This window comes from Bos indicus, chromosome 12 (assembly GCF_029378745.1).
Source record: "Bos indicus isolate NIAB-ARS_2022 breed Sahiwal x Tharparkar chromosome 12, NIAB-ARS_B.indTharparkar_mat_pri_1.0, whole genome shotgun sequence".
NCBI lineage: Eukaryota > Metazoa > Chordata > Mammalia > Artiodactyla > Bovidae > Bos > Bos indicus.
This window is the reverse complement of record NC_091771.1, coordinates 16135808-16392795: the sequence shown is the minus strand read 5'-3', so window position 1 is coordinate 16392795 and position 256988 is coordinate 16135808. Positions and strand designations below refer to the sequence as shown.

At 43.1% G+C, this 256988-nt stretch overlaps 3 protein-coding genes, 3 non-coding genes and 1 pseudogene across 17 annotated transcripts; 4 read left to right on the top strand and 3 right to left on the bottom strand.

Annotated features, from left to right (window-relative positions):
• Positions 1-51342: 51342 nt before the first annotated feature.
• RUBCNL (rubicon like autophagy enhancer) lies at positions 51343-94691 on the top strand. Of its 5 annotated transcripts, none has more exons than XM_070800074.1 (14): positions 51343-51512; positions 69525-70151; positions 73687-73769; positions 74231-74441; positions 76543-76641; positions 77389-77449; positions 78221-78353; positions 79964-80109; positions 81835-81899; positions 85612-85850; positions 87144-87205; positions 89889-90042; positions 91238-91328; positions 92738-94691. In XM_070800074.1, the coding sequence occupies exons 2-14, from the start codon at positions 69617-69619 to the stop codon at positions 92848-92850; spliced, it is 1992 nt and encodes a 663-aa protein (XP_070656175.1). In that variant the 5' UTR covers positions 51343-51512; positions 69525-69616; the 3' UTR covers positions 92851-94691. The 5 variants fall into 5 exon arrangements, with proteins under 5 accessions (XP_070656175.1, XP_070656173.1, XP_070656174.1 ...); XM_070800072.1 differs by lacking the exon at positions 51343-51512 and adding an exon at positions 53945-54129; XM_070800073.1 differs by lacking the exon at positions 51343-51512 and adding an exon at positions 54468-54741.
• A 22535-nt stretch (positions 94692-117226) lies between these two features.
• LRRC63 (leucine rich repeat containing 63) lies at positions 117227-151715 on the bottom strand. Of its 7 annotated transcripts, none has more exons than XM_070800067.1 (11): positions 151413-151715; positions 150542-150779; positions 145755-145970; positions 138680-139351; positions 137676-137744; positions 133670-133830; positions 128915-129013; positions 126292-126428; positions 121643-121726; positions 120450-120689; positions 117227-117883 (listed from the first exon to the last, which is right to left on the bottom strand). In XM_070800067.1, exons 2-11 carry the CDS (start codon positions 150624-150626, stop codon positions 117640-117642), a joined length of 2007 nt encoding a protein of 668 aa, XP_070656168.1. In that variant the 5' UTR covers positions 150627-150779; positions 151413-151715; the 3' UTR covers positions 117227-117639. The 7 variants fall into 7 exon arrangements, with proteins under 7 accessions (XP_070656168.1, XP_070656165.1, XP_070656166.1 ...); XM_070800064.1 differs by having other exon boundaries at positions 117622-119641; XM_070800069.1 differs by lacking the exon at positions 117227-117883 and adding an exon at positions 119511-119900.
• On the bottom strand, positions 129357-129496 carry LOC139186321 (small nucleolar RNA SNORA48). Its single transcript, XR_011569912.1, has one exon. It is a non-coding gene; the product is annotated as a small nucleolar RNA SNORA48 (small nucleolar RNA).
• A 76-nt stretch (positions 151716-151791) lies between the features above and the next one.
• LCP1 (lymphocyte cytosolic protein 1) lies at positions 151792-256649 on the top strand. 2 transcript variants are annotated; one of them, XM_019971245.2, is made up of 16 exons: positions 151792-151898; positions 214977-215064; positions 216179-216342; positions 216517-216646; positions 219080-219212; positions 221838-221919; positions 224118-224283; positions 225879-226021; positions 228876-228971; positions 234504-234699; positions 236773-236851; positions 238318-238432; positions 239472-239605; positions 247197-247320; positions 252329-252453; positions 254509-256649. In XM_019971245.2, exons 2-16 carry the CDS (start codon positions 215001-215003, stop codon positions 254639-254641), a joined length of 1884 nt encoding a protein of 627 aa, XP_019826804.1. In that variant the 5' UTR covers positions 151792-151898; positions 214977-215000; the 3' UTR covers positions 254642-256649. The 2 variants fall into 2 exon arrangements, with proteins under 2 accessions (XP_019826804.1, XP_019826803.1); XM_019971244.2 differs by lacking the exon at positions 151792-151898 and adding an exon at positions 190223-190353.
• TRNAG-CCC (transfer RNA glycine (anticodon CCC)) lies at positions 172626-172697 on the top strand. Its single transcript has one exon. It is a non-coding gene; the product is annotated as a tRNA-Gly (tRNA).
• TRNAR-CCU (transfer RNA arginine (anticodon CCU)) lies at positions 216931-217003 on the top strand. Its single transcript has one exon. It is a non-coding gene; the product is annotated as a tRNA-Arg (tRNA).
• LOC109566698 (heterogeneous nuclear ribonucleoprotein D-like pseudogene) lies at positions 231227-232488 on the bottom strand (annotated as a pseudogene).
• Positions 256650-256988: the final 339 nt, after the last annotated feature.

Genomic DNA, 256988 nt, shown 5'->3' with positions numbered 1-256988 from the left:
ACTGATCCACATGCTTATTTCCAAAGGACTACAAGCAGAAAGGACATAGTTACTTTGAGACCAAGGGTGTAAAGAGCTAATGCAGAGCCTACATTCACTGGGAAGCAAAGACCTTCAAGACGTCAGAGATGCTATCTGGAAGCAGCCCAGAGCCTTGATTACCTTTGAAGGAAAGCCACCTGCCCACCCCTCAGACTGTAAAAGAAGTAAAGATTTTCAGGTAGAGCCACTCAAATATTGGGGTTCATTTGTTACTGCAGCAGAACCTATAATATCCTGACTAATCTTCTTATCTAAGTCTTGGGAATTCCCTGGTTGTCCAGTGGTTAGAACTCTGAGCTTTCCACTGCCAAGGGCCCAGATTCGATCCCTGGTGGGGGAACTAAGATCCCACAAGACACACTGTGGCCAAAAAAATTTTTTAATTGAATTCAAAAAAAGAAAACTGTAATTTTAGCCTTAGAACCAACCTAAGAAATAGTAATATTAATCCTCATTTTGTAGCAAAGACCTTAAGTAACTTGCAACAGCGACAGAAGCAGTAGAGCTGGTGCTCAGATTTTTCTGACTGCAAAGCCTAGGTCTTAGAGGACATAGTACAGTTTTACCCTAATCCATACTCCTTTATGTCGGATGGGGGAATGACTGAAGAGACTCCGCACGTAGGAAGATGTACTTCCTATCAGTGAATCTTCAAACGGTATGAGCCCAGGACTGGCCTGCTTGTCAGGCACCCAGTATGTTCAGAAAATATTGGAGGAACCTTGCCTAAAGCTGAGAGGTGAGTGGAGATCCCCTTAATACCCTAGCTCACCTTCCCTACCACGAAAAGAATGATACGGGATTTTTTCCCCCTTGCTCTAGGCCTGTAAATTATTCATATGAAAGTATCACACTTTTCCATCCTTTTCTAGAATAAAAACCGTAGCTCTTTTTTGGTTGCCTTTATTGAGTATATTTCTTCAGAGAGACTTAGGGACCTATTTATATTTATTTTAAAAACATGATTCTTAATGTGCATAATGCCACTGAATTGTACACTTTAAAATGGTTTAAATGGTCAATATGTTACGTATGTTTTACTGGAATAGAAAAAAAATTGTTTTAGATTCTTCAAATTTTGATTGAAAAGGGTCCAGGACTGCACCCTTGCATGGGATGATTTGCTTCTGAAAATGCAGGCCTTTCCAGGGTTTCATTATCAGCTGGAGGAAACAGGCTTTGTCACTTGCAGGAAGAAATCATTGACTCCAGGTCAGATCAGTTCCTTGCATTCAACAATAATGGCTGTTTTTTCTGTTACCAAAGGAAATTCAGCAACACAGTGACTTCTGAAATTTTGCGCATAGGAAGGAAAAGCCAAAGGAGGGCTTGGTGGCCCAAGCCGGAAATGTGACCTATTGAGCTTTTCTGAGGCAATGAGGTCAGAGAAATCCTTTTTCCTTTTAAGCTGGATGGTCCAAGCCTCAGCAGTTTGCATTCTATGGCTTTGTGGAGGATGAACTCCAAGGCTTAACATTCTGATCCAAACGTCCTCTGTGTTTTCCCATAATTAGTTTGCCCTGGTTTCTTCGTTGAGTTTACAACACATATGGAGTAGGTCTTAGTGTGTGGAAATCATTCACTCCTATTTATATTTTCTTAGATATGAAAGTGGTCCTTGGAAAAGAAAGCAGGAATTTACTTGGAAAAACCAGCACTGTTCCTAATATTTAGAATAGTGTCTGAACCATGTATACTTGCCCAGGATCCTTTAAAAGACTTGTCAGGTGAAGTGGGAGTTGGAGGTCAGATTCTCTGGGTGGTGTCTGCAGCCAAAGCGGGCAGGGAGGGAACTATCCTGAGATGGCCACCACACCTACTGTTTGCTTCCTGGAGGTCAGGGTGTCCAAGAGGCCAGTCAAGAGTGGCCTTATCCCTACTCTGTCCTTATGGATGATCTGTTTTAAAACAGTCACACATCTCTACAAAGAGGATGAGAACTCACAATCCAGTTTGAAGCTTTTATTCTAAGAACTGATGAGCTGCTTAAGTTTTCCACTAACCAGCCCCTATCCATTTCCCGCCCTTTTCTGACCTGCTCTGACACTGTATAACCTGGCTCTTGCAGAGCCTAGAGCTAGTTTTATGCTTCAATCACGACAGAGTTCTGGTTTGTGGTCATGAAATTTTACTCCGAAAGAGATTATCTAAGCTTTTGCCACCCAGCGGCCTCGGCATCACCAGGAACTTGTTGGGAAGCTCAGGCTGCACTCAAACCTCTTGAATTAGAGTCTGCATTTCAATGAGATTCCAGGCAATTGCCCTTCTGGACAAGCACTCTTGTAACCCAGAGACTGGGCTTCCCAGGAAGCTCAGTGATCAAGAATTCTCCTCCCAACGCAGGAGACCTGGGTTCGATCCCTGGGTCAGGAAGAGTCCCCTGGAGAAGGAAATGGCACCCCACTCCAGTATTCTTACCTGGGGAATCCCATGGACAGAGGAGCCTGGCGGGCTGCAGTTCCTGGGGCCGCAAAAAGTTGGACACGATTGAGCGACCAAACAACCACCCACAGATTATTGGGATCACTGGATACTACTGCAAGGCTGAGCCTAGCTGCCAAAGCCTTGTCAGAACACAGGGGCTCTCTAGCCCATGGCTCTCCCATCTCTCCACGTGGCCTTTTATGCTTGCCCACCGCCCGGGGCGACCTCGGCACGCGCAGGCGCACCTGCTCTTTGCCTGCCTTGGCAAGGCCCTGCGCATGCCCAGTGACGCCGCCACGGCCCTCGTGAAGGATCCCAGGTTCATCCCCTGGTGTCCTGTGTGCCGCAGAGACTTCGCCCAGAGCTTCCAGGAAGCTCCTGGTGGGCGGCCCAGACGGTGAGCCCTTGCGCAGGTACAGCCGCCGCTTTCTGACCCTGGACACCGATACAGAAGCCCCGCTTCCCTAGGGCCCCGCTGTGCCCAGGGCACCCCTCCTAGCTCTGCTGCCTAGCAGTCACAGGGCTGCTCCCTGGGGAGTTTATCTGTGAGGGTGTTTTCCTCCTCTAAACGTGCATGGAGGACCGCCTGATGTCCAGGGAAATCTGCCGAGAATGGGAGCTAGTCCTGTCCATCCCATCCCCCCGCCTTTCTCAGACCTCGGTTCCTCACCAATAAAGTACTGAGTGTCAGGAAAAAATAAAAAAAGACAGGACAGAGGAGCAACTTTGAAGTATTTCAATGAGAGGCTGAGGAGAGCAGAGGAAATTTGGGTTATATCCCCTTTGATCATGCCTTCCTCTCAGGCATCTCCTGAAATCCTGTTCTATTTTCCCTCTTCAGCTCAACTCTAGAAGAGTCTGATCGTCATTTACCCCATAGTAAACAGACAGGAAGATCCTTTTTCATTCAGGCAATAATAAGGGTTGATAAGGGTGTCTTAAGACTGCTTTACAGGAAGAAATGCTGAACTAGCAATGGAAAAGGAGAGAAGGCTGGTGGGAGGAACTGAGAATGAGTTAGGAGATAAATTAGCCAGAATTTAGTAAGTGGTGCTGGGGTGGAGGGTGGGATTGAAGGAGAGTGTGGGGATGAGATGGTCTCTCAATTTTTAGCCTGTGTGGCTAGGTGGTACCAATACCAGAAAGAAGACAGAGGAGATAGTCAGAAAAGGTGCACGTTTAGGGAAGAGGAGGAGGAGTTTAGCATTGCCCAGGCTGAGCCAGGCATCTTATGGGCATTTAGTTATATGAATCTGAAGTTTAGGAAATGAATTGCAAAATGAACCAACAAGGAAACATATGATTGACCTGGAGCTACAGTGTGGGAGTAAGTGATTGTTCCTCTAAATTTGTGAATAAACTACAGGACATAGCCCTCCTGAAATCTGTAAGTTTAAGCGCATGCGTGCTCCGTCACTTCAGCCGTGTCCGACTCTTTGCGACGCTGTGGATCATAGCCCGCCAGGCTCCTCTGTCCATGGGATTCTCCAGGCATGAATACTGGAGTGGGTTGCCATGCCCTCCTCCAGGGGATCTTCCTGACCCAGGGATCCAACCCGCCTCTCTTATGTCTCCTGCATTGGCAGGCAGCTTCTTTACCACTAGCGCCACCTGGGCAGCCCAGGTTTGAGTGGGGTCAGGGCACTCCTTGTCATCCTCTCTTCACACTTCCTCCCAGCCCGCAGCACGATTCTCCCTCCACACCAGGATGGGGAATAGGATGTGACTGCCCTGGTCTCCATTCTCGGTAGTTCCTGGACGTGGCACGCAAGCCTTCGGTTTGGGGCTTTTCATGCCGATCCCTATAGGAAATAAGAGAAGGAGGAAAATGAAAGCAAGAACAAAAATGGTCTCCTGTGTAGTATTTCTACTCGGAGTCAATAGATTTTCTGAACCATTTAATTTGGCGTTTTTCCTGGACACCCCAAAAATGTGCCTTGGGAATTAAATGGGAAAGAAAACATGTTGGCTGCCTCCATTGAGGGTGAAAAACAAGGGAGTTCTAATCATGAAAATGATGGTATGTGTTTTCTTCCTCGATTAATAGGTTGCTGTTTTTTTTTTTTTTTTTTTTCTTCTCTTCCTTTTAGCTTTGTTGTGTGTGTGTGTTTTATTTGTCCTCCTCTTGAGACCAAATCTTGACTCTTGTATTAAATCTAATGCATGCAGATCGCTGTCTGTGAGGTCCCCTCATTGCTCTGGAGAATGAAATCAGAGCCCCCAGCTATAGGTATTATGAACCCAAGGCTAGGAAACTCAGATAAATGAATTCCAAATGCTGCCCTGTGCGTGATGAATAGCAATTCCTTGCACTGAACAGGATATAGGATTCATGTGACATTTTGTGCTGAGAAATAAAGTGTCGCTAACCAGGCAAATCGCTTGTGGTTCCTCCTGTTTTCTCTCAAATTATAATGATATTCATTTTTCTCCTCTTTTTGACAAAGGGAAAAAAAAAAACTTGACCATCAGCCCTTTAGCCTTCCTGCAGAGATTTTGTGCAGCAGGAAGTAATGCTGGCTTTTTTTTTTTTTTTTTTTTTGTGAAATTCAGTAATAAAAAGACTAATCTGAATAGTTTCTCTCAGTTGACCATCCTTCACCCTCGGTTACTTGAGTAGCTCAGGTGAAAGTCATTTCTCCTGAATTAACAGAGTATTTGTTGTAGGGTGATGATAGTTTTTTGAAAAGGTTTCTGGGAAAATCCTTTGGGTTTTTCATAATGGAGGTAAACATACCCTTTGTATTTGATTGCTGGAGATAACTGGTGGACTTCCACCTAACAGAAAAATGATCAGTGCATTTTATTTACACACATTCAATCAATAACATTCCTTGACATGTATGATGAACACAGATTATGCTTGGTGTGGAGAGAGTCTTGCTCTTGGGAAATACATGTTCTTGGCAGGAAACAGATATATAGTGATGAAAATAGTGTGAGAGTGATGCAATAGAATGATGTAGAAAGGGCCAAGTGGGCGTGAAATTGTTGTTAGTCGCTCAGTTGTGTCCGACTCTTTTGTAACCCCATACACTATAGACCACCAGGCTCCTCTGTGCATGGGATTCTCCAGGCAAGAGTACTGGAGTGGATTGCCATTTCCTTCTCCAGGGGATCTTTCCTGCACAGAGAGCCAACCCACGTCTCTAGCATTAGCAGGCAGATTCTCTACCAATGAGCCATCTGGGAAACCTGGGGAGGGGAATAGAGACATGCTAGTTTTGTGGGAAGGAGAAGAGATGGATTGGGAAGCTTCATAGTAGAGGTGTCATTAAAGCAGGGTTTTGAAGGACAAGTAAGAGGAAGACAGGTAGCCTGGGCAAAGAAAGAAGAGTGAGAAGGCCATGGGTTTAAGGTATGTATGAGTTTAGGCTATGGATGTAGGGGAGGGAAGAGGGCAGGGTGACTGTTGGGTGGGCTAGGTCAGTGCAGTTCAGTACAGCAGCTCAGTTGTGTCTGACTCTTTGTGATCCCATGGACCGCAGCACACCAAGCCTCCCTGTCCATCACCAACTCCCGGAGTTTACCCAAGCTCATGTGCATTGAGTCAGTGATGCCATCCAACCGTCTCATCCTCTGTCGTCCCCATCTCCTCCTGCCCTCAATCTTTCCCAGCACCAGGGTCTTTTCAAATGAGTCAGCTCTTCGCATCAGGTGGCCAAACTACTGCAGTTTCAGCTTCAACATCAGTCCTTCCAATGAACACTCAGGACTGATCTCCTTTAGGATGGATTGGTTGGATCTCCTTGCCATCCAGGGGACTCTCAAGAGTCTTCTCCAACACCACAGTTCAAAAGCATCAATTCTTCGGCACTCAGCTTTCTTTATAATCCAACTCTCACATCAATACATGACTACTGGAAAAACCATAGCCTTGACTAGATGGACCTTTGTTGGCAAACTAATGTTTCTGCTTTTTAATATGCTGTCTAGGTTGGTCAGGAAGTTTAAATGTTATCCTGCAAATAGTGATGATCTGCTGAGAGGGTTTTAATCAGGTAAACTGCTGCTTTCTTTTATTTTCAGGGAAACATCCAGCACTTCTATTATTGCACTCTGGTACTATAAATTAAATACAAGTAGGATTATGCAATTTATATAGGATTATACAGTTTATGAAATGTTGCTTGCTGTTGGGATGTGAAAGTCTGGTTCCATCTAGCTCCAGGTCTCCCTTTTTACTTGTGTATGCAAAGCACACCCACATGCGTGCATGTGGATATACCTATGTGAGTGAGGGTGGGGATGGGGCTGGAGATACTACTCCTGGACACCCACCAGACAACAGTGCCTGCTTAGACATCTAACTTCCTTAAAGTCTACCAGCTCTTTTAAGCTAGGGTTCCCCCATAACATTAATCCTTAATGCCTTAAGGCATCTGATGTATTTTTAATAAATCAACTTCTCTCTTATGTATCTAGAATGGAACTAGATATGGACTTGGAGTATTCTTGGGCTTCCCTGGTGGCTCAGCTGGTAAAGAATCTTCCTGCAATGTGGGAGACCTAGGTGGGGAAGGTCCCCTGGAGAAGGGAATGGCTACCCACTCCAGTATCCTGGCCCAGAGAAATCCATGGACTGTATAGTCAATGAGGTTGTAAGAGTCGGACACGACTTAGTGACTTTCACTTCATGGACTTGGAAGAACTGAGAAATGTCACTCACATCACTTTCTGTGGGGCTTAGTTCTTCATTCTCTTCCAGTTAATGAAGACTGGAGACAGGGAGACAAGTTAAGATGGCACTTGAGCGGCCCAGGTGTTGGATGTGTCGTCTTTGTGTGGTTCACAACAGAAAAGTGGGCCCCCAGGAACAATGTCTGTTCTGTGCAACTGTGTCCTCAGTTATAATGGACTTTAAGGGAAGACATCTCGCAAAGACTGGGGAATCCTCTGAGCTGATTCAGTATGGCAGAACTTGGAAGCAATGCTGTTGAATTCTTGGTGTTGTCTTGCTTTCTGCCTTCTGGAAGCTGGGTCAGTAATTTCTTTTAAAATTTCAATGTTAACATATGTATTTCATCACGAATAATAAAATGAAAAAATAAATTACAAGGTAAATCCTCCCCCCATACATACACTCTGTCCATTATTTATAAAATGTGACTATGTAAAAGTCTATAGAAGTATGTACATATACAGGGGCCGTTTACTGTTTTATAATATGGGTCAGAGTTTTTTTGGTTTGGTTTTGATTTGATTTTGGTCAAAAAATGTATTGTGGTTATCTTTCCATATCAATTGGTACAGAACTTTTAACACTTTTTAATGGTTTCATAACATTCCATTACATAGGTAGAATATAATTTATTGATTGTTAATTTCTTCTTGGGCTTCAATTAGAAGCATTCCTAAAAACCTAATGAAGTTTTACTGAGTAAATAGTAGAAGGGCTATGTAGATCTGTGAAGCATAAAGACGAAGAGTCCAGAAATAACCCTCATCTTTATGATCAATTGATTTTCAACAATGATGCCAAGACAGTTCAGTGGGGAGAAGATCAGTCTTTTCAACAAATGGTTCTGTGATAAATGATTATCTATATGCAAAAGAATGAAATTGCATGCCTCCCTCCAACCATATAGAAAAATCAACTCCTATTGATCAAAGACCTATATATAAGCATTAAAACTATAGAACTCTTATAAGTAAACTTGGGTGTAAATATTCATACATAGTTTTGAATGAGTTTCTTAAACATAATATCAAAAGCACAGGCAAGAAAAGAAAAAACTAGACATCATTAAAATTAAAAACGTTTGTGCTTCAAAAGGCACCACCAAAAAAGTGAAAAGACAACCTACAGAATGAAATTTTTTGGTAAATCATATCAAAAAAGGTACTTGCATCTAGAATATATGAAAAACTCTTACAACCCAGTAATAAAAATATGACTCAATTAAAAATGGGCAAAAAATTTGAGTAGACATTCCCCATTTGTATAGGCAGATGCACAAATAGCCAAGAAGCATATAAAAAGATGCTCAACGTCATTAATTCTCAGGGAAATACAAATCAAATCAACAATGATATTCACTTGTACCCACCGGGATGATATAATCAAGAAGACAACTAATAACAATTGTTGGCTAGGAGGTAGAAAGGTTGGAACTCTCCTACATTGTTCACAGTAAGAACATACTATGATGTAGCCGCTTTGGAAAACGACCTGACAGTTCTGCAAAACTTAGAGCTACCTACCTCAGGACCCTGAAATTCTCCTTTTAGACATATACCCAAGAGAAATGAAAAAGTATGTCCATACGGAAAATTGTGCTTGAATAGTCATAGCAGAATAATTCATAATAGCCAAAAATCAACAGTGCAAATAGCCATCAACCGAAAAATAGACAAATAAAATGTAGTATATCTATACTATGCAGAATTACTTGAAAATAAAAAGTTTCAATACTGATACATGCTGCTGCTGCTGCTGCTGCTGCTAAGTCACTTCAGTCGTGTCTGACTCTGTGTGACCCCATAGACGGCAGCCCACCAGGCTCCGCCGTCCCCGGGATTCTGCAGGCTAGAACACTGGAGTGGGTTGCCATAACATGGATAAACTTTGAAAACATTATGCTGAGTAAAAGAAACCAGTCACAGAAGACCTCATATTCTGAGGTTCCATTTATATTGAAAGTTCAGATCAGGCAAATCTAATAGAGACAGCAAGTAGCTCAGTGGTCGCCCTGGGCTGGAGGGAAGGAGGGAAGGGTTGTTGAGGAAAGCTGGGAGGTGACTGCCAATGAATTTCTTTCTGGAATGATGAAACTGTTTCAAAATTGACTGTGGTGATGGTTGCATATGTCTGTGAATATCTTAAAAATCATTTGGTTTACATGGGTGAATTTGATGAAATGTGAATTCTCTCTCATAAAGGTGGTATTTAAAAGTCTATGGAGAAGTGGGTAGCAAGATGATTTTGTGAACTCCTCAGCAAGCTTGGGGTTCGGCAGAGACTCTCCTGGGACTCAAGGCTCAGGCTCACAGGTGTAAGGACCTAAGGTGTGGTAGCGGGCACGACGCTGTCCCAGTGACCCCTCTGGGATTGCTCTAGCAGCGTATGTGGGTCCAGCTGTGCTTGTCCTCTGATCCCAGGGCCCCTGATCTGCAGGGAACAGATCAAACCTGAGCCCCAGGTGTTAGGAGAATTCCTGGATTCAGCATCTGGTGACGTTTCATTTGGCCTTTGACCTCAGCAGCTGGAGCCTAACATTCTTTGTGCAGAAAATGAATCAGTGCCTCTAGGTTTGCTGTCATGATCAGGGCAGGATACCGTTGCCATCTGAGGCCAGCCCTGTCTGCCATTAATCAGAATAACTCAGAATACCCAAGATAGAGCTCTGTGAGGCCTACCCTGTCAGACTAATGAATGGGAGGAATGAAAACCATGTTTCCAGACCTGGCGTGAGTAGTTTGAAAACTCAGTCATGCCATTCAGACCATGTAATTCACCATTAATATTCCGAAGGAGAGATCTCCAAAATGGAAGGTGTCCCCCTCAAAGTGAGGCAGGAAGATCTACTGGGATACAACAGCATCATATGAGAATTTCTATGCCTTTTAAAAAATTTTTTTATTGATTTATTTATCTGGATATCCTGGGTGTTTTTGTGCAGGCTTTTCTTGTGACAAGTGGGGGCTACTCTCTAGTTGCGGTGCACGGGCTTCTCATTTCTGTGACTTCTCTTGCTGCAGAGCTCAGGCTTCAGCAGTTATGACACGAGGGCTCAGTAGTCGGTTCCCGGGCTCTAGAGCACAGGCTCAGTTGTGGTGCATGGGCTTAGTTGCTCTGCCGTATGTGGCACCTTCCCAGATCAGGGATGGAACCCACCTCTTCTGCTTTGGTGGGCAGATACTTTACACTGAGCCCCCAGAGAAGCCCTGTGCATTCTTTATTTCGTCTTTTTTAAGTTTCTATTTTTGTTTTTTAATATACATAATATTTCAGGAAAGTGTACACATATATTACTTATACATGGATAAATTAATGTAAATGAAGGTGCTCAAAAGCTTTTTACTGATGGTTGTACACAATTTTTCAAAAAAATGTTTAGAGACTGCTGCCCTAAAGGATGTTTTGGCTTTCAGCTAGATGGAGGAATAAAGATAGACTTAAACGATATGTTGATTCACATTTGAGACCTAGCCCCCAGAGAAAAATGAGGTTTGCAAAGATTTCTTTTTCAGTATAAATCCATCATACCAGAATTCAGATCTCTAGAGTTGAAACTGTCCTCCCACAGTGAATGAGAGTAAACCTCCTGTGGCTGGCCCTGCTTGGGATCCTAAGCCTTTTGTCCCTCTTTTTCACTAATCAGGCAATTAGGCCTACAATGATAGATTCGCCATTGCCCTAACCTGAAAGATCTACCCTGAATTTTTTTTTAATATTTATTTTTTGGGGTGCACCAGGTCTTAGTAGCAGCATGTGGCATCTAGTTCCCTGACCAGGGATTGAACCTCAACCCCCTGCATTGGGAGCTCAGAGTCTTAGCCACTGGACCACCAGGAAAGTTCCAGCATGTACTCTGACTTTGAACTTACGGATTTAAAATGCTCGAGAACTATGTTCTTAGCCAAAGTTATCAGCTTGCCCTCATCTCTAGTCTAACTTCAGGCCGCTTTTCCCATTCTGAGACCTGAGCTTGTGTTTTGATCCTGAGACTCATTGCAGTCAACACACTGGTTCTGGTCGTTGAATCGAATCTTGTACCCTGTGTTTAAGTCTAAATCCGAAAACCCACCTACTACTCTGTCCTACAAAGGTTGGAACCGCAAAGGCCTCACCAGTCTCCAGGCAAATGATTAGGGCCTGGGTACTTGCTGACTTAGGTTTCAATGTTTTGGATTTTTGGAATGTTTTACATGTAAGTGACAAAATAAAGCTGTGTGTAACCATCTCCAAGTATTCTCGTAACTGGTTTTTAGTACCGGTAATCAGAAGGACTGTTCTTGATCAGCATTTGAAGGTTCTCTTTAAACGAAGCTCAGCTTTCGAAGAATATAAAGCTGCTGGCCAGCACCAGTTCCTTTCTAATTTAAAGCAAAATCAAAGAGTATACAGTCTCCAAGTGTATACAATCTGGAGACCATAGATAGCAATTTGCTAAGCCCCCTTGGAGAACTGGGTGCTGCTTACAATGGTGAGGAATTTACCATGGTCAGCCCACTCCCTGAAGCTTATTTGCACACTTGCAGATAAGCTCTCTGCTTCTCCATCTCCAATCCTTCTTAGGTTGATGCTTATAAAATGCATCTATGAATTTAATTAGCTCCGATTTCCATTAGTAATGTCTTTTTCTGCTTTCCAACTATGTTCACTTTTCATATGCTCTCCAGATTGAAAAAAGAAAAATTAACTGTAGGAAATAGGCCCATGAGTTACCATAAAGTGTTCTGAGGAGAATTTAGATCTGTCTCACTTGTATGTCAGTGTTCTTTTTTAACTTCTTCGTCGACCTGAGCACATGCCCATTCATTAGATTTCATGGCTGACTAAGAGAACTGGATTTTATTCCGGTTCAGGCGGGGTCTTGTTGGTTTAGATCCATTATACCTTAACTAATTACACCTATCAGAGAGGCAGGTTTGATCACTGATGACCTAATAGCCAAACAACTCCTGGAGGTGTACCTAGGAGTTACTACACCTTGCAGAGTTACTTCATTTTTCAGTTACTTCATATCTTAACATTGTTACAGTAATCTACCTCACAGGATGACTGGGAGTAAAGACTGTTAAAATTATTACAAACCATTCTTATTTCCCAGATGTCATAATAGCTAAAACACAACACATCAAGTTCTCCAGATTTTTTGTAAGAATTTTTCATATGAATATTTGTGCATCTGACTATACAGGGTGAGAGTCCTTTTTAACGTCTAACTTAAATTTTTCTTCAATAGTCCATCAGCCTTGCTGTCTCAAACTAAGATCATGGCATCAGGTCCCATCACTTCATGGCAGATAGATGGGGAAACAGTGGAAACAGTGGCTGACTTCATTTTTCTGGGCTCCAAAATCACTGCAGATGGTGATTGCAGCCATGAAATTAAAAGACACTTACTCCTTGGAAGGAAAGTTATGACCAACCTGGACAGCATATTAAAAAGCAGAGACATTACTTTGTCCACAAAGGTCCATCTAGTCAAGGCTATGTTTTTTCCAGTGGTCATGTATGGATGTGAGAGTTGGACTGTGAAGAAGGCTGAGTGCTGAAGAATTGATGCTTTTGAACTGTGGTGTTGGAGAAGGCTCTTGAGAGTCCCTTGGACTGCAAGGAGATCCAACCAGTCCATCCTAAAGGAGATCAGTCCTGGGTGTTCATTGGAAGGACTGATGCTGAAGCTGAAACTCCAATACTTTGGCCACCTGATGCAAAGAGCTGACTCATTGGAAAAGACCCTGATGCTGGGAAAGATTGAGGGCGGGAGGAGAAGGGGACAACAGAAGATGAGATGGTTGGATGGCATCACCAACTTGATGGACATGGGTTTGGGTGGACTCCAGGAGTTGGTGATGGACGGGGAGGCCTGGCGTGTTGCGGTTCATGGGGCCGCAAAGAGTTGGACTTGACTGAGCGACTGAACTGAACTAAACTTGCTGTCTCTAGGGGCTCTCACCATCACTAAGACTAGACCTTTCAGCAGATGGAAGCTAACTGTGACTCTCTCCAAATTTTACCCAATAATAAGTAGCATTCAGATAAGAAAGAGGTCCTTTAAAAGAAACAATGTTTGATATTTTATTTATTAATAGCACCTCACCTTTCAGAGTGTAAACCATATACTGACTCTGAGTTTTTATGAATTGCCTTCAGTGAGCAGTAAAACTCCTAAGGAAGCAAATGGAAAGATTTGAAGTTCTGAGATGAAAAAGCAGAGCAAAACCAATTCAGGAGGGAAAAACATTCTCTGATACCTGGAGTTGAATTACCTGGCAGCTTGCATTCTAGCTGTGGAAACCAGGGGAAGGTATATGAGTCCTCCGATCTTCATTCCCTTGTCTGTAAGATGGATGTATGTGTTAGGTTAATCTGCTGTAGCAAAGAGACTTAAAAATGCATCCCCCTAAAGAATCTAGAAGCTCATTTCTAGCACATGTAATAATTTCTGAGTGAATAATCAGGTTGGCTGGGCAGTTCTGCTGCTGAACAATCACTTAAGGATCCAATATCACCTTGAAATCCCACATGTAACCCCATAAAAGTGTCTGCAAAAATCCATTCTTCATTCTTCTGGGGCATGTGGCTGCCCACTTATGCTTTGCCCCCTACTTTGTGACATGAAGTGGCGAGGGATTTCAGAATGCATCTTGAAAACATAAACCGTGAGGCAAAATGTGATGAATTTGATTTGTTGAATCACTCAGTTGTGTCCAACTCTTTTGTGGCCCCATGGACTGTAGCCTGCCCAGGTTTCTCTGTGGGATTTCTTGGGCACCAATACTGGAGTGGGTAGCCATTCCCTTCTCCAGGGGATCTTCCCCACCCAGGGATCAAACCTGGGTCTCCTGCATTGGCAGGAGGATTCTATACCACTGAGCCACCTAAAAATTAAACATTATTGTACTCATGCTATAAGAAACCCAGGTCCTATGGAGGGACCATGGTAGATGCTCTGATTGACAGACTCAGCTGGGCTCTGACTTAAGACTCAGCAGAAACTGCCATCGTCCCATCCCAGATGGAGAAATGGAAGTGAAGAGGCCATCGTGAAGTGGCTCCTCCAGCCCTAGTGACTCAGCTAATGCTACAGAGATACATACTAACCACTCAGCTGAGCCCTTCCTGAATTCCTGACCTGCAAAATGCAAGAAAGACAAAAAGGTGATTAAGCCAAAGTACTGGAAGAGAATTGAAGACAAAACCTGAGTCAAAAACATAGATCTGAGACTTACAAGCATACACATGGTGATCGAAAGCCCTGGAAATAGAAAATATCCCTAAAAATGGAGAGTAATAACAAGTAGGAGTCAGTGCTAACCCTTGTGTGTGGTCTGAGGAGGAGGAATCGACAGAGGAGACTGGAGAGAAAAGAATAAGGAAGAGGACATAGAAAACAATTTTGCTTTGTCAGCTTGTTCAGTAGCTCCATCGTTGTCGGAGTCTTTGCGACCCCACGGACTGCAGCACGTCAGCCTTCCCTGTCCCTCACCATCTCCCAGAGTTCGCCCAAACTCATGTCCGTTTTTACTATTTAACTCTCAAAGGGTTACCTGAAACTCTGTAAGTGAACTCAGAGCAACACATTCATTCAGATAATACACCTGTAGAACCCATATGAGGCAGGGGAGAGAGAATAACTGCTTCCCTATTGAATAACTAACCGGAAGGAAGAAGTTGCCTATGGATGAAGATACACAACTCTTTCAGAGGAGGAGAAAGAGGTCAGAGGAGTTCACACCCCTTTCTGTTAGTTCATAGAGAGCCACAGGGAGCCTTGGTGAAGTGCTTGCAGAGCAGTGTTACTCAAAGTGTGGTTCTCCCAGTGGCAGAACTGCTACCAGCCCACCCAAGATAGCTCTAGAAATGGACAAGAAGCATTTAGAAACTTGTCGGGCTTTAGTATTGCTGTGAAATGCAAATGTTTGGTCACCAGACTCTTCTTACTGAGCAGGGCGTGGCCCAGTTGGGATGTTGTCAAACTCCTTTTGCGAGTGGGATTCCAGCGTGAGCTGGCGGCTGGTTTGTGGGGTAGGTCCCCATTTGTTGTCGTCGTTTAGTTGCTCAGTTGTGTCCAACTCTTTTGTGACACCACAGACTGTAGCCCACCAGGCTCCCCTGTCCGTGGGATTCTCCAGGCAAGAATACTGCAGTGGGTTGCCATTTCCTCCTCCAGGGGGTCTTCCTGACCCAGGGCTCAAACCCCCGTCTCCTGCATTGGCAGGCGGATTCTTTACCACTGAGCCACCTGGGAAGCCCGGTCAACTTAATTAACAGAAAAGAAACAAATACATTTGTCATGTTAAACATGGATACAATGGTATTCATTGAAAGTATGCATTTAATAACTGATATTTAGGGACAAAATTAAGTAATGGAAGGAATTCTTGGGGAGACAGAATTGAGAACCTCCCCTAGTTCAACCTCTCCTTAAAGTGGTATCATTACCTTGAAGTGATACTATTCATTGAAAGGTTAATTTGTGTCCTATTTTCCTTGGATTCTAACCTTCTCTTTTGATTCTAGAAGATGGCTGGGGCCTTATATTCTTGTATTCCGAGACCCAAAGCACAGGTGTCTTAGACACAACTCCTCTAAAACCACTACCTTCCTGGCATTTGCTCTTAAAAGCCTAAAGTATCTTCCTGGAGAGGGAGGAGAGGAGCGAATGCCTTTGTGGAAGTAAGTAGTAGAAGCTGTGCTAATAGGGTGGGGAGAAGGCTTCTCCTGAGCCCGGAAAGTGGATGGGGTGCAGTAATGATGACCTGAACCTCCATCCTTTGCAGCATCACGAGGGGGTGACCAGGCTTTCAAAGGGTGGGAACAGCAACGTTGGGTGGGCACCCTACATGGCGGCTCCCATACCCAGCCAGCACCCTCTGCTGGTTTGGCTGAGAAGGAGCAGAGTGACCCGTCTTCAAAAGGCTTGGACAAAGGACAGACCACCAATGCAACTCTTGGACTAAAGACAGAAGGCCCTTTCTCCGGTGTTGGTTGGGGAGAGAGGAGCCTATTAACAAGACTGAGACTAAATTTCCTCCCTCCCAGATAGGGTCAAGCTAAGAGTAAACTTGGCTTTAGAAAAACAGAAGATTAGTATCTAGTGCACCCCAGGTTATGGAGTCAATTGGTATCTGCTTCTTCATCATTATACAGATGATCGCACTAAGCTTTGAGATTAGTGATTTAACGATTTCTCCAAGGTCAGGTAATGGCAAGGCTGTTGGATTTTTCTATCGCATGCTACCTTATTGTATCTGCTTAAGAATAAGAGAAAACAGATCCAATCACAAAGCCATTTAGTAGTAATAGTGATACCAAAAATACCACTGTGCTGGGAGTTGACATTTATCATTTAATGTAATTCTCATAACCCTAGGATATCATTATGATTCCACCTTATAAAAAATGGAAGCTTGGGGACTTTAGCTTATAGGCTATACATCTTGGAAAGGTTGGACCAGGGTTTAAACCAGGCAGTCTGATTCCAGGGCCTGCCCACCTAACCCCCACAATATTCCTGCAGCCGACCCACAAAACCAGGCTTCCAGGAATGAGGGCAAAAGACTTGCCATCTGTTTTCTATTCAACCAACCTGATTTATCTTAGGCTCAAGGCATTGAGAATGCACTAATATGAAATCCTATGTTAGTCGTCTGTTTCAATTAGGGGGAAAGGGGAGCTTTGTACCAGTGATGCCCTTTATTTTTAATGTGGAATTCTTTTAGCCTCGCAGTGAACTGTGCCCAGACCCCAGTTCTGCCATTTCACTCTTTGCCTCCAGAAAGTTTTCCGGCCGAGTGGGGATTTAAGCAACTGCAAACCTCCAAGAGAGTCACACAGCTGAGGCACTCTGCAAATAGAACCATATTATTTTACTGTAGGTTTGGCAAATGCTCTCAGAGTCAATATATTCCTTGTCTGGTTTCCAGCAGCAATGCTTTTTGCCAGTGGGTCACCTACGTGCCTCCAGTCTACCTTTGAGTAAGAAATAAAATTCTTCGAACAAACTGGCTTTGATTTTTCTCCTTCTCTCAGAAATCTAATTCCTCACGACCACATCACTGAGCAATTCCACATGGTTGTAATTAAGACCACATTTCCCATGCTTGGCTTTCTGGTCTCTGATAAAATGGCATGAATGGAGTATTCAGGTTCGAAACTCCCTGGACACACGGCCCATTTTTCTGCTGGCCTCTCGTGTTGCCGCTCTTTCGGGTTAGGAGATGCTGTGAGCTGAATGTTTGTGTCCCTGCCAATTCCTCTGTTGAGATCCTAGTCCCCCAGTGTGAGGGTGTTAGGAGGTGGGCCTTTGGGAGGTGATGGGGTCATGAGGGCGCCACCCTGACAAATGGAATTAGTGCCCTTATAAGAAAAGACCCCAGAGAGTTATCTCCTTCTCTTTCTGCCAAGCAAGGACCCTGGAGAAAGCAGTCATCTGCAACTCGCAAGCAAGTCTTCACTGGAACCCAACCATGCTTGGCACCCTGACCCCAAAACTGTAAGAAATAAAACCACTCAGCCCAGACTCACACTTATGCAAAACGCTATGAATATTTTATATTTCTAATTTTATGAGACAATAAAAATACATGTTAAGTAAGAGGAGCTAATTCCCTTCCACTGTGACCTGCATTTGTACCTTGCATTGCCCACGTGGTTTCTTCATCTAGAAAAGTGAAGTCTGGTGCCCTCTTGTGGCCTTTCATTTTGTTGTGCTAGGAAATTTTTATTCCACTAAATCGGCAATGGCACCCCACTCCAGTACTCTTGCCTGGAAAATCCCATGGACGGAGGAGCCTGGTAGGCTGCAGTCCATGGGGTCGCTAAGAGTCGGACACGACTGATCGACTTCACTTTCAGTTTTCACTTTCATGCATTGGAGAAGGAAACGGCAACCCACTCCAGTGTTCTTGCCTGGAGAATCCCAGGGACGGGGGAGCCTGGTGGGCTGCCGTCTATGGGGTCGCACAGAGTCGGACACGACTGAAGCAACTTAGCAATAGCAACAGCAAATCACATCTGGCGTCTCTCTGGAGGAAGATGGCTTCCTTGAGCAAAAATCATTGCTTCTACTGCTAGCCATGTCTCTCAACAACTTCAGATTGGAATATGCCACCCACCAAAGATGTAGTAATACTGGTTGGGACTTTTCTGTTAGTAGCCAAGGGCTCCAAAATCACTGCAGATGGTGACTGCAGCCATGAAATTCAAAGACGCTTGCTCCTTGGAAGAAAAGCTGTAACCAACCTAGACAGCATATTAAAAAGCAGAGATATTACTTTGCCAACAAAGGTCTGTCTAGTCAAGGTTTTTGACTAGATGATTTTTCCAGCAGTCATGTATGGATGTGAGAGTTGGACTATGAAGAAATCTGAGCACTGAAGAATTGATGCTTTTTAACTGTGGTGTTGGAGAAGACTCTTGAGAGTCCCTTGGACTGCAAGGAGATCCAACCAGTCCATCCTAAAGGAGAACAGTCCTGGGTGTTCATTGGAAGGACTGATGCTGAAGCTGAAGCTCCAATATTTTGGCCACCTGATGCAAAGAGCTGACTCATTTGAAAAGGCCCTGATGCTGGGAAAGATTGAGGGCAGGAGGAGAAGGGGACAACAGAGGATGAGATGGTTGGATGGCATCATTGGCTCAATGGACATGAGTTTGAGTAAACTCTGGGAGATGCTGAAGGACAGGGAAGCATGGTGTGCTGCAGTCTATGGGGTTGCAAAGAGTTAGACATGACTGAGTGACTGAACAGACAACAACAGCTAGAGCAGATACTTTGAGGTCCTAGGGAGTTTCTTTTCTTTTTTTTTTTTTAGTTCTACCAGTTTATTGCTACCAACCCTCATCCTCCACCCTCATGCACACATGCTCAGTCATATAACCCCATGGACTGTAGCCTGCCAGGTTCCTCTGTCCATGGATTTTTCCAGGCAAGAATACTGGAGTGGGTTGCCATTTCCTTCTCCAAGGGAGTTTCTTTAAAAAAAGAGAATGTACTAGTAGGGAGAGACCAGTTGGCTAGGTGGCGGTGGTCAGGCACTCTCACCCCACTCCACTCACGTCCTACAGCTGGGGTCATTTGGGGCACTGTGCACACGCATCCTGGTGTGGTCCCCTGTAAGCACCACCAGAAAATCTCCTGTAGGAGGTCAAGTCTTGTAGTTGTTGTTAACCATTAGAGAGTAAAGCATCTCTGTCTTGCTATGGTAAATAAAGAATGTCTGCAGTTCCTACAGCTCCTCGCATCTTCTTCCAACTTCCCCTGCTCTCGCCTTGCCTGCCCTGGGTTCAGCGAACAGCAGAGATACAGTGAGACACAGTGAGACAGTACTTAAATGAGATGATTCCAAAATTCTGACAGGTCAAGCCCAGGTATCATACGAGGACCGTCATGATCCAACCCACGTCTTGCTTCCAGTCTGTCCCCATCCTCGTGCCTCTCGACCCTCAGAAAACCAGCGGCTCATCTTGCAAGACCACTAAAGTGCCATTTCCTTGTTAAAACATTTTCTAGGTGAAAAACAAGTGTCTATTTTTTCCTTGGTGCTCCACCCCCTCCGACCTTCAGTGATGGCCAGCAACTACTGTGCTGCTTTGTGCTATGTTTATCTGAGTCCTTTTTTTTTTTTTTTAATGTTTATTTTTATTTTATTTTTTTTTCCAACTACAATTTTATTTTATTTTTAAACTTTACAAAATTGTATTAGTTTTGCCAAATATCAAAATGAATCCACCACAGGTATACGTGTGTTCCCCATCCTGAACCCTCCTCCCTCCTCCCTCCCCATACCATCCCTCTGGGTCGTCCCAGTGCACTAGCCCCAAGCATCCAGTATCCTGCATTGAACCTGGACTGGCAACTCGTTTCATACATGATATTTTACATGTTTCAATGCCATTCTCCCAAATCTTCCCACCTTCTCCCTCTCCCACAGAGTCCATAAGACTGTTCTATACATCAGTGTCTCTTTTGCTGTCTTGTACACAGGGTTACTGTTACCATCTTTCTAAATTCCATATATATGCGTTAGTATACTGTGTTGGTGTTTTTCTTTCTGGCTTACTTCACTCTGTATAATAGGCTCCAGTTTCATCCACCTCATTAGAACTGATTCAAATGTATTCTTTTTAATGGCTGAGTAATACTCCATTGTGTATATGTACCACAGCTTTCTTATCCATTCATCTGCTGATGGATATCTAGGTTGCTTCCATGTCCTAGCTATTATAAACAGTGCTGCGATGAACATTGGGGTACATGTATCTGTTTCCCTTCTGGTTTCCTCAGTGTGTATGCCCAGCAGTGGGATTGCTGGATCATAAGGCAGTTTTTTAAGGAATCTCCACACTGTTCTCCATAGTGGCTGTACTAGTTTGCATTCCCACCAACAGTGTAAGAGGGTTCCCTTTTCTCCACATCCTCTCCAGCATTTATTACTTGTAGACTTTTGGATCGCAGCCATTCTGACTGGTGTGAAACGGTACCTCATCTGAGTCCTTCTTTAAGGGTTGTTGTCCTTCAGTGCAGACTTTATGTCTTGAGATGAGGCATCTGCTCATGCCCATTTACCCAGTGTTTAGCACAGAGATGCAATTAATGTTGATTAAATTACTGTAAATTGAAGATCAAGGCAGTAAGTTGCAAAAAACAGGCAAAAACTAATAGTTGTCCTGGTGTGGTGTGTGCAATTCAATTGTGTCCAACTCTTTGCAACCCTATAGACTGGCGCTGACCAAGCTCCTCTGTCCATGGGAGTCCCCAGGCAAGAATCCTGGAGGGAGTTGCCATTCCCTTCTCCAGGGGATCTTTCTGACCCAGAGATCAAACCCATGTCTCGGGTCTTCAACATCGGCAGGCTGATTCTTTACCACTCTGCCACCTGGGCTTCTCTGTATTTGTCTCCAAGGGCTCTCCAGTTCCCCTTCCTTTTGATCTCACTAACCCAGCTGTTGGTACAGAGACTCTAAAGGCAGCATCACTTGCCGGCAGATCCCCTTGGCCTCACAAGCGAGGAAAATGTCCATTTTCCATCGCCTCTCTCTGCACTTTGGAAAGCATTGAGTCAAGCCAAACTCTTGAGGCAAATAAAGGTTAAAGAGAGCTAGTAAGCACTGCATTTTTCCTGTAATACTAATATGTGAGGAGGGCAGGGCTTGAAGCACTGGTAAAGAAGACAGGCTCAGAGGTTATGCTTGACCTAGGTTGTGTGGCTTTTGAGTGATGGAGCCAGGACTGGAATGTGGGCCCTCCGATGCCCAATTCCCCACTCAATTCGCTGTGTTGTGCAGGGCCTCCTCCTGGCAGGGGGCTCTACTACTGATCTGGACGTTTCGACTGTCTGTGTACCACAGACACACAATAGCTCAGTAAACATTAAGAGACTGTTAGATACCACAGGCAACTCTCACTGCCCAGGCAGCCCCACCCCCAACTAAAGTAAACGAAACAGCCCCACCAAGGAAAAGCACATTCCCAGAGGATCAGCAGAATACCAGGAATATGATGGAGGAATCTAGGCTCCCTGGGCCTGCATTTGGATCTGTGCTTTGCCATTTACCTGTTTGTGGGCCTTGGCAATTGATTCTTCTCTGCCTTCACTTCTTCATACATAAAATAAATTAAAAACTGTGTGTGTGGAGAGAGTTGGGTGAGTTCTGGTATGTAGTCAAATATTTGATCAATTTTAGCTATTACTGCTATTATTTAAAGAATTGTTTCAGTTTTCCAGACCTTCGACATTGCTGAAACTCACTGCGCAATTTAAAATGTTTCTTTGTATTGGCTATAGTCTTTGATGGGTGATTTCTTTAAAGAAAGCATATTTGAGCACACAGGCATGCACACACACACACAGTTATTTTACCTCCTGTGCTATATACAGCAGAGGACCATCTGGTCCCTCTCTGTCTCTGTCTCTCTCTTTTGATTTCAAAGTTGAGAAACAGTTTCAATACCATCATTTCATGTAGGGTAAGCCCTTCTGTACTCTTCCGTCCGTCCTGTTTCCAAGGTTCAGGAGCTTAAGGTAAGACACTCTTTAAAGAACTGGCTAAGACTCTTGTCAATACAGAAAAAGGAAGCCCTGCCTATTTGCCTCCCAGAGGCAGCTGTTCTCTATTCAGACTCACCCCCAAAGGGAAGTTGGGTCTTGGGGCGTTATTTGATTATTTTTATTTCCCTGCAAATGGCTCCATCGCTGTGACCTGTCGTCTCCTTTAATACTGATTCGTGATACAAATGGCCCTTGATGAATCAGAGAACTAATACTGCCTTCCAGCCAGCTGACTTCTGCATCCAAAAACGCCCGCTAGCAATCACAGCTCCCTGACCTCCCGGAGCCTCCCTTTCACTGTTGGATGGAGCAGACCTCCTTCATCTTAACACACGCAATCTCCCATCAGACATTGGTTCCATTAGGCAGTGTGCGTTTTCGCCCCAGAAAGTGAAAAGAATGTCTCTCTCCCAGAGCACGGGATTAAATCTTTTATCTGGAAGAAGTCAACAAATGGATTTGTGGTGAGATCTTTGAACTAAGTCTTAAGAACATCTACCCTTAAGACACCACTTGAAAGTGGAATGCCACCGAAAGTTTCCTAGAAAAAAATGAAAAATGAAGTGTGGGACTAAACAGACTTGACTGTTACCCATGACAACCTTGAATTTAATAAAACAGAGGAATCTCAAAACAGGCGCCTGTCAGTACCTAAGCACGTAACTCCTATAAGGAGCCCTAGAGCTGCGACCCGAGTGTGTAGACAGAAACTTGGGCTGATATTTCCTGACTTTGCACTCCAGTATCCTGGTTAAACTGCAGCCCCACAATCTGGTAGACTTCTTCTCTTAAATTCAAACCACATGTAGTGACTTATTAAATAAGCATTTGTCATAACATATCCGGGTAACTATTGGGCAAACGAGAAGGTTGGCAGCAGATCTCCTGAAAGTTACTCCATCGTCTGGTAATGTAGGGTGGCTTTTGAAAGCACGGCCATTTGCCATTTCTTGAAATCCTCGATGTGAGCAGCTGCAGGGTGGATGAAGACTGAAAAAGTTGCTTTTCTCTTCCTGGGTGGGTGAAGAGGAAGGTGTGGAGGTCCAGGCAGGGCTGTGTCTGTGCTGTCTCTAAGAAAGATGGAGCCCAGCCAGGCCCCACGCTCTGCACCAGATTTACTGGAGCGATGGGTGAAAACCCAGAAAGCTCATCCAGGCAAGTGTGCTGAAACTCCTGCCCTCTGCAGCTCTGAGAAGTATGTTGGAAGGCTGTTAGATTAGTTGGGAGCCTGTTCTTGACTCTTAGTAACTTGTTTTGTTGTTGTTCAGTCGCTACATCATGTCCGACTCTGGGACTCCATGAACTGCAGCACGCCAGGCTCCTCTGTCCTTCACTGTCTCCCAGAGCTTGCTCAGATTCATGTCCATTGAGTTGGTGATGCTATCTAACCATCTCATCCTCTGCCACCCTCTTCTCCTTTTGCCTTCAATCTTTCCCAGCATCAGGGTCTTGTCTTCACATCAGGTGGCCAGAGTATTGGAGTTTCAGCTTCAGCATCAGTCCTTACAATGAATATTCAGGGTTGATTTCCTTTAGGATTGACTGGTTTGATCTCCTTGCAGTCCACAGAACTCTCAAAGAATCTTCCCCAGCACGACAGTTTAAAAGCATCAGTTCTTTGGCACTCAACCTTCTTCATAGACCAATTTCATATCCGTACATGACTATGGGAAAAACTATAGCTTTAACTATATGGACCTTTGCTGACAAAATGATACCTCTGCTTTTTAATACCCTGTCTAGTTTGTCATAGCTTTCCTTCCAAGGAACAAGCGTCTTTTAATTTCATTGTCCACAGTGATTATGGAGCCCAAGAAAAGAAAATCTGTCACTGCTTCCACTTTTTACCCTTCTGTTTGCCATGAAGTGATGGAACCAGATGCCATGATCTTAGCATTTTTTTAAATTTAATGTAGTCATTTACACATGATGAAAAATACCAAGTATCCCCTAAACACACTCACCCACATCCTCCTTGCTGATGTACAGCAGCCAGAAAATACAAAAGTGTTTATTGAGTCATTTGGATTTGCAGGTTTGTTGGAAGTTCCACTGCTTCTCTGTGATTATTGTGGCTGCTCAAGATGATGGCAGAAAAATAGGCCTATATGTTGAAAGTCAGCAGGCCAGACCCTAGTCTCATCTCTACAGCTACTGTGGTAGCCTCTTCCTGCATGTGTGGGATGGCAGGAAGTGATCAGGGGAGCCTGGAAAGGGAAGCATTTGGAAAAGAATAGCATTGTCAGATTCCCCAGATACTCTGGATAAGTCAGTATAGGACCAACTTATCTAGATAAGTCGGTATAGGACTGATAAGTACATGGGGCTTTTAGAAACAACTTTATTGAAGTACTGACCTGGAGTAAGACATACATATTTAAAGCACATAGTTTAAAAGTTTTCCTGTATTTATCAAAATTCTGGTGGTACAGGACTATCAGTCCTAATTTCATTTATTATTCAACTTTTACATTATGTACATCTGTCATCTTCTAGGCCAGTGATTTTCAAATGGGGTTTTATAAAAATATCGATATCTAAACTTGATCCCTTTCTTACTGAATCTCTTTTCTTGATATTCTTGGTATAATTCCTGATACATTAGGTCTCAGGATTATTATGTTATATCTCAAGACTTTTTTCATCTAGAAAGAATTATTCATATTTATAAAACAGATGAAGGAATCGCTCTTCTCTTTGAGAACAGACTTAATCATCCTCTGTAGAACTATTCTTGTTTAGAAACTGTTTTGGAATACAGGCATAGCTCACTTTATTGTGTATCACAGATATTGTGGTTTTTATAAATTAATGACTTTGGTAATTGATGATTTGTGTTGTCAGATAATAGTTAGCATTTTTAGTAATGAAATATTTTTAATTAAGAAAAAAATAAAGCATATAGATGGTTCTCACATATGTATAAACCCTAAAACCCTCACCTCAATGAAGCTAATGAGCACATCCATCACCCCCCAGATTTCCCTCTGCTTCTTTGTAACCCCTCCTCCCCACCCTCTCCTATCTGCCCTCCATAGAGAGCCACTGTGAACTAGTTTAGATTTTCTAGAGTTTTATATAAATGAAATCACACAGTTTTATATAAATAAAATCGTAACTCTTTTTAAAATCTGGTTCCTTATTTTGAGAGTTGGCCTAATTCTTTTGAGACTGAGACTCACCCTTGTCGAAGCATCTATCAGATAGCTCTCTATCTTTCTCCAGCACTTGCTCTCTCCCCCGCCTTCTGGCCCTGTCTCTCTTTCTTTTTGCTGACTGGTCTTCCATTATAGATACACCATGGATACATGGATAAATCTTTGGTGCTTTTTAAATGTTTTTTTAAATGTTTATATCCCAGTTTGTTTTTATTTATTTTTGTTTTGCCACGCTGCACCACGTGCAGAATCTTAGCTCCCTAACCAGGGATTGAACCTGGGCCTCTGGAGCGGAAGCTTGGCATCCTAACCACTGGATTGCCAGGAAAGTCCCTATCTCTGCTGAGCCATCCTCCTGTTAGTGGACACTTGAGTTGTTTCCAGTTTGCAGTTAATACAAATAAAGCTGTTTTGAATATTCACATTCATGTTTTTGTGTGAACACATGCTTTCTTTTCTCTTGGATAAATACTTAGGCTGGCTTATATGGGTGTGTGTATATTTAACTTTTTCAGAAACTGCTAAACTGTTTTACCAACCGATTGTACCATTTTTCCTTCCCACCAGCAGTGTCTGAGAATTCCGGTTCCTTCACATCCTTGCCAGCACTTCGTAAAACAGGCTTTTTAACTTCCAGCCATTATTATATGTGTTCTTCATGAACTCTGACGATCAAATGTTCTGATAACCTTTAGAAAACATCTGTGTTTTAACTGTGGACGCATAAACGAGACAACAGAGGGAGGAGACAAGGAATAGAGGCTGTTTTCAGAGACTTTTGGTTATAAGGGCATGCTCCAAATCTATGCAAAAGTCCTGGATATACTCAAAATAGGTCCCATCTCCATCTGCATTACAACAGTTTAAAGTTTATTATTTGCCCAGTTCACAGTATGGTAGTTAGGTAGGGACTTAGAGGGTAAAATACCTCTTTTTTAATTTTACCAAATCATAAGGCCACATTGCTTCTTGAATAGTATCTAAGTATGAAGGTTGGATAAAAAAAATCAGCTGAAGTTCCTCACAGTCCTTTCAGCAAGCTATAAATACATCCCGTGTGTCCTCATCCTTTTCAACAGGGCACACCCACACCGATGACAAACACGGAGGCTGGACAGGAGAGATGAGACAGAGCGAGAAACAGAGAGGGTGACCGACCATCTGTCCCAGTTTGTGGGGACTGACCCAGTTTTAGCACAGAACGTCTTGAGTCTGCGAGTTCGTGTGCCACTTTGGTCAGAGCGGAAGCAAGAATCAGATCAGTAAAGCCTGAGGGCTTGGGTGGAGGAAAGGCGATGTCAGACAACCTCAGACTGGCTTAGGGAATGCTTCTCATTGCTCCCTAGAAAGGGGAAGTGTCGCTTTCATAGATCACCAGTGAGCTATGTGTGGAAGAGCTGACTAATGAACTCCAGCTCTGCTTGTTCCTCAAGTCAGATGAATGATTTTCCTGACTATTTAAACTGTGTGCCCTCCCTTTGGGCCAACCACATATAACTCACATTTCTTAAATGTGTATGTCACTCTATTTCCTTGTACCTACAAGCAGCTTTGTGAGGAGAAAAAAAAATCGTATAGAACTGAGAGATAAGGGGGTAATGTTTGAGTGGAGACAGGAGTAGAACTACCCTTACGGGTTAAATGGAATCAGAATGGGCACGATTCCACAGCTGCTACTTCGTTGGGCATCAGCTGTTTTCTTTTCGGCTTCTCCATACCTTAGGGTGAATGGTTACATAGTTAGGAGACACAATTATAGCTCCACCTATAAACTATAGAGACGGAGAAGGCAATGGCACCCCACTCCAGTACTCTTGCCTGGAAAATCCCATGGACGGAGGAGCGTGATAGGCTGCAGTCCATGGGGTCACTAAGAGTTGGACACGACTGAGTGACTTCACTTTCCCTTTTCACTTTCATGCATTGGAGAAGGAAATGGCAATCCACTCCAGTATTCCTGCCTGGAGAATCCCATGGACAGAGGAAGCTGGCAGGCTATAGTCCATGGGGCAACAAAGAGTCGAATACGACTGAGTGACTAAGCGCACACACACATGTAAATATACAAGCTCTTATTCTATAGACAAGAAAGAGAATTCTTCAGGCCATTTTCCTGGTAGGAAAAGTATATTGATGAGTTGGCTGATCTTGGATTAATAACCACCAACCTGAAGCAACTAAATCTCTTATGAAGAGAAGCTTTTCTCTAGGGCTTTAAAAGGGTACACACTAACACATTTTGAAGTACCCCAATTCTAGAGTATATTCGTATCACTTAAAGGATATTGAGATCATATAATTCTAGATTATAACAACTTTTTGAAAGTAGTGATGTGAGCGAGTGTTTGGTTCAAGCTGAAACTTTTGGGAAACCTGCATGTGCAGCTATATTTGTGTCACACAATTATATCAATAGGACCCAAGTGTGTTCTCTGTTGCCATGAGTCATGAAAGTCTCGCCTCTTGTCGTTGTTCCAGACATAGCTTCCTGTATCAGTGGTGTCACCCAGAACTGACTTACACTGAGTGTGGTCATTTTGAGGCAGAGAATGAAAAAAATAAAATGAAAAATTAAAAACCTTTTATATTGGCAATCAAGTCAGATACTTCCATTGTGGTTTGGAGAAATTGTTGCATAAATGCACCCAATGCTCCGAGCTCATTCATGCTCTGCACTGGGGCAGCGTGGGCCAGAGTGTGGTGGTTACAAAGGCCTGCATCAGCAGGTTCTATTTCTTACCCAAGCTCCCAGCTGCTGAGGTCTGAAGAGGGGTCTGACTGTGCAATCTTAGCAAAACACTCTTTTTTTTCTACTTCTTCTTCTAAATTTATTTGGCTGCACCAGGTCTCAGTTGCAGCACTGGGAATCTTCAGTTACAGTTTGCAAACCCTGAGTTGCAGCATATGGGATCTAGTTCCCTGCCCAGGGATCGAACCCCAGCCCCCGGCATTGGGAGCATGGAGTCTTAGCCACTGGACTGCCAGAGAAGCCCCCAAATACTCTTGACTTTCAGGAATAAGAACCTGTAGCACCACATTCCCAGGCATACCCTCACGACCCGGATTCCTTGCACAGCTGAAAATTCTTTTACCAATAAGATAAGGAACGGGTGAGATTAACTTTCACATACCCTTTTGTGGGCTATCAAATACAGGAAAAAAGAGGAAACAAAACATGAAGTTTATGATGACTTCTTGTTCTCAGACAGACTTCAAGTCAGGACCTCTCCTTCCTGAAGCAAAGACATCTGGTGGCTCCATGCAGAGGGACATTGGGTGACTGCAAAAAGCAACTGAAGTTGTCTGCGTTAGCCACGAAAGTGGGATCCTGTGACTTCTGGAAACTTCATACAGCAGAATTTAATGTAAAAATACCCTTCAAAGGGCTTCCCTGGTGGCTCAGTGGTAAAGAATCCGCCTGCCAACGCGGGAGACTTGAGTTCCATCCCTGGTCCAGGAAGATCCCTTGGAGAAGGAAATGGCAAGCCACTCAAGTACTCTTACTGAAAAATCTCGTGGACAGAGGAGCCTGGAGGGCTACAGACCATGGCAAAGAGTTGAATGCGACTGAACAAGAGCAACCCTTCAAAGAGTCAATGCTGGGACTTCCCTGGTGGTCCAGTGGTTAAGAAAAGTGAAAGTGAAGTTGCTCAGTCGTGTCCGACTCTTCGCGACCCCATGGACTGCAGCCTACTATGCTTCTCCGTCCATGGGATTTTCCAGGCAAGAATACTGGAGTGGGCTGCCATTTCCTTCTTCAGGGGATCTTCTCATCCGAGGGATCGAACCCAGGTCTCCTGCATTGCAGAAAGGCACTTTACTATCTGAGCCACCAGGGAAGCCTCCTTCCAATGTAGGGAGTTTGAGTTCAATTCCTGACTGAGGAGCTAAGACCCCACATGCCTCGAGGCCAAAAGACCAAACCATAAAACAGAAGCAATATTGTAACAAATTCAATAAAGACTTTAAAAATGATCCATGTCAAAAAAAAAAAAAAATCAGCGCTGAGAGTTTAATTTCAGAGCTGACTTTACCTGTGCAAGCTGGTAACACACCCAAGCGGGGCTGGGAGTTGTGTTCTCCCTGTCCTCTCCTTGGCTGCCATCAGATTAAGAAAAGAAAAATCCCAGCACAAAGTGATTAGATGTCCTTCCCCTCCTGCTGCCTCCTTCTCATCCCTCTCCCAAAGTTCCTCTTCATTTCCACTTGCCCTGGATAAAATCTAGTCCATGCACATCCCACTCCACCAGAATGTAGGACAACTTTTTTTGTTGTTATTACTGAATGAAAGATTATTTGAATTCTATAGCGCTGTATAAGTTTCAAAAATAGTGTAGCTGGGTATATGGCTTCCTTTGAGTGTTTTAGATAAGGATAAAGAGATGTTTGCAGTGATAGGGTTTTATAGTCAATTACTCTCACCCTCAGCTGCTCTATCAATAAGAGACTATGATTAAAATGAGCAGAAGCAGTGAGCAGAAGGTTTCTCATAAGCCCATCCCTAGAGGGCCAGGGAGAGCTCACAGCTGGGGGTGGTGGGTATGAGGGGCTGGCATGAGGCAGAGAGTGGGGCTGGGGCTCACGGCAAAGCTAGGCGATGCCAGAAAAAGAGTTTTAATGAAAGAAAATCAATTGACACCTCACCTTTGAAAATAAAAGGAAGAGCTAGGTATGTTTAGGATTTATAGGAAGAGTTTACATTTGTTAGGTTGTTTTTAAAGCTTTGTATTGCTTTTTAAAAAGATTTTAAATTTTTTATACAAAGGTTGTTTTCCATTTGCAGCTATTCCAAAATATTGGCTGTATTCCCCATGTTGTATAATGTATCATTGAGCCTCTCTTACACCCAAGAGTTTGCAACTCCCACTCCCATTATAACCCCTGAATTGCCGCTCCCCACTTTCCCATTGGTAACCATTAAAGAAGATGTGGTATATAGACACAATGGAATAGTCGGTCATAAAAAACAATGAAATTTTGCTATTTGCAGCAACATGGATGAATTTGGAGGGAATTATGCTAAGTGAAATAAATCAGACAAAGACAAATCCTGAATGATATCACTTATAAGCAGAATTTAAAATGTACATTTAACTTAGTTTGAGTATTCCTTTTCATTCAATGGTAAATACCAATCTCCTCTTACATTAGAATTCATTCATCTGTAACTCAGCACAGGCAAGAGGAACAGCAACAATTGGTAGGAGTTAGTTTATCAAGTGAACTAATAATTAATTGACAAATGGGGCTTTATTATTTAGGATCCTCTGGGAGCGACTTCACTTTCACTTTTCACTTTCATGCATTGGAGAAGGAAATGGCAACCCACTCCAGTGTTCTTGCCTGGAGAATCCCAGGGATGGAAGAGCCTGGTGGGCTGCCATCTATGGGGTCGCACAGAGTCAGACACAACTGAAGCGACTTAGCAGCAGCAGCAGCAGGGAATACATGAGGGAAAAACTAAGAATGGGAATCAGGTAAAAACTTACAAGGTGTTTCCCTTCAAGGCAAAGTTTAGGGATTGTGAAAAATGGAGATCTAGTCAAAGTACTTCTTTGCTGTCATTTCTTATATATCTTCCACTTCAGGTATTTAAACTATTACAGTATCCTTTGGTCTTTAACTACAGAAATAGAGCTTGACTCACCCTTTGCATTAAAAGACCAAATTATATCCCCAGAAAGAGAATATATATTAAGCAATACATGAGATGCATTTCTTTCTTCCCATTAATACAAGATTCCCTGTGGTGGAACAATAATTTTATCATCTGAAGAAGTGAGTGTTGTGGAGAAGGAAATGGTAACCCACTCCAGTATTCTTGCCTGGAAAAATCTCATGGACAGATGAGCCTTGTGGGCTAGTCTATGGCATCGCAGAGCCGTACACAACTTAGCAAATGAACAACACAACACACAGTCAGGCAGATTGTGATTTAGGGAAATAGTTTTTGATGGAAATGTGACATAAAATGAAGAGTGAAGAGACCTAGCGATATGGAATACAGAGCTTTGTAAGAAATTAATGTTTGTGTATAGAATAATAATTGCAAATAGTCAAACAATAAAGTCCATGGCTAAAGAAAAAAAAGAGGTGACTGTTGGTTAAATAAACTGTGTGTCAGTTGTATGATGGGCTGCCACACAGTCACTCAAAATCAAGTCTTTTTCAAAGATATTTCATGAATTGCAGAAATGTGTATGCTATAGTACTTTTTAAATGAATAATACTGTACATACATTTCTTATTTGTAATATGTGTGTATACATATACATAAACATACGTACATATGTATGCAAAAAAGATAGAAGTAATATAACACAATATTAAGCATGGTGGTTTGTAAGTTGTAAGATTATGTATGGTTTAGAAATTTAGGATATTTTTCCATTCCAACTATCCTTTAATGGATTCATTTTATTTAAAATCAGGGGGGGGTACTCTTTCTGCCCCCTTCTGATGCCTATGTCAGAAGCTTTCTCTATCTCCTTTATACTTTAATAAAACTTTACTACACAAAAGCTCTGAGCGATCAAGCCTCGTCTCTGGCCCGGGATTGAATTCTTCTCCTCCGGGGGCCAAGAATCCCGGTGTATTCGCGTGATTCAACAACAACCTTTCATCTTCCTTATAAATAAATTCAGAAATTACATGAAATTCTTAGAATCTGAGATGTTCTAATATAATGTCATATCATAATTCCATCTTAAAATTTAAACTTTATCTTGAAATATTCTTATATCACACACACACAAAATAAATAAATAAATAAATAAAATCAGGGGGGGAAAATCTACATTTTGAATATTTTAAAGAATTGTAACTCCCAGATTAAATAATATATTTTCTGGAACCACTAGCAAAGGTGATTAAAGTAGATGTCATTAAGGCCAAGAAGATAAATTTCATTGTCTTGTGAACTGTTCACTTTGGTTTCTGGGCCACATGCTACAGAGTTGTCTGTAAAAGAAAAGCCACTGAAAACTGCTGAAGAAGCAGTTCAAAGTCCTTTTCCTTTAGAGGGTCAATGGCATGATCACTGCCAGGAGATAAGTGATGCCCAGGAATAACCTGAAGGTGCTTATTTGCTTACAACTCCATTGAATACCCTGCATAACTGGTGTGCTGGCATTGAGGGGGTTCCTCCCAGGAAGCCTAGAGATTGGTTTGGACTTGCACTCACGGTGTAGGCTCTGACAGGAACTGCAGGAACCTGGGGCCCTGCGCTCTACTTCCGCTCTACCTGGGTCTACACAGAGCACTGCAGGACACTGGAAATGGTGACCACAAAGATAAATGTGTAGTGACTCTATGGGAAATAGGAAAACTTTCTTTCCTATAAGTTAGATGCCTTTAACAGATAATTCGTTGTCTAAAATAAGAATAGGACTGTACTAAATATTCATACTATCAAATTTTCATTTTTAAACCAAGACTAAGAGAAATTAACCATCTTGTCCAAGATAAAAAAAAATGCACATCATTTATCAGTTCAGTCGCTCAGTTTTGTCTGACTGTTTATGATCCCATGGACTGTATGTAGCACACCAGGTTTCCCTGTCCATCACCAACTCCGGGAGCTCACTCAAACTCATATCCATAAAGTTGGTGATGCCATCCAACCATCTCATCCTCTGTCATCCCCTTCTCCTCCCATCTTCAATCTTTCCCAGCATCAGGGTCTTTTCAAATGAGTCAGCTCTTCGCATCAGGTGGCCAAAGTATTGGAGTTTCAGCTTCAACATCAGTCCTTCCAATGAATATTCTGGGTTGATTTCCTTTAGGATGGACTGGTTGGATCTCCTTGCAGTCCAAGGGACTCTCAAAAGTCTTCTCCAGCACCACAGTTCAAAAGCATCAATTCTTTGGCGCTGAGCTTTCTTTATAGTCCAACTCTCATATCCATACATGACTACTGGAAAAACCATAGCCTTGACTAGATGGACCTTTGTTGACAAAGTAATGTCTCTGCTTTTTAACATGCTGTCTAGGTTGGTCATAACTTTTCTTTCAAGGAGTAAGTGTCTTTTTATTTCATGGCTGCAATCACCATCTGCAGTGATTTTGGAGCTGCCCAAAATAGTCTGCCACTGTTTCCACTGTTTCTCCATCTATTTGCTGTGAAGTGATGGGACTGGATGCCATGATCTTAGTTTTCTGAATGTTGAGTTGTAAGCCAGCTTTTTCACTCTCCTCTTTCACTTTCATCAAGAGGCTCTTTAGTTCTTCTTCACTTTTTGCCATAAGGGTGGTGTCATCTGCATATATGAGGCTATTGATATTTCTCCTGGCAATCTTGATTCCAGCTTGTGCTTCTTCCAGCCTGGCATTTCACATGATGTACTCTGCATAGAAGTTAAATAAGCAGGGTGACAATATACAGTCTTGACGTACTCCTTTTCCTATTTGGAACCAGTCCATTGTTCCATGTCCAGTTCTAACTGTTGCTTCCTGACCTGCATACAGATTTCTCAAGAGGCAGGTCAAGTGGTCTGGTATTCCCATCTCTTTCAGAATTTTCCACAGTTTATTGTGATCCACACAAGCAAAGGCTTTGGCATAGTCAATAAAGCAGAAGTAGATGTTTTTCTGGAACTCTCTTGCTTTTTCTGTGATCCAGTGGATGTTGGCCATTTGATCTCTGGTTCCTCTGCCTTTTCTAAAACCAGCTTGAATATCTGGAAGTTCACGGTCCACATATTGTTGAAGCCTGGCTTGGAGAATTTTGAGCATTACTTTGCTAGTGTGTGAGATGAGTACAATTGTGTGGTAGTTTGAGCATTCTTTGGCATTGCCTTTCTTAGGGATTGAAATGAAAACTGACCTTTTCCAGTCCTGTGGCCACTACTGAGTTTTCCAAATTTGCTGGCATTTTGAGTGCAGCACTTTCACAGCATCATCTTTCAGGATTTGAAATAGCTCAACTGGAATTCCATCACCTCCACTAGCTTTGTTTGTAGTGGTGCTTCCTAAGGATCATGTGACTTCACATTCCAGGATGTCCAGCTCTAGGTGAGTGTGAGTGATCACACCATAATGATTATCTGGGTCGTGAAGATCTTTTTTGTATAATTCTTCTGTGTATTCTTGCCACCTCTTCTCAACATCTTCTGCTTCTGTTAGGTCCATACAATTTCTGTCCTTTTTTGTGCCCATCTTTGCATGAAATATTCCCTTGGTATCTCTAATTTTCTTGAAAAGATCTCTAGTCTTTCCCATTCTGTTATTTTCCTCTATTTCTTTCCACTGATCACTGAGGAAGGCTTTCTTATCTCTCCTTGCTATTCTTTGGAACTCTGCATTCAGATGCTTATATCTTTCCTTTTCTCCTTTGCTTTTAGCTTCTCTTCTTTTCACAGCTATTTGTAAGGCCTCCCCAGACAGCCATTTTGCTTTTTTGCATTTCTTTTCCATGGGGATGGTCTTGATCCCTGTCTCCTGTACAACGTCATGAACCTCCATCCATAGTTCATCAGGCACTCTATCAGATCTAGTCCCTTAAATCTATTTCTCACTTCCACTGTATAATCATAAGGGATTTGATTTAGGTCATACCTGAATGGTCTAGTGGTTTTTCCTACTTTCTTCAATTTAAGTCTGAATTTGGCAATAAGGAGTTCATGATCTGAGCCACAGTCAGTTCCCGGTCTTGTTTTTGCTGACTGTATAGAGCTTTTCCATCTTTGGCTGTGAAGAATATAATCAATCTGATTTCGGAGTTGACCATCTGGTGATGTCCATGTATAGAGTCTTCTCTTGTGTTGTTGAAAGAGAGTGTTTGCTATGACCAGTGCATTCTCTTGGCAAAACTCTATTAACATTTGCCCTGTTTTATTCTGTACTCCAAGGCCAAATTTGCCTGTTACTCCAGGTGTTTCTTGACTTCCTACTTTTCCATTCCAGTCCCCTATAATGAAAAGGACATCTTTTTTGGGTGTTAATTCTAGAAGGTCTTGTAGGTCTTCATAGAACCCTTGAGGTTCTATGATCGTCGAGGGACTCTCAAGAGTCTTCTCCAACACCACAGTTCAAAAGCATCAATTCTTTGGCACTCAGCTTTCTTTATGGTCCAACTCTCACATCCATACATGGCTACTGAAAAAACCATAGCTTTGACTAGACAGACCTTTGTCAGCAAAGTAATGTCTCTGCTTTTCACATCATTTATACTCAATTGCTTTGTTTCATTGCCACAGAACAACAGAACACAGTTCCTTTCCTAAAAATATGTGGAGGAGGAAAAAATGTATTGAGTAATTACTATATTTAGCCACTTAAACAAATGCTCCTTTGTTAAAAAAAAAAAAAAAAGACATTTACTGGGACCCATTACCACATTACCAAGTTACTCATACGTCTCAACATAAAAGTCTGTGAAAAAAGATGATGTGGATTCACTGAGAGCGAAATGACCTGAGGGCTGATGGACAAAGACCACACCAGTTGGGCTTTATGAGCTGCCAGATGGGAAGTGACTGGCTTCTTATGACAATGACTTGGGGAGAGAGAACAAGCCCACAGGGAAATCTGTGTTTCAAACAGATTATGTGGTTTATGATTTCCATTTGGATTGGAGGGGGTGGAAATCAATGGACATAGGATAAATAGAAATGGCCCTTTTATCCCTCAAAGTACAATCTTTTTGATGCTTCCAGGAATTTTATTTTATTTATTTTTACTAAGTATAGTTGATTTATAATGCTGTGTTAGTTTTAGGTACACAGCAAAGTGATTCAGTTATATATAATATGTATCTATTCTTTTCAGATTATTTCCCTTTTTAGGTTATTATAAAACCCCCAAGTATAGTTTTATTCAGGGAAAAGAATACATTAAAATGGACACCCCTTTTGTCCCTTTTCAACAATATCAATGGTGACAAGGGAAAATGCGCATACAGGTGTGTGTGTGTGTGTGTGTGTGTGTGTGTGTCTACGTGGCTAGTGAAATAAACAGCTAACAAAAGTTTGTTTTAAAAAGCTAGCATTTAGTAATTTCTTACACTGATCAGAAACGGTACCACACATATCTTAAAACATTATCTCATCTAATATTCATAAAGACCTATACAACAGGTATTTTATCCTCTTTTACAGATGGAGAAATTAAGTCATAATGAAATCATCAGCATTAAAAATCAACAACGTTTTGAGTGTTTACTATACAAGAGACTATACTAAATATTCATATATGTATTTTAATCTTCATAATCACTATTTGAATTAGATACTCTTCTCACTGAACATGCTTTATGAATAAGCAAATGGAAGCTTAGAGACCTTAAATGTCAGGTCTAATGTCAAACATACATCATTTATACTATTATTTTTTTTATCCAATTAATAATAGGAACTTTGTTATAAGATTCTTCCCACAAACTGAACTATTCCCAAGTGCAATTATAAGATTTTTATCTTATAAAATCTCATAATTATATCTCACAATTATAAAGATTTTATCATCTTATTTGCACTTTATGTTCATAACTGCAATTCATTAAAAATTCAAAAGCTGATGGCTGTGAATTCGACTTCACAGCTGCATCAAGTATAATTTAGTGTTGCTCAGTCGCTCAGTCCTGTCTGACTCTGCGACCCCATGGACGTCAGCACGCCAGGCTTCCCTGTCCTTCACCATCTCCCAGAGTTTGCTCAGCCTCATGTCCATTGAGTTGATGATGTCATATAGTGTAGTATATACTATTGATTGCTCTGCGTCCTTGATTAAAAAAAAAAAAAATTAGTCCCCTTTAGTCCTTGGCCTATCTCTGTGAAATACATTCCAAAACCAATAGACAAATTTGGGCAAGTTACTTTTCCATTGATGATCATCAGTGAATGGCTGGGATAAGGAGGATCCCCATATCCTCAAACTGGCATCTCAGTCTCTTAAAGGTGTCCATTTTTCTGTAGTTTCCACAATAATGTGATGTACACTAGTGTTTGGGACACGGAGAAGCTCAGATTCTAGGAGTTAAGGAAAGTCTGACTGCACAGGAAGCCTTTGGGGGTTGAATCTTATGGAGTCTCAGTGTAGGGTGAAAAGAGAGTGCAACTCTGGAGCATCAAAGAGGTCTGATCATCCCATGAATAGTTAGCTTCCCCGCTCCAGACCTTGTGCTAAGATCCGGATGTCTAATGCTATGTGCTAAATGGTTTTAGTATTAGGTCTGTTTTGCAAATAAGGGAAGTAAGGCTCAGAGAGAAGTATTTTGCTCAAGGCACATAGCTCATAAGTGACAAAGAGGATGGGAACCTACAGATATTTGCCTCTGAGCCCCAGCACTAAACACCCTGCTCAGCATTTCCCCAAACAAACAGGAAGACTTCTGGCCGAGGAAGAGAGACTGGGCTTAGATACCAACCCTGTTTCAGCTTGTTCTTTTTGTTAACTTTGAAATAATTTAAGGAGGGAACCAAAAACCATAAGGGGAAGACGAGGATTTATGGAAGAAACTAAAATGAATAAGGTGGTGTATGAAGTCAGTGAATCAAATGTGTGACGTAAATTTTAGCTTGGAAAAAAGCAGTTAAAGTGATAAAGGATCAGACTTTCCTGATTAAGACTCTGTGCTTCCACTACAAAGGGGACTGGTTCAATCCCTGGTGGGGGAAGTTCTGCATGTTACATGGTGCAGCCAAAAAAAAAAAAAAGGTAATAAAGAATCATGATGTTACAGGGCTTCCAGAAATTATCTACTTTATTGTCCTATTTTTCCGATAGAGAAATCCAATGTACCATTCATTGCACAAATCATGGTCTTGCATTTTATTTAAAGACTTCCCCAGAACTACCCACCTTTTAATATTAGTAAGTTCATCCTTAGGTCTGATGGTGAATCACCTCCTGAAAAAAGTTTGAACAAAGCAAGATCATCACTCCAGCAGCTGGGAGGGTCCCGTGACTCAAGTCCTGCTGACACCCCACCAGCAGCTCTGTGCACTGAGAGGTGGTTTTCTTTCCATCCTATGGCCTTTTTAGGGGGATTCTAAGAGCGCAACTGATTCCTCTTTTTTGTTCTTTCTCTCGTAAATCATGAGTTGGGAAAGGTCTGGTATTTTGCAATTGTCATGCAGCCATGAAATCAATGTGAAATGTAATGCTGTGTGTGTGTGTGTGTGTGTGAGAGAGAGAGAGAGAGAGAGAGAGAGAGAGAGAGAGAGAGCGAGCGAGCATCTGGATCCATCTGAGTAGTCATTCACAATACCTTGTGAATCTCTAACAAATGAAAACCACAGCTGATACAAAAGACAGCTAAATTGTAGGTATTATTAAATGTATTATTTCAAATACCATCATATCTTTTATGATTAGTGCTTCTTATGTCCTGATTAGGTAAATCTTTGTTCACTTTCAAATCATAAAGCTATTTATTCTTCCATGTGAGAGGTCTTTCCATGTGGCTTAGTGGTAAAGAGTCCGCCTACCAATGCAGCAGACACCAGAGAGGCAGATTTGATGCCTGGGTTGGGAAGATCCCAGGGAGTAGGACATGGCAACCCACTCCAGTATTCTTGCCTGGATAATCCCATGGACACAGGAAGCCTGGTGGGCTACTGTCCATGGGGTCACAAGAGTTGGACACAACTGAGCAACTGAGCACACAGGAATGCAAATAGGATTGAGCTGTTACCAAATCATATTTGAGCCCATCAATGACTACTTTAGATAGGAAATAGAAAAGAGAAGAAGGCTTAACGTGTGTTAAAGTAAATCTGTAGCCATTTAAATTTGAGAAGAAAGAAAAAATAGAATCCCAAGCATACAAGCTGATGTGGAGAATTTGAGCTGCTTTTAGAATTAGGCCCATTAGCACTTGAACCAAACCCATATGGGCAAGGTAGCCTTCTTTCATGGATTTTCCAGGTAAGTGTGATTAACTTCCATTGTTCTCTTTCCAACAAAAGCAAATTAGTAAATGTTTAAGTAAGTTTAGTGTAATTTTTTATAACTTTATAAATTCTATGATTACAAATCAGAAAAAGTCATTTATCAGACATTCTCTTAATACCATATTTAAAGGTATTGCAGACCTCTCTTGAACTCCCGACTATGCTTTTTTCCTTCCTTTTTCCCCAGAAGTGTTATCTAATAGCCTATTATAATTGCATTAGGGTCAGCTGCCTCCGAGGGCTCTGCTGCTGTGATGTGATCCAAGGGATCCAAGACAGGCGCCTTCACTCATCAGAATAGTGAGAGCGGATACACATGTGTATCTGGGTTGATAGGGGTGATGAGGAGAGATTAATTTGCAGAACAGGATTCAATTCCCCTTGGTATGAGTTAAAAAATAATTGTGGTTACCTGGATACCCCTGAAAAAGTAGGCTGTGAACTTTTGGAGAGCATCTCCTTACATCCTAAGGAGTTAAGAGCATTCTAGAGCTGGAGAGAAGCACCCAGCACCCTGACTTTGAACTTAGGTCACTCCCTGGTCACCATCCTATTGAATTAACCTAATAGGCTGGGGAAGGGCTGATGTGTCATTATGTCAAGGAGATGCCCACAACCTGTTCCTAGGGCTCATTTCTGTCTTGTGTGCTTGAGAAGTGACTGAGGTTGAAAGTTTTACTTTTATTTTTTGATAAGAATTAGCCATTTAGAGACTTGCCTGGTGGTCCAGTGGCTAAGACTCTGAGCTCCCAATGCAGGGGGCCCAGGTTTGATCCCTGGCTAGAGAACTAGATCCCACATGCCTCAAGTAAGACACAGCACAGCCAAATAAATAATTTTTATTTGAAAGACTTGTGACTCAGCTGGTAAAGAATATGCCTGCAATGCAGGAGACCTGGGTTCAATCCCTGGGTTGGGAAGATCCCCTGGAGAAGGGAAAGGCTACCCACTCCAGTATTCTGGCCTGGAGAATTTCATGGACTGTATAGTTCATGGGGTCACAAAGAGTGGGACACAACTGAGTGACTTTCACTCACTTCATTTTAAAGATATAGCCATTTACTCTAGTACTCTTAGAGTAAGAATGCTGTATTCTGATAAAACTACATTCAGTTCCACAAATGTTAGCTAAGCCCTCACGATGTTGTGGGCTCTGTGCCAAATACTGTGGAAGCCATGGTCAGTTGAGTAACTTGAAGTGGTGGTAAAAAGTGGTATTTGGAGAAGGGGGATGCTTGGGTGTAGATTCTGGGTATAATGAGTTAGAGGGGAGGGGGAAAGGAATTCAATGAAGTGGGGGTGGGGTAGAGTTATGAGAGGGATCACCTTTGACCACACTCAAGAAATGCCAAGAAAGGGTTTGACTTACGTTGTAATTGTTGGTTGTCAAAATGAGCTTAAGCATGTTACCTGACCTCCTTCAGTGCAAGCATAGTTGCTCAGTGGTGTCCGACTCTTTGCGAACCCATGGGCTGTACCCTGGCCAGGCTCCTCTGTCCATGGAGTTCTCCAGGCAAGAACACTAGAGTGGGTGGCCATTCCCTTCTCCAGGGAATCTTCCCAACCCATGGATGGAACCCAGGTGTCCTGCATTGCAGCAGATTACCTCCTTAATCCTCCTGAAGTCTCATCATAGGAAGACAATTCTATTGAGAGAAAAGGGAATGGAAGCTCATCATCGTTATACCCTCTTCCTCATTATCATCATCACATGATTATAACCAAGCAGGACCCTATGGTTGGATGGCATCACCGACTCAGTGGACGTGAATCTGAACAAAAACTCCGGTAGGAAGTGAAGGACAGGGAAGCACGGCGTGCTGCAGTTCATGGGGTTGCAAAAAGTTGGACAGGGCTTAGAGACTGAACAACAAGAACCCTATGGGGCCTTCCCAGGACAGACCACCACGGCCCCCGCCACCATACCCTCTGCTTTAGCCCCTATCTGGAGTACCTAGATAATAGTATCTGATGGACATTTCCTGAGCTGTTTTGCAGATGGGAACCACCTGCCCCCTCAGATGGAGGAAGTACTTGCTGACCATGAGCACACAGCCTCAGGCCTCCTGGAGCCCAAGGACTGATAACCTCTGTGATACCACCTGACTGTCTCAACATCAGCCAATCAGAGAATTGGCCGTGCACAAGCTGATCACTACCTTTCGACCTCCTCTTCACCTGCCCTTTAAAAATGCTCTGCCAAAACCTTTCAGGGAGCTCAGGGCTTTTCAGGGCATGAGCCACCTCGTCTCCTTGTGTGACCTTGCAATAAACCTTTCTCTGCCCCAGACTCTGACATTTCAGTTTATCTGCTCTCACTGCGCACAGGGGCACACGAACTTGCATATACATGATTGCTGTAGTGTGATTGACATCTGCCGTGTGCGATTCTAAGTGCTTTTCACATGTTAGTTCACTCTCACAGCTTGACAAGTACATATTTTGATAATAATAGCTGCTGTATATCGGATGCTTCCTGTGTGCTAGATAGACACTGTGCTAAATACATTTACCATTTCATTTATACTATACAATGGTGTATACGTGTCCTATATTGACAAAACGAAGGCTGGAAGAGTCCTGTGTTTGTCTCTGCACTATCAATTTAAATGAACCTGTTTGTTTATTTGCAGCCTTCCTTCACATCCCTAAATTAACCAAACCACAACACGGTGATCATTTTTGAAGAATGTGAAGTTGTTGGTTTGGTGTCACCCTCAAGAGTTCTGGAGAAATCTATCCTGCTCAAGACAGCAGGAAAAAAGAATTTCAACGCCTATTTGGTTACTAAGTACACAGAGAGCAAGACGAGACAGAGAGTTCTGAGCTCAAAGTGCAGAGAGTCCGAGTAATTGTCCAGAACAAATGAAGCGCTCAGAATGAATGACTAAGGACATTGCCACAATGTTCTCTGCTCAGGCTATTAGATCACCCCAGAAAAACACACAGCTATTTTTGAGGATGGAAAGGAGCTTTGTGTTTGCGCTCCAGCTGCTCCCTTGCCTTCTGGTAGGCTCTGAAAAAAATCCATGATGCATGCAGACAAGCGATTCTGTTCCAGCCTTTGCTACTGAAAGCATAGTCTAAGGCTCAGCAGCCCTGGCTTCACCCAGGAACTTGTTGCAGCCTGTGGGGCCCCACCTGAGAACTACTGGATTGGAATCTGCATTTTATGTAGACTCAAGGTAATTCCTACACACCTGGAAGTTGTTGTTCTGTCACTCAGTCATGTCCGACTCTTTGCAACCCCATGAACTGCAGCACTCCAGGCTTCCCTATCCTTCGCTATCTCCCTATCCTTTGCTATCTCCCAGAGTTTGCTCAAACTCATGTCCATTGAGTTGATGATGACACCAGCCGTCTCTTCCTCTGTCGCCCCCTTTTCCTCCTGCCTTCAATCTTCTCCAGCAGCAGGGTCTTTTCCAATGACTCAGCTCTTCGCATCAGGTGGCCAAAGAATGGGAGCTTCAGCTTCAGCATCAGTCCTTCCCATGAATATTCAGGACTGGTTTCCTTTAGGTTTGATCTTCTTGCTGCCCAAGAGACTCTCAAGAGTCTTCTCCAACACTGCAGTTCAAAAATGTCAATTCTTCAGTGCTCAGACTTCTTTATGGTCCCACTCTCACATCTGTACATGACTACTAGAAAAACCATAGCTTTGACTATATGGACTTTTGTCAGCAAAGTACCAGTTAGGAATGATGAATATACAAAAGAGGTTTCCTAGCTCATAGAAGCCTGGTAAGTGTGGATGTGGTCAGGTTCAGGGCATTAGCTCTGCACACAACTCAGTTTGAGAAGCACATCTCTTCCCAGGAGGGCTCTTGAGTCAGCAACTTGCAACTGATGACATTTTCCAAGGGACCTTTTTATTTACGGACTTCCCTTGTGATTTGGGTGGTAAAGAATCTGCCTGCAATGTGGGAGACCTGGGTTCGATCCCTGGACTGGGAAGATCCCCTGGACTCCAGAATTCTGGCCTGGAGAATTCCATGGACTGTTTAGTCCAGGGGGTTACAAAGAGTAACACGACTGAGTGACTTTCACTTTTTTATTGACACTTGGTTTGACTCTCTGACAGCAGCTTCAGCTCCAGAGAATGACTACAGGACTCTTGGGAGCCCTTCTTAGCTGACCAAGTGTTGTGATGATTCACTGATACGCTCTACTTGCCTTTCCTCCTTAAAAAAGGCCTAGCGTTTAGTGTTGGAGGTGATATGGGTGTCAGCTGTGTTGACAAGAATGTCACAAGCTCTTCCACCAGCCTGAAGAGGTTCCACATGCCTCAGAATAGAAATGAAGCTTCCTCTTGCAGCAGCGAAATTACTACTGGAGACGAAGACTAGGCGTTGATTTTTTTTAAATTTTATTTTATTTTTAAACTTTACATAATTGTATTAGTTTTGCCAAATATCAAAATGAATCCGCCACAGGTATACATGATTTTTTAAACTGAATCCACATTTTCCCTGTAACTGGAAAAGATAGCCAGTCATTCTCATCACAAACTCTGTGTTACTTCAATTCCATATAATTTAACTATACATTTTTTGATAGAGGAGGCATTCATACATAACTGGAGAGAAAGAGGGTTAAGCCTTAAATGTTTTAGACTATCAAAAACACACAAGTTATGGCTCACAGTCTCTATATTTTGCCAAAAACTCATTGATTCACCACATATTTTTAACAGCCTGTATTATGTTTAGAGGAATTTGATGATCAGAGAAGGGGGAAAAACATTGAGCTATCTTCAGGGGAGTCCAGGAACCAATTTGGCAGGGATACCATACTGTAACTCCAGGAATAGTATTCATCAGTGTGAGCAAAATCACTCAGTCCCTTGGGGTCTGTACTGGTTTCCGCCTGCTCGATGTGATAGTAATAGTTCCCTATCATAGAGCTGTAGCAGTCTCCTATTGCCGATTCACACCGTTAAGAATTTAGTGTCTTAAGGGACTTCCCTGGTGGTCCACTGGGGGAGATTCAGCACTCCCAGTGCAGGGGGCCCAGGTCCCATCCCTGCTTGGGTATATGATACTGCACACTGCAACAGGGGGCCCAAGTCCCATCCCTGCTTGGGTATATGATACTGCACACTGCAACAAACACTGAAGATCCCACATGCCACCACTAAGACGTGCTGTGGCCAAAACAAACAAGTAAATACATAAACATTAGGGAGAAAACAGAATTTAAAAGGATACAAATTTGCTGTTGGACAGTTCTGGAAGTCAGAAGTCTAAAATGAATCTCATGGAGCCAAAATCAAGATGACAGCTCGGCGACGCTGCAGCACTCAGGCTCAGTAGCTGTGGTGCACTGGCTTAGTTGCTCCAAGGCATGTGGGATCTTCCCGGACCAGGGATTGAACTCGTGCTGCCTGTATTGGCAGGTGGATTCTTCACCACTAGACCACTAGGGAAGTCCTCTCACTGGATGAGTCCAACCCACTCTATCTGCAACCTAAACTCCCCCTTGCTGTGCAACATAACTACATCCTAATCCCTAACCTGGGGACTAGGATGTGGACATTTTTGGGGGACCATCATTCTTCTGGGGCTTCCCTGATAGTTCAGTTGGTAAAGAATCCACCTGCAATGTGGGAGACCTGGGTTTGATCATCTGGATTGGGAGATCCCCTGGAGAAGAGAAAAGCTACCCACTCCAATATTCTGGCCTGGAGAATTCTATGGACTGAGTTGGACACAACTGAGAGACTTCTTTTCATTCTCCCTATCAGAGGATGTGATTTAATCTGAAGAAATTCTCTGGAGATTCATGTGTAAGCAAGAATGATAATTTATTACTATTTACTGTGACACATAACACCCAAAAAAGATGTCCTCTTCATTACAGGGGACTGGAATGCAAAAGTAGGAAGTCAAGAAACACCTGGAGTAACAGGCAAATTTGGCCTTGGAATACAGAATGAAGCAGGGCAAAGACTAATAGAGTTTTGCCAAGAAAATGTACTGGTCATAGCAAACACCCTCTTCCAACAACACAAGAGAAGACTCTACACATGGACATCACCAGATGGTCAACACCAAAATCAAACTGATTATATTCTTTGCAGCCAAAGATGGAGAAGCTCTATACAGTCAACAAAAACAAGACCAGGAACTGACTGTGGCTCAGATCATGAACTCCTTATTGCCAAATTCAGACTTAAATTGAAGAAAGTAGGAAAAACCACTAGACCATTCAGGTATGACCTAAATCAAATCCCTTATGATTATACAGTGGAAGTGAGAAATAGATTTAAGGGACTAGATCTGATAGAGTGCCTGATGAACTATGGACTGAGGTTCGTGACATTGTACAGGAGACAGGGATCAAGACCATCCCCATGGAAAAGATATGCAAAAAAGCAAAATGGCTGTCTGGGGAGGCCTTACAAATAGCTGTGAAAAGAAGAGAAGCTAAAAGCAAAGGAGAAAAGGAAAGATATAAGCATCTGAATGCAGAGTTCCAAAGAATAGCAAGAAGGGATAAGAAAGCCTTCCTCAGTTATCAATGCAAAGAAATAGAGGAAAACAACAGAATGGGAAAGACTAGAGATCTCTTCAAGAAAATTAGAGATATCAAGGGAATATTTCATGCAAAGATGGGCTCGATAAAGGACAGAAATTGTATGGACCTAACAGATGCAGAAGATATTAAGAAGAGGTGGCAAGAATACACAGAAGAACTGTACAAAAAAGATCTTCACAACCCAGATAATCACAATGGTGTGATCACTCATCTAGAGCCAGATATCCAGGAATGTGAAGTCAAGTGGGCCTTAGAAAGCATCACTGCGAACAAACCTAGTGGAGGTGATGGAATTCCAGTTGAGCTATTTCAAATCCTAAAAGATGATGCTGTGAAAGTGCTACACTCAATATCCCAGCAAATTTGGAAAACTCAGTAGTGGCCACAGGACTGGAAAAGGTCAGTTTTCATTCCAATCCCAAAGAAAGGCAATGCCAAAGAATGCTCAAACTACCGCACAATTGCACTCATCTCATACGCTAGTAAAGTAATGCTCAAAATTCTCCAAGCCAGGCTTCAGCAATATGTGAACCGTGAACTTCCAGATGTTCAAGCTGGTTTTAGAAAAGGCAGAGGAACCAGAGATCAAGTTGCCAACATCTGCTGGATCATGGAAAAAGCAAGAGAGTTCCAGAAAAACCTCTATTTCTGCCTTATTGACTATGTCAAAGCCTTTGACTGTGTGGACCACAATAAACTGTGGAAAATTCTGAAAGAGATGGGAATACCAGACCACCTGACCTGCCTCTTGAGAAATCTGTATGCAGGTCAGGAAGCAACAGTTAGAACTGGACATAGAACAACAGACTGTTTCCAAATAGGAAAAGGAGTACATCAAGGCTGTATATTGTCACCCTGCTTATTTAACTTCTATGCAGAGTAATCATGTGAAATGCCAGGCTGGAAGAAGCACAAGTTGGAATCAAGATTTCCAGGAGAAATATCAATAACCTCAGATATGCAGATGACACCACCCTTATGGCAGAAAGTGAAGAGGAACTAAAAAGGCTCTTGATGAAAGTGAAAGTGGAGAGTGAAAAAGTTGGCTTAAAGCTCAACATTCAGAAAACTAAGATCATGGCATCCAATCCCATCACTTCATGGGAAATAGATGGGGAAACAGTGGAAACAGTGTCAGACTTTATTTTTTGGGGCTCCAAAATCACTGCAGATGGTGACTGCAGCCATGAAATTAAAAGACGCTTACTCCTTGGAAGGAAAGTTATGACCAACCTAGATAGCATATTCAAAAGCAGAGACATTACTTTGCCAACAAAGATCCATCTAGTCAAGGCTATGGTTTTTCCAGTGGTCATGTATGGATGTGAGAGTTGGACTATAAAGAAAGCTGAGCGCCGAAGAATTGATGCTTTTGAACTGTGGTGTTGGAGAAGACTCTCGAGAGTCCCTTGGACTGCAAGGAGGTCCAACCAGTCCATTGTGAAGGAGATCAGCCCTGGGATTTCTTTGGAAGGAATGATGCTAAAGCTGAAACTCCAGTACTTTGGCCACCTCATGTGAAGAGTTGACTCATTGGAAAAGACTCTGATGCTGGGAGGGATTGGGGTCAGGAGAAGGGGACGACAGAGGATGAGATGGCTGGATGGCATCACTGACTCGATGGATGTGAGTCTGAGTGAACTCTGGGAGTTGGTGATGGACAGGGAGGCCTGGCGTGCTGTGATTCATGGGGTCGCAAAGAGTCGGACATGACTGAGCGACTGAACTGAACTGAACTGTGACACATATAACTTTGGGGGCATGGAGGAGGTGGGAATGCCCATGTTGGCTAATCAGCATCTCCTTTCCCTGTGGGCAAATGGACACAGAGAATCAATTTTTAAATAAAGATAGCTTGAGGAGCATGAAATCAGAACATCAAATCAAGCTGAATGATTTTAAAGACTACTGAAATGAATTGGTGAGAAAGAAGATGTTGGTTGGATCCACCTATGTTATAAAGATATAACCTCCATTCATCCATTGGTATTCATTGTACTGGTACAATGCATGTGTTTTAATTTTTAAATTTTATGTGGCAAAATATTGAGAAATTCAGTTGTTGTGTTCTTACTGCTTTGCAGAAAAACTTGAATGAATGAGATCACTTTTTTCTTACCTCCTTGAAAAGGATGGGCAGGGATTTGAGTCCCCCAGGGCAGAATTAAGATATTTTTATATTTGGTATAATTGTGGTTTTGTCATATAATAAGAAGAAAGGCAGGAGTCACCTGAGTGGGAAGTAGCTTCCTCAAGAAGGAGCTAAGGAAGAGAGATTTTGTTTTGTTTTCTTTTTTTTTTGAATGGAAAAGACATAGAGAGCCTGTGAGAGAGAGGCAGATTCTCTGAAGGGGCATTTGGTTGCTAAGTAAATGCATCCCAAAGAGTTTGGTTAAGGAGCCTTGTGCCCATGTTTGGCAGAGAGTGATGGAAATTTCCAAATTAATAGACTTCAGAACATGCAATGAGAGGCCTTCCCTGGTGGTCTAGTGGTTAAGAATCTGCCTGCCAATGCAGGGGCCAAGAGTTCAATCCCTGGTCCGGGAAGATCCCACATGTCTCGGAGCAACTAAGCTCATGTACCACAGCTGCTGGGCCCGAGTGCTGCAAATACTGAAGCCCTTGGACCTAGCGTCCATGGTCTTCAACAAGAGAAGCCACTGCAGTGAGAAGCCCGAGCACTGCAACTAAAGAGCAGCCCCTGCTCTCTGCAACTAGAGAAAGCCCTCGCAAAGTAGCAAAGACCCAGGGCAACCAACAATTAAAGGGGAAAAAAAAACAAAAAAACATGCAATGACCATGATGGAACAAAGACCAGAAATCTTCACTCGGATGTTACATAAGCATCTGGGCTCTTGAGAAACTCTGGGAGGAAACAAGTCTCTCTACCACATGACAGATTTTTCTTCCCACTTATTCCAGTGGGAATACCAAGTCCAACTTACTTTACTTTAGAGAAAATTTTAGAAAAATTGGGTAACTTTGTTCTGGTAACAGAATTATGGAGAAAATTCAATACAAGCCATACAGGATTTTTTTTCTAGGTGTTTTAGCCTTCTTTTTAATAAAATAGTCCATGGGGAAATGACTTGAGGTATTGTCTGCCCTGGGCTAGGAGGCTCCCGCAGAAACGAATGCAGTGTTAGGCATGAGACTGGGAAGCAGGTGTGCAAAGTATAAGATGTGGCTAATGGCTTGAGATACAAAGGTAGGAAAATATGGAGAATTCTCCCAGAGCAATTGGTAAGCCTTTGTGGATCTTAGGGTAACTGAAGCAGGGGTGGAAATGAAGTGAAATTGTTAATTGTTCATTCTTGTTTGACTCTTTGCACCCCCGTGGACTGTAGCCCACCAGGCTCCTCTGTCCATAGATTTCCCAGGCAAGAATACTGAAGTGGGTTAGCATTCTCTTCTCCAGGGGATCTTCCCGATCCAGGGATCAAACCAGGGTCTCCTGCATTGCAGGCAGATTCTTTACCATCTAAGCCACCAGGGAAGCCCTGAGGCAGGGGTAGAAGAGACTGAAAATTTGGGTTGAGATTATAGTGAAGAACACTTTCAATGTTGACACTGAACTTTGAGCATGCTAACTGTCCCCGAACATGGGATCATCTTAGCTGAACGCCTTCCTCTTTTGTAAGATGGCATTTAAACCACACCCCATAAGCCATGTGAATAGTTACAATTTTTATGAAGCACCTAAAACATATGAAGCACAGGACTAGGTTCTGGGGAGGAAGCGACATGAGGGAAGGAATTCAGAAATGAATAAGGTCCCCTGGAGCCACCATCCAGTGGGCAAAAACAGAATACTAACAACTCAATATTTTTAGTCCTAATGCAAATAACTGTTTACCACTGCACTCATGCGAGACGTCAGATTTTTATGTATACCACATTTTTTGTCATAAAAATAGACCACAGGACAGGGGAAGCTTCCGGTTCTACTCGTCCAGCTAAGGGCATCTTCAAAGAGGAAAAGCAGGACCTGTGTAATGAAGACAGAGGAGGAGGACTCGAGGACAAGAATTTCTCATTATCTGTCAGACAAGGGCACAGTCCCTCATCCTAACATCTCAGTAGAACACGCTGACCCTGCGGATCAGGGTTTGCTTGAAGCTGTGGGACTGCCGTGTCTCTTTCTTTTGTCTTAACTGCTTCGGTCCCTTAAAGGTAAAGAGGCTCTTTCGGGGTGTGGCATCTCTGTGAGCCTCGCAAAGCTCTGATTTGAACATGGCAGGGCTCTTCTTCCTTCTGAATGGGGGATGTGCAATAAACAACCTGAAAGCTGGGCTGTGGCACCTCTCAATGAAAGCAAAAGAGAGCAAGGTTTATTAAAATTTAAGAAACTAATACCCAGGGGTCAGAGCCCCTCTCTTATTAGTGTATTGCTCTTACCTGGTCTTTCACTCTGGGGAAGTATCACATTATGATAGTAGATTTTCTTTTTTCTTTTTAAAATATTGTATTTATTTTTTGGCTGAGCCACTAGGCATGTGGGATCTTAGTTCCCCAACCAGGGATTGAACTCACATCCCCTGCATTAGAAATGCAGAGTCTTAACCACGGACCATCAGGAAGGCCTCGTGATAGTAGATTTTCAATACACATGTATGTATTTATTATAAAATACAATAAAATAATTATAAAATACAATAAAATATTAAAATATTTTATTATGGTAAGATATTAATGTGTGAGTGCTCAGTCATGTCTGACTCTTTGTGATCCCATGGACTGTAACTTGCCAGGCTCCTCTGTCCATGGAATTCTCCAGGCAAGAAGACTGGAGTGGGTTGCCATTCCCTTCTCCAGGGGATCTTCCTGACCAAGGGATTGAACCCATGTCTCCTGAACTGGCAGGTGAATTATTTACCACTGCGCCACCTGGGAAGCTAAAATAACCTTTACTATTGAAACTATTTTCCCTTTTTCAGTATGTTTTGACTGAATATTCAAAAATCTTGGAGTCCAGTCTCACCGAGTCACTTGGCATGAAGTGAAATAAAAGAAGATGGCAAGTTGGACAATTTGTTAAACATTTTTTAAGACTATAATTCAGTGGCATTTAGCACACTTGTAATAATGTGCAACCGGTTATCAGCACCATCCATTTCCAGAACTTTCTCAGCATCCTAAACGGATGCTCTGTACACATGAAACAACTCGCCCCTCCCCCTCTCCCAGGACCTGGTACCCTCTGTTCTACTTTCTGTCTCCATGAATTTGCCTATTCTAGCTTCCACATGTAAATGAAATCATACAAATTTGGGGTTTTGTGGATTAAAAAAAAAAAGTGGGTATCTTTCAGGCAGACAGACGGGAGGAAAGGAAAGGGAGACAAGCCAAATGCCACTTTCCTTGGCTCTTTCACTCCCTGGCGCGTGTCCTGGCTTCGCTCCCACACAGGATGGTCCCTCCTTCCCTGCACATCTGCGTGGCGACGCTGCCCATGAGGATCCTCCTTGCAGCCCCTTCTGCTGTTCATCTCAGCTTGTTTGGTTTCCTTCCTGTTCTGCAAGAGGCTGATTTCTCCTTGGCCGGCTCTATCAGATGAGCTCAAAAGCAGGGCTGCCTCTCTCCTGCTGGCACAAATCCCTTCTTGTGCAGCCTGGCAGGGTTGGGGCGGGCGGCTGCCAGGCTTCTAGTCTCCTCCAAGGGCGCCCTGGCCACAAAGGAACTTTGTGTGTGTGACCATCGGGCACTGGCGGAAGCCCGGCTGGCTAAAGCGGTGAGTCGTTCCTGGTACTCGCTCTCACTGCCCTTGAGACCTGGGGCCTGGGGGGCACTGCGACCAGGAAGACGACCTTCTCCAGGAAAAATAAAATCTGCCTCTGCTTCTCCTGCATGGTTCTTGGTTTGTAATTACCTGTGACTTTCATAGGACTGACCAGTCGATGAGGCAGTCTTGGAAAGGCTATTCCTCAGCACTTAGTGCCTGGGAAATTCTGCTTCCAGATTCCTGGGGGCTGGGGGTTGGTGGGGAGAGGGGAAGGGTGAATAGAGCAGATTTCCATGAGTATTCCTAATTTGGAAAATCTGGGAACTTCTCTGGTGGTCCAGTGGTTAAGAATCTGCCTTCCAGTGCAGGGGATTCATGCTCGATTCCTGGTCTGGGATCTAAGATCCCACATGCTGTGCCAGGCAACTAAGCCCGAAGCATGCTACAACAAAGACTCAGCACAGCCAAAAAAAAAAAAGAAAGAAAAAGAAAATCTGTCCTCTAACTTTCTTAGTTCTAGAGATACTCTTCCAGAATGTGGGCCTCCTCTGTCAGTGACTAGACATGGAATGTGGATATTCAAATTTTAGGATGCCCCTCACAGCAGTGCAAGGCCAGTATATTTACCTCTCTGTGAAAGTTAGTTGTTCAGTCCTGTCCGACTCTTTCAACCACAACTGTAGCCCACCAGGCTCCTCTGTCCATGGAATTCTCCAGGCAAGAATCCTGGAGTGGGTTGGCATTCCCTTTTCCAGGGGATCTTCCCAACCCAGGGACTGAACCTAGGTCTCCTTCATTGCAGCCAGATTCTTTACCATCTGAGCCAGCAGGGAAGCCCATATACCTCTCTGCTGCTGCTGCTGCTGCTAAGTCGCTTCAGTCGTGTCCGACTCTGTTCGACCCCATAGATGGCAGCCCACCAGGCTCTGCCATCCCTGGGATTCTCCAGGCAAGAACACTGGAGTGGGTTGCCATTTCCTTCTCCAATGCATGAAAGTGAAAAGTGAAAGTGAAGTCGCTCAGTCGTGTCCGACTCTTAGTGACCCCATGGACTGCAGCCTTCCAGGCTCCTCCGTCCATGGGATTTTCCAGGCAAGAGTACTGGAGTCGGGTGTCATAGCCTTCTCTGATATACCTCTCTACCTGTTAGTAAAGATGATTTCAAAGTGGCTTCAGAGGGAACTGACCAAACCATACCATCTTGGTCTAAAATCTCCTAGTCTCCCTCCAAGAACACTATCCTAATCTGGGACTCTGTGCAGTCTACCACCGACTCAGTTTGTTTACTTGTTTTTTGCTTTGTTTTTTTGACTAGTAGACTCTCTGATTTACTTTGCATGACGTTGGCCTCCTTCATTTCATTCTTCTGTGTCTTGCTAGTGACTGGCTGGCAACTGGATACACAGTTTAACGTTAGATACCTGCCTTCAAAGCCTGACTCTGCTACTTCCTAGCTGTGTGACCCTGGGCAAGTAACTTAACCTAGCTTAGCCACAGATCCCTCCTCTGTGAAAAGGGAACAAATGATTTTTCTCAGGGATGTTGCTAGGATTGCTGAAAATAATTAGGAAAAGTGCCTGCTGCATACCAGAGACTCAGATGTTAGTACGCACCCCATACGCTTTTCCTTCTTGATTTAATTTAATGCAAACTGTTCCCAGCCGGCCTTCAGTGGACTTGAGTTCCTGGGACAGAACACCAAGCCTCCAGAGTTCTTTCAGGTCAGGCCAATCTAGGCTCAGCAAGAATGCAGTGTGTGCTAAGAAGCTTCGGTCGTATAGGAGTCTTCCTAACCCTATGAACTGTAGCCCGCCAGCCTCCTCTGTCCATGGGATTCGCCAGGCAGGAATACTGGAGTGGGTTGGCATCGCCTCCTCCAGGGGATCTTCCCAACGCAAGGATCCAACCGGGTCTCTTATATCTCCTACATTGGCAGGCGGTTTCTCTACCACTCAGGCCACCTCCTCAAAGGAAGCGGGTAATTGATAGCACGCACTCATTTGGCTCGTGATCCTGATTCTCACTTAGGGCTTCATCCAAGAAGCCACGTCTACGCGGCGCTGCCCCTTAACTACTCCATGCCAGGCTGCACCTAGGAGGGGGGGTGTTCCGAAGAGACACCCGGCAATATAGCCCCAAACACCTGCGACGTGGTTACACAACCTGGAACTGACACAGGGCAAAGCCAAAGAACCTAAAAGGAGTGCGGTGCGGGTTTGGTTTTACCGAGCAGAAGGGCCTCTTCTAAGCCAGCCAGGACTGGCTCACCTGTGTGTTGTTACCCGGCAGGTAACTGGGAGATTCTTTCCCCAACAGACGATGGGGGCGCTGCTGGAGCGCGCTGAAACTCCCTGGGGGGTGGTGTGGGACGTGATGCATTCGGCCGTAGAAACTGTCAGGGCTTGGGCTTCTATTTGTGAAAACTTTCTGTATTGGTTGGTTGCTTCTCCCCAGCCTCCCCCGCGATGCGCGTGCTCCCCGCGGCACAGCTGTGATGGGATTCTAAACCCTGGCTGCCAGCGGACAAGGACGTTTAGGTTGGACGGATGCTGACCCTGGCGTCCTCCGGGTGGGGTTCCGCGGGGTGCAGCCCGCTGAGGTCAGTGAGACGTGGCTCACGCTCCGGGTAAGTTGCAGGTCCCCGCCAGGCCCAGAGCTTGCAGCGCACACTTGAATCCAAATGGCTAAGATAATCATTTCAGGCAATTGTACTGGTGCTAGAGACCACCCGTCTGGGACTCTGGGGTTGGGCGTGGACGTCCGCCAGGTCTGTGATGATCTCGTTTCCACCCCGGAAAGCAAGGTTCCATCCGAGTCCCCCGGCTAGGGTTAGGGAGGGGTTTCCGGAGGCAACCGGGCGGAGAGCTGGGGGCGGGGGGGGGCGGGGTGCACAGCTGCTCCGGCGGACCCCAGCCCGCGCCACCAGGGCCCGGGGTCGGGAGGAGGGCAGGGGGCCCGCGTTCCTTCCAGCTCGCCTCCCCGTCGCCTCCCAGCGAGCAGCAGGCGGGGAAGTGGCGCTTCGCTCCGCTGGGGGCGTTTCTCGGATTTGCTGCTGGAGCCCGGGATATTTTTGGCTGGCGCGGGGAGATGTGGGCGGGGGACGGTGTCAGGGCGCCGCTACCCCCTCGTCGCCCCCTCTCTCCGTCGCTGGGGGGCGCAGTGACCTCGCGACGCCGCTCGGAGCCGGGCCCGTAGAGGAGCCGACGCGCGGCGCCCAGCTGGCTTTTCCGCCGCTGAGGTGAGCGGAACCCGGCCCGGGAGGCGGGGGAGGGCGAGGAGGGTGGTGGAAGGGATGCCAGAGAGGCGTGCGCACAGCGGAGAGTGCGGGGGAGGGGGACCCCAAGATAGGTCAGGGCAATGCTGAGTCCCCCCGACCCGGGGAGATCTTTGCGGAGTTGACCTGCAAAGGGATGAAGTGCGGGGTGGTGGGCGACCCTGTGCTCGGCTTGGGTCCGGAGGGGCGCAGGAGCCGGACCGCCAGGCATGCAGGGCGCAGAGCGACTCTCCCGTGAGCGCAGACCCTGAAGCGGTCCCGGATGCAGAGTGGCTTTTCTCGGTTCCACAAAAGCGCTTACCCAGATGGCGAGGGCCCCCCAGAGGACCACGTCCCCAACACGCCCCAATAAACTGCTGGCACAGCCACTTTCTGCGGCTTAACCGAAGTAGGTGAGAGCCCGAAAGCGGCGCACGGGGCTTCTCTTCGGCCGAGCGCCAGGTGTGGGATCCACCTGCTGAGATTGCGGCGGGGACGCGCCGGTTGCGTTTCACCCTCACCCCACCTGGCCGGTGACCGCACGGGAGGTTTGCTACCGATCTCCCGCGGAGTTGATGCTGTCAGCTTGGGGACTGTAGAGAACCTTCCGAAGAGGGGTCATCTAGCCTCAATGGGAATGAAGACCCAAAGGAAAGGGGATGATCAAGCGCTGCCCTATGTTACTACAGTGCAATTTGAAAGGATCTTTAAATAGGTTTGCAGGCAAGAGTGCAAAGGACTGGGGTTCGGCCGACTTGGGTGTCTTGGACCCTGTCCTGAAGTCGAATAATAGGTCTCGGCAAATCAGGAAACCTCGTTGAACTTCAGTTTGCTCGCGTGAGACGTGGGAGGATCGGAGGTGCTCCACCTCCCTGGGTGGTTTGGAAGATAACGGAGGGAGGGTGGGGTTTTGAAAAGCATCACCTGTGGTTTCTACAAATTTAGCATCGCAGACCACACCTCCTTCCTGGCCCCTAACCGAACCTTGCTTGTAGCGGAGATAAGGACCTTCTCAGCAGCGCTGGAGTTTTCCTGGTTACCTGCCGGGTGAGATGTGCCGATTTCTCAATTTCTTGTTGCAATTCCTCTTCACGGCACAGGCGCCAGTTACTCTGCCCAACAGAGTGTGACATCAGGGCATGAGAACTTTGCTTGGTTCATCAACTTTAGGACGTGTACAAAGTGGGGGCGGTGCTCTGAGAGTTGAGCAAAGTTGAAAGTCGTCGTTGTGGCGGCTAGGTGGGGGGGACTTAGAGGTTTTTTAAAATTTTTATTTATTTATGGCTTTGCAGGGGTTTTCCTGTGTGCAAGCTTTCTTTAGTTGCAGCGAGTCGGGGCTACTCTTTGCTTATTTTAGCTGCATTTGGGGGCTTCTCATTGCAGTGACTTGTCTTGTTGCAGAACACGGGGCTCTAGAGCACAGACTCAGTAGCTGTGGCTCGCTGGACTTAGTTGCCACGTGGCATGTGGGATCTTTCCCCATCAGGGATCCAACCGGGCCTCCCTCATTGCCAGGGAGATTCTTTCCCACTGAGCCACCGGAGAAGCCCCTGAGGGGTTAGATTTGATTGGGCATATTCTCTGGGAGATCAGTTAGCTCCAAAAACATTTTCTGAAGTTGGAGTTCTTGTTTTCTGACGGGAAAATTCTGTCAGAGCCAAGGGTCGACATCCAAGAATAAGCATTTTAATTCGAACATCTTCAGAGGAAGATGGGAGCTCTGGATATGTTTCCTACACAAGTCACACACAGCACATGATAATAGCAGGGAGGAATCTGAATAGTTTCTCTTATTACTAATTTTAGATTCATATTTCTAATACTGAAAGGAGAGATTTGCATGGTTGGTTGGTTGCCTTACTGTTAAAATTTAAGCAGTCCTTTTTAGATAAGCATGTTCAGCCTTCCAGAGATTATAAACGTGAGCAATACTAGAGCGCTTGTGTCATATTTTATCTTTTTATGATACCAAATAGGACCTCTGATTGGCTTTTCCATTTTAACTAAAAGGAGTTGAAAGATGACTCATTTAAGAGTTTGGGAAATACAACTGAGACTGTCTTGCACAGAACTGTAAATCTTATAAAATAACCCTGATGGTGATAATAAAGCCAACTTTTAGACTGTTGTGTGCCAGACTCAGATATGCATATTACAGTCCATTTAGTTCTCACAACAATCTGTTAAGAAACTGAAGCACAGAGAGTTTGAGTGCCTTGCCCAAGGTCACACAGTGAGCAATGAGGAATTTCTCTTCGATTGGCATAATGATTGTAATTGATTGGTACTCTTTTTTTTTTTTCTTCTTCTTCTTCTTAACATCTGCACTGGGTTTTCTCCCAGCCGGGGTGAGAGAGACTGAAGGCTTTGGAGCAGGGATCCTGGATGCTGAACTAGTTGCCAAATTGCTGTGTGGTCTTTATTTTTTTTTTAATTTTATTTTTGGCCGTGCTGGGTCTTCATTGCTGCTCCCTAGGATGGCTCTTCAATGCGGTGCGTAGGTTCTTGTTGTGGTGGCTTCTTTTGCTGCTGGAGCATGGGCTCTAGGGCTCACGGGCTTTCGTAGTTATGGCTCTTGGGCTCAATAGTTGCGGCACATGGGCCTACCTAGTTGCTTTGGGGCTTGTGGCATCTTCTCAGATCAGGGGTCGAACCTGTGTCTGCAGCATTGGCAGGCGGATTCTATACCACTGAGCCACCAGGGAAGCCCTGCTGTGTGGTCTTTACTTCCTTTTTCTGATCCTCACTTCTCTCGTGGACAAAACAGTGCTAATAATCCTATTTTGCTGCTGCTGCTAAGTCGCTTCAGTCGTGTCCGACTCTGTGCGACCCCATAGACGGCAGCCCACCAGGCTCCCCCGTCCCTGGGATTCTCCAGGCAAGAACACTGGCTTGGGTTGCCATTTCCTTCTCCAATGCATGAAAGTGAAAAGTGAAAGTGAAGTCGCTCAGTCGTGTCCAACTCTTCATGACCCCATGGACTGCAGCCCACCAGGCTCCTCCGTCCATGGGATTTTCCAGGCAAGAGTACTGGAGTGGGGTGCCATCACCTTCTCCGATCCTATGTTGAGTGAATGCTTTATTTCTCACTGGAACGTGGAGTGTGAACTGGAAAGAAATGCTTCTCAGAGTGTAAAGGGAAGTTGCAGAGTCCTGTTTTTGTCAGCTGTAACAAATGACTGGCAGATGGCAAATAAATAAAACCTGGAGGGAACTACACATGGGGTGATTTGCCCAGCAATTATGTCTGAAAATTGTTTTTAAAAAAGTCTTTAGTTTCTTCTCTTAGATCCTTAGCATTACCGTCATTAAAAGAGATAAACGCAAATTAGACCTCAATCGTTTTCTGGCAGGGAACATTGAATGGCACCCAGGGCCAACTCATGCTTTTCTGTGGTTGATTTCAGGCGATGAAAATTGGAGGGTGGAGGGTTTTATTTTTTTTATCCTTATATTCTTATACGTTCTTTTATTCCAACAAGCTATAGTGAGTCAGAGAACAACTAAGTCCTGAAAATGTATGTAAGTTATTCCTGTGTTCTCTCTTTGTTTGGAAATTGAGGACGGCCACTTTAAATCTGGTAGGTGAGGAAACTTGAACTTCTGAATATACTTACTTTTAAGGGCATTTTTTTTAAGTTTGCTTTTTTTTTTTTTTTTAATGTGGACCATTTTTAAAGTCTTTATGGAATTTGTTACAATATTGTTTCTGTTTTATGTTTTGTTTTTTTGGCCTGGAGGCATGTGAGATTTTAGCTCCCCAACCTGGTATGAATGCACATCTCCTGCATTAGAAGGTGAAGTCTTAACCACTGGGCAACCAGGGAAGTCCCAAGGGTACTTTAAACAATATGGTTCAATTGTCAGATCATTTGAACTGTCTATGACCTACATACAATCTTTTTCTGGGGCTGGGGTTCTCACTGTTAGTTTAGACTCTGGTCTGTAGGGAGATTTGGGCTGGGGGAGGTCACTGTGTCAGTGTTACCAATGTTACCCGGCTCCCAGCAGCTACTCTCTGCTTGGTGACTGATAATCTTCTGGAGAGATGGTTAAGTCCATGAGATGTAAGTCTTCCCTTCACCCCTGTGGTGTTGTGGGTAAGAGCGTGGACTGGGAGCAAGACTAGCCTGGGTTGGAAACTGGCTCCATTGACTAACTGTGCCTCAGTTTCTCTTCTGTGAAATAAAGATGGTGTGGTCTTATCTACCTCTTAGGTTGTTAGGAGGATTGAGTGTGTGTGTATGTGTTTAGAAAGCTTAGAACCGTGTCAGGCATGTAGTAAACGCCCTCCAGGAGTTAGTAATGAATGACTGCTGATGGGTAAGCAATCAGAGGCTAAGTGCTATGGAGCACAGTAGGTCAGTAAATGGGGAGAGTGTACACTTGTAGGGATGCACCTTTTAAAAGGGTGATGGGGAATGTCTCAATCCAAAGGTAGACTTGAATAAGATCAGGACAGGGGTGGGAAGAGGAGGGTAGAAGGGTGTAGGGTGCAGAGGGGTATAGAGGCGTAGGTTGTAGAGGTGACAGGTGAGGAGGACAGACAGGTAACTCGGGGACACAGAAAGACATAGCACATGTTGAAGGTTGTTCGTTTGTTTTTAACCTGGGAATTGTCTTATCGAAAATTTCAAACAGTAAGTAGAGAGAACAGTCCATGTGCCCTCCTCCCATCTTTAACAATGATCAGCGTGGCCCATCGTGTTTCAACCATATCCCTCCCTGGACCTTCCCGCTGTATTATTTTAAACACATCCAAGAAATTCTATCAATTCTAAATCCTTCTGTATATGTTTCTGAAAGATAGGCACTTAACTGAACATGACCATGATACCTAACCGCTCTGACTTTGTCGTCCCATCTATAAATTGGGACCAGTAGAAGCTCCCCTGCAGTGCTGGTGTAAAGAGAAGGGTGGACGCCTGGAACCCTCAGCGCAAACAAGCAGTGCCCGGAACTCAGCCATCTCACCGATGGTGGTGGTGTCGTTACCGGCCCTTGGGGGTTTTCCTGCAAGGTTCAGTCGTGGCATTCTTACTTCTTGCTCTCTCCCTCTCCATACTTACTTTCGGCATATTTATTCCTGCTCCCTTTGTCTAGTCTCTATTTCCCCTTTCACCTTTCAGTTCCACCGTTCTCAGCCTGACTCTCAGCTCATGCTCCTTGGATGCCCATGGTCCACAGACTAACAGCATCTCTAGTCTTTCTAGACCTTTTGGAAGGGAGATGGCCTTGGCCCATTTCATTTTTTCAACAGCATTATTGAGATGCAGATAGAATTGACATCGCATAAATTCACCCATTGGAAGTGTACAATCCAGTGGTTTTCCTATCTTCACAGATATGTGACAGCATTACCATAGTTGATTTGAAAACATTTAGAACCTCAGAAAGATATTTTTACCTGTCGCCCCTATCTTCCCATCCCCCAAAGGAACTGCTAATGTACTTTCTGTCTCTATGGGTTTGCCTATTCTGGACAATTTCATTCATTCATAAAGAAATAACTATTTTTTGTCAATGAGTTCTTTCACTTAGTAGGATGTTTTCAGGGCTCAGTCATATTGTAGCATGTATTAGTACTTCCCTTCTTACTATGGCTGAACGATATTACACTGTATGGCTGTCTGTCTGTCCAGTTGCTGTGCTGTGTTCAACTCTTTGCGACCCCATGAACTACAGCATGCCAGGCTTCCTTTTCCTTCACCATCTCCTGGTGTTTGGTCAAACTCACATTCATTGAGTTGGTGATGCCATCCAACCATCTCATCCTCTGTCGTCCCCCTTCTCCTCCTGCCCTCAATCTTTCCTAGCATCAGGGTCTCTTCCAGTGAATTGGCTCTTCACATCAGGTGGCCAGAGTAGCATCCTTTATTTATTGATAGATGGACATTTGGGTTGTTTCTACTTTTTAACTGTTCTGAACAACGCTGCCGCTAACACTCATGTGTGTATAGAAATAACAAATCACTGTGTTGTGTAACAGGAACTATTACAGTGTAGGAGGTCAACTATACTCCAAAAACAAATTTTAAAAGAGGAGATCAGACATTTGGTTGCCAGTGATGACAGTGGAGGGAGCGGGGAGGGACACCTGGATAAAAGCCGTCGAAGGTACAGACTTCCAGCTCTAAGATAAATAAGTACTAGAGTTGGAATGTACAACAGGATGAATATACGTAACACTGCTGTGTGTTATGTGTGAATGTCGTCAAGAGGGTGAACCCTGAGCGTTCTCTTCACGAGGAAAAATATTTCTTTCTCTTTCTTTACTTTTATGACTTTATGAGAGGATGGATGTTCACTAAACTTACTGTGATAATGGCTTCATGATGTATGTAAATGAAATCATTATGCTGTACCCTTAAACTGAAATATATCTCAATTTAAGAATATTTACATGGGAGTTTTTATGTTAACATATACTTTTGTTTCTCTGGGACATGTAGCCAGGAATGGGATTGCTTGCTCATGTAACTGTGTGTTGAACCTTTTGAAGAACTCTCAAACTGTTGTCTAATATGGCTCCCCACTTTATTGAACCGGCCAAAAAGTTCATCTGGATTTTTCCAACCCAATATTTGGCCCAAACATGGGAATCTAGCCATTTTTCAAGTACAGGTACCTAGCCTTACTTTGGGTAAACTTTTATATTAATATTTTTCTAAGTCTTATTTAGTTATCTAATTATATTCATGTATAAGTCTTTTTTGTTATTGACTTTTGTATGTAAGATTTTGAGTAAAGCATTACTTGAGCAGTGGCCCCTAAAGGGGAAGTTATGTACCTTTAGGGTACAAGATGAGTCATTGGAAAGCAAGAACAAAATGCTATGCTCTTGGATCTGTTTCAACAATGCCTTATAGTTACACAATGTATCAGAATATCTATGCATATGTAAGATTTATAAGTAAATAGTCATATCAAATAGGAAGTCATATAAAATTCTGGGGACAACTGTTCTAAAGGCATGGGATCAAATATATGCAGCGGTGTGGTTCTTAATCCCATGCTTGTGACACATCTGATGGGGAAATTCTTAAAATTACTTTGCTAAGGAAATTGAAAATATCCTGCTACTTTCAGCCCACATGGAACACGTAACTACCAGGGGAAGGAGCTTTGCATCAGGTGTCGGACTTTTATTTTTGTTCTGCTGATTGCTAATAGACTTTGGGTGAGTCCCTTGATGGGCTGCACTTCAGTTCCCAGACTGGCCTAAGAACACCTGAAACGTCATAACTTTTCACTGTGCAGAATGAGAGTGTTAAGTGTGACATATGCAGTGACCACAGCGGAAGTCAGTCATTTGTGCATCTTGGGCAACCCTGAAGTCTTCTTAGGCAAATATCTGGGGTTCCTTGACCTCTGCCCTGGCTGGGTCTTCCCCTTCCCACCCCACCCTGCTTTCTGTCCTTCCTCTGTGTTCTTCTGACAAATGACCTTCACGAGTAAGGGTCACTGCCAAGGTTAAGCTGCCCAGAGAGGAGTCAGGTGGTGCCACCAGCCACCTCTGCAGGCTGGTACTGCTTGCTCCCTGCGCTGTTCTCTTGAGAGCACAGTGTGCAGCACATGCGCAGGGAAGGTACAGCTGTCTGCAAACTGCAGTTGACTCCGATTCCCAGCCCCTGACATGGAAGCCGCGAAGTCTCCTTAGTGGGCATCTTGATGATTTCTGGGTGAGCTGTGATTGCTGGAGTCTGCAGATGTCCTGGAGGGATATGAGCCTTTGTTTAAAGTCAAAACACAAAGGGAAGTGGATACAGAGAGATGGGAAGAGGTTCTGGGGAACTGTCTTAACCAAAGGGCTCACGTGGCATGGCTCAAGATCGTTTCAGTCTCTGGTTGCTTCTGTCTCTTACTGGGCATGCTCACTAAGACACCACAAAGCTGCAAAGAATGAATGTGACCTTTCACGCTCAACTCTTGTGTGCGATTTCTCTTCTCTAACATCCTCTGTTCTAAGGAAATTGTTGGCAGCCGTTTTAGGTCGTGATCTCCAGTTTCTTCTACAGGGTGATGCCTGTTCTTGGATTCCTTTCTTAGGCAACAGAAATAGCCAATATAACCATGCTTAGGTACTATTGGTGAGTTTGTTCATTCTTTTATTCATACACTCAATGTATTTGTTGGGCACCTATCTATTATGTGCCCCTGTTCTAGATACCAGGGGCAGAGCAGTGATCAAAATAAAAATTACATCACTGATTCACTTCATTGTACAGCAGAAACTAACACAGCATTGTAAAGCAATGCTTCTCCAATTAAAACAAAAAAACCCCAAAACCTGGGGACTTCCCTAGTGGCTAAGACTGCATTCCCAATGCAAGGGGCCCGGGTTTAATCCCTGGTCAGGGAACTAGGTCCTACACTCCCCAACAAAGGTCAAAGATCCTACATGCTGCAACTAAAACCCAGTGCAGCCAAATAAATAAATAAAAAGAGCCCTCAAAGATTTTACATTCGAGTGGGTGTTAGTCATTGAGGTTAAACAAAATGATGATTAGTGGTGAGGAGTAAGGAGGAAAAAAATAGAGTTGCCAAGGGGGAGAGGAGCTATTAGGGATGGGCAGTTGCCATTATTTATAGGGTAACCAGGGAGGCCGATCTGAGAAGATAACATTTAAGCTGAGCCTTTACTCTGATGCTCCCAGCGATGTGTTCAGGCACTAGTTAATGCTGAGGCAGAGAAAACCCCAGATCCTAAACCTGACGTACTTTACCTATTCATCGAGTATCTTTAAGATTGTTAGGGGTATTGGCTGCTAAAGGTGTTTATCTACCATTAAAACGCTGGCTGCTTGGGCCTCCCTGGTGACTCAGATGGTAAAGAATCTGCTTGCAATGCAGAAGACCTGGGTTCGATACTGGGTTGGGAAGATCCCCTCTTGAAGGGAATGGCAACGCACTTCACATTCTTGCCTGGAGAATCCCATGGACAGAGGAACCTGGTGGGCTACAGTCCGTGGGATCAGAGAGAGTCGGACACAACTGAGCGACTAATACTGTGATCTACTGGGCTTTGGGGGGCCACTCTAGAGGTCATGGTGGCTCACAATGAGTCATCTTCCCCTTTTGCAAAGGTTGCATCTTTGGAGTGGATGTTGTACCCCAGTCATTCTCTGTGGGACCACTGAGTCCAGTGCACAGGGACCTTCCAGAATGACTTAGGGTGGGTGGGGGAAGTCCTGGAGTCTCTCCTTTGTCTAGGGCCTTTGCTGCTGCCCATGTGTTGGGAAGTCCTGGAATCTCTCCTGTGTCTAGGGCCTTTGCTGCTGCCCATGTGTTAACTAGTAATCTGGCCTGTGTTTACTCTCAAAAGGAAAATCCCAGTAGCAATGACAGTAAGCTTTGCAGCTAAATTTCTCTTCCTTTAATATGTGGTTGGAGATTGATTTTTATCTTTGCACATAAGCATCTCTGATCCAAAGGAGCTCATTTATGACAGTGGGAAGGACTTTGAGAAGATGCCAATCATTCCTTAGATTCAGATGATCTACTGCCAGTCAGTACCTGTGATGTATCAACGTATGTGCTTAGTCCCTGTCCCCTCTCTGGCAGAATGTAGGCTACTGGAAGGCAGGAAGCTTATCTTAGTCACCACTGTTACCCCCCCGTGCTACCAAAACAAAAACAATGCCAGTCATGTAGTATATGCTCAATAAATATCTGTTTAGTTGAATTACAGTTTGTAACCAGTGTGGCAATAAGCAACATAACCAGCAACAATTTCTTGATAGCTCATGAATCATCTGTTGCCCCAAAGATCAAGAGATAGAGACGATATCTTCTCACCAGGAACTGGACTTTGTTTCCAATCATTGCTGTACCCTCTGTGTTCAAGTGCCTCTCAGGGAAACTCTTGCTTCTTAATGAGTGTTCAGCCTGGCTTGCCATCCTTTCTCTGCCACTACCCAGCTGTGACCTTAGATATAGCTTGAATTTCTGTGGTTCTATTCCCGCTCTAAAAAGTTCTTATTTTATAACCTGGCACAGCCAAGATCTGTGGGCTCTTTGTGTGAAACAAGAACATTTTTCTAGAAGGAAGTAGAACAAGCACCTGCTTCTGAAAATTACTTTTTATAAGAAAGTCTGTTTTTGCTCAGTGCAGTTGTTTCCATATCTGAGAGGCTCATAATTAACATCATTCTCTTTGAATTATTAACTTTAATCTGTTTATAAAAACACAGGGATCACACTATTACTTACCATATGATTTCTCAGCTGTAATCATCTATCACAGAAAACTAAATATGATATGTAGAAATATGAGAATAAAACATGACTTACATAGCTCCATTCTTTTGGAAGTAGTAAGATTATCACAGGCCATGGGCTGAGAACTAAAATTAGAAGTAGTAAAAGAAAAGATATAATAAAAGAAAATCAACAAAAGCTATGTGAAGATGTTCATTGCTGTATATTTTATTATAGTAAAAAACTGAAGATAAATTTTCATTAATAGGAATATGACTAAGAAATTATGATACATTTATACCCTAAAAGTGGTAAGATAGTTTAAAAAAAAAAGAGTATGTGCCCTCAAGACATATTATTGAGAGAAAAAGAAAGTATATTCAGCATATGTCCCATGTGATCACGTGTGTATAAAAAAGAAAACATGACAAATCTTCTGATCTGACATATGTATGTTAATTCATAGAAGATCTGGAAGGAATAAAATGGTTAACAGTGTTATTTCTGGGAAAGAATTGGGGTTGGTGGGGCTTGGTGTGATGAGAAGGCCTCACTTTTTACTCTAGACTTCTATGTTTGGGGCATTTTATAAAACCATAGTCATGGGTTGGCTTTTTTTTTTTTGTAATTATAACTTGAAATTACTGGAGAGGAAAAGATGTGTGACAGAAATTGGGGCACAGGTGGGATTTGAGCTCAGGAGAAGGAAGATGAAACACTTCAGATAGTGACAGCTGGCAGTTTATCGCCAAATCCTGTGATATTTTGTGACTGATGATCTGGAGATTGTGTTCTCAGGATGGCATATATATACACATTCAGTTCAGTCCAGTCGCTCAGCTGTGTCTGACTCTTTGTGAATCCATGGACTGCAGGACGCCAGGCCTCCCTGTCCATCACCAACTCCCGGAGTTTATGCAAACTCATGTCCATTGAGTTGGTGTACACACACACACACACACACACATATATGTCTGTCTGTCTGTCTCCTGCATCAGTCTTCCCTGGTAGCTCAGTGGTAAAGAATCTGTCTCCCAATGCAGGAGACATAGGTTTGATTCCTGGTCTGGAAAGATCTCCTGGAGAAGGAAATGGCGAGCCGTTCCAGTATTCTTGCCTGGGAAATGCTATGGACAGAGGAGCCTGGTGGATTACAGTCCATGGGGTCACAAAGAGTCGGACACGACTTAGTGACTGAACAACATTGTCTCCTGCATCACTCCAAAAGCTGTGACCTAGAATGGAAGACCCCCAAATCAAGAAAACCCAAAGATTTTTAGAACGATTTTCACATTGCCTTTTTGGGTCTATTTGTAAGCATTGGGTGAGAAAAATTTCATATCTTTAGGAAACAGGGACTCACTCTCATCTCTGATGAGAAGGTCTGCCATGATACTACAGCAGTTGTATCAATCACAGAAGTCTTTTCTCTAGCCTGTAACTCTGTTTTCATTTTGGTGGATTTGTTCACTCAGTCTGTAGCTCTTACTGAGCCCCCATTGGCCACTCTGAGACAAGGCCCCTGCTTTCCTGGAGCTTCTAGTCGGGGGTGGAGAGCTAGACGAGGATGACAGTAAGCAGCAGGAAGTGACAGCTGCTGTGCTGAAGATTAAGCAAAGTGGTGTGATAAGGTGTAACCAGGGAACTGTGTGGTGGTTAGGAAAGACTTCTTTGAGGAAGTCATTCATAAACCCAGGAGTGTATAAGACAGGAAGGTGTCAGATGTGTGGTCATTTGAGGGGAGAGCCGTCCACGCAGAGGGACTAGAACAGAAGCTGAACAAGAGCTTGTGGGAGTCAAGAGCTTGCTTCGTAGCTGGGACTGACAGAGGGTGGACAGGCCAGAGAAGTCTGCAGGACAGGGTTGTGTCGTGCGTGGAGAACAAGGTAAGGATTTTGGATTTTATTCAGGATTTAATGGGAAGCTATGATGGAGGTGGGAGTTGTCAACTTTAAAAAATATACGTGAGAGTTACAAGTTAAGTTTTATTTTATATAATTTTATTTATATTAATATAATTTATAATTATTAATATAATTATTGATGTGATTTATAATTATATAATTTTCATTTATATATTTTTTAGCTGTGCTGGGTCTTTGTTGCTGCACAGGCTTTTCTCTAGTTGCAGCTCATGGGCTCAGTAGTTGAGTTCCTGGGCTGTAGAGCACTGGCTCAGTGGTTGTGGTGCACAGGCTTAGTTGCTCGTCAGCAGGTGGGATCTTCCCAGTCCAGGGATCGAACTTGTGTCTCCTGCATTGGCAGGCGGATTCTTTACTACTGAGCCACCAGGGAAGCCTGTGAGTTAAGTTTTATTTGAGGCAAAATGAGGGGTCTCGCCTGGGAGACAGCACCTCTGATAGCTCTGAGAAACTGCTCCAAGGAGGCGGGGGAAGGTCAGTATATATGTGATTTTAGTATTGCGAGAGTATATGCAATCAAGCACATATTTTCCCAAAAGTTTTCTGCTAGTCTTCGTGATGCTTTCTGCTAGTCATGAGTAGTCATCACCATGAAGGATTTTAGGGCTTTTCTAGATATGAGGAGATATACGAGTTGGATCATAAAATCAGCTCCTGAAAACATCTAACTATCTGGAGACCTATCCTGCCGGTCCTGCTCGCCCCCGGAGCACAGGGTGCCTCCTTTCTGCTCTCCACCCTGAACCCCTTCAGGGAGTGTTGAAAATCAGTAGCTTCAGCGTCTCGTTTAATCCTTGTAGAGGTAGACGGCAAGTGCCAATGTGTAGTTGACAGGGTCAGATAGGGGATTGATTTAGATTTATAAAAGATATCTCTGAATAACTTGATTATAAGCAGGTGAGAGAAGAATCAGGGAGACCACTGGAAAAATGGTGCCTTAGACTAGGTGGCAGCTATAGATGTAAGCTCGTTGTTGTTGTGCTCAGTCACGTCTGACTCTCTGTGACTCCATGGACTGTAACCTGCCAGGATCCTTTGTCCTTGGGATTTCCTAGACAAGAATACCAGATTGGGTTGCCATTTCCTCCTCCAGGGATCTTCCCCACCCAGAGATCGGACCTAAGTCTCCTGCCTCTCCTGCATCAGCAGGCAGATTCTTTACCTCTGAGCTACCGGGGAAGTTCAGGAATAAGCTTGCTGGTGGGTTAAAGATGGAGAGCTCTGGAAGATAGGGTCATGATGACTCCTAGATTTGAGACTTCAGCAACTGGGGCGGGGGTATGTTTCCTGAGATGGGGAAAACCAGGAAGGAGCAGATTTGGCTGGAGGGGCGGGGTGGGGGGGCAGTGCAGAAATCGGTGTTTCTTTGGATATATCAGGTGTGATGCCCCTAGACAAATGTCAAATAAGCAGTAGGATACACTCGTCTGGAGTTCAGGGGAGGTCAGGGGAGGTCAGGAATACAGATCTATGTGGGAGTCACCTGTATACATAAAGATGACGTTTAAAGCCCTGGAACTTTATGAGGACCAGAGCCTCGGCTCATTGAACTGTACCCATGGACTTCACCCTTCATTTAGGCTCAGTGTCCAAGCAGACACCTTCATTGCTAAACCTTCCCCTTGCCAATCTCACAGTGACTGTTGAAGGCTCAGCTTTACAATGTGAGGGACAGTGGGAGAGTGTTAGGAAGACACACGTGCTGGGCTGTAATTAGTGACGAGTGCTTCTCATCTGTGTCGCTCTCAACATTGTAATCATTGCCTAATTTACTAATGCTAAAAATGGAGCTAAAAAGCGAGTGGACCGTTTTAAAAAGACAGCATCTAGATCACAGTGTGTTCTTTAGATATTGTAAGCAAATCATGAATTTTTATTGCTTTTATAATCTAAGTAAGTTTCATAAGCTCGTGTAAAGTTACACAAAACCAAGTTTTTAGTGCTGTTGGTTGTTCTCGGTTTCACATGCCATGGGTCCACTTTGTTGAAATACGACCACAAACTAAATAAAAAGAAGAAACATAAATATACTACCATATGTAAAATAGCTAGCTAGTGGGAACCTACTGTTAAGCAGGCAGCTCAGCTCAGTGCTCTGTGATGACCCAGAAGGGTGGGGTGGGGGTTGGGAGGAATATCCAAGAGGGAGGGGATATAGGTATACTTAGAGCTGATTCACTTCTTTTGTACAGCAGATGCTAACACAACATTGTAAAGCAATTATACCCCAACAATAATAATTTAAAAACCTACAAAAACATGTCTTTACTCCTAGGCAGCATTCCCATTTTGGGTTTGACATTTAATTTTGAAATAATGCATGGGATGTTTTACATTTTGCTGTTGTTTTAGTTTTTTATCAGCAGTATCCTTATACGGCTTTATCCTTGCATGAAAAGAATTATTTTTATGCTTTGAAACCCCTTTCCTATCTCAGTGTCATATCCCTTACATTTGCTGCTAGTTTTATGGCAAACTTATTTATTAATATTTTACTTGTAAATCTAAGTGGAATTTACTGTGTTGTATAGGGAAAAATCCAGACTCTGTTGAAACATGAAGTTTCTTTGCTTCCTCATAAGAATGTGGAGTTAAAAAAATATGACTGAGCCCTTGTTTATGGTAAATGTTTCTCACTCATTGCAGATAAGCTCTCCAGCCCTCCAACTCACCATGTGGTGAGTTCAAGGTCCAGTCCAACAGCACAGGGGAATTCACACTAGCCCTGAGCCCTGAAGATGGTGTCACAGTCTTCGGGCCGGCAGGACTCACCTGTGGACCCCTGGGAAGGGGTCAGCGATGACCCAGGCAACACTGATGGCTTGCCCAGCCTCCTGGACACTGAGCACCCCTTCTGCCCCTCAGACATCAGGTTCACAAGGCACAGAGCTGCCTGGATTAACCCTCCGTGTGCGCAGCAACAGCTGCAGGATGCATCCCCCCAGGTGCTCGCAGTGGGGAACAGAGAGAGCCACACTGCGTCCAACACCAAATCTCCCTTGGGCACTTCACCCTTGTCTCTTGGTGACTCCGTGGTGGAGACATCACTGCCGAAGGGCACCACAGACTCTCTGGGCAGCTCCTCTGCCTGGGGCACAGCTGGCAATGGCAGTGACTCCTCTGTTACCTTGAAGGAAGAGCGGGCAGGGCTTCCAAGACGCTGTCCTCACACATCTCTGATCACGAGCTCCAAGACTGTGTCTGGTCCCCCATGTCCTGAGGATGGCAGGGCTTTTTTCAAGCCTTCCCAGCTGACAGCTTCTGCTGATGCAGGTAACTCTAGTTTGGACTTCCACCCTTCCTGTCTGATCTCACACCTGCTCTTGCTTGGGGCTGAGGCTGAGTGTTCCTCGTGAGGAAAAGGCTACCGGTTTTCCAGGATGCTCACCAGCCAGGGCACCAGCTCAGTTCATATCTTCTTTAGCCCAGCCACTGGGAGGGTCACAACTGATGGAGTCAAGAATTCCCTTTCTCCTGAGACTGTAGGAGAACTTACTCAATAATCAGTGTCAGCTGTCATCTTGGAGCATGGGTATGGGCCCTGCAGGAGAGCACCAGAAGTGCTCTGCATTTAGCATGATGGTGGAAGGTGATCCCCACAGAGTGAGCCCCGGTTCACACCAGTGCTCATGTGGGAGAGGAACACGCCTCACCTGTTAGATTTACCTGGACAGGGTGTGACTAGAAAAATAGTAAGGTTTAAAAACAGGAACCACAATTCCTCCAAACTGGACAAAACTTTTTTCCAATTAAAACCAGGTCTCCCGTTGCTCTAAGGTCAGGCACATATTCCTAAAATGCCAAAATTCTGAAACCCAAGTAATCCATGCCAGATGCCACTTGAGTCAATAAATTAAGCTGTTCTTGTTATGATTTCTGGCATGGTTAGGTAATTTTAAATATTAATTATACTATATTCACACTTTGCATTAATTTGTGTTTTTGTTGGAATCCTAGTTCAAATAGTCAAGGAAGTTTATTTCAAAGCAATTTAAAAGCTGCCTGTGTGTGTGTGTGTGTGTGTGTGTGTGTGTGTGTGTGTACACGCACGTATATTTATTTCTCATTAGCAGAAACCAGTCCTCTCCCTTTTCTAAGATATGAGGTTTATTTGTTCTACTGAAACTTTTGAAAACTCAAAGATGGTGACAATCTTTAACATACAATTTAAGAATAAGCAGATTCTGGACAATCTTTTCAATGAGCTAACTTTGAGATAAGAACCAAATTTGAGCAGTATGGCACAGTCAGATGGCGTGCGTGCTCAGTAGCTCAGTCTGATTGCAGGCCTTTTTTCTCCTTTTGCTCACCTGCCTGGATAGTTCTCAGGAAAAAAGTGACTTGCAAATTTAGTGGTTGAAAACTTAGAAATTAGTCTCCTACTTGATTGTCTCACGGGAGGGTGAGGAGAAAAGAGAGAAAATTGGAAGTCTTCTTTCCCACAGACCACCACCACGACAAGTTATGAAGAGCAGATGATCTTTAGGACCTAGGGTACCCCTGCCCCAAATAACTTTTTGGCTCCTGTGCAAGAAGTTGTTCTGCAGTTTAAAATTATCCTTTCTGGGACTTCCCTGGTGGTTCAGTGGTTACAACTTCGCTTTCCAGTACAGAGGGAGCAGGTTAAATCTCTGCTCAGGAAGCTAAGATCCCACATGCCTCTCAGCTTAAAAACAAAACAAAACATAAAACAGAAGCAGTATTGTAACAAATTCAATAAAGGCTTTAAAAAAAATGGTCCAAATCAAAGGATATCTGTAAAGAAAAGTAAATAAAATTATCCTTTGCCCCAGAAAGAAAACAAACACACCAGCCCCTTTTGTCCAAAGACAGTGACCCTAGCAATCTCTCTAAGGACCTTTAACAAACCACTCAATTTTTGTGGCCACCTGTCTTAAACCTGGCGAGGGGATTCATTCCCCGGGCTTAAGGAAAAGAAGTCCCGAGTGACCTGGTCCTTTCTTTCTTTGGTGTAGGGGCAGCAATGGGCAGAACAGGCATTTGCCATTATGAGGCATTTTCCTGTATCGGCTGCATCTCAAATGGCAGTAGCGGGAATTTCCTTTCTTAGATTATATGGGAAGGAAACACAGCTGAGCCTGTCTGCATTTCCTGAGGCTGTAAGAAACAGTTCCTTTTGTTGGCAAAGCATCTACACGTTTACAGTGCTTCTACATTCCTTAGCTCCTTCGGTTTCCTAATAAAATGATTATCCTAATTCCTAGGATGAGGAAATTTTACTGTAGAGGCACGGCTGGTGTGTAGAGAGCTGGAACTGGAAGCCACTGCTTGACTTTTCTCTGCATTTCCCCCTCTATCCTCAGAGTCCCCAAACCAGGACCTGTAACCAAATGCCACCAGACTTCTGATTTTATAGATAAAGCTGTGTTTGTTTTGTTTATAGCTGCTTTCTCAGGGCAATGGCAGAACCAAGTAATAATTGCAGCAGGTGCTGTGTGGCCCTCAGGTCCTACATTTATTATAATTAGTCCTTTTCAGAAAAAGTTTGCCCACCCCAGATGGCTTCTGAAGCTAAGAGGACCAAAGTCTTCAATGGAACACTGGAGTTCTTGAACACGAGGCAAGGAAGGGGTTATGTTACTGAGTCCAAACCCACTCTGCTCATCACACGACAGGTCAATTAACTGAGAGATGAGGTATTGCGGCAAGGACTATGACTTTATTCAGAAAGCTGGCTGACCCAGAAAATGGTAGACTAATGTCTCAAAATAACCATCTTATGAGGGTCTGGATGCCAGGTTCTTTTATAGAACAGAGATGGGGGAAGTGAGGATGTAAAGTAAAAAAAGACCATTAATCTTACAAATACCTCCTGGAATGGCCAGCCTCCAGGAAGGAATGTGTTAATTTCTTCCTTCCTATAGCCATCCACTGGAGGACAGGGTCCTAAACAGAAGGCATTTTGGTTTAACATTCAGGCAGAGCAGCAGGGTTCCCTGAGGCAGACCATTAGGTATGGACAGGATAGTGAACCAAAGCAATGGGGAAGCACAGGTTAAAGTAAAAGCAGCAGACCCGTCATGGAGTCAGTTTTCCCTGCAATAGTTGGAGGAATCCTGCTTGCCTGTCTGCTTGCCACCCCGAGAGCTTTAAAACCATCAAGACATCTGTAGCACTTGGTTCTGATTCATCAGGTTGATACAGCAGCGCTCATGGATGTCACAGAAATGTTTTGCCTTATGTGCTGCAATCAGATATCACATGACAGACCTCATTTTTGTCTTGGTGGCGTTCATTGCCAGTAATGCAGTGGCTTAATAAGGATGCAGAATGGATGAGTCAGCCGAATATAACCTCTGCAGTTTCTTCTTGTTTCTGACTAGAGGAAGATCATTTTAGAGAAGCGGTGCTGACCTTTTTCAGATAGATTTTGTTACTGTAAACAGGAAGTTTTAGGTCATTTGCAGTGAGCTGGAGGAAGGATCCCGTAATTCTTATGGTCTTGCTTCCAGACAATTCCTTCTCACCCTCCATCTCCTGTAGGTAGTTTCCATGACTCTCTTCTCTTTCCCCTCTTTCCTCATTGCTCTCCTCCATTCCCATGGTTCTCCCGTGCCTTCTCTAAGGGTTCCTCTCAAGTTATTCAATAGCTTCTTGCAGAAATAATGACCCTCTGCCACCTACAAGGCCTACCATCAGAGGAGTCTTTCTTCTTGTGTCATCCTATTTTATTCTAGAATTGTGCTAATATTTTAAACAACATTTGAAAGTCACTCCCTAAAATTGTTTTCGTAGATAAACTTTGAATTTCTTTTTCTCCATTTTTAATAACTTGCTGTATTGGCAGATGCTGTTCAAGTTGGCGGAAGAACTGTTTCCTCAAATTCCTTCTCACCGGAGGCATTCGTTCTTCCTGTTGATGCAGAAAAGGTGAACATGGCTTCCTTCTTCTTTTTAAAACCACCAAGAGGGTTAACACTTTGGAGTATGCCTGTTCTGATTTCAGTCTGTAAACCGCACTGGAGGAGGCATGGCAAATGTTTCATTTCAACATTTGACTGGTAGGGTCTGACCTCAGCTGGGAAATTTTCCATGATTGATGAGTAATGTCTCCCATTGCAACACCACCAATCTAGGATTTAATACCACAGGAAATTCAACTTGCATCATCTTTTGGTTGCAGTGGGCTAAATCTTCCACCTCTGGAAGATATGGGCTATTCTTGATGTAATGACCTATGATAACACAGTGAAATAAATACATGTCTATGCATTAACTTCACGTAAATATAACTTCTTGATGTTTCAATCTAATACACCCTCACTGGGGGGAAAAAAAACCAAGTTGATTATGCTTGTGAGAACTTTAACTGATCATCTTTGCCTCTGCAGGAAAATGCCCACTTTTACGTTGCAGATATGATTATATCAGTCATGGAGAAAATGAAGTGTAATATTCTAAGTCAGCAGCACACAGAGACCTGGAGTACAGAAGAGGCCGGCAGGTCACTTGGGAACAGTCGGGCAGACTTGGAAGGGACCTTTTATACCCACGTAAAGCAGGAATCTGGGTCTTCCACTTCGTCTGACAGTGGCTATGAAGGTGAGTGGGGGAAATATGAGGAAGCTTTCTGCTGTATTCTCCCCACACATCTGTCAAACCCTGTCCTTCTGGAGTAACCTGATGATCCCTGCCATTTCTGCTACTTGGCTTGGAATTGGTCACCATGTACCACTCAGTTGTGAAATCCACGAGCTTTTTCTTAGGCTCCATCCTGCTCTTCCCCTTCCTCTGTCTTGTCACCCAGCATTCCTCTTCTTTACACTGGCTTCCTTCCCCACGTTGTCCTCTTTCATTCATCCTGGTAACAAGGAGTCCGTGATGCACTGGGGTATCCACAGATGTTGGGAATCCACAGGTAGGGCTTTGCCTGAAATACTTTATAAGTATGTGTTGAATGGTTGACTGGAAGCTCATGTCTAGCTGAAATTTTTTTAATATTAATATATTCAATAAAAATTTAAAATATTTCTACCACCCAGATAAAAAAATTGATCTTATATCAAGTATCACCCTTGTGACATTTGTGTTCATAGAGGTTACTTCATGAGGTAGAGCAGAGTTCAACAAATTGCAGCTTGATCCAGACAGTATTAAAAAGGCAAGCAAACAACTGCACAGTATCAGCACATGCCTCACATGGGGTGAGCGATGCTTCCTGGAACTTTATCAGTTATATATATTTTATGCCTGTGCCAGGTTGCAAAGTAAATTGTATGTTACTGCTGATCATGATCAAAAGAGTGTAAGAAACACAGAAGTGGGTGAAACTGCCCCCATTAACCCAGGAGGAAACCAAAGCTGAGAAGCTGATATCCCCCAGCTAGAATGGTTTATCTGTGATCACAGTTTTTCAGTGAGGGTGTTTCTTGAAGTAACAGCATGATTTGCAAAGTCTTTCCCCAGTTATTTGGCATTTAGGTGGCTTTCAATATTTTAACACTTTAAATGGATTTAAAAACTCCTTTGTGATCACAACCTTCCTTTTTCACTTTTCTGTCTCTCTGTGTAAAGACATTCTTAGGCTAATTCTCCAAACTGGTATTAGGGATAGGAAAGCATGAACATATCTGTATTAGTGTCTTGAAGGTCCTGTAGCAAAATACTCAAATTGGGTGGCGTAAGACGACACAAATGGATCCTTTCACAATCATGGAGGTCACAGGTCGGCCATGGAATTGTCTGGAAGGTTGGTTTCTTCTAGAGGCTTTGAGGGAGAATTTGGTCCCTGCCTGTTTCCAGACTCTGGGCCGTTGCTGCTGCTCCTGGCTTGTAGAGCATCCCTCCATGTTCACAGGATGTTTGGTCTCTGAGTATCCGTGTCTGTGTACAAACTTCTGTCTTTTTTACAACATCACTCACATTGGCTCTAGGACCCACCCTGATCCAGCATGACCACAGCTTAACTTGATTACAATGACCTTATTTCCGTATGAAGTCATGTTCACAGGTGCTGGTAGGGGACATTTAGGGGAACATATTCAACCTAGTGGGCTCCCCAGGTGGCTCAGTGGTAAAGCATCTGCCTGCCAATGCAGGAGACACAGGAGACATGGGTTTGATACCTACTCCAGTTATTCTTGCCTGGGAAATCCCATGGAGGGCTGCAGTCCACGGGGTCACGAAGAGTTGGACACGACCGAGGGAGCGAGCACGCACACTCAACCTAGTGCAATGTTCATGTCACCTGTACTCCTTTCCTTACTGTGAACGACAACAACAAAAGATTGTTTCTCCCGTCTCTTCCATTTGTTAAACTTTGTATTGTAGAAATTTTCAAACTTCCAAATAAGTAGAATACTCCTATGGACCCCAATAGACTCATCAGTCTGTTTCACTTAATCTTGTGAACATAAGGACAACACAAAAATAGCTCCCTGCCCTTTCTAATTGGAGGATAAGTACTTTACAATATTGAGATGGTTTTTGCCATGCATCAACATGAATCGGTCCTAGGCATACATGTGTCCCCGCCATGCTGAACTCCCCTCCCACCTCCCTCCTCACCCCCTGACCTTCCTGATTATTGCAGCTGAATTTTAAAATTCTTTTCAAGTCAACGCAGCCCTTTCATTCCTCCGTTTCAATTTAGCCGGGTGTTGCAGGTTGGACAGTCTTTTTCTCTTCTTCCTTTCTTCTCTAGGTTGCGTGTTACAGGTCAGCCCGGTGGTTGAAACACCTACTTTCTCTGAGGTGACGGAAGAGGACTGCAAATGTGACTTTGATGACTTCGTTATCGTAGGTGAGATTTGGAAACTCGTGGGCCGTGACGGAGGCACCCTCCCCCACACGCCTGATGACACGCATCACGCACGATACATGACGGTGTCATTCAGGGAAAGCCCTCCCCAAATCAGACCGTGTCCCTGGTATTAAAAAAAATACGATGTCTTGATATTAATCCCTCATCTCACGTAGATTTGAATGCAAAAGCAGATACCATTAGGGTCTGATATCTGTTTGGCCCCCTCCTTTATATTTTGGTGAAATTTCAGATAAGCATATATAAAATCCCATCTGTGGCCTCATAATAGCTGTTGTCTCACAACAGAAACGCAAAAGAACCTGAAGGATGGAGATCTTGAATAACTGGTCCTTTCTGAGATGTAGGCAGCTAGTTTTGTGTTAGGAGAAGGCAGTGGCACCCTACTCCAGTACTCTTGCCTGGAAAATCCCATGGATGGAGGAGCCTGGTAGGCTGCAGTCCATGGGGTCGCTGGGAGTCAGACAGGACTGAGCGATTTCACTTTCGCTTTTCACTTTCATGCATTGGAGAAGGAAATGGCAACCTGCTTCAGTGTTCTTGCCTGGAGAATCCCAGGGACCCAGGGACGGGGGAGCCTGGTGGGCTGCCGTCTACAGGGTCACACAGAGTCGGACACGACTGAAGCGACTTAGCAGCAGCAGTTTTGTGTTCGTATCAAATTGACTGTGGTTAAGAGAAACAGACTAAAAGCCCTCCATTACCTTTTCTTTGATTTTCCCACAGAACTTGGAGATTTCAGCAATACCACAGAGCCCTGTGGATGTTCCTCCGACACCTCTAAGAGGTATCTCTCCCTCCCACTTTCATTAGCACACAGACCCCTGGGCCATCACACCAGGCCTCTGACATCTTGGGCCAAATTCAGTCAGTTCCAATGACAGGGATCACTGTTTAGAAATGAAACAATCACCACGAAAGTTCCTACAGTGTTTTTAGAGTGTTTGAAAGACTTTTGTACACATTCTCATTTAATCCTCATGGGTGGGATGGGCAGGGGTTTTTAAACCCAATTTTATGGGTGTAGAAACTGAGGTTCAGATGAGATGTACATCCAGACACCATGCTGTTAAATAGCAGCGGGGGAACTTGAACTTGCTTCCCAGTTCGTTCAGTGGAGAAGAATCCACTTGCCAATGCAGGAGACATGGGTTCGATCCCTGGGTGGGGAAGATCCCCTGGAGAAGGAATGACAACCCACTCCAGTATTCTTGCCTAGGAAATCCCATGGACTGAGGAGCCTGCTGGGCTGCAGTCCATGGGGGCACAAAAGAGAGGGCTTGAACCCAGGTCTTCTGACTTTAAACCTGGTCCTCTTCTCACCACCCCTCCCCACCTTGGTACCCTCAATAAACACAAGCTGCTCTGTGGAACGTGGAAGGATTGAGTTAAGTAAGATAACCACTGGGGTGTGGTTGACACACACATGGTCTGCTCTGTGTCATCTCCTCTGCTTTTTTCAAGGGGGGAGGGGAAATAGTTAAAAACCCGCAGCAAAAGACCCTTAACACACTTCTTATGAAAATAATTTTCCATGTTTGCATCTCTTACATTGCAGTGTCATTCATGAGCCAAACTTCAATTCTGCTGAGCTAATAGCCAAAGAGTTATACCGCGTATTCAGGAAATGCTGGATGCTGGCAGAAGTTCATTATCAGCTGACAGGCTCTCTCGATGCAGCTGGCTCCATAGTAAGTCTCAACAGAATTTGATCTTCAGTTCTTAAATTCTCATTTTGCCTGCTCTCCACATCAGAGGTTTCTGTGTTTCCTTGTATGGCTGCTGGGCGTTAGGGGAGACTCGAAAGGAAGGACGAATCTGATGTTTATTGGGCATTTGTAATGCACCAGGGCCTGTGCTCAGCAATTCATGTCTTAATCCTCACATATCTCCTGTGAGGTAGATGCTATTGTTAATTTAATTTAATTTATTTACTCATTCATTTATGGCTGTGCTGGGTCTTCGTTGCTAGGCACAGGTTTTTCTCTAGTTGTGGTGAGCCGGGGCTAGTGCAAGGGCCTCTCATTGCAGTGGCTTCCCTTGTTGCAGCGCATGGGCTCAGTAGTTACAGCTCACAGGCTTAGTTGCCCTGCGGCATGTGGAATCTTCCCGGACCAGGGATCAAACGCATGTGCCATGCATTGCCAGGTGGATTCTTAACCACTAGACCACCATGGAAGCCCGTTATTTTAAGTTTAAGGTGTTAGTTGCAGACCCTCAGTGGGGCTGGTCAGTGGTAAAGCAGGAGTTGAGCTCCCAGGCTGCCTCATTTGAAAGTCCAGGCTGGTCCCCTTGTGGAGTGCTCTGCCCTCCAAACAGGCAGCTCAGTGCGGGCAGAGGATGGGGTGGCAGAGGCTGTCATCGGGTAGGAGAGAAAGCACACTGGAAGTGCAAGGGAGGCGGTATTCCACGTCATCAGGGGAACCTGGAAAGGCTGAATGGAGATCTCAGGACTTGAGCCAGGTATCAGGCCAGGCAGAACTGTAGCAGGTCAGGTAGGGGTGTATGAAGGGCACTCTTGGCAAAGGAGCAGCTGGAGTAGAAGTGACTGGGAGGTGCCCGGTGCTTCTGGGTTTTGGTTCTTTTGGCTGCGTCATCTTAGTTCCCTGACCAGGGATCGAACCCACGCCCCCTGCGGTAGAAGCACAGAGTCTTCACCACTGGACCACCGGGGAAGTCCCCGTGGTGTTTGTTGAGCAGAGTCATTTAATGTAGTTGGAGAACATGTTTGTGGGTAGTGGGGTATGTTTGGGGGATCGTTCATCTTAATCTTCCTGGGAAATAAGGCTCAAAAGCGGCCAAACTGTGGAGGATGTGGATGGTAATCAGAGAAGTCTTGATTTTAGATGCTAAGAGATAAGTTTCATGGTCAGAGGTGGGGTCTGCACGTGTACAAGCTGGGCAGTGTCTGCAGAGAACAATTCCTGGAGAAGGAGATTCAGATCCACAGTGTCTGTCAGCTCTTGACTAGGCAGGGTGAGGCTTCGGCTTCTGCAAGGCAGGAAGGCATTCCAGTTCACACTGACCTACTTACAGTAATTCGCAGTCTGGAAACAAAAGAACTAACTAAAAATACCGAGCAGAGTGATCTCAGCTGGGTGGCGTCTGAAGCAGTTCTCCTGCAGAGGGTTTTAGACACAGAGACGGCTCTGGCCAGGTTCTGTTATTCACTTAAAGGCAGTTTTTATTTTTGAAGGTAAAGGTTAATGTTGGGAATACATCTGAACATTCTTTTTATTTCAGTTCCTGAAATGTGCTTGTTTAAGTTGCTCCTGAATCCTTTTCTGGGTTATTTATGCAGGTTATAAATGAAGAGCGGGTTCAGAAAGACTTTGAATCCAGCACAGATGTTGTCCAGGAAATTAAACTGAAGTCGAGGATCAGAGGGACTGGAGACTGGGCGCCCCCTAGGTTTCAAATCGTATTTGATATTCATCCACCACTCAAGTAAGTCTAGGTTGCTGCTTGGACCACCAGTCCAGTTAAAACAAAAGTTGTGATGGGTTCCTTCTGTCTCTTCATAGAGATGGGTGAAGGCAAAAAATAAAACACCAAGGGACAAAGGAAAATTTGTTTTAGGAAAAAGAAACTTGGGCACATTTTTCTGAGTTAGCTTTCTTGGCACCCCATATATAGTGGGCTTTTGGTCTCTGTAAGTTTTGACACGTTGAGAACTTAACTATGTTTCCTTAACTATGAACATTACATAACAATTGAAAAGTAAACAGGCTCATATTAAGTGGCTAATGGTGAACCTTAAAAATATCATACAGTAATTTTAAGACTAGACCACTCTATTTTCCAGGGCAATGTGAAATAAAGTCAGTGAATTCATTTTTTTAAAGGAAAATTTCATCTTGAGGAGAGCTCTTACAGTTAAAAAACGTGACAGAATGCAAATGAAAACATCTCTGTTCTCTAAGAAGTAACAAAATTCTAAAAGACAAAGAAATAAGATGGTGCAAAAAGGATATAGATATAGATATATATATATAAATATATACAATAATTTAAAGTAGTGCTGTGCTGAGTTGCTCAGTCATGTCTGACTCTTTGTGACCCCATGGACTGTAGCCTGCCAGGCTCCTCTGTCCATGGAATTTTCCAGGCAAGAATACTGGAGTGGGTTGCCATTTCCTCCTCCAGGGGATCTTCCTGACCCAGGGATGGAACCTGCATCTCCTGCATTGGCAGGTGGGTTCTTTACCACTGAGTCACCTGGGAATCCCATAATTTAAAGTAGTAGTTTAATTTGTTTATTCTGAGAGTATATGACATTGTAGACAAAAGGATATTTTAACCAAATGCATTCTTTTTCATTCCTCTTGGTTGGTATTTAATACAGTGTACAAACTGCAGAGTTATGAAGGGGCTGGCAGTGGTCATTGCCTGTGCCCCACAGAGGTGCCTTATATCCTTTTTTCCTCTTGGGAGAGTATGAGGAAGTTCTCTGGGGCTGCTTAGGGAGAAGAGTTCCCTCTCCAAGCCTTGGGCAGGGTCACTTCCCTTGACGTGGATTGTCTTTCCTCTGGGATTTTTCTGGGTTCTCTCTAAAGCACACATTTTTTACCACGCACACATATTTTTACCATGCATTTTTACCTTGGCCATTTTTCCTGACCTTAAACTGTATTAAAGTGTTACAACTTTCTCCATATTGCCAAATCCCATATGGAATTGTAACACTAACAGTTGAATAGCAAACACTTCAATATTCTATCTTTCACCAAAAATCTTTGACAGCATTGTCTTACAATACCTCATATTCATCTAAATGTCCCTGGATCCATTTGTAAACTTCCCAAGTAAGTTTGGGGATGGTGTCTTATCCCCCTGAACCTCCTCCCATGTATTATATGCTTCTAGTTCTCTCAGGAGAGAGAACTCTGTGATGCCCCATGAGAAGTCTCTAAAGACTCTTTGGTGGAATGGTTATTTGTGATACTGACATCTGCTTTGGTGGTAGCAAGAGCTTTTAAAAGACCCAGAGATTTCAACTGGAAAGCTCTGTTCTTGGGAACGAAAAATTTTATTTCTTTCCCAAATGAAAAAATGATAAAATTAAGCCCTGAAGCTAAGAAGAACATCCTCATGTCAATTTCTTTTCCAATCAGTGAAAAATGCTCTGTTGGCCTTTTTTGAAATATAACTGTTATCATTTTCTGTCCTCAGGAGGGATCTCGTGGTAATAGCCCAAAATTTTTTCTGTGCTGGCTGTGGAACTCCAATAGAACCTAGTAAGTATGGATATTGGGTTGCTTACTTATTAGGCAATGATATTTTTACCTTAAAGCATAAATATTGGTATATTCATTTCTCTCAAGTGCATGCAAGACAATATATAGCAACAAATCTTTTGTTCAACAGTGATTTGATTAATAAGCATATGAATGAAATGTACAAAATTTCATAGCCATACTCTTACATTTTTAAATATCATAAGTAAAAAAGGCCCCCAAATAACCAATTTTAGATTTCCTATTTATCTCTCTATACATCCAAAGAAAGTTGAGCAGTTTGCATCATTATTTTTTTAATGTTTTTTAATTGTCTTGAAAGTCACATAATATAAAACATACTCTTGTTGTTGTTCAGTCACTAAGTCCTGTCCAGCTCTTAGCGACTCCATGGACTGCATTAATGCAATCTTCCCTGTCCTTCACTATCATCCTGAGTTTGCTCAGATTCATGTCCATTGAGTCAGTGATGCTTTCTAACCATCTCATCTGCCACCCTTTTCTCCTTTTACCTTCAATGTTTCCCAGCATCAGGGTCTTTTCCAATGAGTCAGCTCTTCACATCAGGTAGCCAAAGTATTGGAGCTTCAGCATCAGTCCTTCCAGTGAATAGTCAGGGTTGATCTCCTTGCTGTCCAAGGGACTCTCAAGAGTCTTCTACAACACCACAATTCGAAGGCATCAATTCTTCAGCTCTCAGCCTTCTTTATGGTCCAACTCTCACATCCATACATCACTAGTCCATCCACATTAGTCATGTATGGATAAAACATACTATTTTAACCATATTCAACTGTATAGTTCAGTGGCACTAAGTATATTCACACTGTTGTGCAACTCTCACCATCATTCATCTCTCAAACTTTTTACCTTCCTAAACTGAAACTCTGTCCCCATTACACACTGTCCCCATTCCCTCTGCCCACCTCCTATCCCCCAGCCCCTGGCATCTACCAATGTACTTTCTGACTCTATGAATTTGACTTTTCTTGGTACCTCACGTAAGTGCAATCAAATAGTATTTGTCTGCACCTAATGTATATTGTAAGCTGAAGCTGAAACTCCAATACTTTGGCCATCTGATGCAAAGAACTGACTCACTGGAAAAGACCCCGATGCTGGGAAAGATTGAAGGCAGGAGGAGAAAGGGACAACAGAGGATGAGATGGTTGGATGGCGTCACCAACTCAATGGACATGAGTTTGAGCCAGCTCTAGGAGTTGGGAGTTGGTGAAGCACAGGGAAGCCTGGCATGCTGCAGTCCATGGGGTCACAAAGAGTTGGACACAACTGAACTGAATGTATACTGGAATATGTATTTAAGGTTCACTTAATGTATGTCCTACAAATAGACTGTACCTTCTTTTTTGGGGGTTGGAGATTGGGATTGATGTATGTATACAACTATGAATGAAGTACATGACTAGTGAGAACCTAGTGTATAGCACAGAAAGGGGGGACATGCGTTGTTTTTATGAGAGGTGTCCACGATGAGAAGTTGTTATAGTCATTTCATAACACTGCCCTCTCTTTGCTGAAGAGGCCACTGTGACCTTCACTGTGACTGCCCATTACTTTCCAACTCTCATCTCCCAGCTCTTGCCCCATCGGGCGTTGAGCTCAAGCCACATGGCCTCCCTGCTGGTTCTTGAAGGTGACAGGCTCACTCCTGTGAGCATCTGTGCTTTTCTCTCCCTGGAATGCCCTCCCCTGGTCACGCACCCCCCCACCTCCCCCAACCAGGCCCAGTTCCCTTCCTTCCTTCCCATCTGCACTCTCAGGTCTTCCTTGGCTGCCCTATTGAAACTCCACCTCATCACCCTCTTGGCCACAAACACACACATACACTTGATATTCGCCTTCCTTTTTGTTTTTATTCAAGTCCTTATCTCCCTAAAATACTCTTATTGATTTTTCTTACTATTATCTGTCTCTCACTAGATTCTAAGTTCCATGAGGACAGATACATGGTTTGTTTTATTTTAATTGACTGTTATTAAAGTATACTTGCTTTACAATCTTGTGTTACTTTCTGCTGTACAGCACAGTGAATCCGTTATATGTTTACATATATCCCCTCTTTTTTGAATTTCCTTCCCATTTAGGTCACCACAGAGCACTGAATAGAGTTCTCTGGGCTATACAATAGGTTCTCATTAGTTACCTATTATATACGTATTATCAATATGTGGTCTGTGTTATCCATTGCTTTATCTCCTGCTCCTACAAGTATGCCTGGCACACAGTTGGGACTTGAAAGATATTTGTTAAATGATTGGATGGCTTACCTAGGACCTAACCAGACTCCTCTGAGAAAGTTTGAGGGAGTGGCCTGAGGGCCTAGAAAATCAGATTTCACCCAATCAGAAAGGCGAGTTGCCCACTTGAGAGTGGGAATCACTTATTTTGCTGTGAGAGCATCCATAGGTCTGACCTGTGAAAGCCTAGGAAGAGATTTGCTGGAAAGGGTTCCCTTGGCCTTTGATAGGCGTTCTGGGATGGAGTAAGACTTTGAGCATCTCCACCTCAAGAAATAAAAACAAGAAGCATAAGTCCATCTGAACTTCCTTCTACCATGCCTGCCATGGTAGAATGATAGTGCCTGCCATGCATCAGAGTTGGAAGTGATTTTCTTTCAATGACTCATCTTCCCAGCTGAAGTCTAATGGGGACCATATCTCTCTGGTTAACCACTGTATCCTGGTGCCTCAGTAAATACTGAATGTATGAGTTTGAAACTGTGAAGATGTGTGACTATGATTCCACCAACTTTTAAAGTACCTCCCAGAGTTTGTTCAGATGTGAAGATGTAGGTGTGCAATGTTGATTGGAATGTGGTCCTTCCCTCTTGGAGCTTGCTGACAGGATGTCATCAGCCAAGTAAACAACTGGGTGATACTTTCAATGAAAGAGAAAGTCAAGAATGCTATGGTTTTTATAGCCAGGGAACTTAATCCAGGCTTATTGGCTTGGGAGTGAAAAGTTGCCTAAGGAAGTGATTGTCCCCAAAGGAGTGTGTGTGTGTGTGTGTGGAAGTGATTGTCCCCAAAGGAGTGTGTGTGTGTGTGTGTGTGTGTGTGTGTGTGTGTGTGTTTAGGGGATGGGGGTCACCATATATGTTTTTCAGATCTTTACTGGTTATGTTTTCTCTTCCCATGTATTTCCATCCTTTGTGCATTTTTCTGTTTGTTTTTTTTTCCTCATGGATTTATCCAGGAACTCTTTTAGGGTACTACTTTTCAATAGCATACATAGAATGCGTTATCATTTACAAAGCATTTTTCATACCTGTGGTATCACAGAATCCAATTCTGGGCTGTTTTGGTGGCTTCAGGACAATTAGCCTGAAGAGATTCGGGCTTGTCAGAGTCTTCCTGCCAAGTAGGAGGTTGGGTCTGCACGCCCACCAAATCCCCAGACCTTGAATCTCATGTTCTGTTGGCCCCGTGTCAGTTTAAAGGCCCATATTCCAAATCCAGGAGTGCTGGGGGGAGGGTTCTGTTTTCCAACACCCATTCCACAAAAGTGAAGCTCATGACCCTCCGTGACTCAGGGCCTCCAGTGTCTGCTGTTCTCCCCAGCATGGCTTCAGCAGCATGAGGACAGCCATCTTGAGTCTTGACCTTGCGCCGGCGTTGGAGGCGAGGGCGGGGCGCGGGTGGGTTTCCGGCCTCAGGTGACCTGGTGCTCATCGTCCTTTGCACCCCGGCAGAGTTCGTGAAGCGGCTCCGGTACTGCGAATACCTGGGGAAGTACTTCTGCGACTGCTGCCACTCCTACTCGGAGTCCTGCATTCCCGCCCGGATCCTCAGGATGTGGGACTTCCGGAAGTACTACGTCAGCAACTTCTCCAAACGCCTGCTGGACCACATATGGCACGAGCCCATCTTCAACCTGCTGCACGTCAGCCACGGCCTGTACACCAAGGCCAAGGAACTGGACAGAGTGAGGGTGAGCAGCCACCTTTCCTGGGGGAGGGAGTCCAGCGGCCGAAAGGGCCCTGCGGCAGTAAGTGGACGTCTCCCCTGGCTCCGGCGATCCAGACAGACCCTTGAAGGGGTGGACTTACCATACAGCAGCTGGAGCTTATGCTTCAGAGACCTTCTCCTGCTTTGGCTCTTTTCAAAGCCCCTACCCAAATCTTACCTTTATGCCTAGTTTTGTTTGTAACCTAGCTTTTGAATTTTATTATCTTTTAAATGGGGCTTCCCTGCTAGCTCAGTCAGTAATGAATCTGCCTGCATTCCTGGAGACCAGGTTAGATCCCTGGGTCGAGAAGATCCCTTGGAGAAGGAAATGTCAACCCCACTCCAGGATTCTTTCCTGGAAAATCCCAGGGACAGAGGAGCCTAGTGGGCTACAGTCCATGGGGATGCAAGAATTAAACACAACTCAGCGACTCAACCACCACCATCTTTTAAAGAAAAATTGTATGTGTTTAAGGGGTACTACCTGATGACTTGATGTATATATATACACAGTGAAATGATTGATAGTCAAGCTAATTAAGACATCCATCCCCTCACAGGGTTACCTGTGTATGTGATGAGAACACCTGAAACTTACTCTCCTAACAAATTTCCAGTTTTTAATACAGTCTCGTGAATTATAGTCATCATGCTGTACATGAGATCTCTAGACTTATCCTTGTTGTTTAGTTGCTAAGTCGTGTCCAACTCCTTCGCGACCCCATGGTCTTATCCTAGGTAACTGTAACTCTGTGTCCTGGACCAATTATCTCCCCATTTCCCCACCTTCTCAGTCCAGGATCCACCCTTATAGTCTGTGCTTTTATGTACTTGACATTTTTAGATTCCCTGTATAAATGAGATCAGGCAGTTTTTGTCTTTTTGTATCTGACTTCACTCACTTGGCATTATGTCCTCCAGGTACATCCATGGTGTCTCCAATCACAGAATCTCCTTCTTTTGTACATAGTTTGGTGTTTTTTAAAAAGAAGGCCCCCAACATTGTGTAAGCTTTAGAGTCCCCAAGACCTGGGTCCTTCTTGGACCCTCTGTAGATCTCTGGACTCAGTCATGGGCCCCTTTATAGACTGTGCATTATATGCTTTATATATATGCACAGTCAATATGCTTTATAGACTGTGCATTTCAAAGGCTTATTGTCTAGAGTTGTAGCATTTCAAGGTTAGAACTAACATTTAATTTTGACTTATGCATGTCCAGTGTTACTAATCATATTACACTTCCCCCCCTCCCCCCGTTTGGTTTCTCACATTAGGAAATCCAGGAGCAGCTGTTTCATATCAAGAAGCTGTTGAAGACCTGCAGGTTTGCTGAAAGGTACTGCTGCGGGCTGGGCTGGGCTGGGCTATGAATGGGAGGTCTGATAACCTCCACACTCTGTGGTCCGTCTCCACCAGTGCAGAGTGACCGTCTCATGCCTCTCCTTGGCGATGTAGACACTCTTGAACGTTGCTAAACGTTCTTACTCACTACCAGGGAATTTAACACATTAAGAAGAATGGACCAGTATAAGCATAAAACAACCCTAGCCAGTGGACTTTTATTATTATTTTGGGGAAAAAAAAAATGAAAGTGAAAGTCGTTCAGTTGTATCCAACTTTCGTGACCCCATGGACTGTAGCCCACTAGGCTCCTTTGTCCATGGAATTCTCCAGGCCAGCATACTGGAGTGGTAGCCTTTCCCTTCTGCAGGGGATTTAAGTTGTGATAAAATACACATAACATAAATTTTTAAGTGTACAGTTAAGCGGTTAGGTACATTCATGTTGGTAGGCAACCACCATCACCATCCATCCACAGAGCTCTTTTCATTTTGTAAAACTGAAACTCTTTACCCACAGTAGTTCTCCACCCTCTGTTCCAGCCTGTGGGAACCACCATTCTCTGTTCTGTCTCTATGATTTTGACTATTCTAAGTACCTCATATGAGTGGAATCACAGTGTTTATTGTTTTGTGCCTGGGGTTTCATGTAGCATCATGTCTTCAAGCTTCACTCACACTGTGGCCCATGTCAGGATTTCCTTTGAAAGGCGGAGTGATGTTGAGTATTCATACATTGTCTGTATAGTCCATCTTTTGTTGATTGATCCATCTATCTTGGGTTGCTTTCTTTTGGTTTTTGTGACCAGTGCTGCTGTGTTCATGGGTGTACCACTGCCTTTTAAAACACTGTGATAAAGAGGCATGTCAACTTTTATTGGCTGTATAATATTTTTCTGTACTATGATGTGGTATTCATTTAAGTATTGTCCTGTTACTGAACACCTAATACATTTTAAATATCTTTTGTTATCCAAAAAAAAAATATCACACCCAAACACTAAGCTTCAGCTGAATCTCTGACCACGTCCATAGGTATGTCCTGAGGATGAGTTTTTGGAGGCCATGACCATAAAGGCACAGGCATGAATTCATTCAGCAGAGATATTGTTAAGAGGAGGGAAAGTAGCTTACTCAAGGAGTTAGGATTATTTGTTTTAATAGCTGAGCTCATAGTGTTAGTCTCTCAGTTGTGTCCAACTCTTTGTGTCCCCATGGTGCGTCCATGGGAGTCTCCAGGCAAGAATACTGGAATGGTTGCCATTCCCTTCTCCAGGGGATCTTTCTAACTCTGAGATTGAATCAGGGTCTCCTGCATTGCAGGTAGATTCTTTAGCATCTGAGCTACCAGTTGGGATTACAGGTTTTCAAAAAAATTTTGTTCTCTTTTAAAGCTGCTTTCTGTTTCTGATCTTTATTTAATGATGCACTACTTCTGAATTACATTTCTTGGGGAGGAGGTTGTCCTTTATAATCATATGGCCTTGAGCTCTACCACCTGGCTTTGGGGTGAAAAATTAGTTTCTTCTCAGGGCCTCAGTTTTCTCTGTAACATGTAACAACATCCACAGTTCTTACCATCTGCAAAAATGTCTTGAATATCCACTCTGTGCTTCAGATGAAAAAGCCACAGGACACGTGTTCAGAGGAAGTCTGGAGAGGAAGTCAGCACAGAGAGATCTTTGCCAAAGATTTGCCTGTCACTGGTGCACGTGCTCCTGAGGGCATGGGGGAGGGGCAGCACATATTTTTTAAGGGACAAGGTGGGGAGGCAGGCACACAAGGCTTCCTAGGGACAAAGCCAGAGCTTGAAGAGCAAGTCAGAGGGAAAATGAGGGTTCAGGGGCCCTCCGGCCGAGGAAATAGTGTGAGCCAGGACCACCCGTAGCTGGGCAGAGAATTAAACTGGGTTCAGCAGCAGTATCCCTAGAGCATCAAGTTCAGTGTAGGCTTGGGAATGCAGTGCATGGTGATGCTGCTAACTGACATAGGGGGTTCAGAAAGAGCCCGGAGGGCTCGGAGGAGATTACATACAGTTCTGAATGCCCTCGGGGCATCCAAGTGCCTTTAAGCAGCCCGCCCTTTGGTTGTTGCTTAGTTGTGTCCGATTCCTTGTGGGACTGCAGCCCACCGGCTCCTCTGTCCATGAGATTTCCCAGGCAGGAATACTCGAGTGGGTTGCCATTTCCTTCTCCAGGGGATCTTCCCAACTCAGTTGGATGCTTGTGTCTTAATATCAGTGCTGGACCTGAGGTTTGGGAGTCATAGCATCAATAACTCTTCCTGAGATATCCATCAGTCACACTGATGGACTTGAAACTGAGCTGGAGTTGAAGAAAGTGGTCATTATTATCTCAGTACGTGTTGTCAAGACTCAAAAACCAAATTTTAAGTTTTCTTTCACTCAGAGTGTACATGGGCAGCTGTCAGGGACACTTTTCTCATTCAGCTTTTTGAAATCATTATTTACGGAATTTTAACTTTCTGGCTTCCAAGCAAAACTTGCAAAATGTAAAGTAGGGAGTTAACTTGTTCCTACGGCTATTTTTTTTTTTAAGTTGAGTTGAAAAATTTCAGTTTTGAGAGCCAGGAAAAAACAAACCCTTCTCCCCAGTCCCTGGTTCCTGCCCCGACCTGTGTGGGTGGGTTTCTGATTTCCTCTGGTTTTCTCTCCGGAAGCACATTAAAGGAGTTTGAGCAGCTGCCGGGACACTTGACGGAGGCGCTCCACTTGTTCTCCCTGGAGGACATGGTCAAGGTCAAGAAAGGGCTGCTGGCGCCCTTGCTCAAGGACATTCTGAAAGCTTCCCTCGAGCACGTGGCCAGCTGTGAGGTGAGATCTGCTTGCCCCAGCGGGTGTGTCCCTGAGCTGTCCTTTCTGCGGCCGATCCTGGGTGGGCTGTTTTGCACTTAGCTGCTTTACCCTCACAAACTGAGGAAAGTGCCAGCAACACTTTTCATTGCCGTAGTTTAGTCACTAAGTCGTATCCGACTCTTTGCGACCTCATGGACTGTAGCCCCCCAGGCTCCTCTGTCCATGTAATTTTCCAGGCAAAAATACTAGAATGGGTTGCCATTTCCTTCTCCAGGGGATCTTCCTAGTCCATGGATTGAACCCACGTCTCCTGCATTAGCAGGTGGGTTCTTTACCACTGAGCCCCCAGGGAAGCCCCTGCACTACTTACAGATGAGTGAAATGAGGTTCAGAGCTGTTCAGTACCAGACCAAGAGTGTCCTGCTGGTATGCAAGCCTGGGCCAAGCGACTGGTTGTCTGAGCACCCAGCCCGGTGCGTGGTCTCCCTCCATTCTCGTCTGCTCTGGTGTGCCAAGTGCAGCCACATAGACTCAGGATCCAGTGGGACAGGAGCTCTGTGTCTTCACGGACTGATGAATTGCAGGGGAGCTCCCAGAAATAACATGAAATCATTTAAGAACACATGTTTAAAATCATGATCTTTCTCTGGTGCCTCAAACTACCCTGATGCAGTTGTCCAGACAAAACGGACGCACATTCATTGCTCTGACCCATCCACTGTGGCAGGAGATAGTATTCTGTTCCTTCTAGAGGCTGGAGTCACAGACACTTAAAAAATGATGTTTTTGAAACTGTATCATTAGAACTCTTGCATAGTGAGAGGAGTTTACCATCTTGGCTTATAGAATACCAAACTGAAATTTTTCTTTCATTTGACATAGACAGGTTTTTTAATTGTTACTTGTATCCATGACATTTGGTGGCCTTCTGCAAATATGATCTGTTGCTTAGGCCTATCTTTTGTCCTGTGCAGAATGTTTCATTTTGACTTCTATGAAAATTGCAATTCACAGATTTATATAAACCTTTTAAATGCAGAAACGTGTTACTTCCACAACCAATTTAGGGGATTTTAGAATAAGAACTTTTAATACCTGGGGTGGAGGACTGTGGAAATCTGGTGTTTATAGAGTTCTGTGAAAGTGGAACTCAGTTTCTCCATCAGGAGAAATGTTAGCCATGAAGACTAACTTTTGACTCCTATTCTTACAGCTATGTCAAGGAAAGGGCTTCATTTGTGAATTTTGCCGGAGTACAGCTGTCATTTTCCCATTTCAGACTGCAACGTGTAGAAGATGTTCAGGTATCTTAATACCATAATACTGTACGCTTAATAGCAGTATAATAACATAAGCGCAAAGTTTGTTAGCTTAAGCTTGAAACTGAAAGTCGCTCAGTCGTGTCCAACTCTTTGGGACCCCATCAAACTCAGGTCTCCTGCATTGCAGGCGGAGTCTTTACCAACTGAGCTATCAAGCTTAATAACAGCTTAATAACTAAAGCATAGTGTGATTTCCTTAAGGTATAATGATCTAGTGTGTGCTTCTCTGTTGAATTGGAGCTGGTAAAGTTTTGGATGCACAGGGAGGAGGTGTGAGTGGGGCAGGGATAAAGGATGATGTCTCAGGCAACAGAGTTCAGAGGTAGGAGGTGGCCCTGCTTGACCTGTCCCCCACTTCTTCTACATCAGGGCAAGTTACAGCTGCACCTGTTTTGTAATTGAACAGTCAACCCCAAGTTCACTGCAGGGGTCCCCAACCTCTGGGATCTAATGCCTGATGATCTGAGGTGGAGCTGACCTAATAATAATAGAAATAAAATGCACAAAAAATGTAATGCACTTGAATCATCCCAAAACCATCCCCCACCCTGACCCATGGAAAAATTATCTTCCACAAAACTGGTCCCTGGTGCCAAAAGTTTGCAAACCGCTGCCCTGGGGTTTGTTCTCAGGCTCCACACCCACGAGGGTATGAAGGCAGCAGGACTGGGCCAAGGAAGAAGTTGAAAATGGTATGGTTGTCATGAAGGCTCAGTGCATCTCTCAGGGAATTCTAGAGCTGGGGTGGATTTTCACCATTTTCCCAAATTAAGGACAGAGAGCCAGCCAGGCCTTTAAACCTCATATTGACCAGTCACTGGATATGGTCTGGGACCAGCAAGGGGGCATAACCTTGATAGAGGCAGCTCTCTTTAGTTAGGGTCATTTCTAGAGAAGGGATGTCACCTCCTGAGCCATCAGCCACCAGCTCGCCCGGCACCCATGGTGGATGGTCTTTGAGCAGATCTGGGAGGCACTGCAGTCCACTACCCAGGCTCTTTGGGCCGGTTTCACTGGTCCTCATGGCCTTGTTGTTGTTTTTGTTTAGTTGCTAAGTTGTATCTGAGTCTTTGTGACGTCATGGACTGTAGCCTACCTCTGTCTATGGGATTCCCCAAGCAAGAATATAGAGCAGGTTGCTATTTCCTTCTTCAGGGTATCTTCCCGACCCAGGGATGGAACCCGTGTCTCTTGCAAGTGGATTGCAAGTGGATTCTTTACCACTGACCTACCAGGGAGGCCCATCCTCATGATCTACTGGAGACAAATCCTCTTGTCTTCAAGGGACCTCTTGGCTTTAGGTCCTCTTTCCCCAGGCTGGGGATGAGTGTCTGTTACATATTTGAGAAACCAGCTACCCATTTGCTGACGGCTCTCCTCCTTGCTTGCAGCGTGCAGAGCTTGCTTTCACAAGCAGTGCTTCCAGTCCTCCAAGTGCCCCCGGTGTGCGAGGATCACAGCGAGGAGAAGACTTCTGGAAAGTCTACCCTCCGCAGCAACATGATGTACTTGACTATATCGAGAAAGACCATGCAACATGCCTTACGATCACATCGCTTGTGTCTCCTGTTGATAACATTGTTTGACTATTGTCTATTAAGAAAAAAGATGACCAATATTCTCTTTATTATATATATTTAATATTTTTGGAAACTTCGGATCTTTGTTATTAAGAGTAGAGTTGTTACTGGTGCCAAAGAATGCTCAAACTACCGCACAATTGCACTCATCTCACATGCTAGTGAAGTAATGCTCAGAATTCTCCAAGCCAGGCTTCAGCAATATGTAAACCATGGACCATGAATGTTTCAAGCATGGACCAGATGTTTAAGCTGGTTTTAGAAAAGGCAGAGGAACCAGAGATCAAATTGCCAACATCTGTTGGATTGTTGAAAAAGCAAGAGAGTTCCAGAAAAACATCTATTTCTGCTTTATTGACTATGCCAAAGCCTTGGACTGTGTGGATCACAATAAACTGTGGAAAATTCTGAAAGAGATGGGAATCCCAGACCTCCTGACCTGCCTCCTGAGAAATCTGTATGCAGGTCAGGAAGCAACAGTTAGAACTGGACATGGTACAACAGACTGGGTCCAAATAGAAAAAGGAGTAAGTACGTCAAGGCTGTATATTGTCACCCTGCTTATTTAACTTATATGCAGAGTACATCAGGAGAAACGCTGGGCTGGATGAAGTGCAAGCTGGAATCAAGATTGCTGAGAGAAATATCATAACCTCAGATATGCAGATGACACCACCCTTATGGCAGAAAGTGAAGAACTAAAGAGCCTCTTGATGAAAGTGAAAGTGGAGAGTGAAAAAGTTGGCTTAAAGCTCAACATTCAGAAAACGAAGATCATGGCATCTGGTCCCATCACTTCATGGCAAATAGATGGGGAAACAGTGGCTGACTTTATTTTTCTGGGCTCCAAAATCACTGCAGATGGTGATTGCAGCCATGAAATTAAAAGATGCTTACTCCTTGGAAGGAAAGTTATGACCAACCTGGACAGCATATTGAAAAGCAGAGACGTTACTGTGTCAACAAAGGTCTGTCTACTCAAGACAGACTATGCCAAAGCCAAAGCCAAAAAGACTATGGCTTTTCCAGTGGTCATGTATGGATGTGAGAGTTGGACTATAAAGAAAGCTGAGCGCTGAAGAATTGATGCTTTTGAACTGTGGTGTTGGAGAAGACTCTTGAGAGTCCCTTGGACTGCAAGGAGATCCAACCAGTCCATCCTAAAGGAAATCAGTCCTGAATATTCATTGGAAGGACTGATGCTGAAGCTGAAACTCCAATACTTTGGCTGCCTGATGTGAAGAGCTGACTCATTTGAAAAGACCCTGATGCTGGGAAAGATTGAGGGCAGGAGAAGGGGACGACAGAGGATAAGATGGTTGGATGGCATCACTGACTCAATGGACATGGGTTTGGGTGGACTCCAGGAGTTGGTAATGGACAGGGAGGCCTGCTGTGCTGTGGTTCATGGGGTCGCAAAGAGTCGAACACAACTGAGCGACTGAACTGACCTGAACTGTTACTGGTGATTTTGTTTACAAATGTTCAATGTTTTTGCTGCTACTGGTGTTTTTTTTAAGGGTTTTTTGATACTTCTTAAATTGTATTTAAATGGTTGTATTTAGCTAATGGTGGAGCCTGTTTTTTATGAATTATAACTGACAAGGTGAATTACTCAGTTCCTATTCCTATAAAGCTTGTTTTGTGAAAGGAATTGTTACTTTCAATGAACAAAAACTGAAAACAAAAATCTGTATTCTCTGGCTTTGTTTCTGGCCTAAATTCAATTTTGTAACTGTATCATAGAGACTTTACTTCTTCCAGGGTTTGTGTCCGGGGTATGCTTTACTTTTGCAGTTACATGTATGTATGGATGAGTTTTGAGTTTCTTGAACAGAGCATGGAGGTGCTATTTGAAGTACTTGCCTCTAGATGGCGCCCTTCAAAGGGCACAAATCAAACCTCTTGTCAACTCTATTCCACAAAGTCAGAGGATGTGTGGGTGACTAGAACTTTATCCCTGCCTTTCAGAACTTCGTCTTGCAGATATAAAATTGAACATAAAGTAGTTGAAAACGTAAATAAGCTATTTATGTCTTCAAATACAGGGGAAATGCTGTTAATGAACAATGTGATGCTAGTAATAACTACAATCACAGACATTCCATTAACAAGGTTCGGTGAATCACTGAACCTTTATGAATCCCTTTTTCCTATTATTTCTTTTTTTTTAAATTTTATTTTATTTTTAAACTTTACAATATTGTATTAGTTTTGCCAAATATCGAAATGAATCCGCCACAGGTATACCTGTGTTTCCCATCCTGAACCCTCCTCCCTCCTCCCTCCCCATACCCTCCCTCTGGGTCGTCCCAGTGCACCAGCCCCAAGCATCCAGTATCGTGCATCGAACCTGGACTGGCGACTCGTTTCATACACGATATTACACATGTTTCTATGCCATTCTCCCAAATCTCCCACCCTCTCCCTCTCCCACAGAGTCCATAAGACTGATCTATACATCAGTGTCTCTTTTGCTGTCTCGTACTCCTATTATTTCTTATATTTGCATGCTTTCTTGAAACATGTGAGCTTGTTTTTTCTTCCACCTCCTATATACTTTATCCTGCTTGAGAAAGAGCCCTGGGGCTGGGTCCCTTCTCAGCACATCTTTAGTTTGGAATGTGGTGTCATATCCCCGGGATTCCCATGCCCTGAGGAAACCTGCTCGGAATGAGCCTGTCAAACATCACGGCCGGCAGTAAAGTGGGACAGGCGGTTCCCCCCACCACCACCCCCCCGAGTCCTGTGTGTGTGTTTCATTCAGTGGGTTAATGTTGTTGTTTAGTCACTAAGTCATGTCTGACTCTTTGTGACCCCATGGACTGTAGCCCACCAGCCTCTGCTGTCCATGGGATTCTCCAGGCAAGAATACTGGCGTGGGTTGCCATTTCCTCCTCTAGAGGAGCTTCTTGACCCAGGGATGGAAGCCCCATCTCCTGCATTGGCAGGTAGATTCCTTACTGCAAAGCCACCGGGATAGTCCTGGGGTGAAATTGAATCCATGCAAGAAATGAGTGTCTCCTATGAAACGGGTATTCTCTCATTCTGTCCATGTTTTCTTGTCTCAGGTACCTCTGCCAAAACAGGGCCCCTTTTCATTATTTAAGCTGGGTCTTTTTTAAATAGAAATTTAGGCACATAGATGGACAGGGAAGCCTGACGTGCTGCAGTCCATGGGGTTGCAGAGTCAGACACGACTGAGCAACTGAACTGAGGATAAGTGAGATGAGATTTAAGACAATGTTTTATTCCTTTAAAATATTTTATTTATTTATTTGGCTGTGCTGGGTCTTAACTGTGGCATGTGGGATCTAGTTCCCTGAGCAGGGATGGAACCCAGGCACCCTGCATTGGGAGCGAGGCGTCTTAGCCACTGGACCACCAGGGAAGTTCTGATAATCTTTTAGTCTTACCCATAGCTTACATTCCCTCTTAGGAACTCAGAGTCCGAGGGACATGTTGATATTCCTGAGAACAGCTCCACAAGGTTCCTGTCATTATCTCCTCTTTGCAGGTGAGCACACTGGGACTTAGAGAAGAGAAATAACTTCCCTAGGTTCCCGCAGGTAGCGTATTCTGCCTGCCTCCAAAGACTGTCACAGCCTCCACTTCTTCCGTGGTCTCTTTTGGAAATGATAACAAAGACACCTTTAACTTGTAAGAGCTGGTCACCCCCAAGTTGGTGGCATCGTGCCGAGGGCATTCTCGCATCCTTCCCTTGTGTGTATTTGCGCGAGTTGCTGTGGCTCACGCGTTGCATGAAGGGCTCTGTGTTCAGGCTGCCATGTCTGTGAGGCACTGGTGAGTGTGTGGGTCTGTGTGAGTATGTATTCGTGCTTGCGCACGGGTGTGTGACACATCTTTTGTTGAGGAAGAGTGCACAGGAGCTACCCAGGAAGTGATACTTGTGAATTTTTGTTTTGAGGAAGAATGCAGCCATTGGAATAGCCAGTGTACACATCTGACTGGACTGTGGTTCCTCCCAGCCATGGTAATAGAGGCTCTGTCTCACTCAGGTGCCTGCTGGAACAGAGAAGCGGCCTGAGCTCACGTGCAGCATCTTGGGGGGAAGTAATCAGCTGTGACTTTTGTTGTTGTTTGGTTTGTAAGTTGTGTCTGTCTTTTGCAACCCCATGGACTGTAGCCCACCAGGCTCCTCTGTCCATGGGGTTTTCCAGGAAGAATACTGGAGCCGGTTGCCATTTCCTCCTCCAGGGGATCTTTCCAACCCAGGGATTGAACCTGAGTCTCTTGGGTCTCATGCATTGGCAGGCGGATTCTTTACCACTGAGCCACCTGAGAGGCCCTTGTTGTCACATAGATTGCTCTTTAATAGGATTTACTCCTTGCCTGGTTTGCCCATGTGATTCTTCCTCGATTGCCGGAAGGAAGATGAAGACCTGGCATTTCTCATCAGACCATGGTCCACTGTGGGGCACCGAGATGCAGAACCCGGATCCCAGTGATTAACTTTGTGCCTTTGTATTCTTCACTTGGAAAATCCCAGTAACATATGCTTTACAGTCCGATGCTCTGCAGGTAGGGAGTTATACCAAGGCACATGGGGTGAGGAGGGCGAGCCATCCCAAAGATGTTCTGCTGTGTTGACTTGGGTGAGAATCATTGGCTGAAACTACGGATCAAATCCCACATCTGTGCTTCCTACCCAAGTGACTCTGACCACACTACATCCATGACCTGAGTTGTTTGGAAATAAGGGGATGGTAACAGTGTGTAGTTGATATGAGGATCTGACATGAAAACAAATCACCCAGCAGAGGGCTGACTGACCCCAGGCGGGAGCGTGGAGGCAGGAACCCAGCTGGATGAGGGTCGTGGTGGACCTGGGGCGCGAGGCCCCTGGAGGGCCTGGCAGAGGCCTAACATGATGCAGAGAAGAGCTCAGGACTGGCTTCAGCTCTGTGATTAATCTCTGGGATCCCTCTGCATTGGAGAACTGCCCCTTCGTGTGTGAGGAAGCGGGGAAGTGTGTTTCTCAGTTTAGGCTGAGGTTTTCCAGCTGTGTTTGCACTCTGCCTCCCACAGCACCACTCATGAATACACTGCTTGAGTTTCTGGTGAAGTGAAAAAGAGAACTCTGCTTCTCCTTCCCAAACCAGTTGGGGAATTATTTCAATAGAGAGGTCCTTAAATGTTTGTTTTGAGGAAACATCTCACAAGGATGTTGACAATGAGGCGTTGCAGTGCTCCCCCACATTCCGCTTTGGAGAAGACCTTGAGAAGTCTCGTGATGGAGGCTTCCTGATGTGGCATCTGGCTGGCCTGAAACCCACTGCACCATGGTGACTGGGACTGAAGTTCCCAACTCTCTCCTGACACGCTCACAACGTGCCCCTCGGTGAGAAGAGGAAGCCGGTTGCAAGAGTCTGGGATACGTGGAGTCACCAGCCCCGCCGTCTGGGGCCCTGGGCCTGTAAAGCCTTCCTGCCACACCCAGGCAGGGACAGAAAAGCTTCTAACTGCTCACTGGGAAGAGGCCCCTTCTCCACCTGCCTGAAGTGAAGTGAAGGGTCCAACTCTTTGTGACCCTATGGACTGTAGCCTGCCAGGCTCCTCTGTCCATGGGATTCTCCAGCAAGAATACTGGAGTGGTAACCATTCCCTCCCTCAGTGGATCTTCCCAACCCAGGGATCGAACCCAGGTCTCCCACATTGCAGGTGGATTCTTTACCAGCTGAGCCACCAGAGAAGCCCAAGAATACTGGAATGGGTGCCCTTCTCCAGGGGATCTTCCAGACCCAGGAATTGAACTGGGGTCTGCTGCATTGCAGGAGAAGTCTTTACCAGCTGAGCCACCTCCCTTCCCCCACTCTGTTGTTCTCGCCTGCAGTCTCATTCACTTAAATAAGTTTCAATATTAAAGGGAACTGCTGTATAGCACCGGGAGCTCAGTTCCATGCTCCGTGGTGACCTAGAGGAGTAGGGGCACGTAGGAGGGAGGGGGTTCTCAGACGGGGGGGATATGTGTATACATCCAGCTAATTCACTTCATTGTGCAACAGAAACTAACACCACATTGTAAAGTAACTATACCCCAATTAAAAAAAAAAAAATGAAGCCATTCCATTGGCCACTTGTTGAGTGGGTGCTGTTGCCAGGCAGATAAAGGTGACTTTGGGAAAGGGCTGGACTCCAGACTCCAGTTACCCGGATCTGAACTCCTTCCCCTGAACTCCGTTCATTACGGGCCCAAGGAAGGATCAAACAAGAGTACCTTGTCTTCCCACTAAAAGGGGGAGACCCTGGGGATAGCTTTTCAATCAAAAGTCAACAGAAGATGGCTTATTAGTAGCTGGTGGACAATCTTCATTATATTAAGGGAATGGACAATGGCTCCCATTAACCATGGGCCTATAAAACACAAAAGGAAAGATGTGTTTACAGCTTGCAGCATGTCCACCAATATCTGCTCTTCTCCTAGGTACACCGTCCTAGCCTCGTGCGTCTGGTTGAGCCAATGCAGCCAAAGAGGGACCAGTGAAGTTCAAGTAGAGGTAATGCCACTACTTCCGGTCTGGCCTTGAAACATCCTGCCTTTCCTTCCACTCCTCTGTGCCCTGAGACCCATCTCTGACATTTAGCCTGAGAGGAGAGGGCTAATCTGGATCTGGAGTGTTTGTTTTCATACATGTGGATTGGTGATAGCTGTGAGGAACCCAGGCAGTGGGCAACTGGATAAGGATGTAAGAGGAACAGGTCAGGCTGTGGGGGAAGGGTGGCTGTGGCCCCCAGCCTTCCCTGAGTTTAGTCCAGTTCCTTTAACAAGGTTCTCTGGTGTTCCAGCTAGACCCCCTGTCCCAAGGATCTCAGCCTCACATGGACACAAGCTGAACTCACCTACTTATGACTATGCCCTTAGTCTTCCCAACTTTACTAAATTATGCTAACAGGTGAACGTGTCCTCCCAGTTCTGTACCACCTTCAGAACTGGGGGCAGGTGAGGACTTCAAATGATAATTCTTTCTACCCATGGCTTTGTCTGTGTTAACAGCACTAGAGCCTTAGATGTCTGGAGAAAGGAAGAAAAGGAATACTCATTGTGCATCTGTTATGTAGTAGAAGTAGGGGCTTCCCAGTAGCTGGGCTCAGCTGTGCAGAATCCACCTGCCAATGCAGGAGACACAGGAGACATGGGTTCGATTCCTGGTTTGGAAGATCACGGAGTAGGAAATGGCAACCTACTCCAGTATTCATGCCTGGAGAATCCCATGGACAAAGGAGCCTGGTGAGCTACAGTCCATGGGGTTGCGAAGAGTCAGACATGCTGCACAACTGAGCACACACTGCAGTAGAGACTGAGATTTTCATTTTAAAATGAATGGCCAGAAATTCTCTCTGGCGAAATGACTTTGATTCTGGGCCATAAATAACAAAAAGTAGACAGGCGTGCAAATGTCTGTGGCCTGAGCTTTCCAGGAAGAATGGCAAATGCCAAGGTCCAAATATGCCTGCTCTGTCCCCAAACCAGATCATGACTGGAGCAGCCTAGGCAGTGGTTAGAGAGCAGTCAGGAGCTAAATCTCCTAAGGCTGCAGAGGCCATGGGAACAAGTCCAGATTTAAATCTGTATGAACCTGGAGCCCATTGGAGGATATATGAAGGGGAATAGCATGCTCTTTGTTGTTCAGTTGCTAAATCATGTCCGACTCTTTGTGACCCCATGGACTAGAGCACACCAGGCCTCCCTGTCCCTCACCATCTCCCAGAGTTTGCCCAAGTTCATACCCATTGAGTCGGTGATGCCCTCCAACCATCTCATCCTCTGTTGTCCCCTTCTCCTCCTGCCTTCAGTCTTTCCCAGCATCAGGATCTTTTCCAGTGAGTCGACTCTTCACATCAGGTGGCCAGAGTATTGGAACTTCAGCTTCAGCATGCTCTGGTCTACATTTAAAAGTGATCACTTCAGAGAAGGGTGTGTTTAGGGGAAGACACAGTGGCTGGGTGATCATTTGGAGACCATCCAGGTTCAGGGAAGGGCTAAACCTGCAGTGGCAGCAGTGGGGTTGAAAGAAGCTGATGGGTCTGTTGTCCAGACATCACTTTAAGACTTCAGAGTATACCTGTGCTCACTCGTGAGAAGAAATGCAGTAACACAATTGTGTCTTTGGCCATGACCACAGCTAGGCAGCGACTCAACACTTAAGGAGAGTGATTGAAATTGATCATCTCCTCTCTCCCTTCTTTGTTTTTATGACTGTTAACATTGTTTTAGGAAACAGAAAAAAGTATCAGCCCATCTCTACAGCAGATGGCAGTCTTGCTTGGAGTTTGAGCCTTAATGATGCATGTGCGTATCAAAGCTACCAAAATCCACAGTACTTCAAGCCTGATTTGGTGTCTCCATGGGAAGAGAAGCAGCTAATCAATAATTATCATTATCTAGAAAATCACCCTTTAGGAAGGTGGTCGATGGGAGTATAAACATGTCATTTTCACTAAGGATAACATGTCACCTTTTTATAAGGAAGAGTTGGTTTTTCCTGCCTTTCCAGTCATTACAAAGCAACACACCGCACCAGGAGTGTTTCCTGGTAAATCTTCACTGTCATTATCTCTTTAAAGGTGGGGCTCCCAGGGCCGTTTTAGAGCTGGGGTGTAGGGTATGGGTGCCGGACAGCACAGAGGTTCAGAGCCTCAGACCTCTTGGGTTTCAAAGCTGGCTCTTACTAGTCTGTGACCTTGTGCAAGTTATGTAAGGCTTATGTCTCAGTTTCCTCATCTGTAAAATGAACATAACAGCAGCATCTGCCATGTGGGGTTGTTGTAAAGATTAAATGAGTAGTAAGTGTGAAATATGGGCTTCCCTGGTGGTAAAGAATCTGCCTCCCAGTGCAGGAAATGTGGGGTTCAATGTTCAATCCCTGATCCAGGAAGATCCCCTGGAGAAGGAAATGGCAACCCACTCCAGTATTCTTGCCTGGAGAATCCCATGGACAGAGGAGCCTGGCAGGCTACAGTCTATGGGGTCGCGAGAGAGTCAGACACAGCTTAGCAACTGAACAACAGCAAGTGTAAAGCATGTAAAACAGTACTGGCCGCGTGGAGGTGACAGCATGAAGTGAGTGACGGTGAATGTTGTCGATACAGCGTATATGCATTTCAGGGGTGGGAACAGCTTTGCAGTGCACCGAACTGCTCATCACCCCAAGCCAGGGACAGCTGACCACAGAAACTTCCTCTCCCCCAAGGAGAATCTAGGTGGTAGAAACCTCAAGTTGGAGTGGACGGAGAGGCATGAGGTGTGTCTCTGCTTTTAGAATGGACTACACACCGAACTCGTGGAGAGGCAGTGCTCAGTTGCTCAGTTGTGTCTGAACTCTTTGCAGCCCCATGGATGGTAGTCCACCTGGCTCCTCTGTCCATGGAATTTTGTCCATGGAATTTTGTCCATGGAATTCAGGCAAGAATTCTGGAGTGGGTTGCCACTTCTACTCCAGGGAATCTTCCTGACCCAGGGATCAAACCCTCCTCTCCTGCATTAGCAGGTGGATACTTTACCACTAGCGCCACCTGTGGAGAGGCAGAGTAAAACCTAAATTTGTACCTGGTCCAACCTCCCGCTCCTGTGAAGTTCTGGTCTCAGAAAGCACAGTGGCGCCCCCTCTGCCAAAGTCCCCTGACTCCCCTGCCATCTATACCCCAGTCCTAACTGCACATTCAAATCAGCCTCAGTAAATGGAAATCTGCCCCCATTCCAAAGGTTCTGCAGGGAAAGAAAGCGTGAGATGCAAACTTTGCCCCAACACTACCACTGCCACAAAATCCATGAGGAGAAGGGACTATTGGAGAATTCAGTAAGGAAAAGGACTCTTTCTGAACTTAGCCTTTTTCTTTTGTTTGAAAAACAGAAATTCATTACGGTAGGACTTTTACCATAGGGTCAACCATGAGCTGGTCTGTCCTTCAGTGAGTGTCCAAATGCTCTGGGTCCATAAGCTGCTTCAATAGGAGAGGGAAAGACGTGTCCAGTATTGTGTAGCTGTGAAGCAGCACCAGTGAAAAGATAGCGCTTCACAGAGCTGAGTTAGGGCTGTCCCCTGATCCCATCCCCAGCCCATACTGCCAGCATCACCTAAGAGAAGCTAGGCTAGTCTTGAAGCCCAAAGAACCAGGGTTTACTTGGAGCCTTAGTTTTCACACACATCACTCAAGTTACATGATGGACATAAGCGAGTCACCTCACTTCCCCAGGCCTTCATTTCCTCTCCCATAAACTGAGCATAAACGAACCAAGTCAGTGTTTCCAGAAGTGAATTCCCTGGAACATTAGTCCTTTGAGTTGCTCCATGAAGAAAAGAGTTCTATGGTCTAAAGCAGTAGTTTCAGTCTTGTCCCTCTGGAAACAGCTGGCCGTGTCTGGAGAGAATTTTTTTTTTAATTAAAATTTTTTTTAATTTATTTTATTTTTTGGCCACACCACACGGCATGTGAAATCTTTGTTCCTCAAACAGGAATCGAACGCACACCCCCTTGCAGTGGAAGAATGTTTTCCTATCCACTGGACTGCCTGGAAAGTCCCTGGAGATAACTTTGGTTATCAGGACTTGGGAATGGGGGCTGTCCTGGCATAGAAGCCAGGGATGAAGCCAGGAATGCTGCTAACTATCTCTCAATGCATAGAACAGTCCCCACAACAAAGAATTATCTGGCCCAGAGTGTTATAAGGTTGAGGAACGAAGATATAATGAGCGTGCTCCCTCGCCCTGTGGTGACCCCACGGAGTGGGTTGCCATTTCCTCCTCCAAAGATATAATGAGAAGCCCTGATCTGATGAGTTTGAGATTTATGGAGCACATCCCATCACTTTCTTTATCCACATATATTAGTGCAATGAAGACAGAAAGTGTTAGTCGCTCAGTCATGTTCAACTCTTTTGCAACCCCATGGGCTGTTGCCCGCCAGGGTCCTCCATCCTTTGAATTCTCCAGGCAAGAATACTGGGGAGTGGGTTACCATTTCCTTCTCCAGGGGATCTTCCCGACCCAGGGATCGAACCTAGGTCTCCTGCATTGGCAGGCGGATTCTTTACCATCTGAGCCACCAGGGAAGCCCTTGAAGACACAAGTGTCACCATAATTTTTTTTTCACCCCGTGTTTCATTTGATCACGGAATATTCTGCTTTCCCACCCCCACCATCACATACCCACAACCTTATTATCCTCATGCAGAATGCCCTCCAGATAATGGGCCACTGGGGGAAAGGCTGGCAAGACTATCTCCAACGTGGTTTTCCATTTTCAAAAACATCTGAAGGAATTTTCCTCTGATGAGGCCTCCGAGGCCTCACGCTGAGTCGTGAGGACAGCTCTTGAAATCCTCCTCCGTGAGTTGGGTCCCTCTGTGCCCTGTGTGCTGCGTGACTGGACTGCTGGCTTCAGCCCTGGGTTCCTCGGTTTCCTCTGCTCCAAGAGGAAGTAACATCACCACCACCGGGCAAGGGTGCCGTGTGGTTACCGCAGGGAACAGGTGTTGACATCCGTAGACCAGCGCCCTCGCTCAGTGAGCTCTCAGGTCAGCTTCACCCATTATCTTTAAATTTTGTTCATTTCCTCAAGGCGCTGAGATGTCAGATCTGCCCACAAGAGGGCGCGAGGCACACGGTTTTTGCCTCAAAGCGTTTTCAAATCCATTTGGAAGGCCCTGCAGGCAGTTTTGCCAGAATGCACCTCCTCGGTCAGATTTCTCCTGAACGACTGAACCGCGGACTTCAGAGCTGGAAGTGTGTGTGTCAGTCACTCACTCATTGTCCGACTCTTTTCGACCCCATGGACTCTCCAGGTTCCTCTGTCCATGGGATTCTCATGGCGAGAATTACTGGAGTGGGTAGCCATTTCCTTTTTCAGGGGATCTTCTCAACCCAGGGATCAAACCCACGTCTCTTGCATGGCAGGCAGATTCTTTACTGCCTGAGCCAGAAGAGACCCTGCAAAGGATGGGATGCGACCATCAGATTTTGCAGTTAACAGCCACAGAAGGCTAACTGTGAAGCTGGTGAGAGTGACTTGCAAAACCAACAGAGTGGCAGGGAACCGACTCCAGGAACATTCTCTGTGGAGTTGGATGGCCTGGCAGAAACAGTGTTTCTGGAAGGAAAAAAATAATGCATCAAGTGAGTTAACAGCAATGTGAAGCTGAAATGAAAGGATGCTGCTGGTGCGTGACTGTGTGTGTATGTGAGACAGATGTCGAAAAAAAGAGAGAGGAAAGAAAACACCAGATTCTGTACTGTTCCTTTCCTCTGGACCAGCTTGGTGGTGGTTTAGTCACTCAGTCATGTTCGACTTTTGCGACCTCATGGATTGTAGCCCACCAGGCTCCTCTGTCCATGGGATTCTCCAGGCAGGAATACTGGAGTGGGTTGTTACTTCCTTCTCCAGGGGATCTTCCCAACCCAGGGATCAAACCTGCGTCTCCTGTATCGCATGCAGATTCTTTACCACTGAGCCTTTTGGAGGACTGAAGTATTCAAGACTACATTTGACAGACTGAGCCCACACCCACAGCCCCTTTAAGGGACATCGTTCCACCCACCCCGCTGGGGTTCAGACACCCATATTTTGTCCTTCTCTCTCCTCTCCAGCCACACCTGACCCTAGGTGTCCAACCCTTCAACTGGCTGGGACCTGTGGTTCATTGCCTGGTGGGGTGGTTGAACTGGGTCCCTTGTTCCCTGAGATGTAAGTTATCAAAAGATAGAGGTGATGAGGGGTGGGAGTTCCAGGTGACAAGTCACAAGGTGGAAAGGGACAAGGGTGGCCTGAGTGACCACACCAGGCCAGAGGGTGAGGGGAGAGGATGGAGGTGTCCCAGAGCAGTACACACACCCCGAGAAGCCAAAGTGCTGTGAGAGGGGATGAAACCGCACGCCAGGGGAGGGCTAAAGGAGAGGGAGGGTTACTGCAACGTTCTGTCCTCCGTGTTTTTTCAAAGCAAATTGTTTGGGTCTTTAGGCTGCCCTGATAGGTTAGTGGTAAAGAATCCGCCTGCAATGCAGGAGACACAGGAGACGGGGGTTCGATCCCTGGGTTGGGAAGATCCCCTGGAGGAGGAAATGGCAACCCACTCCAGGATTCTTGCCTGGAGAATCCCATGGACAGAGGAGCCTCGTAGGCTACAGTCCATGGGGCTGCAAAGAGTCGGACACGACTGAGGGACTGAGCACACACAAACTAGTTTCCTACAATTAAGTTGCTTAGTGAAGATGAAGTTTTGAAGGCACTGTCAGATTGGAAATCTTATGACAAAAGCGACTCTGACGGTGTGTTTATAGAGTGAAATCATATTGCAGGGGAGCCTGTGGGTGTGTGCGGGCTCAGGGGGCACAGCCTTCCTCCCCTCCGCCTCCTCCCCCTCCCTCCCCTCCCCCACCCCTTCCTCTTTCCTCTTTCTCTTCCTCTTTCTCCTTTACTTTCTCTTTCTCTCCCTACTTCTCCTTCTCCTCCTTGGCTCTAATACCTTAATTTTTAAAATCTTTCATATTTTGAAATAGTTTCCACATTACAGAAAGTCGCATTCTGCTGCCCACCTGCCCTGATAGCTTCAGGGCTGACTCCCTTTTGTCTTTCAAATTTGAGCTCAAACATCCCCACTTTCTGGCTCCCCAGGTGGCGCTAACGGTAAGGAACCCCCTTGCCAGTGCAGGTGACAGGCGTGTAAGAGACTCGGGGTTGATCCCGGGCTTGGGAAGATCCCCTGGAGGATGGCAAGGCAACCCATTCCAGTATTCTTGTCCGGAGAATCCCATGGACAGGGGAGCCTGGTGGGCTCCGAGTTGCAGAGTCTCTGGACACGCAAAGGACATGACTGAAGCGACTGAGCACAGCACAGCACATCACCACTTTGAGACAGCTCGTCACTCTTAACTTCTTGTTAAGGGAATTTATATAAGGATACACAGGGCAATCGGGGAGGGTGAAGGGATCCAGTGTTGCCTAACTGAGTCAAGGAGTTGGCAGGTTTTGCACAAGGACACTCCTGCTAAAAGTGGGGGTTGGAGGGCTGTGACGAAAGACCTGGAGCAGCGAGCTCTGGCAATAAATACAATATTAGGAAAATGTGGGCCGCTTGCTTGAAGAAGTTGTGAGACTATTACTTGTATCTGTGGGCACATGGGGGCAAAGTCACCACGAAGGATAAAACTCTGTTTGTGGTGGACATGCACCACGAACAGGCATCATGTCTCAATGTATCTGCTTGCATGGGTTGTGAAACTGGAGTCAAGAAGCGACCCTGCAAACCGGCCCAGAGCCACCGAAAGCTCTAGCATGCACGCATGTGTGCGTCCTCAGTTGTGTCTGACTCTTTGTGACCCCATGGACTGTAGCTCGCCAGGCTCCTCTGTCCATGGAATTCTCCAGGCAGGAATACTGGAGTGGGTTACCAATTCCTTCTCCAGGGAAAGTGCTAGAGCTGTGGCCAAAACAAATGTAAGATTTTCTTAACCCAGGGCTCACTGGGACTCCCACTGAAAAGAAACCCTTAGTAAAGGTGAGTACAGTTAAAAAATAGTCTACTCAAAAGAGGAAATGAGGGACTTCCCTTGTGGTCCAGCGGCTAAGACTCCACACTCTCAGAGCAGGGGACCCAGGTCTGATTGCTGGACAGGGAACTAGACCCCACATGCCACAACCGAGGGTTCTCACGATGCAACTAAAAACAAAATATCCTGTGTACCACGGCTAAGACCTGGTACAGCCAAATAAATAAATAGTTATTTTATTTTATTGATGTTTATTTATTTATTTTTAATTTTATTTTATTTTTAAACTTTACAATATTGTATTAGTTTTGCCAAATATCGAAATGAATCCACCACAGGTATACCTGTGTTCCCCATCCTGAACCCTCCTCCCTCCTCCCTCCCCATACCCTCCCTCTGGGTCGTCCCAGTGCACCAGCCCCAAGCATCCAGTATCGTGCATCAAACCTGGACTGGCGACTCGTTTCATACATGATATTATACATGTTTCACTGCTATTCTCCCAAATCTCCCCACCCTCTCCCTCTCCCACAGAGTCCATAAGACTGGTCTATACATCAGTGTCTCTTTTGCTGTCTCGTACACAGGGTTATTGTTACCATCTTTCTAAATTCCATATATATGCGTTAGTATACTGTATTGGTGTTTTTCTTTCTGGCTTACTTCACTCTGTATAATAGGCTCCAGTTTCATTCACCTCATTAGAACTGATTCAAATGAATTCTTTTTAATGGCTGAGTAATACTCCATTGTGTATATGTACCATAGCTTTCTTATCCATTCATCTGCTGATGGACATCTAGGTTGCTTCCATGTCCTAGCTATTATAAACAGTGCTGCGATGAACATTGGGGTACACGTGTCTCTTTCCCTTCTGGTTTCCTCAGTGTGTATGCCCAGCAGTGGGATTGCTGGATCATAAGGCAGTTCTATTTCGTTTTTTAAGGAATCTCCACACTGTTCTCCATAGTGGCTGTACTAGTTTGCATTCCCACCAACAGTGTAAGAGAGTTCCCTTTTCTCCACACCCTCTCCAGCATTTATTGCTTGTAGACTTACGGATTGCAGCCATTCTGACTGGCGTGAAATGGTACCTCATAGTGGTTTTGATTTGCATTTCTCTGATAATGAGTGATGTTGAGCATCTTTTCATGTGTTTGTTAGCCATCTGTATGTCTTCTTTGGAGAAATGTCTATTTAGTTCTTTGGCCCATTTTTTGATTGGGTCATTTATTTTTCTGGAGTTGAGCTGTAGGAGTTGCTTGTATATTTTTGAGATTAGTTGTTTGTCAGTTGCTTCATTTGCTATTATTTTCTCCCATTCTGAAGGCTGCCTTTTCACCTTGCTAATAGTTTCCTTTGTTGTGCAGAAGCTTTTAATGTTAATTAGGTCCCATTTGTTTATTTTTGCTTTTATTTCCAATATTCTGGGAGGTGGGTCATAGAGGATCCTGCTGTGATGTATGTTGGAGAGTGTTTTGCCTATGTTCTCCTCTAGGAGTTTTATAGTTTCTGGTCTTACGTTGAGATCTTTAATCCATTTTGAGTTTATTTTTGTGTATGGTGTTAGAAAGTGTTCTAGTTTCATTCTTTTACAAGTGGTTGACCAGTTTTCCCAGCACCACTTGTTAAAGAGATTGTCTTTAATCCATTGCATATTCTTGCCTCCTTTGTCAAAGATAAGGTGTCCATATGTGCATGGATTTATCTCTGGGCTTTCTATTTTGTTCCATTGATCAATATTTCTGTCTTTGTGTTTTGGCTGTGCTGGGTCTTCCTTGCTGCAAGGGCTACTCTCTAGTTGCGGTGCGTGGGCTTCTCACTGTGGTGGCTTCTCTCGTGGTGGAGCACAGACTCTAGGGCACAGGGCTTCAGTAGTTGTGGCTTGTGGGCTCAGCAGTTGCGGCTCCCAGGGTCCAGAGCACAGGCTCAACGGTGGTGGCGCATGGGCTTAGTTGCTCTGTGGTACGTGGGGTATTTCCAGACCAGAGATCGAACCCGTGTCTCCTTCATTGGCAGGTGGATTCTCTACTGCTGAGTCACCAGGGGAGCCCTATTCCTGCTTTCTTAAAGCAGTCTTTACATTATCTTTTGGAAGACAGAGCTTTTTGCAGGACACACCTCATAGTATTATCTGGGGGTAGAATATGCTCTAACAAAACCAGCCAAAGCAGAAAGCCAGCTTCTTTTTGGAGTGTAGCTTCTCTCCTGCTGCTTCTCAATTGCTTTGAGCTACTTTGGTTAGAAAACAATGGCTTCTTTTGGGAGTCATCCCACTTGGGAATTCAAATGTCCTCTAAAATGGCTGATAAGCTGTTTTTTTTTTTTTTGCCTGATTGTACATTTTAGTTAGAGTGGCCCTCTCATGCTGCATCAGACACTGTTTGCCAGGAAAGGGTTGAGAGGGTGTCAACTCTGAGGTTCCGCGGTGCCTGGCAGGGGTGGCAGACGGTTTGTGATCTCTGCCCCTTGCAACACCCAACATCCTGTTTGATGCAACCCTTTGATGCAGAGTGAAAGGCAGCAAGCGCCTCTATTTGACCCACTTCCTTATTCTCGAGGACAGGTATTGGGATTGCATGTGTGATAACTGGGTATTCATTATGTCGCACTAAATTCTTAGCACGTGGAGATACCACAACATGACCATTGGCAGTGATGGGTTTTTATTAAAAAAGGAGAAAAGGCAGAGTGAGGCTCCACCTAGTTTTGACACAGAACTTGCCCACTTGCTTCCATTCACATGGATCTGTCGCCCTCAGCTTCTCCGGTGACACCGATGCTGGTGGGGATCCACTGGCTGTTGAGAAGAGGAACAAACTTTTTTCTGGTTCTTCAGTGTACAGGAGCTGCTTCTGTTTCCGGAACAGCTCTGGAAATGTGGGATACTTTAAGCTTCCCCCTTTTCTAATTTTTTTTAAAGAATAAAACAACTAAATCTGGCTCCAGGTAAAATAGTGAAGCATTTAATTCCTTTCCTTAGGATTTGTACCGTGTTCGTTCCCCCAAAAAGAAAGACTACAAAAGTAAACTAGTAGAAAACGGGAGATTTTTAAGAGAGAGTTAAAATAATCACGACAAAGCACCCATTTCCCCTGCCAAGTGATTCTATATTTTAAAGTACAATCCTCAGTGTTTTGATGAGTATGTGGTAGAAAAGATGATGTTGGCTGCTGGTGTGTACATGAGTAGGGGCATGAATTTTCCAGAAAGCAGAGTGACTTTCTGTATTAAGAGCCTTCAGCAAGTTTATACATATACATACATATATATATGTATGAAATGATACTATTCAGAATATATCCTTTTTAAACTCACCCTTTCAGTTTCCTTGTGTCCAAAATAGAGATATTAACAGGGACTATTTCACAGAGTGATTTGAGAATTAACTTCTGGAAAACTAGCACACAAATGTGTGCTTGACAATTGCTAGGCATAATTACTGATGAAAAACTAAGCATCTTTTCAGATAAAAATTATTACAATATGGTGGCCTGAAAATTTGGAGTATTGTTACTCTATGTTCTAGAGCAAACCTAAATACCACTTTAGGATGAGATCTCTGGTCTACTCCCTGCCCATTCACTTCTGGAAATAGATCTCTTTAAATGTCTCAAAGTTATGTAAACTGGAACTTTCAATTTAATTCAGACATATTGCCATAAAAAGGGGTGAGGATTTCTTCGACATGAAACTACACACGTAAGCTTTATGGGTTGCTTTTAGGGTAATCTTCGTGTTCCGAGGGAGCATTTTAGCGAACACTGAGTGCCTGAAACTGTGCGTTTCATGTGAGCTGATGAAGCTTTCTAAGCGGCAGGTTTGTAGGATCAGGCTCTGGATCTCTTTGAAGGTTTTCAAAGGTCTTTGAAGACCAGCCTTCTTGGCCCCCAAGGAAAGGCGGTTCAGATTAGCCTTGGCTGGTAATGATGGGGTTGTGGTTAGGATGAGCAAGTCAAGGCCTGTTGTGAAAGAAAAGAGAATTCGGCTGTTTTGGAAGGCAGTAAAGTGAGTGTTCAACAGGAACTCACAGAAAATACGGAAGAGAACACTGCAAGCAGTGTTTCCGGGATGGAGAGCTAGTCACCTGGCACTTGACAAAGAGGGAATGGTCAGAATGGGGAAGGGCTGCCTGAAAGCGAGAGGAGGGTAGACTAATCGACCTGTCCCAGGTCCTTCTTAGGGCACTTCTTATGCATCTAGAAGCCTCCTTGAATGGTGTCTTCAATCACGGATCCTCAAGCCTTCTTCACACGCTTGGAGACTTCTGTCCCCTCCACCTCAGAGCTGGGTATAGAGTAAACCTGGGCTTCACCTGCCCTCTGCTTTGTCAACTGAAAGATTAGATCCTCAGGCTGGGACGGTGCTTAATGGTATCCCCATTACCATTATAAGGTGCATTGTCGTTCAGTTGCTAAGTCGTGTCTGATTCTTTGTGACCGCATGGACTGTAGCACGCCAGGCTCCTCTGTCCTCCTAGAGGAGGACTCTCTCCCAGAGTTTGCTCAAGTTCAAGTCCATATATAAGGTAATATGGTTTTCCTATTTTTTAAAAAACCTATTTGTCTTTTACACAGGATGTGCTCTCTGCTTGCGTCCACTGGGAACTACAAATAGCTGTAATTCCATTTGCACTGTAAAAAGCGGGTCGAAGAGACAGATCCAGTGGTTACGATAACAAACAGCCTCTGTTATTATAATGGAATGAAAGCAGCTGCAATCTAAATTCAGGGTTGTTTGAGGGGTCTTTGAGAAGTTGCCAAAAGGACTACTAGAGATCATTTGGGGTCTCTTTCTCAGTGGTCTTGCCAAGTGGAAAGGGAAAATGAAATTGAAAAGTTCCGGTTAAGGCAATTCTGCCTATGATACATGATGTTACAAAAAAGTGCCCTTGTCTGCATGCTGTTTCAAGGACTGTCTATTATTGTGCTTTTGGGGCCAAGAGAATCTTCAGTTAAGGTCAACTGAAAATCTGGTGTCTGAGCATTTATCTCCCAATTAGATAATGGCTTTTTGTAACTGTCTCTGCATCTGCCCTAGGCCTTATGGAGACTATTGATCTGTGTGCTGGGCCAAGTTTTGCATTGCTATAAATTACTCGGGTAATTCTTACTTTTTAGTGCCTCACTCCTTAAATTAAAAGTTTATGACCGAAGCAAGAGTAACTCAGGGATCAAAAAATGCAATTAGTGTACATCTCTTTTTAGTACAAAAAAAAACCTTTTACTAAAACCTATATGGATTGAGCTAAAAAAAGGAAGAAAATCAAGCTGATGATTATCTGTACAGTTTTAAATTAGCCCATGGTTCTTACTGAACTTTTTAAAATTATGTTAAGTGGCCTGAGTTCCTGAAAAATATGCCAGTTGTCCCCATAAAGTTCCAACTGTGGCTTCTGCAGAATTTCCTAATGTCAACTTTCTGTCTTTGAAACAGTAAAAATTTAATTGGTTCAGCTTTTCCAAGTGATCAACATATTCAGGCTTCCCAGGTGGCTCTAGTGGTAAAGAGACAGGCTGCCAATGTGGAAGCGTTAAGAGACGCAGGTTCAATCCCCGGGTTGGGAAGATCCCCTGGAGGAGAGCATGGCAACCCACTCCAGTGTTCTTGCCTGGAGAATCCCAGGGACGGGGGAGCCTGGTGGGCTGCCATCTATGGGGTCGCACAGAGTCGGACACGACTGAAGTGACTTAGCAGCAGCAGCAGCAGCAGCAGGAGTGAGTTAGCATGCATACAAACATATTCAGCAATTGTTAAGGAGGGTCAAACAACATTTCAAAACTAATGAGACATTTTGAGGAGACTTATCCTTATTCTTTTGATGAAAGTGAAAGGAGAGAGTGAAAAAGTTGGCTTAAAGCTCAACATTCAGAAAACGAAGATCATGGCATCTGGTCCCATCACTTCATGGGAAATAGATGGGGAAACAGTGGAAACAGTGTCAGACTTTATTTTTTTGGGCTCCAAAATCACTGCAGATAGTGACTGCAGCCATGAAATTAAAAGATGCTTACTCCTTGGAAGAAAAGTTACTACCAACCTAGATAGCATATGGAAAAGCAGAGACATGACTTTGCCAACAAAGGTCCGTCTAGTCAAGGCTGTGGTTTTTCCAGTAGTCATGTATGGATGTGAGAGTTGGACTGTGAAGAAAGCTGAGCACCGAAGAATTGATGCTTTTGAACTGTGGTGTTGGAGAAGACTCTTGAGAGTCCCTTGGACTGTAAGGAGATCCAACCAGTCCATTGTGAAGGAGATCAGCCCTGGGATTTCTTTGGAAGGAATGATGCTAAAGCTGAAACTCCAGTACTTTGGCCACCTCATGCGAAGAGTTGACTCCTTGGAAAAGACCCTGATGCTGGGAGGGATTGGGGGCAGGAGGAGAAGGGGATGACAGAGGATGAGATGGCTGGATGGCATCACTGACTCCATGGATGTGAGTTTGAGTGAACTCCGGGGGTTGGTGATGGACAGGGAGGCCTGGCGTGCTGCGATTCATGGGGTTGCAAAGAGTCGGACACAACTGAGCGACTGAACTGAACTGAACTAAACTGATCCTTATTCTTCTCACACTCTGGGTGCCAGGAAATATCCTTTCCAATTGTAGAAGCAGCTGGGGTGGAAATCCTCTCAGAAAGGACCCTGCACCCATGCAGTGTCCGTGGGCCATGAGGGCCCAATGGTGAGGGCGCTGCAGCTGCTTTTTTGAGCAAGTGGGACCCAGCGAAGGTGGAAGTAGTGGCCACGGATTAACTTGACCCTTTTTCTGCACATACAACCCTTTATATCCACATCTAAGGACTGGTTTTTTTTAACTTTTTACTATTCACTCATTTATTCATCTGTGCCAGTTGCAGTGTGCAGGATTTTTAGTTGCGGCATGTGAACTCTTAGTTGCAGCATGTGAGATCTAGTTCCCTGACCAGGGGTCGAACCTACCTAGGTCCCCTGCATTGGGAGTGAGGAATCTTAGCCACTTCCACCACCAGAAAAGTCTCTAGAGCTTTGCAGATGAAGCACATGGTGCTCATTATCTAGTAGGTGCTCAATAAATCACTGATGACTTGAACCAGCTGAAAAAAATTAGTTTGAAAGTCTTATTTAAATAATAGTGAATGTGACTATTATTTGTTTTCTTCCTCCCTTACCAAAAAAAACAAAAAACAAAAAACACTAATCTTCAGGTCTCACTGGAAGTATGAGCAAGACCTGTTGAATCCTTTGACCACCTACATATATATGTTTCCCAGCCACCATTTTCTGGTCAAATATATAGCAATTCTTATTGGTGGGAAAATAGAGATTTCCAAAACATGTTAGAAAAAGTGGTTAGGTAGTAAAAATGGGCTGGCACTCTTGATTTGTGGAGGTATGGATTTCTGAGCGGAGAAGGCAATGGCACCCCACTCAAGTACTCTTGCCTGGAAAATCCCATGGACAGAGGAGCCTGGAAGGCGGCAGTCCATGGGGTTGCCAAGAGTCGGACATGACTGAGCGACTTCACTTTGACTTTTCACTTTCATGCATTGGAGAGGGAAATGGCAACCCACTCCAGTGTTTTTGCCTGGAGAATCCCAGGGACAGGGGAGCCTGGTGGGCTGCTGTCTATGGGGTTGCACAGAGTCGGACACGACTGAAGTGACTCAGCAGCAGCAGCAGCAGGATTTCTGAGATTAATTGCACTGGGAACATTTGCACTGCTGGCCTAGCCAAAGGAATCCTATTTAAAGATTAGAAGTGCTTAACTAAGCACATCTTGGAGAAAATAGAAAGAAGAATCAATTTTCTGTCATTAATCTTTATATCATCTCCCCCTACTCAATGTAATGAAAACAACAAATAAAAATAATCAGAGATCCTCAACTGACATTCAGTCAACTGGAAGCATCACTGTGTCAAGAATTTTAAAAAAGAAGTTGGAAAATATGTTTAAAATCTGTTTAAAAAAACAAACCATAGGACTCCCCTGGTGGTCCGGTGGCTGACTTTTCCTCCCAGGTGGCACTAATGGTTAAGAATCCCCCTGCCAGCGAAGGAGGTGCGAGAGACTCGGATTCCATCTCTGGGTCAGGAAGATCCCCTGAAGTAAGGAGTAGCAGCCCCCTCCAGTATTCTGGTCTGGAAAATTCCACGGACAAGGAGGCTGGTGGGCTACCTTCCATGGGGTTGCAGAGTCAGACACAACGGAGCACGCATGCGTGAAGTGCGAGCAGTCCATTGCAGGCAGCAGGAGCTCCATCCCTGGTTGGGGAGCAAAGATCCGCATAACTTGTGACCAGAAAACCAAACATAAATAGCAGAAGCAATAGTCTGACAAATTCAACAAAGACTTTAAAAGTGACTTAAATGAAAAAAAAAAAAATCTTGAAAAAACAAAAACCCAAAACATAACTCTCTTGAAGGCAGATATGGAACAGAAGTGAGGACTGGGCTGGGGCTGAGGAGCCACATACTGATGTTAAAAGTAAGAGCTACCCTTTTCTGAGCCCCAACTCTTGCCAGGTCCCATATTAGGGATCTTAGCAGTCCTATATCGAGTGGAGGAGCTTTGGGCCTCTCACCTTTTCCTGGCCTTTTTTGAAGGATGGACTCTGAATCTCGGCTTTGGGACAGGAGAGAATCGACTCCTTTCCCCCCACCAGCCCTGCTGCATAGCAGCTGCCCAAGTGGTGGTGTCTGCTGGCTAGAACAACTCTGCACACATATGTGGCTTTCCAACCAAGCATCAGCCCTCGCTGCCAGAAAGTGGGAGGAGAGAGAGGTTGGGGAGGGATGGATCATTACCAGAGGAGGGTGGTTGGGCTGTGGAGCACCTGCTCACCACAGGACACTTGTCTGCCCTTTGTGAGCAAGCCAGAAGGGATCTGGCCCCCGAGCCTGCAGGCAGCAGGGCCCTGGGGGTGGGGGACCACCTGGAATGCTCATTGCAACTGCCCCAGCCAGGGCTGGAGAAAGCCCCGGAAGGTGAAGCTTCCCCACCCCCACCTCTGCTATCTCAGTGACAGTGAGTGACCCAATGGAGAACCTTCAGATGTCATTCATGGAGTGTTGTAAGAAGGGCAGTATATGTAAGTCAGATTATCAAGAGTCCAGGCTCAGGGTGTAGGATGACAGGTGTATGAAAAAACCCAAAGCACTGCCTCTATGGGCAGGTTATGGTTAAACTGGTTAAACAGTGACATCAGTGAGTGACCTCTGACCAGGAGATGTCACACACTCCTTAAATTCTAAGCAGCGGACTTCCCTGGTGGTTCAGTGGTGAAGAGTCCGCCTGCCAATGCAGGAGACATGGGTTCGATCTCTGATCTGGGAAGATCCCCATGCTGTGGAGCAACTAAGCCCGTGTGCCATATAGTTGTATATATTAAAATAATTTCATCTCATCAGGTTTCATTAGAAATAACATTTTAGTTTTAATTGCACTTTAAAGTTATGCCATACATGAAACAATTCTATGCCTTTCTAAAATTGTTTGTTATATCATAATGCCCTTTTACCTTCCTCTTCAGTTCAGTTCAGTCGCTCAGTCGTGTCCGACTCTTTGAGACCCCATGAATTGCAGCACGCCAGGCCTCCCTGTCCATCACCAACTCCCGGAATCCTCAAGTTCTACTGTATGCATATGTTGCTTTGCAATGTAATTTTGTACTTTATTTTCTTGCCGGACCATTACTGAAAGCCTAATGAATGCTGACACGGGCCTATGGATTCAGGCTTTACGAGATGGTGGTCAAGATAATTGAAAGATGGTACCAATTTTCTAAGAGCCTGGGTAATGAATTCAAACAACTAAATATAGTATTGGAATTAATCCTTTATTCTCCAAAGCAATCCGCAATTAAGACAGTTGGCACTGGACAAATTTCCATAGAAATGCACAAATATTGAGAACCTGGCTGCATGACTTTGAATCCATATAGGCTCAAGCCCCACCAATGACTAAGACCAATTGTAAGATGAATCCTTTTTGCAAAGGATTTTAACATTTTTCTTTTTAGACTAAACATGCTCTGAAAGAAATTTTCTAGATCTTTTTCGAAATCCTCAAAGACTTTTTTACTAATCCTTCTCAAAAAAATATTCTGAGAAGATTCCCTAACAATCACAAACGTTCATAAGGAGCTAGGATTACAAAGAGGATTCATGTGAGAAGACATCTCCACACAGAAACTGTGCTCTTAAAGACATGAATGATTGTATATGTCAACTTTAATGGTTTTTAAAGTGGGATTCATACATCACTGTAGGATTCATCAATTCAGGATTTAGAGATATTCTTTTTTCAGGAACATGATCGAAAACAATGTTGCTTTCCTTTACTTTCCTATAGCAGGAAGAGGAACAGACATAAAATATAACAGGAAGCTGTGTTACTCCAAAAACATCGTAGGATCGGATGATGCGAAAGCCTTCACCGAACATTGGACCATGACACCACTCGCATTGTGATGTGCTGCAATGAAGGAAACATGACTGTCTACTAGAGGAAAGACATTTTGCTTGAGGCTATGTCAGACTCAAAGCAGTATGAAACATGGCCTTTCCCATTATTGATCTTACCCTCTCTCTGAGGATTTGACATACACAAGTGAAAAATAAAATGCTAAAAAAAATCTGTACAAAATAATCCTAATTTTCTAGAATAGGAAAGTATAGCTTTAGAGTAAGAAAACACCCTAAGGACAATTCCCACAAAATGTGTATAAAATAATCCTAATTTTCTAAAACAGGAAAGTATAGCTGCTCCTATATGTGACCCCAGGGAATTTTTCTGTATTTTCCAAATTTTTTATAATACATACATATCTTATTTATCACTCAAAATAAATATATATGTTGTTTTAAAGACAAAGGGACTATTATAACCTAGTGTAGGATTAGTAGCCACATGCATATATTCCGTGTCTGTGAGGTCCATATATATTCCACAGTCCATGGAGTCAGAGTCAGACATGACTGAGCACACACGCACGCAGGCATATTTCTAAAGGCTCACAGTTCAGTTCAGTTGCTCAGTCGTGTCCAACTTTTTGTGACCCCATGAATCGCAGCACACCAGGCCTCCCTGTCCATCACAAACTCCTGGAGTGCACTCAGACTCACATCCATCGAGTCAGTGATGCCATCCAGCCATCTCATCCTCTGTCGTCCCCTTCTCCTCCTGCCCCCAATCCCTCCCAGCATCAGAGTCTTTTCCAAGGAGTCAACTCTTCGCATGAGGTGGCCAAAGTACTGGAGTTACAGCTTTAGCATCATTCCTTCCAAAGAAATCCCAGGGCTGATCTCCTTCAGAATGGACTGGTTGGATCTCCCTGCAGTCCAAGGGACTCCCAAGAGTCTTCTCCAACACCACAGTTCAAAAACATCAATTCTTCGGCGCTCAGCCTTCTTCACAGTCCAACTCTCATATCCATACATGACCACAGGAAAAACCACAGTCTTGACTAGATGGACCTTTGTTAGCAAAGTAATGTCTCTGCTTTTGCATATGCTGTCCAGGTTGGTCATAACTTTCCTTCCAAGGAGTAAGCGTCTTTTAATTTCATGGCTGCAGTCACCATCTGCAGTGATTTTGGAGCCCAAAAAAATAAAGTCTGACACTGTTTCCCCATCTATTTCCCATGAAGTGATGGGACCAGATGCCATGATCTTCGTTTTCTGAATGTTGAGCTTTAAGCCAACTTTTTCACTCTCCACTTTCACTTTCATCAAGAGGCTTTTGAGTTCCTCTTCACTTTCTGCCATAAGGGTGGTTTCTTCTGCATATCTGAGGTTATTGATATTTCTCCCGTCAATCTTGATTCCAGCTTGTGCTTCTTCCAGTCCAGTGTTTCTCATGATGTACTCTGCATATAAGTTAAATAAGCAGGGTGACAATATACAGCCTTGATGTACTCCTTTTCCTATTTGGAACCAGTCTGTTGTTCCATGTCCAGTTCTAACTATTGCTTCCTGACCTGCATACAGATTTCTCAAGAGGCAGGTCAGGTAGTCTGGTATTCCCATCTCTTTCAGAATTTTCCACAGTTTATTGTGATCCACACAGTCCAAGGCTTTGGCATAGTCAATGAAGCAGAAATAGATGTTTTTCTGGAACTCTTTTGCTTTTTCCATGATCCAGCAGATGTTGGCAATTTGATCTCTGGTTCCTCTGCCTTTTCTAAAACAAGCTTGAACATCAGGAAGTTCACAGTTCACGTATTGCTGAAGCCTGGCTTGGAGAATTTTGAGCATTACTTTACTAGCGTATGAGATGAGTGCAACTGTGCGGTAGTTTAAGCATTCTTTGGCATTGCCTTTCTTTGGGATTGGAATGAGTGCTCGCTTCGGCAGCACATATACTAAAATTGGAATGAAAACTGACCTTTTCCAGACAGGTCAGTTAAAAAAAGACACCGGCTCATTAGTACTTTTAACAGTAGCACATGAACAGACTATTCACAGAAGTAGAAATTTGAACGTCCAAGAACCTCCAAAAAAATAAAATTTCATTAGTAATTGGGGAATACAAAACAAAATAACAAAGGAATGTGTTCAGTCGTGTCTGAGTCTTGTGACCCCACGGACTGTAGCCCACCAGGCTCCTCTGTCCATGGAATTTTCCAGACAAGGATATGGAGCAGGTTGCCATTTCCTCCTCCAGGGGATCTTCCCAACCCAGGGATTTGAACCCAAGTCTCCTGCATTGGCAGGTGGATTCTTTACTATTGAGTCACCAGGAAAGCCTCGTGGTTCACAGAAGAGACTTAACTAAAACTGTATAGAAGTTGCCAGCTCCATCTCTGCAATCCGTCCTTCACCTTAGATTTAAGTAATAGCTTGAGAGTATTAGAAGATCGGCTGAATATATTATTATGCCAGAAAAGCCAGAGGAACAATCTAAAGAATTGCATGTGTGGTGTGGTGTGGTGTGAGGTGTGTGTGTTGTAACTATAAAACTATCATCTGGCCCTATAATAAACTGTATTTTAAAAGCTTAAAAGTGTGTCTTGGTAAAAAGGACTTCAGAATTTGCTCACCATTTTAGTAACTTCTGGATTTCCTCTGGGATCACATTATAATATTTATGTAGATTATTCTTTAGAAAGAACAAAGCTGCAATTTGAGTAAGATGTTGTGGATCATTCATAGAGTTCTCTTTCCAAAAAATAGGATTAGTGAAATTATTCTCAAATAGGATTTTTTTCAGGTTAAGCTTTAAAATTCCATGTGGAAAGCTAGTCAGTTCGTTTCCATCAACCATCAATTTTTCAAGTGATCTGCAAACAAAGGAAACCATATTTTAAAAGGAAAAAGTGGACATCTGTCCCTGTGCGCCCCAAAATTGGTATAAAATTTAGTAGTAATAAAATATGAGTGTCAAGTATTTCCTTAAAATCCAGAGATTTAACTTAAAAAGCAACCAACCGATATATTACGCAAATTAGCGCATTTGTGTAAAGGGTAGCGTTAAAGCACATGTTTTGTGCAACAAGTCATCACTGTGGAAAAAGAAAGAATCACAAACATAGCAGAGTGAATGTTATACTACATAACGTATAATATAATAGGGATACAAAGAAAATTTATTTTCATAGACAAATTAAACATCAACACATGCATTTTGTTTCATTCAGGGGAGAAGTCTCAACTATTAGTTGAGGCAGAAATGGGGGGGGGAGACAGACCATTGTGTTAGGTGAAGCTTTTTATAAAATATTAAGGAAAAAATGTGTTTATGAATTTTAGGGAAGGAAAGATAGCCAGTAATAGACTTGGAAAATTCAGTGGAGTTCCAAAATTAACAAGGGAGAAAAAAAAAAGAGAGAACAAATAGCATCTTGAAAAAAAAAATCTCCAAAAAAAAAGAAAGAGATATGAAAAGGAGAAAGTGAAGAGACAGTAAATACAATGTTAAACAGAAGGCAAAAAATTAAATATATCAGCCATAACAAATATGAACAGGCTGAATTCTTCTATGAAAATATGAAAATTGTTACACAGGAAATTAAATAATTGGTCAAAATATTAGAAAAGCAGAAATAAAATTATCAAATTTTACTAAAGATAATAATGCTCCTTAGAAATCAACTAAAATCTAGTAAAAGGCATTCAGAGATAAGATAATATTTACATAGTTTGATTTTAAATGAATGTAAAGAAGTAAATAACTGTATTTTGCTCTATCCTTAAGGGGCATATGTCTTGTGGGTACTCACTACTTGCAAAGTACCTGAGTTTCTGGATATCATTTGGAATAAAAGCAATACTATTGTAGGAAATATCAAGTTCCTCAAGATAACGCAAGCAAAATAGCCTTTAATAGAAAGAGAAAATGAATTGTAAAAATGTTTATATGCTTATCATTACTGGATATAAATCATTTCATTCCTCAGTAGGTGGAAGTACAGAGATAAATCATATATTTTTAAGATCTTGAAACTTATACAAATAGGCTTTTGTTTGCATTATAGATGGTATAATTACAATAATTTTCCTAAAATAATTCATCTATCCCTTAAGACTAATTAGAAATGTTTGGAGTGGATAAAGCCCCACCTAGAAAAAAAACCACCTGAGAAATTCCTTGTACTCAGCGGTGTCTGACTCTCTGAGACCCCATGGACTGTAGCCCGCCGGGCTCCTCTGTCCATAGGGTTCTTCAGGCAAGAATACTGGAGTGGGTTGCCATTTCCAAGGGATGTTCCTGACCAGGGATCAGATGTCCTGTCCCCGGCATCTCCTGCATTGGCAAGCAGATTCTTTACCACTGCGCCACCTGAGAATATGCTGAGAAATTCTTAACAATATTTTAAAATATATATTTTATTGGTTGCTGTATTAGTTTCTAGGACTGACGGAACAAATTCTCACAGTCTGGGTGGGCTTAAAACAACAGAAATTTATTCTCTCACAGTACAGGAGGCCGGAAGTCCGAAATCACGGTATCAGCAGAGTGGGTTCCTCTGGAGGCTCTGAGGAAGAAGCTGTCCCTTGCCCCTCTCCTAGCTTCTGGGGGCTGCCAGCAGTCCTTGGTGTTCCTTGGTTTGTGAGGCATAACTCCAGTCTCCATCTCTGTCTTCATGTGGTCTTCTTATGAGGACACCATTTATTGGATTTAGAGCCCCCTCAAATCCCACCCTAATCAAGTATGACTTCTTGTTAACCAGTTCCATCTGCAAAGATCCTATTTCCATATAAGGTCTCATTCTAAGGTTCTGCACGGAGATGAACTTTTGAGGGACACCTTCCAACCCAGTGCAGTCTCATTAAGACTTTCCTAGGGAAATATCCTTGATTTTTCCTTCCATTAAGCGAAGTATGGTGCTCAGTTGCTTCAATCGTTTTCGACTCTTGAAACCCCACGGACTGTAACCCACCAGGCTCCTCTGTCCATGGGATTTCCCAGGCAAGAATATGGGAGTGGGTTGCCATTTTCTTCTCCAATTAAGTGAAGTACTTAAAAGTAAGAACCAAAGAATACGAAGACTAAGGCAGAGAGCCCTGTCTGGGGGAGAGAAGTGGGAGTTGCTTTTTGAAGACTGGAATGGAAAGGCTGAGTATGACATTCACCAAAATCCCTAGTAATTATCCCCTCTTTGTGAATGCTGTTATCAAATACCTTCCTGTTTTCCATAAAGATGAAAAGTTACTTGCATGATTATTAACTAAAGCACCATGAACAGAATATTTCATAACTTCCTACTATTTTTGTGTGGATTGTAATGGTCCTCATGATCTGTCCCCAGGCTACTCGTCCAGTTCACCCTATATTCACATATAGGCCAGGATTTGTTTGCTAAAATTCCCTGAATTAGCCCAGTTCTCACATATCTCCAGTTCCCCAAAATTTGACCCTTTGATAAATAGCTTCCTTTTTTTAAGTCTTGACTTGGAAGTCAACTCTTCCAAGGAACTCTTCCTGAATTTTTCAGACTAGGTGAGCAGCCTCTTCTGTGCTTCTCTGTTTACCTCTATCAGAGAATTTGTCACGCTATATGACAAATGCCTGTCTCCTAAACAGTGACATTCTGCAGGCCAAGGATTCAATTTTACATTTCAATGTATCTAACGCTTTGCATGCTGCCAAGCACATCAAAAGTATTTAGGAAATCACAACTGAACGAAAAGCATGGTGGTTATTGTTCAGTTGTGACCCCACAGACTGCAGACACCAATCACTGTCTCCCAGAGTTTGCTCAAGCTCATGTCCATTGAGTCAGTGATGCCATCCAACCGTCTCATCCTCTGTCACCTCCTTCTCCTCCTGCCGTCAATCTTTCACAGCATCAGGGTCTTTTCCAACGAGTCGACTCTTCACATCAGGTGGCCAATGTATCAGAGCTTCCGCATCAGTCCATTCAATGAATATTCTGGACTGACTTCCTTTAGGATTGACTGGTTGGATCTCCTTGCAGTCCAAGGGACTCTCAAGAGTCTTCTCCAGCATCATAGTTCGAAAGGTGTGGTGATCCTGGTTAATTTTAAATCATTTGCTCTGAGAAATGAATGAGATCAAATAGAAAAGCAAAAAAAAAAAAGGATAAACAAACCTTTTCAGTTTAATGTTCATCTTAGACTTTTTCACCTCTGGAAAGAAAATATTAACACTGTCTGTTCCAATTTTTTATTTATTTAAAATTATGTTATTTCACTTTTTTACCTCAGGAAGTTTCTAGAATCATTTTGTCTTCCTTTATTTCTTTAGTACAGGCAAACTAGTCTGATTCCAGGCTTTCATCTTTGATGATATATTCTTGTTGATTGTGATGTTTAATTGGGCTTGTAGGCAGCACCGAGAAAGCTAAGAAACTTTATAGGCTCTAGAGATGAAATTTATCTCATTTATATAGGATTTTAGAGAGCAATCTGTTTTAGAGAGCGATCTGTTTTAGAGAGCAATCTGTTTAAAAATCCTCAGTTTGGTCTGACAATCTATACCCTACTAGTAAAAAATCTATCACAATTTTTAGGATGTATAGAATGTTTTACATTTATTTCATTGTTTTATTTATCAGCACATCATTGAGCAATGAGCTATTTAAACCAGACCCCTGGTGATGGCTCTGAAGATTGTGCCAGCATTAATAATTGCATGTAATAACATCACACTACCATGGAAATACAACTTATTTATTGAGAGCCTATCATATGTTCATGGCAATTTAGGATGATCTTAGTGCTCACTGGACCACTGCATTACTATTATTTACAGATTTTTAAAAATGGAAGCTATAAGAATATTAATAGTTTATCCAAGTTAGTATGAAATCAAACATACCACTCAGTTCTTCAGATATATGGGCATAAAGTAATTCAATCCCTATCTTTAATCAATGGCAATATGGGAAAATAAATTTGTTCATTTTCAGAATCAGCTCTTACTTCAGGTATGAAGTAAGTATGTTCACAAGCATGTTCTTAGGTTCTTTATTTCAAACAGCTTCTCTCTCCCAAAGAACATGCTGGCTAATCAAATCAAACTGTATCAGAAAAGCAAGGCAAAAATTTCAGTCTGTCAGTTAAAAGTGGTAATTTTCTATGTCATTTTTCTCCTGTTATTCACTGAGAAAAAAATTAAGATTTTTTTTTTAACCTTTGTTACAGTCACGCCTGCATAACTTCAGAGGGTGAGTTGTGTGTACATATGTGTGTATGTACACACAGAAACAATTATAGACATGTGTGTACACACAGATTAATATACTTCAGTTACTTATCTCTGTCCACTGAGAGTATCTACAAGCAATATCATTCCAGTAGCAACTGGACTATCCAGCACCCAGCTCTTGCTTTTGAAATACCATCCTCCAATTAAAAAGGAAATAGGATTTCCTAAGAGAAATGGCTGATTCTCATATCAAGGCAGGGCAAGGCACTACAATTTATGTTACTGTGGAGATATAGAGGAGTTAAACAAAAATAAAACCCATAATGCAATATCTTTACTCCCTTAGAATTGATTCTTTCTTTTTTAATACATTTTATGTGTGTTTAATACATTTTATATGTATACAAGTATTTTTACACAGTAATGATATAATTTTTACATACTTTTTAATTTTTTAAATGACCGAATAGTTTTACAATGTATGAATATAGATCTTGTTGGATTGTTAATTGCAAACAATGCCAGATGAACAATTTTATAAACAAATTTTGATGTACATTCTTAATTACTATAAGAACCCTCTTTTGCAAAACATTATTCAACTCTTTAGGAGTCCCTGTGCTCTTAACTTGTTGCCCTTAACTTACATTCAGTTTGTTAAAATCTAACTAGAAGAAATACCTTGTTTTGGCATTTGGTTAGGGTTTTGGTTCAAAACTTTCGTTAGGAGTTAAACAGTTACCAGTCCATATGTGGAAAAAAAAAAATCCATCTCTTTTATATCCATATGTCAACATTCTTATTGGAGTTTAAAGTATCTGAGATATCATACAGGTAGATTCTTAGTTTATAGATTAGGAAATTGAGGTCTAGAATGGTTAAGTGATTTTCTCCAGATCAAATAGAAAATTCTCAATTATAAGGCTAGAATTCTTAATTCCAAGTTCAGAGTTCTTTCCATATCCAAAGAGGCTCCCCAGGGATAGGTATAAAGTTCTCACCTGAGCTTCTTTAGATGACTTCATCCATACTCAGACAACGCATGTCTAGATGTGCATTTACCACCCCCACATTAATTGCCATCAATGTAGCTTATAGGTTTTTGGTTTTTTTTAAACAAGATAAAAAGAATCAAGTCAGCTAATGGGAGCAGAAGAAGAATTATCAAATGGCTCAAAAGTAGCTAGCTGCTTTCAAAAGGGAGATTGATCCTTTTCTAAATTATAAATTCTTTATTTTCTCTGTTTATAATCTCAGACTATCAACCTTACCCGGGTGGAAGAGTGGTAATCAAATTAAAGGCAACATTCAAAGATTTAAGGAGCTTAAGTTGTTGAATTGTAGACGGGATTTCTTTGATAGGATTATTTCTCAGATTCAGTATTTGTAAATGTTTGAGACAATATATCTAAGGAATAGAAAAGAGAAATAAACATGAGTAGGACAATAAACCCTTTGAACTAAAGCAGAAAAATCAGTAGCTTACACTCATTTTTCTCAATATATCACATATCTCAATAGGTACCTTTGCTAAGTCTTCAAAATAACTAACCCTCCTCATTCATATCTATGATCTGGTAAGATAGTGTAACTACTATACTTATATATCCTTGACTTAAGGATGTTCCTTTTCTAAATGGGGAAATCATCCTGTTTAATCAATCTCGTGGTTTTGTAAGAAGCAACTATGCAAAGAATGAGGAATGTAAGAGATACCTGTGTGATATATCTTCTCCTATACTTTCATTTTTAACCTCTTTGTTTCTTTCACTCTATCTCCTTTAGACAGAATATCACTGGGGCTTGTTTTTTTAAATCCAGTCTGACACACTGTAGTTTTTGACTGGGGTGTTTGAATGTACTCACATTTAATGTTACTATTGACATGGTTGGGTTTACATCACAGTTTAACTCACAGTGTTCTATATGTCTTGTCATTTTTGCTCCTCCTCTGCTGTCTTTGTCTGCATCAACTGAATATTTTATAGTACAGCATTTTAATTACTTTAATGATTTTTTTCCCACTATATTCTCCCCAGTTACTAGTGATTGCTCTAAGGCTTGTAATATCCACCTTGACTTATCAGAATCTACTTCAGATTTACACTAACTTAATTCCAGTGAGATATGGAAATGTTACTAAATAGCTCTATTCCCTCTTCCTTTTTTGTACTATAATTGTTATACATACTACATTCGTATATGTTACAGACCTGCATTATTTAATTACCACTGTATGTGATTTTGTGGCTAAGAGAAGAAAGGAGACCAAGTAAATATTTATACGGTTTGTTACATTTACCATTTTTGCTTTTACTTTTTTCTATCCTAAACTATTGCAGTAGGCTCTGTCCTCTGCCAGCATCTACCACCTTGAATTTTCCATGAAACTTGTAATAAATCCAGTTACCACATTTATGCCAGCCTCTGGTCTTCTATTCATTTCTTTTACACTAAGCATCATTTAACTTGGCATCATTTGCCTGCCCCTAGTAAAGCACTTCCAAGTCTGGATATTGCCATTTTCAATGGAATATTTTATCTATAGCTATACAGCACGGATTTGCCTTTTAATGGCAAGTTCTACTTATTTCTATCACTTTAAAAATGAGCACTTTATATTTTACAACAGAAAATCTCCCATACAGTTATATGTTTTAGTGGTTAAAGTAGTCTTTGACAGATCCATATGTCTCACATATAACTGTTTAGAAGAAAGGTTAAAATTAACATGAAGAACTAAGATCCCTACACTCCTCAGGAATTCTTGTCAATTTGTCTTAGTCAAATTAAGCAAACTAGTGTGACATACTCAAAAAGAAAAAATAACTCTTCTAGCAAAAATAAAAACACAGTTGTTGTTGAGTCTCTAAGTCCTGGCCAACTCTGCGACTCCATGGACTGCAGCAAGCCAGGTCTCCCTGTCCTTCACGGCCTCCCGGAGTTTGCTCACACTCATGTCCATTGAGTTGGTGATGCTGCCTAACCATCTCATCCATGGGACACAGTGAAGAGTTCTGACAAAATGTGGTCTCCTGGAGGAGGGAATGGCAGACCACTCCAGTATTCTTGCCATGAGAACCCCATGAACAGGATGAAAAGGCAAAACACAATATTATAGAGAAATTATGAAAATGTGTGTTTTCAATACTGCATATTTGAAACAGAAAGCAAGTCAGTTTGCTGGAAATCAATTCGCTTTAAAAGTCAATATTCTGGAAATCAATTCACAAAACAACAAAACACCCCATGACCAATTAAACAATGACTAAAGACACAGAAAACATAATCTGTCCTGAGCTTCCCTGGTGGCTCAGATGGTGAAGAATCTGCCAGCAATGCAGGAGACCTGAATTTGATCCCTGGATCACGAAGACCCCCTGGAGAAAGGAATGGCTATAATTGTCCTCATTAGTCATAATGACTTATTTATATAAAATGACACTGAATTACCTCTTCCCATATCTGATTATCCTTGATATGTTTTACTGAGCAGAATATCCTATTTCAGCCTACGATAATTAATACTTGTTACAACATCATATTACCTGGTCACTAAAGATTGTCTTTAAAACTTCCAATTAACATAGATAAGGTATATCTTAGATTTTATTCAGAATCAGGAAAAAAATAATTTTACATGCATTGTTTAATTATGAGAACATATTTGAGAACCAGACTGTAACACAATCTTTTGAGGATTGTGTCATTCGGACAGCCTAAGAAAAATGTACTATACTTTTGGTATTTTTGAAAGTAAGTCTTTTGGGATGCAATCCAAAATACATTTACTCTACAGTAACTCCAGGGTACCATAATTGTCTATTTTAAACTAATAATTATTATAAATAGTAAGAAATTATGACAATCTATACAATAATAAAATGGACTTACTTCTGTGGGGAAGTAACAGATGTTATTATATGATAAATTAAGATATATCAACTGGAAAGCCAAAGGTGTTAGATCTGGACAATTTAGGAGAAAAAAGCCCTAGAAGAAAGTGACAAGAGAAAAAGTTATTTACCATGCACAAAATATTTTATACAAGAGTTTAAAAAGATGAGCACATAATCTAAATGACAATGTTTGATATAATAGCAAGCCTAGAATAATCTTCCATTCATTTACTTTAGCCTTTCATGATAATAATTTCTTAAATATGTAAATAAACAAAATAGAAAAACTACCAAGTATTTATGCATGTAATAAATACAGTGTCATATGTGTGACAGGCATTATTTCAACTGATAACAAGCAAACTCTTATTGACTGTCCACTACATGCTGAAATAAATAAATATATTTTATATTTAATTCTCTCTTTTTTTTTTTTTTTATGTGCCCCAGGCATGAAATAGCTCTGGCCACCAATCCAGGCATCAAGCTAGGATGAACAAAGGACTAGACATCTGCTTTGCCCCTGACTGATATAAGAGCAACCAACCAGGTGCCTCTTTGCCCATTGCCAGGGAGTTATTTAATTCTCTTTACCCTCTATTTTTCATGTCTCTACTTCTACTTCTCTGTTATCTTTTTATTAATCTAACATCTATCTAAGATTTTTAACTGCCTAAATATGCTAGTTTCTGACTTAGGAAGATGTATCCCTTAATTTGGACTAAAATTTTTCCATTTTATCACAGTTGTATTTATTGGGAAAATACTGTTCTTATTATTTCATTATTTTCTATTTTAATGTCTGAGAAAATGTGATTTCTCCTTAAGTTTTGAATTTGGTGTTCAGAGTTTCTTTTTTTCTTAATCATATCATGGATTTAGCAATTTTATTAATTAATTAACAAAGTGTATTGATCCATAGTTTTCTTGTGGTGTCTTCATCTTCCTATGATATCTGGGTTATACTGATAGCATAAAATGTGTTCTGGATTGTGATATTTTTACTTAGTAAAAAATACATTTAGTCATCTGAAAGACCAAAATATATTTCTTATATATAGTTCGACTTCGTCCATGGTTCCTGGCTACCAGCTCCCGGAACCCTTGGAATTTCCTAGACAATAAGAGCAATGTGAACATTTTTTGCCATAATAGTTATTTCCTTATCTTCAGTTCCTGAAGTTGCTTCAGAGCCATAAAAGCAAAATGGGTGTCTTGTTATTCATAACAAACCCCTTTATAGCACAACTGTCCTTATGTAAATGCAGTAAATTTTGAAAAGCTCCTAAGAATGGAGACTGGTTATCAGAGGAACCCACCATGTGATTAGAAGGTTAGAACTTTCAATCCCCTCACCTCTGAAGAGGGGGATGATTAAAGACTAAGCTCAATCACCAATGGTCAAAAATTTAATCAATTATACCCATAAATGAAGCCTCCGTAAAACCAGAAGAACAGGGTGTGGAACATTCCAGGCTGGTGAACACATGGAGATCTGGGAAGAGCAGCACCTGAAGAGAGTGTGGAACCTCTGAACCCTTTCTTCATATCTTCCCCAATGTATCTCTTCATCTGGCTGTTGATTCATATCCTTTAATATCCTTTGTAATAAACCAGTAATCAAGTAAGTAAATCGCTTTTCTGAGTTCTGTGAGCCACTCTAGGAAATTAATGGAAGCCAAGAAGCGGGTTGTGAGAATTTCTGATTTACGGCCTGTCAGTCACAAGTATGGGGCTTCCCAGTGGCACTAGTGGTAAAGAATCTGCCTGCCGGTCAGGAGACGTAAGAGCCGAGGGTTCAGTCCCTGGGTTGGGAAGATCCCCTTGAGGAGGAAATGGCAAATCACTCCAGTATTATTGCCTGGAAAATCCCATGGACAGGGGAGTCTGGTAGGCTACAGTTCATGGGGTTGCATAAAGTCCAACATGACTGAAGCAATTTAGCATGGACATGGTCAGAAGTATAGGTAACACCTTATGATTGGCATCCTGAGTTGGAGGGGGTCCTTGGAACCTCCAATCTGTAGATGGTTGGTCAGAATCGCAGGTCAACATCCTGGGCTTGTGATTGATGTTCGAAGTGGAGGGCGGTCTTGTGGGACTGAGCACTTTCCCTGTGGAACCCAATGTTATCTCTGGATAGACACTGTCAGAATTGAGTTGAATTGTAGAACACCCAGCTGGTGTTCAAGAATTGTTTTGTGGCATGGAATTCCCCTATTCAGCAGTGGAATTGGATTGTGTCCCTATCTCTTTTATTTTCTGGAAGTTTTAGGGAAGTATAGATGTTCATTTTCCTTTAAACAATTAGCAAAATCCACCCATGAAGCCAGTCAGTCCTGCATTCTTCTTTGTTTGGTAGTTTTGTTATTTATTAAATCTATTTACTTTTTAGGGGTCTGCTCAGATTTCTAGTTGTCGTTGAGTCAGTTTTGTTAATTTGTGATTTTCTAGAAAATGTTTCATTTCATCCAGGATATTTAATTTGCAGGCATATAACTGTTCCTACTGTTCTCTTATAATCCCATTTACTTCTGTGTTTACTTATAATCCCATTTACTGAAGCCAGTAGTAACTTTTCCATTTGCATTCCTGATTTTATTTATTTGTCCCTTCTGCCTTTCTTTTTAAGTCTAGCTAAAGGTCAACTTTGTTGATCTTTTCAAAGAACTAACTTTTGGTTTCTTTGATTCTCTTGCTTTCCTTTCCTATTTCATTTATCTCCATTCTAATCTTTGTTATTCCCTTCTGCTAATTTTGGGTTTAGTTTGCTCTTTTATTCAAGTTCCTTAAAGTACAAAGTTAGGTTATTGATTTGAGATCTTTCTTTTCCACATATCTATTCCCCACACATACCAGTGTATCTCCCAACATCAATATCTCACATACCAGTATGTTTTGTTATAATCAACGGACTAATGATGCTATTGCTCAGTAGCTAAGTCATGTCCAACTCTTTGTAACCCTATGGACTGCGGCATGCCAGGCTTTCCTTTCCTTCACTATCTCCGGAATTTTGCTCAAACTCATGTCCATTGAGTCGGTGATGCCATCCAACCATCTCATCCTCTGTCGTCCCCTTCTCCTCCTGCCCTCAATCTTTCCCAGCATCAGGGTCTTTTCCAATGAATCAGCTCTTTGCGTCAGGTAGCCAAAGTATGAGAGCTTCAGCATCAGTCCTTCTAGTGAATATTCAGGGTTGATTTCTTTTAGGGCTGACTGGTTTGATCTCTTTGCAGTCCAAGGGACTTTCAAGAGTCTTCTCCAGCATCACAGTTTGAAAGCATCCATTCTTCAGCTCTCAGCTTTCTTTATGGTCCACCTTTCAAATCCATATATGACTACTGGAAAAATCATAGGTTTGACTATACAAATCTTTGGCAGTAAAGTGATGTCTCTTCTTTTAATACACTATATGGGCTAGTCACAGCTTATTTTTCAAGGGCAAGTGTCTTTTAATTTTGTGGCTGCAGTCACAGTCTACAGTGATTTTGGAGAAATCAAGAAAATGAAATCTGTCACTGTTTCCACTTCTTCCCCTTCTATTTGCCATGAAGTGATGGGACCAGATGCCATGGTCTTTGTTTTTTGAATGTTAAGTTTCAAGCCAGTTTTTTCACTCTCCTTTTTCACCCTCATCAAGAGGCTGTTTATTTCCTCTTCACCCTCTGCTATTAGGGTGGTATCATTTGCAGATTGTTGATATTTCTCTTGGCAATCTTGATTCCAGCTTGTGATTCATCCAGTCCAGCAATGTGCATGATGTACTCTGCATAGAAGTTAAATAAGCAAGGTGACAATATACAAGGAGCCTTAATGTACTCCTTTCCCAATTTTGAACTAGTTCCTGGTTCTAACTAACCATTGCTTCTTGTGCTGCATACAGGTTTCTCAGGAGGCAGGTTAGGTGGTCTGGTATTCCCATCTCTTGAAGAATTTTCCAGTTTGTTGTGATCCACACGGTCAAAGGCTTTAGCGTAGTCAATGAAGCAGAAGTTTTTTCTTGGAATTCTCTTGCTTTTTCTATGATCCAACAGTTTGATCTCTGGTTCCTCAACTTTTTCTAAATCCAGCTTGTTCATCTGGAAGTTCTCGGTTTATGTACTGTTGAAGCCTAGCTTGAAGAATTTTGAACATTACTAACATTAGCACATCATTATCAACCTAAATCCAAAATTTATGTCAGAGTCCAAACTTTGTGTCATAGATTCTATGGGTCTTGACAGGTGTATAATGAAATGTGTCCATTATGATAATATTAAATCATACAGGATAATTTCACTTCCCTAAAAAACCCCTTTGCTCCTGCTGTTCATGCTTCCCTCCCTCCCCCCAAAACCATTACAAGCACTGACAGCGTTACTGTCACCATGGTTTTGCCTTTCTAGAATTTTGCTGTTGTTGCTATTCCTCGTTCACTCCATTACTACCTCCTTGGCATTCAATTAATTTTTTGTAATCTGTCATGTTGATTCCTTTCTCATGCTCTTTTGTGTATATTTTATAGACAGCTTCTTAGGAATGGTTACCATAAAAATTAAATTGGCACCCTAAGTTTAAATCATCTAGTTTGGATTGATACCAAGTTAACTTCCAGAGAACACAAAACTGTTCTTACTATACAACTCCATTGCCCCAACCACTTCATGTTATTCCTTCAATACCATGGAGAGTAACCTAAGTTAGGAAACCTAAAGAAAAAATACCTGACAATACAACAGGAAATTGCCATTAAAAGTATCCAGCATACCTTAAGATTAAGTGCATTTCTTCCATGGATTTGACAGTTTATTATGGCCAGGTTGGTCATGGCTACTATTGTTTCATAGCGTGTTGCCACAACAGTCTTGAAACCTTCACCTTGTATGACAGGTGCCACGGTGGGTTCTATTTTTTTAGATTTAATGCTACCTAAATAAACAAAACAAAACAAAACGTGAAACATAAATGCGTCATCACTTAGAATGAAACTTAAAAGGTATTTTTGTATTGTAACAATTGTTGCTATTGTTGTTTAGTCACTAAATCATGTCAGACTTGTTTGTGATCTCCAGGCTCCCCTGTCCATGGGATTTCCCAGGCAAAAATACTGGAAAGGGTTGCCATTTCCTTCAACAGAGTATCTTCCCAACCCAGGGACTGCCGGCATCTCCTGCATCTCTTGCATTACAGGTAGATTCTTTAACACTGAGCCACCATGGAAGCTTCTATGACAGCAGTGAAAAGTGAAGGTGTTAGTCACTCAGTTGTGTCTGACTCTTAGGAACCCATGGACTGTAGCCTGCAGATCCCTCAGTCCATGGAGTTCTCCAGGCAAGCACATGGAACAAGTAGCCATTCCCTTTTCAGGGGATCTTCTTGACCCAGGGATCAAACCTGGGTCTCCTAGATTCTTTACCATCTGAGCCACCAGAAAAGCCCAGTAAGTCAACAGAAGTAGGTTACCTAGATACATCCTTTGGAAGAGATTCCTTTTAATCTTCAAACCTCATGTTAGAAATTCCCTACAACCTTCATCCACCCAACCTCAGTTGGTTCTACTGGCCAAACTTTTTAATATTAGATAGCGCAGATGTCTTTCAAAAAGAAAACCATAAGCTACTAGATTTCTACCTCAATAATTTAGATTCCATCAGACTTTTGTACTATATATAAAAATATCTGATTTTACAATGAATTACAGAAACAACTTCTTGCTTCACAAAATGAAGAAAGGGCATCATATAAATATATCTCAGATAGAGACCACATCCCAAGGAGCAATCTTGCTTTTTTCCTTAGTATCACCTTGACACATGATTCCAATACCCTATGTAACTCGGTTTGAAGACCTCACACAGGGAAAGGAAAATAAAAACCTAAACAACTCAGGAGTAGCCACACAGCAACCACCTGCATTTACTTTATCATGATCCTTGTGGGTTTCACCTTTCCTCAAGAATGGTCTACTCAAGGGATTTCCCTGGCGGTCCAGTGTTTAAGACTCTGAACTTCAAATTCAGGGGGTGAGGGAGTGGTGGTTCAGTCCCTGGCTGGAAAACTAAGATCCCACATGCAGCTTGGCCAAAAATAAATAAATAGAACTATCTTTTTTTTTAAGTCTTATTTAAGCAGACAGCCAGGAGTGGCAGGAAGATATTTTGAAATATATTTTACATTCCCAGCCATTCTTGCTGTATTACTTGTGCCAACAAATGTTATCATCTCAGCAGCTCTTATATTATGCTTCAGTGAAAAGAAATGGGGCATGCTAGACCAGAGACAACAATGTTCAGTTGTTAATTTCTAAAATAGACCCACTTCAGATCAACAGATGTGAAAGTTAGCCACAGAATGAAGACGTATGATGTGATACAGAGATTCCTTGTCTTGTGGGAGGGACTAGAGCGACAGGAATGGAAAATGAGTGAAGACATTAGTCTGCGGCCTGCTTTCTGTCCACCCACACTCATAGCTAAGCTTACACAGTTGGTTTTTGATTGAAAGGTAGGGAGATGGAGGCGGCAGAGGTGGTTAGAAATTCCCTGACAGATCTCTGAAGGATCTGAGGATGCTAAAACTCACCTGGAACTTTCAAAGAGGGAAACATCAGAGAGGAATAAACTCTGTAAGTTAGAGACGCTAACCTGATTTGTTCAGGCCTATGATATCGAGGGGCTTCTCAGTGGTTCAGTGGTAAAGAATTTGCCTGCAATGCAGGAAATGCAGGAGATGAGGGTTCAATTCCTGGGTCAGAAAGATCCCCTGGAGAAGGGAATAGCAACCCGCTCCAGTATTCTTGCCTGCAGAATCCCATAGACAGGAGCCTGGTGGGCTACAGTCCATGAGGTTGCAAAGAGTCGGACACAGCTTAGCGACTAAGCACACACACCCACGTGACATGGAGGACACCCAGAAGGTAATTTATGTCACAGACAGGGACAGGAGTGGCTAGAAGGCTAGTGTGCGCAGACAGCCCTGTGGTTGCTACAGTTAATGATATTACACACAAATATTTGAAACTACATCTGAACGTTGCTGAGAGAGTAAAGTTTAAAATTTTCATCACAAGAAAAAATTGTGAAGTGATGGGTATTAACTAAATTTATTGTGGTAATCATTTTACCATATATTCATGTATCAAATCAGTGTGCTGTTCCCTTTAAATGTATACAGAGTTACATGTGAATTATATCTCAATACAACTGAGGAAAAAAGAAAGTTTTATGGTTGGAGTGTTCTTCTGTGTAAAGTGTGAGATTGAAAAGTGTTAGCCACTCAGTTGTGTCTGACTCTCTGAGATCTCAAGGACTACAGCCCGCCAGGCTCCACTGTCCATGGGATTTCCCAGGCAAGAATACTGGGCTGGGGAGCCATGCCCTTCTCCAGGGGATCTTCCCAACCCAAGGATCAAACCTGGGTCTCCTGCATTACAGATTCTCTACTATCTGAGCCACCATCTCCTACTAAACCCATCCATTGAATCACTAATTTGTTATGTTATGCTTCCTGTTCTAAAATTTTATGTGATTATTTTTAAAAACAAAAATTTTTGTTCTCTGATAAAATTCTCCAACTATTTTTTTTCAACATAGTAATCACAATTATTTTAAAATCCTTGTTTGAAAATTCTAGTATCTGAACATGCGATTCTCATCCTATTACCTATTTCTTTCTACTGGTTTTCAGACATTTTATCCTGTTTCTAGGATGTTGAAAAAAATTGTGATTTTACAATTTAAAGCTGGACATTCTGGATAACAACTTTAAAGGGTCTGGACAATATCATCTGTCTCTAGGTTTTCTTTGACTGGACAGGAAGTATCACTGTGATTTATCAAGGATTGGTTTTGAGTTTTGTAGGGGATAACCTATTTTAGTTTTGTCCTTTCTCCTCAAACACCATTCTTATTGCCAAGGCATGGGTCCTCTGGGTCTTCAGCTGAAAGCTTACCAAAGCCCTTGCACTTCAACAGAACTTGAAAACTTTATGAATTGTCTCCTGTGCAACTGGTAAAATTCATGCTCACTTAGCGTCTCAGCCGATGTTTCCTGCTGTGTTCCTTAGTGCGTTGTCCAGCGCAAGCCCAGTTTAGAGACACCCAACACCCTTAACACCTGTGGGTCCGTTTCTACTGCTTACTCTTTCTGCCAGTTCCCATTCATTTTGTCTTTCTTTGTGTACCTGAAAACTGTGAACTGTTAACTACACACTATTTGTGAAATTGCTTATAGAAATAATGTGAGGTGTAGGATGAAGTAATCTTTCTTTAAACACGATTTTTCATTTGTTTCTGCTCAGTAACTAAGGTCAAAGCATTTAAAACAGTGCTGGCACATGGCAAGGAGCTGTCATGATGCCGTATCAGTCTTCCCCACTCAGATTAAGAATACTCTAGCTTTTATGATCCCAACATCAGTACAAAGTTGGGTTTATAGTCAGCACTTTAAACACAGTAGCTGGGGACTTCTGTAGCAGTCCAGTGGTACAGACTGTGTTCCAAATACAGGGGGCCCAGATTCCATCCCTGGTCAGGGGACTAGATTCCGCATGCTGTAACTGAAGATCCTGCATGCTGCACCCAAGACCCGGCACAGCCAAATAAATTAAAAAAAAAAAAAAAAGTTGCTGAGTAAATAGTTTAAGGACTGATAATGAGGTGTGACATATATGTGAATCACACACATATACACAAATGCACAAAATCACAAATACTTCCATGGCGAGAGAATCATACATATAATTTTTTAAAGAACAATATAAACCTTCTATTTACCTTCATGTAGGCTCAGCATGCTTTGCTTTGGGACAGTTTCTATATGTTCGTGTTCTGTTACACGGCTTTCTAGAAAAAAAATTAAAATAGGACCATGGTTAGATGTGCATGAAATTTCATGTTGAGGATGTTAGGACATTATTATAATTGTTCATCTTTTAATGAATTGAGGTTACCCATGGAAAAAAATGCACCCAGGAAGGCATCCATCTGCACTGGCATTCTGCTTCTAGAGTTCATCAAAACCACCTTACAGAGGCCCATTCATTCCTACTGCTCCTTTTTATGAGCTTCTGTCCATCTAGTCAAGGCTATGGTTTTTCCCGTGGTCATGTATGGATGTGAGAGTTGGACTGTGAAGAAGGCTGAGCACCGAAGAATTGATGCTTTTGAACTGTGGTGTTGGAGAAGACTCTTGTGAGTCCCTTGGACTGCAAGGAGATCCAATCAGTCCATTCTGAAGGAGATCAGCCCTGGGATTTCTTTGGAGGGAATGATGCTGAAGTTGAAACTCCAGTACTTTGGCCACCTCATGCAAAGAGTTGACTCATTGGAAAAGACTCTGATGCTGGGAGGGATTGGGGGCAGGAGGAGAAGGGGACGACAGAGGATGAGATGGCTGGATGGCATCACCGACTCGACGGACGTGAGTCTGAGTGAACTCCGGGAGTTGGTGATGGACAGGGAGGCCTGGCGTGCTGTGACTCATGGGGTCGCAAAGAGTCGGACACGACTGAGCGACGGAACTGAACTGACCCTTTGAAAGGCTTGATCTGGTTCCCATCACCACCGTCGGGGGTGGAGCTTCCAGTCTGTCCTTGCCAGACCGGCAAGGTCAGGATTCCTGTCACTGCATTCTGCCCCATCTATTAAACATACAGGCGAAAAGGAATCCCGTCATTCTATCCTGCAAACCCAAGCGGGAACCACCATGTGCTGGGATGCACCTCTGCCTTTGCTCTACTTGACCCCATTATTACAGACCATCTCCAGACTGGATTTACCTATCACAGACTGTCTTAGAGGTTTCCTCGGTAAAACTGGTGACGGTATGAGCATGGGACCTGGGAAATCAGTAATATTGAGTGTCACCGTTCGGCTGCGTACACGGTCAGACCACTGACGGGCTTTCACAGGCGTCCTCGGTACAGGGATCGGCACTGTTGCGCTTAAACGAAACAGGGGCTGCTTAAAAGTATAGATGTTGCTCTCTTGTAAAAAGTGGTCGGAGTGAACCTCCTTGAGCTTGGGACTAGGCGCTGAAGGAGTGGCACTTGGAACTCTGGAGAACTCCGAAGAGAGAATCAGAATGTCTTTTAAAATGCTGGCGTAAATGTTTTGTATTTTTAATGGCCCTTCTGATTTCTCTGGACCTTCCATTTTGCTTATTTCTTTCCCAAAAACCCGAGCTGAAGCTGAACGACACCTGGGGAAAAATATGGAACCAGTAGCAGTCTCTGGAATGTGCCAATAGACTTGCTTAGAAGATTTTCTAGTTGTTGAAATAGTCATCACTCTTTGTTGTACATGATGATCAAGGAAGAGGTTTTGAATACTGACAGGGGTTTGTGCTCGATCCCTTGGAACGACAGGAAAACTAGTTTTATCTCTTTCAAATGAAGTGGTTTTTTCTTGAACGAAGTGTACATGTGGTAGGCTAGTTTCACCAGTCCCGACTAAACCAGAAAAAGAAAAAAGAAAGCAGAATTAGATTATGTTTATCAAGGTGTCAGGAGCAAAACTATTAATGTATTAGCATTCATAGCTTTTTTAATCCACTCACCCTCCCTCACCTTCTTAAAATGTTTCTGTAATACTCACTCAATTATCAGGACTTTTGTTTAGCTAACAGGGATAAAGTTTGAGTGAATAACTGGAGAACTAAAAAGGCTAAACTGTGTTAGAGTATGGAGCTATTCTTAGAAGAATAGAATGGATGGAGAACAGCATGACATAAAGGGAGATTTTTGAACAGTTGCCACTAAAATCTCTGGCAATATAGAAGGTTAAAATGGCTTGAAGTTGGGTTGTTTATTATTTATCATTATCTCTTCCTCATCTGAAACTTCTTTGAGGAAGGATTTACATTTCTTTTCAAAGCCAGATGTCAGACCAAGGAGTCTTTTGAGCATGATAGCATTCTGATGCTGGCTAAAGGTACCACAAGTTCATCCGGGTTACAACCAGAAGTATTCTTTTCTCTCTTAGGTCCAGAAAATGCAATGTGCCTGCATTCTTAGGGACTTCGCTATATCCTTTCTCTTTCTGATGTGATGGAATGTTAAATGACATTTTTGTCTATTGTCTCAGTTGAGCACAATAAATGATGAGCACTTCAGTATTCTAATGAGGAGACAGTAGATTCGTTAAGGCAAGATTTGGCCAAAGAGATGGCCAAAGCAAGACCAACTCTCACCTGTTGTTCGTACATTAGAGATGGCAAGAGCCTGATCTGTATTTGTAGAGAGAATTTTCTCTGAATAGAGCTCTTGGAGTGTTTTGTGTTTCCCTGATCTTCCTCTCCTTATGGTGGGTGGAAGAAGGATTTATCCCCACTTCCAACCAAGTTAGGGTCTAAATCATCTATAGAGAACAGGAGTGTATGCCACAAGGAGAAAATAATATCTCACCACTCCCTACCATGGTTTCCCCACCCTCATACACCTACAGAGTAACAAAAATGATTCGGCCCTTCCAGTGCTGTGTCCCAACTGCAGGAAGACAAGAGAATCCTTAAAGCTACTTGACCTCTACCTCCTGGCATTTGGCTGGGGGGGGGGGGGGGAGGGGGAGCAGTGCAGAGACTCAGGACTGACGGTCACATTCACTCTTAACTCCTTAACTCTTCCTCCCCCATAGCCCCCACCGATGAAAATACCAGAAATTATGAGTGAGGCAAGAGAAGCAAAAGAACAAGGTATTTCTCTGGGCTTGTCTAAAAATTAGCAGACCTAGTCTGAGTTGGGTGAAAGGGCAAGGTTTAACTGCATGCTAGATGAAAGTATCGATTTAGATTGGACTTGTGGTTTAATAGGACTTCCCTGGTGGCTCAGACGGTAAAGCATCTGTCTACAATGAGGGAGACCCAAGTTTGATCCCTGGGTCGGGAAGATCCCCTGGAGAAGGAAATGGCAATGCACTCCAGTACTATTGCCTGGAAAATCCCATGGACAGAGGAGCCTGGTAGGCTACAGTCCATGGGGTCGCAAAGAGTCGGACACGACTGAGCGACTTGACTTCACTGTGGTTTAGTATCTAAAAATGAGACAAGGCTAATAGATGAAAGTGACTAGAAAAGCCTTGGGAGAGAGATGTCACATCTGATAAAGGGCTTGCATCCAAATAAAGAGCTCTTAAATTCAACAAATAAGAAAACACGCTAGGACTTTGCTAGTGGTCCAGTGTCTAGGACTCTGGGCTCTCAAGGTAGGGGGATCAGGTCTGATCAGTGGTCGGGGAGCTACATCCTGCACTCAGCAACTTGCAAACAAATGAATAAATACTTTTTTTTAAAGCCAATGAACATAGATACTCCAGAATTCTTTTGATTAGTATTAGTATGAGTATCTTTCTCTGTCCTTAAGATATACCCATTTGAATGCAGAGTTCCAAAGAATAGCAAGGAGAGATAAGAAAGCCTTCCTCAGTGATCAATGCAAAGAAATAGAGGAAAACAATAGAATGGGCAAGACTAGAGATCTCTTCAAGAAAATTAGAGATACCAAGGGAACATTTCATGCAAAGACAGATTCAGTAAAGGACAGAAATGGTATGGACCTAACAGAAGCAGAAGATATTAAGAAGAGGTGGCAAGAATACACAGAAGAACTGTACAAAAAAGATCTTCACCACCCAGATAATCACAATGGTGTGATCAATCACCTAGAGCGAGACATCCTAGAATGTGAAGTCAAGTGGGCTTTAGGAAGCATCACTACGAACAAAGCTAGTGGAAGTGATGGAATTCCAGTTGAGCTATTTCAAATCCTGAAAGATGATGCTGTGAAAGTGCTGCACACAATATGTCAGCAAATTTGGAAAACGCAGCAGTGGCCACAAGACTGGAAAAGGTCAGTTTTCATTTCAATCCCAAAGAATGCTCAAACTTCTGCACAATTGCACTCATCTCACACGCTAGTAATGCTCAAAATTCTCCAAGCCAGACTTCAACAGTACTTGAACCATGAACTTCCAGATGTTCACGCTGGTTTTAGAAAAGGCAGGGGAATCAGAGATCATATTGCCAACATCCGCTGGATCATCGAAAAAGCAAGAGAGTTCCAGAAAAACATCTATTTCTGCTTCATTGACTATGCCAAAGCCTTGGACTGTGTGGATCACAATAAACTGTGGAAAATTCTGAAAGAGATGGGAATCCCAGACCACCTGACCTGCCTCTTGAGAAATCTGTATGCAGGTCAGGAAGCAACAGTTAAAACTGGACATGGAACAACAGACTGGTTCCAAATAGGAAAAGGAGTACGTCAAGGCTGTATATTGTCACCCTGCTTATTTAACTTCTATGCAGAGTACATCATGAGAAATGCTGGGCTGGATAAGCACAAGCTGGGATCAAGATTGCCGGGAGAAATATCAGTAACCTCAGATATGCAGGAGAAACCACTCTTATGGCAGAAAGTGAAGAACTAAAGAGCCTCTTGATGAAAGTGAAAGAGGAGAGTGAAAAAGTTGGCTTAAAGCTCAACATTCAGAAAACGAAGATCATGGCATCTGGTCCCATCAGTTCCATTCAGTTGCTCAGTCGTGTCCGACTTTTTGCCACCCCATGAACTGCAGCATGCCAGGCCTCCCTGTCCATCACCAACTCCTGGAGTTCATCCAAACTCATGTCCATTGAGTTGGTGATGACATCCAACCATCTCATCCTCTGTTGTCCCCTTCTCCTCCCACCTTCAATCTTTCCCAGCATCAGGGTCTTTTCAAATGAGTCAACTCTTCGCATCAGGTGGCCAAAGTACTGGAGTTTCAGCTTCAACATCAGTCCTTCCAGTGAACATCCAGGATTGATCTCCTTTAGGATGGACTGGTTGGATCTCCTTGCAGTCCAAGGGACTCTCAAGAGTCTTCTCCAACACCACAATTCAAAAGCATCAATTCTTTGATGCTCAGCTTTCTTTATAGTTCAAGTCTCACATCCATACATGACCACTGGAAAAACCATAGCCTTGACTACATGGACCTTTGTTGACAAAGTAATGTGTCTGCTTTTTAATATGCTGTCTAGGTTGGTTGTAACTTTCCTTCCAAGGAGTAAGCATCTTTTAATTTCATGGCTGCAATCATCATCTACAGTGATTTTGGAGCCCCCCAAAATAAAGTCTGCCACTGTTTCCACTGTTTCCCCATCTATTTCCCATGAAGTGATGGGACCAGATGCCATGATCTTCGTTTTCTGAATGTTGAGCTTTAAGCCAACTTTTTCACTCTCCTCTTTCACTTTCATCAAGAGGCTCTTTAGTTCTTCTTCACTTTCTGCCATAAGGGTGGTTTCTTCTGCATGTCTGAGGTCACTGATATTTCTGCCAGCAATCTTGATCCCAGCTTGTGCTTCTTCCAGCCCAGCATTTCTCATGATGTACTCTGCATATAAGTTAAATAAGCATGGAGACAACATACAGCTTTGACGTACTCCTTTTCCTATTTGGAACCAGTCTGTTGTTCCATGTCCAGTTTTAACTGTTGCTTCCTGACCTGCATACTGGTTTCTCAAGAGGCAGGTCAGGTGGTCTGGGATTCCCATCTCTTTCAGAATTTTCCACAGTTTATTGTGATCCACACAGTCCAAGGCTTTGTCATAGTCAATGAAGCAGAAATAGATGTTTTTCTGGAACTCTCTTGCTTTTTTGGTGATCCAGCAGATGTTGGCAATTTGATCTCTGGTTCCTCTGCCTTTTATAAAACCAGCTTGAACATCTGGAAGTTCACGGTTCACATATTGCTGAAGCCTGGCTTGGAGAATTTTGAGCATTACTTTTCTAGAGTGTGAGATGAGTGCAATTATGTGGTAGTTTGAGCATTCTTTGGCATTGCCTTTCTTTGGGATTGGAATGAAAACTGACCTTTTCCAGTTTTGTGGCCACTGCTGCGTTTTCCAAATTTGCTGACATATTGAGTGCAGCACTTTTACAGCATCATGTTTTAGGATTTGAAATAGCTCAACTGGAATTCCATCACCTCCACTAGCCTTGTTTGTAGTGATGCTTCCTGAGGCTCACTTGACTTCACATTCCAGATGTCTGGCTCTAGGTGAGTGATCACACCATCATGATTATCTGGGTTGTGAAGATCTTTTTTGTATAGTTCTTCTGTGTATTCTTGCCACCTCTTCTTAATATCTTCTGCTTCTGTTAGGTCTATACCATTTCTGTCCTTTATTGAGCCCACCTTTGCGTGAAATGTTCCCTTGGTATCTCTAATTTTCTTGAAGAGATCTCTAGTCTGTCCCATTCTATTGTTTTCCTCTATTTCTCTGCACTGATCACTGAGGAAAGCTTTCTTATCTCTCCTTGCTATTCTTTGTAACTCTGCATTCAAATGGGTATACCTTTCCTTTTCTCCTTTGCTTTTGGCTTCTCTTCTTTTCACAGCTATTTGTAAGGCCTCCTTGGACAGCCATTTTGCGTTTTTGCATTTCTTTTTCTTGGGGATGGTCTTTATCCCTGTCTCTTATACAATGTCATGAATCTCTGTCCATAGTTCATCAGGCACTCTGTCTATCAGATCTAGTCCCTTAAATCTATTTCTCACTTCCACTGTATAGTCATAAGAGATTTGATTTAGGTCATACCTGAATGGTCTAGTGGTTTTCCCCACTTTCTTCAATTTAAGTCTGAATTTGCCAATAAGGAGTTCATGATCTGAGCCAAAGTCAGCTCCTGATCTTGTTTTTGCTGACTGTATAGAGCTTCTCCATCTTCGGCTGCAAAGAATATAATCAATCTGATTTCGGTGTCAGCCATCTGGTGATGTCCATGTGTAGAGTCTTCTCTTGTGTTGTTGGAAGGGCGTGTTTGCTATGACCAGTGCATTCTCTTGGTGAAACTCTATCAGCCTTTGCCCTGCTTCATTCTGTAGACCAAGGCCAAATTTGCCTGTTACTCCAGGTGTTTCTTGACTACCTATTTTTGCACTCCAGTCCCCCATAGTGAAAAGGACTTCTTTTTTGGGTGTTAGTTCTAAAAGGTCTTGTAGGTTTTCATATAATTGTTCAATTTCAGCTTCTTCAGAGTTACTGTTTGGGGCATAGACTTGGATTATCTTGATATTGAATGGTTTGCCTTGGAAATGAATAGAGATGGTTCTGTCGTTTTTGAGATTGCATCCAAGTACTGCATTTCGGACTCTTTTGTTGACCATGATGGCTACTCCATTTCTTCTAAGGGATTCCTGCCCACAGTAGTAGATATAATGGTCATCTGAGTTAAATTCACCCATTCCAGTCCATTTCAGTTAGCTGATTCCTAGAAGGTCGACATTCACTCTTGCCATCTCCTGTTTGACCATTTCCAATTTGCCTTAATTCATGGACCTAATATTCCAGGTTCCTATGCAATATTGCTTTTTACAGCATCGGACCTTGCTTCTATCACCAGTCACATCCACAACTGGGTATTGTTTTTGCTTTGGCTCCATCCCTTCATTCTTTCTGGAGTTATTTCTCCACTGATCTCCAGTAGCATATTAAGCACCTACCAACCTGGGGAGTTCCTCTTTCAGTGTCCTATCTATTTGCTTTTTCATACTGTTCACAGGGTTCTCAAGGCAAGAATACTGAAGTGGTTTGCCATTCCCTTCTCCAGTGGACCACATTCTGTCAGACCTCTCCACCATGACCCACCCATCTTGGGTGGCCCCACACGGCATGGCTTAGTTTCATTGAGTTAGACAAGGCTGTGGTCCATGTGATCAGATTGGCTAGTTGTCTGTGATTGTGGTTTCAGTCTGTCTGCCCTCTGATGCCCACTCTCAGTGCCTACCCTCTTACTTGGGTTTCTCTTACCTTGGACATGGGGTATCTCTTCACGGCTGCTCCAGCAAAGTGCAGCTGCTGCTCCTTACCTTGGATGTGGGGCATCTCCTCACGGCTGCTGCTCCTGACCTTGGACGTGGGGTATCTCCTCTCGGCCATCACTCCTGACCTTGGACGTGGGGTAACTCCTCTTGGCCACTGCTCCTGACCTCGGACATGGGGTAGCTCCTCTTGGCTGCTCCTGATTTTGGATGTGGGGTAGCTTCTCTTGGCCACTCCTGTGCCGCGCATCCGCTGCTCCATCACTTCATGGCAAATAGATGGGGAAACAGTGGAAACAGTGGCAGACTTTATTTTGGGGGGCTCCAAAATCACTGCAGAGGGTGACTGCAGCCATGAAATTAAAAGACACTTATTTCTTGGAAGAAAAGTTATAACTAACCTAGACAGCATATTAAAAAGCAGAGACATTACATTGCCAACAAAGATCCATCTAGTCAAGGCTATGGTTTTTCCAGTGGTCATGTATGGATGTGAGAGTTGGACTATAAAGAAAGCTGAGCATCAAAGAATTGATGCTTTTCCATTGTGGTGTTGGAGAAGACTCTTGAGTGTCCCTTGGACTGCAAGGAGATCCAACCAGTCCATCCTGAAGAAAATCAGTCCTGAATATTCATTGGAAGGACTGATGTTGAAGCTGAAACTCCAATACTTTGGCCACCTGATGCGAAGAGCTGACTCATTTGAAAAGACCCTGATGCTGGGAAAGATTGAAGGTGGGAGGAAAAGGGGACGACAGAGGATGAAATGGTTGGATGGCATCACTGACTTAATGGACATGAGTCTGAGTAAACTCCAGGAGTTGGTGAGGGACAGAGAGGCCTGGTGTGCTGCAGTCCATGGGGTCGCAAAGAGTCGGACACGACTGAGCGACTGAACTGACTGACTCATTTTTATATTTAAAGGGAGTTTCTTGCAGACAATATGTAATTAGCTCTTGTCTCTTATCTACTGTGACAGTTTCTACCATTTAATTGGCATACTTAGACCATTCACATTTTAACAAATGATTGACATTGCTGACTTAACATCGGCCACATTTGTAAAGTTTTCTATTTGTTGCAGCTGTTTTACTTTGCCATCTCTTTAAAAATCTTCCGTTCTTCTTCTATCTTTTCTGGTTTTAGTTGAGAATTTTATGAGTCAGTTTCTGTCCTTCGGTTTTATTCCTCTGTTAGCATATCAATTACACTTATAAAATTCTTTTAAATGCTTGCCCTAGAGTTTGCAATAGATATTTACAATGAATCCAAGTCTACTTTCAACAAACACTACACTGCTTATTGGCGATGGTCAGTATCTTTTTAACAGTGTAGTCCCAATTCTTCCCTCCTTTCCATATAAAATTGCTGTCATCCATTCCATTTATCCCTGTACTATACTCACCCAATACATTGTTATTATTATTGCTTAGAATAGTTACTTATTAGATTGAGTGAGATCACTTTTCCTTTTCTGACACTGTTCTTTTTTTAGGCAGACCTGAGTTTTTTGTCTTGATCAAACAGTGTGTAACACCTTCTCTTACTAACCAATTTAAATCATTTTCTTCTTTCAAAGTATACCTTAAACCTTATATTGGATGGCTAAAATTCAGGGTTTTTTATGTAAGATATTACCAAGCCAATACAATCCACCTTTCTTGATTAACACAACCCATACTTTTTGTTCTCATTAATTAATTCAACAAACATTTAACACCTCCTCAGACAGTAAAGAATCCACCTACAATGCAGGAAACCCGGGTTCGATCCCTGGGTTAGGAAAATACCCTGGAAAAGGGAATGGTTACCCACTCCAATATTCTTTCCTGGAGAATCCCATGGACAGAGGAACCTGATGGGCTATAGTCCACGGGGTTGCAAAGAGTTGGACACGACTGAGAGACAAACACTTTTTCACCTTTTTACATGTGCTAGCTGTACACATAGTGCTGAGAGTACAATTACACAGCAGAAATCTTACTCCCATCAAAGGTCTTGCAATTTAATATAGAAAATAGGCTTCCCAGGTGGCGCAGTGGTAAAGAATCTGCCTGCAATGCAGCAGACTCAGGTTTGATCGCTGGGTCAGGAAGGTCCCCTGAAGAAGGAAATGGCAACTCACTCCAGTATTCTTGACTGGAAAATACCATGGATAGAGGAGCCTGGAGGGATACAGTCCATGGGGTCAGAAAATAGTTGGTTCTGACTATTTAGTCAGACACAATAATAGTAGGACACGATTTAGTGACTAAACAACCAGTCTTCTTGCCTGGGAAATCCCATGGACAGAGGAGGCTGGTGGGCTATGGCCCATGGGGTTGCAAAGAGTCAGACACAACTGAGCAACAGATACTACTAGGCAGAAACAGTTAAACTAGAGAATTAGAGGTCAGCAGAGGGTAGGTCGGGGATACTCTGGGACCATAAAGGAAAGTACTCTGACTGGATGCAAAGAGAAGAGGTGCTTAGGGAAATCTGCTCAATGAAGATGATATCTGTCTTCTCAGTTCAGACTTCCCTATTTTGGGATACATTTCCCCATGATTTCTATTTTATTTTTTCTCTTAGAATGTTAAAATTCTACTTTTCCAATAGACTATTCTGCCGTCAAAAACTATACCTCTATAATTAAATATATAATTTATTTATAATTAAATATATTTCACTTCACTTTTACTAATTTCTCAAGTCTTAGCTCATACCCCATTGCTGCCCCAGGGTTTCTCACATTTATGAACTACTGCTGTCTGTACCATTAATTGGACATAAATTCTATGCTGCTTTGTATTGTTATTTTAGGTTCTCATTGCATGCATATCAATACATACAATAGAGTTTAACTAAAGGTCTTGAAAAGTCCTGAAAGACAGGGACCAGATTCATGTCATTAATTCTCTACAGCATTTAGTGTTGTATGCCAATTGTACATATTTATTTCAATTTTATTTCGATATTTGACTACTCATTTTTATAAATCGTACTTCAGACATTTTAGGTATTCATTCATTCATTCATTCAACAAGTATTTTGAACACCTATTACATACAAAGTACTCTGCCAAGAGCCTTTGGGGACATAGGATTAATAACAGTCAAGGTCATTAACTATCCGAGTTGCCAAAGCAAGATGATCCATCCCTGCACTCCCCCTACCCACCCCCCTCCCCACCATAAAAAGAATTATCCAGCTCAAAATGGCAATAGTGAGAAACTCTGTGCTAGATGATGAACTTCAACAGAAAAACAAATGGAAAACTACAGCCAAAGAACTGGTAGTGAGAAGTATATCTATATAACTGTGGGTATTACTATTATAGAACAGATTGTAAATGCAGAAATATAAAACACTGTAGAAATATATAGAAATGATATAACAAAAGTAGGTGGGAAATGTAGGAAAGAAAATTGTATATAACATAGGTGTATTGATTCACACATCTTTTATGGCCATGCATCAATAGGATTTAGCACTGTACATCAAGTTATAGACTAAGCATATTTTAATATGCTTATAAATGTTGACACTAAAATAATTAATATAATCAACTAAAATCAGGTGATAGAAGAGAAAGAAAAGGGGGAAGAAAAGGATGTATGCTAATTTTATCATTGCTTATCAGTAAGGAGTCAATATATACCATATAGAGAAATAGAGGATTAAGAGTATTATATAAAGTTATAATCATAAGTGGCTCTCCTTTACTTCATAGCATTTATCACAGGGTAATTTTACATTTAATTATATGATTGTTGGATCTCACCAAAGGGTAACTAATAAAGAGAATTGGCAGAGTTTGTTTTACTCACTATTATATCTCCAGTTCTTAGCACTGTGCTTATAAATACAGTCAATTCTCATGATTCAGGGCAGTTCTGTTCTCTATCTCAGTAAGCACTGAATTATCCAACACTGAGCTATTATTTCTTGGGGAAATACAGGGTCAGGTTCCTGCAAGCCTCTGATCTCAACATTATCAGCAACCAATCAATACACACAACCTTGTTTTAAGTATGCTCCTATTTAAAGACACTTTAGATTGTTGATTCATCAACACTGAACTTTCAGCCAACAACACTGTAACTCAGGCTTGAAGGAAGGTTATCTAAAGCATATGTTCTCTCTGGAAGGCACATCATAGCCTTCTTGGGGGCTATTTTAGACAATTAAATCACCAACCAAAAGTACAGAATTCAGAAATTATGGCACTATTTATACCGGAAAGGTGGCAGCTGTTTATGGGAGCTAAAACAAGAAGGCAGAGCAGTATCCTGTTCCCACCACTGTTGGGAATATGTATGCTTTCACTGCCTTGGCTGTATCCAAGAATTACCATATACGCCCTCTTGCTGCACACAGTCTCACTATTATAAAAGGAGAGAGAAAGAGCTCCATATACTGCTCCAAAGTGTTCTTCATGGTATATTTTGAAGTTAAAAAGACAAAACATAGTACAATGTTCTGGGTTGGGGATTACAAATGGATTCTAGCAGTTAGGTAAATTCACTCCTACAGAATCCACAAAAAATGAGAATCAACTGTATTTGTAATTTGAATTAGATGTTACCATATTACACAAAAATCTGTAAGTTGTAGTCATTAGTGAGTATCTTTATATTTATTTATTTGGCTGCTGCAACATGTGGGGTCTAGATCTAGTTCCCTGACCAGGCATCAAACCCTGGGGGCCCTGCATTATCAACTTGGAGTCTTCACCACTAGACCACCAGGGAAGTCCCCAGTGAGTGTCTTTACTGTGATGCTGAACTGTGCAGGTTGAGAAAATTCTATGAAAAACCAAAAAAGCTAATAACATATCTGATTAATACACATACCTGCATGGACTTTCTTCTGACATAAAGACAGCTTAGGGAGATTTGGAGGTAAAGGTCTTCGAAGAAGTTGTGGGTGTTTTTGCATTTTAATAATAAGCACTATTTGTCACAGCTATGGGTGAAGAACTTAAAAGTTTTTGAATATGTTTCAATTGTTGCTGAAAAATTCATTCGAATCCAGATTAAATCCTAATGAAAATCATTCCGTGCTAATACTATACTGAGTCCAAGCAGAATTCTGTAAAAGAAAAAGAGGGTAAGAAAAACAATTCCTTAAGTCTTATAGAAAGAATCTAGATAAAATTTTGGCTTATAATTAACACAAAATGTAAAAATACATAGACTATTACCAATCAGGACCATCTTAAAATTTCAAATGTTAACCAAAAATTCAATCTGGCAGTGTTATTTCAGCTAGTAAATACTGCTTTTCCAGAATGGTAGAAATGACACTCATTTTCTCTTCTACCTCCAAAATGTTATCAATTTATAAACTAGGAAGAGTTTTTCGTCAAAAAAGGTGAGGAAGTCCCTCCATGGCCTCTGAAAATCCACAATATCTAACTCTTCACCAAAAAGTTGTTTTCTTTCTGTAATAATGACTTATTTTAAATTCAGTCACTACAGTTGGCCCGTAACTATTTAACCCCCAAATAAAATGCCTTCAATATAATGAGATTTTCTACAATCCCAGTCCCGATTAGTACTGTTTAGAAATGATGCCTGAAGATCGAACCAAATATTGTGTGCTTCGTCGTATCAAAGAGCCTAGTACATGGCTATTCTGTTGTCAGTCTAGACGGGTACGCTCCGGAGCACAAATGGCCTGCTTTATACCCCTCCAAAGATGACTTGGCACGCAAGCACTCACGATCTGTTTCCTGGTAGTACGTCCCACTTGATGCTGGTAATTTCCCGTTCTTATTTTTGGAAGAGGTGCCTGGAAAAGTTGGACCCCGATGCTATCCTTTAGGGCAATCAGCTGCTTTTCAAAACAATCAGCTTTTCCTTTTTTAATCTCCTCTTCCTGGGAACGGAGGCAGATTAAGGTGAAGTGAGGTCGCAGGTCTTCCGGCGGGATGCTGTCCCGAAAGAAAGCACTCACCCAGGTCACCTTCACCCGCCGGCCAGGTGGGGCCAAGCGGGCAAGTCTCCTAGCAACCAGAAGCCAATACCCACGTCCCTTCTGCCGGGCGCGCAGGCGCAGGAGGGAGGGCGGGGCCGGGCGGGGCGCGCACCCGCCCGCGGAGCCCCGCTCAGCTGGTCCCGCCCCAGCGGGCGGCGCGCGCGGAGCCCTCTAGCCTTCGTCGGCCGCTGTGCGCGACTGCAGGAGAAGCCCTCTCCACGTGCACCTGCTGTACGGAACCCCGTGGTGACGATCGTTATTACTGCTTTTATTCTTAATGACAGTGACCACTATCATGTATTTACTTTTCTCACTTGCAAGATGCTTAACTCGGGTATCTAGGGTCCGGGCTGGTGTTCTTTCGTCCTGCACTTCTGCGCAGCCTTAGTCGCCTGGCTGATTTTGCAGGGCTCCAGAATAGCGAGCATTCTGTTTCTCTTCTTTTAATGCAACCTGTTTTGTCTTCCTGATCCTTTAAAGTTCTTCGCTGAAGAGGAAACTTGTAGAAAGAAATAGGGCATAAAAGGATCGAGCGGGCTTTGAAAGAAACCCATTTCTCACTGCCCTCGTTATTTATCCTGATTCATTTCGTGATTTGTGACCTGGGTCGTGGTGTTGATGAACCTGCATGTCCAGTAATTGATACATCGTGTGTGTTTGCATGAATGTGCATACGTCTCTTTGGAGATTTGAGGGAGAAAGTGTGAGAGAGAAAATTCATTAGGCAGGTGTGTGAATCCCAACTCAGAAAGTAAAGTAGATGGAGTTTCCTTCCAGTCTTGTGTTTTGTTGTGCTTTATTTTACAAGTGTAGGAACTTTAGTAACAGCTGTTGGAAGATGAGACTTGTGTGTAAATCTTTGTAACTTTAGGGATATTTGAAGATTTTCTCCCTAACTACTCTTCCTTTTTCTCCGTAGGAACAAGCATACATTTTTAAATAGTCAATTTTAAAAAGTGGAAAAGTCAAAAAAGTATTTAATCAGATTCTGGGAAATATTCTGCACCTTCTTTTCCTTTGCATGTGGTTTCTTTTAATTTTAAAATAGCTATGTCCCGATTACACTGCTGCCCCAGACCATGAATTTATTCCATTTTTGTCTGTATCCACTGCATAGATGAATTAGCTTCTCAGCAAGATGAGAGAGTTGACAATACGCAAATCTGATTTGCTAGATTTTATCTCAAGTAATATGTGTTGTGCATTTTTTGTAAGTGTGAAAGATGTTTATATTTTTACCCATAAAAAAGGTTTATGTTCCAATAGATAGAGCCGGGTTCCTATCCTCTTGGGGCTTCCCTTGTGGTTCAGATAGTAAAGAATCTGCCTGCAATGCAGGAGATATGGGTTCCATCCCTGGGTCAGGAAGATCCCCTGGAGAAGAGAATGGCTACCCACTCCAGTATTCTTGCCTGGAGAATCCCATGGGCAAACGAGCTGTCGGGCTAGAGTCCATGGGGTGGCAAGGAGTTGGACTTGACTGAGAGACTTAACACTTGCACTTTTTACCCCCTCTGTCCTCATAAAAGTTGTTTGAACTGCAAGAACTACTGAGATTAAGTTTTACCCACCAGTGCTTGGCCTTTGAAATTTATGCTTAGGATTGCATAGTCAAAAATCAAAGCAATATGCTTATCAATAGTTTTTTAAAAAATGCTTTGTCACACATGGAATCAGGCATCAGGCTTCATTGCCTGCAGATTTCTTCTAGCAAATACCAGGCAGAAACTAGGGCTGATTAATATGTAACCTCCAGAGGTGTGAATATTTTGTCTTCCACTGCTTCCTACTTCTGTTATTTAGCATGCAATGTTTAGGCAAATGAGATTGTGATTATGAAAATTAAATTCATGGCTTGGTGTTATATGTGTGTATATATATACACACACATATATATCAGTTTTTCTAACACAAATTATATGCTTTATCTATGGAAATGATATACAAGTGCAGGCCAGATTTAGAAAGTACACATTACATTCAATTTGGGTTCTTTTATTATTTTTACTTAATTTATTAATTAAAAAAATTTTTTGGAGAGTATTGCAGCCTCAATCTCATTTTCTCCTTGTTTTTGTTTAAATAATCATGTCTCTTTAAATAATACAACTCCCTCTTTGATTTTAAAGGCTTCCTTTACCTGATGTACAGTATAGGCAGCCTTTTGATTGTCCCATTAGCTTTGCAGTTTGGCAGAACTGTGCGATGAAGCTTGACAAACTGAACCACAACACTTTTAACAGATTGTGTTCAGGAGGCCACGGTAATGGTGAGTGCCAAGGTTGTGTACATCCTGCATTTTTTTAAAAGTGTTGCTAAAAATGAGATAAAAGCCTTATGCACAAGCAACCTTGTACACCCAGCAGGTAGTGCTATTGATTTTTCTAATGAGTGGGGGATACTTGGGGGATCTCAGATTTGCTATTGGTGAAAAGACTCAGTTTTGTTGGAATCGTGTAGAAACTGTTGGTAGAAATTTTCTCTGTTTTCTATATAAGGCTCTGTTAATTTGTTTTCCTTTTTAAAAGGATTGGAGGTTTCTGGAATAGTTTGGTCAGCGTAAATTTAATTTAGCATTTTACTTTATGGAAATAACGGCAGTGATTTTTATGTTTATGCTCGTGTTAATTCTTAGAAGTTCTTTTAAAAAATGAATAGTTCATTTTGAGAGCACATTGGGTAAACCGTTAAGTCTCCAAGGTAAGCCAAGGCACAAAAATGCTTTTGAAAAGGAGGTATTTTCTTGACCTGAGTTTTTTATATATATACTAAAAAATGTCTTTACTCTTTTTATCAGTCACAGTGGCTTAAACATATACTTTTGTTTCATGTTCTTTCATTCTGCTTCATACAGAACAATTTTGTATTTTCTTAAATGTTAATAAAGATATTTTAAAGTAGCTTCTTTTTTTTAAACCTCTCCTATCTCACGGTAAAGAGTCTGCTTGCAATGCAGGAGACCTGGGTTCAATTCCTGGATGGGGAAGATCCCCTAAAGAAGGAAATGGCAACCTACTCCAGTATTCTTTTCCAGAAAATCCCATGGACGGAGGAGCCTGGTGGGTGCAGTCCATGGGGTTGCAAAGCGTTGGACACGACTGAACGACTAACACACACTAACACAAACACGTCTTGTTGCACAAGCAAAAACTTCATTTCTGTTCTTAATTTTTAACCAGTTATTTAGTTTTTTCTTGTTGTCTTTCAGGATGATAGTCCTGGGATTTTTTTTTTTCCAAAAAAATTATTAATAAGGGAAGGTCATACAACCTGCCAGAGAAGGCACTGGCACCCCACTCCAGTACTTTTGCCTAGAAAATCCCATGGACGGAGGAGCCTGGTGGGCTGCAGACCATGGGGTCGCTAGAGTTGGACACGACTGAGCGACTTCACTTTCACTTTTCAGTTTCATGCATTGGAGAAGGAAATGGCAACCCACTCCAGTGTTCTTGCCTGGAGAATCCCAGGGACGGGAAGCCTGGCGGGCTGCCCTCTATGGGGTCGCACAGAGTCGGACACGACTGAAGCGACGCAGCAGCAGCAGCAGCAGCATACAACCTGCATCACAGAATAAAAAAAAAAAAAAATCCCAAACGTAATGAAAGAACAATGTCTATCTGTTTTAAAAGCACATTCATGAATTCAGCCATTCATTCCAGAATGATTTATTGGAAATTATGCGTAAAGCTCTTTACTAGGTGCTCAACTTTAAACTTTAAGAAAACAACAGGTGATTCACTGGGAAGCTTTATAATTTTAGACATTAAAATGACATTTTAAATCTTTTCAAAGGCTTTATTTATAAATAGTTATGACAACTTGAAGTTTTTAAATTTTCAAACATTTTTTATTACGTTGGTCAGGTAGAATAATGTTATTGAGTCACACTACCTGGAATACTCAGAAAGACTTCTGTATTTCCTTAGTTTCAGTGATTGTTTTAGGTTATCTGTGACCTGCTGATATTGTGCGTGCGTGCACGTGTTGCACGCATGCTCAGTCGTGCCTGACTCTTCGCAGCCCCATGGACTGTAGCCCGCCAGGCTCCTCTGTCCATGGGATTCTCCAGGCAAGAAAATTGGAGTGGGTTGCCATTTCCTTCTCCAGGGGATATTCCTGACCCAGGGAGCGAACCTGTGTCTTCTATTGTTCTGGTATTGGCATGCAGATTCTTTACCACTGAGCTACCTGGCAAGCCCTTCAGATGGTATTAGGCATCTGTATATGTTGTATGATTGTGTCCTTCACCAGAAAAAGGTAAATAATATTTGTTTCCTTAACGTTAAGTTGACTAAGCATTGTCTTTCATTCTGTGAGTGATGAAATGTTGATGGTGGTTACTTACCATGTGGAAGGGACTCGTCTAAGTGTTGATTTTATGTTGTATATTACCCCAGAGTTCTCATGTTAATTGAAAATTGTGTTATCTGCATCAAGTCTCAACCAAAAGCAGCATAGCTCAGCTCTGCTGTGTTCAGATCCCTGGCCACCGCTTGATAACTCTATGCCCTTGATCCAGCTACTCAACCCCTCTAACCTCCTGTGGTTTCTTCACTTATAAAATTGGGGTAAAATGGTACCTGACTCAGCGTATTGTGAGGATTTAAAGAGAGAACTGGGTCAAGGACTTAAGTTCTTGCAGGGTAGAGTTGAGTTCTCATTAGATGCTAGTGATTAAAAACAAATGGCTCAGATTTCCCGTCTGTGTTGTCCCTGCTTTATGTGATTATAGTTGATGTTAACTGAAGTTATTTGGAGGGTTCAAGGGTGACTCCTGGGCAATTATCCATAAAATATCACACTTGGTGTGCTAACATCTCTGATATGTTGGTGAAAGAGGCATGCAGTTCTCAGGTCGTTAACCAATGCTCCGGGCAGGGCCCTCTGTTCTGTCATTGGTCTGTATGCCCCTCTGGGCTATGGAGCAACCGTGGGACAGCTCGTGCCTGACAATGTCCTGGTGCAGGGTGTGCCTTGACCCGTGTCGTTCAGGTGAGTGGAGTCCGTGAGTTGCCATCCACGTGGATGGAACTGGACCTAATCCATGATGGATGTCAACCAGTGACCCAGAGATGAAAGCTGCCTTGTTCTCCGTGTCCTCCAGGCCAGCTGGCGAGCCAGACAAAAGTGAAAAAGCCCAAAAGAGCTGCAGAGTGACCCTCTTTGGAATTGCTAGAGGGAAAGATGTTCTGAAAGCATATATTTTTCTGTTTTTTTTTTTTTTCTCTAATGTGCGCTCCGGACTTTGGGAGAACAATCTACTGATTCCTTGGGACCTTCTAGGGTTTTGTACCAAACTTCAAAGGCACATGCAGTTCCCATGAGGTGTAGAAGTTCCTTGCTCTTGGTTCAGTCCTCAAAAAAAGACGTCTAGCATTTAGATCCGTAGGTGAGCAGAAATGCTTTGTAATGAACTTACTCTTCATTCTAAGGCAAGTAGCAATTTATGATCATAAACAGTAAATATGGTGGATTCGTTTTTCAAACCTATCGTTCTGTTTTATGCCCTTGGTCCTAAGTGTTGTTGATTAGTTGCTAAGTTGTATCGGACTCTTGTGATCCCATGGGTTGCAGCCCGCCAGGCTGCTACGTCCATGGAATTCTCCAGGCAAGAATACTGGAGTGGGTTGCCATTTCCTTCTCCAGGGGGTCTTCCTGACCCAGGGGTCATACTCACATCTCTTGCATTGGCAGGATTCTTTACCACTGAGCCACCAGTGAAGCCATATTATGCCGTCTGTCCTAAGTTGCGTGGCTTAAATTGTGTGTGGGGACCGTGGGTAGGCAAGAGCACCGGTTGCCTGGACCTGTTGTGGTGCTTGATATGCTCTGTGTTGGTGAAGAACTTTTCACTTGTTACATCACAACTGGTCACACAGAACCATCCCTTTTATTTCAGTATCATACAGCAAGTTTGCTTTTGACAGTTCAAGATTTACAACAGTCTCAATCACCCCACCTTTATGCTTTCTTTTAAAGATTTTTTTTTTTTTTTGATGTGGACCGTTTTTAAAGTCTCTGTTGAATTTGTTATAATATTGCTTCTATGCTTTGGTTTGTTGGCGGTAAGGCACATGGGATCTTCGCTCCTGGAAGTTTTGATGTCGAACGTTATATCAGGATTGAAATCCATGAGTCCCAGGACGTTGCTCTTTTCCTCACCCTGTTCCTTCGTTTCCTCCACCCTGCCAGTTATTCCAGGTGAACCAATACCCTCCAATGGGAGAGATATGGAGTCCAGCTCTGCTCAGGGGCTTTAGGGAAGACAGATTATGGGGCTTTATTCTTCCCTCCACTGCAATTCCAAGCAAAGAAACTACCCTTTTAATCTGTTTGACATGTTAATATATGGCTCTGCATAAGACTTGCTTTAGAGAAGAGGTTCCGTAACTACAAGAGATTTTCAGCCAACCACCAAATAGCATGAGAGTAAGTCTGTGCTCCTGCTTCTCGTTAGAGGGTACCTTGTCCTGAGTCATGGAGACCTTGCATGCCATTTCTGGTGGGGTACTTCCCTTGCACCCAGGAACCCCGCACCCCCATCACTCCCCAAACCACCTGTATCAGACCCATCCGGAGATACTTTTAGTCACTTCTTCTTCCAACAACATCTAAGGAAACCAGACCATCCCCTTCTTCCCAAACCCAGACTCCCTGCATTGCAAAGGACTGCTTCCAGAGAGGATTTGTACCTTTGCATATCACTTTGCCCAAGTGATCCCTTTGGGGAGGAGAAAAAAACATCTCTTCACTTTCGGTCTCTGCTTCTTCTCAGCACATAGTTGTGAGGCACTTGATGTCCCCAGTGAAGGGAGATGGGGTCAGTGAGGAGCTAAGGTGAGCCACCACAGTGATTGAAAGTGGAACCACGCGTGTAACAAATCCGGCTTGCCACCATTTGCATAGTAGGAATTATTTCGTTAGGAACAAGAAGGACCGGTTTTGCTAATCTCGTCCTGTGAGCTGTAAGAAGAGATTACAGCTCTTAATGATTTAGAGCAGCTGTAATTTCTAGACCCACACCTGAGGACTAGACTTGGTCCAAGGTGTTTTTAATACATGCATTTTGGGAATTCCATGGTGATCCAGTGGTTAAAACTCTACACTTTCACTGCGGGGGATAGAAGTTCAATCCCTGGTCATGGAACTAAGATCCCACAAGGCATGTAGTCTGGCAAAAAAAAAAAAAATTATTTTATTTATTTATTATTTTCAAGAGGAAAAAGTCATTTTCAGAGAGAAGTGTTTTCTATAACATGTGGAAGTATTAGAACACTGAATGCTTCAAGAACTTGCTCTAGTTGTGAAAGGTATGTCTATGAAGAGGTTAGAATTTTTCTGAGTTAACCATTTGTGGCTGGAGGATGAGGCAGCCTCAGAGGGAAGGACTTTGGTTAAATGCAAGTGAGGACTGTGTCTCCTGCTTGACCTCTAGGACTCCCCCAGATGACCTGTGCCCTTCAGGAACATCTGCACAGAGATGAACAGGCACCTCTCTGCCAGGTGCCTCATAGTAACTCTCTTAGAAAGGACAGGCTTTTGAAGGGGTCTGGGTGAAGCACAGGAAGTTCGAAGTACCACAGCCCCAATCAGAGATAAGATCAAGATCCTGTCTCCTAAAACAGTAAATTGCCCTTTATAGGGTTTTATACATTGTTTTTTAAACAATGGGTATGTTTGTTGAATGTGCGATGGTGAAATAAGAAATACCTTTACTGAGTCACTCTAGGAGAGCTCCATCCTCAGTCTCCATAGGAAGAGCCATTAGAACTGTTGGGATGGTTGTCATCTGTGTTATCCATCTAGAAATTTTCTAAAACTGAACTGGGACTCAGGGGACTATTACTGCCTCCCATGGTCTTCTTCTGAGAACCTGTTGCCTCACCTCTAAGCCTCCTTCCATATTCATGCTCTGAGGTTCTATGACTAATTTACATTCATGAGCTGTTATTGATCAATTAATCAATAGGTGTGTGTGTGCATGGTCAGTCACTTCAGTTGTGTCCAACTCTTTTGACGCTAAGGACTGTAGCCCACCAGGCTCCTCTGTCCATGGGATTCTCCAGGCAAGAATACTGGAGTGGGTTGCCATGCCCTCCTCCAAGGGATCTTCCTGACCCAGGGATTGAACCTGAGTGTCCTGTGTCTTCTGCATCACAGGCGAATTATTCACTGCTGAGCCTCCAGGGAATCCCCAATTAGCATGTGTAGCTAAATAATTATTGAATATGTTAGTACTTTCCAGCATTGACCAGTATTTTCCAATATTCAATTCAGTTATACCAACATTGGTATATTTCCATATACTAGTCTTAGAGTAAGAATGTCTATAAATCTATTTGATTTTCAGGTATTAGACTGGGTAATGTTATTTGCCATTAAATAACATCTGTTAAGCTTTGGTGGATGGAAGCACTTGAGTTTGATATTTCTGTGATTTAATGAACAAAAATATGTGCCTGCTTGATGGATTTTGATCAGCGGCTCTTCCAACTTTCATATTTTTAATTGAATGTTTTAATTACAAACTGATTAATGCTTATTGGGAAAAAATAATACAGAAGGATAGAAAATAAATGTCTTCTCTGGCTTCTCCCCAATCCTAAATGTTTGGTGTGTATAATAATCTAGAATTTATATATATATATATGATGTATATAATATATAACTTTTATGTGAAGAGATTATATTATCTATAGTATTTGGTAACTTAATTTTTTTCACCTGATATTTTATCTCAGCCATCTTATGGGACAGTACAGACCTACTTTACTCTTTCCAATCCCAGCCTTTGATTTTTCAGGCTCAGGAGTCAGGAAATTAATGTATGTTTATTGTCGAAAAATCAATTATACAGATTAAAAAAGAGAGAGGAAAAATTTCCTGTAACTCTTTCAAATAGCGATAACTACTGTTAACAGTTTGATATGATGTAGATAATTAACAGTATTTTATATACATGTACACACACACATATATATATTTAAATTTTAAAATATTCTGCCCCATTGCTATTTTATAACCTTACTGTTCTCTCAAAAATGTGAGAATTTTTTTCCATATTACATATTCCCTATTTGTCTTCTAGAAGTCTTGATTTAAGCACCCACCAGTTGTATGTAAGAATAGTTATTTTCCTTCAGTCTAACTGATCCTGGGAATTCATCAATTTGTTAATCTTTGCTACACTAATAGGTGGGAAGTAACATCTTATTTTAATTAGCATATGATTGTTAATGAGCTTAAACATCTTTTTCTCTGTTTATTACTGTTTTATATTATAAATGACTTCTTCTAGTGTCTTGCCTACGTTTATATTTTAGTATTTATTCCCCCTGATGATTTTGAAGGGATCTTTGTGTGTGTGTGTGTGTGTGTGTGTATGTGTATGTGTGTACCTAATGTACCCAGTTTATCAACCTCAGCTATTTAAGATGAGATATTATGTATATTTGGGCCCCAAAGCCAAACAAGCATGGTTTGAGTACCATCTCCACCATTTACTAGCTGTATAACTTTGATCAAGTTTCTCAACCATCTGGCTGTTAATGTTCACATCTGTAAAACTGAGACAGTAATGGTGCCTCCCCTACGTGGAGTTATTGTGAGAATTAAATGAGAATGTCCTCAAAACTGACACCCATTCTCCAGAACTAGAAAATCTACACCTTAGCCAATGAAGTGTCAAGGAAGTGGACCATTAGGCTGGGCAAAAAGTATACGAATATTGCAAAGTAGTCTCTCATGGACTTATTTTTTAAGGATGCAAGGAAATGATTCATCAAGATGATATGCCAACATCAGACTGTCTGTACCAAACAACATAACTTCTAAATGCATGAAAAAAAAATCGACCAAGTTACAAGGAGATGTTATTGATAAATTCACTTCTAAAATGGGGATCTTTTAAAAACACGTTTCTCAGTAACTAAGAGCTTGAGCAAACAAAAGATTACTAAGGATATAGAAGAATTGAACAACCCAACTGATGTTTGATCTGACAGGCATTTATAGATAACTGTATCCAGTAATCAGAAAACACACAGTGTCTTCAGTACACAAGAAATATTGACCAAGATTGATGCCTCAGTTCAGTTCAGTTCAGTCACTCAGTTGTGTCCGACTCTTTTCGATCCCATGAATTGTAGCATGCCAGGCTTCCCTGTCCATCACCAACTCCCGGAGTTCACTCAAATTCATGTCCATCGAGTCAGTGATGCCATCCAGCCACCTCATCCTCTGTCGTCCCCTTCTCCTCCTGCCCCCAATCCCTCCCAGCATCAGGGTCTTTTCCAATGAGTCAACTCTTCGCATGAGGTGGCCAAAGTATTGGAGTTTCAGCTTTAGCATCAGTCCTTCCAATGAACACCCAGGACTGATCTCCTTTAGAATGGACTGGTTGGATCTCCTTGCAGTCCAAGGGACTCTCAAGAGTCTTTTCCAACACCACAGTTCAAAAGCATCAATTCTTCGGCACTCAGCTTTCTTCACAGTCCAACTCTCACATCCATACATGACTGCTGGAAAAACCATAGCCTTGACTAGATGGACCTTTGTTGGCAAAGTAATATCTCTGCTTTTCAATATGCTATCTAGGTTGGTCATAACTTTCCTTCCAAGGAGTAAGCATCTTTTAATTTCATGGCTGCAATCACCATCTCTGCTGCTGCTGCTGCTGCTAAGTAGCATCAGTCGTGTCCAACTCTGTGCGACCCCATAGACGGCAGCCCAACAGGCTCCCCCGTCCCTGGGATTCTCCAGGCAAGAATACTGGAGTGGGTTGCCATTTCCTTCTCCAATCCATGAAAGTGAAAAGTGAAAGTGAAGTAGCTCAGTCGTGTCCAACTCTTAGCGACCCCATGGACTGTAGGCTCCTCCATCCATGGGATTCTCTAGGCAAGAGTACTGGAGTGGGGTGCCATTGCCTTCTCCGACCATCCCTACTTGGCCATAAAGAAAATCTCAGCAAGTTCTAAAGGAATATTTTGCAAGTGTCTTAGTCTTTTCTAGCTGCTATAGCAAAAATACCACAGACTGGGTGCCTAGTAAACATCTATTTCTCATAGTTCTGGAAGCGGGAAAATCTAAGATCTAGGCACCAGCAGATTCGGTGTCTGCCGAAGCCGATTTTCTGTTCCGTAAGTGACTGTTTTCTTGTTGTGCCTTTACATGATGGCATGATGGAAGAGACAAGGGCGCTCTCCAGGTTTCTTTTATAAGGGCACTAATCCCATTCATGAGGGTTCCACCCAGAGACCTCACCTCCAGAACCATCACCCTGGAGATTAGGTTTCAACATACAAGTTTTGAAGGGACATGGAAATTCAATTTATGATGGAGTTCTCCTAGGTTGGCTAGAGAGAAGTTGGGTAGGTAAGGCTGAAAATGTAAGTCTGGGAGAGACTTAAATATTAGGATCCTGACAGGCAGTAGAGAGTGACTAAAAGACTTGGAGCTGGGAATCCATGGTATCGGCATTAAGAGACGCATCTGGAATTGAGGCCAGCTTCCTCCCATAATTTTCAAGAGCTAATGAGAAAGAACCAGCTCCAAGTAAATCATGAGTTCATGTAAAGTGAAGGCCAAGCGATGCCATTGAAGGCTGCAGTAGGTCAAATAAAGTGAAGCGGGAAAAATGAGAACACAGAAGACAATGTGAGTGGTGAACACAAAAGGGCTGCACCACAGGGGAGCGGCACCACGTTCATGAGGCGATTTGATTCCAGAAAATCACCACTAGCCTCATTAAAATGCTTAATTTGATTTGGTTCTTATTGTTTTGAATTTCATTTTAACCTGATTTTGGATTTATATTTTAGGAATCTAATGGCATACGCAGTTTATGCCAAGTTTTATGTTTGCTTTTTAATAAAGATAAAGACAACTCGCAAAGTTTGGGATCATTTTTTCCAGATTTTTATTCATGTTAGGGAAATTCTGGTCTAGTTGCTGCCATTCATTTTACAGTTATGTAGAATGAAGTGCAGAATGGTGACTAATAATAATGCTGCTGCTGCTGCGTCGATTCAGTCGTGTCCGACACTGTGCGACCTCATAGACGGCAGCCCACCAGGCTCCCCCATCCCTGGGATTCTCCAGGCAAGAACACTGGAGTGGGTTGCCATTTCCTTCTCCAATGCATGAAACTGAAAAGTGAAAGTGAAGTCGCTCAGTCGTGTCCGACTCTTAGCGACCCCATGGACTGCAGCCTACCAGGCTCCTCCGTCCATGGGATTTTCTAGGCAAAAGTACTGGAGTGGGGTGCCATTGCCTTCTCTGGACTAATAATAATAGTAACCATAATGAAGATTGTTAGCTATGACTTTGTTCGGTGCATATGCTGTGTATTGTTCATTTTGCTAAATTCGCTCTGTGCATCTCTTCGTGTAGCTTGTAACTAGGCTAGGTTGTGAGTGCTGTTTACTGCTCCTGTTGTGATGAAGAAACAGACTTAGAGGAATTGAGAAGTTTGTCCAAAGGCACAAAGACAATAACCCTAGTAACTAGGTTAGGAACCTAAGCTTGTGTAACTCCAGAGCATGCGCTCTTAATCACCTTGCTCTGCAGACTTCATCGGCCACACAGGTTGAAACTCAGTCAAAGTTAGATCCGGGCTCTCTTGACTTGTAGTCTGGTATGTTTTTCATCTCGCCCCTGGCCATTTCTTTGAGAGTATACAGCTGAAGCCACATAGTAGCTCAAGATCCTATCTCAAGAAAAATGTGTAATAAGGCACATCTACTTTATCAGAAGTTCAGGATATTTCATCGTATTTTCAGTTTCATTTGGGAGAACCTTGACTTTTCGCTTCCCTGGGGACTCAGCTGGTAAAGAATCCACCTGCAATGTGGCAGACCTGGGTTCGATCCCTGGGTTGGGAAGATCCCCTGGAGAAGGGAAAGGCTACCCATTCCAGTATTCTGGCCTGAAGAATTCCATGGACTGTATAGTCCATGGAGTCACAAAGAGCAGGGCATGACTGAGCAGCTTTCACTTTCACTTGATTTTTCATGGAGCCCCTGGAATGTTTTAATTAGGTATTTGGCACATCTTTTTTTTTTTTTCTATGACCTGTAGTACAAATCAGGTGTTCAAATTTGGGACCTGATATTGGACAGGGAAGCCTGGCGTGCTGCAGTCTGTGGAGTCCCAAAGAGCCGGACACAATTTAGTGACTGAACTACAAATTGGTCCAATAAATATTTGTTAGATGGATGAATGAAAGTCTAGAACATCTTTTCTACTTATGAACAGGATATATTTCAGAAGGCTGTTTTCAGATATACTTATTTTTTTATAAAATATTCTTTTTTTCTTAATTAAGTTATTTATTTTAATTGTAGGACAATAACTTCACAAGACTATGGTGGTCCCTGCCACACATCAACAAGTATGCTTACTTAAGTCTGTTATGACAAAAATGGATTTAAGAAGTATTTCCCAGAAGTATTTCCTGTAAAGATGGGTATAAATCAACCAGTCTTGGAAAACTTTAAAATCAGGACAGTTTATCTTCTTTGATAATCAGTCTGTCAAACATCTTTTTCTGTAATTGATTATCTTGATTTACATTGAAAATCTATTGAGGCTGTTAACCCTTCTCTTTAATGGCATCTGCAACTATTCAAGGTTATAACTTGATTGAGGTCCTCGCTTAATAAACCACGTTTTTAAATCAGCCCTCCACCTGCTCAGTACCTACTCCAGTGGAGATGTGTGGGGGTGGGGGGAAAACCATGCAGAATGCTTATATTTTAAAATCCATGATCACCTAATTGTCACTATTAATTACAAAGGAAACCGTACCTTTACAGTGGAAGACCCTGGCAGAGGTCATGTGGCCCATGATGCAGTGAACTGAAAAGGACACCTCACTTTTGTCAAAAACACAGATCTGATTTAAATTGTGAGGAGACAGACAAGCCCAAACAGAGGCATCTTCTGTGACTAGCCTTTTCGAAGGTGTCAAGGTGATGAAAGACAGATTGAAGACTTGTCCCAGATTAGAGGAGACTGAAAAAACAACTAAGTAGAATATGGGATTGTGGATTGAATCCTAGTCTAGAAAAAGAACATTCATACGACAGTTTGCTAAATTTGAAAGTTTTTTTCAAAATTTCAGTAGTTTCAGTCTGTAGTTTAGTGAAGGTAGATCTGTGATAACTTTCTGATATGGACACTTATACTGTGATTAAATAAGATGTTAACATTTGGGGAAGCTGAGTGAGGTGCATATGGAAATTCTTTTGAACCATTTTTGTGTCTTTTTTGTAATTCTGAAATGACTTCAAAAATGAAAGTTTAAGAAATTAAAAGAAAAATATTTTTTTAAATGTAATCCCTAGCCTTGGATATTGCTCAGCAATCATACCCTCTGTTCCTAAAGCATTCACTCTTCCAAACTCCTAGACAATTATTTGTATTAAATAGTTTTTTACAACCCTTCTACGGCTCCTTTCCCCAAATCCTTCGTTGTGAAAATAGAGGCAGTGGTTAAGACTTCGCCTGGCAATCCAGTGGTTAAGACTTCGCCTTCCAATGCAGAGGGCAAGGGTTCAATCTCTGGTCTGGGAGCTAAGATCCCAAGTGCCTCTCAGCCAAAACATCAAGACATAAAGCAGAAACAATATTGGAAAGACTTCAAAAATGATCCTCAAAAAAAAAAAAATCCTTTAAAAAAACGCACCATAATTGATCCTTAAAAAAAAAAAAGCGATCAGAATTCCCACAGTCCTGCCTCTCAGTCCCTGTGACCATTCACTCTGTCTGTGGATGAGTTGTCCCACTCCTAACCAAGGCCAACCCCACCTTTTGTCCACTGGAGCTCATCTTCTCTTATCTATTCAAGAAAATTGCTCCAACAGATCTCTCCTCTGTCTCTTGGATTATTTTTATCTTTCTCTCTGCTGGGTAATTCCTGGAATCATAGGAACAAACTGTTATTACTCCTGTCTTAAAAAAAAAAAAATCTCTTAAGCCCACTTCCCCCTTGAATAAGCTTCCGCAACATTTCTCTGCTTCCCCTTACAATAAGCCTTTTGAAATCGGTTTATAGTTGCTGTCTCCAAGTTCATCCCTCCCATTCTTTTGGAGCCGTGCTCCCATGGGACTTTAGTCCCTCTCTTCCACCAAACTGCTCTCGCCTGTTTACTCACGGCCTCCATGTTTCTGGGTCCAGTGGTCAGTTGCTGTCTGTCCTCATATGACCATCAGCAGCTTTCCAGAGGTTGAATCTTCTCAACTTGAGATCTATCTTCCCTAGGCCTTAGGTCATCACAGTCACCTGATTTATCTCCTATCTCTCTTCGAATTCCTTCTTAGTATGCTTTACTGGTCCTCTTCATTTTCCTAACCTTTTATGTTGGAGTGCCCCAAAGCTCAGAACTTGATCTGTTTTCTTCTTTATCTGTATTTACCCTGTAGGTGATCTCATCCAACCTCACAGCCTTAAATACTGAATATATGCTGATGACTTCAAATTTAAACCTGCAGTGTGGACCTCCAGATGCTGTATCCAACTGACTACTCAGCATCTCTTAATTGGATCCCCATCAGGCTTAAAGGGTCTCAAACTGAATTCTTGCTGTTCTTCCCCACCCTCTCAAACCTGCTCTTCATCCAGTCTTCCCCATGTCTGTTAATGCCAGCTCCATCCTTCTGATGACTCAGGCAAGAGCCCTTGGAGTCATCACTGACTCTTCATTTTCTCATGTGCTGCAGAGCAGGTCAGCAAATCCTTTCAGCGCTGATGTCAAAATCTACACAGAATCTGATGCCTTCTTGCCATCTCCACTGCCAAGACCTTAGTCCAAACCACTGTTGTCTCTCACCTAGATTATTGCAACAGCTCCCAGCTGGTCTCACTGACCCTGCTTTTGCTCTCTTTTAGTTCAATCAAGACAGCAGTCCAAAGGATTCTTTGAAAACATGTCAGGGATTTCCCTGGCAGTCCAGTGGTTAGGACTCCATGCTTCCATTGCATGGGACTTAGGTTTGATCCGTGGTTGGGGAACTAAGATCCTGCAAGCTGTTTGACGTGGCCAAAAAACAAAAAGAAGTAAAAATAAAACATATGTCAAATCCTGTAACTCCTTTTATTAGACCGCCTTCCCTGGAGTGACTTCCTGCAGGGAAAAAGCCAATTCTGGTAAAAAGCCAACCCTTTGTGTGATCAGGCCTCTCTGACCTCAACTGCTACTGCTCTGGCCCTTCCTAGTTCTTGGCTTCATCGTGTTGTTATTAAGAGTGACGCATGCGCCTTTCCCTTGGGGCATTTGCGCTTGTTCCTTCTGCCTGGACTTTTCTTGCCCTGCCTCAAGTCTTGGTCCATTTCTGCTCCCTCACCGTCAGCCCTCACCTCCCTCATGTGTCTATGCAAATGTCACTTTCTCAGTGAGGCCGTTCCTGTCCCCTTATTTGGAATCTTAAATCCACTTCACCCTTCTCTCTGCAGAAGGATGCACACATTCTACACACAAACTTCTATTCTCTTTCCCTGACTCAATTTTTTTCTCCCTAAGACGTATCACGTATCATCTAATATAGAATAAACCAGTGTATCTTGTATTAATATATTATCTGCCTCAACTGGAATGCCAACTTGAAAAGGTCAGGAACTTTTTGTCTGATTCATGCAGTATCGTATCTCCAGTGTCTCTGATGGTACTTGGCACATAGTACTTGCTCAATAAATACTTGTCAAATGAATGAATGGATGCATGAATCTGTGCTAGAACCTTAACACAAGCTTTAGTGAAACAGGCCTTGAACCAATGGACTTACCCATACTTTGCCACAACTTTCAGCAGTCATTTGCCGTGGAATGTTATTACTCAAAATACTTAGCTTTCATCCTCTGAATTAATATTAGATATACGATATTTATCACACTAAAGACTTTCCCCTAGATTCTAGCAGATGATGATGGTAGTGATAATTAAAACATAGGTCAATCCTGTTTCAACATTTTGCATGATTTGCTATCAACCTTTTAGTATCATTTTTACTATCAGCCTTCATCCAGTATGTACACCAGTAATGGTCATTATTTTTTCATCTTTCTAAAGTTTTAAATTTTTCTCTTTTTTCATTTCAATTATAGCTGTATGCCTCTTCCTTTGGGTCATTTTAGCATTCTTATGTATCTTGCACTGATTTCCAGCACTAAGATGAATCATGTTTCTAAACCTGTAACGAGTTCCGTGTTTCCGTGCAAACACAGCAAAGTTGCCATAGACCAGCAGCTGTAAATTGATGACCTCTGGATGAATCACAGATTGACCAAGATGACATTTAAGTTTTTTAAAATCCATTGCTGATATTTAAAAAACATCAGGTGGTTTCCCGGAAGAATCCAGATTATTGGTTTCTCTCATTTTCATTCCTTCTTCTACTATCTTGGATAAGACATACATTTTCCAGAGTGTGTCGGCCCCTGCCACTTACACTTGGCACCTTTAGCTCAGTTTAGTTACCTCTCTGGTCTGGGGAGGTATTTGAGAATGACTCAAATCACACACAGGAAAATGGCTTAGAGATTGGAACAATCCTGTGTGCTCACTGATGCCTGCTGCTGCCATCTTGCTAGAGTAAGCGGAGTTGGTACACTTCCTCTGAAGTTTGCTTCCTCTCTCTGAATACTTACAAAATGAAAATTTATAAATTCAGTAGCTTCAGTGAATCTACCCCACCCCCCGAAATAGTTTTGGAGAAGTTCATTCTTCCAGGGCCTGTTTTTGTTTTTATTCTTAATTTTAAAAATATATATTTTTTCATCTTTTTAAAGATTTTTTGTGTGTGTGAACCATTTTTAAAGTCTTTGTTGAATTTGTTTCAATATTGCTTCTGTTTCATGTTTTGGGTTTTTGGCCGAGGCATGTGGGGTCTTAGCTCCTTGACCAGGGATCGAACCTGTAACCCCTGCATTGGAGGGCAAAGTCTTAACCGCTGAACCGCCAGGGAAGTTCCTGTTTATCTTTCATTTATCCTTCATTTCTCTTGATTTACATGGGAAGGAGCAATGTGATGAGAAAGATGAGGTGACAAAGGATTCTTCTCCGTCTCATGTTCTTATTCCTCTCACTGGTTATAAAGGACTAGGAGGCCTCTGTTCTCCTTGAGAGTCCCTTGGAGAGGAAGGAGAACAGAGGCCTCCTAGTCATTTCTAAAGGAATTCAACCCTGAATATTCACTGGAAGCACTGATGCTGAAGTTGAAGCTTTAATATTTTGGCCACCTGATGCAAAGAGCTGACTCATTGGAAAAGACCCTGATGCTGGGAAAAATTGAGCACAGGTGGAGAAGGGGGCGACAGAGGATGAGATGGTTGGATGGCATCACCAACTCAATGGACATGAGTTTGAGCAAACTCCAGGAGGTGGTGAAGGACAGGGAAGCCTGACGTGCTTCTGTCTGTGGAGTCTCAAAGAGTCGGACACGACTGAGTGACTGAACAACAACAAGGAAGCCTCTGTAAGGCCCCAAACCTCACTGTAGCAACCAACACAGCCCTCTGGAGTGGTAGCAGGAACCACACAACTACTCAGGTTTAAATGTGTAACCACTGGGGCATATATTTGTCCCATTTTCTGACTAGTTCATCTAAAAGAAGTTCATCCACTTACTGGTTACCACACCCTCAGCCTTCATCCATAAGAAATACAAGGGACTTCCCTGGTGGTCCAGTGGTTAAGAATCCACTTTCCAATGCAGGGGATATGAGTTCGATCCCTGGTCTTGGAACTAAGATGCTGCATACCGCAGGGCAACCAAGCCTGTGCACCGCAACTAGAGAGCCTGCACAGTGCAAGTAGGGAAAGCCCACGTGCCACAGTGAAGACCTAGCGTAGTCAAAAAATAAAAAGAAGTACGTGACCAAAGGACAATAGAGATGTCACTGAGGTTCAATCCTGATTGCTTTGGGGTGGAAGCAAAGAGGCAGGTTATAAACCATCATGGACTAGACTATGAACTCCACAAGAGCAGTGTGTCCATCTTCACCACCACTGACCTTTTAGTGTCCGGCTGAGTGCCTTGCAGTAAGGAGGATGAGTGAGGAAAATAGTGGGTGAATTTGTTGGGATCAGTGCGGCAGAAGCACGTTTTCAGACTTGCTGAACACTTCCAGGGACTTGCTGATGGAAGCAGGGCTTACACATTGGTGTAAATGGAAATGGACTTTTAATATTCCTATTTGGTTCAAGAGACTTCATGTTCAGCTGTCATTTCCGTTCCCTGAGTACAGTTCTTCTCAAAATGGACAGAATTTAAAGTGTGCATGCCTTCTCTCTTATTGATACTTAACCTTTACTGGATACAGAAAAATAAAATGTAGTCCTTTATTATCGTATCTAATCTATAAAGTAATAGAAATAACAAAATAGCCTTATTTAAATATAGTCCTGTACATGCCAAAAAATTGAGCAAATTGGCTCTTTTCTCCCTCTCTTTTTAAAAACTTTATTTTTAATGAAGGATAATTGCTTTACAATATTGTGTTGGTTTCTGCCACACATCAACATGAATCAGTCGTAGGCATACATATGTCCCCTCCCTCTGTAGCCTCCCTCCCACCTCCCAGCCCATCCCACCCCTCTAGGTTGTCCCAGAGCCCGAGTTTGAGTTCCCTGAGTCATACAGCAAGTCCCCACTGGCGATCTGTTTTGCGTATAGCAGTGTATCTATTTCCATGCAGCCCTCTCCGTTTGCCCCACCCTGTCCTTCCCCAGCTGTGTCCACAAGTTGGTTCTCTCTGTCTGAGTCTCCATTGCTGCCCTGCCAATAGGTTCCACAGTACCGTCTTTCTAGATTCTCCCACTTAATGTTAAGATGTCAGTCCTGGAGCTTCTGCTCATGTACTTCTAAGTGCTTTTTCCTGCAGGAAGGTGGACGCCATCTCATGGTTTTCGTTAGCTCTATGGTGATGAAGCTCCAGTCTGTATCCTCTGCCTTCACCCAGCCTCACTCTCCAGTTACGTAGCTTGCATTTTGCACGGGTGAGCTCCGCTGAGCGTTTTCAGTGTGGCCCTAATCTCCTTGTGGCCCAGTGGATTTCATCTCCTTGTGGCCCAGTGGATTTCACCCTTGCCTTGCCTGAATGCCACATGTCTATCCAAGAGATCCCTCTTCCCTGAATTCCTTAGCTGACTGACCTCAAAGTCATCCTTGAGTCACCTTCTCATGTATCTTCTGGAGGTAGTCAGCCTCAGAAATATCTCTTGCTTCCGTGCCCACTGCTACCATCCAGGCCGGGCAGTTGTTGCCTCATACCTTATCCACAGCCCTGTTTTTCTATTCTTCCTGTTTCCAATCACTTCCCATCTGTTCCTTTTGTCTGCCACCAGACTAATCTAAAATCTTCTATTTCATGGTTTTACTTTCTACCACACAAGTTTCCTAAGATTCTCTTTACCTCGGTGATTTGTTTTGTGTCTTCCTTGTCATATCGTTGTACACAATAAACACTTGCTTGATGAGTGAGTGATTGAAATCTGGAAACTGTGTCGTATGAGTTCACTGACGGAGAAGGCGATGGTACCCCACTCCAGTGTTCTTGCCTGGAGAATCCCAGGGACAGAGGAGCCTGGTAGGCTGCAGTCCATGGGGTCATGAAGAGTCAGACACAACTGAGCGACTTCACTTTCACTTTTCACTTTCATGCATTGGAGAAGGAAATGGCAACCCACTCCAGTGTTCTTGCTGGAGAATCCCAGGGACGGGGGAGCCTGGTGGGCTGCTGTCTATGGGGTCGCACAGAGTTGGACACGACTTAGCAGCAGCAGCAGCATGCTGACTTTCCTTTGGCCTGGAATGTAGAGAATTAGTGGCTGATTCATACCTCTCTTTAAAGAATGGAGAACTTGACTAGAAATATTTTCCTGTTACAGTGCAGATAAACAGAAAGCACAAAGACTTTTCATCTGGGCCTCAGTTTCTTTACTTTAGAATAGAGTAAGGACTTCCCTGGTGGTCCAGTGGTTAAGACTCTGTGCTCCCAATGCAGGGGCCCAGGTTCAATCCCTGGTCAAGGCACTAGATCCCACAAGCCTACAACTAGAGATCCTGGCAAGTGGCAACAGCGATCCTGCTTGCCGCAGCTAAGGCCTGGCAGAGCCAAATAAAAAAACAATAAATAGATAAAATAAAATAAAGGCCACTTGGGTTTGTTGAAAGTATTCAATAAGATGTGTTATGGTACCCAGCACAGAGCAAGAGTAGATGCAAAATCAATTCCAGTTGAATTTGAGTTTTAAAGATTGACTGAATGAATTTGAATCAATATAGTGAAATATTTCATTATTTTCATATAAATAACAACTTATGAATTCAGAGTCAAGTAAAATTTGGCACTAACAAGGACCACAGTTAGTGTGTGTCAACTGATTTAATTTTTGAAGTTCCCCTATGATATAGGTGGTATTTTTCTCCAATGTACATATAAGTTCAGCCAAGGAAAGAGGAAATGCCTGACTCAAGATCTGCTAGTGTACCCTGGAATCAGGATTTGTCTTTAAAATTTTAAATTTCAGTCCTTTTGCTTTTCCTGTCTACCGTCCTCAAATATTTTTCTTGTGTGTTTTAAAATTTTGATTATTTTTTGGTTTGCATTGATAAAAGGCTCTGGCTTTCTATCTGAATACTTGCTTCACACTTTTTCTTTTATTGTTTTCTATGTGCATGCTCAGGCACTCAGTCATGTCCGACTCTTTGCGGTCCCGTGAACTGTAGCCCGCCAGGCTCCCCTGTCCAGGGGATTTTCCAGGCAAGAATACTGGAATGGGTTGCCATTCCCTACTTCAGATTGTTTTGTTGGTGCTTATTTAAACATTCTTGTCCTTGTATTTCTATTCTTGGTGGTTGGGAACGTCTCAAACATGGTCTCAGCTGCAGTAGCAGCATACCTGTTTACAAAAGTTGAAAAAATATTGTATTTCCTGCATGAGAAGTTGAACTTAGGTAGCATACGTTTCAGCCTGCATCCGTTTTAATGATTCTGTTGGTGCCAACGGGTTATTAAATGTCAGTGAGTATCTAGGGCATTGTTATAAACTAAAGATGCACAGACCTTCTGCTTTTGAAATGGTCATAGCCCACGTAGTGTGCTGGATTCAACTTTTTAATAGTTAGAAACATTGCAGAGATAATATTTTTATGTACTTAACATTTTGTGAAAATAAAGTTTGCAGCTATGAGCAGCCTCTTCCTTTTATAATCTACCTGGCGATAAGAGCTCTCATCAGCTTTCACTGAACTGTTGTCAAAAACGGATAGTAAAATTAGTATTAAACAGGTGTAAGAGTCAGTCTTTATATGGCAGCTGCATATATAAATTCTCTAGAAGTACTGTCATGCTTAGAGAGTATAAAGTTTAGAGGTATATTTGAAACATCTAATTACTTTTGCTCTCTGATTTAACTTTGAAATGCCATACTGTTTATAGAATCAACCTACCTTCTCACTGAACCAGATATTTATTGTATTTTTGCTATGAGCAATGAATCATGTTAGGTGCTAGGAGAAGGTGCAATTCCTGTCCTCTGGAAGCTGACGTTTCAGTTGGGAGAGGCACGTAACATCCTCTGCACTATCTGTCTATGCTGGTCCCTCTTTCTGAAATGCCCTTTGTCACTCTCTTTCCGCTCCTTTGCCTGGCCAGCGTCTGTGCACTTTGGCAAGTTCAGCTCCACATCTTCTAAGAGGCCTTCCTGCCTGCTTCTCGATTCCCATGCCACTGGTACCCCGGGCGTGTCTCTGTCACAGTGTTTGTCACGGGGGATGATAATTGTCAGTGTGTTTGGTAACCTCCCAGATTGTTAACTCCTCCAGTTTGTGAGACTGAGTCTTTCGATCTTATTTTCTGAGGGCTTGGCACATAGTAATTTCCTAATAACAGCTGGGAGGCTTCCCAGGTGGCACAGTGGTAAAAGAATCTGCTTGCCAAGCAAGAGATGTGGGTTCAATCCCTGAGTCAGGAAGATCCCCTGGAGTAGGAAATGGCAACCCACTCCAGTGTTCTTGCCGGAAGAATCCTGTGGACAGAGGAGCCTGACAGGTCACAGCGCATGGGATCACAAAGAATCAGACACAACTATGCATCTGAGCACAGCATAGCACACCACCACCACCACAACAAAAGAGCTTGAGGAACCAGCAAAGATGCTGCAAACACAGAGAGTCATAGAGATTAACTGACAAAGGTAGTATGCTGTCAGTATAAAGAATGGGTTATAAACAAACAATATGGATTTTAGGAAGGGAAGAAAGAATAGATTGATGGTCAAGGAAGGGTTCTTGGATCGGGGGTCACTTCATGAGCGTGTGGCCCATGCCACACTGGGCCCTGTGCTCAGAAGGGCTCCATGCTCTGCTGTCAGGGTCTGAAAATTCTTAATCATTTTTGAACAGAAAGACCATGTTTTCACTTTGCACTGGGGTTCATAAATTATGTAGCCAGTCTTATTGTTGATTCTAGGAGAATGACTGAGATTTATAGATAGGAGGTGGGGAGACCAGGCAGGAAGAGGGCACGGGAGTCTGACACATGAAGTGAGAGGTGTGCCAGGCATGTCAGAGGGTTGACAGACCAGTTGAAGAGCACCAGAGGGTTTATGGTATTAGTATGAGGCTTGAAAGATGGATGGAGGCTGAGTTTGGACACTGTCCTGGAAGTGATGAGTGCTGTCAGCTGATTCACAAGCAGGACAGTGTTGGGAGGACAGTGTAGCTTTATGAAAAGTAATGCAGTGAGTGGTGAGAGGCAGGGTGGGTTAAGGAGCAGCCAGGCAGGAAATTGTGAATCGGGAAGCTGATGCAAGGCCCAAGGGTTATGGTAGTAAGGGCTTAAATAAGGTAGAAGAGGCAGAGAGCACAAGATTGGAGAAGGCAATGGCACCCCACTCCAGTACTCTTGCCTGGAAAATCCCATGGACGGAGGAGCCTGGAAGGCTGCAGTCTATGGGGTCATGAAGAGTCAGACACGACTGAGTGACTTCACTTTCACTTTTCACTTTCATGCATTGGAGAAGGAAATGGCAACCCACTCCAGTGTTCTTGCCTGGAGAATCCCAGGGACGAGGGAGCCTGGTGGGCTGCCATCTATGGGGTCACACAGAGTCGGACACAACTGAAGCAACTTAGCAGCAGCGGTAGCAGCAGCATGAGGGAAAAAGGGGCTTCCCTGGTGGCTCAGCAGTTAAAGAATCTGCCTACAATGCAGGAAATGCAAGTTCGATCCCTAGGTCAGGAAGATCCCCTGGAGGCAGGCATGGCAACCTACTCCAGTGTTCTTGCCTGGAGAATCCCACGGACTGAGGGAGTAGGACATGACTGAAGTGAATGAGCATGCACGAACGCTTGAGAGAAAAATAGAATCAATTTTGACCACGTGTGAGAATGAGAAAAAAATATGGGTCGAGAATACTCTGGTCTGTCCTGGGCTAACGGTAGACCACTGGCTGGACTGAGGTTAGGGATGGGGTATGGATGAGCTTTTTTGTCAGAAGAACTATGAGTTCAGTTTTAGGTATTTGAGGTGACAGCAGGATTTCAAAATGGAATTATTCATTTTGCAATTACATATAAATAATCATTCATGGAGGAGAGAGTTTGCAAAAATAAAAAATGGGTAACAGGATCAAATATTGCAAGGCCATTAAGACTGAGTCAAGTCCTTCAGATCAGTTTTAGAAGAGCTAGACCTATAAAACCTTTGAGAAAATTGAGGAAATAAGGTAGCATTTCCTAAATTCAGAATCCTCTTTTCCAAATGCACTCCTCCTGAATTCCTGTCTTGTGTGTGTGTGTGTGTGTGTGTGTGTGTGTGTGTGTGCACCTGCCTAGCTGCTCAGTTTTGTCTGACCCTTTGTGACCCCATGGACTATAGCCCACCAGGCTCCTCTGTCCATGGGATTCTCCAGGTAAGAATACTGGAGTGGATTGCCATTTCCTTCTCCAGGGGATCTTCCTGACTCAGAGAGTGTACCCTCGTCTGCAAATTCTTTATCACTGCGCCACCTCCTGACTCATTGAACGGTACCATTCTCCACACCCAGGTTCCCATCCAGAAATGGGGGCATCCTTGATCCCTCCTACCCCTTATTACTCTCATCCTATATGTCCACTCAGTCCTTTCTTGTCCTTTCATCTGAACACATGTCCCTTGAATCTACCCACCGCTTGTCATCACCTTATACTGTGTGGAAGCAAGCCACCTGCAGTGGTCTGATCTTTATCCTCCTTTCCCTGACTCCAGCCCTCAACATCTCCTTCTTCTCATTGGAGGTACCGTTATTTGTCTGAAATACAGGTCTGACTGTGACACTTTCTAAGACCCTTATGAATTGTGTCCCCCCAACTGCCACTGCCCAACACACACACACACACACACACACACACACACACACACACACACACAGGATGTTGAAGTTCTAATCCCCAATGCCCATGAATGTCACTTTTATTTAGCAATAAGCCGTTTGCAGATGATCACGTTAATATGAGGTCATCGGAGTGGGCCCTCAGCCAGTATGACTGTCTCCTCATAAAAAGGGGAAATTCAGACACGGCTGGCATGTGGGTGATGCCTCTGCAAACCAAAGAAACCAAAGGCTGCCAGCAGCCAGCAGAAGCTGGGAGAGGGGCATGGAACGGATGGTCCCTCACAGCCCTCAGGAGGAACCAGCCTTGCTGCCATCTTGACACACCACCATCTTGTCTCTGCTACACTGTCCAGCCTTTCCTCTTTCTTTGCACCCTCACCCACCCCCACCCCTAGCTGCCTTGCATTTTTTTTTAATATAAATGACGTAAAATTTTTTATATATATATATATATTTTTTTGCTGCACCAAGATCTTAGTTGCGAGATATTTCGTTGCGCCATGTGAACTCTTAGTTGCCGCCTATGGAATCTAGTTCCCCAACCAGGGATTGGATCTGGGCCCCCTGCATTGGGAGAGCAGAGTCTTAGCCACTAGACCACCAGGGAAGTCCCTGCCTTGCACTCGTCACTGCAGGAATGCTCAGCTGTGTCAGGTTCTAGATGTTCCTTGCTTTCTGTCACCTACGACCTTCTGCACATGCCAGCCCCTGTGGTCAGAGTACATTTCTGCCTCTCCTTTCCATCTCATCCTTGAAAGCTCAGCTTAGCCCTCTTCACTTTATTTATTCAACAAATACTTTTGAAATGCCAGGTGTCGTGTTTAGAGGTTAACAAGACAAACCCAGCCCTTGGCCTCATGGGATTCCCAGTCTAGTAGGAGAGACCAATATCAAATGAGGCAACATCAGCAGGATGTTGAAGGCGTTAAATTGATGGATTGTGGAAAGTGCCTGAGCACACATGCCAAAGTTGGACCCCAAGCTTGTAAAGAGAGAGAACACGAAGGAATTCAAAGCCTACTGTAGACTCTCACAAAGCTCAGGCCTCTGAGGTGACATGTGTCTTTGAAGGCAGGGGTGCAGGAAAGAGCTGTCAGACAGGAGGGCTGGTAGAAAGCTTATATAAGGATCACCAAGACACTCCTCACCCCATCCTGACCCCTACCTTGCATTTAAAAAAGGGAGATTCAAATAAAGAGCTTTGGGTTATTTTTAAAAATGATAAAAGAAATAAAATGTTCAATAGGAGTTTTGAAGAAAAGGTTAAAAAACTTCCCTGACTGTAGAACAGAAAAAACCAAGGGGGCAGAAAATTAGAAGATCAGTTCAGGAAGCCCAACACCCAAATAAAACTAATCCCAAGGAAAAAGAACATCAAAAAAGTAAGGAAAGAAGAGAGAAAGAGGGAGAGAAAAACTTCCCAGAACTGAAATACTTGAATTTCCAAATTAAGAGACCACTGAGTCCCTAGCACAGTGGATGGAAATGGACCCACTTTAAGACATAGCATAAAGTCCTGCAATGTCAGGCATATAGTAAAACCCTTAAATATTTCCAGAAAGAAAGAAAAAATGATATACAAGGGTCATGTCCTTGTGGGTATGGTCCCAAGCCAGGGCCATATGTTGGCAGACCTCTCAACAGCCAGCACTGGAACAGTTTCTTCATAATTTTGAAAGAAAATGATTGTGTGGACTTCCAAGAACGAAGGTAGATTGAGTATGTTTTCAGCTATAAAACATCTCAGGAAGTTTCTGTCCCATGCAGTCTTCTTTGGGAATCTAACTAAAGGATGTGCTAATGAAGAAAAGGAAGTAGACCAAGAAAGTGGAAAGTCTGTGGTCCAGAAGCAGAAGATCCAATGCAGAGGAAGAAGGGGATTCCCAGGATGATGGTGAATGGAAGTTTCTAGATGGCAGCTGGACAGCAGGACCAGAGAGCAAAACAGAAGACTCTCGGAAGGACCTCTCCAGGAGGAAAAAAAAGAGCACTGGATCCATTGTTTGGATTTTTGGTTTTTCATATTGTGTTTTAGCTCTGTTGGAGAGAGTTTGGTATAGAATTAATAATGGGCACACAGAAGCCAAATAGATGGAAAAGAAAAGATACAAGAAAGGAAGTGTAAACATTTTTCTCTACGGAACTCAGCTCTGAATATTTACATAGGCGTTGTGAAAACTGCGCGTTGGTTTGAAGAGCGTCATAGCCTTTAAGATCTTGTTGTAGAGAATGGTGGGAAGGCTGATGTGTACACAGTGTGAGGGATAAATCTCCACCTCCCAAGTAAGAAGTTAAAAAAATATATTGAACCTGAACAAGCAAGGCATAGTATAAGCAAAGCGTCAAGAAATATGACGCGGCAGAGAGATGGCCAAACTGTTGAAAATAATTGTTTTGGTGGAATGGGTGTCAGAGGTAGAGAAGAAGTGTGTCAGGAGACCAGTGTTTCATTATAAACCAGGAGGTAATATTTGACTTCTAAAACTATGCACATGTATTATTTTATTAAAAAATTGAAACTAATATCCACACAAAAGACATGTACACAAATGTCCATAGCAACGTTATTCAGAATATCTAAAACATGGAAGAAATTCAAATGTCTATCAGTTAATGAATGAATAAATAAAATGTGATATCTCCTTATGGGCTTCCGTGGTAGCTCAGATGGTAAAGAATCCACCTACGATGCAGGAGACCCAGATTCAATCACAGAGGAGCCTGGTGGGCTACATACAGCCCATGGGGTTTCGAGGAGTCAGACACAACTGAACGACTGGCACAACATATCCATACAGTGGGTATTATTCTCCTGTAGGAAGGAATGAAGTGCCCATGCAAATATGCTGCTAAGTCGCTTCAGTTGTGTCTGACTCTGTGTGACCCCATAGACGGCAGGCCACCAGGCTCCCCCGTCCCTGGGATTCTCCAGGCAAGAACACTGGAGTGGGTTGCCATTTCCTTCTCCAATGCATGAAAGTGAAAAGTGAAAGTGAAGTCACTCAGTCGTGTCTGACTCTTAGCGACCCCATGGACTGCAGCCCACCAGGCCCCTCCGTCGATGGGATTTTCCAGGCAGGAGTACTGGAGTGGGGTGCCATTGCCTTCTCCATACAAATATGGATGAACCTTAAAAATATTCTGCTAAGTAACAGTGTCAGACTATTTTTTTGGGCTCCAAAATCACTGCAGATGGTGACTACAGCCATGAAATTAAAAGACGCTTACTCCTTGGAAGGAAAGTTATGACCAACCTAGATAGCATATTCAAAAGCAGAGACATTACTTTGCCAACAAAGGTTCGTCTAGTCAATGCTATGGTTTTTCCTGTGGTCATGTATGGATGTGAGAGTTGGACTGTGAAGAAGGCTGAGCGCCGAAGAATTGATGCTTTTGAACTGTGGTGTTGGAGAAGACTCTTGAGAATCCCTTGGACTGCAAGGAGCTCCAACCAGTCCATTCTGAAGGAGATCAGCCCTGGGTGTTCTTTGGAAGGAATGATGCTAAAGCTGAAACTCCAGTACTTTGGCCACCTCATGCGAAGAGTTGACTCATTGGAAAAGACTCTGATGCTGGGAGGGATTGGGAGCAGGAGGAGAAGGGGACGACAGAGGATGAGATGGCTGGATGGCATCACTGACTCGATAGACATGAGTCTGAGTGAACTCCAGGAGTTGGTGATGGACAGGGAGGCCTGGCGTGCTGCGATTCATGGGGTCGCAAAGAGTCGGACACGACTGAGCGACTGATCTGATCTGATCTGATCTGCTAAGTAAAAGAAGCAAGTCACTAAAGACCACATGTTGTATGATTCCATTCATATAATATGTCCATAACAGAGAAATCTGTTGGTGCAAATAATAGCTGGCAGTTTGGGAGGTGGGGTTAAATGGGGAGTAACTGCTGATGGTACAAGGTGTGTTTTGGGGGTGATGAAAATGTTCTGGAAGCACATAGTGTGATGTTGCCCAACTCTGTCAGTATACTAAAAACACCTGAATTTCACTTTTAAAAGATGAGTTTTATGGCATGTGAATCATATCTCGAAAGAGCCATTATTAAAAAAGAAGAATTAGGTTGCATGAGGATAGAGTTGGAAAATAATATTTTTACTGAATAATTTATTGCATCTTTTACATTTTGAGCCCCGTGAAGATCTTATTAATCAAAAAAGTAATTTTTAAATTTAAATGAATAGTATTTAAAATGTGATGAAAGAGAGTATCCTAATCAACACTCATGTATTCAACACCTACTTTTGCCAAGTCTCAACGTTTTACTGTGGACATAGTTGGATTCTTCTGCCTGCCTTCCCACTGTCTCCCTAACTTGCCAGAGGTAACTATGTTCTTGAACTGCTATCTATTATTACTTAGACATGTTTTTATTATGAACACCCACATATACAGAGACATCCAGAAACCACACTATAATAGTTCTTTAAAATGTATAGATTATATTGGTATTATTCTGCAATTTTGCTTTCCACCACCTTTATATTTTTAAGATTTTCTCTTGCTTTGGCAATCTAGTTCTACTTTACTCATTTTCCCTGCTAGACACTATGCTGCTGCTGCTGCTGCTAAGTCTCCTCAGTCGTGTCCGAGTCTGTGCGACCCAATAGACGGCAGCCCACCAGGCTCCCCCGTCCCTGGGATTCTCCAGGCAAGAACACTGGAGTGGGGTGCCATTGCCTTCTCCACTATACTGAACCACAATTTATTCACTCCCCTGTTACTTTCATATTTTTGCTGTTAAGCAAAAGTGCAGTAAACATTCATTCACTACTTCATCTCATTCCATAACTGAGCCACTAAAGACCTGCCTATAATTAAGCTTATGTTATAAACTTAATTACAATAAAGGACAGGAATGGTATGTACCTAAAGGAAGCAGAAGATATTAAGAAGAGGTGGCAAGAATACACAGAAGAACTGTACAAAAAGATCTTCATGACCCAGATAATCACGAAGGTGTGTTCACTCACACTCACCTAGAGCCGGACATCCTGGAACGTGAAGTCAGATGGGCCTTAGGAAGCATCACTACGAACAAAGCTAGTGGAGGTGATGGAATTCCAGTTGAGCTATTTCAAATCCTAAAAGATGACTCTGTGAAAGTGCTGCACTCAATATGTCAGCAAATTTGGAAAACTCAGCAGTCACCACAGGACTGGAAAAGGTCAATTTTCATTCCAATCCCAAAGAAAGACAATGCCAAAGAATGCTCAAACTAACCACACAATTGCACTCATCTCACACACTAGTAAAGTAATGTTCAAAATTCTCCAAGCCAGGCTTCAGCAATACGCGAACCATGAACTTCCAGATGTTCAAGCTGGTTTTAGAAAAGGCAGAGGAACCAGAGATCAAATTGCCAACATCTGCTGGATCATGGAAAAAGCAAGAGAGTTCCAGAAAAACATCTATTTCTGCTTTATTGACTATGACAAAGCCTTGGACTGTGTAGTTCTGAAAGAGATGGGAATTCCAGACCACCTGACCTGCCTCTTGAGAAACCTATATGCAGGTCAAGAAGCAACAGTTAGAACTGGACATAGAACAACAGACTGTTTCCAAATAGGAAAAAGGAGTATGTCACGGCTGTATGTTGTCACCATGCTTATTTAACTTCTATGCAGAGTACATCATGAGAAACGCTGGGCTGGAATAAGCACAAGCTGGAAACAAGATTGCCGGGAGGAATATCATAACCTCAGATATGCAGATGACACCACCCTTATGGCATAAAGTGAAGAAGAACTAAAGAGCCTCTTGATGAAAGTGAAAGAGGAGAGTGAAAAAGTTGGCTTAAAGCTCAACATTCAGAAAACTAAGATCATGGCATCTGGTTCCATCACTTCATAGCGAATAGACAGGGAAACAGTGGAAAACAGTGGCTGACTTTATTTTTCTGGGCTCCAAAATCACTGCAGATGGTGATTGCAGCCATGAAATTAAAAGACACTTACTCCTTTGAAGGAAAGTTATGACCAACCTAGACAGCATATTAAAAAGCAGAGACATTACCTTGCCAACAAAGGTCCGTCTAGTCAAGGCTATGGTTTTTCCGGTAGTCATGTATGGATGTGAGAATTGGACTATAAAGAAAGCTGAGCACTGAAGAATTGATGCTTTTGAACTGTGGTGCTGGAGAAGACTCTTGAGAGTCCCTTGGACTGCAAGGATATCCAACCAGTCCATCCTAAAGGAAATCAGTCCTGAGTGTTCATTGGAGGGACTGATGTTGAAGCTGAAACTCCAATATTTTGAACACCTGATCTGGAGAGCTGACTCATTTGAGAAGACCCTAATGCTGGGAAAGATTGAGGGCAGGAGGAGAAGGGGATAACAGAGGATGAAATGGTTGGATGGTATCACCAACACAATGGACATGGGTTTGGGTGGATTCTGGGAGTTGGTGATGGACAGGGAGGCATGGCGTGCTGCGGTTCATGGGGTCGCAAAGAGTCGAACACAACTGAGCGTCTGAATTGAACTAAACTGCATGCACGTTGAGTCTCTTCGTCGCTTTAGTCATGTCCAATTCTCTAACCTTCTGGAATGTAGCCCTCCAGGCTTCTCTGTCCATGGGATTCTCCAGGCAAGAATACTGCAGTGGGTTGCCATTCCCGTCTCCAGGGGATCTTCCTGACCCAGGGATCAAACCCGAGTCTCCTGAATCTCCTGCATTGACACGTGGGTTCTTTACTGCTAGTGCCACTGAGCTTATGTTTGGAAGGAGACAGTACGCTTAATTTAAAAGGCTATACTTTAGAAGGTATTAAATCTGTAGAAGCTATAGAGCAGGATGAGGGTGATTGAAAATGACAAGAGTAGGACTGCAATTTTAAACGGTTGGGGAAGAAGTCCAAGTCATCTCTTTTTAAAAATATTTATTAATTTAATGTTTATTTGGCTATGCTGGGTCTTAGTTGCCTCAGGTGGTGGGATCTTCATTGCCACCTGTGGGATCTTTAGTTGCAACATGTGGGTTCTAGTTTCCAGACCAGGAATTGAAGTCAGGCCCCCTGCATTGGGAATGTGGAGTCTCAGACACTGGACTTACAGGGAAGTTCCCATGTCATCCATTTCTGTGTTAAGGCTGCCTAGTAAACAACTTCCAAATCTCAGTTGTTTACAGCAAGGAACCTAGGTTCCTGGGTCAGCTGGGATGACTCTGCTTCGGAACATGGGTCAACTGGAACTGGCCTGGGCTGTGCAGTGGGTTCAGGTTCACCTCAAGCATCTCCTCTTTCCTGTTGAACAAAGATGTGGTTTTCTCAGGGCTTCCCTGGTGGCTCAGTGGTGAAGAATCTCCCGCAATGCGGGAGACGTGGGGTTCAAATCCTGGATCAGGAAGATCCCATGGAGGAGGGCATGGCAACCCACTCCAGTATTCTTGCCTGGAGAATCCCATGGATAGAGGAGCCTGGTGGGCTACAGTCCATGGGGATGCAAAAAGTCAGACATGAGTGAAATGACTGAGCCCACAGGCATGCTCGTGGTTTTCTCATGGTCAGTGGACTCAGAAGTACAGGAGACCAAGTCGAATCATGGAAGCACATTCAAGACCTCTGTTTGTGTTTTTTCTGCTAACAGTCAAAAGCTCAAACAAGTTGCATGAAACAAGCCCAGGTAGGAGGAGAGCACGGAGAAGGCAATGGCACCCCACTCCAGTTCTCTTGCCTGGAAAATCCCATGGACGGAGGAGCCTGGTGGGCTGCAGTCCATGGGGTTACTGAGGTTAGGACACACTGAGCGACTTCACTTTCACTTTTCAGTTTCATGCATTGGAGAAGGAAATGGCAACCCACTCCAGTGTTCTTGCCTGGGGAATCCCAGGGACAGGGGAGCCTGGTGGGCTGCCGTCTGTGGGGTTGCACAGAGTCAGACACGACTGAAGCGACTTAGCAGCAGCAGCAGCAGTAGGAGAGCATGCTGTACCAGCCTGGGTGGGAGGTCCTGAGTCATCTCAGAGCAAAGATGTCAGTGTATAATTCTACAGTGGAGAGGTAGTGTAGATTTGGAAACTGTAGTTTTAGAAAAATTGAAGGAAATTTAAAAATAATACCTAATTCATAGGATTTTTTGAGGAATAAGTAAAATAATGTAGGTGAACTATCTAGTCCAGAAAGTGAAAGCGTTAGTCGTTGAGTCATCTCTGACTCTTTGCATCCCCATCCATGGACTGTAGCCCACCAGGCTCCCCTGTCTGTGGAATTACCCAGGCAAGAATAGTGGAATGGGTAGCCATCCCTTTCTCCAGGGGATCTTCCTGACCTAGGGAATGAACCCAGGTCTCCCATTTTGCAGGCAGATTTTTTTTTTTTACCATCTGCGCCACCAGGGCATCCAAGTCCAGAGCCTGGTCTAAAGAGTAAAAGACTAGTTAACACTTACATTGCATTTCCTATGTGCCACACGTTCTTCCAAGTTCTCTGTGTGCATCAGTTGATGTCACCCTCACAGCAGCGTACCAAACAGACACTATCCTTCTCCCCACCTTCTAGATGAAAAACAGTAGATAATTTGCCCAAGGTCACACACCTAATACAGCAGTGCATTCTCAGTTGCTAAGTCATGTCTGGCTCTTTATGACCCCAAGAGCTATAGCCTGCGAGGTTCCTCTGTCCATGGGATCTTTCAAGACAAGAATACTGGAGTAGATTGCCATTTCCTCTCCAATACAGCAGTAGAGTTGAGGTTTGACAACCAGAGAAGTGGCCCAGCATCTGTACTCCTAGTCTTTATTCTGCATGCCTCCCAGACCCTGAGTCTGGGTTAGTAGTGTGTATTCCCATGGGCACCCAGCTTTTCTTCTGTCGTGGTTCTGAGTACCACTGCGAAGTCACTGGTCTGCATCCTTGACTACAGTGGACATTCTGCAAAAACGGAGATTATGTTCATCTTAATTACTCTTATGCCCTGCGCATCAAATATCAGGGGCAGGGGAGGGGCAGTAGGGTGAGGTAGAGGTGTTGTCCCCTTTGATCAATTCCCACAGTGTGTGAAGGGCAGATGGAGAAATCATAAGCAGCTAAAGATGCTAAAAAAACACGAGATAATTGATGGAGCAATGTATCGAAACAGATGATACAAGATAAAGATTAAAATGCAGACCTATTGACCTTGAAAGGAGAGATGACACCTCCCCCTCTAAGCATGAACGAGAAGGAGAAGGTGGGTCTTGTGAGAGTTGAGGAGGCTGGAGAAAGGGATTCACACCTGATGACTTAGGTATCATCTCAGTCAACAGGGGCAGGAATCTTGGGGCAGGAAAGGATGCAGGAGGGTGGAATGAGAGATTGAGGTGAGAGACGAGAATCTCTTCAGTCTAACTTTGGGATTCTGTGATGATCTCTTTGATACTATGATAAATAGTTTGATGAAGCCAGAAAAAAAGCCCACATACACAAAATCATGCATAAAATGCTTGGAGTCCGTGAACCCCAGTTTGAGGATGCCTGCTGTCAGGCAGGAATGAAATTGAACAAAAGTATGTCTAAGAAGTAATTCAAAGGCAAGTAGCTTGAATTTATAGCATTTCAACTCTGTTTCTGGGACTTTCTGCAGCAGCGGTTCAGTGGCTGGAGCATAGCAGCTGATGTTTTAGGGACTGAGGCTGTGAGCATACGGGGGTGGGATACAGGAGGGAGGGCTGCAGGAGTAGAGGGAAGGCAAAGCACAGGCCAGGGGAGTGGCGGAGGTGGCAGGACAGGTGTGTGCATGGTGGGGTAGGAGGTGGGAGGAGTCCTCTCTGAGCACAGGCCATCTTCGGGGCATGATTTATAGAAAGTGAAAATGAAAGTCAAGCAGCATCAGTGGGGCATGATCTATAGAAAGTGAAAGTCACTCAGTCGCGTCCAAGTATTTTCAACCCCATGGATATACAGTCCATGGAATTCTCCAGGCCAAAATACCAGAAAGGGTAGCCTTTCCCTTCTCCAGGAGATCTTCCCAACCCAGGGATCAAACCTAGGTCTGCCACATTACAGGTGGATTCTTTACCAGCTAAGCCACAAGGAAGCCCAAGAATACTGGAGTGGGTAGCCCATCCCTTCTCCAGGGGATCTTCCCGACCCAGGAATGGAACTGGGGTCTCCTGCATTGCAGGTGGATTCTTTATCAACTGAGCTATCAGGGAAGCCCCTAAGAATAATGAAACCCAGATGGGTCTACTGTTCATTAGCATGCTGCACAAGCAATTTTAAACACTGACAGAGATAAAATACTCCTCTGAAAAAACTTTGGTCTAACACGCAAACAGTTGCCTGCCTCCACTGGGTGGCCTGGTGCTGCTGGGAGGCAGATGGTGAGATTACAACTGAAGGAGTGGCTCAGGATGTGGGTGAGGTGCTGGTGGTTGGCTGAGGTGGGGCCAGGGCTGAGCCAGTGCTCGCATGGAGGGTTCCTGCAGGTGGGTGGTTGCAGGCAGCACAATTCAATGGCTTTCATCTAGAATGTAGATGTCGCCTGGAGTCCGATGTGTGTTGTTTTTTTTTTGACCTGAATCAGCTGCTAGGCATAACCACACATTTCACCCTCTTCCAACATCCTCTCTGCTGACATCTGCCTCTGGCTCAGTGTTCCACTGCCTTTTCACCTCTTTCATCGATGACATTTACTGACTTACATGTTTTTCTCCTCTAGACTGTGTGCTCCTTGAGAGCTGCGGTCGTGTCTTACTCATTTCTGAATCACCAGCGCTGCCAGACAGGCACTCAAACACCCACTGAAGCCACGCTGCAGTGTATATTGTTCTTCCTTTAGATCCTCGGAGGTCTGATGACCAGGCTCCAGTAGACACGGGAGAGCAGAGGGTAAATGAGATGAGTCTCTGTTCTTCTTTATGAAACATTACTGTCACCCCTCCATTCCATCCTGAAACCACAAGGGAGATCCACAGCGATCTCACATACTTTCATCCTTTAGGACCACTACATTATCTGTGCTGCTGCATGGATGACCGATGATTGACCCACCAAAGTGGAAACCACCAGCCTTTGGCTGCTTCGTAGGGTGATCAGTCCTGTCACAGTGATGCATGGATGTGTCTCTGGTGTCCTGAAAGAATTTAGGTGCCTCTTGAACCCCAAACTCCTTGGAAGGAAAGTTATGACCAACCTAGATAGCATATTCAAAAGCAGAGACATTACTTTGCCAACAAAGGTTCGTCTAGTCAAGGCTATGGTTTTTCCTATGGTCATGTATGGATGTGAGAGTTGGACTGTGAAGAAGGCTGAGCACCGAAGAATTGACGCTTTTGAACTGTGGTGTTGGAGAAGACTCTTGAGAGTCCCTTGGACTGCAAGGAGATCCAACCAGTCCATTCTGAAGGAGATCAGCCCTGGGATTTCTTTGGAAGGAATGATGCTAAAGCTGAAACTCCAGTACTTTGGCTACCTCATGCAAAGAGCTGACTCATTGGAAAAGACTCTGATGCTGGGAGGGATTGGGGGCAGGAGGAGAAGGGGACGACAGAGGATGAGATGGCTGGATGGCATCACTGACTCAATGGACATGAGTCTGAGTGAACTCCGGGAGTTAGTGATGGACAGGGAGGCCTGGCGTGCTGTGATTCATGGGGTCGCAAAGAGTCAGACACAACTGAGCGACTGAACTGAACTGAACTGAAAGATGCAATGGAGAAAATGAGGTCTAGTTCACCCCCTCAGTCTTCCCTGGGGAGTCACAAAAGGGTTGAGGGTTCTCTGTGAGGTGAAGCACTCTAGAACAGGCTGAATCTCCACCATCTCTTCCTGTTCTTCTGCCCACCCTCTCCCCAGAGATGGCCCCTGTAGGGTTCTGACCAAGACATTGTCACACCGCTGGCGAATGAAGTAGATGGAGATACCAGAAGGGCTTGATCTGACATTTGAGGTCAGAAGCAAGAACTTTCTAGAGGAGAAATCAAAGAAGCAAAAGAAGTATAAGGGCAGCTCCCCGCCCTGCCCCAACCAGAGCCTTTGCAAATACAGAAACTTATTGAATGATCAAAACATCTTTAACTCACTATCAGCTGGAGCAGAGCCTCAGATCCTCTTTCCTCCATAGCAGGCTGGTCGCTGGAGCTACACAGGCTCCAGGCAACATGGAGACAGGCAATGAGTAACATTCTGTCATGCATGACTCAGGATGCTACACAACCTTCACAACCAGTGTTTAGGCTTTTTGAGCATTGAGCACTTCCCTTTGAAGATAAGAATTAGCCCTCAGGATGGGCAGTCAAGGTTTTGGCATAGAGTTGAGTTTTTTTATTCTTTTGCTAATTTTATAAAATGTGTATTCAGAAAATAAACCTGGTCCATAGGATTAATTTGTGTGCTCAGTCATGGAATTTTTGTGACCCCGTGGACTGTAGCCCCACCAGGCTCCTCTTTGCGTGGGATTTTCCAGGCAAGAATACTGGATCAGGTTGCCATTTCCTCCTCCAGGGGATCTTCCCTGACTCAGGGATCAAACCTGCATCTCTTGCATCATCCTGCATTGACAGGTGGATTCTTTACTGCTGAGCTACTTGGGAAGACTAGGAAGGAATTTAGCCAACCCACTGAACCTGGTCACTGCTGTAGGTGTTCTTGGTAGGAAACGTCTAAATAATTGAAATCTTTAACTGGGTTAAAGAGATCCCTAGTACATAGGTGTTCTATAAATAAAAGAGTGAGTAAATAATATATCTTTCTTTTTGAGCCCTTTCCCTTAAAGAGATCTTTTTGGTTTGTTTGCACCAATAAGATCATTGTTCAGGACTCTTAAGAGGGGTTTGGTTTCTCCTGGGGCGAGGCTTTCCCAAGGAAATCCCTTTTAGCTGGTTTTGGGGACACCGCCACCTCTTCCTTTGGCTCTTTCATTAAAAATGAATAATTTGTTTATCTCTGCTGTCAGAAGCTAAGCACCAGAGCATTGCATTCTCAATTAGGGTCAGAGTGAAAAGTCAAGGTAGTTATCTGAAATCAAACAGGTTTCAGTAGCCCAGCGTCTACAAGCCAGCTAGAGGAGAAAGAAAGGGAGGGAGAGAGAAAAATGCTTTATAAAGAGGAAGTGGTAAGAAGCTTCTGGATTTCAGTGTGACCTGTCAGGTGATTTTTGTGGGGGAGGGGACATGAGGAAAAAAAAAAAAAAACAACACGTTAAGTAAAATGTCCTTATAAAGACAAAATCTATTTCTTTCCTGGCTGATGATTTGTCATTCTAGTCACTTCCTGCCTTGTGACCACACACCCGGGGTTAACAAAGTTGTTCTCCAGATCAGAAAGAAGGGGTTTTCTGGTCACACGCCAGCACCACTGAGAACAGTTTGGCTGCCAGGTAAATTTTCTCTCTGTCTTTTTTTTACCGTTCCCGAGTGCTTACGATGTTCTGCTTGTTGGGCGGTTCTGGTTCTCTGGGTTGTGGACTCTGCTTTCAGGGGACTAGAGATCCGAGCACCTGTCACGCTTGTCCCCCGTGAACTCTGCCCCCACCCCAGGTGAAGTGCTTAGCAAAGCTGCAGCCACCCCGTGTGGTCGCCTAGAGGGGAACCCCTCCCGTCCCCTCCGATCTTGCTCTGGGAGGTGACTTCTCCAGCTGTCCACAGTTATCACTCCTCCCCCAAAAGCTATGTTTTGTTTTGTTTTTCCTTTTTAAAATCTTTTTGTTTTGTGTTGTTGTCATTCAGTCGTGCAATCCTGCGCTCAGTCTGCAACCCCATGGACTGCGGCGTGCCCGGCTTCCCTGGCCTTCACCATCTCCCGGAGCTTTGCTCAAACTCATGTCCCGGTGCTTGCTCATACTTTGCATTGAGGGGTAGCCAGCTAACACTGTTGTGATGGTTTCCGTGAACAGGGAAGGGACTCAGGCTTACATATACATGCATCCATTCTCCCCCATCCAGGCTGCCACATAACACGGAGCAGAATTCCCTGTGCTATGCCCTATAGCACATGATTTTTTTTTTTTTTTTCGTTTTAAAACCAAACCATGTTCTGATTTATTTCTATTGCTTTATTTCAGGGAGGCTGTTTACTGTGATTTTATCTACTTTCAAATGTTCTCAGGAAAGTGGATATTGATCATTTAGATGGTCATTACTGCTCATTGGCCTGATGGGGATAGTTTAATTTTAGCTCCTGTAGTTATGTTTTTCTTTAAAGGAAAAAGCTTCTTTACGGTACTTTAGTGGATATGTTAACGTCTTGAGTGTGACACTGGTGGTTTGAGTGATTTTTGGTGCCAACGGTTTTTAATGGGTGTGCTTAGTAGCCACATTGAACTAGAGGCTGTCTCTTCTCCATTTATTCTCTAAAAATAAAAGCAATTTGTGTTGCTTAATTGTACTGCTTTGTAGAATTGTCTGAACTACTTGATGTCCTCATAACCATACAAATGACCGTTAAGTTATGGAGGAAGGGCTTCTGTTTGCAATAGAAATTCTTATAAAGTTGCTATGGGATATTTATTCCAGAAACTTTGTTGAAACTCAGTCCTTGAAACTTGTAACATCAGCCTTGATTAATTGTCATTATTCAACGATATTAAGAACCGTTGACAAATGATAAACATAAAAGCCATTCAGATTGCAAATGGATTCATTTATCAGCATACTTATCAAAACCTAATTTTTCTTAATTAAGTATGTGCTAAGTTGCTTCAGTCAACTCTTTGCGACTCCGTGGACTGTAGCCCACCAGGCTCCTCTGTCCACAGGATTCTCCAGGTAAGAATACTGGAGTGGGTTGCCATGCCTTCCTGCAGGGAATCTTCCCAACCCAGGGATCGAACCCATGTCTGTTATGTCTCCTGCATTGGCAGGTGGGTTCTTTACTACTAGAGCCACCTGGGAAGCCCAATTAACTATAGCAACTTGTTTTCTAAAATTACCTCCTCAGGACAACTTAAAAAACTATCATTAAAATAAAGGTGGTTTATCCACACACACCTTGATTTTGAATTTGCATAAATTTATCATAATTGGTTTCTAGTAAATAAAATGGTTTAAAGAACGTCTTTGCACAAATTTGAATGGAATTAACGATTTACCTGTAAATGTGAATTTCTGAAGTTGTAAAATGTGATCATCAATATTGTTGGACACATCTCACTTGAACCCGTTTTAAACTAGCAAAAATGTGGAGTTGAGGGAGAAGGATTGAACCCCCTAAAAGAACAGATTGAAAATATACTGTGTCATGTTTTAAGTAAAAATATTGATGAGAAAAAAATGAACTAGGATGCAAAATTATGTCAGTATTTTCTTTACATTGGGAGGAAGTGAAAATGGAATCAAGTTTAGATTGTTAAATCATCAATTATCATGATATGTTACAAAATACCATTTCTCTTCATTCTCGTTTACCCCCAGTAATATCAGGGAAAAATGTTCTGGATCATGCCCTGTGAACAACACTGCTGAGGTGGGACATTTTATTAGCTATCCCAAAGATGTTTTCTTTTGTCACATTTTAAATTTTGTCTCCTTCATAGATTATGCCTCGAAACAATCTGTAATTTGGGAAACAATTTCAGTATTTTAACACCATTTCTAATTTCCAGGTGGCTCAGTGGGAAAGAACCCGCCTGCCAATGCAGGAGACGCAGGTTCGATCTTTGGGTTGGGAAGAACTCCTGGAGGAGGAAATGGTAACCCACTCCAGTGTTCTGTCCAGCATCCCATGGACAGAGGAGTCTGGCGGGCTGTAGTCCATGGGGTCACAAAAGAGTCGAACATGATTCAGCGACTGAACAACAAGCTAATTCTTTTGCTGAACCCTTTGGGGAATGGAAGACCAACAAGTAACGTTCTCATTCAAATATATTTATTTAAATTAGAGAGGACAAAGAAAGTAGTAATAACACTTACTGTTGATAAGTGCACTGCGTAAGCCACTCTCTATGCGTGACTTCATTTAATTCTCCCCCTTCTCCCTGCCCACACCCAACAACCTTTAGAGATGAGGAGTGGGCTTAGTTGTTGAAAGAAGTGGCCCAAGGTCACTGGGCAGTTGGAGGTGGGGAGGGGCTGTGAGAAGCCAGGATTTCAGGCTCTATCCTGCCTCTCTGGAAGCATCTGTGTATTCCAGGTCCTCTCTTCCACACCAGCATCTTTTCCCCAGATGTAGATCGTGATAGGTTTTTAGTTCTGAAGCTGAATGAAGAGATGTTGGCATTTACGATTTGAAGAAAGAGAGAAAGAAGAAAAGAAAAAAATTGCCGTAAATCCAGAAACATTTTCATAAGTAAGAGATAGCACTGTGGGTTTCATATAATAATCGAATGAAGAAGTGTTCTCTTTTAATGAATGCGTAATTTTACTCAAGAGTTGTGCGCCTCCACCGACCTGCCTCAACCACTTCCCCAACCTCATTTCTTTGTCACTTCCTTCTGCTCTAGCTGCCGCCCACCATCTTCTTACTCCCCTGACACCCACATTCTAGGTGCCCAAGACCACAAGCCGCCAGAAAGTTCCGTGCTCTTTTCACTTCTTTTCACTCCAGTGGTTTTTCCAAGTGCTTTCTTTTTTATGTAAACACCTCTGTCCTTTTGCAGGTCTTTCCTACTGCTTCCTGCCCCACCTTCCTTGCCTCCATTTTTTCTTCTGTGTTTGTTTGCGTAATGCTTTAAGTAGGGCAGTAATCATATTGTTTTCAAGCCCTTAATTTGCCGACAGTCTGAGCTCCTGCTCTGTGTCCATCCTGGCAGGTAGGAGGTGCTCATGATCTTTATTCAGTTTTTCTCAGTTCCTTAGAAATGCATGGAAGTCTTTTTGTAGGTCTCACTTGTTAATTTAATATTTACTGAGTTCCCCCAGTGACTGCTATGCAAGAAGATATAACAACAGTATAGTATTTTACATTCTAACACGTTTCCTTTTTGTCAAAGCACTAGTCTTCATTTTAGAGCACTAAATGGACATTGACTTCAAGGAATTGAAGAAAGTGTCTGATGACTGTAGCCAACAGGCAAAATCAATCTCATTATTTTAGTTTAAATACATTAACTGAGCTTTAAATGTTTTAAACACATTAGCTTAGCTACCCATACCAAAATTATGTACCTGATCATAAGCATATGACCAAGAACACAGGAACAGGTATCATTGATTTTTCCTTATTCACTTTGCACTCTTCTCAGAAAAATCTCTTGCCAACTTCTTCTTGTTACAAAAAGAGCAAAGGCCTCTCTGTGTATATAGGAGAGGTGGCAAATGAATATTTAAAAAAATCAAGTTTGATAAAATAAAACTAAGACATTTTCTCATAAGATTATATTTATGAAGAGTCAAAAGTCTGTGAAGATTATAAAGTCTAATGACTTTATGACTAATAGATTTTATAGCAAAATGACATTATTTATTTATTGTACTTTTCACAGAAAAATCATGTTTTATCCTTCCTTGGTTTTAAATTCAGCTACTTAAGAAAAAACCTTTTGATTTTATATTGGGATATAGCCAGTTAACAATGCTGTGACAGTTCCAGGTGGACGGCAAAGGGACTCAGCCGTACACATACATGTATCCATTCTGCCCCAAACTCCCCTCCCACCAGGCTGCCAAAGTGACATTTAGGTTCATCTAATTGCCTTCTTAGGATTTTTTTGTTTGTTTGCTAGCTTTCCAACTCACAGATACCATCCAATGATTCTATTCTATCTACCTATTGAATCCTGAAGAAATAAAAATTAGAATGGCCCACCAAAATATAAAACTAATCAGTGTCTGCAGTTTACAAGAGTTTCAAGTTTCCCTATTTTGCCAGATGGCAATGCACTTCTTTTTCTTTTTTTTTAACACACTTCTGAAATCAAAAGATTTCATGTTTCTCGTTGTTCTCATTTGAAGTTCTAAGAAGTTCCACTTGATCAGATATTCATCATCTGGGGCATCTCCCTCCAGTTACTGTGAACACCGAGTTCCCCGGATGGCCATCCCCCCTTGCTTTCCTCAGTCCCCTCCTGATTCAACTTCCTTATGCTACTGACCGTTCCCCTTGTTTTGTTAGTCAATTTCAGTCATTACATCAGTCTTCCCAGTAATTTCATAATCGCTCCGTCTTATAAGATACTACAAACAGCATATAGGGAACAAAGAATTTCAGTTCATTACCTTTATAGTAACAGCTAAGCCTTCTGTAGCACTATTTTGAATTGTTTTTCTAAGTGTTTTGACCATATTAATACATTTAGTCATCCCAGCAATCCTGTGACATAGGTACTTCATGTATGAAAGCAGGTTAATGCTTCGAATATTTGATATTACTTCACTTTTCTACAGTTGAATCAACTTTGTATTAACTGCTAAATTCCAGGGAAAACCTCCTGGAATAAACAGGTAGCAGACCATGATGGTTATTTGTGCCTAGACCCTTGAGTTGCACTCAAGTAATAATAATGTATCCCAGATAAATGCATCTGTATTATTGTTTTTTTTAAAGACTCTTCTTTGTCAACATCATCAGTATTTACTCAGTCCCTCTTTGCTCTTGACTGTTTTGTTTTTACCAACTTATAGACCAGAGCCTAGGTCACAAAATATCTCTACCCCTAAAGCTTTGAAAAGTTCTCCATCCTAGAAGGTTAGAATACTTTAGCCAAGTGGCTTTCCCATTTTCTAACTATTGTGATTGATAGACATGAATAAATTAAACAAGTTTGTATTTATACCCAAGCACACAATCTTTCACAGTTTTAGGACACCTATATTTGGCTATAACTATATAATTATAGATATACCAAGCACACATATCTATAATTATATAGTAATGGCCAAATATAGGTGTCCTAAAACTGCCAAAGAATAAAAGATTGTTTTAATTGTGAGCTGAAGAATAGAGGTAAAAAGTGACCCACTTACTGAGTTAAAATGAGTTTTGCTCAACTTCAGAGCCATGCCTGCCTCAGCCCCACTTTAAGTTCTAAGGAGGCTTGTTTCTCCAATATGGTCGGTTGTTTTTTCTGGCGGAAGGAAAAGCTAAGATGTTAAATTGAGGAACCTGCAAAGAAAACCACAGTTTTGTGGCTGCAACATTGATTCTTGTTTTAGTCTAGCAGCGGTTCCACGGACAGATGGACACACTCTCATGCTGTCTCTCTTTGTCTGTCTGTCTGTCTGTATTATCTCCCTCTACCTCCCCCCTCAACACCTGTTTTTGTCTCTCTCTCTCTCCTTCTCTCTCTCTCTCTCTCTCTCACACACACACACACACACACACACACACACACACCCACACACCCACACACCCTCTTGACTGGCTGAGCTAAAATGGAAAAGAGATTATGGATTACATTCTCTACAGGCAGAAAAGCCAAGACACCAAATTTGACAGACAAATTAACGCTGCCTGTGAATTGCAACCTCCCAAATAATTTATGTTCCTTTTTTTTTCTCCTGGTTGTACTTTCGAGAGGGAAGTAAATGAATGAACTAATTACTTTACAATTCAATGATAGCCTGCAGTTGGATCCCTCAGTTTGGTAGTTGTCACCAGTATTTATCCAAACTGTAGATCCAAATGAAGAGAAGAGGTGCACGAATGCATTTGTATACTATCTGCATCCTCTTCGCTTTCGCCATTCCTCAGGCAAAATTTCGAACTAGAATTGCATCTTTGTTAACTTCAGGTGTCACATTTTAAAATGTGGATCCTTTGCATGTCCTTGATGTCATCTGCTCACATTACCTTCACCAGGGGGGCCAGATGAGAAAGAAGAGTGAAATATACACTCCTTATAGAGAAAGCTACATCATGGAAGCAAAGAGAAAGTGAGAAGAAAATGAGGAACACGTATGCAGTTTTGCATATTGAGCCCCCTTTTCGTCATCTCAAAGACGTGAATGAACTTTCCCCTCACTTCCCATGCTTTATAACATTTAAGAAAATTTCCCTTTGACAAGATGGACAATCATAGGCACCTTTGAGGACTTTTTTCAGATTTTTCCCTTCCTTCATTGTCTTTTGAGATTCTTCACCAAAATATCCCTGAGTCCCTGTTTCTTTCCTGTGACCATGGAGAGAGATAGTTGGGACACTTAATCTGTCTGGTGATTGAATATAATGCATGTAATATAAATGGATTAAATATCATACATAATGTCAGTTTTTTTTTAAAGCTTGTGAGTCTCAGTATCTACAGTTTCTGTGCATGAGACAAATAAGCATGGTATAAAAAGCAAGCAAATTTGGGTTCCCTTTTCTAGTTTTTCACTAAACGTGGAACCCCAGCAGGTCTCTTAAGCTTGGTTTCCTCATCTACAAAATAGAGGAAAGTGCTTTCTACTCCCTGGCTCTGCTCTTGGGTCCATTTCCTCTTCCGTTTCCCCAGTTCATCAGTCTGTATACCTCTCACTCTGCCACACTCACCATCAATGCCAACTCGTGTGTGTGTGCACGCTCTGTCGTGTCCGACCCTTTGTGACCCCAAGGACTGTAGTCCATCAGTCTCCTCTGTCCATGGAATTTTCCGGGCAAGAATACTGGAGCAGTTGCCATTTCCTCCTCCAGGGGATCTTCCCCACCCAGGGATCAAACCTGCATCTCTTGCACTGGCAGGTGGATTCCTTACCACTGAGGCCTCTGGGAAGCCCCACTGACTTGTTGAGCCCTTACTATTTGTGGGGCATCGTGCCAAGCACTTGACAAGTATTTGCTTTTATATCTCTACACAAAAACTGCCTAAGAGCGATGTTATCATCATCTTACGATAGATGACCAACTGAGGTTTGGGGAGACTTACGTCCAAGGTCACAGAGCTGGTCGGAGTGGAGATTGATGCCTTGCCTCTTTCCCATTCTAATATTCACAGTTTCTTAAATGTGTAAACCTCGCCTGTTTTCTTTGCATTGTATTTTCTCACATGATCCACTGGCTGCTTTCTAATAAGTCTAAGTTTTCCTTTCTGTGATGGAATATTCAATGATTATTCCTAATTTTCTATCAGGCAGAGATCCGAACTCTGCTTTTCATGGGTCTCCTGGTATACAAAACATAATTGACAAACAAATATATAAATGCTTGAGGATTCGATGGTGCAAAGTCCTTAAAATAAGAGTTAGGAAGGGATTCAACTAGGCTATTTAGTTATTTAAAATTTTGACAAAAGAAATGTTACAGCATACCCCATGAGTAAACTGGAATTGGTAAATATTTGCCCCCTGAACTGTGGCTTCCAACAAAGTGAAGATAAGTATAGTACATCAAACAAATACAAATTTCTGCCTCAATTTACCTGTAACTCCTGTCTTTTTTTTTATGAGAAGGAGCTTGTCTTTAGAGATTCCAAAAGAACTATTCCCAGGAGCCCATAGAAAATGAGGTTGCCTTATTGAGAATAAATAGAAGCTTCCGTTGTCGGCCCTAGGACACGATTGTCAACTGCACAATGTTTTAGTGTTTTTCCAAAAAATGCCTGGAGAATTCAGGAGTGGATAAGAGATAGAGGCAGAAAAAAGGCCAACAGAATCAGCCCCCAAGCATCGGTGTACCCAAGAGTGAGGAGTCGTAGGCCAGCGGTCTTCATCACCAATACTCAGAGATCTCTTCTCGTTTCATGACTCATAATGGATGTGGTCAGGCTTTTCTTAAGATTGCTAATCTTAAGATTAACATTTTCCCACTCTGGCCACACTTCCTCAACTGTTAGAAGGTACTTTCCACAATAAGTATCTCAGGCAAGACTGAGCCCAGAGTCCCTTGACCACTCAGCATGAGATCAGCCAATAGTGTTCCTGTTGGCTTCTGGTGGGTATCATCTACTAATTCCGCAGTTGCTTTTGAAACTGACTTCAAGGACTCCGGAGGAGAGAAGTGGTACAGGAGCCAGAGCAAGCCAAGCTAAGATCATTTGAAGATAAAGCATAAGTGTGAAATCTAGATTTACACACACACACACATAACAAGTGTGAATTTTAAGCAGTGACTCTACATAATATTTCATACAATTCATAATGGAAATTGGGTTTTTTCCCCCAAGATAATTTTGTAACAGAAGTTCTGGTCCTTTTTTATTTGTCTCTTTCTTCCCTCCCTCCGTCTGCCCTTTCCTTCCTTCCTTTCTTCCTCCTTCACCAAGCACTGCTTTGTGCAGTTGACACACTTTGTCTTGTTCTATTCTAACACAGCTCTATGGATGAGCACTGTGACATTATTATTTTCGTGGGAATGTAATTGTGTACAATAGAGTGAATCAGCTATAGCTATTTAGTTAGTTCAGTCACTCAGTTGTGTCCAACTCTTTGCAACCCCATGGACTGCAGCATGCCAGGCCTCCCTATCCATCACTAACTCGTGGAGCTTGCTCAAACTCATGTCCACTGAGTTGGTGATGCCATCCAACCATCTCATCCTCTGTCGTCCCCTTCTCCTCCCACCTTCAATCTTTCCCAGCATCAGGGTCTTTTCAGATGAGTCAGTTCTTTGCATCAGGTGGCCAAAGTATTGGAGTTTCAGCTTCAGCATCAGTCCTTAAATGAATATTTAGGACTGATTTCCTTTAGGATGGGTTGGTTGGATCTCTTTGCAGTCCAAGGGACTCTCAAGAGTCTTCTCCAACACCATAGTTCAAAAGCATCAGTTCTTCGGTGCTCAGCTTTCTTTATAGTCCAACTCTCACATCCATACGTGACTACTGGAAGAATCACAGCTTTGACTAGACAGACTTTTATTGGCAAAGTAATGTCTCTGCTTTTGAATATGCTATCTGGGTTGGTCATAACTTTCCTTCCAAGAAGCAAGCATCTTTTAATTTCATGGCTGCAATCACCATCTGCAGTAATTTTGGAGCCCAAGAAAATAAAGTCTGCCACTGTTTCCACTGTTTTCCCATCTATTTGCCATGAAGTGATGGGACCAGATGCCATGATCTTTGTTTTCTGAATGTTGAGCTTTAAGCCAACTTTTTCACTCTCCTCTTTCACTTTCATCAAGAGGCTCTTTAGTTCCTCTTCGCTTTCTGCCATAAGGGTGGTGTCATCTGCATATCTGAGGTTATTGATATTTCTCCCAGCAATCTTGATTCCAGCTTGTGCTTCATCCAGCCCAGCGTTTCTCATGATGTACTCTGCATATAAGATAAAGAATCAGCTGTGTGTATATACATATGCTCTCCCTCTTGAACCTCTATTCCACCTCCACCCTCAGCCTGCCCATGTTGGTCATCATGGAGCACTACACGGGGCTTCCTGTGCTGTACCGCAGGCTCCCGCTAGCTGTCTGTTTAGCACATGATAGTCTGTGAACCCTAATCTCCCAGTTCATCCCACCCTCCACCCCCGCCCTGTGTCCACACATCTGTTCTCTACATCTGCATCTCTGTTCCTGCCCTGAAACTAGGTTCATTTGTATCATTTCTCTAGTTTCCTTATATGTGCATCAATTTATGATAATTGTTTTTCTCTTTCTGACTCACTTCACTCTGTATGACAGGTCCATTCACATCTCTACCAGTAACCCAGTTTTGTTCCTTTACATGGTTGAGTAATGTTCCATTGTATATACGTACCACATCGTCTTTATCCATTCACCTGTTGATGGACACTTAGGTTGTTCATGTGTGTGTATGTGTGTGTGCGTGAGTGCTCGGTCATGTCCGACTCTTTGCAACCCCACAGAGTGTAGCCTGCCAGGCTCCTCTGTTCATGGGATTTTCCCAGCAAGAACACTGGAGTGGTTTGCCATTTCTTCCTCTATGGAAGAGGTAGTTCATATGGTAGTTCATATGGTAGTTCTGTTTTTGGATATCCCCGTTTTACATATAAAGAAACCGAGACTCATAGAATTTAAGTAATGTGTATGCAAGTATGCAGGAAGAAGCCACTGCATCAGAAAATCCAGCATCTTTTTGCTTTATGATGTTATTTCCTAGTTCACTCTTTTTTATGTATATAGCAAGCCTAATTTCATAAAGAAAGATAAGATCATCAGTGGTTGGATGAGGTTTGTAAGAAACCTGTCATGCCCTCACACTCGCTTAGACTGGGGGAAAGTGGTCTTGTTATAGCCTCGGTAAAGCTTTAAACTAAACGTGTGCTGTTCTTGAAACCAGTGGAAGAAACTCCTCCCATTATCCTCTTCCCCATCCACATATGGAATACAGAAGATGTAAGTCCATCTTACATTTCATGGACTGTGCATCTCAGGGTTGTTTTTTTTTTTAAACCTCTTTGACTTTGGTAGGTGCTCAGTTGTGTCCAACTCTGGGACCCCATGGACTGTAGCCACCAGGCTCCTCTGTCCATGGGATTCTCCAGCCAAGAATACTGGAGTGGGTTGCCATTTTCTGCTCCAGGGGATCTTCCCGACCTGGGGATCGAACTTGGGTCTTGCACGTTGCAGGTAGATACTTTACCATCTGAGCCACCAGGGAAGCCCATAATTGACTTGTGTTTTTCTCATACTTTTTAGACCAAAGTAGGATTCTGGAGGCTCTTCTCCTCTTCTCTGATGACTCAGTGACTCACTTTGAGACTTTGGGGAGGAGCGTCCCTTTTCAGGGCCCCCATTTTCCCATTTTCTTATGCTGCAGGGCCATACTGTCTGAGGTTTCCCTGGTTCAGAGCGATGTAACCCCGGGCCAGTTACTTAAATCTCAGTTCCCTCATCTATAAAGAGGAAATAATCGTTATGCCACATAGAGTTGTGGTGGAATTCAGTGTGATACTGCATAGAAGACATTTAGTGTTGAGTAACCACTGAGGGAACATTAGCTCGCCCTCCGTTTGTCCTTTAGCTGTTGTTTTCTCTGGCCCAACGTAGATAACCTTTCTGTGGAGAGCGTACGGCTTCGTTGCTCTGTATAAGGAAAAGACTGATCGTTAAGCAGGCTCCTCCCATCTGTGGAAACTCAGGTCACATCTCACTACTTCCGGGGCACCGTGCATGTCTCCCCTGGGGAGAGCTGTGTTCCCCCTTCCTGCGAATCTAAAAAGTCCCCCTGTTTTCTAGTGACTGGTGTCTTTCTCCCTTACCTAACAGGCCAGGGCCGCATCTTGTATTTGCATCACCAGCATCCAACCACGACCTAGAATAGAGTAGGTACTTGGCAGATGTTGACTGAAAGCAGAAGTGTACATTCATACACGGTGTATATTTATAAAACATGTAAAAGCATATACACCAAAAGAGATCAGTCGTCACTAGGTGTGGGAGTTACAGGTGGTTTATATTTTATTCTTTTTACTCATGTACGTTTTCTAAGATGAACATATATTACTCTAAGATAAACATGTATTACTCTAAAAACAAGTTAGTAAAAACAGCAAAATGCCAAATATCACATAGCTATTATTTACTGACTTAGTGAAAGAAAGTGAAGTCGCTCAGTCGTGTCCGACTCTTTGCGACCCCATGGACTGTAACCTACCAGGCTTCTCCGTCCATGGGATTCTCCAGGCAAGAATACTGGAGTGGGTTACCATTTCCTTCTCCAGGGGATCTTCCCGACCCAGGGATCAAACCTGAGTCTCCCACATTGGAGGCAGATACTTTAACCTGTGAGCCACCAGGGGATTCTCCATCCCTACTGACTTAGTGGGGATGACAATTCAGAGGGCCTTATTCAGGAATTTGTTCTTCAGTTGGTTTGGTTTGTTGCATGCTCTACTGAATGTAATAAGCCAATTTATTCACCCTTTGAGGGGGCTTCCCTGGTGGCTCAGTGGTAAAGAACCCGCCTGCCAATGCAGGAGACGTGGGTTCGACCCCTGGGTCAGGAAGATCTCCTGGAGAAGGAAATGGCAACCCACTCCAATTTTTGGCCTGGAAAATCCCGTGGACAGAGGAGCCTGGCGGGCTAGAGTCCATGGGGTCCCAAAAATCAGACACAACTGAGCAACTAAAACAACTTAGCGGTGGACACTTAGGATTACCAGAGGAGCAATTTCACAGTCCGGATAGTGATGTGCAAATTATATTCTGGTGAACTCTGGCAGCCATTCCTAGTTCTTTCCTGCTTGTGTTCCTGTTGAGTTTGTGCATCCAGGCTGATTTTCCCCTCCTTTCTGTCCTGATCTGTCTCCACGCCACAGTCCCTTCCCCCGCAGCAGGACTCGGCTCCAGAGACACTGTACACTGAGATAGGGACCGCGGCACCAGCTGTGGCCAGCAGGGTTCACAGAAACTGCTCAGCCCCAGGCCCTGCTATCTTGGCCGGAACCTGCCCATGGCTGGAGGCGAGGGCCCAGGAACACCCCCAGCCCAGTTCAGAGACAGCCGAGGAACACTTGCAGAGTCGCTTTTCCCGCCAAGTGTCCTCATATAAACTTGACGCATCCGCTTGCCTTGTTTTGATGTTTGTATCTCTCAGTGGAAGGGATATGATAAGTGTGAACACAAGAATGGCCTCCTTGGTGGCTCAGATGGTAAAGAATCTGCCTGCAATGCAGGAGACCCCTGGTCAGAAAGGTCCCCTGGAGGAGGAAATGGCGACCCACTCCAGTATTCTTGCCTGGAGAATCCCATGGACAGAGGTTTTTGTCCATGGGGTCGCAAAGAGTCAGACATAACTAAGCAACTAACACTTTTAACTTTCACATGAAAATGTTAGTATTTAGCTCCTCAAAGAAGGTGACCGTAGCCTTCTCAAGCCCTGGGTACCATTAGTTTATGGGTTTGCTTGTTCACACCTACAACTGATTTCCTGCGTACCTACCTAGCACCAGCCACGAGGCAGTGCTGTGAGATGACTAATGGTTTGTGATCTCAGAATCTGCTGGGAGAAATGGAGGTGTTGATGTGGGGGCTGAGCCATAGAGGTCTGAACCGCACCTCAGAGAAGGAAGGACTCACAGAGCCCCACTCAGCAGCTGGAAGGACAGGATGTCTCAAACCTTGCTAATCTGAGATGTCTGAGGGTGTCATTTTCATATTCCCCTATGAATTTGGCATTTTGTTTTTAGAATGTTATGCCTCAGTGTGAGTTATCTTACTGTGGTTTACTTTTGGGCTGCTTAAAACTATCAGAAGTCCTTCCTGCAAAGTAAAAAATGAAGTTGCAGATAAATACACAGGGTGTTCGTCCTGCCTCAGTCATTGTAACCCTGAAAGTGCCGGTAGGATTTGTACATTGTAATGGGCATGTTTTGTTTGTACTCTGTACCTGGACACTGCCTTCTCGTTACCTAGACTAAGTTCTCCTTCCAGTGCAAGAAACATACCTGAAATTGTATTCATAAGATATTTGAAATCATGGGGCGTTTGTACTTTCCCATTACATTGAGCAGGTCTTACTTAAAGAACAGCATTCCCTCCTACGTTTGAAAACTTATTATCAAGGAAAGAGGAGAGGTAAGGAGCCCTGGACTGCAGTCCCAGTGAGCTCTGTGACACTGGGCACATTCTTTAACTTGGGTGTCATTTCACTCCTCTGTGATAGGGGAGTGACCAGATAGGAAATCTGGTCCTTTTATCTCTACATCCTATGACTCTTGTTATTCTTGTATTCTCATTTAAGGAACTTGGCATAGACCCAGAAGATAGCAAAGAAAACTATTTAAAGATTGGGAGAAAGAGAGCCTCCAAAAACAGGTCTAAAGACTTTTTTTTTGAAGGTCCAGTGGCTCTCACCAAGGCATGTGACGGAATTTTTATGAATCGAGCCGCTTCTGTAATTCCCTCTGAGAATAGCCCAAGAGAGTGCACTTTCATCATATCAGCGAAGATTTAGGTTACAGGGTAGGGATGTGAGACACCGGAGAGTTTGTCGGCTTGCCTTATTTGGATATTTTTGAGAAAATAGTAGATGGCTGTCTTTCTGGGACAGCGCGCGTGCAGTCTTGCCTAGAAACCAGGAGTGAACTGGAGCAGCCAGACTTAAGATGTGTGCAGCGACCTCCCAGAAAGCAGAGCTCACGTGGCGTTCTGGAAGCTTCCCTGCTCTGGGATGAGCAGTGGAGCCGCTGAGCCATGGGCATCTGCCTGGGTCAGTGAGGAGAATGCATGAGGACAGAGCTTTTCCCAACGCTGAGGTAAGAGCAGGAACCAAGTGGGGCTGGGAGATGCTGGGTCTACTGCAGAGAAGGTTCTTCTCCCCAGAGGTGCTTCAGGGCCACGGCCACAGCTCCTCATGGCCCCTGGCCCTTATTCTAGGCTCACTTGAAACACACCTCACCCTGGCTCTAGCTTGTACTTTACATTTGTCAGCTAGTGAACAGACTTGGAACTTTTAACACGGAAGGGACTTCATCTCCCAATTTACAGATGAGGAAGCTGAGGCCCAGAGAGGCTCAGTGGAGCCTGATGTTGCACAGACAGGTAGCAGCCTGGGTCTCCCAATCCCCAAGCTCTCTTTTCTACTCCCTGCTAGTTTTGTGGTTTCCTTGGAGATGTCCACATGTATAAATGATCTGCTTCCCTGTATTGCACGGGCTGATTGCCATGTTTGGTGTTTTTATGTTTTGATAAGCTTCTGTGCTAATTCCTTACTCTTATCTCATCTTACCCCCCTCGACCCTTGCAGCCCTGTGCTTAGCCTTTTCGTGGGTTCATTTTTGATCTTCAGAACTCTTTTCATTCTGTTACCCATTTGGCAGTAACGAGCTGTCATCTGTGTTGGATCTGAAACTTGACGTTTAACTGTGGGCTTCATGACGTCCCAGGGAGTCCCTTGCTTGTACCTAGTAACCAGGGCGGTACTTTGCACATAGACTCATAGGTGGAGTGAATGAATGAAGGAAATGAATGACGTCTGATACTGAGACAATGCTGTCATAGTGCCTTATCAACTAGCCCTTAATAATATTCAGCTTTTTGAAAAGACGTGTTTGGGGTTCCCTGAGCTTCCAATAGGTGAAAGTCTGGATCTTAAGTCCTTGTGGTTGAATGTGGAATGAAGGGTAGCTGTGGTCTTTCTAGATGTGAAAGCCAAGACTATCACTGTCTACAGCCCCAGGAAGGAGACAGAGGCCAAGGCAAGGAGGGCCTGGCAACTCCAGCCTGGAGCATCCCTTTTGCTTGCCAGAGGTTTACCCTGTGTCGCATCCTTAGTGGAGTGGGCGGCTTGGTAGAAAACAGGCATTGGGGTGTGCTGGGAGGGGAGGTGGGGAGCTGGGCACTCCTTAATTGGGGCCAGAGCTGGGCTCTGTGTGCCATTGCTAATGCAGCTTCAGAAGCCCCTCAGCTTCTGAGGCTGATCAGATCACAGAGACCCCACAGCAAGGTCAGGTCCATCAGGTTTGGAGGAATTGGGGCTGCCGGCTCCCCGGGGGTGTTTTCACCACATGAGATAGAGAGAGAGCCGCTGAGCCTGTGCGGGAACAGTGTCCCATGCTTCACTGACTGCTGCGTGTTTCCCTCCGAGACTTGCAGAGAAGAGTCCTGCCCTCTGCAGAGCCTTGGGAGAACCAGTGGTGTCTGCGGGGAGAGAACAGGCAATCTAAAAGAGATTCTGACCTGACCGCAGAATTCACAAGGACCCCTTTAAATGGTTGTCTGTATTTGAGGACATTTATAGTTATTTTGGGGCTTCCCAGGTGGCACTAGGGGTAAAGGACCTACCTGCCAGTGTAGGAGACATAAGAGACCTGGGTTCGATTCCTGGGTGGGGAAGATCCCCTGGAGGAGGGCGTGGCAACCCACTCCAGCATTCCTGCCTGGAGAATCCCACGGACAGAGGAGCCTGGCGGGCTACAGTCAGTCCTTGGTGTCTCTAAGAGTCAGGCACGACTGAGCGGCTTGGCACACACGCATCGTTATTTGGTTCTTAAAAACAAAGGCATTTGAAAAATACGTGTTGAGAATCATCCTGTCTGTGAAAGTTTGGAGTATCTGTATCCACAGAGAAATGGTATTCCAAGCATACATAGAAAATTATGCCCCCTGCGCCCCCGCTGACCACACAGTGTTCCGCTTTGTAAAGGAAAGGGAACAGGATTAAGGGAAAGCAAAATTCCTTCCTTATCTGATAACAACTGTAGCATGATTGCTTTTCCAAAAATTTATGGGGATTTTATTTGGCTTTGGAATCCTAAGCATTGTATGTTTCACTTCGTTCATCATCAGAGTGCAGGGCTAGAGATGGTAGATCGATGATGTTTTGGATGTCGTGTTGTTTGGGGTTTACTTAGTGCTCAGTGAGGGGTTTGGAAGTTGTACAGTTTTCTCCTGGATACGTACTGAATCAGAGGGAAAGCTGGGAACCTGGGTCCCCAGTTTCCTGTTGTACTTTCCCCACTGTGTCAAGTTGCAGAAAAAGTAGGGCACATTCAAAACAGTCCCTTGGCAATGTAATGCCAGGTTACAGATAGGACTCTGATCCCAGCAGTTATGTAATTGGGTATCAATCTATCGAATCAAAGTACCCACCCACACAGCATTACCTGCTTTCAAAAATGACGTGAGCCCAGGTAGCCGTTCCACTCTGCACAGATCACGTGTTATCAGCCTTTCTGCTTCTTTTCATTGTCAGTTAGGAAACTCCTCAGAGAAAATTCAGCTTCCATTTTAACATTCATTTTACAGTATGCATTTCCTTCTGTAAGTTCTCCAGCACTGTGTTCTGTAATAAACTCCTACAAATAGTTTCTACATGTAGATTTCAGGGAACTTGAGTGAGATGCTTTTAGTGTAAGAAGTCATTCTGAGAAATTCTTTTTCACTACCCATCTGGAAAATACCAGCCTCCTTTAAACAGAGACTTAGAACTCGATGACCTAAAAGAAGGAACAGGTTTTGTGGCTTTTGAAGCTTGGAGAGGAGGGTAGGAGTGGTAATTTGATTTTCCTGAGGCTTTAAAAATAACCTTCTGAAAAGAACGACTGGTTCGTTCTTTGGCCAAATGTCCTGGGATTCTGTAATCATTGATTTAATAAATTTAAGTGCTTGCAGAAAAATGAGCGGCCAGACATGACTTAGATGAATGATGTGAGGTTTGTCTTCTTAGATTTATGATTTGGGCAGTGGTTCAGAAATGGGGTTCCAGAACTCACCACTGATTTTCAAAAGACCTTAAAGTGGTTCTTGGCAAAGTTATAGTTAGATGATGCAATCATTTAAAAGGACCCCACTTACTGCAGAAGCTGCGAGAAAGGGCTCGTTCACGCCCTGGAAGGGACACGCCTTCCTCAGCCACCTCTCTAAGCTCCACATGGGAGCTTCCAAATGACCACAGCCAGTCTCCTTACTGCAGTGACCTCTCTAGAGTCAGCTGCCAATAGGGTGCCAGTAATTTACAAACAGACCCTCGTCAATTATCTTTATGAAACTAACTCACATAATTACAACACAAGCCATCAAACACACAAGAATTAACATGGGCAAATGTTTTTTTCATATTAATAGACTGTGTGAAGTACCTTATGAGTGTAACCCCAGCCATGTCCTTCTTAGAAATGGTCCACTCTGCAAATTTTTCCATTAATTACCTCTTCTTCCTGCCCTGCTCTGTGAAATGCTGTTTAATTAAAGGGTCTGTTCTGTAGTTGTGGATCTTAATGGCCCGATTAATGGTCACTCCTGCCTTCTGCTGCTCTGCTCTTTCTGTTACAGACCCTACCCGGGAAGTGCTTTGAAGACTTATAAGCAAAGCACTTCATCTCATTGGAACTTCAGTCTGTCTCTCTATAAAATGAGGGAGTTGTGCTAAATGATACAAGTTGGATTGTGTTTCCAGGATTTACAGCTCACTCTGATGGTAAAAGAGATACTCCCTCAACATCTATTCCTGTTTGGGCTCAACAAACAACAAACAGTATCATAGTAATTTAGTTTGGTGACTACTTCTCTGCTTCTCCTCTCAAACGAATTCAATCTATTCTCTTTCCCTTTAGCTTTTAAATCACTGAAAAGCGGAAGTGTTAGTTGCTCAGTTGTGTCCAACTCTTTGTGACCCATAACATGAACTGTAGCCCACCAGGCTCCTGTGTCCATGGAATTCTCCAGGCAAGAATACTGGAGTGGGTTGCCATTTCTTCTCCAGGAGATCTTCCTGACCCAGAGATGGAACCCCGGTCTCCTGCATTGCAGGCAGATTCTTTACCTAAGCCACCAGGGAGGGTTTTGAATTTTTTTCACTGAAAGGCTGTCTCACTATTTGGCATCTTGGTTCAGTTCAGTTCAGTCACTCAGTCGTGTCCGACTCTTTGGGACCCCATGGACTGCAGCACGCTAGGCCTCCCAGTCCATCAACAACTCCCGGAGTTTACTCAAACTCTTGTCCATTGAGTCGGTGATGCCATCCAACAATCTCATCCTCTGTCATCCCCTTCTTCCTGCCTTCAATCTTTCCCAGCATCAGGGTCTTTTCAAATGAGTCAGTTCTTTGCATCAGGTGGCCAAAGTATTGGAGTTTCAGCTTCAGTATCAGTCCTTCCAATGAATATTCAGGACTGATTTCTCTCTGAGAGATCCTCCCCTGAGATCCTCTGTCTGAGTTAATCCTCCCCATTTATATACATCTTTTAGAAGGTTTTAAAATAACCCTATTTCCTTCCCTAGATCTTTTATTTGAATGGGCCCTGCAATTTTCATGCTGAAGTATTTTTTGTTTTTCCACTATACCATGATCTTTATTTTTTTATTTTTTGATGTGAACCATTTTTAAAGTCTTTATTGAGTTTGCTATAATATTGTTTCTATGTTGTGTTTTGGTTTTTTGGCTGTAAGGTACATGGGATATGAGCTCCCCAACCAGGGATGGAATCCACACCCCCTCCATTGGAAGGTGGAGTCTTAACCCCTGGATCACCAGGGAAGTCCTCTGAACCTTGATCTTTAGATGTTCTTTGTCACCCAACGCTGTAATTCTTTGCTTTTTCCTCAACCCTGCCCTTGATCCTTAAAAGGCAGTCTCATTCCCCGCCTCTTTACACGTCTTCCTCACCAATCACTCACGTGCTCTAAAATCTAAAAGTCCTCTATCAAAGAATAGGCCAAGTTTAGATTCAGAGACCCCGTTCATTCTCTTGATCTTTAACATTGGTTCATGTTTTCAGAGTAGCTAGGGCAGCACACTCACCTCAAATGAAGAACAGTGCCTGCCTTGTAGTAGGTTTTCATAAATATTTGTAAGTGAATTGATGTATCTAGTAACCCTGTGAACATCTGTGAACCAAGAAATAAGACACCCCCAAAACACGAAGGGCCAGGCTTTACCAAAGACTTTGCTAAAATATAATGGAGGAGAGCCTTCTCTTATTGGTATTGAGTACAAAGAAGAATCAAACCAAATTAGTCATAAGAATTTAGTGAAGTATGCAAAATTACACACTGGTATCTGCCAACAGAAGCCTTAATTTCTTAACACAGGAAAGCAAAAACTTCCTAAGCTAGAACACCTGGATACACACTTCATATTCTAGTTTATTTTTTTTTTTAATCTCGCATAGGCCAGACATGTTATATATTGGGTTGGCAAAAAAGTCTGTTCAAGGTCAGCAGCTAATGCAAAGACCCGAACGAATTTTTTGGCCAACCCAATACATACTCAATTATTGCTGGATGAGTGAATGGGTGGATGAAATGAGCGTCTAAGAGAGATGCAAAGCGTCCTGAACAGACAGCATGGGAGAGGAGAGGAGACTCTACCCGGCTTTGTGGTCTGAGAGATGAATCTTAACTTCTCTGAGCTTCTGATTCCTGCTCTATGAAGTGCGAATGCGTGTAGCCAAGCCGTCAGTCTTCACTGTGGGACATTACAAGAAACACAGAACTTGCATTCACAGGACACCCCGTGAATGTCCTCTTACCCAGTTTGGGTGAAGGTACTGCCCTCGGGCTTCAGTTCCGCTGCCCTAAGAAAACTGACTTTTCTCACATAAATAGAGTGAATTGTGTAAGTGATAGCTCCTTTTTCGCCTTTAACCTCTAGAGAACTTGGAACTAGATTTTCACAATGTGCAGTGTTTGAAGTATTAAGGCTGTCCCTCGCCGTTGTTTTGTTTCACCCGTGCTTATTACTCTTATGCTCGATCACATTTTGTTGGGTGTCGGTCTAAGGCTTGCGTCTATCCTTGTACCTGGGCTCAAATGGGTTTGGAACAAGTGCATGGTACCCGCGTGTGCGCTCAGTCATGTCTGACTCTTTGCAGCCCCGTGGACTGTACCCCACCAGGCTCCTCTGTCCCTGGGATTTCCCAGGCAAGGATACTGGAGTGGGTTGCCATTTCCTTCTCTGGGGGAATATTGGAATATTCCTGACCCAGGGATCTAACCCATGTCTCCTACGTCTTCTGGCTTGATTTTTAAAAAGGAAACTAACAATAACAACAAACCTCAAGGGAAGAAAGAAAAGAAGGAAGGAAGGGAGGGAGGGAGGGAGACAGAGAAACAGACAAGCACAAAAGGAAGGAAGAGAAGTGAAAGCAAGAAAGTCAGGTAACCGGTGCTGCCGGGCTCTGAGGTTATTGTGATGGGTGAGATTGCGTTTCCTTACACAGTTAAGCGCTCAACGGTTTCTGCCTTCTGTCAGAGAACCTAATGGGCCAATACCTTTTTAGATATAAGGTAAATAATAATACCATAAAAAAAAATACCATAGATACTTTTGATAATAAAAGATTGAAATAATAGCAATATATATAATTCCACAATTATATATATATTGAAAAATGGAAATAATAACCATATATAACTTAAATTATATATTGAAATAATAACAATATAAATTGAAATAGTAACAATATATAAAATCCCACAATTTAAAGGAATCAAAATAATAACAATATATATAATTCCACAGTTTTAAAATCATGCTCTTTGGAGTTCCCACCAGTGTGTAAGGTGGCAAGAAGATGGGATAGTGGAGGTGGAGGGGGGGGGCATTTGGGTTTTTTTCAACCGAAGTCTTTCAGAGTTGTTTTTTTTTTAGATTGGATTTACAATATTATATTTTAATATAATAGTTATTTTATGTTTAATTTTATATTTTAATGATATTTATTTTATATAATAATTTACAATATTATATTAGTTTCAGGTGTACAGCACAATGATTCCTTTATAAATGTCTGTTCTTTTTCAGATTCTTTTGCATTTTCGGTTATTGCAAGGTATCAAATATAGTTTCCTGTGCTATTCAGTAAATCCTTGTTGTGTGTGTATTTTATATATAGGACTGTGTATCTGTTAATCCCATACTCTTAATTTATCCCTCCCCAGAGTTATTTTTGTTACTGTTGTTTACATGTAAGGATTCTGTTCACAGAGGATTGCTTAGGAAAATGAAAGTTTGAAACTATTAATACATGGGATAAATGTATGAGGCGGTATAGTGAGTTGGTGAATACGGGATGTGTATTTGCAAAATTGAGCATAATGCATTTTTTTTAGCCAACAGTTTTGTGTTAAAACTCTTCACTGTCTTGTGTGGTTCGTTGTCACTGAGAAAAAGTACAGCAGAAATGAAGTGCAAATATAAAAAAGGAAATCCATTTAAAACAACATTCTGTCACAAATTTTAAATATTTTTTTAAAGTCAGTAACTTCACTAAAATGCCCCAAATGTAAATAGAAACACTTCTCACCCCACTTATCCCTTCCCCATTGGGAAATTCCGTAAGCTTTAATGGAACTCCTGTTTGAAACATGGGCCTGTGAATTAGCTACTGTGTTAGTACCTTAGTCGTTTCGACTCTTTGCTACCCCATGGACTGTAGCCTGCCAGGCTCCTCTATCCATGGAATTCTCCAGGCAAGAATACACTGCTGCTGCTACTGCTGCTAAGTCGCTTCAGTCGTGTCCGACTCTGTGCGACCCCATAGACGGAAGCCCACCAGGCTCCCACATCCCTGGGATTCTCCAGGCAAGAACACTGGAGTGGGTTGCCATTTCCTTCTCCAGTGCATGAAAGAGAAAAGTGAAAGTGAAGTCTCTCAGTTGTGTCCGACTTTTATAAGGTGACCCCATGGACTGCAGCCTACCAGGCTCCTCCATCCAAAGACAAATCCATTTTCTGTTGCATTCTCTTTCTGCCCACTAGAGGGCAGCAATCATGCGCAGGGAAAGGGAAATTACTCCAGTACTAGCAAAGTTTCTTAATCAACACTAGCCTTTCTGAGAATACCTAAAAAGTCCCTCAAATTCCCATTAGACTTCTTAGACAATCAGATTCCCTTCCTCTTTTCTAAAATACTTAGAGAAATTTGATAACTGCCTTTGAAGTTATCTTGCCTTTGAAGTTATCTGTTGACTTGGCCAAACATATTCATTTGAAATATGAACATAACCATATCCCTAAAAATGACATTTATGTGAAAATTGTGTTTTAGTCATATATTTCTGTGTTTCAAACTACTCCAAAATGTCGGGGTTTTAAACCTATCTCTCAATTCTCTTGGTATCAGAATTCTGGGCAGTTCTGCTTCATGTGATGTTGTCTGGGACTGTGTTCATCACCCAGGGGCTTAAATGCGCTGGAATGTCCAAACTGGCTCGCTCTGCTGGCTGGCAGTTGATCCTGGCTGCTGCTTGGGAGTTCAGCAGGGACCATTAACCAGAGCATCCAATTATCATTCTTCCTGTGGCTTAGACATCTCAGAGCATGGCAGCTGGTTTCCAAGAGGGACCATCCCAAGGATGAGCATCCCAGAAGGAGGGAGCATTCCCGAACACAGGAAGCAGAAGTTTCCAGCCCAGACATGGCTTTCTCCAGCCCTCTAAATACTAACAGTAGTCACAGAGTCAGCCTAGATTCAAGGAGAGGAAATCAGCTCCATCTCCTGACGTGAGGAGCAGCCTGGATCACAGGGAGGAGAGAAACAGTGTGGACCTTCTTTCAGTTCAGTTCAGTTCAGTCGCTCAGTCGTGTCTGACTCTTTGCGACCCCATGGACTGCAGCACGCCAGGCCTCCTTGTCCATCACCAACTTCCGGAGTTTACTCAAACTCATGGACTCATGTCCATTAGTTGGTGATGCCATCCAACCATCTCATCCTCTGTCGTCCCCTTCTCCTCCCGCCCCCAATCTTTCCCAGCATCAGGGTCTTTTCAAATGAGTCAGCTCTTCGCATCAGGTGTCAAAGTATTGGAGCTTCAGCTTCAACATCAGTCCTTCCAATGAACACCCAGGACTGATCTCCTTTAGGATGGACTAGTTGGATCTCCTTGTAGTCTAAGGGACTCTCAAGAGACTTCTCCAACACCACAGTTCAAAAGCATCAATTCTTCTGCGCTCAGCTTTCCTTGTAGTCCAACTCTCATATCCATACATGACTACTGGAAAAATCATAGCTTTGACTAGCCGGACCTTTGTTGACAAAGTAATGTCTCTGCTTTTTAATATGCTGTCTAGGTTGGTCATAGCTTTTCTTCCAGGGAGCAAGCCTCTTTTAATTTCATGGCTGCAATCACCATCTGCAGTGATTTTGGAGCCCCCCAAAATAAAGTCTGTTACTGTTTCCATTGTTTCCCCGTCTATTTGCCATGAAGTGATGAGACCGGATGCCATGATCTTAGTTTTCTGCATGTTGAGGACAATCTCTGGGGACCAAAAAGTGGAGTCCAGTTAAGACAAAGGCTATTTCTTTGATAATGAACAAGGACCTTCTGTAGAGCACAGGAAGCTCTGCTCAGTGTTATGTGGCAGCCTGGATGGGAGGGGATTTTAGGGGAGAATGGGTTGGGAAGATGCCCTGGAGAAGGGAATGGCAACCCACTCCAGTATCCTTGCCTGGAGAATTCCATGGATAGAGGAGCCTGGTGGGCTTCAGTCCATGGGGTCGCAAAGAGTCAGACATGACTGAGCAACTCTCCCTCACTCACTCATATGTGTGTATAGTTGAGTTGCTTTGCTGTCCACCTGAAACTATTACAACATTGTTAACTGGCTAAACTCCAATATAAAGTAAAAAGTTAAAAAATTTGAAAAATATAAAATAAGAAAAAGTCTGTTTCTTACCTTTTGGGAAGATAATTATAAGTCATAAGGGGTGCAAAGAAATATTTCTTTACTTACTAAATAAGAATTTCTTCTCGATGTGGTATCTTAAGAAGATGCATATCAGTCACTCCTGTGTTGTCGCCTCTCTGCAGAACTGTTGCCTAACGCAGTAAAAAATGGCCAGAGGATCAGTGTCCGAGGAAGAAATGCTGGAGCTCAGAGAAGCTTTTGCCAAAGTGGGTGAGTGAACCTGATACCTCAAGTCACACAATTCTCTACTTTTTTAGTAGCTTCAGGACAGAATCAATGACTGGTAACATGAGCAAAATAGTAGAAAGGGCAGGAATACAGTGCTATTGATTACAGGAGCTAGGGAAATATTTTTGAAAGCTATTCTTCAAGAAAATTACTTCTTTCTCTATCAAAACATGGCATATGAGCCCTTTTTCACCTGTAGCTTTTCCTGGAAATGACCACTAAGTCTCAGCTTTTATAGCTTGTCTTTTTTTTTTTTTTTTTAATTTCCTTTGTTTTTATAGTATTCCTTATTTCCCAGATGACTCAGTGGTAAAGAATCCATCTACCATCTAGTAAGAGATTCGGGTTTGATCCCTGGGTCGGGAAGATCCCCTGGAGAAGGAACTGGCAGCCCTCTCCAGTATTCTTGCCTGGAGAATCCCATGGACAGAGGAGCCTGGTGGGCTACAGTCCACGGGGTCTCTGTAGAGTCAGATATATAACTTAGTGACTGCTGCTGCTGCTAAGTCGCTTCAGTCGTGTCCGACTCTGTGCGACCCCATAGATGGCAGCCCACCAGGCTCCACCATCCCTGGGATTCTCCAGGCAAGAACACTGGAGTGGGTTGCCATTTCCTTCTCCAGTGCATGAAAGTGAAAAGTGAAAGTGAAGTCGCTGAGTCGTGTCCGACTCTTAGCGACCTCATGGACTGCAGCCCACCAGGCTCCTCCGTCCATGGGATTTTCAGGCAATAGTACTGGAGTGGGGTGCCATCTCCTTCTCTGAACTTAATGACTAAACAACAACAAATACTTTTTCTTAATCTGTAGCTCCAAGTCTGTGATTTATTTTCCCATCTGTTTCTGTAAGAGTCTCTTCAGCTTGTTGGCAGAACCTCTTTGTTGAAATTTTGACTCTTGGGTGCTGGAAATGATGGTAACACCCATTTATAATAGCAGGAGGTCTCTTGTGAGATTCTGACTTTGCATGGGGTCAGCTCACAACCCCCGAATGACCCCTTCTCCCCACCACTGTCCTCCCATCAGGCCTTCTCTCACCTCTCTTTGTGCTGTGACCCAAATTGCCCTGAGCCATCAGCTCCTCATTTGCCTTACAGATACCGATGGCAATGGGTACATCAGCTGCAGTGAACTGAATGACTTGTTCAAGGCTGCCTGCTTGCCTCTGCCTGGGTACCGGGTGAGAGAAATTACAGAAAACCTGATGACCACAGGTGACCTGGACCAGGATGGGAAGATCAGCTTTGATGAGTTTATCAAGGTGAGTAGGATGCAGAAGCCAAGGAGATGCATTTGAAACATGGAAGTTCAATTTGAGAAATACCAGGAATACAAAATACAGTCTCACCTTTCTTGCTTCAGCATAGCTTATTGTTTCCTTTATGGTTTTCTACATCACAGATTAGGTTTCTAAAGAGACATTATGTTTTTGCAGGTTTTTCATGGCTTGAAAAGCACAGAGGTTGCCAAGACCTTTAGAAAAGCTATCAATAAGAAGGAAGGGATTTGTGCGATCGGGGGCACTTCCGAGCAGTCTAGTGTTGGCACTCAACACTCATACTCAGGTAGGTGTACCAGCGTGGGAGCCGGGAAGCAGAGGTGGAGAGACGGTTGGGTGAACTGGGGACAAGGGGAGAGCGAACCATGTCGAAAGGATCCACATCTTTTGTGGTTACAGATTCCAGACTCAGCATTCAAACCTAAAGGGTGCAAAGAAAGACAGAAGTTAACCTGAGTTTATTAACTACTGCTTATCTTCCTGTGTATAAGTGGGCCCACAGTTCTGGCTCTAGATAGGGTCCAATGCCAAGTAATTTCATCAGCATTTAAAAAGTACATTACAGGGGCTTCCCTGGTGGTCCAGTGGCTAAGACTCTGCACTCCTAATACAGGGGCCCTGGGTTCAATCCCTGGTCAGGGAACTAGATCCCACCTGCCGCAACTAAGACTCGGTGCAGCCAAATAAATACGTGAATTAAAAAAAAAATTTTTTTTAAAGCATATTAAAGGCTGCCAAAACTCCTCTGAAAATCTTTTGAACAAAAAGGCTTCTACCTCCAAAATTCATGATGGTTCTTAATTCTTGCTGAGCAGTCCAAAAAAAAAATTGTGTTTTCATTGATTTGGAGGAAAATTGTGTATTTATTCTGAAGGCTGCCATCCATCAGCCTTCATGGAAACTTCTAATAGCCCAAACAGTACAGTAATCCAATAATTCCAGTAATTCCTGAGGTCTTCAAAACACAGTTTGATCTTAAAGATCAGCTCATGGTTATGTATCATTCTTAATGGCAAAGACCAAGTTCAGTCTTTTATTTTTAAATATAGCAAATTTTACAGGCTTTTGCTTTGTAAATGTGCATAGGAATCTTCAAGACAATAATATGCTGTGTGAAATCTTCAAGACAGTAATATGCTATGCATTGTTTCCCAAACTGTTGTGAGTCAGAATTCTTCTGAGGGACATTCTTGCTTTCAGTAATGCACAATTTGGGAAACACAGTGCTGGGCTATAAGGCATAACTTGAAGCTTTATTAAAATTTCTAAAGTAAATTTCTAGCAGCTTTACTGATACGAAAGAAATATCATATCACAAGTGATTTCATTTCATAGCAATTTCATCATACAATTTTCCCCCACTATCTGAAAGTACAGTGTTTCTATGAAACCTTCTGTAAACCCAAGTGGTGCAAAGTGAAGAAGCAGTTGCTGCTGCTGCTAAGTCTCTTCAGTCGTGTCCGACTCTGTGCGACCCCATAGACGGCAGCCCACCAGGCTCCCCCGTTCCTGGGATTCTCCAGGCAAGAACACTGGAGTGGGTTGCCATTTCCTTCTCCAATGCATGAAAGTGAAAAGTGAAAGGGAAGGTGCTCAGTCGTGTCCGACTCTTCGCGACCCCATGGACTGCAGCCCACCAGGCTCCTCCGTCCATGGGATTTTCCAGGCAAGAGTGCTGGAGTGGGCTGCCATCGCAAAGTGAAGAAGCAGTTACCTTAGGTCATATCTTGCTGATGGATGCACGGAATACATTGAGATGAGACAGATGCTCACAGACTCAGTTCAGAGCGATAGCGGCTTGATGCTGGGATGCTGTGTGTAGTCCCAAGAAAGGAGCTGGGCGGCAGTCCTCTCCCTGCTGGGATACCCACTGCTTCTGCAAAACAAACACTGAGCACTATTTTTACTTTTCACCTGTTTTCAAAAAAGCGAAAATCCCCTGCGGGTTTCTCGTGGTGAGCAAAAACAGGTACTGATGTAGCTCTTTTGCAAAAACAAGGTGGCATCAAGTGAACTTTTGAAAAGCAGAGATGCCTGTAATTGTGTAAAGAATCTCAGAGACATTGCAAAGATGGCCTGTGATCGCCCCACGCTGAAAGCAGCAGGGTGAGAGGCTGAACCCTGAGTTTTATCATGTAAGCATTGGACCGTATTCATATTTAGATTGTATAGAAATACACATAAACATTTAATTATTTATGTATTTACATATATAAAAATAGATAGTGGCTCAGACAGCAAAGGGTCTGCCTGCAATGCAGGAGACCTGGGTTTGATCCCTGGGTTGGGAAGATTCCCTACACAGGGAGTAGGAAATGGCAACCACTCCAGTATTCTTGCCTGGGAAATTCCATGGACAGAGGAGCCTGTTGGGATATAGTCCATGGAGTTGCAAAGAACTGAACATAACTGGGTGATTTTCACTTCACTTCACTTCATTTTTGCATTTACTTCTAAATATATTTGCATATCTATAGCTTCTGAATTTGCTTACTATATGTATGTTTTATGACTTGGACATAAAAGAGATTCTGTGCCTATTTCCCAAATCATCTGAGATTTTTTATTATCAATAAAGGTGAGATGATAGGATAATGGACCTGATGAACCTCACAATGTCTCTTCTGGGCATGAGAATCTAAGAGCCATGTGTGTATATGATTTTGCTTGTACCAGATTTTCACTTTGCAGATAAGTCACTTTAATCATTTACTTGCAGAGGAAGAGAAGTATGCCTTTGTCAACTGGATAAACAAAGCCCTGGAAAATGACCCCGATTGTCGGCACGTCATCCCAATGGATCCTAACACCAATGATCTCTTCAGTGCTGTTGGAGATGGCATCGTGCTTTGGTAAAAAAAAAAAACACTCCCTTCTTGGCTTCCAAAAGTTTCCCTAGAATTTTCTGGAATACCCACCATCACTGTGTTGATCCTTTTAGGCTCACTTCCTTTGATGCTAAGCTGGATCTGATGCTTTTCTGGATTTTCATGTGGAAGGTCCAGGAGAGCAAACTGATTTCAAAAGCAATTTATGGGACTTCCCTGGTGGTCCAGCAGTTAGAACTTCCGCTTCCAACGCAGGGGGTGGGGGTTCAATCCCTGGTCAGGGATCTAAAATCCCACAGGCCTCTCAGCCAAAAAACCAAAATATAAAGTAGAGGCAATACTGTAACAAATTCAATAAAGACTTAAAAATGGTACACTTTTTTTTTTTAAAGCAACTAATAATGAGAAATATAAAACTACTCTCACTCGGGTGGAGGAGAAGGAGGCATAGATCAGAGAGAAACGTGAACACAGGGCCATAGGAACACAAGGTCAATAGCAATTACTTTTGGATTCTATGCCATTTTTCTTCATCTGAGCATGGCCCGTCATGAGAGTGCATAGAATTGAATAGGAAACAGCAGCATGATGATCAAAGCACCTGACGCCAGTCCTCAAGCAGAGGGACTGTTGAGTGGTGCTCACATGCTGGGGGCGCCTGGAAGAGGAGGGCTGTATCCTCTCCATGGGAGGCCTCTCAGCGCCGTCGGTCCGTTCAGGACGGTGTCTTTGAAAGAGCCGCTGTGGCTGTTGCTTTGGCAGCCTCTCTGACATCGTGAAACGTGGAGTAATTGAGGAGGCTTGAAATGCCTCGTCTCAGGTGGGCTCAGGAATTGAAGGAAAGGATGAGTGGGCAGGACTTTAACCAACCTCCCCCCTCCATCCTTCCTCTGCTCTGACCCGAGCAATTGAGATTTCATTTTTATAAAGTTCAACTTAAAAAAAAAAAAAAGGCATCAAGAACCTAGCGCACAGGATCAGGTCCTGACTCCTTCCGCGGGTACCCCATGCATCGCCTGGTCTTCCCTCAATCTCCTAGCCCTACCTGCCAAGACCTGCATGACTCAGGCCCCCAGTCCAGGGTACCAGTGAAGGGCTCCACCAGCAGCCATGCTCACTCTTCCCCATACACAGCCTGCTTACATCTTGCAACTCTGGTTTTGCCTTTTATTTTCCTTTTTAAGAATGCCCTTCCCCACCCTCTCCTCCTACATGAATCCATTTACTATAAAGGTTTCTGGTCTGTTCCAACTCCTGGTGATCTCTCCCTTCACTGAATTCTTAAAGCGCATATAGTTTGTAGTCCTTAAGGAGCCATTATAGTGCTCTGCTTTGGGCTGTTAACATAACTTTATCTTTTGTCTCTGAAATTTGACTATAAGCTTTTCTTTTTAATAAATAAATTTTATTTATTTTTAAATGATAAAATAAGTAAAATTAAATAATAAAATAAATTTATTTATTTGGCTACACTGGGTCTTAGTTGCAAAACACAGGATCTTTAATCTTAGCTGGGGCATGCAGGGTCTTTTTAGTTGAGGCATGCAGTATCTAGTTCCCTGAGTAGGGATTGAACCCTGGCCCTCTCCACTGGGAGTGTGGAGTCTTAGCCCCTGAACCACCAGGAGAATCCCCCAACTATAAGCTTTTCAAAGACAGGGATATCTTTTTCTTTTCTGAGCCATGCTGCTCTCCTTCCATCTCTCATAGCTTCCAGTTCACTATTAGTTTCGTATTTTTCAAATAATGATTTAGGGGTTTGGTTTGCCTAAATTCCAGTGAAGTGCTTTTTATTTAAATAATGTACACACACACACACACAGCAAAGTTGTGGAAATACATACTTAAAGAACAACCATAAGAAAAGGTAGTTGCTTAAAAATTGTTAGGAAAGATGTCAATGCTGATTTCTTTTATTTAAAAAAAGGAATAATCACATTCAAGGTTGTTATTCTTTGATTTTGTTGTTGTTCCTTTGGATTTTTTCCCCCAACTTCTTTAAATAAGATGGAAGTGGCCAAAGAACTTTTATTTTTAATAACCTCATGGAGGTTAAACCAATGCAAAGTGGATAAAATCAGTTTTTCATAATTAATAATTGCTTATTTTGAATGTCTGGTCAATATGTTAGATACTTAAGTGGCAGACATTTCTAAAGTACAGATACTGTAATGATTACAGGAGATAATAAAACATTTCATCATATGGTTAGTTGAAGGTATAGAGTTTGACCAGATATCAAATAGAAATTTAGACATTATATACACTCAGATTATGTATGGATAATCTATATGGTGGGGGCAAGTCTCATGACTGAGAAAGAGAAGAACTCATGGAGAATTTGCTTTGGCTATCCACCCAGAATTTCCTAATTAAAGGAACCAGAATAATTGTTCAGCTTTTTGGTGAATGAATGAAGTAGGATCCTTATTTCTTACTTCACTGTATTAGTAAGACTTCAAGGAGGATTAACCTTTTCCACAAATAGTTTGAATCTAGTTAAATTGCATGACTGATTTTATATTTGAACACTGAGTAGTGCAGATTATGGTGCTGTCTTATCTGCTTATGGCATCACTAGAATTTTAATTCCATGTCATTAGGCTCTTTTATTTAGAAGCCTGCTTTCTTTCATTGTTTCTCTTTCAGTAAAATGATCAATCTGTCAGTGCCAGACACAATTGATGAGAGGACCATCAACAAAAAGAAACTCACCCCTTTCACCATTCAGGTACATCTTCCCTGTTTCCTTAATTAATGCAGCATTGTGCTTAGAAGGCATGGGTCATCACTGCCAAGCTGGGCTTTTTCAGATGCTCAAACATTATTCCTCCAACCCAGGCTCTGGGCTGGTGATCTGTCATGACCAGTGGGCACAGGGGAAAACATTTTTACTTCATCTTTTATTAATATTGTGGGGCTAGGGGGAGTTGGTGAGTGTTAGTCATTGGGGGTAGACTTTGTTTGTTTTGACCACTTATGAATAAAATTCACACTGGCTCAAGTTTTAACTCAGACTTCCCCTGGCAATTTATCTTTGAGCTGATGCCAGATACACAGCATTTTATCTGAAAAGATTAGCCTTTCTAAGAAGTGAGGGGGTGAACACGGGAAGTGCTCTGGCAGCCTCCACAGTGGTGAAGGGCGCAGCCACCAGTGTGATAAATATAACTTATTTTTATGCCTTCGATTTGTTGATTAACTGGAACAGTGACTGGTAGTAAGTAAGCTGCGTTTCTGTGCTGTGTTCCAGCATTTTAACATTATTATAATCTTCTCGCTCGGAAGCCACGTCTCACTTCTTAAATCATGAACAATAAATTATGTCCTGTTTGGATTTAAGCAACCCTGTGTTCCTAAAAGATGGAAGCTGCGATCAAAGCAAGAACTATGATTAAATGTATATGAAGGCACTTAACGTCATATTTAATCTTGCTGTTAAATTTTAGTCTTTGCCGTAACTGGACCCCGTATTTTTTTTACTTGTCATCTGAGCTCTGTGTGTGTGTGCTCAGTCGCTCAGTTGTGCCCGAATCTTTGTAACCCCATGGACTGTAGCCCACCAGGCTCCTCTGTCCATGGGATTTCCCAGGCAAGAATACTGGAGTGGGTTGCCATTTCCTACTCCAGGAGATCTTCTCGACCCAGGGATTGCACCCACATCTCCTGCGTCTCCTGCATCGGCAGGCAGGTTCTTTACCATGGAACCATCTGGGAAGCCCTTTCTTCTCCTGCGTCTCCTGCATTGGCAGGCAGATTCCTTACCATGGAGCCATCTGGGAAGCCCTTTCTTCTCATAGCTCTCTTCCAAATTCCCTGGTGGCCTGTGTTTTGTAAACAAGTTCTGTAGATCTTTGATTCTGGTAAGTCCTGCTTTGCAGACCCAGAATGGTAGTACAGTTGAGCCTTGAACAACAGGAGGGTTGGGGTGTCAACCCTCTGCTCCATCTGAAATCTGAATATAATTTACAGTCTGTGCTTCCTGTACTTGGTTCTTCCATAACCATGGTTCTTCATCTGTGGATTCGACCAGCCATAGATCATGGAGCACTATAGTATTCACTATATTTATACATTGGAGAAGGAAATGTATACTCCAGTATTCTTGCCTGGAGAATTCCATGGGTGGAGGAGCCTAGTGGGCCCTAGTCCGTGGGATCACAAAGAGTCGGACATGAGTGAGTGACTAACACAATATTTGTACATGGTGGGTCCATACACTTATGTGGGTCTGAGCAGCTCAAACCCATGGCTTTCAAGGTCAGCTATATAAAAACCCTGATTGAAAACTTCACTGACCCTATTCCAACTGTATATGTGTCACCTTACATAGATTGTTATTAGTTTATAAGAACATATAATCTGTATGTGTGTAGATAGGCATATGTGTATCTTTATATATGTTGTGTGTACTCAAGGACCCTAGATATTACGGATACTCAATAAATTATCCTAGTAAAAACTACCATGTCTTTTCCAGGAAGTTGATTTGTATCTTTTTCATTCCTTCAGTATCTAGTCTGCAAGTCAAAAAGCTGTTTTGGTGTTCTCTTTTATGACCTGATTTTCATCAACAGCTGGGTTATTGACAATAACCAGTGACAAGACAGTGACTGTCCTCAAAGGTGCCCCTTGACTGCTGGCTGATGGAGATGCTGAGTGTGGAGGCTCCATCACAGAGCAGTGTGAAAAAATAGGACTCGTTAGTTTCATCCTGACCAGGGTGAGCTGCCTGATCCTAGTATCTAGGTTGCTAGATTTTCTCTTCCAGATATTCCTGCTTTTTTCTGATATTTAAGCCTAGTGAAGACAATGCCTCTAGACCCGTGAACTTTCCAGAAGCAAAACACTGTTGCTTTGCCAGTCAATAATGATCATTTGGCATCTGCAAAGTCAAAAACAAGACTTGCATTACTTTTTCTCCTTCAGGAAAATTTGAACCTGGCTCTGAACTCTGCCTCAGCCATCGGGTGCCACGTGGTTAATATCGGCGCTGAGGACTTAAAGGAGGGGAAGCCTTACCTGGTCCTGGGACTGTTGTGGCAGGTCATCAAGATTGGGTTATTTGCCGACATCGAGCTCAGCAGAAACGAAGGTATGAACAAAGCCTCAGACGTGAATAATGGCCTGACTTTTCATTAATGCCGATGTTGAGGGTTGTACAAGGAAGATGTCATGAGTTGTCAAGCTCAGAATCTTCAGTTTTTGAAACTATAGTTATATCCAGTCCATTTTACTATAACCCATTCTGTCCACACTGCCCACTTTTTAAAACAACAGAGCAAATGTCTTTTAAAGACCACAGACTCATAAGGAGGCTTGTTTAGAGCCTGTAGCTCTGTCTAGCTGTCTGGGACTCCAACCTCAAGAGTTTTTCTGAGTTCACTTTGCCTTTAGACGCTTTGTAACAAATTAGGCTATTTTAAACTTGGATTTTACAAAGCAATTCGCGTTCATATACAGCAGTGATAGTACCAGATTAGGAGAAATGCAATCTCTTTTTACCAAGGTTGTAGGAAATTATATTTAGGGGTTCAGAGTTCTCAACCAGATATTGTAGCTGTCAGTCTTACTCCATCTGCTGTCAGCATCCTAACTGTTTCAACATTCAGCCTGTTCCTTGGACAGAAGTAGTATTGACAGATTCAATACTAAGCACTGTTACCTTTCATTTTTCCTGTATAGATCCTACTAATATGACATCTGTAGCCAGATTCTGGCCTTTAGTTATATATACATTTTGTGAACATGTCCAAATCAAAATACCCAGTGAAGACTTCTGGGGTACCATTTGAAAATCAGTGTATTATATTAAACAGAATATAAAGAATTAAAAAGCAAATAGGGAAACTTAGAACACATCAGAATGAATATTGATTTGCAAATAATGACCTCAGCTACATTTAGACCTTCTCGCTGAGCAGAAGTGATTTAATTCATCCAGGAAACACAGAGGAAAGAGTTAATTGCACTTTTTTGACTTGCTGTCATTATGCAGGTAAGCATGTGAAATATAAAACACGTATGAAAATACACAAGAGGACATTGTCGTTATCACAAAATTGATCTCTTGAAAGTAAAAATGCCCTATCATGAAATGTGTTCTAACAGACCCAGCAGAGCATTCCGAGTCGATGGTCTTGATCATCCCCACAGCTCTGCCCCTGTACTCTTAGGCCTCGTGCTGACGTTCACTGGTGTCATGCCTTCTCCACCCATAGAGGCTTCCCTGGTGGCTCAGATGGTAGAGAATCTGTCTGCAATTCTGCAGGAGACCCAGGTTCGATCCATGGGTCAGGAAGATCCTCTGGAGAAGGGAATGACTACCCATTCCAGTATTCTTGCCTGGAGTATTCCATGGACAGTCCGGATGTCGCACAGAGTCAGACACGACTAAGCAATTCAATTTCACTTTCTTCTCCACCCCCAAAATGGGGATAATAAATAGGCTCATAATACCTTATACCTCTTTTTAGGGAATACTACTAAGATGTTTATTCCATGGCCAAGGCTATACATCCCTCTATCCCAGAGAGGTAGCTTGCTACCTTTGCCTTCCCAGCAGGGCTCAGTTTAAGTTGTTACTAACCCCCCACTCCTGATCCCCTGCATTGATTTAAGTTGTCACTGATCCCCCCCACCCCAAGTATCCCCTGTGTTCATTTTTATTCGGTCGTTGTGTTTCTTCAGCGCTGGCTGCTCTTCTGAGAGAAGGGGAGAGCCTGGAAGACCTGATGAAACTCTCTCCCGAGGAGCTCCTGCTGAGATGGGCTAACTACCACCTGGAAAACGCAGGCTGCAACAAAATCAACAACTTCAGCAGCGACATCAAGGTAGGAGGACTGGAGTTGGAATGCGATTAACCACAGCAGTGGAGGGAATATGGGCGTTAATGGAGACAGACAAAGATACAGGCTTCATCTCTTCAGAAGTTCAGGGCTGGTTGGAGTGGCCGTTCTCAGGTCCGTGTGCAGCCCCAGCTCTGGGCCACATGCAGATCTGTCCGAGGCCCTAGTAACTGCATGGCATCAAACATGATGGGTGTTCCCTAGAGTTTCAACATCCCGATACAGAGCGATGAGGGCGAAATAGGCAAAGGGCAAGAGATAAGACTGATTTTCAGGTGAAGGGAGCCTCCATAGGATTCTAATGTCTTTCTGATTTTGTCAACGGGAGCATCAGATGGGGATTCCTTTCCAAAGAAAATCAAACCAGGATTACTCTTCTAATTACACTAATCATAGCAAAGACTGCACGCCAGGTACTCTTCTAACTGCCTTATGCATGTATCGACTCTGCTAATCCTCATGACACGTCTTTGAGATAAGAGTTATTCTTTGCTCATTTTGCAGGTAAGGAAACCCAGGTAAAGAGAATATAAGGAACTTGTTCAAGTTCACAGAGCTGGAGAATGGGGCCCAGGCTCTACTTGAGCAGTTGGTCTCCATGGTCCTTGACCACCATACACAGTGCTCCTCTAAAAACAATTTGTAAACTTCTTGAAAGCTTTGCATTTGTAGAAACCAGAGTGATACTGTAAAGATAATGATTCTGGAAATAATCTGCAATGAGAATTAACCCCAGAAAATGTAGAAGACACAATTAATCCTACAACAGGGATCCAAAGGTTGAAAAGCTAAGGAAACATGCTTTGCGGTTTGCAAGTTTGTGAAAAGTTCCATGTCAGGGTGAAAGGACCAGCTTGTTGGCATTGATGATAGATATATCCAGATAGAAAGAGCTTAAGGAGCAGGAAGGAATGTCAGTCCCCAGTAGGAAATGGTATGAGATGATGGTGTGCAACATGAGGAAAATAATTCAGTCTTCCACTTTCTCAAAAGTTAAAAAAAAGACATTTTCTCCAAAGACGAAGGGTCAGAGGAAAGGTCACGTGACTCACTGAGCATCAACTCCAGCTTTGATTCTTGAGTGACAGCTTCCCTGTTTCTCTGGCTTTTAGAATTCAAGGTCTGCCATCTAGAGCAAAGCTTCTAGATGGAAAGTCCCCTATTCCTTAGGACATAAGCTAGTAATGCCATTTTTTTTTTCTAACTACACAATTTCATTGGTTATTCACATTCTTCTGGCATGAGCAGCCAGCCTAGAATTAGCAGTTGGACAGCATTATCTCCCTCTGCACTCAACAGTTAGACTTGGCCATTATTTCAGCCACACTTTTCAGACAAAATTAGGATGCTTAGTCTGAGCCATAAATGTACCTGATTTCCTGTGACTGAAAGGCTGTGTTCTTTAGAACATGAGATGGGAGCTGGCAGGCTGAGCACAGGTACAGGGGTTGTGGCTGTTCTCCAGGAGCAGCTGCATCACCACCTAGGTCAGTGCTGAGATGTATAAGTCAACCTCTGGCAACTTGAGGGGATGCCTTTAAATCACAGCAAGTCAGCAAAGGAGGGGAAAACACCCAACACAGAGTGAAACACGTTTCTTAGGGTCCCATGAAATGAGATGACTCTTAGCAAAGCTAAATGGATGTGACATGTGACATGCAGATTTTATTCATGCCTAACATCTGCATGGAGGGCTTCCCTGGTGGCTCAGATGGTAAAGAACCCGCATGCCAATGCAGGAGACCTGGGTTCGCTCCCTGGGTCGGGGAGATTCCCTGGAGAAGGAAATGGCAACCCACTCCAATATTCTTGCCTGGAGAATCCCAAGGACGGAGGAGCCTGGTGGGCCACAGTCCATGGGGTTGCAAGGGTAGGACACAACTTAGGGACTAAACAACAGAGCAGCTGCATGGAACTTTCACTGACTTTGAAAGAGCTATAGCAGAAAGTAAGAGAAGGGGAGGGTAGCATGAAGAGACTCAAATCTGGTCCCGGATGCAGCATCAGGGCCTGGCACTGTCTCTTCTCATCTTTCCAAGGTCACAAGGGTGAGCGTACCTCTGGTTTCCTCAGGCTCTACCCAGTTTTCAAAAACAAACAGAGAAACAGATGTCTTTCAGCGATTTAAATAACAAATTACCTGAAAATTTGTATGCTTTCATTGAATGAGAAACTTTGACTGTGATTCGGAAAATTTCTTGTCAATAAACCTATTTCCAGAATCTAAGAAAACATGATAATTCAATATCTATATCCTGAGATAATGAAATTTAATCACTTTTTCTAGCTTCTTGATCAATATTAAGTGCACTTAATATTTCTCCTTTGGCATAAAGACTGCTTGTGAATGCTTCAATTTTTTGTCTGTGAAATCTTTTTCTTTTGCTGATTGTCCATTTAAATGTATTTTTAAACTCTGCTTTAAACTTCTGCTTCCTTTTTCTGTCACTTTTTTTTTAAATTAAACCTTAGCTGACTGACTTCTACAGCAATATAAAGGTATATATATTTTCCTGTATACAATTTAATACATGTAAATAAATTATTTTCTCCCCTGAGGGCAGCAGAATAGTATTTGCTTCTTTGGGTTGCCTTTTATGTATGTCCTGTATTTTTAACTGTTATACTTCTTTTAGAAAGAAAGGCAAATAAATATAATATGTAAAGGACAAGGGGAAAATGAAAATTAGTGAATGTTCCCAGCTTTGTTAATTAAGTTGCATTCTTGAATGATAGTTGGATAAGAAATGAAATATGTTTGCTTTGGGGAAATTATTGTTGTGCTAAGTGTCTAATTAGCTATGCCATCTTGAAATTGTAATTTCCTCATTTCTCACAGGACTCGAAAGCTTATTACCACCTGCTTGAACAGGTGGCTCCAAAAGGAGATGAAGAAGGTATTCCCGCTGTTGTTATTGACATGTCAGGACTGAGGGTAAGTCCACACCCCAAGTCGTGTGTCGATGCCATTGTTCTTCTGCATTGGTGGTTCCATTGCCCTGCGTGATGCTGGCTCGAGGTCCATGAGTGGACATCTCTGCTTAGAGCCCTGTTAAATTTTTAAAAACTGTTAACAGTTTGGGGTAGTAATTGTGGAAAATTGAATCTGGAAATAAACATTAAGCAAAGAGAGGAGTGGAGTCCATGCGTTGCAACAAAAGGTCCTGAATTACACAGTGTAGTTCCTACGTACCACAACCAGGACCTAACTCAGCCAAAAAATAAATAAATATTGTTTAAAAGAAATTTGAAAGAAAAAAACTCATTCCTGAATGAGAAGTAAAGCATCTGAAATATATAATCGATAGTATTAACTAGTAAAGCATCATATTAAGAGATAATTCCAGTTTTAGTAAGTTCTGGTTGTCTGAAAATTAGTGCTTTCATAGACTTTTAAGAGCATTAAAAGGCAGTAAACTGTGTTTCAACAAAACTTAAGTCTTCTTTTACAAGAGTCTGCTTATAAATTACTAGAAATTCTCTAGTCCTATTTGAATAGACTTTTTTGTTTGTTTAAAAAAAGCTTTTATTCATTTTTGATCAGGGGAAGGACAATCTCAGTGTCAACTTGTCACCTAATCATATATTTGAACTTACAAGATTTACTGCCCTAAAGACACTGCACCTACTGACTTGACAACATAACTTAAAATGAAAATCTCCTTTCTGTCCCCTAAGGTTGCATGTTGAAAGAATAAACAATCCCTTGCAATAGCCAACACTGGTACTTGGCTTAGGTTTAAGGTCAAATAGCAAAACAAGGCCCAAAGCATTATAACTTGATAGCCCATCAAGTACAAACATCACTGGAATAAAGAAAGTTGCAAGCACCAAGGAAAGCAAGAGGCAGGTTCATTAGCACAAAAACATTTACACGTGGCTGAAGGTGAGGTGAACTATTCCACAGGTAAACATGCATGCCAATCCTAATGGCGAACATGAAACCAAGGCAACAAGACCGAAAACATTAAACTCAGTTAACTACACTGAATGTAAAATTCAAGACTTGAACTTATCTAGGATATCCTCCCAAATCTAGAGCTAAAAGGCTTTCTTTTTAATGCACCAGGAAGATGTGTTGTAATGACATGACTTGGTCACACTAAACTTGCATTTACATGAGAATCAAGGGTTAGCCTTCTCCATTATTCTTTTATGTCTGAGTGTGATTATGCTCAGCTACTCAGCTCATGCACTAACCACATAAAAAAATGACTGAAACCCACTACCCATGCCTTCTAAGAACTCACACCATCTAACAGTTAACACCCAGTACAGCTTCCTAACAAGGCCCCAAGAGAAAACATTTTGTTCAGTTTGGTGCTTGCTGTGACATTAAACCAACAGAATAGAATACAATTAATTGACTTAGCTACTACTTCAAATCTTTTAATCTAAGTTTTGTTCAAACTTTAATAACTTCATACCTATTTGCCAAAATTGTTGTGTAAAATCTAACCATATCTGCTATTCTTAACCTGTAGCTCTTATAACACAGCTTTAGGCCCCCGACTCCGCAATGGGTATATCTGGACATTTAAATCAAGAAAACAAAGTTATGATATTATGATTAGTCAAAGCTCTTTCTAGCAGACCACTGAATACAACAATCCATTGAAAAATGCCTTTCCGAAGACAAGAACAAAGCAAAACATTTTCTTCATAAAAGGAGCTACCAGCATGCTTTGTGCCATTAAAAATGTACTTTTCAAAATATAACCAGAGACTCATGGTCTACTAGAAAGCTCCCACTAATCACAACAGTATAACAATGCCACAGAAGCTTTCATGACAATGTCTCCAGATAGGCAGAGGGGAAACAACATTATAGGTTATGATGGAAGCCTCGGTTAGAGAGGAAAATGAAGTCTTAAGAGCATGCTACTGCTAAGTTGCTTCAGTCGTGTCCGACTCTATGTGACCCCATAGACGGCAGCCCACCAGGCTCCCCCGTCCCTGGGATTCTCCAGGCAAGAACACTGGAGTGGGTTGCCATTTCCTTCTCCCTTAAGAGCACAGAATACATCTAACAAACAAGGGCAACAGAGCAGACACTGTAGCTGCCTATTCATAAAGGACCACAGTTTTCTCTTCCTATGGAGCAAGACTCCCTACAAAATAAACTGTGCATTTATCATTGCTTATTTAAAATTACACTTTTACAGAGTTATTTAGTACCTGATATAGAAAAACAATCACATAAGGAAGCATTTATTTGGGGTTTAACATGTAATCATACAAACAAAGTCTGTATAAACACAAATCCACAGAGTCGTAACACAGATAGCAAAAGACAAAGTAAAAACCAAGAAAACTAATTGGCGGCTATATACAATTGGACACAAATTGTGTCTTGTACACTAGAAAGTCTTTTACAAAATAATCATCTTAGATCAACAGAAGACCAACCTTCAGTGTCTTCCTGCAAGATGGTTACTTTAGCAATCCCTTCCTGTTTTCGGCAGTTGTCCCCTTTAATACGGCTGGTAATTGTTTCGGTGATTGCCACCCCCTCGGGATGCCTTGCCGTAAGTGCTCTGTTGGCCACTGTAGTCTGCATATCCCCGTCCATATTCATAGTTCCCATAGTTATACCCAGTATAATCATAGCCGCCATAGCCACTACAGTTTTGATCACCACCATAGGCACCATTGTAATTTCCATATCCTTGATCATGATAGTTATTAAATCCTTGGTTCCAGTTTTGGCCCTGACCTCGGCCTCGAGCCCTAGTACCACCTCGCCCACCAGCTGCAGCACCTCTTCCTCCCTTTTGTTGCTGCTGTTGCTGGCTATATACCTCTTTGGGTTGTGCAACTTTGATTTCACACTTCCCAGAACCAGTTTGATGGTATCTGCTTTCTAACAATTTCTTTACTGGCTCCTCGTCTATGTATGTAATAAAGCAAAATCCTCGTCTTTCATTTGTTTTTGTATCCACAGGAAGTTCAATATTTTCAATCTCTCCAAAGGCTCCAAAATATTCTTTTAATTTGTTCCTCCGAAGTATCTGGGCTCAATCCACCCACGAAAACCTTTTTTGGGGGTTCCTTCCCCTTTAAAACTTTGCCTTTTAGGGTCTATCAATTTGCCATCCAGTTTGTGTTCTTTCAGTTCCAAAACCTTATCAACACTAGCAGCATGCTTGAAAAGCACAAATCCAAATCCTCCTGATCTTCCAGTAACAGGATCTGTTTTCATCGTGCAGTCCACAACTTCCCCAAATCGAGACAAATATTCAGTTAGATCTTTCTTGCTTGTATCCCAGCTCAAACCTCCAATAAACATTTTACCGTCATCCTGCTGGTTCTTGCTCGCGTTGATCTTGGATCCCTCTGCGAATTCTTCTATGTCGCTGTACTCGTTCATGTCTTCCATAGCTGCGGAGTGGTCCGCCGGAGGGTCCTGGCGCTGAGACCAAGTCGCGGCCGCAGTGGCGGAGGAGCGTTCTATTGTATCAGATCAGATCAGATCATATCAGTCGCTCAGTTGAGTCCAACTCTTTGCGACCCCATGAATCACAGCACGCCAGGCCTCCCTGTCCATCACCAACTCCCAGAGTTCACTCAGACTCACGTCCATCGAGTCAGTGATGCCATCCAGCCATCTCATCCTCTGTCGTCCCCTTCTCCTTTTGCCCCCAGTCCCTCCCAGCATCAGAGTCTTTTCCAATGAGTCAACTCTTCGAATGAGGTGGCCAAAGTACTGGAGTTTCAGCTTTAGCATCATTCCTTCCAAAGAAATCCCAGGGCTGATCTCCTTCAGAATGGACTGGTTGGATCTCCTTGCAGTCCAAGGGACTCTCAAGAGTCTTCTCCAACACCACAGTTCAAAAGCATCAATTCTTCAGCGCTCAGCCTTCTTCTCAGTCCAACTCTCACATCCATACATGACCACAGGAAAAACCATAGCCTTGACTAGACGAACCTTTGTTGGCAAAGTAATGTCTCTGCTTTTGAATATGCTATCTAGGTTGGTCATAACTTTCCGTCCAAGGAGTAAGCGTCTTTTAATTTCATGGCTGCAGTCACCATCTGCAGTGATTTTGGAGCCCAGAAAAATAAAGTCTGACACTGTTTCCACTGTTTCCCCATCTATTTCCCATGAAGTGATGGGACCAGATGCCATGATCTTCGTTTTCTGAATGTTGAGCTTTAAGCCAACTTTTTCACTCTCCACTTTCACTTTCATCAAGAGGCTTTTTAGTTCCTCTTCACTTTCTGCCATAAGGGTGGTGTCATCTGCATATCTGAGGTTATTGATATTTCTCCCAGCAATCTTGATTCCAGCTTGTGTTTCTTCCAGTCCAGCGTTTCTCATGATGTACTCTGCATAGAAGTTAAATAAGCAAGGTGACAATATACAGCCTTGACGAACTCCTTTTCCTATTTGGAACCAGTCTGTTGTTGCATGTCCAGTTCTAACTGTTGCTTCCTGACCTGCATACAGATTTCTCAAGAAGCAGATCAGGTGGTCTGGTATTCCCATCTCTTTCAGAATTTTCCACAGTTTATTGACGTTCAATCTGAAGTCTGCAAAGCCAAATTGGTGTTATATATTCTATCAGTGACACTATGTAGGTTAAATTTTATCTTGTCAGAGTTGCAGGTACACCAGCTGAATGTGGGTAAAGAAGTTAAACTAATCAAAAGCACTTGTTTGCAGATGTAAATATTTTTAATGAACTAAAAATAAATGTAATTTATTATTTAATAAATGAACTTTTTGTGAAGTCTGTACAAGAAGATTGCCTGGAGAAGGGAACAGCTACCCACTCCAGTATTCTTGCCTGGAGAATCACATGGACAGAGGAGCCTGATGGGCTACAGTGCATGGGGTTTCAAAGAGTCGGACACAACTGAGCGACTAATATTACTACTGCTGCTGCTGTGCCAGAAGATAATAAAAAGAAAGCCTAATGGTTGAAAATAATTAAGATCAACTTAAATGATAAAATTGTAGAATCTATTGCATCTCCTTAAAAACGAGACAGCCATTCATCTGAAATGGTCCTGCTCTGTATAAAGATAGGAAGACTCGATTAATTAAGTGGATATTCCTCTTACTTGAAACTCTGATTTGTGTGTGTGTATGTGTGTTAATCACTCAGTCATGTCTGAATCTTCGTGACCCATGAACTGTAGCCCACCAGGCTCCTCTGTCCATGGGAGGATACTGGAGTAGGTAGCCAGTCCTTTCTCTAGGGGATCTTCCCAACCCAGGGATAGAACCTGGGTCTCCCACATTGCAGGCAGATTATTTATTGTCTGAGCCACCAGGGAAGCGCCCTTGTGATGTGGGTCCAGGCAAATGGAAGGAATGATTTGGTCTTATTAGGTGTCTCCCTGAGGTCGAACACTGAGGGTTTTGGTAAGATGCCCGTCTGTTTTTCATGTAACCTGTGTCTGCTTTGTGTCTGGAGAAGCTCTGACCCAGCCTTGAGATGGGTGTCCTTTTCCATCGCAGGAGAAAGACGACATCCAGAGGGCAGAATGCATGTTGCAGCAGGCGGAGAGGCTGGGCTGCCGCCAGTTTGTCACGGCCACGGATGTTGTCCGAGGAAACCCCAAGCTGAACTTGGCTTTTATTGCCAACCTCTTTAACAAATACCCTGCCCTGCACAAGCCTGAGAATCAGGACATCGACTGGGGGGCTCTTGAAGGTAACTGAAAACCAGTTGCGTAAATGTTCTGAGAAGCAGTCACAGTTGTAATTCAAGAGTAATTCAGAATCACCTCCTAAGCAAACATAGGCCCCGCACGTGGGAGATTTGCGAACAGGTCATCAATTCTCTGGTACCTAACAAAGAGGATAAATAGATTAATCAAGTCAATTACAGCCAAGGAGGAATAATCAACTACCATTCTATCGCATCCATTATACATGGGCTTCATCCATTATCAGAATTAAATGTTTTAGGGAAGACAGTGCATTTAATTATTGGATGAAATAAATCCTGAGTTCCAAAAGCCTAATTTATGTACTTAATGGACTGAGTGTTAATTCCTAGAGGCAAGAAATTGCAGCCACTTGTCATCTAAAAGTGATATTTAACTTATGCTAAGAGGTGCTTACTGAGGTTTTTGTTTTGTCTCTGATTTGGGTAATGGGGGTCATGGAATAATATTTTGAGGCAAAATCCATGACAGTTATATTTAGGGGGTTAATGCCCTAAACCTAGATAAAAGTCACATAGCTTTTAGTCAGGTTCTAATAGGTGAAGTTGCCAGAGATGTTTTTCTCTTTTTTCCATTGTGAATGAGTCCCAATATTGAGATAGAAAAATCAATGCAAAAATAATAATAAATGAATATCCCCCAAGAAAGGAAATCTACATTTTAAAGATTAATCCTTTTCTGCAGTGCTTTACTCCAGCTGGAAATGCAGTCAATCCATGTTCCAGCGCTCTGCATTTGTATGATTGATGTGTGGTGGTCAGGGGCCCATGGATTCTGTTGACTACCAAGTTTGTATGCCAAGCCCTCTCACCACCCATTTCCAGCTGCTTCTAGATCATCTACATTTGGGTCCATCACTGTCACTTGAAATTCAGCGTATTGATCAGAATTGATCAATATGAAAAGCAGAATTGACCATTTCCCCCCTCCTGCATTGCCTCTCTACCCACCCCCCAACCTCCCATCCCATCCACTCTCGTTTAGAAATTCTCCATTTCCATGAATCATACCACATTTTTCTCTCTTCAGTCACCAAAACCCTGGGTTCCACTTTGGTGTCTTCCTCTCCTTCACCCCTAAATCTCTTGAATCAGCAAATACTAATAATTCTTCCCACAGAACGACTTTTAGATTGTTATTTTTCCTTTCTGCTCTTCCGGACTCTTACACAAACTGTTTCAATAGGTCTTAGGGGCCTAGCCCTCCATCCATCAAGCACTTGAATGCGCCTATGTGCTGGTGTCAAACACTGTCCCCTCTGTGTGTTTAATTTAAATGCATATTGCCTTTCAGTAATTCTGCGCACTGCTGCCAAACACATCATAGTACTGCTTTCATTATAACTCTGCCTTGCTCGAGAATTTATTATAGTAATTAAAAAAGAACCCATAATGACTGTCATTGTCTAATATATCAACCAAATCTGCTACCTGGCATCCAAAGATCCCCGATTCTGGTTCCAGCCACTAGACAGCCTTATCGGTGTGGACTGCACTACACAGATATCTGAAAAGTCAGTTTCTAATAGTCTTAATACAGACCTTGTCTGTCGTTCCCTTTGTGTTCATATTTACATAATCTCCTACCCCGTCCCCCCACATCCCCTCCTATTTTCTCTTTACCATCCAGATTTTACTAGCCCTCTAAGGTAGAGCTCAAATTGCACTGCCTCCAAATGTAGCCTGTACAATTTTCTCCTTTATCTGAACTCAAATATAAATATCCACCTCATATGGTAGCCCTCTAGCTTGCATGATCCCTCTTGGATTCTCAAAACACATATTCTTCCAGAAAGAATGTAAGCCTTTGAGGGACAACCCTGAACAGTTTACCCTCATGGGCTCTTGTACGCTGTTAATCATAATAGATGCTGTTCTCATTGAACTGAAATGGAAAAACAATTAATGCAGAATAGCAACCCTCATTCAAATCCCTTAGGGTTTTTATATTTTTTAATTCTACTTTTGGTGTTTGTGACAGCTGCTTTAGTTAAACTTTGATCATAAAAAAGCATATTTTCTTGGTGCCTGAAAGATAACTAGCCTTCATTCATTTAGGTGAGACGAGAGAAGAGCGGACGTTTAGGAACTGGATGAACTCCTTGGGTGTAAACCCGCGAGTCAATCATTTGTACAGGTAAGAATATTGAGGGCCTCTTCCTGAATATGAGATACCAAGACCTGTGAAGATGCCCAAGATTTCAGATATCACTCTGGTGTGCAGTTCTCTTCGAAAAATGTGCGCACCTCAGTGAGAAGAGGGGAAACGCCGAATTGAGCAGCAGGTGTTGAAAAACTCACTTGCATACACCAACCTTGCTATGTATTTAGTATAGCAAGTCCCCTACATATGAATGAGTTCCGTTCGGAGAGGGTGTTCATAAGCCCATTTTGTTCAAAAGCCCAACAAAGTCAGCCTAGGTAACCAACTAACGCAATCGGCTATGTAGTACCGTACTGTAATAGGTTTATAATACTTTCCACACAAATAATACATTAAAAACAAACACAAAAATAAAGAAAAACATTTTTAATCTTATGGTACCTTGGAAAGTATTGTGGTACAGTACAGCAGCTGGCACACAGGGGCTGGCATCAACGGACAGGCAAGAAATAAAGATACTGTACTCTATATGCGCATCCTACGAGCATGTTCAGTCGCTCAGTCGTGTCCGACTCTTTGTTCCCCCATGGACTATAGCCTGCCAGGCTCCTCTGTCCATGGAATTTCGCAGGCAAGAATACTGGAGTGGGTTGCCATTTCTTTCTCCAGAGGATCTTCCCAACCCAGGGATCAAACCCACATCTCCTGCATTGGCAGGTGGATTCTTTTCCGATGAGCCACTAGGGAAGATGAAATGAAATCACTCAGTTGTGTCCGATTCTTTGTGACCCCATAGACTGTAGCCTACCAGGCTCCTCTGTCCATGGGATTTTCCAGGCAATAGTACTGGAGTGGATTGCCATTTCCTTCTCCAGGGGATCTTCCCAACCCAGGGCTCGAGCCCGGGTCTCCCGCATTCTAGACAGGCGCTTTACTGTCTGAGCCACCAGGGAAGCCTGTACAGTCAAGTACCCAGAAGCATAGCCACTTGTAGAGGGTGCAGGCGCATGACAATGTATGCCAGACACATGCTCTAACTTATGTGATTAGACATGCAAACATACATTTGCGTCTTTGAAAGTTTGCAACTTGAAGGTTCATATGTTGGGGACTTACTGTACAAAATTCATAATCCAGCAGCAAAAGAACAAATCGACTCTCTGACACATCTACCCAAGATCTGCTCACAAGCAGGCCAAACAGTAAATGTTCAGTTTGTGGGCGTGTCTCCAATGCTGTTGGAGCTATTTATTTTTCTGGAGAATATATGTTTCTGCTGAAGAGGTATTAGTGGTCACACCTGGAGGACACTTCTAGGAAGCTCCCTCCCTTTCTCTGAGTCAGAATTTCCTCCCCTCTAAAGATGAAGTGACTGATACCAGTGTGGCCAAGTTGCTGGGAATGTTCCTTGAACTAATATGTAAAGAATTGCCTGGCCCGCTCCAGGCCCTCCATAAATGTTGGGTATCTGAGAATTCTTTGTGTTTGTTTTCATTTAGTGACTTATCAGATGCCCTGGTCATCTTCCAGCTCTATGAAAAGATTAAAGTCCCTGTTGACTGGAGCAGAGTAAACAAACCACCATACCCCAAACTGGGGGGTAACATGAAGAAGGTAAATGATGACTCTTGTGAGGTTCTGGTCGTCAGATGAAGTCATAAGCCCACAAGAGCACTGTGTGAATACTTTTATCAGGAAGCCAAGCTCAGATAAGAAATGCTTATCCAGGGATTAACTTAAGAGTACAGCAATCAGAAACCTGAGTGGTTTTTATTAAAGGGAGTTCATTATTTCAGCTGATTGCTTATTTATAATTCTGTGTTGGATGTCTTTAAGCGTCATGATGTAAAAATTCTAATTAAGATAATTAGAGCAAGCAGAGCTGTGGGGTGCCTTTCCCTCCAGCAAGATCCTCATTCTAATTTTCTAAAGGATCGAAACCTGTGCTAACAGTTTGACATGTACAAATAGTATGTCTAGTGAGAACACATTGTTTTGTAAAAGCAGCCACAGCCATGGGGGTGGCACGAACATTTCCCACCATTTATCGTCCCTGTGACCCAGTAATCCGTGAATCGTAGCCACGGGAACACCCATCCCATATGTCGGTCTACTGTGTGCTTACAGGATCTGGATTTTCCAGGCCAGTCTCTACAAATGCAACTATTTTAGGGATATTATAGACAGGTTATTTAGTATGGCTTTCTAGTTATGTCATGGGATAGAGCCATGAAAATGGTCATCATAATAACTCATTTTGGCTTTACACCTGGTATACTATGAATATTTTTTTTTCTTTTGATGAGAGTGAGTGGCACTCTTTAAGAAAAGGTGGAAATAAATCAGGCTTCCCTGATGGTCCAGTGGTTAAGACTCCAAGCTCTCATTGCAGGGGGTCTGGGGTTTCAGTCCTGGTCGGGAAACCAGATCCTGCATGCCCCAACTGAGACCCAGTGCAGCCAAATAAAATTTTTTAAAAAGATGGAAAATTATTTGACTAATTTAGAATCCTAGAATTGCTGAACTAGAGACTTGAGAGATTATTCAGTCTGACCTTATTATTTCATTTTGTGTCTATTTTTATCATCTTACTTCCTCTGGTATTTATCATCAAAGAGATGATGACATTAGATTGTTTCCTGCTCATTAACAGCTTGAGAATTGTAACTATGCAGTGGAACTGGGGAAGAATCAAGCAAAGTTCTCCCTGGTTGGCATTGGGGGACAAGACCTCAATGAAGGAAACCGCACCCTAACGTTGGCCTTGGTCTGGCAGTTGATGAGAAGGTAATACAGCTCAGGAAAATGGCATCTTGTTGAACAAATTCTTTATTTTTTAAATTATATTTGTTTATTTTTAATTAATTGATGGTTGCTTTACAATATCGGTTTGATTGAATGTATTTTTTGATCTAGAAAAGTACTAGCAAATTTCAGGAATGTGATTTAATCCAGTAAAACTATATTTTAAGCTAAAATGAAACCCAAAGGAGTGTGTGGGGGGGCTGGGCGTGTCCTGCTTTTTTGTTTGTTTGTTTGTTTTTTCTTTCATTTCTATCAGTTTTGTTTCAGGTACTTTGAAATTCTATTGTCAAGTTCATCAGCATTTAAGCTTGTCATAACAACCTTAATTCTTAATGAATCACCCTTTTTCATGTGGAGTTACCCTATGCCTGATGATACTCTTTTTCTCTAAAAGCTATTTTTCCAGATAGTGATACAGCTTCTTGATTAGTTTTAGCATGATACGTTTTTCCCCCATCCTCTAACTTTTAACTGATTGATGTAAATACAGTTGCTTATCCTTTAAAGGGACTTTCAAAATAAAGGGGGGAAATATGCTATATTTACCTACATATCTGTCATTTCGGGTGCTTCTCTTTTCATGCTATAGATCCAGATTTCTATCTGATACCATTTGCCTTCTACTTGAAATATTTCTAGTGGTGCAGATCTGTTGGCAAGGAATTATTTCAGCTTCTATATGTCTGATAAACTCTTTATTTCATTTTTGCAAGGTATTTTATCTGAGTGTAGAATTCTAGGTTGATAGTTTTTTCTTTCGTTATTTTGAAGGTAGTGTTCACTGTCTTCTAGCTTGCATTGTTTCCAGTGATAAATCTATTGTATTTCTTATCTTTGTTCCTCAGTGCTGAGTCGCTTCAGTTGTGTCTGCTTTCGACCCTGTGGACCATGGCCTGCCAGGCTCCTCTGGCCATGGGAGTCTCCAGGGAAGAATACTGGAGTGGGTTGCCATTAACTTCTCCGTTGTTCCTCCGTAGGTCATGTCTTTTCTTTTCTGGCTTCTTTCAAGATTTTCTCTTAATCATTGCTTTTAAGTAGTTTGATTATGATGTACTTTGGTGTTTCTTGCACTTGAGGTTTGTTGAGCTTCTTGCATCTGTGGGTTTACAATTTTCATCAAATTTGGAAAAACGTTGGCCTTTATTTATTCAAATTTGACTCCTGTATCCACCCACCCTAGTTTTTCAGGACTCTTAAGTATTTGATCATTGAAGTTGTCCCAGAATTCATTGATACTCAGATCATCTTTTTATGTTTCATTTTTTCTTCTCTGTTTCATTTGGGATAATTTCTATTGTCTTAAATTCACTACTCTCTTCTACAACGTCTACCATTAATTCCATTTGGTGTATATGTTTTTCATCTCAGACTTTATAGTTTTCATATGTAGAAATTTGATTTAGGTGTTTTTGACATCTCCTATATCTCTTAACCTTCTTGAGCTATAGAATATAAGTACAATAACTGCTATTTCTGTTTCTATTAATTGATTTTTAACCTCACTATGGCTCATACTTTCTTGCTTCCTGGAATGCCTACTGATTTTTCGCTGTATGTAAGGCATTGTGAATTTTACCTTGCCATTTGCTAGATATTTCTGTATTCCTTTAAAGAAAGTGAAATCCCTCAGTCGTGTCTGATTCTTTGCGACCCCATGGACTGTAGCCTACCAGGCTTCTCCATCCATGGGATTTTCCAGGCAAGGGTACTGGAGTGGGTTGCCATTTCCTTCTCCAGGGGATCTTCCCAACCCAGGAATCGAACCTGGGTCTCCTGCGTTGCAGACAGACGGTTTACCCTCTGAGCCACTGGGATGCAGTTCAGTTCAGTCGCTCAGTTGTGTCTGACTCTTTGCAACCCCATGAACCACAGCAAGCCAGGCCTCCCTGTCCATCACCAACTCCCGGAATCCACCCAAACCCATGTCCATTGTGTTAGTGATGCCATCCAACCATCTCATCCTCTGTCATATCCTTCTCTTCCTGCCCTCAATCTTTCCCAGAATCAAGGTCTTTTCAAATGAGTCAGGTCTTTGCATCAGGTGGCCAAAGTATTGGTGTTTCAGCTTCAACATCAGTCCTTCCAATGAACGCCCAGGCCTGATCTCCTTTAGGATGGACTGGTGGGATGCAGTTACGTTACTTAAACAAAATTTGATCCTTTGGGGGCTTACTTAAAATCTTAATTAATCTCGAGCTCATTTTGCTTCTCAATACTGAGATAATCTCATCTGAGTACTTTACTTGATGCTCCATATATCATGAGATTTGTCTACTCTGACTGGTGGGAGCCAGATGTAACCCGCGCTTGTGTGAACTCCAAGGATTGCTCTGCCCATTCATTTCTGCAAGTTCTTTCCCCAGCCGCAGTGTATTTGCTCAAATGCATGCACCAAGTCGCACTCTGCTAAGCACGCGAGGCAGAACTTCTGAAGATCTCTGGAGCTTTTGTTCTAGATGACTCTACTCTCTGGGCGGCTCTCTTCTCTCTGCTCTTCTGCCACACACATTCTAGCACCGTGGCTTCCTTGAGTTCGCAACCCTGTCCCGTCAGCTCATCGAGACTGTCATGCTCTGTTTGAGTTCTCTTGCCCTGCACTGCCGCCTGGGAATTCTCTGTGCGATCAGCTGGGACAATCTTAGGGCTCACCACATTCGTTTTCCTTCTCAGGGACCCCTGTTTTGTGCTTTCTGTCATCAAGTCTAGACAACACCATTTCATGTTTTTTCATTGGGTTTTATGTGTTTAAGGCAGAAGGGTCAGTCTGATTCCTGTTATTCCATCATGACCAGAAGCAGAATTTCCTGCTACTTCTATAACAGAGAACTTTGGATACCTTTTAGTTGTTGCTGAGTCACTCAGTCGTGTCTTTGAAACCCCATGGACTGCAGCACACCAGGCTCCCCTGTCCTTCACTGTCTCCCGGAGTTCACTCAAACTCATGTGCATACCTTGTAGAGCCAAATATAAATTTGATTAAAATGTGAGAGCTCTGTGGACAAATTATTTAATCAATAGTAGAATATAATAAGATACACAAATGCAAGATAAATGATGAGAAAAGTAAACAATTTTTGGTACAAAAGCATGAGCCTGGGGAGAATTCTAGATAGCAAAGCTGTCAGCATTAACTTGTTCACTTTTACATGCTTTGCTCCTTTCCTCCTATACTGATAGCCCTGAGCAGGCTGAAGTCTTCCATTCCTTAATTAGAACCTATGTTGCTGCTGCTGTTGCTGCTGCTAAGTCACTTCAGTCGTGTCCGACTCTGTGCGACCCCATAGACAGCAGCCCACCAGGCTCCCCCGTCCCTGGGATTCTCCAGGCAAGAACACTGGAGTGGGTTGCCATTTCCTTCTCCAATGCGTGAAAGTGAAGTCACTCAGTTGTGTCTGATTTTTAGCGACCTCCTGGACTGCAGCCTACCAGGCTCCTCTGCCCATGGGATTTTCCAGAGTACTGGAGTGGGTTGCCATTGCCTTCTCCGAGAGCCTAAGTTAGAATGACTTAATTCATTTTTCTACCTGGAAGGAAGCCCCAGAAACCATATGTCACATTACATTATATCTAACAATGTAATGGCAGAGACAAGGGTTGTCATTTCCTGAAGCACAGAAGCTCTATTCCCAGGCCACTGTCTGCAGGTCCTAATATTTATAATGGTCCTCAGAGTAATTATGTCAGTGTTCCCAGGTGATGGAGGGTGGTCAGAAGTGATCATAATCACTACCTGATTTACATTTGCTTTATCAAATATGATGCTCCATTACCCTTTTCTCAACTGGGATCTCTTTAATGATCAAAGGCAGATGTCATAGGCTTCTCTGGCACAGAAAACACCAGAGCTAAAGCAGCTTTAACTCTAGTCCCTGTTACAGTGCCTGTATCTAGAACATTGCTGGAAGTTCCTAAGAGCTGTTCTTACCAGTGTATTTTCAGAAACGCCTTCTGAACTCCCCACTATTTTATTTCCCGTGTGTGTTTAATTCTTAACAGAATGGCTTTTGGTACTGATTGCTTTGAAAACCAAAACCAAAGTCTTTTTAGTTGCCACAGTTAAATTGACTCTTGGGTCTGGAGATGAAAGCATCTTTGATATTTTGTTTTAGTGACTTAAAAAAATACTCAGGCCAACTCTATTCTATTTTGAATTTCATAATATCTGAAAATCACCTTGTAATATGATCTTTGTTTTGAGTTTTATAAAAATGTGACCCAACAACAAGGCTGGTATATATATATATAACAAGGGCTAGTTTGAGCTGAGTCTCTTCCTGGTTAATAAGTCCTATTTCTCATGAATCTTTACTGTATAAGAATTGTGGGGACTTCCCTGGTGGTTCAGTGGTTAAGACTCCAAGCTGCCAATGCTTGGGGCACGATTTGATCCCTATCAGGCAACTAAGATCCCACATGCTGTGTGGCATGATCAAAAGATTAAAAAATAATAATAATAATTTCGTATAAGAAAGTGCACAGAGAAATTCCTTACTGTTGAAGGTGATGAAATGACTGATTATGTAAATTCCAGCAGAAGGGGATTTTTTTCTTTCTCTGTGTGCCACATATTAACAGATCTAATAAATTTAGACCCAGTTCTAGCTGAAATTTATGTCACTGGTTTGCACAGATGTGTTCATTTGGTCATTGATCTGGACAATAAATGGCATGTCATTTTCCCCCTAAAAACAAATGAGAGCCTAAACCTCCCTTTCCCCTTCAGTAGCCTAGAAATTGTTCTCAGATTGGAAAGCTGGCAGATTGCGTGTGTGTACATTTGGAGACAAAAGCCTGAGGCAAGTAGACTGCCAGCAGACAGCAACAGTAGACTCCAGCAAAGGAGCGTGAGTCTGCAGCAGGCAAAGGAGGGAATTCTCTCCACATCAAAGAGGCTGTGGACAGCGAATTGGGGATAGGTCTGTGAAAAACAAAGCAGCTAGGTTTGCCCCTCCGGGTCACATATTATATCAATAAACCACAGTTCCATGGCAGGAAAGCACGAAAGTCATAATCACAGCCCCTCCAGCCCCAAATCCCATCCATCCCCTGCTGTTGGATGAGGCCCAGCCTAAAGCTGGGACTCATGGGGCCATTTCATTTCTTTAATCTTTATTGGAGTATAATTGCTTTACAGTTGTATTAGTTTCTGCTGCTGCTGCTGCTGCTAAGTCGCTTCAGTCGTGTCCGACTCTGTGCGACCCCATAGACGGCTCTGCTATACAGCAAAGTGAATCAACAATAAGCGTACGTGTGTGCGTGCTCAATCTCTCAAGTTGAGTTTGACTTTTTGCAACCCCATGGACTGTGGCCCGCCAGGATCCTCTGTCCGTGGGATTTTCCAGGCAAGAATACTGGAGTGGGTTGCCATTTCCTCCTCCCAAGGATCTTCCCAACCCAGGGATTGAACCTGCATCGCTTATGTCTTCTAGTTTGGCAGGCAGATTCTTTACCACTGAGCCACCAGGGAAGCACTACCCCCCCCGCCACCGAATTTTATTTTTTGCTAAAGACAAGTTGCAGAAGCTCTTTTCCTCCTCATCACCAGTGATGGGGAAGTGCTTTCATCTGAAGAAAGTGGGTCATTACTCCTTTTTCAGAGATAACACTTGAAAGCTGTGTGGGAGATCATGAAGGACGGTGTTTTCCACAGAAGCATTAACTGGAGGAAGACACCCGATGGGTTATGTAAGCAAAACCCCGGGCGGAGGGTGACCTCATTTAGGGAGGCCCTCCAGACAGGCCGGAGACTTGAATTTCAGTTTGGACGACGCACACTGAAACCCTAGTCTTTCGTGGGTAATTTGACCACCTCCCTCTCCCCCTTAACAAGACTGAACCCTGAGGCCAGCCGACCTGCCCACTTGCTCACTGCTTGCCTCTCTATTTCCCTTTTGAGAGGGATCAGCTTGGGGAATGGTGAGCCTTCTCTGCTCCCTGGAATTTTAAGAGTTTGAAGCATCGTAATGTTCCCCACCACCACACTTCTCATAATCGTGTGTCTCAAAGGCAGTTCTTTTTTTTTTTTTTTTAATTTTATTTTATTTTTAAACTTTACATAATTGTATTAGTTTTGCCAAATATCAAAATGAATCCACCACAGGTATACATGTGTTCCCCATCCTGAACCCTCCTCCCTCCTCCCTCCCCATACCATCGTTCTTACTCTCAAACTAGAGATTAACTAGAGATTAATTTCTACTTCTGTCTTATACCGGGGAAACTTTTATGTTTTTTCTTTCTTATGTTAGCTGGTCGGGCTTTTCCTTTTTTATTGACCTGTAGCTGATTTACAATGCTGTGTTAATTTCTGCTGTACAGCAGTGATTCGGGTATACATGCATATGCACATATATATATGTATGTTTATACATTCTTTTCCATATTTTTCCCATTGTGGTTTGTCACAGGATGTTGAATACAGTTCTCTGTGCTATAGAGTGGGGCCTTGTTGTTTATCTCATTCTATAATTAACAGTTTGTATCTGCTAACCCCAAATACTTCCAATACCTCCCTTCCCCACCCCTTTCCCCCTCGGCAGACAGAAGTCTATTCTCCGTGTCTGTGAATCTGTTTCTGTTTTGTAGATAGGTTCATGCATGTCATATTTTAGATTCCACGTATAAAAGATATCATATGGTGTTTGTCTTTCTCTTTCTGGCCTACTTCACTTAGTACGATCACCTCTAGTTTCATCCATGTTGCTGTAAATGTGTTATTTCATGCTTTTTGTGTCACGTAATATTCCTGTGTGTATGTGTGTGTGTGTGTCTCCTTTATCCATTATCAGAGGACATTCAGGTTGTCTCCATGTCTTGCCTATTGTGAATGGTGCTGCTCTGAACATAGGGGTGCATACGTCTTTTTGAATGATAGTCTTGTCTGAATATATGTGCTTGGGCTGTGGGCTTGCCTAACATTGAATTGTTCCTTGATTTTCATGGTTCCTTTAAGAAAAGCACCACTGGTTCAAAGCCTTTGCTTCATTTTTCTCTCCTTGCTTCCCTTCTGCTTTGCCTTCCCACAATGACGGTGGTATTTGCTCTGCATCACACTCTACATATAAAGTTCTATTTTGTTATTCTAAAAGGAACTAGTGTTATTACATATTCTTTGTTCCTCAACTGCAATGGTATCCAGGCCATCTTCTGCGACAGGAAAAAATAAAAACTTCTATGCTGGCAACTCTGTGAATAGTGAATTCTTCTTCATATATTTTTTTAAATTTTTATTGGAGTATAGTTGACTTACAATGTTGTGTTACTTTCTGCTGAACAGCAAAGTGATTCAGTTATACAAATACATATATCCAGTGTCTTTTAGATTCTTTTCCCATTTAGGTCATTATAGAGTATTGAGACGGAGAAGGCAATGGCACCCCACTCCAGTACTCTTGCCTGGAAAATCCCATGGACGGAGGAGCCTGGTGGGCTGCTGTCTATGGGGTCACACGGTGCTGGACATAACTGAAGCGACTTAGCAGCAGCAGCAGAGTATGGAGAAGAGTTCCCTGTGCTATACAATTGTGAATTCTTTAGTGACTTTTCTCCAGAAGTCATTCTTGGTTTTGTTCAGGTACACGTTGAATATTCTTGAAGACATTGGAGGCGGGCAGAAGGTCAATGATGACACTATTGTCAGCTGGGTGAATGAAACACTGAAGGAAGCGGAGAAGAATTCATGCATCTCTAGTTTCAAGGTAACGTGCTTTGCCTCCCGCGCGGCCCCCTGAGCTTTATGCTGATCTTTATTGCTTTCACTCTGTCTTCAAGAGTGACCTTCAGTATGAGGTCTTTGAGGCACCCCTCCCATTTTGATTTTGCTTGAATGACCCATTATTGTTTTGATGTTCATAGGCCGTTTCATTGACAAATTTCTTGTCATTTTCCTCCCTAATAATTAATTTAAAAAACCCAGTCATTTTTTATAAGGGATTTTAGGCATCGTTCTTCCAAAGTAATATAAAATATAGTATTTTTTTAAGCGTGCACAGCTCCATGGTTCAGATTGTTAACATGATGAGGGTGAGATGTAAAATGCTAGAAGATCTCCCATGGGGTATTTTCTTTTTCTTTTTTTTTTTAAGAAAAAAAGCAAATTGTGTACGTGTATCCAAATCCCGTTTTTATTAATAACAGCATTATATTTTATTACATTTCTCGTCTCATGTTTTAAACATTAGCTGGATTCTTTCTCAAGGGCCCTGAGCACTTGATCCACAGTATAGTGTCGGCGTCCCGTCGTAACTACATTTTCTCTATTTAAAGGTCAAGATTGGGGGAGGGACCCCTTCAGAGTTATATTAACAGGGTGGATGAGGCAGTTTGTCATGATGTCGATCCTCTGCTTCAAAATCAAGAGAAAAGTGAAAATCTCTCCCCTCCCAGAAAGGGCAAGGGATGTATCTCTGGGCTGGGCTATACCAGGGGCGCCTGGACTCTGTGAGCTCAGCACAGGAAACAGCCAGCTCTGTCTGCCCTCCACCTACCATTTGTTTGGTCTGAAGAGCTGAGCAGCGGTTGAAGCAGAGACTGGTGATCGACATGAACAAATCTTTCCAGAAAGAGATCAGGGAAGGTGGTGAAGGGCGCTCCCAGGATGGACTGCACTCTGAGGACCAGGGCCCTCTTGTTTGTAAGGCCTTCTTGTTCACAGATATCGTGAAGATAGCGTTACCATTTCCCTGATTTTTTTTTTTTTTTTTTTACCGCTTTGCGTGGCATGTGGGATCTTAGTTCCCTGACCAGGGATCGAACCTGTGCCCCCTGTGATGGAAGCATGGAGTCTTAACCACTGATCCACGAGGGAAGTCCCACCATTTTCCTGATTGTGTAATGAGGAATCTGGGGGCTCATTTAACTCCTGAAGTCACAGCTAGTAATTGCAGGTGGTGTCCACTAGGGAATGGAAAGCACCTCTCTCTGCAAGGTGAGGTTCTAGAGCAGAGTGTATCTGTAGATCACGTGACCGTGGCTATGACACGATGGTTAAACAGTCCCGGGAGTGCGTCTCTTGGTAGAACAGCTGCCACTTTACAGGAATGCAGCCCTTTGCATTACCTGGCAGTTTCTGGGGTGTTCCTCTTCGGAATGTTTGATAATTTTTTTTCTACTTGTGATGCTCAGGGTGAATTTTCTCCTGTCTTCTCACCAAGGCATTACAGAATTGGTCAAAAAAAAAAAAAAGAAAGAAACACGATTTATTTTTGTTGTTTTTTAATTTTTACAATGTTGTGTTGGTTTCTGCTGTGCAACAATGTGAATGAGCCATAATAATACATATATCACCTCCCTCTTGAGCCTCCCTCCCGTCCCCCTGTCCTCATCACAGAGCACCAGACTGGGATTTTAAGTGAAACCTTTAAAAAAATGAGCATAGCCCACCCCCCATTAGCCACTGTAGAAACAGTCCTGGTCCCCCCTCACCTATGAACGCTGCTGACTGCTGACCATCTCGCTGCCCATCAGCCCCCCAAGACTGTGGGAAGAAAGTAGGGAAGAAGCTGAAACTCCAGTCTCTCCATTTTGCTTTCCTTGTGCTTCTTCACCAAAAAATTCTATGGAGATAGAAGCTCTGGCTAATAATGGAAATTAGAAATGGTTATATGTATATTGATTTTAATTTTGTGGTAGGTCTTATATTACCTGGGCTTCCCTGGTGACTCAGACAGTAATGAGTCTGCCTGCAATATAGGAGACCTGGATTCGATCCCTGGGTTGGGAAGATCCCCTGGAGAAGGAAATGGCAGCCCACTCCAGTATTCTTGCCTGGAGAGTTCCAGGGACAGAGGAGCCTGGTAGGCTGTAGTCAATGGGGTTGCAGAGAGTTGGACACGACTGAGCGACTTTCACTTATATTACCCAGAAATAAGTAAAAATGGACCCATCGTATTTTTTACGTTGTTTTATTATAATTATTTCATTCATTTTTATTTCTTGGCCGTGCTACACAGCGTGTGGGATCTTAGTTCCCCGACCAGGGATCGAACCCTTACCCCTTCCATTGGGGGAGTCTTAACTATTGGACTGCAACCAAGGAAGTCCCTACCCTTCTGATCTTTCTTTCTTTCTTTTTTTTTTTTTTTTTAATATTTTTGTACCTCTGCAGAGGGCCTGTGCTGGAGACCTAACATCTTGCAGGGGTCCTGTGTCTTGTTTCTTGGTTAGAATTGACTCTGATTTGGACCCTCGAGGTATGAGGTGTTTAGACTTCATTTCAGTTCAGTCGCTCAGTCGTGTCCAGTCGGACAACCCCATGAATCTCAGCACGCCAGGCCTCCCTGTCCATCACCAACTCCCGGAATTCACTCAGACTCACGTCCATTGAGTCAGTGATGCCATCCAGCCATCTCATCCTCTGTCATCCCCTTCTCCTCCTGTCCACAATCCCTCCCAGCATCAGAGTCTTTTCCAATGAGTCAACTCTTCGCATCAGGTGGCCAAAGTACTGGAGTTTCAGCTTTAGCATCATTCCTTCCAAAGAAATCCCAGGGCTGATCTCCTTCAGAATGGACTGGTTGGATCTCCTTGCAGTCCAAGGGACTCTCAAGAGTCTTCTCCAACACCACAGTTCAAAAGCATCAATTCTTCGGCGCTCAGCCTTCTTCACCGTCCAATTCTCACATCCATACATGACCACAGGAAAAACCACAGCCTTGACTTGACGGACCTTTGTTGGCAAAGTAATGTCTCTGCTTTTGAATATGCTATCTAGGTTGGTCATAACTTTCCTTCCAAGGAGTAAGCGTCTTTTAATTTTATGGCTGCAGTCACCATCTGCAGTGATTTTGGAGCCCCCCAAAATAAAGTCTGACACTGTCTCCACTGTTTCCCCATCTATTTCCCATGAAGTGATGGGACCGGATGCCATGATCTTCGTTTTCTGAATGTTGAGCTTTAAGCCAACTTTTTCATTCTCCTCTTTCACTTTCATCAAGAAGCTTTTTAGTTTCTCTTCACTTTCTGCCATAAGGGTGGTGTCATCTGCATATCTGAGGTTATTGATATTTCTCCTGGCAATCTTGATTCCAGCTTGTGTTTCTTCCAGTCCAGTGTTTCTCATGATGTACTCTGCATAGAAGTTAAATAAGCAGGGTGACAATATACAGCCTTGACGTACTCCTTTTCTTATTTGTAACCAGTCTGATGTTCCATGTCCAGTTCTAACTGTTGCTTCCTGACCTACATATATATTTCTCAAGAGGCAGGTCAGATGGTCTGGTATTCCCATCTCTTTCAGAATTTTCCACAGTTTATTGTGATCCACACAGTCCAAGGCTTTGGCATAGTCAATAAAGCAGAAATAGATGTTTTTCTGGAACTCTCTTGCTTTTTTGATGATCCAGCGGATGTTGACAATTTGATCTCTGGTTCCTCTGCCTTTTCTAAAACCAGCTTGAACATCTGGAAGTTCACGGTTCACGTATTGCTGAAGCCTGGAGAATTTTGAGCATTACTTTACTAGTGTGTGAGATGAGTGCAATTGTGCAGTAGTTGGAGCACTCTTTGGCATTGTGTTTCTTTGGGATTGGAATGAAAACTGACCTTTTCCAGTCCTGTGGCCACTGCTGAGTTTTCCAAATTTGCTGACACATTGAGTGCAGCACTTTCACAGCATCATCTTTCAGGATTTGAAATAGCTCAACTGGAATTCCATCACCTCCACTAGCTTTGTTCGTAGTGATGCTTGCTAAGGCCCACTTGACTTCACATTCCAGGATGTCTGGCTCTAGGTCAGTGATCACACCATCGTGATTATCTGGGTCGTTAAGATCTTTTTTGTACAGTTCTTCTGTGTATTCTTGCCACCTCTTCTTAATATCTTCTGCTTCTGTTAGGTCCATACCATTTCTGTCCTTTATCGAGCCCATCTTTGCATGAAATGTCCCCTTGGAATCTCTAATTTTTTTCAAGAAATCTCTAGTTTAGACTTGACTATGCTCAGATGGTGACATGCAGTCGCCTCTCCCTGTCTGTACTCTCAGGTACCCAAGAGAGAGAGCAGAGTTTTGTGCATTCACAGCTCTGGGTGAACGACTCCCTGCCTGTTGGCAGACAATGGGTTTCCTCTGCATAGTGAGCCACCAGGAAGCTACTGACGCCCCCTAGAGAAACAGCACTTGGTTTGAAATAGCAGGTGCCACACTGTGGCATTTCCCAGACCAGGACGTGTATATTTCATATTTAAAAGGAAAGAGAAGGGACTTTCTTGGCGGTCCAGTGGTTAAGTCTCCACACTTCCAATGCAGGAGACACAAGTTCCATCCCTGGTCAGGGAACTAAGCTCCCACATGGCACATGGAAAGTGAAAGTGAAAGTCGCTCAGTCTTGTCTGACTCTGCAACTCCATGACTATACAGTCCATGGAATTCTCCAGGCCAGAATACTGGAGTGGGTAGCCTTTCCCTTCTCCAGGGGATCTTTCAAACCCAGGTCTCCCACATTGCAGGTGGATTCTTTACCAGCTGAGCTACAAGGGAAGCCCAAGAGTACTGGAGTAGGTAGCCTATCCCTTCTCCAGCAGATCTTCCCTACCCAGGAATTGAACTGGGGTCTCCTGCATTGCAGGCAGATTCTTTACCAGCTGAGCTATCAGGGAACATGCCACATGGAGCAACCAAAAATTGAAAAGAACCACCCACTTTCCTTGAGCCAAACAGAAGTAACCTGGGAGCATATTGATGAAGCCCATGCTTTCTCTCTGTGCAGGACCCGAAGATCAGCACAAGTCTGCCGGTCCTTGATCTCATCGATGCCATTCAGCCAGGTTCCATTAACTATGACCTTCTGAAGACGGAGAACCTGAATGAAGAAGAGAAACTCAACAACGCAAAGTACGTGAACAAGCCCGAGGTCAGGGAGGGAAGGAGCGGGTGGCTGTGGGGTCGAGTGCCCATGCCTCCATGCAGACAATTCAGTTTCACTACTGATGCTTTTCCTTCTCGTGACTTACTGCGTCCCATCACCCTTATATCTGCTACTGTGCAGTGACAGTTTAAGGTTCCAGGTGTGAGAGGGAACAAGACAAGAACACAACTGGTAACAATTGAAATGGAAAACAGTTGACTTCCAACTGATAAGCAAGCCTACAATTTCCTAACACTAATTTCCTTATCAAAATCTATAGGAGGTTTCCTGAGTAGAGTTTGTACATGGTGGGTGCGGAGTTAAACGCCCTATTTGTGAATATCCATGGATGTACCTGGGCAGGGGTGGGGTTCAAGGCCAGAGTCGTCACTGGTTTGAGAGCAGCTGCTCTTTGCGTTATACGCAGAGTGAGGGTTGTTCTTGTGTAGTCGCTGACTCTTTTGCAACTCCATGGACTGTAGCCTGCCAGGTTCCTCTGCCCATGGAATTCTCTAGTATTCTTACTGGAGTGGGTATCCGTTCCTATCTCCAGGGGATCTTCCCCCATGGAACCTGGGTCTCCTGCATGCCAGGCACATTCTTTACCATCTGAGCTGCCAGGGAAGCCCCAAATATAGAATCCTAAAAATGGCTATGGTGGCAAGATCATGCATATTTTTTAAGTTCTGTTTTCTAATTTTTGAACAACTTTTCCTCTATATTTTATAATGGAAAAATTAATTGTACTTCATTAATCATTAATATGGAGGAAGTGACTGAGAGATGGACAAGGAGAAAGAATGGGGCTACCCTTGCCTGGAGCTCTTAAATTAATGTGATCGCTAAAGTATGAGTAAAGTTATTTCAGAAGAGTGGAGGGAGTCACGGGGCCTTGGGTGGAATGAAGAATCTCTGGAGCAACCATTGTAAGAGGTTGCTAGATAACAAATGAGCAGAATAAAAGAACTGCCAGATAATAATAGTGTGGGCTCATTTGCAAGTAGACTACAACTAATAAAACTATCTTCCTGTAACTATAAACAGAGCAAAAATATTCTGATGCAGCTATGGTAATCTTATGTGAAAAATGTGTAATATAAAACTCTGGTTATTCTACGATCATAGTAGCATAAATAAATACACATGCATGTGGGCAAGAATTAGAATGGAAAAAGGAAGAAAAGAATGGACGGGGAAGAAAAGAAAAGAAAGGGGGCAGGGTGAAATTCCCTGGAGCTCTAGTGGTTAAGACTCTGAGCTTCCAAAGCAGGGGGCGTGGGTTCGATTCCTGGTCAGGGAACTAAGATCCCATATTCCTTGCAGCCAAAAAAGATTTTAAAAAAATAAAGAATTGATGGGTAGGGTCATGGTATTACAGATGCATTTCCTCTTTTTTTCTTCTGCCTTGTAAACAATGTTCTGTAGCTGAAGTGGAGTCTGCGGTCCTTCCCATCACACACTCTTGTTCAAGTCTGTGACTTTTTCTGCCACAGTAGACCCCAAGCAAATAAGCACCAAAAGTGGTGGGAGCTAGGAAGCTCTTTAAGGACAAGTGATACATTTGGTGATTATCACGAGGCTGGACAGCGAGTTTGATGGAGTTGGGAGCTTTGTCAAGCTAAGACTTGCCCACAAACCTCGAGAGGAAGCCAGTGATTGATTGGCTGCAGCTGTACCAGGAGTGACCTCGGCACAGTAGGTAGTTTACAGTGTAGAAGGCTCCGCTGGAGGCTCAGATGGTAAAGAATCTGCCTGCAATGCAGAAAGCCCGGGTTTGATCCCTGGGTCCGGGAAGATCCCCTGGAGAAGAGAATGGCAACCCATTCCAGAATTTTTGCCTGGAGAATTCCATGGACAGAGGAGCCTGGCAGGCTATAGTCCATGGGGTTACAAAGAGTCAGACACGCCTGAGTCACCAACATTTTAACTTTCTTTCATAGAGTGTATAGTATATATTATATAGAATGACAATAACTCTGACCCTGAGGGGTCCCCTTCATACTTGCTTAGGCTCCCCTCATCCCTCCTCTTTTCTCTTTTAGGTATGCCATCTCTATGGCCCGAAAAATTGGAGCGAGAGTGTATGCGCTTCCAGAAGACTTGGTGGAAGTGAACCCCAAGATGGTCATGACCGTGTTCGCTTGCCTCATGGGGAAAGGAATGAAGAGGGTGTAAGGCCCAGTGGGCGGGGTAGGGGGTGTGTGTGGGTCTCTGGCTGCTCATGCCTGGTGCCCCCAGGAAACACGGGAGGAGTCAGCCATTCCAAAGTTTCAACTCGATGACATTATTCACAGTTCCAAAAAAAAATGTATATCTCTTCTGCCAAGTAGCCTTCATGTATTTAACAAAAAGTGCTTTATTCTTTGCAAAAGACCCAGTCTCTTACAAATATTTTTTTATCATTGAATTGATTGCTTCTTTGAAAACGTAGAGAAAAAGAGATCTTACTTCCCAGGCACCTTTCCTGCCTTTGCCGTTGTAGTCAGGTATAGAAGTCTCAAGTGTAGTTCATTTTAACGTAATCTTTCAAACCAGCTTACATTGTCTGCCTTCTTGTTCGGGGTGAGAACCAGGAGGGGAGAATCATCGGAGGGGAGAATCGTGAAACCAGCCTAAAGCTGGCTTCTGGAGGCCAGCGTTTGCTCTGTTACAAGCCTCCTTCCTGTTGCCCTTCTACCTGGGTCTACCTGTTGTGACTTTGCTCTCCACCCCGGCAGAACCTGCCCTCTCTGTGGCTCCCCTCTGCTGGCCACCCTCCTCTTGGGCCTTCTGGGTCATCTGACAAATCAGGCTGTATTGGGGTCCCCAAGAGTGTCTGGTAACCTCCAGACCTAAGACATATCATCAGAACATTTTCTTAGAACTGTGTTTACTAATCTCCAGAACGAAGACTTATCATCAGAACATTTTCTCAAAACTAGGGTCCCAGATGTCATCAGATTTTATTTTTTCAGTCAATGAGAAGCCCTCTGTTTTTAACCCTAGGATCTGGGCTCTGACCAGATCTACTATCTTAAATACCATGCCTTCAGATAGATTCTTAACTGTTGGTGGAAGGAAGCGTTCAAGGAGGGGGTCATTGAGCAGCAAACCACTAGAGGGCAGTGTGGAGTCATAACAAAGTTTCTGGTCTCAGGTGCTGCCTCTGTGCATTTAGCCCTGTGTATTATGGCAACCCACTCCAGTGTTCTTGCCTGGAGAATCCCAGGGACGGCAGAGCCTGGTGGGCTGCCATCTATGGGGTCGCACAGAGTCGGACATGACTGAAGCAACTTAGCAGCAGCAGCAGCATTAGATCTTGGAGAAGGAAACAGCAGCCCAGTCCAGTATTCTTGCCTGGAGAATTCGATGGACAGAGGAGCCTGGCGGGCTACAGTCCATGGGGTCGCACAGAGTCAGACACAACTGCGTGACTAATGTTTTATTAGATCTAGTTATACAGTGTGGCTAGATATCTGGCGACTGGGAACTGCTTGTTCTGATTTCATTAGCTCTTAGATCATAGTGCATATGATGTCTGCCGGGCCATAGGATCATGTTTACTTTTTTGGTACCCCCAAATGCCCAGGGGTCATATGTGCCAATGAACAGTGCCCCCACCTCAACCCCAAACTTGACCCCCACCAACACACTCACATATACACATACCTAGCCAGGTATCAAGCTGGCTAGGAACAGGCACAGTCGCTTTATTAAGAGTTAATTTACTGGATATTTAAAGAATTCTTAAACAAAACCCAAGGAACACTGTACTCTTGAGCAGTTCTAATAGCCTGCAATTTCCTTGAAAACTTACCAAAGGCTAAATAGCAACAGAGCATTGGGCACTGATGCCAGACCCCTTCTGTCATGGTGAACGCGTTCATGGAGGAGGTATCTGCTTTAGGGGTGGTGTGTAGTGGAACTTAGTCATTTTTCAAAGCAACTGAAATGCATTATCCCAGTCTGCTCCTTGTCAGTGGGCTCAGGAAGCCAAGATATGGCTTCTCCTAGCCCGTAATCTGTATTTCTAATGCATTTGATTGCAAAGTGGTTGGCTTTGTCTTAATCTGCACTTAATGTAGCCCCCAGACGATTCTCCCCGCCGTCTGCCTCCAGGAGGAATGTTATTGCCTTAATGGAAAATGAAGATAAAATAATGCTCAATCAAGATCTCTCCAAATAAAATGTTCCCCATATCGGACGTCTTCTGAAGGTTTCATGAGTTATTCATTCAGCCAACATGCACTGAGGCCCTACATGTGCCAGGTTTGGGAAATATGCCCGCAAATGAGGCAGGCCTTGAGCTCAGCTGATCAAGAGAGACTGATCAGGAAAAACACACCACTGCCAGGTGCTATGAGTAATTGATGAGGGCAGGGTGGGAGGGGCTTACAACAGAGAAAACCCCCAAAGGAGAAATATTTTAGCTGAAAGCTGAAGAGTAAGTTGGCGGGAGTCAGACCACGAGGAGGTCAAAATGAAAGGTAAGACACAAATTCTCAGGAACACATGGAACCCACTTGTGCCCAAAAGCCAGACT

Excerpts from the sequence above, each read along its gene's own strand:
- RUBCNL (XM_070800074.1), top strand. The coding sequence starts at position 69,617 with ATGGTGTCACAGTCTTCGGGCCGGCAGGACTCACCTGTGGACCCCTGG. Across the intron at positions 70,152-73,686 it reads GACAGCTTCTGCTGATGCAG|ATGCTGTTCAAGTTGGCGGA; the intron begins GTAACTCTAGTT and ends CTGTATTGGCAG. Across the intron at positions 76,642-77,388 it reads TGATGACTTCGTTATCGTAG|AACTTGGAGATTTCAGCAAT; the intron begins GTGAGATTTGGA and ends ATTTTCCCACAG.
- LRRC63 (XM_070800064.1), bottom strand. The coding sequence starts at position 150,626 with ATGCAAAAACACCCACAACTTCTTCGAAGACCTTTACCTCCAAATCTC. Across the intron at positions 139,352-145,754 it reads GGAGATGCCCCACATCCAAG|TCGGGACTGGTGAAACTAGC; the intron begins GTAAGGAGCAGC and ends TTTCTGGTTTAG. Across the intron at positions 133,831-137,675 it reads CATGCTGAGCCTACATGAAG|GTAGCATTAAATCTAAAAAA; the intron begins GTAAATAGAAGG and ends TTGTTTATTTAG.
- LCP1 (XM_019971245.2), top strand. The coding sequence starts at position 215,001 with ATGGCCAGAGGATCAGTGTCCGAGGAAGAAATGCTGGAGCTCAGAGAA. Across the intron at positions 228,972-234,503 it reads TTGACATGTCAGGACTGAGG|GAGAAAGACGACATCCAGAG; the intron begins GTAAGTCCACAC and ends TTTCCATCGCAG. Across the intron at positions 238,433-239,471 it reads TGGGGGGTAACATGAAGAAG|CTTGAGAATTGTAACTATGC; the intron begins GTAAATGATGAC and ends GCTCATTAACAG.